This window comes from Cetorhinus maximus, chromosome 6 (genome assembly GCF_964194155.1).
Source record: "Cetorhinus maximus chromosome 6, sCetMax3.hap1.1, whole genome shotgun sequence".
Classification (NCBI taxonomy): domain Eukaryota; kingdom Metazoa; phylum Chordata; class Chondrichthyes; order Lamniformes; family Cetorhinidae; genus Cetorhinus; species Cetorhinus maximus.
The window spans coordinates 22997870-23286227 of record NC_135884.1 but is presented as its reverse complement, the minus strand read 5'-3'; the positions used below and the strand labels follow the sequence as shown (position 1 = coordinate 23286227).

At 43.8% G+C, this 288358-nt stretch overlaps 1 protein-coding gene across 1 annotated transcript; it reads right to left on the bottom strand.

Moving 5' to 3' along the window:
* Positions 1-81659: 81659 nt before the first annotated feature.
* On the bottom strand, positions 81660-258817 carry slc6a11b (solute carrier family 6 member 11b). Its single transcript, XM_078543413.1, has 15 exons — positions 258391-258817; positions 257906-258141; positions 257446-257580; positions 257207-257347; positions 256969-257059; positions 242918-243050; positions 198819-198953; positions 124752-124855; positions 115418-115542; positions 108057-108169; positions 100872-101009; positions 94650-94752; positions 90475-90575; positions 87976-88146; positions 81660-82810 (listed from the first exon to the last, which is right to left on the bottom strand). The coding sequence occupies exons 2-15, from the start codon at positions 258123-258125 to the stop codon at positions 82652-82654; spliced, it is 1869 nt and encodes a 622-aa protein (XP_078399539.1). The 5' UTR covers positions 258126-258141; positions 258391-258817; the 3' UTR covers positions 81660-82651.
* Between the last annotated feature and the right edge of the window lie 29541 nt (positions 258818-288358).

Genomic DNA, 288358 nt, shown 5'->3' with positions numbered 1-288358 from the left:
AGCCTTGGTGCTTCCTGGCCATCCACAGCGGAAGTGGAGGCAGCCTGCTGACTGCGATGCCCTGTCTGTGATGACCTTGGCAGACGTCCTCTGGAGGGTCAAGACCTGCTTTCGGGGCCCTGCTGTTTGATAATGGCATCCTCCTCGGCCTATGGAGCTGGAGCTGCTGGGGTCACAGGAAGAGGGGATTCGGATGGGGTGGACATTCCCGGAGACACCTGGGTGGAAGGCCCTGGGGCGTGCACCTGCTGATCCTCCTCATTATAGGTGCCCAACAGCCCCTGGCTGATTCCTGAGCTGCCCTGCACCCCTCTCACATACACTGTTGGAGGCCGGCTGTGGCATCAGTGATGGAGTTGAGTCCACGCAGCAGTGCAGGAGCGATGTCCTGGGCCAAGGTCTCCATGGCAGCCGCTACCCTATCAATGTTGACCTTGGTGCGTTGGCATGCCGGCACTATCACTTCAGCCTGGGGGTGGATGGACTCCTTCATCGTGCCTTGCAATCTGGGGACAGCAGCGGACATCCCTCCCTGATGTTCCCGAGTTTGCCTTTGAAGCTCCATCAACTGTGACATGACCGAGTTCCGAGACTCGTCACCTGACTCGGCCTCAGCAAATTTCTGGCCTCCAGCAGTCCTCTGAGCGCCAGAAACTTGGGAAGTTCTTGCTGCCTGTTGTGGATCAGAAAGTGTGATATGCTCACCAGACTGTGACCCTGATGCTACTCTAAAGCTAGGTTCCACCAAGGTCTCTGCGCTGGTGGAGGGTGTGGGTGAGCGCTGTGATGGGGCTTCAGGGAGGGTGCATTCAGATCCCTCTTCAGAGGCTTCCTTGGGTCTTGATTGGGGGCCCTGGGTCATGACTGGTTTGGCAGATGTGCCTGCGATAGCAAGGAGAGATAATTAGTGCATGGCAATGGCCTGTGAAACAGATCACATCACTCACAACATGGATGTCTGATGGATGTTGCACTGTTGGACCCTTACTTGGTAGAGCACCGTCGACCTCACCATCAGCACAGGACCAGTCGAGATCCTTGTCAGCCAACTGGATAGCTCTGTTTTCAAAGTCAGTGAGGACCTTGATATCAGGCATTCCTCCACCAGTCTGTGACCTCTCCCTCTTGTTGTGTGCCAGCTTGTCCTGCATGAATAGAGATGGAGAGTGTAAGCAGGATGCCTGCCAGGCCAGATGATAAGTATGCCTGGCATGTGTGGGTGGTGAGTGGTCCCATGGATGGGATGAAGACAATGATGGTGTGTGTGAGAGAGTGAATGGTGATGTCCCTTGAACCAGCATTGAGTGAGGGCCCTGTGGATGTGTGATGGGTTTGTGAGTGTGTGAGTTGAGAGTGATGAGAAGAGTGACTTACCCTGAACGAACAGAGGAGATCATTCATCCCCTTGCAGCACTGGGTGACTGACCTCTTTTGCAGGGCGTTGGCACTGACCACCACTGCCGCCACTTCCAAGCTGGATTAGTTAGGTTGCTGCCCATCCTGCGGCCAGACCGGGGGTAGAGGACATCATGGCGCCTCTACTGCGTCCAAAAGGTGCTCGAGGGACCTGTCATTGACCCTGGGGACTGCAGTCTTTTTGCCTTTCGGGGCCATGTCTTCTTTGCAGCAGTCGTGGGCTGGAAGCACTGAGAGGTGTACACGCGGCTGCACTTTAAATGTGGCGCATGGCATGATGAAGCGGCATGGTGATGGCGCAATGGGCTATTGAGAGCCCGCCCACCATGGAAATGGCGTGTTTCCCGGGAATGCATAATTAATTCAGCGGGTTTGGGACGATATGGCGTGAGAAGCCACCATTGCAGCCAGCGGGTAAAGCAATGTTTCACCCGCCCGCTACCACACTTAGTGCAAATCTGGGACGATTCCGCCCAGGGAAAATCAGCCTGGGTTCCTATTCCTGACTGGCATCCAACAACCCCTACTGGAAGAGAACATGTGTGGATAATGAGTGAGGGCAGGATCGCATGTGGCTGAGAGGTCATCAGCAGTGGAACAGCTTACTGGTGACCATTGTCAAGACTCATGTGTGAATAATTGTTGTTTGGACAAGGTGGCTGCAGCTTTTTGAACTGTAACCCAGGAAAGAAGTGGAGGGGAGGGGAGAAAATCAGAAACCCAAAAACGAAATAGGGGAGGATTTTCCCCTCGTCGGGCAGGAGCGGCGGGCGGGCCTGGGAGTGGCCGCACAATGGCGATCGGGCCCAACCGCAATTTCACTCTGGCTGGCCATTAACAACTGAACTGCCCAGTGCTGCCTGAGTGGGGGGTGGGGGGAGGGGGAGGAGGAGGGCGAGGGTGGAGGTCAGTGCATGTGCACGGATGCGCTCAGTGAAAGCTCCCCGAAAACACAGAGCTGCCTCAGGGAGCTGAAGATTTTTAACTTTACAAATAAAGATTTTAAAATTAAGGAAAACATATCCCCTCATGTGACTCTGTCACGTGAGCAGGGACATGTTAAAAACAAGTTTTAAAAGTTATCTTTTTATTTTAATCACTCTTCAAAACCTCGGCCCGCCCGTGGATGAGCCTTCGCGAGAAATGCAAAGGCCGCTTGGCCTGTTCGCCCGCCCGCCAACCGTAAGGCTGGACAAGCGGGGAAAGATTCAATTTAATTAATTTATTAATGGGCTTAACAACCCTCTTAATTGTCGGCGGGCGTGCTGCCGACTTCTGCGACCGCCCACTGACCGAAATATCGCACGCTATTTCACGCACGTATGTGTCGGGCGCGCGCCTGCGCATCGAGGTGAAAATTCAGCCAATAGTCTCAGGGAGGTAAAAATAAAAGAAAAAACACTAACTAGATTGACATGGATTTTATATCAGTTCAAGATAGCTCATGTTGAATATAATTACACTACTCAATGATTGTACTAAATACAAATTGTAGGGAAAAAAATAGTCCCAATTTGCCACGAATGACAGCTCAACGGTATGTGATTGCAGCTTTCATTTTGTACCAAACAGGAACATTTAATATATTTCAGGTAAGTATTATTTAAAAATTGACTTCTGTTGATTGCAGCTAAAATATATGACCTGTGTCGAGGGAGTGACCGGTGCATAGAACTGTACAGGTGTACCCAAGGAAACAGAGAGAGGTGACTAGTCTTAGTTGATGTTGCTACTGCCTGTCTTCAGAAACCGATCTGATATTGCAGGAGCATCTTCACCACGCGAACTACAATGATTTAAGAGGAAAGCCCACCACCAGCTGCTGTGAGGCTACGAATGATGGGCCATGCCAGTGATGCTCACATCCCAAGAATATTATTTAAAGTTTTCTTGGTGGCCAAGCAACCTTCTTTTTAAAGATAATGAAAGGAGGCCACAGGCTGAGGAAAAGAGTCAGCCAAGGGTCACCACACCTCAGGCAAGGGGCAAGATTGAGAAGGCAGGGTTGACCTCAGCTGTTATGGGAACTGAACCCATGCTGTTGGTATCACTCACTAGCCATCCAGCTGACTGCACTAATCAACTCCCAACACATTAAGGGAAGTTAACCTGACTACCAAACATCCATTTTCTGTGTGTTGTCTGGGCCATTTTATGAATATCAGAACAAGATGAGCACTGCCTCTCATGGATTTCCTTACACACCCAGTTATGAAACTGTCATGTAACCAATTCTGAACTTTCCTGTTCTCGCAAGTCCATCTTTTCCCCTTATAAAACAAGCCGCTATCCCTCTTGTGTTTGCCCAGTGGTCTGTAGCATGCCTTTAGAGTTAAAGTAGGTTTTTTCACTTTAAGGTTTGCATAATGAAAATCCTGCACAGGCTGCCGGTGATTGGGGCATTGGTTGATAACATTTCCATCCAAAAGCACTGAGAAACCACAAGCATTCCCCTCCAGATTGTCAAGACATATTAAGATCATCCACATGTTCCCACAGCAAGGAATCTGATTTGTACCTTTCCCCTTTATACGCCTGGAAAGTAGGATATGAATCGCTTTCAACCAACAAATATCTTTAGAACGCAGACACCAAGTCATAGACTCCTGCTATTTTTGACTGGGAATTTGGGTGTGTTCCAGTTTATAGTGGACAGACCTCTGAGGTTTGTAATTTAATCTCGTGCATCTGCATATCGGTCCCATCAAATGACAAGAAGGACTGTGTAGAGTTGGAGAGAGGGTAGTGAAGAGCCAGCAGTAGAGTAACGCCACACAGAAGGAGAGGATCCCGACCCCAGACAAATTCTGTATTGAGTATTGAGCAGGGCCAAACCGGAATCATTGGGCCCAATGCCTGAACTGATTTCTGAACATAATCAATAAGGAGCTCGAAAAATACCAGAGTCAGGCAGACTGAAGTCAAGGCAGCAGGAGTCCACTCATCAGTGTCTGATAGCAGGAGCTTGATCTAGGCATTCATATGCGCTCAGATTAGGATGAGCCTGTGTGCTGATTAGGTGGCCCTTGGTCTAACAAGGAATAGCTGTAGCCATGGCCTGGTGTATAGTCATATTTATCTATACATACATGCAGATTTTTCTTTTAAAATGGCAGTTCATTCAAATGTGTCTAATTTTGAAATAACTAAAAATAGGATAAATCTGAAACAAAAACAGAAAATGCTGGAAAAACTCAGCAGGTCTAACAGCATCTGTGGAGAGAAAAACAGAGTTAACATTTTGAGTATGACTCTTCTTCAGAGCTAAAGAGAAGTAAGAATGTGATGAAATTTATACCGTTTAAGAGGGGTGGCGCAGGTGAAGCTGGATAGAAGGCCAATGATAGGTGGGGACAAAGGAGAGATTGACAAAGACGTCATGAACAAAAGGACAAAGGGGTGTTAATGGTAGTGGTACTGGCTAAAGGAGGTGCTGATGGTGGCATTAAGGGAAGAAAGCAGAATGTGGTAATAGCAGGACAAGGGTAAGCACTCTGGGAAGAACAACATGAACAAGTGACAGATAGCCCTTGTGGGGCTGGGGTGGGGGGAGGGGACGGTGGTGGAAAAAAGATTGAAAATAGGATAAAAGGAGGGATAAAACAGTGAATAAAAATGAAAATAGATAATAAAAGTGGATAAAAAATAAAAATAAAAAAATAAAAATGAATATTGAAAAAAAGGGATAAAAAGGGGTGGGGATGGAAGAGCGAGTCCATGATCTGAAGTTGTTGAACTCAATGTCAAGTCCGGAAGGCTGTAAAATGCCTAATTGTAAGATGAGGTGCTGCTCCTCCAGTTTGTCTTGGGTTTCACTGGAACAATGCAGCAGGCCAAGGATGGATATGTGGGCATGAGAGCAGGATGGCGGGTTGAAATGGCAAGCGACAGGGAGGTCTGGGTAATGCTTGCGGACAGACCGAAGGTGTTCCGCAAAGTGGTCACCCAGTCTGCGTTTGGTCTCTCCAATGCAGAGGAGACCATATTGGGAGCAGAAAATGCAGTAGACCAAACTGAAGGAGGTGCAAGTGAAATGCTGCTTCACCTGAAAGGAGTGTTTGGGCCCTTGGATGGGGAGGAGGGCGGAGGTAAAGGGGTAGGTGTTGCACCTTCTGCGATTGCACGGGAAGGTGCTGTGGGAGGGGGATGAGGTGTTGGGGGTGATGGAGGAGTGGATCAGGGTGTACCGGAGGGAACGCCCTGGTCCATTCTTCCATCAATAAATAAATTTGACTAATCTTATGATACACTGCAGGTCCAAAAGACATAATCAATAACTAAGTACGAGTCACAAGGGAAGATTGCACATCCAACATTTTCAAGTTCTCAAGACCTGTCTTGTTATTGAGATTTTCTAAGTACAGGACTGCCTCGTAGGTTTAATATAGATTTTAAAAGTTAAAGCACCCTCATCTAACCCACGGGGTGAAACCTTAAAGAATAGTTCAATCTCAGCTGAGTCTTGCTCTCAGCTATCAGCTTAGCTAAACACATTTACAGCTGAAATCAAAACAGAAAATGCTGGAAATTCTCAGCAGGTCAGGCAGTGTCTGTGGCAAGAAACAGAGTTAACATTTCAGGTCGATGACTTGATGAAAGCTCAGTGACCTAAAATGTTCCTTCTGTTTCTCTCTCCGCAGATGCTGCCTCGCCTACTGAGCATTTCCAGAATTTTCTGTTTTTATTTCAAATTTCCAGCATCCACAGTGTTTTGCTTTTATATTAGCAGCTGATGTGTTCTCGACATTAGACATCTGTTAAAAGGACTGTGGTCCTGCATCAAAAACAAAAATACCTGGAAAAACTCAGCAGGTCTGACAGCATCTGCGGAGAGGGATACAGTTAACGTTTCGAATCCATATGACCCTTCATCAGAACTAAGACATATAGAAATGAAATGAAATATATGCTGGTAGAAGGGGGTGGGACAGGAGAGCTCGATAGAGGGCCAGTGATAGGTGGAGGCCAAGAAGAGACTGCCAAAGATGTCATAGACAAAAAGACAAAGGGGTGTTGATGGTGTTGATGGTGTTGATATTATCTAAAAGATGTGCTAATGGGGACATTAAGGGAAGCAAACTAGTGGCAGATGGCCCTAGTGCGGGTGGGGTGGGGTGGGGGGAAGGGATCTAAATGGGCTAAAAGGTGGAGATGAAACAATAGATCGAAATAAATTTAAAAATAGGAGGGAAAAGAAAAAAATATAGTGTAAAAAAAATGATAAATTATTGGAAAAGGGGGGATCGGAAAGGGGGTGGGGATGGAGGAGGGAGTTCATGATCTGAAATTGTTGAACTCAATATTGTCTTGCATCCTTTGCCAGGGTTTTTTTTTAACATTGCACCGTTGACCATACTCGCCTACTGTCTACATGCTGAAGCACGCTTGAAAAGAAAGTTTCATATCTTAACTGCCATCAGAGCAGCTCCATGTTCCATCTCCTGGGCTTACAGGTGCTGCGGGTTGTTGTTTCTGCTTCTCAAGGATGTTAAAGAGGAGCGATACGTTTCCAAAGGAGAAGTTTCTCACAGCTTCTTTCCCTGTATTCCTGTGGTAGATACATCTGAGAAGAAATGATTCCAAATTAGATTAACGATTTACTTAAGCAAGGCACAGCAGCATCTGTAGCATTGCCCAGCAGGGCACCCGATGAAACAGCTGTTGGGCTATTGTGCAGTGTCGGCTGTGGCTCAGGTTGTTGTATTATTGCCTCCAAGTCGGAACATTATAGGTTCAAGCCCCTCACCTGAGACTTGAGCACAAAAATCTAGGCTCACACTCCAGTGCAGTACAGAGAATGGGTGGTGTTGCCAGAAGTGCCATCTTTTGGATGAGGCGTAGGCATGGAGAGGTAACGATGGTGAAACTGTTAGTGTTCACCGTTATCACTCCTCTGAAGCTGGAAGCAACTTTGGGAGTCCACACATGCACAGTCTAAGCATGGAAATCCAGAGGTTACTGTCTAGTAATTCTACACTTCTCCAGAGGGTGCACTGTTGAAGTCCCTGCAAATTGGCAATCAATTGGAAAACACTGAGCTAACAAGAACTTCCCCTTTTAAGATGTAAGCCTGGATTTTCATCCTCAAGGCAGGTAGTGGGAGTAGGGAAAATTCCCGGCTCGGCCAACCCGCTCGGGAGAAAGTGCCCGCAAAGGTGGGACCTTAGTTGCCGGGGAGACGGGTCAGAATCAGGCAAGGTGACCTGGGAAAGTGGTCGGAGGCAGCCACAGAGGTTGCCAGATGCAGAGGCGGCTGTTTAAAAGGCTCACCTTGGTGCTGTGAGACTTCATCCCAGTTAAAATAAAAACAGAAAAGCCCCACAGCGCTCACCCCTCACACCGCCTCACCCCTCACACCCCATCACCCACCCCCCCAACTCTCCTCATGTCCCATCCATGCCATATCATGCCCCCCATCCACTCCAATGGACCCTCATGTCCTCTATGCCTAGCTATGGCACTTCCATGCTCATTGACCCACTATATACTGTATAGAACCAATGAACCCTATAGTGACAGTAGGATATGTAAAAAAAATCTTTAAAAAGTCATTCATTCATTACTTTGCACTATGTTAAAAAAAAGTCATTTCACTACAGGACAGGAAAAAGTGCCAATCATTCAGACCCTTTAAAGTATCAGTAACAGCAACTGCAAGACCTTGAAACCACTTAACTTTGTTTGAATAAACACTGTGAAGTTGACAGCAGAGATCAGAGAGCCAATGCTGTCAATCAATCAATGTTTTCTGTGGGGCTCAGGTGTTTCAACAAAAGTAAGGGATTTCTGGGCTCTCAGCCAAACGTAATTATGCAACTTCACAGCCATGGATGAGATAGTGCCCTTGGTAGAAGGAGGATGCTTGTTAGGTTCCAACCATGTCTGTCTAATGATGTCAAGGAAAAATACAGCCTTCTCAGCAACTATCCAAAAATCCAAATAGTTTCTCAGTGATCTGTAGGCCATGTGGCACTGAGAACCTGTGGGCCATTGCTTGCTTGCATCTGGCCACATTGTCATGGCTTCCATCTTTCCCTCCTCCATGTCCCTCATCACCCTGTTCATCAAAGAATGGGAATAATAGTATTCCTGGACAGAAGTCCATTATTTTACTATGCTGACAATTCTTTATATTCTCATGCAGTGTTCACACAATATGTTTAATTATTCAGAAACTGCAGCTCCTAAGTAGTGAAATGACTTGATCCCAGCCAAAATCAGGTTGCCACATTGCACTCCTGTGTGACCTTTCATTGCCCTGATCTGTTGCCTCCTGTGGGGCATGAAACAGGTTCAGGACCATTACCTTTACAGTGACAGTGATTTGGGCCGGGGGGGTGGGTTGGGTGGGCGAGTGGGTGGAACACAAAGAAATCTCAGGGCACACTTAGCTATGCACACCCGCATCCTTTGAATGTGTTTGTAGTACACTCACAATGGATAGATCAGGGTCGGAGTGAAGTTGTAGTAGCAATTTTCTGAGGATAGAGATTTGGCAGAGAGCTTCGCTGCCTTATTTTACTTCCCTATTACCTTCATACTTTCCAAATAGTTGCAGATTTTTAAGAAAAATCCAGGCTTAAATCTGTTAAGCAAGAAAATTCATCAGCTCAGTGTTAAGAATCCCACTCAGGTAATTGTTCTGTTGATCATAATAATGAGCAATGAAATCCCATCAAAAACCAATTCAGTTAGCTGGGCAGGCAATACAGAGCTGTAGCTGACAAAGGTTCACAGAACTCGTGCATGTACCTATCGTCACACACCTCTCATCAGAGGTCAATAATTTTATTTTCCATGTTACATTGCTGCTAATGTTACAAAAAAACACTTCAGATTTTAAAAACTGAGGCTGAATCATGGGTTGTATTTCCCTCTATTTGTTAATGTTGGAGGAGAAAACGTGGATGGTGGTTAAAAATTTTTGTTTGCCAACATTAGCCAATGATGGAGGATATATCTGTTTTTTCAATATTCCATTGGCTGTAAAGTGCTTTGAGATATCCAGTGGTTGTGAAGGGTGCTATATAAATGCAAGTCCTTTTTTGAATTGTTTCTCAGAAAAGCACATCCATTTTTATATTTTACAAAGCCATTGCACATTTAGATGTACATTCGGACCGTTTATGAAAATGCACATTTTACACATACATTTTGAGGTATTACAGGAGTGAATTTTTATTAGCTCGAACACTGGAAATGTGAAGTGTACCTGAAATGTGAGTCACCTGTCCAGATCCAGAGTATCTGAATTTAGTGGGCTAGGTCATGAACATGACTTGGATGCACATTTCCTACAGACCTAGCCCCAAGCACTTGGAAACAGAAGTGCTGTTGTAGTGCTGACTAGCAGCCATACGGCTTCTGCTCCTGGTTAGGCAGCAGCAGTAAAAAACCTCCTGACCTGAAGATCCAAAAGAAGGCCACCTACCATTTCGGGCCTTTTTCATCTTGCTGTAGGGTCGCCAACCCTCCCAGAATTAAGGTCCGCTCTCCCCAGCACTGTTGCCAGCAACCTGGGGAAATGTATTTTATGCCTGTGCACCTCAGTTGGCTGTTATCTATCACAAGCCTTACTGATGCTATTAAAAGTTTTTCATTCCAGTTCAATCCTTTAAGAGTATGATGAGAGGTTCTCCAATCTGTGCACATAGTCAATAAGTCCTGGGTATGAATTAGCCTATCAAAGCAACCACATTAGAACATGGAAACGGAAGCAGAGGTCATCATTGGCACTTCATAAATGCAAGTTATTTTTTTCTTCTTTCTTTGTAGATCTTTCATGCACTTAGATTTAATTCATGGCATAAACTTGTATTCATCTCAACCTGATAAGGCCTCAACCTTATAATGTGCACTGTCATTTTACCTAGATAATCACTGAGTAAGCAATGTTGCAAGCATCAAGATGTAATGTCAGTCAATGCACCACTGTGTTCATGGTTATATTTATAATTGCTCAGTGCAACTGTGCTCATCACATTGTCATCATCCTGCTGGAACTGACAGGTCTTTAGACTCCAACTGGAATTCTAACCGCACTGTCTTTCACTAATCTTCAGTGGCACACATTTGGTGCAGGCTTGATATGGCCATTCACCCCGTAATAAATTCCAGGCAAACTGCACAAAAATAACATCTTTTGTAAGATTTCCTTATATTAGTATCAATACTTTGAACATTCTGGATCATGCATAACATTCATTGATTATTTGCTAATGTATTACAAATAGCAGTAATCTAATCATTAAGGAGCAAGTTCCACCAATAATATTAATTTTGTTCACTACCGCTCAGATATCCTTCAAATGAAAGGTATGCACAAAATGCTGCCAAGAATGGTGTCATGAGCTAAATGTGAGTTGAGCAGCAATTTATTCACACTTCAGTTTAGAGTTGTTAACTTTTGAAAAACTGGCACTTAGCACAGTGAATAGTGACTGATGATTGATCAGAAGCATTCAAAATGACATCTTGGCTCTACAGGGAATATGGCCTTGATGCTAGAGGAACAGAAAGGAAAGGATTTTTTTGCAGATCATGAAAAAAAGAATTTAAATGAAATGACAGAGTAAGCTCGATAAGATAATTTGCCTTTTTGTATTCCAGATTACTCAACTATTTCTTCCAGCTTGACATTGATCAACACTTGCTTTCATTTGCTCGCATCCCTCTCCAATTCAAAATTGAAGGTATTAACCCAAACTCAAAAATACTCATGATCTAGTTGTCTTCTCTAATAATTGCTGCCATTTTAACCTCACCTTCCTCTGTGAGACTGTTCACCATGCCCTTGCCTCTTAGCTCTATGTGCCTATCTTTCCTACCCCTCCATGTTCAATTTCCTCCAGTTTAATTTCTGCCTAGTTCTTAGCACCAAAATTGCTCTAGCAAAAGCCACAAATGCAACATTTGATATGGTCAACCTGCTGCATCTTTTCTCCTCCATTGCCCAGCTGTATAGGACTGCCTAGAGTAATGCTTAAAATATCTTCTGCTAAATCTTTGTTAACTGCTAAAAAAAATGATAACACTAGCCAGGTACAATACTTTACAACAAATAACCTAAATTCAATAATCAGAAATGTGTGTACTGGTAAACCAGTATGTATTTGTGATTTCTTGCATCAATCATCCATGTTAGCTCTTTGATTGAGACTAATGATCTCTGTTATAATCAATGGGTTGAAAAAGAACTTGTCAAATTTATGGCTGTTAAATGCCTCGGCTTATTTGCTTATGTTACATAGTTACATAGTATTTGTAGCACAGAAACTGGCCATTTGGTCCAACAGGCCTATGCCAGTGTTTACACAAGCCTCCTCCCACCATTCTTTATCCAGTTCCATCAACATATCCTTCCATTCCTTTCTCCCTCAAGAGTTTACCTAGCTTCCCCTTAAATGCATCTCTGCTAGTCGCCTCAACTACTCACAGTGGTAGCAAATTCCACATTCTAACCACTCCCTGGGCAAAGACTTTTCTTCTGAATTTCCCATTGGATGTATTGGTGACCATCTTATATTTATGACCCCTGGTTTTAGTCTTCCTCACAAGTGGAAACATCTTCACCACTTCTACCCTATCAAGCCCTGTCATAGCCTTAAGGACCTGTAAGGGTGAAACGTAATGCAAGTCATAATTGAGGCTGCGAAACCAGGTTTCATATAAGACCTTTATAACTGTCGGAGAGAAGTTTTCGTCCTATTGTCTGAGGTGAAATCAAAAATCCCAGAGGTGAATAGAAAGTGTTATAACCTGTTGTTACCTGATCCTCCCCTCTCACATTCTAACTTTATTTGCGTAACCATAGCAAAAATACATACTAAAAAAATGACTTCAAAATTAACCTTCCTACTCCAACATCATCTAGTTTGATGTATTTGGTAAAATATGTTGCCAAACAATGAGAACTCACACGGTCCAATTAAAAAAAACTTTGGCTTCAGTCAGTAAAACAGCTTACACAGCTTGTCCTCAAGTAATGGTATTGTGTTTTCAACATGTAGTTTTCAACATGTAGTAACCTGTCAACATTTAATCCTCAAGCATTAGCATTATATTCCTCCATTTGATATGAAGTGAGTTGAATTGAGTATATCTTTGTCGTGCAACCAACGCTGCTGCTGTTGACTTTATTTGTAATAAGTTAGCTCCCACCAAGGTAACACAAAGACACATTTCATTATTCTTTGCATCCATTTTTATTAAATAAGAGGATGCTGCCAAAGTCATAGTAAAGGAGGAAATAGTAGAGAAATTGGAAAAGAAAAAAAGATGGTGGAGAATTCTAGAACCAGGGGACATAGATTCAAGATAAGTGGCAGAGGTGTAGGGGGGAAGTGAGGAAGAACTTTTTTACACAGAGGGTAATGGGTGTCTGGAATTCGCTGCCCAAGTTGGTGGTAGAGGCAGAAACTCTAAACTCTTTTAAAAAGTACCTGGATCTGCACCTTAAGTGCTGTAAGCTGCAGGGCTATGGGCCGGGTGCAAGAAGGTGGGATTAGAAACCTGGGCGTCCTCAGGCTGGCATGGACAAGATGGGCCAAATGGCCTCCTTCTGTGCTGTAACTTTGCTATGGTTCTATCGTTCTATAAAGAGGAATGTTTTAAGGTTGGCAGTGCTCAAAGTAAGAAAGTCACCCAGTCTGGATGAGGTGTATCCTAGATTGCTGGGGGAAAAAGGTTTTGAAACCGGAAGCTTGGAAGCTTTTGCTAGAATCTCACAATCAATACTTTGATATGAGAGTGGTGCCAGAGCACTGGAGGATTACAAATGTTACACCCCTGTTCAAAAAGGGGTGAGGGATAAACCTGGCAACTACAGACCAGTCAGTCAAACATCATAGTGGTAAGGAATCTTTTGAAGTCAATAATGCAAGACAAAATTAATTGTCACTTTGAAAAACATAATTTAATAAACAATGGCCAGCATGGATTTATTATAGGCAAACTACAGTTTGCTTGCACACGAACAGGAGAGAGAACACATCTTGAGTGGGGCACAGCCAGAGTGGGTATTCGGAATTTGGTGCAAAGCGGGAATTCGGTGCATAGGGTACAAGGTGCTCTTTGCATTTTTTCCTTGCTATCCAACTTCTTAAATCTTCACAGCGTGCTGCCGCAGAAGAGGCTACAAGGGAAAGGAATCACTGGTAAGTACTGAGTAAGGTATTTACTACTTTAATTGCTTATAGTTTAAGGTCTTTTTGTGGTTTACAGTTTGTATACTCTGCAGTAACGAGGGTCAGGAAAGAAGGGCCCTAGAGTAATTGATTTAAAAGGTTTAATTTAAAGGGATAAGTCATGGCAGGAGCGCTCAAAGCCGTGGTGTGCTCCTCGTGCTCCACGTGGGAAGCCGGGGACATTTCCAGTGCCCGGGACCAGCATGTGTGCAGGAAGTGTGTCCAGCTGCAGATCCTGGAAGCTCGGGTTTCAGAGCTGGAATGGCGGCTGGGGACACTGTGGAGCATCCGCGAGTCTGAGAGCATCATGGATAGCACGTTTAGAGAGGCGGTCACACCGCAGATGAAGGGACTTAAGGAAGGAAGGGAATGGGTGACCATCAGGCAGTCCAAGAGAAACAGGCAGGTAGTTCAGGAGTCCCCTGGGGTCCCGCTTGCAAATTGGCATTCCGTTTTGGAGGCTGATGAGGGCGCTGGTTCCTCCAGGGAGTGTGGACAGAGCCAAGCTTCTGGCACCACAAGCACCCTGTCTGTACAGGAGGGGAGGAAGGGAGGAAGAGCAATAGTAATAGGGGAACAGATAGGTGCTACTGTGGCCGTCAACGTGACTCCCGAATGGTATGTTGCCTCCCTGGTGCCAGGGTCTGGGATGTCGCTGAACGGCTGCAGGGCATCCTGAAGGGGGAGGGTGATAAGGCAGAGGTCATGGTACATGTTGGTACCAATGACATAGGTAGAAAGAGGGATGAAGTCTTGCATCAAGAATTCAGGGAATTAGGCAGTAGACTAAAAAGCAAGACCTCTCGGGCTGTAATCTCTGGATTACTCCCAGTGCCACGTGCTAGCGAACTCAGAAATAGGAGAATAGCACAGATGAATACGTGGCTTAAGAGTTGGTGCAGGAGGGAGGGTTTTAGATTCCTGGATCACTGGGACCGTTTCTGGGGAAGGTGGGGCCTGTACAAGCGGGACGGTCTACACCTGAACCAGAGTGGGACTAACATCCTTGCAGGTGGGTTTGCTAGTGCTGTTGGGAGGAGTTTAAACTAATTCGGCAGGGGGAGGGGACACAGAATGTTAGCAGAATAGGGACACATCATAATACAGTATAACAATCAAGTCAGAGGGAGTACAGCTGCAATAAGCTTCAAGGGAGTAAGGCAAGGCTGGATGGCCTCTACTTTAATGCCAGGAGTATTACAGGTCAAACGGATGAGTTAAGGGTGAGGATTGACATGTGGAATTGTGATATAGAAGCCATCACTGAGACGTGGTTGAGGGAAAGGCAGGATTGGCAGCTCAACATTCCGGGATATAGAATCTTCAGGCGAGACAGGGGAGGGGGTAAAAGAGGAGGAGGTGTTGCATTATTAGTTAAGGAGTCAGTTACTGCACTAAGGAGAGATAATATCTTGGAGGGGGCATCGAATGAAGCTTTGTGGGTAGAGTTTAGGAATAAAAAAGAGGCAACCACATTATTAGGTGTTTATTATAGACCCCCAGATAGTCAGAAGGAAATTGAGGAGCAAATATGTGCACAATTTGTGGAGGTGTGTAAAAACAATAACAATTGGGTAATTATATTAGACGATTTCAACTTTCCCAACATTAATTGGGATAGACATAGTGTTAAGGGCTTGGATGGAGTGGATTTCTTGAAATGTGTACAGGGGAACTTTTTAGGTCAATATGTAGAGGGTCCAACAAGGGACGGTGCATTGCTGGACCTAATTCTGGGGAATGAAGCCGGACAGGTGGCTGAGGCAGTGGTGGGCGAGCATTTTAGTGATAGCAACCACAGCATGGTACAATTTAAGTTTGTTATGGACAAAGAAATTGACAAGTTGCAAAAAAATATTTTGGATTGGGGAGAGTGGATTTTAGTATAATAAGGCAGTATCTGGCCAAGGTAGACTGGGAACAGTTACTTGTGGGGAAATCTACAGAGGAACAGTGTTGGGTGTTCAGAAAGGAAATGGGTAGGGTACAGGCTCAACATGTTCCCTCTAGGGTGATAGGAAGGAATAACAAGCTCAGAGAACCATGGATGACCAGAGATATTCAGGTTACAATGAGAAGGAAAATAGAGGCTTTTAGCAGGTACAAGGGAAGCAAATCAGCAGAGGCATTAGTGGAGTACAGGCAGTGCAGGGTGGAGCTTAAGAAAGCAATTAGGAGAGCAAAGAGGGGATATGAGAAAGCTCTGGCTGGTAAAAGTAGGGAAAATCCCAAGATATTCTATAAGTATATCAATGTGAAGAGGATAACCAGGGAAAGAGTAGGGCCCATAAGGAACCAAGGGGGAAATCTATGGGTGGAGCCAGAGGACATCACTAGAGTGTTGAATGAATACTTCACATCCGTCTTCACCCAAGAGAATGAGGATGAAGGTACCGAACTCAGGGAGAGAGACTGCGAGGTTCTTACCCAAGTTGATATAGGGAGTGACAAGGTATTGGAGGTGTTGGCAGGCTTAAAAGTGGACAAATCTCCAGGTCCGGATGATTTGTATCCCAGACTGCTGAGGGAGGCAAGGGAGGAGATCGCAGGGGCTCTGACCCAAATTTTTAATTCCTCTTTAGCCATGGGGGAGGTGCCAGAGGACTGGAGAACAGCTAATGTGGTTCCGCTATTTAAGAAAGGTTGTAGAGATAAGCCAGGGAACTACAGGCCAGTGAGTCTCACGTCAGTGGTAGGGAAACTATTGGAGAAAATTCTGAAGGAGAGTATCTATCTCCACTTGGAGAGGCAAGGTTTGATCAGGGATAGTCAGCATGGCTTTGTCAGAGGGAGGTCATGCCTAACAAATTTGGTTGAATTTTTTGAGGAGGTGACCAGCTGTGTAGATGAGGGTAGTGCAGCTGATGTAGTTTATATGGATTTCAGCAAAGCCTTTGACAAGGTCCCACATGGGAGACTTATAAAGTAGACAAATGCACATGGGATACAGGGTAATTTGATAAGGTGGATTCAAAATTAGCTTATTTGTAGGAGACAGAGGGTGATGACAGAAGGATGCTTTAGTGACTGGAAGCCCGTGTCCAGTGGCGTACCACAGGGATCTGTGCTCGGTCCCCTATTATTTGTAATTTATATAAATGACATAGATGACTATGTGGGGGGTAGGATTAGTAAGTTTGCGGATGACACAAAGATTGGCTGGGTGGTTAACAGTGAGGTTGAGTGTCTTGGGCTACAGGAAGATATAAACGGGATGGTCAAATAGGCAGATAAGTGGCAGATGGAATTTAACCCTGAAAAGTGTGAGGTGATACACTTTGGAAGGAGTAATTTGACAAGGAAGTATTCAATGAACGGCATGGCACTAGGAAGTCCTGAGGAACAAAGGGACCTTGGCGTGTGTGTCCATTGATCTCTGAAGGCAGAGGCGCACGTTAGTGGGTTGGTGAAAAAGGCATATGGGACACTTGCCTTTATCAATCGATGCATAGATTACAACAGTAGGGAGGTCATGTTGGAGTTGTATAGAACCTTGGCGAGGCCACAGCTGGAGGACTGTTTACAGTTCTGGTTGCCACATTATAGGAAGGATGTGATTGCACTGGAGGGGGTGCAGAGGTGACCTGATCGAGGTGTTCAAGATTGTGAAGTGCATAGACAGGGTGGATAGCGAGCAGCTGTTCCCCTTAGTTGAAGGGTCAGTCACGAGGGGACATAAGTTCAAGGTGAGGGGCAGGAGGTTTAGGGGGGTGTGAGGAAAAACCTTTTTACCCAGAGGGTGGTGACGGTCTGGAATGCACTGCTTGGGAGGGTGGTGGAGGCGGGTTGCCTCACATCCTTTAAAAAGTACCTGGATGAGCACTTGGCATGTCATAACATTCAAGGCTATGGGCCAAGTGCTGGTAAATGGGATTAGGTAGGTAGGTCAGGTGTTTCTCACGTGTCGGAGCAGACTCGATGGGCCGAAGGGCCTCTTCTGCATTGTGTGATTCTGTGATTCTGAAGTTGTGTTTGTTTAACCTGATTGAGTTCTTTGCTGAAGTAATGGAGTGTTGATGAGCATAATAAGGTTGTTATTGTGTACGTGGACTTTCAAAAGACATTTTATAAAGTAACACATAATAGACTTGTGTAAAGTTGAAGGACATGGGATTAAATGGGCAGTGGCGCCATAGACATGTAATTGTCTAAGTGATAGAAAGCAAAAGCGAGCAGTAAAAGGCTGTTTTCAGACTGGAGAGAAGGATATTGTGTCCTTCTTTGGTCAGTGCAGGCAACACTGTTCTTTTGATATATATTAATGACCGGGTCTTGGGCATATAGGGCATAATTTCAAAGTTTGTATACAGTGATGAGGGTAGTAGCAGACTTTAGGATCGCTCTTTCAAAGAGCTGGCATAGGCATGTTGGATCAAATAACCTCCATCTTTGGTGCATCATTTTCTGTGTCTATACTGAATTGATATTCACTATCATTTAAATTCCTGAGAAAATAATTGTCCCTTCGATTGGTCTCAGATATACCAAAATTACATAGAGTTGAGTATATAGATTTTTTTTAATCTTTGATGCGATAATGTAAACTTTAAGCCCTTGTTCAGCCTAATTACATGTGCATAGAAGCATCCAAACTAGGTAAATTAATTACGAATAATGTCAAATAATTCCTCTCTGGAGCAGAGCTGTTATAAAGAATATCAAATTTCTAACTGCTGTTAGAGAGCAATACCCAACTGGAGAGGCTGAATTGTCACCATTGATGTGCAGTGTCAGCAAAGCATTTTCTTATTAAAGAACAAGGATAATTTGGAATAGATTTTTTAAAACTGAGATTTAATTATGGAGCTGGCACATTTATTGGTACCTTTGGAGTCTTTCAGTTTTCAAAGGACCACCTAAGTGTTCTTCTGAAAGCATTATTATGTTACACCATGTAACAGGTATTACACATTTTCCAGTATGCCTACAACAAAAATGTTCCTGTACTATTGATTCTTCCTGACCTGTTATGGTTTACTTGTGGAATTGATCAAATATAACAATATATGGCAGGAAGAGTCAATGGTACAGTAATATTTTTTGTGGACATACTGGAAAATGTCATGACTTATACATTATATTGTAGTTTACATTTATACTAAATATTATTAAAATACTTCTGTTACATTTAGAATATATTTCATATAAATATCTACAGTGAGCTGACATGATTGAACTGAAATGATGAAGAACTCACTTTGATTTAGTAGTAGAAATAGTCTAATCATTTTGTATTGTAACTAATGGAGATAAAGTGGCTAGTGCCATAAGCGAAATATAACCTTCAGGATTTTGTGCACAGGACTGTTTATTTTACTTTGGATCTTCACAGCTGTCCTATTAAATTTACCATTCACAAGGTTATTTATTTCTCCTACATTCTTAATTAAAATGATAATATTATAGGAACACTAGGATTGAAAGTGATAACAGACTATTCATATATTTTCAATACAGCTTTTAGCCTTGCTTCCAAAATAATTGGAGCATAGGAATAGGGGTAGGCCATTTAGTCCCTCAAGCTTGTTCCACCATTCCATTAGATTATGTGCACTTCATTGATTCCAAATCCCTTAACACCCTAATAAAAATCTATCAACACCATTTTTGAAATTTCCAATTGACCTAGATTCACCAGCTGAGAGTTCCAGATTTCCCCTACCCTTTGTGTGAAGAAGTACTTCCTGACATCACCCTTGCATTGTTTAGATCTAATTTTAAGGATTATGTCCCCTTGTCCTGGACTACCCCAGCAAAGGCAATAGTTTCTCTCTATCTACCCAACCAAATCCTTTAATCATCTTAAACATCTAAATTAGATCACCCTTTAATCTTCTGCACTTCAGGGACAAGCCTATAAGACCATAAGACATAGGAGCAGAAATTAGGCCATTCAGCCCATCGAGTCTGCTCCGCCATTCAATGATAAGTTTCTCAACCCCATTCTCCCGCCTTCGCCCCGTAACCTTTGATCCCCTTACCAATCAAGAACCAATCTATCTCGGTCTTAAACACACTAAATGACCTGGCCTCCACAGCCTTCTGTGGCAATGAATTCCGCAGATTCACCACTCTCTGGCTAAAGAAGTTTCTCCTCATCTCTGTTCTAAAAGGTCTTCCCTTTACTCTGAGGCTGTGCCCTCGGGTCCTAGTCTCTCCTACTAATGGAAACATCTTCCCCATGTCCACTCTATCCAGGCCTTTCCGTATTATGTAAGTTTCAATCAAATCCCTCCTATCCATATACTTCTCAGATCAAAGGGATTTTTGGGAATTGAAGTTACTTGGTTTAAATCTCTATCTCAGACATCCCAAATGTGCCATGTTTCTGTGGGGTTAGATTGCAGATGGGAACAGATTGTTTAGGGTTTATTGGTATATTTTCTCCCAGAAATTGTTAGTCAGCTTGGAAGGCTGCGAGAAGGCAGTCGGGTCTGCCGGCAGCCAGAACAAGGAGCACAGAAGCCATTAGGAGCCAGGGATGTTCCTAAGGTGCAGTCATTAAGCTGAAATTGCAAACAAGGCCCATGCTCAGAATAAGAAGTACATTAAATTCATGTTGAATTAAAATTGTCAGATCTGCCTAATAAAGCTCGTGGAAGAGATCAGCAGTGGAATCCTTGCACAGAGAGAGGGAGAGAGAGAGAGCTTTGCGGACTAAGTGGCAGACTGAGAAATTGAGGACAGTCCAAGTGAATTATTGAGAGCTGTAGAACACTTTGGTTTGGTTCCATGAGAAGTGTAAGAACCCTCGAGATCCTGGAAAGTAATGGGGAGCTCTTGGGTGGAATTAAAAGCAGAATGGGAAGTAGTCTAAGATTTTCAGGTTTAAACAATAAGGGTTTATGAAATAGTGCTCTGTTAGTAGTCCTGGCTTTGTTTAATTCTTGTACGGTAAAATTTTTTGTTTAAAATATTAAACTGCGCTGGTTTCAGTTAATAACTGGGAGTCAGAATTTCTTTTTACAAGTTAATGATTTAATCATCTCCCTCAAGATCATAACAGCATACAGTCCTTAGGATAGCTTCCCCCACCAATATATAGAGTCATCACTAAATTAAAACAGTACAAAGCAATTGCAAACGCAACCATAAACAAAATCAAGAGTTGGTGTGCAGCAAGTGAAATCCATTCCAAGAAAGATTCTATCAAACGATAAGCAACTGACATTCTTGTTCATTTGTACAACATCCGCTGGCAAATGAATTATGACAAAATAGTATATGAAAACAAAAAAGAGATTATTTCCAACTTAACATTTTCAAACGAATGCACAGGATAGCAGAGAAGTGCCAAAGCTTACTTTGAGCTGTCAAATCATAAGAGTGATATTTTGTGAAAATAGACAACTTATTCAACAGAATTTTAAAAAAAACACAAGAAATGTACTGGGTCAAAAAATCTGAAATTTGAAAGGAAAAGATAGACTGACAGCCTGGGTTTGAAGGGTCATTTTAATCCTTTCTCCATGTTGCCCAAGGACCAAACATGCATTTTCCTCTTTTTTTAAAGCCTTGTTCCATACAACTCTTGCAAGAGAAACTCACTGTGTATTAGCCCACATAGTAGATCCAGAATATTCAAAACAAAAACAAAATGCTGCAGAATATTTAACTTTTCTTTGCAACTCCTGAATAATTGAGCAGTATTTTACACAGTTGACCACATTATCCTCATCCAACCCCTCTCCTGTCATCCAGTTGCATGGCACTGCTCTCACGTGGTTGCATTCTTATCTATCGAATTATAGCCACAGAATGAGCTGCAATGGCTTCTCTTCCTGTTCCCACAGTTATCTCTGGTGTCCCCAAGGAGCTACCCTCAACCCCATCCTATTTTGGATTTACATGCTGCCCTCAGCTTCTTCATCCACAAGTACAGCATCAGTTTTCACAGGTATGTTCACAACACCCAGCTCTACCTCACCACCACCCCTCTCATTGCCCCCACTACTTCTAAATTATCAGACTGTTTTTCAGCATACAGTAATGGATGATCAGAAATTTTCCCCAATTAAATACTGGTAAAACCAAAGCCACCCTCTTCAGGCCCCACAACAAGCATGTTCCCTAGCCACAGATTCCATCTTGCCACTTGTTTGACATTGAACTAGGCTGTTCACAACCTTGAAATCATATGAGATTCCAAGATAAGTTTCTGATGACAGCTCCACGACACCACGAGCACCATCTAGTTCAACCTCTGTACCATGACCCAACTCAGTCCCCCCTCAACTCATGTGCTACTGAAACCTTCACTTGTATTTGTTATGCACAGTAGCACCACGAGTAGCATTCTCCACTAACAGGATGCTGCCATCAAGCCAGAAAGACGTTCTACCTATCGCACAAATGAGTAATGCTGTATATGAATTTCAGTGCCAGTGTGTAGGTTGTATGTCCCAACGACAGGTGGAACGTATCAAACAGCACATCCATTTGGCTGGTCACAACAAGCAAAGCACTGACCATGCATAAGCAGCCCATGCTTGCAAAACTTAGAACAAGTCTCCAACATTAGATGTGATTCCGTGATTGGACAATACTTGCTAAACAATCCTGATTGTACTAAGAATTACACTGGTAACCAATTTCAGTTGGGCTCGTAGTGTGGCTCACTTACTCGAGCTAGAAGCAACATACACACACACAAGGCCCCGAGCTTTGCAAACAAAAAGAATCTGTCCACACTGCATAATTTTCAACTAAACAAAACCTTGGGAGACAGTCATTCACTATGGCAATGCCTCGACCAGAGCCGACCTGCCTGCTTTAAACTTAAACAAAAGCTTGGCAGTTCATTTTTCCTGGTGCATTCTCCATGGCAACACCTCTACCAGAATCCACTTGGCAACCAATCAGCGCTCTCTTCTCATGCAGTATAAATTATTGTTCCCTTTAGAAATGTATTCTTGTGAATCTGTCCTGATGAGTGCAAGATGAAAAGCTCTGATAGCCTCTCTCTTTTTTTAAACATTGTATTGTGTTCATCATGAAACTAACATGCTTCCATTATACTATTGTGGTTTTTGTAAAGTAGGTTTATGGGGGTAAGTATAGTTAGGTCTGTGGGTACATTTACAAATTACATTTGGAGTCAAGTAGGCTGCAAGATTAAATCATCAAAAGAAGCTAGGTGCTTGACATGCTAATGAGTAAACATGGTGATGGCTTAGCATGTAAGATGTGAAGGGTTTTTGCATTTTTTGATAAATGAAAGGATATTGGATTTCAAAGGGATCTTAGTCTGTTTACAACTAGCCAGATAAACAAGACTAAGGAATGTGTTTATTTTTCCCAAAGACTACTGGCAATATTGGCACCATGAAAGTTTTTGTTATGAGGAAGATGCAGTTTCAAAGATATATGGAACAATAGAATTTATGTATGAAAAAGAGAGAAACATATATAAAGGAGAATGAAAAGTTGTGTGTCAGAAGGCCATGTAAGATCTAACAGGAGTGTGTGAGATAGCCTTAATGAAGCCTCCAAGGAAGCTGGAGAAAAGCCATTTTGGAATTCCACTGTCCAGCGTATTGTGTTAACTTGCTGAGTTTGTTTCAAATCTAAAATCTATTTCTGGACCATTGCCTTAAAGGGAGTGTAACTGGGAGTCAGGTTAATTAAGAATTTTAGGAGTTATTATAGCAGTAAGCGTAATCTTATGTATGTGCTTGAAATCTTTTATTTTGTTAATAAATATTTTAATTTAATTTTTAAAAATCTCTAAAGGTCTTTGTGGACTTATTACTTCTGAATTCCATGCACGCATCTCATAATAAATACAAATTGCAAAACTGTTGTGATAGCATGACCCAAGTTTCTCTTGTGGATTTGGTCTGCCTGGCACACATCATCTGCCACATTATAAGTGTTAAAGACACTACATAAATGCAAATTGTTGCTGTCAAATCACATAATGAGATACATTCTGCATTCCATTTAGCGAGACACCATTTTGTTGTGGGTTTACCTAAAATTGTTACCAAAGCAGACAATACCCTGGATTGACAGATGTACTCTGTTCTGTTGACCTGGTGAATGTCAGAACTAAACTCCCTTTCAAGGGAAAGCTGTTGAGTCAGACAAAATTGCCACATCTAACATAGAAATGCATTTTAGCAATGGATGTTAGACAAGATCTGATGATCACACGGCAAACTAAATAAAATGGTTTTACCACAACAGCATTAAACACATTACTTTTTGTGCCAAAACAAACGCAAGCGTATTAAGTCTTAAAAGTTAAAATCAGAAGAAACCACTGATTCAAACATAAATCTGTGCAAAACAATGTTAAATCCCATGCTGATGTGGTCTGCCCATTCGAAGGATTTATTTTCCATGGGCTCAAAATAAACCTAAATACAATTAAGTGTTGGACTCCCCACCAATAGAGAAATAGGGTGCAATAGTTATTTCATGAAATCTCAATAAAATAACAAAGGTCTTCATTAAATAAATATTCTTGTAAGTACAAACTCCCCACAAAAATAACAAACACTGGTCAGCTCTCATGACTTGAGCTGAATGAAACTACTTTAACTATAGTATTTATTTAATGAAGGCCTTTTTGTTGGCTTATTGAGATATATTGGTATAACTGATGAAAAAGGGTGGGACATAAATACCAGCATGAACCTATTGGGCCACTTCTGCTACTGGTCAAAATAACCCTTCAACTTTGATGTCCAAACTAAACGGAAGCACCCCTGGCACTGCAGCTACAAAGCTGCTGGCAAAACTTCTCTTGTATATGCTAGGCAATGCATGTTAATAAGTAAGCTGCACCATGATTTCAAAAATCCACATTCTGAATTGCTTATCTGAAGGTTGTGAAATAAACGCTTCTGTCAAATATAGTTGTTAATGGAGAGGGAATAGGTCCAGGGGTGAGGAATTTTGGCTACAAAGTTAGGTTGAAGCTGGGGTTGCTCTCGTGATGGGAGATTTGTTAGAGGTGGACAAGATTATGACAGATTTAAACAAGGTAGACAAGGAAAAGCTGTTCCCATTAATTGATCACACAAGGACTAAGGTCACAGATTTAAAGTTTTAGGCAAGAGTAGCAGAGCGAAATGTGAAAGAACTTATTTTATGCACCAAGTGGTAATGACCTAGAGTTCGCTGCCTACAAGGGTGGTGGAAGCAAAGACCAATGATTTCGAAAAGGAAACTGGATGGGCAGTTGAGGGAAATAAACTTGCAAATGCACCCTATCATCAGAATTTAACCCTTTTAGCACTGGTATCATTCTGCTGAATCTACTCTGGACCCACTCAAAAACTAACATATCCTTCCTGAGGCGTGGTAAACAGAAATGAATGCATCATCTTAAAATATGTTCATGGAAAGTAGGAGGTGGGCAAATTGCTTGTTAAGAACTTGCAGAATTGATGTGGTTGTAAATAAGTAGTGAGACTGAATTCACATTATGTGCAGGCATTACTTCTAAACAAAAGAGAAAAATATTGAAATATTATTGTACATATCATAGAAATGAAATTATAGAGTCATTTTCAACCTTGCAACAAATATAAACTGGCCACTGTTGAGTATCTCTTAATGCAGGAAGAAAGTGGAGAAGGTGGCTGTCCAGCAGCACAAAGTACCTAAGAGAACATACGTACGTATGAACATATGAATTAGGAGCAGGAGTAGGCCACTTGGCCCCTCGAACCTGCTCTGCCATTCAATAAGATCATAGCTGATCTGACTGTAACCTCAACTCCACATTCCTGCCTACCCCTGATAACCTTTCGTCCCCTTGCTCATCGAGAATCTATCTAACTCTGCCTTAAAAATATTCAAACACTGTTCTTCCACTGCCTTTTGAGGAAGAGAGTTCCAAAGACTCGCTACTCTCTGAGAGAAAAAATTTCTCGTCACATCTGTCTAAAATGAGCGACCCCTTATTTTAAACAATGACCCTAGGTTCTAGGTTCTTCCACAAAAGGAAACATCCTCTCCATATCCAACCTGCCAAGGCCCCTCAGGGTCTTATATGCTTTAATCGGTTGCCTCTTACGCTTCTAAACCCTCGTGGATACAAGCCTAGCCTGTCCAACTTTTCCACATAAGACAGTCCGCCCATTCCAGGTAATGGTCCAGTAAACCTTCTCTGAACTTCTTCCAAAGCATTTGTATTCTTCCTTAAATAAGGAGACCAATATTATATACAGAGCTCCAGATGTGGTCTCACCAATGCCCTGTATAACTGAAGCATAACCTCTCTACTCTTGTATTCAATTCCACTCACAATAAACGATAACATTCTATTAGCTTTCCTAATTCTTGCTGTACCTGCATGCAAATCTTTTGTGATTCATGGACTGGGACACCCAGATCCCCCTGCACCTCAGAGCTCTGCAATCTCTCACCATTTAGATAATATGCTTCTTTTTTATTCTTCTTGCCAAAATGGACAATTTCACATTTCCCACATTGTGCTCCATTTGCTAGGTCTTTTCCCATTCAGTTAACCTATCTCTTTGTAGCGTCCTTATGTCCTCTTCACAACTTACTTTCCTACCTATCTATGTATCATCAGAAAATTTAGCAATCAAAACTTCAGTCCCTTCATCCAAGTCTTTTATATAAATTGCAAAAAGTTGAGGCCCCAGCACTGATCCCTGTGGCACACCACTTGTTACATTGCCGATCAGAAAATGATCCATTTATGCCTCCTCTCTGTTAACTGTTAACCAACCAATCTTCTATCCATGCCAATATGTCACCCCCTGCACCATGAACCTTTATTTTCCACAATAACCTTTGATTTGGCACCTTATCAAATGCCTTCTGGAAATCTAAGTACAATTTATCCACCGGTTCCCCTTTATCCACAGTGCCTGTTACTTCTTCAAAGAACTCCAATAAATTAGTTAAACATGGTTTCCCTCTCCCATGTTGACTCTGCCTGATTACCTTGTATTTATCTAAGTGCCCTGCTATAACTTCTATAACAATAGCTTCTAACATTTTCCTCCAGTTAAGAGAAGCACCAGAGCAACCTGAAAAGAATTTGTAGAAAGCATGATTGGTGATTCACATGTCCCCTGATCGTTAGAGTATGTGACTAAGCTATTTTCTGCTCCCAGTTGCTGTACACATTATACAGTGTTATTGCAGAAGTATGTCAATAACACTTAGCTGTAAGCCTGGTGCAGAATTATAGATGAATCATACACAACACTCTGACAGCTGTTCACCTATTGTCTCAATATGTAGGCTTCCCTATGTTCTGTTACCTTACAAAATGACTTGCCCATTAGATGTTGCAAGCCATGAACACCAAGCATGCTGTTAATACAGGGTATGCTTCTTGGCACCTGTTCATGACCTCCCATCAAGTTACTTATGGGCTGGTGATATAGGTGACACAACTTATCCTAATTTCTTCATTCAAACATATATACCCTTCCACCTTTTTCCATCTTTCTTGGCATCAGTCAGCCTCTACCAAATGTGTTGTGCCTTACTTGAGTGGAGCAGCCCTTTAACAGTTGCTCCACAATTTCACACTCTCCTCCATTTGTGAAAAACATGCAGGCAGCGTCTTTGTGTTATTCAAATCTCCCAATCGCACAGTGTGTGGTGAGGTGGGGAGGCCTCCTAAAGAGCACCACAGAAGTCGTAGTTGCTTTTACCCTGGGAATTGTGCCTTTAATGTCAGCATTAGATTTCATAGGAACATAGGAGCAGGAGTAGGCCATTCAGCCCCTTGAGCTTGCTCTGCCATTTAACTAGATCCTCCTCTATGGCCATTATATCCTTGCTTAGGTAAGGAGACCAAAACTGCACACAATACTCCAGATGTGGTCTCACCAAGGTTCTATACAACTGCAGCAAGACTTCCTTATTCCTGTACTGAAAGCCCCCTTGCAATAAAGACTAGCATGCCATTTACCTTCTTAAGTGCTTGCGGCACCTGCATGTTAGCTCTCAGTGATTTATGAACAAGAACACCCAGGTCTCTTTGGACATCAACATTTCCCAATCTGCCCCCATTCATGACATTCTCTGCATTTCTGTTTTTCCTACCAAAGTGGGTAACTTCATATTTTTCCACATTATATTCCATCTGCCATGTTCTTGCCTAATCTGTCTAAACTCCTTGAAACCTCTTTACATACTCCTCATAACTCACATTCCCACCAAATTTTGTGTCGTCAGCAAGCTTAGAAACATTACATTTGGTCCCAACATCCAAACCATTCATATAGGGCGTAATTTTCCAGTCCCGCCAAAAGCAGGCGTCGTCACGCGCGGGGAGGGTAAATCCCAGCCATAGATTGTAAATAGCTGGGGCCCAGGCACTGATTCTTGCGCTACCCCACGAGCCTCAGTCTGCCAACCTGAGAATGATTCATTTATCCCTACGCTATGTTTTTCTGTCCATTAACCAATCCTCAACTGGGGCGATGGTGGCATAGGGGTAATCTTACTGGACTAGTAATTGAATCTAATGCCCAAGCTATGCTCTGGGGCAAGGATTCAAATCCCACCACAGCAGCTGGTGGAATTTGAATTCAATTAATAGAATCTGGAATATAAAGCTAGTCTCAGTAATGGTGACCTTGAAACTATCATCGATTGTTGTTAAAACCCATCTGGTTCACTAATGTCCTGTAGGGGAGGAAATCTACCATCTTTACCTGGCCTGGCCTACATGTGACTCCCGACCCACAGCAATGTGGTTGACTGGCCTCTGAAATGGCCTAGCAAGCCACTCAGTTCAAGGGTAATTAGGGATGAGCAACAAATGCTGGCCTTGCCAGTGATGCCCACATCCTAAGAACAAATAAAGAAAAAAAGTCCAGTATATTCCCCCTAATTTTGCTTACTAACCTCCTGTGCGGGACCTTATCAAACGCCATCTGAAAATCCAAATACACCATTGTTACACCTTATCTTTTCTGCTAATTTCATCCTCAAAAAACTCCAACAGGTTTGTCAAACACGATTTCCCTTTCATAAATCCATGTGCCCAATCTCACCATTATTTTCTAAATGCTCACTTATTACATCCTTTAGAATAGATTCTAGCATTTTCCCTACTACCGATGTCAGGTTAACAGGTCTAGAGTTTCCTGTTTTCTCTCCCCCTCCTTTCTTAAATAGTGGAGTCACATTTGCTACCTTCCAATCTGCAGGCACTGTTCTAGAATCTATATTCACATCCGTTATCTAGACAGCCACCTCTTTCAACACTCTGGGATGTAGATCAAGTCCAGGGGGTTTATCAACTTTCAGCCCCTTTAATTTCCCCAGCACTACTTTTTTACTGATACTAATTTCTTCCAGTTTCTCATTCTCACTAGTTCCTTGGCTCCCTAATATTTCAGGGCGGTTTCTTGTATCTTCCTCCGTGAAGACAGGTACAAATTATTTGTTTAGTTTCTCTTTTTACCAGTTATAAGTTCTCCATTCTCTGCCCGTAATGGGTCCACATTTGTCTTTACCGGCCTTTTCCTTTTTACACACCCATAGGAGCTTTTACAATCTGTTTTTATATCCTTGCTAGTTTAATTTCATGTTCTATTTTCTCTTTCTTTATCAATTTCTTGGTTCTCTTTTGTTGAATTTTAAAATATTCCCAATCCTCAGGCTTGCTACTTTTTTTGGGCAACTTTATATGCCTGTTCCTTTGATCTGATAGAATCCTTAACTCCTTTTGTTAGCCAAGGTTGGATCACTTTTCCTCCTGGCTTTTTGTACCTTAAAGGAATGTAAATTTGTTGCAAATCATGGGCGTGATTTTTTTTACCTCACCAGAGGCGGGCATTGTTACCGGTGGGATGGGAAAATTTAGAGACTGGCCAAAAGTCAAACTTTTGGCTGCTCTCCAAATTTTTCCGTCAGCCCCCGACAATGCTGGTGGGACTGGAAAATCCTGGCCCATGTATTAATTCTTTAAATGCTAGCCATTGCTGTCTACCATCGTACCTTTTAATGTAGTTCCCCAATCTACCACAGCCAACTCGCCCCTCATGCCTTTGTAGTCTCACTTGTTTCAATTAAAGACCCTAGTTTTAGATTGAACTACATCACTTGCAAACTTCATGTAAAATTCTATCATATTATGGTCACTTTTCCCTAAAGGCTCCTTTACAATGAGATGATTAATTAGCCCTTTCTCATTGCATAATACTAGATCCAAGGGAGCCCGCTCTCTAGTTGGTTCCTCAACATACTGGAAAATCATTGCATATACATTCCAGGAATTTGTCCTCTTCAGCGTTAGTGCTGAGCTATATGTAGATTGAAATCCCCCATGATTAGTGTATTATCCTTGTTACATGCACCTCTAATTTCCTAATTTATACCATGCCCTACTTTACCAATATTATTTGGTGGCTTATAAACAGCCCCTTCCAAAGTTTACTGCCCTTTGCTGTTTCTTAGCTCCAGGCAATCTGATTCTACATCTTGATCTTTTGATCTAAGAGCCTCTCTCACTAATGTACTGATCCCATCCTTCATTACCAGTGCAACCCCACTTCCTTTTCCTTTATGCCTATCCTTCCTAAATGCCAAATACCCTTAAACTTTCAGATCCCAGCCTTGGTCATCCTGCAGCCACATCTCCGTATTGGCAATTAGATCATATCTATTTACTTCTATTTGTGACATCAATTCATCTACTTTGTTGTGAATGCTGTGTGCATTCAGGTAGAGTGCCTTTAATTAAGACTTATTATTTTCATAATCACTAATCTTAACTGCTGACACACTCTTATGTTTGAATGCTCTGTCCCTTCCTGACACACTTTGATAACCATTTCCCTATTGCTATCCTGCTCTTTTACCTTCTCCTCTCTTGTTAGTTTATCACATCTTCCCTTACCCCCATTATTTAGTTTAAAGTCTCTACTGCCCTGGTTGTACATCTCACCAGAACACAAGTCTCAGCATGGTTGAGGTGAAGATTGTCCCACTGGTACAACTCCAATACTGATGCCAGTGCCTCAGGAATCAAAACTCATTTCTCCCACACCAATCTTTAAATATTTAACTCTCTAATCTTATTTACCCTACACCAATTTGCTCATGGCTCAGATAATAATCCAGAGATGATTATCTTTGAGATTCTGCTTTTTAATTTACACCCTAGCTGCTCAGACTCTCTAAGCAGAACTTGCTTCTTAGACCTTTCTTTGTCGTTGGTACCAACATGGACTACGGCCACTGGATCCTCCCCCTCTCATTTCAAACCCCTCTCCAGCCCAAAGCAGATGTCCTTAACCCTGGTATCGGGCAGGCAACACAGCCACCTGGACTCAAGCTCTTGACTGCAGAGAACAGTATCTATTCCCCTGATCATAGTGTCTCCTATCACTACCACATTCCTCTACCACATTCCTCTTCGCTCCCTTCTATTTCAGGTTATGCTTCTGGCTATACGGTAACTTTATCTGGGACAGAAATATTTAACTGATGTGCAGAGTTTTTTTGAGGTGGTTGGATAGATTTGATGGAGCAGGTGTGCTATTGGATTAATACCAGCCAGCACTGAACAGACATTGGGGAATCCTGCAGTCCATAAAAGTTATCTACCAACTGCAAATATTTCATGCAGAAAGTCATGGAGGGTTCACCCTGAGGGGCCAAAGTACAGTGATGTGCTTCGTGCATCTGTGCACTGTAGATCATTGCTGCCACTCCAAAAAAGACTTGGAATGAATTTGTGCAATAAAAGTTCAGGGATGTGATGATCTTGCCTGCAACGGCATTGCAGTTCCCGTGGTGAAGGTTATCTGTAGGTCAGATTGCAAGGAAGACGGCACAACTCTGTCACTGATTCCCAGAAATGTACAGATAAAAGCCTGCAATTGTAAATGCAGCTTTCAAAAAATCAAATGTTTAATTCCACAATCAAAAATACGTCTGTAAAACGTCCAATGACTCATCTTTTACAAAGTTACCTTTTACAAAGGCTACAATCCTATTTGTGCAAAGCTGAGTACATAGTACATTCTTTGACAGAAAATCTTACCAGCGCTCCCCATCATAATGTTAAGATGCATTTCTGTGGTTAAAGTAAGCTTTTGCATATCTCCTGCAAGAACACCCTAAGATGACAGCTGACAGATCACACACTGCTGGGATCCGGGGAAAGGAATTTGTACATCCGGAGAAAAGAATCAGTACATTTTCCTTGCTGGCTGAACAGTTCCTTGCAGCAGGAAAATATATTCTCAATAACTTTGAGCGACATGCAGGTCATTTGGAATTCTTATTGTTATAGAGTAAAATTGCCAAGAGAAGTTTGAAAATTGGCATTATTCTCTTTTTAAAAATAATGCATTACTTTGGGAGTGTTGCTGTGTTTCTTGAAGGCTATGAATGGCTTTCAATTTCTGATTGCTATTTCTTAATCCATTTAAACTCTGCACATGACGGGACAAGCCAAAGTATAGAAAACATCCATAAAGATATCTACTGCATCCTAACTCTAAATAATTATTGCAAGTGAAATTAGTTTACTAATTAGATCTCCCATGTTCACTGAGGCACAACAAAAGTAATGAACCAGTGAAGTTTGAAAATTGAACAACTTCTCTTTTAACTCATCTCAGATCCTCCAAATAAAAGGTGTTGCTATGGGCACCCACATTGGTTGTATAGCTATGTCTGTCTTTTTGTGGAATATGTGGAATGTTCCTTGTTCAGAATCCTACTCGGCATCGCCTTCCTCAATTCTTTTTCCAGTACATTGGACTGTATTGCTGCTGTTTCCAGCTCTCGGCTTGAATTGGAAACTTCAACAACTTTTCCTCCAAATCCCACCCTTCTCTCACCTTCATGTGGTCCATACATATGAACATACGTATTAGGAGCAGGAGTAGGCCACTTGACCCCTTGAGCCTGCTCCGCCATTCAATAAAATCATGCTGATCTGATTGAAACCTCCACTCCACATTCCCACCTGCCCCCAATAACCTTTCACCACCCCCCCCACCCATGTTTATCAAGAATCTACCTACCTCCTGTCTTAAAGATATTTAAAGACTCTGCTCCCGCTGTCTTTTCAGGAAGAGTTCCAAAGACTCTGCCCTTTGAAAGAAAAAAATTCTCCTCATCTCTGTCTTAAATGTTCGACCCTTTATTTTTAAACTGTGACCCCTTGTTCTACATTCTTCCACAAGAGGAAACATCCTCTCGACGTCCACTCTGCTAAGACCCCTCAGGATCTTAAAGGTGTCAATCAAGTCACCTCTTACTCTTCTAAACTCCAGTGGATACAAGCCTAACCTGTCCATCCTTTCCTCATTAGGCAACCCGCCCATTCCAGGTATTAACCTAGTAAACCTTCTTTGAACTGCTTCTAACTCATTTACATCCTTCCTTTAATAAGGAGACCAAGACTGTACACGGTACTCCAGGTGTGGTCGCATCAGTGCCCTGTATAACTGAAGCATAACCTCCCTCCTCCTGTATTCAATTTGTCTTGCAATAAATGAGAACATTCCATTAGTTTTCCTAATTACTTGCTGTGCCTGCATACTAACCTTTTGTGATTCATGCACTAGGTCACCCAGATCCTTCTGAATTTCAAGGCTGAATTTTTAGCTCGTTGGGCGGGCACGCACCCGAACCAACCAAGTATAAAATGATGTGCAATGACGTCGGGTGAGCGTCCTGACATCATCGTGCACTTGCGTGATATTTCGGTTGGCGGGCACATGCCAGAGTTGGCAGCGCGCCCGCCAACACTTAAAAGGCCTTTAAATGCCATTAAAAAAGTAATAAAAAGAAATTTTCCACTGCCCATCCAACCCTACGGTTAGCGGGCAGGCGAAAAGGCCAAGCGGCCTTTGCATTTTTTGGAAACCTCATCCACGGACAGAATGAGGTTTCCAACAGCAAATAAAAATAAAATAAAAATTTGAAAATTTAATAAATAACATTTTAGAAATCTTTATTTTTTTATTTTGAAAAATGTTCATCTCCCTGAGGCAACTCTGTGCCTCAGGGACATTTTCAAGCTCGCACCCACATGCATGCGTGAGCGTTGCCACTCGCATTTCACGCTGGATGGGCCTTAATTGGCCCACCAGCACGAAATCACGGTATGGCCCCGATCACTGGTGGTGGTCGGCTTCCCGACTGCCCCTGCCCGCCCCCGCTGAGCCCGCCTGATGAGGGGAAAATCCTTCCCTCAGTGCTCTGCAATCTCTCACTATTTAAATAATATGCTTCTTTTTTATTCTTCTTGCCAAAATGGACAAGTTCACATTGCCCTCATTATACTCCATTTGCCCACTTACTTAACCTATTTATGTCACTTAGTAGCTTCCTTTAAGTCCTCTTCGCAACTTACTTTCCGGCCTATTTTTGTGTCATCAGCAAATTTAGCAGCCATACCTTTGACCCCTTCATCCAAGTCATTGATATAAATTGCAAAATGTTTAGGCCCCAGCACTGATCCCTGTGGCACACCACTCGTTAAAAATCCTGCCAACCAGAAGAACACCCATTTATACCTACCCTCTGCTTCCTGTTAGCTAGCCAATCTTCTATCCATGCCAACATGTAACTCCCAACACCATGAGCTATTATTTTCCACAATAACCATTGATGTGGCAGCTTATAAGCTGCCTTCTGGAAATCTAAGTGCAATAATCCATCCCTTTATCCACAGCACATGTGACTCCTTCAAAGGACTCCGGCAAATTGTTAAACATGGGGCAGGATTTTTACCACATCGGGTGGGCGCAGCGGGCAGGCCCGGGAGTGGCCGCAAAACTGACCACCACCCGCGATCGGGCCTCGACTGCGATTTCACGCTGGCTGGCCAGTTAATGGCCCAGCCAGTGTGAAAGCCTCAGCTGCCAGGGTGGGGGCGGGAGGAAGGTGAGTGCAGAAGCGTGCGCATCCACGGGTGTGCGCTCAGCGAAAGCCCCCTGGAGGCATAGAGCTGTCTCAGGGAGCAGAAGATTTTTAACATTACAAATAAAGAATTGAAAAATAAGGAAAACGTGCCCCCTCAAGTGACTCTGACATGTCAAAAATGAGTTTTAAAAGCCTTTATTTTTTTTAATCATTGGTCGAAATCTCAGCCCGTCCGTGGATAAGGTTTCGCAAAAATGCCGCTTGGTTTATTTGCCCGCCCGCCAACCGAACAGTTGGACAGGCAGCAAAAAATTCGATTTAATTAATTGATTAAGGGCCTTAATAGGCCAATTGTCGATGGGCGCACTGCAAACTCTCGTGTGTGCCCGTTGAGTGAAATATCGCGAAAGTGCGCGATGACGTTGGGACACTCGTCTGACATCATCGCGCACTATTTTACTCCCGTTCGGGTCGGGAACGTGCCTGCCCGATGAGGGAAAAATTCTGCCAATGATTTACCTGTCGCAAAACCATGTTCACTCTGCCTGATTACCTTGAATTTTTCTAAGTGCCCTTCTATAACATTTTTAATAGCTTCTAACATTTCCCCTATGACAGATGTTAAGCTAACTCTCCTGTAGTTTCTTGCTTTCTGTCTCCCTGCCCTCCACCCCACACCGGGCCACTTTTTGAATAAAGGAGTTGCATTTGCTATTTTCCAATCTAATGGACCATTTCCCGAATTCAGGGAGTTTTGGAAAATTAAAACCAACATATCAACTATCTCACTAGCCACTTCTTTCAAGACCCTAGGATGAAGTCCATCAGGACCTGTGGATTAGTCAGCCCGCAGCTCCAACAATTTGCGCAGTACAATTTCACTGGTGGTTGTTATTTTCCTGAGTTCCTCCTTCCCTTCCATTTCCTGATTTACAGCTTTTTCTGGGATGCTACTTGTATCCTCTGGTGAAGATCGATGCAAAATATTGGTTCAATTCATCTGCCATCTCCTTATTTTCCATTATTAATTCACCAGACTCACTTTCTATGGGACCAACGTTCACTTTTTAAAAACTCTTTTCTTATTTTAAAAATTATAGTGCCTCTTGCTGTCTGTCTTTATATTTCTAGCTGGCTTCCTCTCGTACTCTAATTTTTCCCTCCTTAATTAATCTTTTTGTTATTCTTTGCTGTTCTTTATATTCTGTCCAATCTTCTGACCTGCCACCCATCCTTGCTCAATTATATGTTTTTTCTTTAAGTTTGATACTGTCTTTAACTTTTTTAGTTAACCACAGATGGCGAGACCTCCTCTTGGAAGTTTTCTCATTGGAATGTATCTGTTCTGTGTATTCTGAAGTATCCCTTTAAAAGTCTGCTACTGCACCTCTATTGACCTATCCCTTAACCTCATTTGCCAGTTCACTTCAGCTAGCTCTGCTTTCATTCCCACATGTTTGCCCTTCTTTAAGTTTAAAACACAAGTCTCAGACCCACACTTCTTTTCCTCAAATTGAATGTAAAATTCAATCATTTTATGATCACTGCTACCCAGTGGTGCCTTCGCTATGAGGGTATCAATTAATCCTATCTTCTTGCGCAAAACCAGGTCTTGTATAGCCTGCTCTCTGGTTGGCTCCGGAAGATGCTGTTCTAAGAAACTATCCCGAAAGCATTCTATAAATTCCTCGTCTACCCAGCTTTGCTCATCTGATTTTTCCAGTCTATATGCAGATTAAAATCCTCCATGACTATCGCTGTACTTTTCTGACAAGTTCCCATTATCTCTCCTTTTATACTCTGTCCTAATGTGTAATTGCTGTTAGGGGCCCTGAGCACCACTCCCACAAGTGACTGCTTGCTTTTATCATTTCTCCAAATGCAAAATGCTTCTACATCCTGGTTTCCTGAAATTAGGTCATCCCTCTCTAATGTGCTAATACAGTCATTAATTAATAGAGCCAGCCCTCCACCTTTTCTTAGCTTCCTGTCCTTCCTAAATGTCACATATCCTTCAATATTCAGGTTCCAATCTATGTCATCCTGTAGCCATGTCTCTGTAATAGCTATCAGATTGTATTTATTTATTTCTATTTGTGGTATCAGTTCATCGGTTTTGTTTTGAATGCTAGTGCATTTAGATACAGAGCCTTTAGCTTTGACCTGTTATTATTTTTATCGCATCCAGCCTTATCTGATGATTTACTCTTAGATTTGTGCTCTCTGTCCCTTTGTGTCACGTTCTGTTTATCATTTCCCATGATAGTACCTTTCTCTCTTGCCTTGTTTCTACTCTTTGGTTTACCACATGTTCCTAAATTTGATCCCTTGCCGCCATTATTTAGTTTAAATCTAAATTTAAATTTAGCCCATCTCTGACTCTTCCCTCCCCTTCATTTCTTGACTTCCCTGTCTTCATTTCTGGGGATAGGCTATCAACAAATATTCATTATGAGCCCACGGACTCCTGCAGTTACCTCAGTCACACTTCCTCACACCTTGCTTCCTGTAAGGTCACCATTTCGCTCTCCCAGATTTTCCATCTCCGTCGCATTGGTTATGATGATGCCATCTTCCACATTGGGGTTTCTGATATGTCTTCTTTTACATCAACCGATGATTCTCCACCACACTGGTTGACAGAACCTTTGACTGTGTTTGACCCATTTCCCACACTTCTACTCTCATACCTTCTCCTGCCTTCCAGAGCCATGGTAGGGTTCTCCTTGTCCTCCCCTTCCATGCCACCAGCCTCCATTTTCAATGGGCCATCTGTTGCCTTTGCAGTATCTTCAGCATGATACCACCACTAAACACATTCCCCTATTCCCTTTCAGCATTCCAAAGGGATTGTTTCCTCTGTAACACCCTGGTCTACCCCTTAATCACCCCTTATTCCCCATCGCCTTCACAAGGCACCTTACCCTGCAAGCTGAGGGGATATAACACCTGGCCTTTTACCTCCTCCCCCTTCAACATCCAAGGAACAGACACTCCTTCCACATGGAATTGAGACTTATGTAACTTTTTTCAACCTAATATACTGAATTTTCTGCTCATACTGTGGTCTGCTCTCTATTGGAGAGACCAAATGCAGATTTGGAGACCGCTTTGTGGAACATCTGCATTCAGTCCACAGGCATGACCCTGAGCTTCTGGTGGCTTGCCATTTTAATTCTCCACCTTGCCATCATGCTGACCTCTCTGTCCTTGGCCTGCTCCACTGTTCCAATGATGCTCAACATGATGAGAAGAGCACATCATCTTTCAAATAGTCACTTACAGCCTTCTGGTTTCAACATGGAGTTCAAAAATTTCAGGTTGTAACCTCTATCTCCATTTTGTTTTTTCTCATGTTTCTGATTCAATCTTGTTTTCTTCTCGTTTTACTTTCAGATGGCAGCTCTTTACTATTCTTTCATTCACACTTCCCCTAAGTAGGTTTGTTTCTTGGCATGCCCTTTATCACCATTCCCTTTTTGTCAATTAATATCTCCTCTTTTCTGTCTTAATTCAGGGCTTATCTTTTGTTCTTTATCACCCAACCCCTCCTCCACCTGCCCCCTCTGCCATTTCATCTTCTGAAACCTATTACATTTCTAGGGTCGAATTTTCATCTGGTTGGTGAGGTGCATTTCAGTGTGTGAATGGCCACACTTATTGGAGGATATCCGATTTTCCTCTGCATTCTTGACCCTATGCCATTTTCTTCTGGCCTTTTTGTGGATTGGGAATGCCTATGGTGAGCCCTGCTGAGGCCGGGTTCCCCATTTTAAAGGGGGTGGGGGGTGCAAACCGGATTTTCTCCTGCACATCCTTTTTTGTCTGGCGGTGCAAGGTTTTGGAAGCCCATTAAAAAGTGTGTCAGGTTTGAGGGTTTGTGAAGGGAATAGAAAGCCTCCTAAGGAATCTGAAAGGTTAAGTGTAAAGTCTTTTCACACCTTTAAATATTACTATTATGCAATGTGGTTTTGTTTTTAATGCAATGGTTTATCATAGGGATCTGTCCTTTAAAGGTAAGTTGACCCTTGTGTATTTGTTCACATGCATTATAGTGCTTTTCCAACAGAGAGAGCACCATAACGCATTGAATAATGTTACAAAATGTCCTGTCTGCCTGTGGTGTCATCTTTTCTACTGTGATTTAAAGGGGTTCTTAGCTGGTTTAAGAAAAAACTGCTTTGGACACTTGGGAAGAATAAAACACCAGCTCCCTTTCATTGATTGGCTGCTTTGAAATTGAACCGAGCACCTTCAGTTCTTTCTTTCCCAGGGAGTAATCTATTGTTCAGACAATTGTGGCCATTATCAATGCTTGACTGAATTTCAAGTGTTTGGGTTTCAGCACAGTAGGTATTCCATTTATCTGACAATAAATAACAGTTTCAAGAAGTTGTAATAACAGATTGCCCTATGATGTGGTTTATGGTTTGTTGACACAGGCTAATAGGATTACAAGTATTACAAAGCTTTTTTCACATGTCAGATTGCATGTTTTTATCAGTATTATAGAGTCATAGAGTTCTATGGGTTCAGCAGGCACTGTGCATCTGTTAGTAAACCAGGAGCAGAAGGGTAGCTAGTTATAGAGTCATAGAGTCATAGAGGTCTAAAGCACAGAAAAAGGCCCTTCAGCCCATCGAGTCTGCGCCAGTCAAACAAGTACCTAACTATTCTAATCCCATTTTCCAGCACTAGGCCCATGGCCTTGTGTGCCATGGCATCACAAGTGCGCATCCAAATACTTCTTAAATGTTATGAGGGTTTCTGCCCCAACCACCCTTTCAGGCAGTGAGTTCCAGATTCCCACCACCCTCAGGGTGAAAACATTCTTCCTCACATCCCCTCTAAACCTCCTGCCCCTTACCTTAAATCTATGCCCCCCAGATTATTGATCCCTCCAACAAGGGGAAAAGTTCCTTCCTGTCTACCCTATCTATGCCCCTCATAATTTTATACACATTAATCATGTCCCCCTTCAATCTCCTCTGCTCTAGGGAAAATAACCCCAGTCTATCCAATCTCTCCTCATAACTAAAACTCTCCAGCCCAGGCAGCATCCTGGTAAATCTCCTCTGCACTCTCTCTAGTGCAATCACATCCTTCCTATAATGCGGACTCCAGAACTGCATGCAATACTCTAGCTGTGGCCTAACCAGCGTTTTATACAGTTCCAACATAACTCCCCTGCTCTTATATTCTATGCCTCGGCTAATAAAGGCAAGTATCCCATATGCCTTCTTAACCACCTTATCTACCTGTCCCGCTACTTTAAGGGACCAGTGGACATGCACACCAAGGTCCCTCTGATCCTTGGTGCTTCCCAGGGTCCTACTATTCATCGTGTATTCCCGTACCTTGTTTGCCCTGCCCCAGTGCATCACCTCACACTTATCCGGATTAAATTCCATTTGCCACTGATCAGCCCATCTGACCAGCCTATCTATATCCTCCTGTAATCTAAGGCTCTCTTCCTCACTATTTACCACCCCACCAATTTCCGTGTCATCCACGAACTTACTGATCAACCCTCCACATTCAAGTCTAAATCGTTTATATATACCACAAACAGCAAGGGACCCAAAACCGATCCCTGTGGAACCCCACTGGACACAGGCATGCAGTCACAAAAACACCCCTTGACCATCACCCTCTGCTTCATGCCACTCAGCCAATTCTGGATCCAATTTGCCAAATTGCCTTGCATCCCATGGCCTCTTACCTTCGTTATCGGTCTCCCATGTGGGACCTTATTAAAAGCCTTGCTGAAGTCCAAGTAGACTACATCAAATGCATTGCCCTCATCTACACACCTGGTCACCTCTTTGAAAAATTCAGTCAAATTGGTCAGACATAACCTCCCCTTAACAAAACCATGCTGACTGTCCTTGATTAATCCCTGCCTCTCCAAGTGTAGATTAATTCTGTCCCTCAGAATTCCTTCCAATAGTTTCCCCACCATTGAGGTTAGACTGACTGACCTGTAGTTCCCTGGTTTATCCTTTCCTCCCTTCTTGAATAATGGTACCATATTGGCTGTCCTCCAGTCCTCTGCCACGTCTCCTGTGTACAGAGAAGTATTGAAAATTATTGCCAGTGCCCCTGCTATCTCCCCCCTTGCCTCCCTCAACAGCCTGGGATACATTTCATCCGGGCCTGGAGGTTTATCTACTTTTAAGCCTGCCAGACCACTTAGAACCTCCTCCCTTTCTATGCTAATTTTAAAAATTGTATCACAGTCCTTCTGCCTGATTTCCAAACCCACATCATCCCTCTCACTTGTGAACACCAATACAAAGTATTCATTTAGAACCCTACGTCTTCCGGCTCCACACACAAATTACCACTATGGTCCTTAATGGGCCCTACTCTTTCCCTAGTTATCCTCTTAATCTTAATGCACTTGTAAAATAACTTTGGATTTTCCTTTATTTTACCTGCCAATGTTTTTTCATGCCCCCTTTTTACTCTCCTAATTTCCTTTTTAAGTTCCCCCCTGCACATTCTATACTCCTCTAGAGCCCTCGGTATCTGCCATAAGCCTCCCTTTTTCTCTTTATCCAATCAATGATGTGAAGTCTTTTATTGGATGGTGAGAGGGTTATTTTACCACCAATATGTAAAATATTTCCTATTAATATTGCATGGAATCTGACGATTGTACATCGTGCATACTGGGTAAGTAGCTATGGAGGATACATGGGGGAGGGGGCATAGAGGTAGCATGTGTGATCTGAGGGGGAATGGAGGATAAATGGGAGCATAGAGATGGCACGGGGTGGCATGGGCTATCTGAGGGGCCATGGGGTGGCATGTGGGGTGCGTGGGGAGAGCAAGGGGTGAGGGGGCCTTTAAAAACTGTTGGGAGCTGGGATACTGCGCTGCAGAACCGAGGTGGGCTTTCTAACCAGCCCACCCCAGCACCCACACTCCTCATGCACTTCATCCTGGCTCGCAAACTGCACACCTGACCCCGGAGTGAAAAGACAAAAGCGGCGCGTGAAATCACACATGGGCCAGATGTGCAGTTTGCAAGTCGCGAATGTGTGCAAGTCAGGTATTCCTGAGCTCAGAGGAAGATAAAGCTCCTACCTTTTCCCAGTTCTGCTGAAAGATCACGGGCCTGACACCTTGAACGGGATCCTCCTGGGCCCACCAGCAGCGGGAAGCCCAGCAGGTGAGGGGACTTAATTTGGTGTGAGGCCAAAAATCAGTTCCCCAACAGCTGGGTGAACTTTAGTAATTCTAATCTCGGGACTTTAAAGGTAAGTTAAAGGTGGGTCGAGCTTCCTGATGACCAGTGTCGGGAAGCTCTTTTGCATGTATTAGCATGTCATGCATGCTCATTAAAAAGCCAAATGGCTGAAAGTAAATCCCCCGCCAGCGACAAATTGGAACGTTCACATTCATGACTGCACATTAGTGGCGAGATTGACTTCTTCAATCATTAACAATGAATTGCCGCTGCATTGTCCTCTTTGGGGAACCTCTGTAAATGCCAGTCAATGCTTGAGACTGGGTGGTGGCAATGCAAGTTGCGTGGAGGATGGCCAAGGGAGGGAGGAAGGGTTAGTGGGGAAGGGTGGAGCAGTGGTAGGCAAATGCGGAAGGGATAGTGCAGGTTGTCCGGGTGACTTTTAAATATGGCGCCTGGACCTTTGACCCCCCCATGAGGTAACGGCGGGTTTGGTGACTTTCTGCCTGCCCCCACTGCGAGAGTCGGCGAGCTCCTCGCGGATGCACATGAGCTGAACAGCGCAAGATCGCACATGGCCAACCATCCCAGCCCTCAACCAAAATCACTCCCACTTCTGCACCTATTTCCAAACTTAGGCCGGAGTTTTCCAGCCCCTGATGCCGGCGGGATCTTCTGGTCCTGCCGACGCGAATGGAGATTTCCATGGCTCGCTGACCCCGCCACAGGGGAGCCCGCCGTGTGGGTGCTGGAAAATTCCGGCCTTAGACTCCAGAATAGAAAATCCTGGCTGTTAACTCCGTTTCTCTCTCTACAGGTGCTGCCTGACCTGCTGAGTATTTCCAGCGTTTTCTGTTTTTATTCCACATTTCCAGCATCCGCAGTACTTTGCTTCTGTATTAAGTTTAAAAGTATATTCATTTGAACTGTGAAATCACATTTTAAAAGAAACTTTGATGTGCATTATAGGATTTAACCTTCCATGCTGCTCTGGCGACTAATACAGATTACATATGGTAGCAGCTGACACTGCAATGAGTTCTTACTTTGACAAATAGTGTACCGAATTAATCACGTTAAGACATGCTCCTTGATGTGAAAATGAAGTCAGTTAAGCTTAAAGAGGTGGGCATGAGATTACAGAGCACTACATAAAACGAAACTGAAAATTTAAGGAGTATTTGGCACAGATTTCAAAAGGGACATTCATGCTTCACTAACCTTATTGAATTATTTGAAGTAACAGAAAATGTACACAAGGTTAATGTGGTTAATGTGATATATTGGTATTTCCAAAAGGCCTTTGACATGGTACACATTGTAGACTCATGACTAAGGTCAGAGCATGTCGAACAAATGGCCAAGTAGCAAAAGGGATAGGAGGAATCTAAATGGGATAGCAGAGCAATAGGATCTAGAAGTGTAGATACAAAAATCACTAAAACTGGCAATACGGAGTCAAAAGGCAATAAAAAGCAAACAAAATACCAGGGTTAATTCCTAGATGGATGGAACTGAAAAACAGCAAAGTTATGTTAAGTATATTTCAAACATTAGACCACTTTTAGCCGAAATTTAAAGCCCTCCAGGGGTGGGATGACAGTCAGGAGGCCGTAAAATCCAGCGCCATGGCAGTGAGGTCGTGCCTGCTGCCTACCCACCTCCTCTCACCGCCACAGCAATTTTACCAATGGCGAAGGAGGCATCGGGTGGCCTGCTTTCCCTTGGGCCAATTGAGGCCCTTAAATGGCCGCTGAAGAGCCTCCTCCCATTGCTGGTGTTACCCACGGTGAGGGAGGCTGGTGCCAAGTGACTGGTTTCCCAGGTGAAACCTGGTGGACCAGTGCCTGGGCATGGGGGAATGCTTCTTTTTGAGCATCCTGTGCCCATTGGGTATATAAAAGTAATTTTCCTCCCTCAGGTTTCCCCTACCCACACCCTGATGATCCAGGCACCCCCACCCTCCACATGCCAGGACCTCCCAGTCTGACCTCGCCAAGACCCGAGACTTACCTTTAAGTCTGGCTCCATCACTGCATATCCCCTCCTGCAGTCCCAGCAATGTCCATCACTGTGGGTGCCACTGCTGGGCCTAAACAGCTGCTGGCCATTTGTTTGACTGGCAGCTCTCAGTTGCAGGAATGCCTCCCCGATGGGGGTGGGAGGCCCGCATGGCCACAAAATGGTTGCAGGCAAACAGCTAAGTGGAAGCTAGCTCACCCCTAATTTTTATGCTTTCATTTGTGAGGGAGGCCAAAAATAGGGTCATAAATACAAGATAGTGACTAATAAATCCAATAGCAAATTCCTTACCCAAAAACCCTAAGTATGCAGAACCTGCCACCACAAGGAGTAATTTTGGTGAATAACATAGGTGCATTAAGGGGAATTTAGATGAGCATATGAAGGAGAAAGGCAGAAGGCTATGCTAATGAGCTTAAATGAAGAGAATAGGAAGATGCTTGTGTGGAACATAGATGAGTTGGGCCATGTGGCCATAGTTCCATGGGATATCTTGTAATTTGCATTAAAAGAGTTGGAAGTCTCCTATGACTTAAATGTACAGAATACCAACTAGATTGGTTTGCATAGGATTACAGAGGGTATGTGGCACAGAAACAGCCAACCAGTCCATGCCAGTGTCTTTGCACCACTTGAGCCTCCTTTCATTTTTCCTCATCTAAGTCTGCCGTCGTAACTGTCTATTCCCTTCTCCCTCATTTGCTTGTATAGCTTCCCCTCAAATGCAACCATACTATTTTCTTCAGCCACTCCTCGTGAAGTTTTATACTTTGATTGTGACAAGTTTAGTATGCTATTTGTTTGAACACCCTACATTTATTTTTAGGTGGATTTGCATCTCCTACACTTATTTTTAGGTGAATTAATCTTTATCTCTTGCGTTCACTTCTAGGTGGTTTAGTTTATTTTGCATTTGTATTTTAGTTGGGTTAGTTTATTTTACTTTACATGAGGGAGAATTTTCTCCCCGTCGGGAGAGTTGGGCGGGAGTGAGTGTGGGTGGGCCCGTGATCAGCTGGGCGCCGCCATTTTACGTAGGCGGGCCAATTAAGGCCCGCCCAGCGTAACGCGCAGCCGGAAGTGCTGAGTGCTCCCTGCGTGGGCGGGGGAGCAGGGTGTAGGCTGAGTCAGGGCCTGCGGTAGAGCGCAAAAATCTCCCTGAGGCCCAGGGCTGCCTCAGAGAGATTACTTTGATTTTTAAAAATTTTAATAAAGGAAAAAAAAATTAGAGACATGTCCTTTCATGTGACAGTGTCACATGAGCTGGGACAAGTCTATGAATTTTATTAAAAATTTTTATTAGTGTTTTAAAACCTTCATGAAACCTCATGCCGCCTGTGGATGAGGTTTCATGATAAATGTGAAGGCCGCCTGGGCTCCTCTCCTGCCCGACAACCTTAAGGTTGGATGGGCAGCTCAGTTAATTATTTCAATTGGAATTTAAATGGCCTTAATAGGCCTTTGACAGTTCGGCGGGTGCGCAGCCAAACTGAAGATCTGAATGATGCGTGATGACATCAGGACGCACGCCCGACCTCAATGTGCGTCATTTTACGCATCGAAAAGCGGGCCCCGCCCGACCCGAAGATTCTGGCCACTATTATAAGCTTAACTCTTGGATTACAGGATAGTAATGGTTACATTATTACAAAGATTTAAGCTTATAATAAAATATTATTAAATAACCATGATAAAAAATTGTCGACTCACTCTATACCTCAGGACCCTAACTTCTTTAGAATTCTCCAGTGGGGAATTCACTGTACTGAGAGATGTTAACTCAGAAGAGTTATTTCTACTATAATATACCTATTAAGTATATTTTATTCTGAAATACCATTGTTTAGTCTAAATACTCCTGGGAATGAGGACATTTTATTTCAAGGCCAAATCTATAGCGAATCTAGCTGACTAAACTATTATAATGATCGAAAATCTCTCCTAGTTCAGGATTAAGACTAACAATAAGTTCGACTGAATAAATTTACCTTTCTGGGATGATTAAGGATAATAGAACCCTAACAAATAAAAGTTATTGTTGATTTATTGAGAAGTGTATATCCTGCCCCTGAAGTTGATCCATTGGCTGTCAAATGCTGAAAGGAGAGTTTGGGGGTTAACTGTAGGGAGAGGAAGAAGAGTTAAAGAATGGGAAGTAGCATGTCATGGAAGAAAAGTCTTGTGATCCTTCTTGCTTTACCTCAAACAGCTGCATATATAAGAACTAAGTCCTTCTCAAAAATGGCCCTGTCATTGTAAGTTATAAAGAATGGCTACACAACATCATTTAAAACACATTTGGGCAAATTCTTGGCACTTACAATCTTTGTTTTCTAAGGTGAAGCTGTAAAACGTTCACCGTGCACTTAGCAGCAGATTCCTGCTCCAAAAAAAACAGAAATCACAGAGCAAAAAGATGCTAATTGAATGGCATAGAACATAAACAGCTGGGGAATTTTCTACCATTTCTGATATGTGCCACAATCATAGCTGTGAGGCGTTAGTGTTGTTGTGAGCTACAGAGGAGATCCCAGTATTATAGGATCTTGGACCATCAGTTTTGATGAAAGAATGTTTAACATTATCATTGTTTGTTATTTCCTAATTTCAATGTAGGTTTTTAAAAGCAAAAGGATGTGCGCACTCCTGCTCTTCTGGCTGCACAAGAGAGAAAGAAAAAAAACTTGCCTATCTGGAAGCAGCCACTTGTTGGCCCTTTTAAGGACCTTTGGTTTGATTGCCAAGTACCTGAATCCATAGCCAATTTTGCAAAAGGTTTGAAGCCCCCACCTTCCCCCCTACTCTTCTCTACTTTAGATTCAAATACCCTATCACTGGTTTCAGACACAGGCCCTGGACATCTAACAAGGAGCTGCCACCAATGGGGCAGACAGTGCTCGCACATCACCTGCCATTTTGGATGCTTAGGCACCCATTTTACACTAATAAAGTGGGTGCAGCGCCAACAAATTTCTAGGCCCTCATGTTTGACTATTATGCATGTCTTTTCAGACATTGTGCAAAGTTAATTTCACCAGCCCCATCCCCCAACATCCAGGAGAATTTGATGGTGATTTATAATGACTCAGGGTGAATCGGTATGACCTAGGATATGCTAGACCATGTGCAGCAGAGAATAAAGATGCTGGTTTTCATTATGAGAGAGTTTGTCAGCTCAGGAAACTTGTGTCCGACTGCTTGCATGAGTAAAGACTATGGGAGAAAGCCCGAAATGCAAAGGTACCATGCTACCCATGTGCAAAAGTCTCAAAAAAGTCCAGACAGGCTCAGAAGGAGGGGTTCCCCTACCCACCCAGGATTCCTGGGGCTCCCTCTAAGAGGTGGAGGAGGATCTTCACCTGCTACCTGTGCAGATCCAGTATTCCAATGCTAACAAAGCGGGAGGGGACATTTCAAGTCTCTTAGTTCAATTTCCTGCGATTATGGTCCAGGGACAACCAGGAAGCTGGCAGTCGGCTTTGTGTCAGGATCCCCCAGACAGGAATCTCAAAAGTGGCTTGGCAGAAAGGCAAGAAGATTGGTCAGACCTGTTTCTTCAGTGACCCACCAAATCTAGGGGCTTTCTGCTCTCCTACAACCGACTAAAGACCCAGAAACCCAGCGGCTCTTTGTTGCAGACCTCTATACCCTCAGACAAGCTTTTCTTTCTGCCCCTATTTCTTGGTGCAAGCTCCTACCAGGAGATGGGGTTGTGCCAGGGCTGCAAGCAGGCCATGTTAATGATCTGACTCAGCAAATTTATATGGAGCTTAACCTACTCAAGTACCAAATACTTTGGGCACACTCTACCTATCAAACGTTGAGAGAGAATGGCTCCCAGACTATTACAGTGCTAAAAATGTTCTTCATGGACACTTAAATTGTTTAATTTAAAACTATAACTGTGAGGGAAAAAAGTATAAATATTTTAAGTTTAACAAGAAATTTCATGGCCCTATCTCCTCGTTGCATAAACCCAGATAGACCTTTACCATTAGATTGTATGAAACCCAATGAACACAGTCATTCTTCCACATGCTGAAACTGCTGGGATTTTCCATGACCGGGTTTGGTTGCACAATCCTTGCTGAAGTACTGGAAACAAGTTTTTGTCCTTGTCTGTCTGCTGCAGGTCCTTGAGAAAATGGAACACTGAGGTGAGAATTGAATTTGGTTGTATACCTGGGCAATCTTCCAAGTGCTGGATGACTGCTCTGGTTAGAGTTGCACTGGAACAGTGGACAGTTTTCCCACAGATCTTCAGCACGACAGCTGGGATCTTGTCAGGTCCATAGCCTTCAATGAGTCCAGTGGGCTCCGCAGCTGCTTAACGTCACATGAATTGAAACAAATTAGCTGGACGGCGACGTTTATAATGGTGAAGACAGGATCGTCCATTGGCACTTTTGGCTGAAAAACATTTTGGGGAGAATTTTTCCAGCCCACATGAGGCAGGAGCACAGCAGAGGGGCGGTAAAATCAGAGGGAGCCGAGCTTGATTTACTCGGGGAATTTTACTGACGTCGTGGAATTTTACCGGCAGAAGAGGAGAGGATGGCGTAGTGTTAATGCCACTGGGCTAGTAATCCAGCGGCCCCGACTAATGCTCATGGGCATGAGTTCAAATCCCATCATGAGCAGCTGGTGAAATGTGAATTTAATTAATAAAATCTGGAATTAAAAGCTAGTCTCAGTATGAAACTGTTGTTGATTGTCGTAAAAATCAATCTGCTTCACTAATGTCCTTCAGGGAAGGAAATTTGCTGTCCTTACCTGGTCTGGCCTACATGTGACTCCAAACCCACTTAACTGCTCTCAGAAATGGCCTAGCAAGCAGCTAGGGCAATAAGGGATGGGCAACAAAAGCTGGCCTTGCCCATATCCATGAAAATAAATTTTTAAAAATAACTGGCTTTGGACAAGCTTCCTGCCACAAGGAGGCAGGATACAATTTTAACAAGTGAGGACACTCACTGGAGCACATACCTCTGCCATGCTCGTAACTCAAAGTTATTACAAAATGCAGCTCTTCCTTGAGGCTTTTCCCTGCCTGGTTGATGCTCAGTAACCACAAAGCTGAAAAAATGAAATCTTTTTATCAAGATCTTCTATCTCACTGAGATGCTTCAGCCAATTCACATCCAACAATCTGCACTGAAAACTCTGCTCAAAGTTTGAAAGCTGTGGCAAATTGCACAACAACAGCTGGAACAATCCATAACATTCTAAAGCAATCAACAACATTCTAAATAAAACAACCCACACTATTCTTTAAAAAAAAGTCAATTTGCCCTATTTCTCAATGTTAATGGATCCTTCAAAAAATTTCAGGATCCACATACCAACCCATATCTTGGCCAAAAACTAATCAGTTCTTCCTTGAGCCGTACCCTATCGGTGTATCAAGTTTTGTTGAAATCCGTCCTTTAGTTTTTGAGATGTATTGTTTACAAACAGACTACCAAACAGGGGCAAAATATTACCTCCACCAAACTTCCGTGGCAGCGGTAAATATTCAAATACCCTATTGAGACACTTTTACCAGGTTGTCAGCATTTTGCAGACAGCAGATTAACACCCCACCCCATCTAGCCTGGGGGCAGTGGGGGTGGGGTGGGGGGAGCGGGTCAGGAGGAGATGGGTGATGGGGAAGATTTTTTATTAAAAGAGGGGGCCCTGGATAGGGAAGGTATCCCTGTGGCTCCAGTGATTATCTCAGTGGAGCTCCCCCTCCATCAATATCATTTTTATTTCTTTTAAAGTTTCCTTTGACCTACCAGGAGGAGGCTGCAGGGCCCCTGCCTTCTTCTGCAGTGGTCACCGCTCCTGGTGGCTCTACAGAGGCTTGTGGACTACTAGCCCCTGATTGGGCTGGCAGCTCTCGGGTACTGAGTGTCTATTCAGCCCAGGGCAGCAACACCGGTGACATCTTACTCGTGAGCTGCTGCCCTTAAAATCTCGGGAGAAGTCAAATTGGCTGGCGGTGCACGTTATCGACATGCATTCCTGGCCACTGTAAGGACTCTGACATTTTGAGAAATGTTTGTCCTTTGTCTCTTGAACTCAAGGTTTAGGATACAACCTCAAACTATCTGAGACACAATGTTAGTTGTGAACAACATGGCAGAGAAAAATTGAATCAACATCATAAATTTGGCCATCAAAATAACAGCAGGATTCAAGAGCCTCATGGCAATGCCACAGAAAGTGTATGACAGAAATAAGGACAGCTAATTAAAGGAAAACTATCCATTGAGGCAGTCTAAAAAGCAATTAATACGATTTCCTTTGTAGCCACAGTGGGTATCCACATCAGCAGTACATAAATTCCCTGGGTTGCTAGGGCAACCAGCAAAGCCAACCAGAACTGATTTTAAATTGTCTGAAATACAGTGTTCTGGGAAATTTACTTCTGCAGTCTAGAAAATTAGAGACCAATTGACACTGGATTCAATGACAGAAGAATTTCAGCAATAGAGTATAGAGAATGTGAGAGCACTATTTACATTATTGGTTTTCTGTTTAGCATGCTGAACTTGGAAACATTCCAGACAATGGCTCAGATTTTCGTGTGAGTGTGGGAATACCAAACCTGTGGCATTTTTGCTCCTTCTGAAATGCACATCATGACTTTGCCCAATATTTCTATCTTTTACATAGGTCGAGTTCGCAGTGCGGTTTGCAAGCCACGACGGAGTGCGTGAGGTGTGTGGGCGTGGAGTTGGGCCAGTTAGAAGGCCCACCTTGGTTTTCCCACAAAGCAGCCCAGCTTCCATCACCATTTAAAGGCCCTCTAAACCTCGCCACCATCCTCATCCACCCCAATGCTACCCACATCCCCTCAGAACACCCATGCCATCCCCTGCCCCCTCAACCCTACCCACTCTCCATGCTAGCTCATGCCCCCTTAGTTCCTCCATGCTCCCTAGGTGCCCTTCATAGTGCATTCTGTGTGAGTGGATATCTACAGTCCTTAGCAACCATGCAATAGTAAAGAGAATTATTTTGAAATTATTGGGAAAAAATAAAAACTCTAATAATCTAATAAAACCCTGAATTCAAACATTCATTGAAATTGGAAAGAAAAAAATGACTCCAGTATAAAAAATGTAACCATTTAATTGCCTATTAGGTTTGTAAACAAACAAGAAACCCAATCAAAGGCGTATACTGCTATTGTATCCTCTTAAAAGTTTCATTCGTTCTTAGGTCAATAGGCCACCTGCTGAGCTGAAGCCATTGTTAGCATTTGAAGCCCAGCCAAGACTTCATAATGGCTAGAGCTGTCATAACAAATGCTTCTTTCCACATTGTCTGAAAGTGACAGGACAGAATGGTGTCCCATTTACATTTCAAACCAGAGCGCCCATCAATCAATGGAGGGGAGCGAATGCAAAGAATTTTTTCAACTTACAGAAATTGTTTTTTTTTTAACAATCAGTGATGTCAGTCAATTTAACTCACAGCATAAAACATGACAGCAGAAGCTAAGGGGACTTTTTTGTACATTGTTAATGCAATGCGGCACTTTTTCCAAATGGATAAAGTGCTGCAATGCGTGACAACACTTTACACAATAGCGGTCAATGTAAGGGCCAACATATCTTTGCAGGACAGATCCTTATGATGAACTATTGCATTAAAAATACATCTACATTACAATACAGCATCTAATAGTGATATTTGAAGGCATCAAAACATTTTACACTTACCTTTCAGAATGTTCCTGCCCCCTCAGGAGGCTCCCTTCAGTGGTCATGAAATCCCTAAGGAGGTGCATTTATTTTAGGGTTTCCAAAACCCACAACAGCATGTGAAAATAGTGTGTGGGAGGAAATACATAACTTGGGACTCCAATATCAGAAGAGGGACATGTGTATTTTGCCCCCAAGGCTTCCTGTTCTGCCAAAAGCCACACAAAAATGGGGTGGGATCAGAAAGGCAGAGGAAAATTGTTTTTCCAGAGCAAAAAATAAGTTCAGCGTTTCATGACCTTTGCACTTCCAATGGGAGACTAAAATCTGGCCACATTTTTTCAGTTTTTATTGATAATGAAAGCAACTCTACCATTAGACTAAAGCCTTGGGGCTTCCACTAAACCAGATTATGCAAGTTCCTGGTCAATTGTCACCCTCAAATGATTGATGTAGGGGTATTGGACATGGTCATGATTTTGAATGTCAGGGGAGATGGCTACCGCCTGACATTTATGATGTATGAATGTATCTTTGTCAGCGGAAGGTGGCTGTTACCCAGGTCCTACTGTAGACTGGCATGAGCTGCTTCCTTGTCAATAAGGCTGTGAATAGCTTTGAATACTGGAATCTTCAGAATACAAACCTTCTACACTGTTATTACTATGCATGGATCGCTTGGTCAGAATCCTGGAACTCCCTTCCTAACAGCACTGTGGGTATACCTACACCACATGGATTGCAGGGGTTCAAGAAGGCAGCTCACCACCAGTGAGACCAACTAGGGATGGGCAATAAATGCTGGCCCTGCCAGCGAAGCTCATATTCCCTGAATGAATAAAAAAAATGGAAATTTAACCTGACAACCTTACAGTCCTAAAAGCCAGTTCCCCATAATCAGTAAAGTGACAGAGGGAATCATCACTACTGTCATCAACCAATGGAATCACCAATAGCCTGCTTACCGGTATCCAGTTTGTGTTCTATCAGAACCACTTAGCTCCAATTCTCATCACAGCCTTGATCCAGACTTAAGCATAAGAGCTAAATGTCAGAGGAGAGGCATGATTAACTGCTCTCGACATTGAAGCAGTATTCTAACATGCTTGGCACCAAGGAGACCTGACAAGATTGAGATCAGTGGGAATTGAAGGGAAAACCATCCAATGGCTTGAGTCATACCTGGCACACAGGATGGTGGTTGTAGTTCTTGGAGGTCGATCATCACAAATCCAGGACATCAGTATAAGCATTTCTCATGGAAGTACCCTCAGCACAGCCATCTTAAGTCAACCTTTCAATTATCTTTTTTCTGTCATAGCATCAAAAGTGGGGTGTAATCATCTCAGTATATTTTGGCAGTTTTTTTTTAGTTTTGCTTTCATTTCAGACCTATTGCATTTGCAGATTTTGCTCAATTTAGTTTCAAAATCCCCCATTTTCTTACATTTTTGTGTGTGTAGGTGTCACCCTGTCTTTGACATCTAGGAACAGGAGTAGATCATTCGGCCCCTTGAGTCTGCTATGCCATTTAATTAGACAGTAGCTGACCTATGCTTCAATTCCCTTACTCCATATTTTTTCATACTCTTATCTAGCAAAAAATGATCTCCCTCAGTTTTGAAAGCTCCAGTTGTCCTAGCACCAGTAGCCTTTTTGCGGAGAGAGTTTCAGATCTCTACTATCCATTCATGAAAAAGTCCTTCCTCATTTTGCATTTTTAAAAATTCATTCATGGGATGTGGGCTTCACTGGCTGGGCTAGCATTTATTGCCCGTCCCTAGCTGCCCTTGAGAAGGTGGTGGTGAGCTGCCTTCTTGAACCGCTGCAGTCATTGTGGTGTAGATACACCCACAGTGCTGTTAGGGAGGGAGTTCCTGGATTTTGACCCAGTGACAGTGAAGGAATAGCGATATATTTCCAAGTCAGGATGGTGAGTGACTTGGAAGGGAACTTCCAGGTGGTGGTGTTCCCATCTATCTGCTGCCCTTGTCCTTCTAGATAGTAGTGGTCATGGATTTGGAAGGTGCTGTCTAAGGAGCCTTGGTGAATTCCTGCAGTGCATCCTGTAGATGGTATACACTGCTGCTACTGTGCATCTAATCTGAATGCTCTAATTTTAATTTTGTATTCCCTTGTTCATGACTTCTCCAGCAAATAAGTTCTCCATATTTATCCTATCAATATTCTTCCTATATTTTAAGCACCCTGGTCAGTTCACCCCTCAGTCTTCTACACTCAAGGGATTAGAAGTCAGGTTTAAGGAATCTGTCCTCATAATTTTTCCCTCTAAGCCATGGGTGGGGAACCTTTTTCTTATCATGGGCTATTTATAGACAACATCAGTGATGGGCCATACACACCTAGAAATCAACTTAATTTAGTTTTAGAGAGAATACAAAGTTCAACTCACCCGCTGTTAATGCGATGGCTGAATTTGAATATTATATTGTTAAATATTATTATATTGCTTTTATCCAAAGCAAATTCATGATGTTGATGATAAATGCTATTTTGAAGGTGCTACCTGATTTAGAAACCTTGTTGCGGGCTGGATGAAATTGAGCAACGGGCTGGATCCGGTCCACGGGCCATAAGTTCCCCACCCCTGTTCTAAGCCCCTGTTCTTTCTGGTAAGTCTACGTTTTACCCCTCAACAGACAATATATTCTACCTGAGATGCAGGGTGGAATTTAATACCCTCCCCCATAGCAGGTTTTGTGGTAGTTTGGCATTTAATCAGCTGGGAGGGTAGACCATCTCTAACTGGTGGGTGAGATCCCCGTCGCCTCCATTAAATACTACCTGCAATGTCCAAAGCTGAACACAGTACACTAAATGGGGTCTGACCCCATCACTATCTCTCTATATGACTGAAGCAATATTTGCTTTCTTTTGCATTCCAGCCCCCTTGGGGAAAATAGGCCAGCATTCCATTAGCTCTTTTGACTGTTTTTCATATCCATCTATTAGCTTTTAATGATGGTACACGGACTCCCAAATCTCTTTACTCCTCCAATAGCTCCTAGTTTCTCACAACTTAGGAAATATTTCAATTTATCTTCCTTGCATCTAAAGTGGATCATCTCACACTTGTCCCCATTGAACTTCATTTGCCACAGTTTCCTCCACTTAATCTATTTCCTTTTGCACGTTTCTGCTTTTGTCTGTACTACTTATTGTGACCCTGCCAACTGGATATAATCCAAAATCTTGGACATTTAGTATTCTATTCCTTCATCTAAGTCATTAATAAATATAGTGAAAAGTTGAGGACCCAGGACAGATCCCTGGGGAGCACCACTTGTCACATCAGCTCCCAACTGAAAGTACTAATTCAGTCTACACTAGATCACTAATCGGTTATTAGGTCTCCTCATTTTTGCTTACCATTTTGCCTGATTTAATATCAGCCATCCATATGATTTACAATGAACATAAAAGGAATGATTGAATTAGTCAAGTACTGAGGTCTCTTAGCAACATTGCAGAACATAAAGGGGCTGGAAAATACAAAAGAAAGCCGCAAGAGATATTCTGCAAAAGATGATTCGTTTTACGATATCTGTTATTGTAATGCACAACAGCATATATACAGAGAGGTTAAATTAAATACTAAAGTAACTTGACTCTTCATTCACCTGCTAAATTGAAAAGCAAAAGTTGATGCAGTAGAAATTGAAATCTTGTATCAAGTGTGCAGCAGGGAGGAATTCATGCTGGTTTGATTACATCAATATTCATACCCCATTGCGCCAACACAATAGGAACGATGCTTTCACTTTCATTTAAAAGCTTTAGACAGTGATTAACAGTAACTAGTAACTTGTCATTTGCATATAAATTGCAGATGCATGCGCAGGGCTGCACATGAACAATGCTCGCTGCATTAAAGTGAACAAAGAAAAATCAGTTTACAAAAAAACAGGCAAGTTCTATATCCAATTTGCATTTTATGTCTCTCCCTGGATATGCTTATGAACCAAAACAGATGAGATGTTCTGTTCAAGACATTTTTGAGCCAGCAAATGAGGAATAGCACTGGTGAAGTTCTTGGAAACAGATCACCAATAGTTACAGACAATACAAGTGGAGATGAAGATAAAAGAAGCCAAGGGAGTACCAGGGAATGTGTATGCACAGGGGGATAGAAGCCAAGTTTATGGATCTGTGCTCAGGCGATGAGCCACCAAAAGATCTCACCAATATGCCCCTGCTACTTTTCAATCAAAAACACTATAAAGCCGCTGGGGGTGCATTACTGTAATTTTCTCAGTTGCCCACCAAAACTGTGGGGCAGAGCTGCACAAGCCCAGAAACATGACATGAACTATATTTGCCCACTTTTTGTGGTTTTCGGAACTCTCCTGTTGAAGCTATAACAGATGATGAAGGTAAGTCCCACTTGAGTTTCAACCTCTGAAGTTTTTGTAAACAAAACATTCCCAACAGTTGCCATCACTTCAAAAAAAAAAGAGAAATTTGATTTTAATGTGCATCACCACCAAAGACCGTGCACAAGGAGATCAAAGCACAAATTTCCTGAATTGGAAGAGGGCAGAAACAGGGACAGGAGTTTAGGTCAGGACTTAGCGCTCCCACTGCATTCCATGTTCCGCTGCTTTTGGGGCTGTTGGGAGGAGGCTACTCCAGAAGTGACATCTCAAATTGCACATTTGCGTCTGAATTTAATAGCTGTGGCAGTGGCCAAGTCCACCAGCTGGAAAGCTGACTGAAACACTGTCATGGCCATATTTGTAAGCTCCAGTGGAATTAAATGTCAGGTAGTTTACTCCCTACCATCAGTGCTTCCATGCCTTTAAAGAGCTGGCCAATCAGAGGGCCAGCAGTTTTTCAGCCCCCTGGTGGCCACTACTGGGATGGTTGTGACCATAGAGGAGGATCTGGAACACAAGTGGGTTGAGCTCGCTGGGCCCAGTAGGGCTGACCCTGACTGGGGGGCAGGGGTGGTGAGGGGGTGGTGGGAGTTGTTGTGGAGGGCAGGGATGGCTCTTCTAGAAGGGGTGGCACTTGCCTCTGTTGGGGGGGGAGTGGGGGACTTGGGGGGGGGGGGCTGGTTCTCCGTGGGCCACAGGATGTCAAATCAGGGGGGCCCTCTCCCAGCCCGGAGGTAGCAGCCTCCCCACATGGTGTGTGTCACGCCCGCCCCCACCCCCACCCCACCCCACTCCAATACCAGCAGCGGTGAGATGAGGTTCTTAAGCAGCCATTAATTGGCCATTTAAGGACCTCAATTGGCCTCCAGGGAGAAGGATGTCCTCGAGCTTCCCCACCCCTGATTTAACCGGGAGGAGTGGGGAAGGTAAGGGGATCTCTGTCTGCTGCCTTCCCCCTCGATTCTACAGTCCCAGCAGTCTTCCCAGCCTGCTCCCAAGGAGGGGAGTTAAACACTGCCATAAAGCAAGGCCTTCCAGGATGTGACCTGGATATCTTCCAAAATAATTCTGTGCTCCAACATGTGTCAAGGTCTGTTCTGACTTTTTGTATATACAGAAAGGAAAAGAAAAAGAAAAGAAATTCCATCATTGGCCTTGGGAGAGGGGCGTAAGGTAAGGGAGGATTATTCCTGTCTAAAGCAGCCTTTTACCATTTCCATTTCATGTATGTTCTTAAATTGCTTCTTGTGTTTGCTGCTCAGTTTGTTTCATTTACTCCAGTGCATCCTTCTATTGGATTGCTGCCAAGTTGTAGCGTGGCAACCAAGTAAAGAGTTCAGCAATGAGGAGAATCAACCACAGCTGGCAAACAATAACCATCTTAAGAGGGCACTTGGCAGTAGGCTGCTCAATGGCATAAGGACTTATCACTGGACCTTCCATAGAGGTTGAGGCAAGAGGGATGCATCACTGTGTTTTCTACAGCAGTGGATGAGAGATGTATTAGCTTAATGAAGCCGGTCTTGGCCTTTAAGCTGCTCTCTCCATACCATCCATGAGCCTTGTGGTATTCATCTTCTGAACAAGTCATTATGCATGCCAGAGTGCAATCGGGAGCACACTGGTATAGTCAGATTACATTATATGGTGTGACTGAGCTGAGCACAGCTGGCTGAGCAGATTTCTTAGAGAGATCTAAACTACTCAAGGATGCATGTGGAGAAACCAGCAGCCTTCAATTCCCCGGGGTGTTGTAATTCCCTTAAGAGAATATCCTTGAAAGGAAATGTGCTCCAAAAGTTCCAGGGCCAGATACTGTAAATACAAATACACACAGATTTTCAGAATGTTAGTACTGACATTGTGCAACATTATGATTGACATGGTCATGACAACATCACTGTGTGCCATCTTTTGCAAATGTTGCTGCTGCACTGCTCAGCACTCCTGTTTACATTTCATACGGATATTTTAGGTTCTTTTTCTTTGTATTTATCATCAACTTATCTTTCATACTATAATAGAATTAACTACTGTGATGACCACATGAGGAGGGGTGAAATGACTTCTCTGTTCTCCCGCTCCAGGTTTGCCCAGAACAGGGTTTTTTATTTTGAATTTAGAGAGGATGTGCTTTGCCAATTCTGTGACAGTCTCATTATTTACACTTTTAGGTTGTAAAGAATTAGTCAGACAGGTTTTCTTAGGTTAAACAAAGAACAAGATAAGTTTATGGAAACTATCTCCTGAACTAAAAAAATAGAGGCAAATCGCATCCACCATTCATACAGCACAAGTGTTCGTTTGGGCCCACACACACACATCAGTACAGATGGCAGAGTAAAAGAATAGGCTTACAGGATTTCTATAGTTCATGAAAACTAAACAGAGTATAGGGTTGCTGTACCTTGGCTGGTCTTGATGCAGAGATTCCACGTTGCAGTTGGTTTGTTGACTTGTCTTCCTGGGTATGGTTGTGTGGTGCAGATTTCTACGTTTTTTTTCCCAAATGGTCTCGGTTCACAGTAGATTTCTCTTCTCGGGATGGTTGCTTTGCAAACCGGGCAGCACTCCCAAGAGAGAGACAGAGGGGGCACAGCACAGCATTGTCTTTTGTTCTCACTCTCCTGCTTGGTAAAGAGTCCTTAAAGTACCTTGATGACTGTTTATTGCAGCTAATTCCTGTTAAGTCATGTCTGCTGCAGTTATCGTTTTAGAACAGGTAATTTCATTTTGATGTCTCAACTCAGAAACATTTGAAAAGTCTCAGGGTAGTGTGAATCAACAGGGGTTGGGGTCTTTCATACTCCCCAGAGGGTTGAGTATCTGTTTTTTTCATCCCACTTGGTGGACTGGAAAATTGTATGTATTTTGCAACCTGAACAGTTTTCCATTGCCTTTAGAGGGTCCAAGTTTTTTTTAAATCCAGCCAAAAAAAGAAAAATTAGAAATTGTACCTTTAAAAAGTACATCCTGGTAACACTACAACTAATTGTACATTTAATTCTAAGATCCAACTTGATAGTTAACCTTATTGAGAATGTTTCTGGATTGTCATTCTCTCTTACGCTTTGAGTATTGTCTTTAATCTCTGACCCCATTTCATGTGTGGAGTGGGAGCCTGGCAGTAGCTGACAAGCTCTGGTCTGTTCAGTATTATGTCGTCACTTTTTTAAAATTATCCAGTAGCTGTCCAGTGCTGTCTCTAATATATTGACATTGAATGTGCTGCTTCTAACAAAATACTTCTCTTCCCAAAATATCAACATCCAGCGACAGTCTGTGTATTCAGATAAAAATGCTGCTGTAACAAAATATACATAAATAGTGCACCAAAATGAAAGAAACTCATCAGCTTTAATCTGCGGATAGCAATGTCATGAGTATTCTTTGACTAACATGTTGGAATTACTTGAAAAATAATGTCCATTTTACTGCTTTACCCCATTGGCATAGTTTAAGGTCTGGTATGAATATGATTTAAAGAATCAGTTTTTGCCCTTATTGATCCATTTTCCAAAGTGAATTGATTGTGAGATGAAAATTATGAGGAAAGAAAAAGCTTGTCAATTTATGCTGGAGGCCTCTCCATTGCTGTTTAAAGGTGGGTATCGATTTAGATAACCCACATCCTGCCCATGATTGGTGAACATATGAACATATGAATTAGGAGCAGGAGTAGGCCACTCGGCCCTTCAAGCCTGCTCCTCCATTCAGTAAGATCATGGCTGATCTGATTGTAACCTCAGCTCCACATTCCCACCTACTCCCAGTAGCCTTTCGCCCCCTTGTTAATCAAGAATCTATCTACCTCTAGCTTAAAAATATTCAAAGGCTCTGCTTCCACCACCTTTTGAGGAAGAGAGTTCCAAAGACTCAAAACCCTCTGTGAGAAAAAAATTCTCTTAATCTCTATCCTAAATAGGTGATCCCTTATTTTTAAACAGTGGCCCCTAGTGCTAGATTCCCCCACAAGAGGAAACATCCTCTCTAAACCGGCCCTATCAAGACCCCTCAGGATCCTATATGTTTCAATCAAGTCACCTCTCACTCTCTAAACTCCAGCAGATACAAGCCCAGCCTGTCCAACCTTTCCTCATAAGACAACCCGCTCAATCCAGGTATTAGTTTAGTAAACATTCTCTGAACTGTTTCCAATGCATTTCAATCCTTCCTTAAATAAGGTGACCAATACTGTTCACGGTACTCCAGATGTGGCCTCACCAATGCCCTTCATAACTGAAGTATAAACTCCCTACTTTGGTATTAAATTCCCCTCACAATAAACAATAACATTCTATTAGCTTTCCTAATTACTTGCTGTACCTATATACTAACCTTTTGCGATTCATGCACTGGGACACCTAGATCCCTCTGCATCTCAGAGCTCTGCAATCTCTCACCATTTAGATAATATGCTTCTTTTTTATTTTTCTTGCCAAAATGGACAATTTCACACTTTCCCACATTATACTCCATTTCCCAGGCCTTTGCCCACTCACTTAACCTATCTACATCCCTCTGTAACCCCCTTGTGTCCTCTTCACATCTTACTATCCTACCTTTCTTTGTGTTATCAGCACAGTTAGCAACCATATCTTCGGCCCCTTCATCCAAATCATTTACATAAATTGTAAAAAGTTGAGGCCCCAGCACTGATCCCTGTGGCACACTACTCATTACATCCTGCCAACCAGAAAAAGACCCATTTTTACCTACCCTCTGTTTCCTGTTATCTAGCCAATCTTCTATCCATGAAGGCCTAATTAATGTTGTAAAATTAGGTTTTTATAACATTGTTAGGATGCAAATGCCAGGATCAGAATCTGTAGCCAGAGTGTCAGTGCAGTTTCAGATAAGGTCAAGGAGCCACTGATTTTGATGGTTGCAGTTAGACAGCTCCAGGAGAAATGCCAAGAACAGAACATGGACCTCTACAGCATGTTTGTTGGCCTGATCAAGGCTTTCAAAGAAGTCAGCCATGAGGGCCTCTGACATCAAAATCAGGTATCACATGGATGAGAAGCTGCTCAATCTGAGACAACTCTGGGCAAAGACCAAGGTCTCCGACGACACACTTTGCGATTTCTTTTTTGCCAGTGATAGTGCACCAGCTGCCAAATCAGAGCTGGACTTGTAACATAGCATGGACCTCTTCTCCAATGCGTGTGACAACTTTAGCATTATCATCAACCTGAAGTAAACTGAAGTAATGTACCAGTCTGCTCCAGGAAAGACCTATATCGAGCCCAAAGTTTCAGTCCATGTCCAGGCCCTGTCAATAGTGGATAAGTTCACTTATGTTAGCAGCACATTCTCTCATGCTGTCTATATTGATGACAGGACCCAAAAATTGTTGAAGCATGTGTAGCCTTCGGTGGACTTTGAACAGGAGTAGGTCTGGGGTGAAGAGCAGTAGATCTGCCTACTAAAGAGCAATTGACCTGCCTGGCTTGTGGTTTGGTTTCCACTTTGAATACTATTTGGATCTCTCTCCGGGTAACTCGTGGCCTGTTCTGGATTAGGAATATTTCCAACTACTTATGAGTGACTTGGGTCTAACTCCAGTATGTTTCATCAAAAACTCCTTTATTTATACCATTGTACACACTAAGCTTCTAAGTATATACATTTCTGTCAATTCATTTTTACCTTCTCAGTCTCTTGCACATGACTGCTGATGTCACAGTTACATCATGATACACATCATTGTCTCATTACCATGGCTTTTAACCCTTTATTCTACACTGCCCATTCTGCCCTTCGCATGTGACACTTGGGACTGTGTACCAGCATCATGCCAAGAAGCTCAACCACTTTCACTTGAGCTGCATTTGGAAGCATCTGAAGATCAGATGAGAAGGCAAAATACAAGACCACTGCCCCAACTTCTTGTGTTCTTGTGTTCAGGCACTGAGATGCTCACCCAAGCTGGCATGCCAAGCATGCACGGCATATTCAGACAGTCACAACTGAGTTCAGCTGGTCATGTAGCCGGAGGGCCTGACACCTGTTTACCATGGCAAATCTTCCATGGAGAGCTTGAATCTGGGCTGCGCTCTCATGGCAGTCAGAGGAAGCACTACAAGGAAGACCTTGAAGACTCTGGGAGCTTTGATAATGACCCCCAAGGGTCATTAGGAGAAGCTCGCCCAGGATCACTGCACCTGGTGCAACCAAAATAAAAAGTGCGTAGCCTCCTTTTAAAGCAAGCAAAGCGCATATTAGAGGCAGAGAGGAAACACAAAGAGATGAAATTCCGAGCCTGCGGTTCATCCAAAAGTCAATTGTGTGTGGTATCCTCTCCAATTTGCAACAGAACTTTCTGGGTGCAGGTCGGTCTTAGCAGTCACCTATGTACCCACCGGAACCCTACCAACCATCACAGATAATGGGCATGGTCATCTTCCCCTCAAAGGACAAACAAACAAGGGCTCAAATGCCATTTCTGTGTCAACTGTTACCTCTACTTCGGCAACTTGTCCACAAACCATAGGATGGTGGAGGTGGAGTGATCATAAGCTGCAGTCAGACAAAGCTGAAAGTAGGTCACACAATTACTTTTTCTTCCTTATTTTTGGCACTTTTAAATCTTGAAGTATGCTGTTGACATTTCACTTCCACTTTCATCTGCTGCTCCACTGACCCACACCCTTGATCCTTTTAGCCTCCGCTTTAAGGTATTGCTGCAGGCTCATTTCATTCTCTATCCTACCATATTTTGCACTTCCCAATCAGCGAGTTGCCGATGTGATTAGCGCTAGCAGCAGACACCTTGTATTTGAATGAGGCTCATCCGACAGGTAGGATGATGGCTCACTTGTGATCCAGGCCGGAAACCGAAATCAACCCCAAAGTTCTATTAGCTTATGCCATAAAACTTCTCAGGATTTTCGATTTGCATACATAATTGAATCAAATGATAATTTTACCTTAATGGCATTATATATTTAATGCCATGTAGAAGGAGTAAACATTTGTGAATACCAGTCAAATGCAAGTTAATGCCTCAACTTTCATTTTTTTTTGGAAAAATATACTTTATTCATAAAATACCTGAAAGAACATTACAAAACATTTCAAAATGGCCACCACAAAAAGTGCAATCAGATTCCACTTTTCCACATAGATCATGAGGTGCATCAATACAATCAATGAACATTACAGACATCTCAACATGGTCATTACAGTCAGACAGTGCAATGGTATTCAACTTATCGACATAGATATGTTGCACTCTGAGGTGCTTCAATACAATTATGATACATTTAGTATTTACTGCATACATTCAATGTGAGTCATACAGCCCGAGGGGTCTATACAGTTCCCAGCCCCACAGTGCACTATGGCTGAAAGCCCTTAGACAGTGACCTTTCTCCATGGCACCTTTGCGGCGGCTGCCCCAAGCTTTATTGCATCCCTCAGCACGTAGTCCTGGGCTTTGGAATGTGCCAGTTTGCAACATTTGGCAGGGGACAATTCTTTGCACTGAAATACCAACAAGTTTCGAGCAGACCAAAGAGCATCTTTCACTGAGTTGATGATCCTCCAGCTGCAGTTGATGTTTGGTGTCGGTGTGTGTCCCTGGGAACAGCCCGTAGAGCACAGAGCCCTGTGTCACAGCACTGCTTGAGATGAACCTCGATAAAAACCACTGCATCTCTCTTCAGACCTTTTTTGCAAAGGCACATTCCACAAGGAGGTGAACAACAGTCTCACAGCCACCTCGAGGGCAACGTGCCGAGGGGGTGAGACTCCTAGCGTGTTGGAAGGATATGACGGGGAGGGCCTTTCTCACCACCAGCTAAGCTACGTCTTGGTGCTTGTTGGAAAGTTCTGGCGATGAGGCATTCTGCCAAATGACTTTGACAGTCAGCTCCGGGAATCATCCCACAGGATCCACCACCCCCTTTTCCCTTAGGGCCTCTAGGACGTTACATGCCGACCACTGCCTGATGGACTTGTGATCAAAGGTGTTTCTCTGCATAAATTTTTCCACGAGGGACAGGTGGTACTACTTGGAGCGTTCCGTGGCAGCGTGGCCAGACCCATCCTTCGCAACACCGAGGACAGGTCGAACCTCAGCACAAGGTGACACTTGGTGTTTGCGTACCAAGGGTCTACACACAGCTTGAGGCAGCCACACACAAAGGTGGCCTTCAGGATAAGGGCGATGTTGGGCACGTTTTTCCCCCTTAATCTAGAGGCTTGTACACCGCGTCCCTGCAAACACGATCCATTTTCAACCTCCAGATAAAGCGAAAGATGACTCGAATGATCGCCATTGCGCAGGAGTGAGGAATGGGCAAGATCTGCACCACGTACAGCAACACCGAGAGTGCTTCACACTTGATGACCAGGTTCTTACCTGCAATGGAGAGGGAGTGTCACTTCTACATCCGCAGTTTTCTTTCCACAATAGCCACTCGCTTCTTCCAGTTTCTAACATATGCCCCGGTCCCTCCGAACCATATCCCCAGCACCTTCAGGCCATCTGACCTGATGGTGAAGGGGGACAAAGGATTGGTCAGCTCAGTTCCCAAAGAACATGACCTCGCCCTTGCCACAATTTACCTTGGCTCCCGAGGCCAGTTCGAACTGGCCGCAGATGTTTATCAGTCTGCGCACCGACAGCGGATCCGAGTAGAAGATGGTGACATCGTCCATGTACAGGGAGGCTTTGACCTGCCTGGGATCGTCACTCCTCTTATGCCCGGATCCTTCCTGATGGACTCAGCAAAAGGTTCTATGTAACACACAAACAGGACAGGGGAGAGAGGGCAGCCCTGCCTGACTCCAGATTTAATTGGAAAGCTTGGATTCCCACCCATTGATTGAAACTGCGCTACTGATGTTTGTTTAGAGCAGTTGGGTCCAGTTGCGGATTCCCTCCCCAAACCCCATTTTGGAGAGCACATCTACCATATAGGTGTGCAATATTCTGTCAAAGGCCTTCTCCTGATCCAGGCCGATGAGGCAGTTGTCCACACCCCTGTCATGTACATAGGCAATCGTATCCCTGAGTAGCGCGAGGCTGTCAGAGATCTTCCAGCTGGGTACAGCACAGGTCTGGTCAGGGTGGATCACCAACTCCAGAGCAGATTGACCCAATTGGCGATGACCTTGGATGGAATTTTATAGTCCACATTCAACAGTGAAATGAGTTGCCAATTTCTAATTTCCTCCCTTTCGCCTTTCTGCTTGTAGATGAAAGTGATGATGTCTTTCCTCATGGATTCTGACATGCTGCCAGCCAGAAGCATACTCTTGTACACTTCCAGCAGTTCTGGGCCAATCCAGTCACACAGAGCCGAATACAACTCAGCCGGCAAGCCGTCGCTTCTGGGAGTTTTACTCTTCTCGAAGGACTCAAGAGCCTTCATCAGGAGTTAGCGGTTTGTCCAGATTCTCCCGTGTACTGTCGTCTAAGACCTCTGTGATAGAGGACAGGAAGGACTGGGAGGCCACGCTGTCTGTGAACTTCACGTCATATAATCCGGCATAAAAAGATTTGTTGATCCTCAAAATGTCGGACTGCGGTTACTTTACTGAGCCATCTTCTTCCTTCAGGCTGCTGATCACAGTTTTCTGTGTGCACCTTTTGGAAGAAGAAACATGAGCACATCTCATCCTGCTCCACGCAGTGGACTCTGGACTGGAAGATGATCTTGGAGGCTTCCGAGGCAAAGACCGAGGCTTGCTCGCTCTTCACCTCTTGGAGTTCCTCCTTGACATCGACCCCTATCGACTGCAGCCGGAGCAGATTCTGCTTGTTTTTCTGGAGTTGGGACATTTCCCTCTTATCCTTTCTAGCTTTCTGGATGCCTTTGAGGATGAAAAACCTCTTGATGTTTTCCTTGATCGCTTCCCACCAGTGTGTCAGGGACTTAGAGGGGTTTCCAGGCTCTCCAACCTTTGTAATCCCTCTTGAGTTTCTCAATGCTCTCTAGGGTCAGCAGTTGCACGTTCAGCTCCCATGTCTCCTTGCCAACCCTCTGGTCTTCCTGTAAATGACAGTCAGCCAGCAGGAGGCAGTGGTCAGAGAAGAACACCGGCTTGCTGTCAGTGGATCTGACTGTGAACGCAAGGGACACAAACAGGAAGTCTATCCTGGAACGGATGGACCCATCTGGCCGTGACCAGGTGTATCTACGCTGCGCTCCATCTGCAGGGTTGCTGAAGACGTCGTGCAGCTTGGCATCCTTAACTGTTTCCATCAGGGATCTGGACGTAGCGTCCAATATGCTGTCAGCCCTGCCAGATCGTCCAGCTGAAGTCACTGCCCAGAATGACCGGCCTGGAGGTCGCCAGCAGCAGTGGGAGCTGCTGAAAGATCGCCAGTTGCTCCCCCTGTTTAGCCGGGGCGAACACACTAATTAACCAGAGTGGAGCATTCTTGCACATTATGACTGCTACGAGGAGGCGCCCGCTCACCAGCTCCTTAACCTCAGAGTTGGTGAAGTTGCCTCCCCGCAGCAGAATACCCAGGCCGGTGGAACGTGAGCCATTTCCCCTTGACTAGGTTGATGGCCCATGGGACCACCATCGTGACCATTGCCTGTAGGAGCTGAGGTGCGGTATTGCACACTCCTGCCGAAACAGCAGGTCAGCTTTGACCTTGGCAAGGTAATCCAAGGTCACAACACATCGTGTAATAGATTTAATGCTACACACATTTACGGATACAATCTTTATCCCCATTTTTAAAGCATTTAGTCTCTTACCAAACCTGTTGTCTTTGAGAGTCCCAGACCTTTGGTCTGTTCCTGCACACCCATAGTGTTCACAAATTGCCTCACTTTGGATGGGCTGAGGAAACCGTCCTGAACCACTCCATTGGAGATGTTCCACTCAGGTGGCATGGGGGTGTTTGTGCAAGGAGCGAGGTTTGAATTTTTCTCTGCTGGAGAAGTCTCTCCGATCCACTCCCCCTCTGGGGCGTTGCTGCTTCTGGCTTCCCGGAGCTGGGGTGTGCTGAGCGCTTCACTGCTCCCAGCTTCCTGGGGTTGGGGTGCTCTGGCCTCTTCAAGTTGAGGGCGAAGTTGGGGTTCGCTAGTGTCTTCATTTTCTCCAATGTTCTGGAGCTCGGGTGTCTCCTCCTCCAACTCCTTAGAGCTTTGCCGCTTCTTCTGTAGGTGCCGCCTTTGCCCTTCTTCATCCGAAGAGCAGCTGCCCTTGTCATCCGTGTCGGATGGGAGACGCCTCTTGCCACTCGCCTGGGAAGTGACTTGGTCCCTTCTTAGCCCCTTCTTATTTTTGGCCCTCTTCACCAGCTGCCACTCACCCTGCTGATTTTCTGCTGGTTCCTCCTCCATTGATTCGCTCTGCTGAGGAGGTTCAGGGGGCAGTTGTTTGGCTTCTGCTGCCTCAATCTTTTCCTTCCTCTTGTCTCTCTCTGTCTCCTCCTTTGTCCCATTGTGCTCGCTGGAGGCCTTCGTGGATGGAGGGTTGCATGTGGTCCTTGGTAGTAGTGACACTAACCATTTCATCAGCTTTCCCCTCGTTGGTTTTGGATGCCTGTGCATAAGTGGGGCAGTGTTTGGGGCAGGCCTTGTAGAGGTGGCCTGCCTCGCCACACAGGTTGCAGCACTTAGTCTGTTTGTAGTCCTTTGTCTGGTGCCCTTCCTGTTTGCAATTCTTGCAGGGGATAGCGCTGCAGTTGGCCACAACATGACCAGACTTGCCGCATGAGCGACAAAGTTTGGGCTGCCCAGCGTAGACAAGGTAGCCATGGCTTCCCCCGATAGCAAAACTGGAGGGAGGATGGAGGATTGCCCCCTTACCATCTGACTTGAGCGTGATTTTGGCCTGGCGTTTGCTGGTCCAAATCCTGAAGGCGTCATTAACCTCGGTGCAGCTCTCAACCTTGTCGACTAACCTGGTGAGAAAGATGAGCGCATCGGCGACAGGTACGTGGGGGTTGTACAGTTGCACAGTCACCACACGGTCCCGTTGCAACAGCAGAGCAAAGAGTGGCTCCACCGTCAGGATTCTCATCTGCGGCTGGTCTCTCTTCTCCTTGAACACCTTCAGGAACTTGGCGCAGGCGGCAACATCCTTGAAGATCACATCGAAATACCCAGTGCTGGGGAAGTCCTGCAGGCAGTAGATCTCCACGGCTTCAAATCCTCACAACTCCAAAAGGATTCGCTTAATGAAGAAGACAGTCCATGGATGTACCTCATTCACTGCCACCCTAACGGTGTTACCTACCCCTGGTTTGGGGTTCAACTGCCTCAACTTTCATTTCCTGCACAAGGCTAATCAGTGCTAAGTTCAACTTCAACTACAGCACTGGCTCCATTACCTTGAGAAGGAAGTGTTATATCACAGTGCAGCTGGAGAATTTTCACTGCTTCATAAGTTCCCTTTAGCTCCTATTTCAAAATGTACAGGAGTGGATTTCTTCAGTTTTCTGCAAAAAAAAGTGGTGCATAAATGGCAAAAAAAAAATTGTGGCAGAAAAATTGGGCAAAAGCTGCTTCCACCCTCTCTCTGCCTTTTTAGTTACTCCGCCCTAGCACCCTCATGCTTTTTAGATGTTCCTGCAATCTGCAGGGGCCCCAGATCCCTCATTTCAATATATGCTAATGAGGGACAATGTTTCTGGACCTGCCAGCTTCCTACTTATACATTTGCAATGCAAATAAGGGAACTTTGGACTGAGATTTATAAAGTGCAGATGTTGCCAACATCAACTAGTGCAGGCAGAAGTAAGGATTGCCTGAGCCTGAGGAGTACAGAATTAGACTAACAATTTCTGTCACTGAAAAACGCTTCCAGTGATTTTTTTTTTAGGTACTATTTTGCCTATAGAACTTACGAATTTAATTGTGCTGTGTCCATTTGTCAGTTGTGGGCCTAAAGAACCAACACAGCAGGCAATGCATATGCCGCCATCCGATGCCCGAGTGCAGCACCTGCCATATTGGATCAGGTTCCCCCATAGGCATCAGGGCATTGGAACAATTCAGAAACTCTCATAATAACTAAGTAAAGGTCCTACACTTCTCAGGAGCCTTCTATGGCATTGGTTTGCCTTGATGTCTGAAGACCAGGGTATCAATGGATTCAAGCAGCATGGAGCAGTGGCAGAAGAATGGGGTTGAGGTACAAATCAACCATGTTCTACATGAATAACACAACAGGCTCAAGGAGCTGGCTGACCATGCTCCTTTCCTATGTTCCTCTTATCTTCTCCAAAGCCTAGGGTGCATTCTGTGTCATCAGGCTGATTTGTGTGGAATCACAGAATATTCCAACAACCACCTCTTTAGGAAGGACTCCCGCTCCCTCATTTTACAGAATTTTGGGCCAAATGCTCCTTATACTTGAGCTTGTCAATCGTCTTTTGAAATGTGGTCCTTCTGGACCCCTTCAGGGGAGAAAATCAGGTCAGCCAATGGCTTTTGAATAAGAATTCTTGCACCCCTGTCCCATGGATGATGATGCCAGTCAAAATGGCCCAAACAATAGCGAAAGCGTTACGATAAGGCCTCTACAAGGTAGGTCAATAAAAGGACCACTGGGGTCTTAAGGATGTGCCTCTGCTGCCCAGCAAAATAATGAAGGTTCTGCCATAGGCTGAAGATTATGTGTCACCAATAATTATAGCTTATCGTGCTCTTCACAACATCATCATTCAAAAATGGTTGGACATTGACATTGTTCATGAGGAAATTCTGGTTCTGTTGAAACCAGAACTACGTGGAAGAGAGAGCATCATGATAACCAACACTCAGATGATTCCTCAGCTAATGCAGCAAGGGGCATCAGAGTATATCTCATCACTCAAGTCTTCACGGAACACAGTTCACCTTACCTCCTTCTCTCCTACTTTCCAGTAAATGGAAATTCCTTTAATCCTCACCAGCACAACGTCAGTTGCATTCTGTTTTAATACATTGAAACATTCATACAGGTATAGAGAAGTGGAGGCACTAACTGGTCCCTGACTGCTTCTTAGGTGGGAATCTATAAACACCTTCAACCTCTTCCCTATGGTTCACACTAATTTGTTTTAAATAAGCAGGAAGGCACATCATGCAGCGTATCACAGAATTGTTACGGTGCAGAAGAAGGCCATTCGACCCATCATGTCTGTACTGGCTCTCCGAATGAGCATTATGACTTTGTGCCATACTTATACTTTTTCTCTGTACCCTGGTGCATTGTTTCTATTCAAATGATCATCTAATGACCTCATGAATGCTTTGATTGAACCTGCTTCCACCACACTTCCAGGCAGTGTATTCCAGACTTGAACTACTCACTGTGTGAAAAAGTTTTTTCTCACATCACATTTACTTCTTCTGCAAATCACTTTAAATCTGTGCCCTCTTGTTCTCGATCTTTTTACGAGCGGGAATAGTTTCTCCTTATCTACTCTATCCAGCCCCCTTAAGGTTTTGAACATCTTTATCAAATCTCCTCTTAGCCTTCTCCTCTCCGAGGGAACAGTCCCAACCTCTCCAATATGGAACAGACTTTATTTATATACACCACAGTGATCACCCTAACTATATACAGACAGAGCAGTTTTTCATTATCTGCATCTTTTAAGCTCACTGAAAACTGTTGAAAACTCTGTTCTTTCATACATCATGTTCTGTCTATTGTAAGGAACATACATATCTTTTTATTTCTGTTGGACTGTTGTAAAGAGTATATCTTTTTATTTTCTGTTGGACTGTGGTAAAATTACAATGGCTACAGTTTGAAAGACATGTCCACTGGAACAGGATGAGAGATATATACATTGTTGCAGTCCTGGAACAGAGTGTGCCATGAAAGACAGGATGGTGCCAGAAAGGAGTCCTGGACCAAGGGAGCTGCCTGGCAATGTTTTAATTGGCTCCTGACCAGGTGACCAGGTTTTGTGTGAGGGCAGTGCAGCTGAATATCTCCTAGCCTGAAAGAGAAAAGAACTAAATCCTCTTCCTCCTGTGTGTGTAAGATTCCAGTAATCCAACAATAATAGCTAGCTGGCTTTTTCTCCTCATACCTCTATAACCTGCTCTCTCTGAAAACCCCTGTCAAAAGGCAAAAGGGAAAAACACTGTTAGACACATTGAAGTTCTCAACCAGTAAACTAAATACTGAAAGTGCTGGAAGACCACCTCATGTCATCAACAAGAACTGAAAGGAATTTGGATCAAAATCAACCCATCGAATCCTGTTCCCCGGATTGGTGCTATTAAATTGTTTTATCCCACCCTTAAAAGCCATGTTTTGTGTGTCTTATTTGTCATGTATGTGTGTGTGTGTGTGTGTGTGTATGTGTGTGTGTGTGTTTAGGGATTTAAGAAGTGGGTAGAGTTTAAGTTATAGTTTTAAAATCTAGCAGTTCATATTTCTTTCTTTTGCCACTGGTTAAAGACAATTTGTTCAATAAATAGTTATTTACTTATTAAATTTACAAACCTGGTGCTCGTATTCTGTTAACCTAAATTAAACAGTTTGGTAGAATTGGGGCAATCTGGTGGTTTGGTCAAACTTTTCACATTTGTCGCGGCTCAGGGAACAGTGGGGCTTGATCTTACAGTGCACTATCCCCAGTGAGTCGTGAGACTACATCAAAGGTACATGTCACAGAAAAGACTTCAGGATATATTAAGCTCCAAGTCCCTTAAAGATAGTCTATTCATGTAAACAGTTGTAGTTGCTTACACCAAAACTACTTTTCTCAAACCAGGCTTCCTGATGTAACTGTTCTTAACCTCTTTGAAGAACAGGCTGTATTAACCATTCTTTTTCCAACCATTTCCATATCAGAAGAAATGACATCAGCCATGAGTGATTAAGGTATAACTTTCAAAACCATCTGTCATGATGATAGCTGATTGTGTGTGGACTTGATTATTATTTACTATACGGTACTCGGATAAGATACCATAAGGGACATTCTGTACTACATATGGCATCACCTGATCTTGGGGTTAAAGGTCAGATAGCACATGTTAGTGAGTTAGCCAGCAACGCAGATTAAATGATGTTGTTCTTGCAGTTAAATCTGTTGGCTTCAAACGTTGTCCTTTCAGCCTGAGTTGTGACATTGGTGATGAGGATAAATATGGTGATATTTAGGGTTATGTCATGGTATTTGCTGGAGATGATATGTCTGCAGTCCAGGGAATTGAGCAGTTTGATCTGACATGTGATGCCAGTACCATCAGCGTGAAATGGGAAGCGTAGATGGAGGGTTTCGAAGTGTATACTGATAGTCGAGGTCTGTTTATGGATGGGACGATGGTGGTGCAGAAAGCCCAGCAATGGACCTTATTGTTGTTCAATGCAGTCACTTCAATGAGGGAGACTTCCAAGATGTTGCCTGACATGGGAGAAAAGGCAGATTATGAACATGCAATGTCATGACAGTGGATCACAACCCAAATTATTTAGGGGCATATTGAACTTTTTGAGGAAGACATGAGTTTTTTTTATAAAAAGGACATACAAGCACAAGCTGGCTGAGACTGTAAAATAAGCACTTTCTAGGAAATTCCTATGTGGGTTATACTTGACCGACTCGTCCAGAGAGACCCTGGAATGTCACACCTAAACAGGTGTCGAGGCCCACTTCAGGCAGAAACACTTGATAGGAAGAGATGAAATGCAAAAAACTGAACTTTAATCTTCTGTGGTTGCAGAGACAATGGAGGCTGACTATCATCTCAGCAGAAAACATCTCCAATTGAGTTATATCTCAGGATGTGGAAATGGTCTGAGTTGAAGGAATGCAGATTCTGGGCGAAAGACATGTTTGTCTTTCCCTTACAGGAATACACAAGAAAAGGGGTGTTCTAATGTTCGGATGTTCTAGTTCTGGTGCGCTAGTGTGTGTTGTGAAGGTCACAGCAGAGTAGCAGCTAGGCACCCCTGCAGCTTGCAGGTAAAAATCTCTCTCTCTCTCTCTGCTGGAGGCAAGTCACAGTTAGCAAAGCCATAGTTTTTTTAAATTCATTCACAGGATGTGGGCTTCGCTGGCTAGGCCAGCATTTATTGCCCATCCTTAACTGCCCTTGAGAAGGTGGTGATGAGCTGCCTCCTTGAACTGCTGCAGTTTCTGTGGTGTAGGTACACCCAGAGTGCTGTTAGGAAGGGAGTTCCAGGATTTTGACCCAGTTCAGTGAAGGAACGGCAATATATTTCCAAATCAGGATGGTGAGTGATTTGGAGGGGAACTTCCAGGTGGTGGTGTTCCCATCTATCTGCTGCCCTTGTCCTTCTAGATGGTAGTGTTTGTGGGCTTGGAAGGTGCTGTCGAAGAAGCCTTGGTGAATTCCTGCAGTGCATCTTGCAGATGGTACACGCTGCTGCTACTGTGCGTCGGTGGTGGAGGGAGTGAATGTTTGTGGATTGGGTGCCAATCAAGCAGGTAGCTTTGTCCTGGATAGTGTCAAACTTCTTGAGTGTTGTGGAAGCTGCACTCATCCAGGCAAGTGGGGAATATTCCATCACATTCCTGACTTGTGCCTTGTAGATGGTGGACAGGCTTTGGGGGAGTCAGGAGGTGAGTTACTTGTCACAGGATTCCTAGCCTCTGACCTGCTCAAAAAGGAAACAGGACAACTCCTTCACCTAACCTGCAGAACCAAGCATCTCCAAACCAACTGCTCAGCTGCCAAAGTCAGCTCTACCGGAATCACCCAATTTAACGGCTGCAACATTTAGTTATCTATTCCTCACAGACAAGCTAATGACTGATTTGTATATCTTTTTAACTTTATATTTTGGATTCAATTTCTCATTTCTGATCTGCGTGTATGTGCTTTGCATTTTTATTATTTTTTCTCATGTTTTTAGCAACTAATAAAATTACTTTTTCTTTGACTCAAGAAAACCTGATTAAATTGGCTCCTTCTAAAACATAAATACATTTGGACTGGGAAAAATCTATCCATGAGGAAAGGGATACTTCTTAAATTAACCTTGTTGCGGCCAACCGAGGGTGTTGAATAAAGAAGAGGCACCAGGTCATTCCTCGTCACCCGGGAGCATAGCAAGATTGGGGTCCCATTTGGGAAGTTAACAATTTGGGGTATCTCGTCTGGGATCATAACAAATTGGGGGACCTCGCCTCGGGACTGGTCGTAACAGTAGTGAAAGCTTTGAAGGACCATTATGTGGTGATGCTAAAGGTATATTTTCCGTCAGGTGAGACAGAAGGAGGGAGGAACAGTAACCCAATTTGCGACCTGTTTGAGGCAGGTTTGGGATGGATTCGCTTATGTTGCGATGGATCTGAATAACCAGATAATGGATCAGGTGGCCCAACATTGCAATTGGAGAAGTTAAGGTGCTGCTGGAAAGAAGAGGTGACTTAACATTGGATGTCACTTTGAAAAAAGCCGCGGCATTGGAAGCAGTGGGTGGACAATATCCCAGCATGAAACTTGGTCCCATCTCTGCCATTGGCATGACAAAATTTGAGGTTAATCATGTGGCACAACGGAATCCAGGAACGGCAAAGGTCTGAGAGAGTCTTTCAGATATGACAACTTGGGACACCATGGAAGGGACACCTGCTGCCCTTTCCAAGGGAAAGGTATATGGAAAATGTGGGGGCAAAGACGATTTTGCCAAGAAATGCAGTAGCAAAGCTAATGGAGAGGGAAGCCTGCAAACCATGTAAAAGAAAGAGGGATGAAAGTAGCAAAGCCATAAGATCAGTTGAAGAAGCTGGACAGAGTGAGGACATGAATAGCATTCATGGATACATGTTTTCTATCAACAGGAGCAACCATGAGAAAGTTCCAGTGATTCTGGGTGGTTTTGAAGTAAGCATTATTGTAGAGTCAGGCAGTGACAGTAATGCCATCGACAGAGCACTGTGGGAGTGAAGACAACTGAAGACAAAGAAAATCAAGTGCCCATCTCGAAAATGTGTCAAAAAGCTCTACACTTGCACATCTAAAACCCCGCTTCAAACTGTTGGATGATTCATTGTGGGTGTGAGAGCTGGCGGATCGGAATGTCGAAGCAGAATTTGTAATGATTGAGGAGGATGGTAAGCCTCTTCTACTGCCAAACTGCCAAGCCTTGGGGGTGCTACACATGGGATTGAAAGTGAATCCTGTGAAATCCTATGCAAAGCTTAGAGAGGAGTTTGCAGCAATGTTTCAAGGAATTGGGAAGTTACGCAACTGCCAAGTGAGATTAACCATTGACGATAAGGTGAAGCCTGTAGCTCAGCCTGTACACAGAACACCTTTTTGGTCTGAGAGGAAAAGCTGAGGCAAAGATCAAGCAACTGATCGACCAAATCATCATCGAGCCAGTTGAAGGAACAACGCCGTAGATGAGCCCTGTTGTGGTTGTGCCTAAACATAACAGTGACATCAGACTCTGTGTTGATATGCGACAGGTAAATGAAGTGGTTGAACGTCACCCAATTTCCCCTGTGGACAAAGTGTTTTAAGAGTAATCAACAAGCAAGGTATCTTAAATATTCGTCTTAAAGTGGGGATGGCAGCAGCTGGAGCTTCATCCAAATTCAGGGAAGGTGACAACATTTGTCAGTCATTGTGGACTTCACCGTTACCAAAGATTGCTATTTGGCATCAATCTGGCAAGGCCAGGGAAAGAAATCATGGGCCCTGGTGCTTCTCCTGTTTCAGGGCTTCTTATCCCCCCATTCCATTAAACCCTCCCCCTCACATCCTGCAGGTGTCCAGAATTGGGAGTTATAGTCACTGTGCAGTAGAACTATCTTATATAGGTTTAGCAAAACTTCTTGGCTTTTGAAATCTATGCCTCAATTTATAAAGACCATGAAAAGCTCAGGTTTCAGTATGATATACTTTGCAACCATGACTTTTTCAGACAATTGCACGCAACTTGGTCATTCACATTTTTCAATGAACTCCACTTCTTTGAATCTGGCCCTATGCAATATCCGGACAGCAACACCAAAAGGCTTAAACCTCAAGCACCACAAGCAACAACTCTATAGACAAATGAGAATAGCTTGAATTAACAGTGACATATTCTATTGGCACATGACTCCTGGTTTCACTTCCAAGTTTAAAAACGGCAAAACCTTCCAGTACATTAGCACCAACCAATTCACCTTCAATAAAGTGAAATTTCTATCCACTCAAGTGAGCTTTGTTAACAGGAAAATTACACATTGCATTAAATGATAATATTATCTCACTTTAAATTAAAATGCACCACACTTACAAATGGAGCATACAATAGGAGAGCAAAGTACTACAGATGCCGGGAATCTGAAATATAAACAGAAAATGCTGGAAATACTCAGCAGGCCAGGCAGCATCTGAAGAGAGAAACAGAGGTAACGCTTCAGGTCCACGATCTGCACTGGTTCTGACAGAGGGTCACTGACCTCTGCTTCTCTCTGCACAGATGCTGCCAGACATGCTGAGCATCTCCAACACTTTCTATTGCCAGCTCTCCAAAAAGCACTCAGACACTCAGAGCCTCTCATTTCCCTTCAGCAAGAAACCCAGCAGCAACTAAGATCTGATTTACCACATCATCAAACATGAAGTTCAAAAAAAAAAGTTAAAGTATGAAGAAAACATAAACAACAATGTCAAAACAATAAATTTATAATTTAAAAATGAGTAATTATTAAAAATGACTATTAAAAGGTGCCAAGTAGCAGGGCTAATTCATAAAACCTTCTTTGCCTTTTCACTTAAGAAGCAGAGCCCAAGAGACACAGACTAAGCCCCAAGTCCTGGTCACCAGGAAAGAGGGAGGGTGCCGGGGCCTAGCTAAGGGCCGGAATTTTACAGCCCCATCGGGCCATAAAACGTGGCGAGCCATTCTAAACTCCAGTAACTACGGCTGGACTGTAAAATCCCACTGGTATAATATCAGCCCAAGGAGTTGGGTTTAACTAACACAGGCCTTGTGTTCGCCACTGGTGGTGCACACTCTGAGTTGGCCTTGGCAGAATTCATATGAATGTGAGGGTCAGAAGCAGGTTGCCTTTCAGCCTGGAGTTTTCCGCCTCACCCACCCAGGTGTGTGTGTTTGTGTATCAGGTTTTCTCCCAGTCTCAGGGTTCTCGCTCTCTCTCACAAACACACACAATTATTCACTCTCTCACACACTCACTCACTCTCTCACACACTCACTCTCACACACTCACTCACTCTTTCACACACACGCTCTCACATACTCACTCACACTCACTCTCTCACACACACTCTCACACAGACTCACTCACTCTCTCACACACACGCTCTCAGACACACTCACTCTCTCATAAACTCACTCACTTTCATACACACTCGCACACTCAAGTCACTCTTTGCAGCTTTAGTGAAAAAGCCCAAACTTTCTCTTCCTAACCCTGCCTCCTTGTCCTTCAAAATATCCTGGTGAACCTACAATGTCCCTTTTCTATTATTTTGATCTATTTTCTATTTGAGGGTGTTCCAAAAGGCATAGCCTATGTCCTGCTATGCTATTCACAATTGACAATTACTCACTCATCCCCAAGCCCGGGAGGTTTGGAGATTTTCTTGCTCAGGAGGAGTTTTGGACGACTGTGAAGGCGGCAAGTCGCGTTTCCTCTTAGCCCAGCTAACACTTCAGCTGCCCCAGGACTCTCTGTTGCTCCAGAAGCAGCTCCTCCTGGCCTTCCAGACCCACTCCGCCACCTTGTCTCCTGTAGCCCATTAGTGCCTGGTGCCTGTGCGAGAGGGTGAAGCGCAGCCCAGGGCGCACCACATCACTCAGAATGCACCCTGGCTGTTGAAACAAATGGCTGCATGGACTTGGGTTCTTGCCCCTGTAACCTCTTATAGTGCAGAACTTTGTCCCGGAGTGGAGCGGTCACCGCACCCTTTGTTGTGCTCACAATGTGTTCAAGCACATTGCCTTCAAAGCTTTGAAAGACAGCATGACAAGTGCTCAAACCCTGGCATACAATGATCCAAATACACCTAAGGAAGTCATCGCAGATGCTAGTCCAATAGGATTAGAAGCAGCTCTGGTGCAAATGCATGCTGAAGGCCTGAGAATCATTTCCTATGTGAGCAGATCTCTGACAGTTGTGGAGGGGAGATATTCTCAGACAGAGGACCTAGGATTGTTGTGGGCATGCGTAAGATTCCATGTATACTTGTTTGGCATTGAATTTGAATTAGTGACAGATCACAAACCATTAGAGATGATTTATTCTTTCCGATCAAAACCATGCGCCAGAATTGAAAGATTGGTTTGAAATTTCAACAGTACAAGGTGTTTCACATTGCTGGAAAGATGAACATGCTGACCACGACTACTGAGGGAGGATCAAAAACACAGATCTTCACTAGAGAAGGGAGCTGAATCGTTTGTGCGGGTTTTGGCAGTTCGTGTTACATCCAGAGCAGTGACAATTAGAGAGATTGAAAGAGAGTCAGACAAAGATCCAGAGCTGGATGACATTAGACAGAGAATCCAAGCTGGAAACTGGGAGAGTTTCCCAGTCAAGGTGTCCATCGTTGTACATCACAATTGTGCACAATTGGGAAGTGTGTTCTCAGAGGCAGCAGACTTGCAGTGCTACAAAAGATTAGGCCCAGGCTGGTGACCCTACCTCATGAGGGTCATTTGGGTTTGGTTGGTACTAAGCAAAACTTACAAACCAAATTATTGTGGCCAGAGGTGGAGAAAGATGTGGAGCAGTTTGTCAAAACATGTCATGGATGTCAACTTGTCAGCAGTCCCAATCCACCAGAACCAGTACGCAGCACACTGTTACCAGCAGACCATGGGAGGATGTAGAAGTTGAGATTTTTAGGCCCACTTACATCAGGAGAGACCATATGAGTGGTGATTGACCACTACAGCCATTGCTATGAGTATGTTGTGATGAAATGTCCAACAGCAGAGAAAACGGTGTCTGTAATGACTGAAATATTTGCAAGGCACGGTCCATCAGTCACTCTGTATTCAGACAATGGGGCACAATTCATTTCACAGAGCTTTGCAGATTAGATGCAAGTCACAAGTATTCACCATCACAGAGTCATCATCATAAATGGCCACAGGCAAATGGGGAAGTGGAACGACAAAACCAATCCTTAGGAAAATGGATGAGGATTGCTCAAGCTGATGGCAATGATTGGAAGGAGGCATTGCTGTCATATGTGTATAGAGCAACTGCACACACTACGATGGGAAAGAGCCTGGCTGAGCTGCTATTTGGACACAAAATGCGCACAAAGGTGCCAGAGCTGAGGAACAGCAGTGTTGATCGGAAGGTTTGAGATCACGGTGCAGGGAAGTTTTATGCAGATCACAGAAGGGGAGTTGGTGGAGGGAATTTGTGACAGTAGAATAAGGGGCAGGAGGTCTTTGCAGGGATCCTTGGGACAATTTCAATCTACTATCATCCACCATCTTATTAAACCAGGAGGTAAAATCTCCATTTACAGAGGTACCAGTGATGATGTGGGTATTAACTCACTATCCTGGAACAGACAATGTGCCATCAATATCACCATCTTACATGGCAAGAACAAAGTAGCTCCAGATGTGATCCATCGTCTTCTCATGGTAGGACATGAGGGGTTTAAAGTTGGGTAACTGGCTAATCATGCAAAATGCTGAGTACAGGGTGGTGCCCACCCTGACAACCCACCCTCCCCGCATTACTTAATCAGAGTACATTGTAAAGATTCAGGGCTGAATTTTGCCATCGGCGGGCAGGGGGCGGGGCCCACTCGCCGACGCATAAAATGACGCGGGATAACGTCTGGCGGAATCCCCAATATCATCCCACCCCACTTAAATTTTCAGGAAGGCGGGAGCACAGCAAAATCAGCTGCGGGCCCGCTGACCTATCAATAGCCACTTGAGGCCATTGACAGGATCATTGAAACAATTAAAGGACCTGCTCGTCCAACCTTAAGGTTGGCAGGCAGGCCAGGAGCCCCGGCGGGCAATAGAAAAAGCATGAGGCAGAATTTTCTGCCTGCCGGGTGGGCGGGTCCAACCCAATCACCGGTGGGCGGGGAGCCGATCCCCACTGGAGAAGTGGACCCTGCCGCCATTTTATGTGGGCGGGCCAATTAAGGCCCGCCCGGCGTGACGCCCGTCGGGAAGCGCTATCCGCTTCCTGTGCGAGCGGGGGAGAGGGAATTCCCCAAAATCGAGAGTGTGCTCTTTCACGCATGTGCACAAAAGAGTGCACATCTCCCTGAGGCTAGGTGCTGCCTCAGGGAGATTGCTGACAGTTTTAAAAATGTTAAAAATAGAAAATAAAATTCCCTAACATGTCCCCCTCATGTGACAATGTCACATGAGATGGGACATGTTCATAAATTACACTAAAATTTTATTAAACTTTTTAAATCCCTGCATGAAACCTCATCCCGCTGGTGGACGAGGCTTCATGTTTTATCTATTTGCCGCCAGGGCTCCTGGCTGACCCGCCAACCTTAAGGTTGGACGGGCAGGTCCTTTAATTGTATAATTGATCCTGTCAATGGCCTCAATTGGCCATTGACAGGTCAGCAGGCCCGCAGCTGATTTTGCTGCGCTCCTGCCTTACTGAAAATTTAAATGGGGCGGGATAACGTCGGGGGTTCTGCCTGAAATTGTCCCGCGTCATTTTACATGTCGGCGAGCGGGCCCCGCCCCCTGCTCGCCGACGGGAAAATTCAGCCCATGAAACCTCATCCACCGACGGGATGAGGTTTCATGTAGGGATTTAAAAAGTTTAATAAAGTTTTAGTGTAATTTATGAACATGTCCCATCTCATGTGACATTGTCACATGAGGGGGACATGTTAAGGATTTTTTTTTTCTATTTTTAACGTTTTTAAAACTGTCAGCGATCTCCCTGAGGCAGCACTTAGCCTCAGGGAGATGTGCGCTCTTTCATGCGCATGTGTGAAAGGGCACAATCTTGCTTTTGGGGAATCCCCCCCGCCCGCACAGGAAGCGGATAGCACTTCCTGCCGGACGTCTTGCTGGGTGGGCCTTAATTGGCCCGCCCACGTAAAATGGCGGCGGGGCCCGCTTGTCCGGCGGTGATCGGCTCCCCGCCCGCCGGAGATTGGGTTGGGCCCTCCCGGCAGGCAGAAAATTCTGCCCTCTGTTGTAGACGTATTGCTTTAAAAGTTGCTCAGGGTGGACAAAGAAGAGGGTTGACACTCAGAATAACCACCTTCAACACCTCTTTGTCCTTTTGTCTATGACATCTTTTGGTTATCTCCACCTATCACTGGCCCTCTATCCAGCTCTACCTGTCCCACCCCCACCCCCGCTTAAACCATCTTATATTTCACCTCTCTTCTATTTTTCCTTAGTTCTGTTGAAGAGTCATACGGACTCGAAACGTTAACTATGTTCCTCCCTGCAGATGCTGTCAGACCTGCTGAGTTTTTCCAGGTATTTTTATTTTTGTTCAGAATAAGTGCCACCTCCCTCACAGGTGTGATGAGCAGCATTTCTGGGCTACTTGCTGCTATGGATACCAAGGAACCGTGTCTCCTTAATTCAATTACCTCAAGGAGGGCTTGGAGGTTTGGTCAGGAAAATCTATATTGTCCTTCTCTGTTTGGCTGCTCTGTTTGGGTACTTTCTTCATATAGTCCGACTTTAGACAGCTTTAAAATGTAACAGAAAAAAACTGACAAGAGATGTAGTGAAATTATCTGAGGAAGCAAATGAGTGAGCCAGGCTCTGGAGCTTCCTCAGCCAATTGGTTTCCAGTCAGCTGCTACTGAAATAGGTAGGCTGAACTGTCTAGATAAAGGTTGCACTCTCGAGTTCTGTGCCCTCAAGTAGTTTACACCCACTTACACACAAGTGACGGCGATCTCTAGTTTTGTATCTTTTGATTTACTCTGAAACATTAATTGCAGCAAAACATACAGCGATACATTTCTGTTCCATCACTCCAGACTATACATCAGTTCCACAACAAAGTGAGCAGCAGTGAGGTAAACTGATAACTTTATTTATCTTTAAAAATGATGAGTAAGCAGACAATAAAATTTTGTGCCACAAAACTCTCCAGTGTGTGAAACGGCTTGGCACCACACCTAATACTGCAAATTCTTTTAAAAAGGGAAGATTACTTAGTCTTACTACGTACCAAAAATCTTTACAGAAACGAAAAAGGACCAAAGAACCAATTCTGCCCTCCCCCCCACCCCCCCCACAATTTCTTGAATATTTGTCTGAGAAAATAACAAATACCAGTAGGAAAGTTGAAAAATTGTAAAAAATATCAGTAGTGGGTTATTCGGTAACAATAGCAGACATTTACAAGCAGAGCACTTTAGTAATATAATATTTTGGACCACGTCAATGAAATATGTATGCTTATGCTTATGGGACTTTGTTTAGGGAAAATATACAAGTGATGAAAGTCATATCTATAGAAATATTGTAAATTTAAAAGCTTTTTAAATAACAAATTCCATCAAAAATGATTCAGAAGTGACAACTGAAGTATCGTATTTAATTTGCCTCCTTAACATCGGAGACCTTTGTTGTACCTACCTACACGAATATAGGCAGGAGGCTCAAAAATAATGACTTCACAAACATGCAGTATGACTTGGAATTGCCTTTTTCAAACTTACAGATGAGCAAATATGTCCATTAAACACTGTGCCTTCCATAATGAAAAAGAGTTCCAAGCAGAAAAGTTTTACAACACATTATACATCGATTCCATACTAGAATTTCTATAAAACATTTACCAGTGTCACATTATTACATAAGTTCACTAATATCAAATACTATATATAATCAGTTACTTATACAATCATTAAAAAGTCACTTTTTTTTTAAACAAGTATATAATGCTTAATTTTGAATTAACATGTTAATAAAGTTTGTGCAAAACAAGCAGGCCTCTATAATTAAGTGATGTCATTTTGCTTTCCTGTTTTTTTTTTAAAAAGAGACCAGGGGATTTGCTCAGAAGTGCGTCTCCTTTTCTGTGATGGTAGGAATGCGTCCATCGCCTTTAAGTTTACCATCACAGTCATTAACTGTGCTGCAGCATGTGTCCGCATTGGGTGATCCTATTCCTCTTCGTCGCAAGTCCGGACTAGGTGTTGTAAGCTTCTTAAATCTCTGAAATTGTAACAAGAAAAAGGATTTTAAAGAAAGCAAGTCAGTATTGGGCTATTTATCTGATTATTTTCTCTCCTTTTTTGAAGGCGAGGATAGATGTTTGTGTATGATTCCACCTAGCTCATATGAAATGACCAGTTTTAATGTGTGAGAGTGGACAGCGATGATTAGTAGACTTTATAAGCATAAGTCCTAGTGAGTGAAGGGGAGAATTCTGGGTTGACATCCTACAGATTTGCATGTTCGTTGGGGGCAGTTGGCACCATCACCTCTCCACCGTGCCTAGCTGGTTTTCCTGGTTGGGGTTGTGAATCAGGCTAATGACCAATCCATGTTAAGGGACTTAGACGTAGGAACAATCCAGAGCTTATCTGCTGGCTGTAAATCAGTAGAAGGTGATGGATTACTTCTTGTGCCACTAAGCATGGGAACGAGTAAGAGAGAAAACTGAGATTTGACTAAAGAATGTATTGGAACCAAGACGGATTTTATACTCATTTAATGTCTGCACACATGAGAATGCTAACTGCATTTTCTCATTCTCTAGTCTGGCGGTAACAAGGTCATTTCTAACGCCCATGCATGGTGTCACATAGCTAACTTGAACATAGCACTTACTCATTTTACAAGGTGGAACAATTACACCATTAGTAAAAGTTGTACTGATTTTTTAAGAGATAAATGGCACAATATTACTACTTTAGAACAGTCATTGCAAATGGTTTTGGAGCAAGCAGGATATCAGGTTTAAGTCGCTTTTATGTTTGGCAACTAGGGATGGGCAATAAGTGCTGACCCAGCCAGCAAAGCCCAACATCCCTTGAATGAATAAAGACATTAAAAACATGGAATCATCCCAGATTTGCACAAAGTGCTATAGCGGGCGGGAAAAAGGACGTTTTATCCGCCGTCCGCAATGGAGGCTTTTTGCGCTGTCTTGTTCCATTCCTGGCGGGTCCTGCCTCATTAATTATGCATTCACGGGGAACATGCCGGATCACTGGCCAGCGAGCTCAGATTTGCCCACCATGCTGTGACCTCAGTGCTTCTGCGCTCCGGGCGCCATATTTAAAGCACACCAGAGCGCATGCCTATTTCATTTCTTTAGACCAGGACTGTACCAGGCGACAGGCGGCCTCGAAAGCAAAGAAGACGGCAGCCCCCAAGTTTAGTGGTGCCTCTCTGGGGGTGCCTGCTGGGTGCGCTGTGGTGTCCTCTACCCTGGCTTTGGCCACAGGAGGTCCACCAGAGTCACCAATCCGGCCTGGGAGGCGTTGGCAGCGGCAGTCGGCACCACCAGAGCACAGAGGAGGTCATTCATACATTGCAGGAAGAGGATAAATGATCTCCTCCGCTTCGCCAGGGTAAGTCAACCACCTCATCACTCTCCACTCACACACTCACAAACCCATCACACGTCCACAGGGATCTCACACCTCAAGAGACAACCAGTGATCCAGCATGTTCCCTGTGAATACGTAATTAATGAGGCGGGATCTGCCAGGAATGGGACAATATGGCACAAAAAGCCTCCATTGCAGACGGCGGGTAAAACATTCTTTTTCCCGCCTGCTATAGCACTTTGTGCAAATCTGGGATGATTCCGCCTTATATTTTTTTATTCGTTTAAGGGGTGTGGGCTTCGCTGGCTGCACCAGCATTTATTGCCCATCCCTAGTTGCCAACTCTCACACAAACCTTCACATCTCTATCAGGCTCCATTCCTCTGGAGCTCGTGTCCGTATCCCGTCCATAGCTCCGCTCACCACACAAGCATTCCACGCAGCGCCATGTGTCCTGCTCACACTCTCTCCATCTGTTTCCATGTAGGAGAAGCTGGCTCACAACAGCAAGGAGAGGTCCCAGACTGGGGTGGGGGGGGGGGGGGGGGGGTGGTGGGGGGGGGGGGGGGGGGGTTGGTGGTGTGGCCCACATTAGGACCCTCACTCACTTTGAGCAGTGTGCCATTGCGCTGACTGGTGAGGACATGGGCCATACCTGTGTTGGCGGTGAGGTCGGTGGCAAACACCCAGGTGTCGATCCTACACCACATCATCCCTCTCTCAAGACTACTATGAGTGCTCTCTCTCCTGCTTGTGACTCTGCTGCTAGGCACTAATTATCTCTACTTTGGTTCACAGGGAGCTCTGCCAAGCAACCGACACCCTCAGCCAGCCAGTCCCTCAGCTCCATCCAGGTTCTCACCTCCAGCCAAGAGGACACCTCCTCCGTTGAAGAGCTGGAAATAAGCAGCCTGGAAGACCCATCGCAGCGCTTACCCACACCCTGCACCAGCGCAGAGACACACACCTCAGTGGGACCTAAATCTAGAGCAGCCTCGGGTTCACAATCTGGTGGTCACCGCATGGACACATGTCTGCAGCGGGAGGAGGCAGGTTCAGCTGAGCTCCCTGGCACTCGGAGGACTGCTGGGGAAGAGGCATCTGTGAGGTCTAGGTCAGATGACGAGCCTCTGGATTCGGCCTTCCAACTCATCGTGGAGAGTGATCAGAAGGCAGGGTAACATCATGCAGAGCTGGTGGAAGCCCTCAACAGAGTGACACACAAGTCAGAGGAGTGCATTCACCTGCTCTCTGATGACATGCTGCCCACATGTGCGTGCATGGAGGTCTCCATGGGAAAGATGGCGGACGCCATGAGACCCTGGTCCAGCAGAATGTGGTGATGCGTGTAGAGCTGCACTCCAACACGGTAGTCAGGTGTGAGTTCCTGCAGTGGCAATGCAAGAGGGAAACAGGGCACCTCATCATCCCACCAGGTGCTCCTTCCTCTCAAGAAGTCAGGGCAGGGCCCTTGGGCACCCGAAGGCAGGAGGAGCGGCAGCTGGACACCCCTGGGTCGTCCACTCAGGAATCTCTCCCTCTGAGTCCCTTTTGTCTGTAACCCCCTCAACCTCATCCTCTGTCACCGCAGAGGGAGCAGCTGGCCCACAGGAGGACAGGCAAAGCAAGCAGGGGCCCCCAAGGCCTAAGGTCTGCAAAGGACATATGGCAAAGTCATCAGGGGCAACAGGGCCAACCATTGCACAGGCTGTCTCCACCCCTCCTGCGGATGTCAGGGCAGCACCTAGAAGAATTGGTAGGACTAGAAAATTCTGATCACAAGTGGTTGCACGGGTGAACACATTTCTATGCTTCATAAGCTGAAATTCACTTTCACTGAATAATGTGCAATGGTGCCCTTCAGCTTCATTTACAGGCTTCACGAGTCCTCCCCCTGCACCTGCAATCTGCTACTAGCCGTTCAGCTGCACGCAGCTGGACCACGAGTGATTCTGGAGGGAGAAGTGTGTGTGTGGCAGGGCCTTTCGGGACCTCGTGTAAGCACTCTCCCATGGACGTGGATCCTTCACGTATCACACTCACCTCAATGTCCTGAGCATTTTCAATGCTGCCCGCTGGAGTTCTCTTTCAGTTTTCCATCTGAGCTGACCTGCATCTCCGCCCACCCACTGATCGCATACAGCCCCTGTGCCCGTCCAACACTATGCTCCGCTCACTTTCAATTTGAGAAAAATGGTAGCCATCAAGTTTTTTGCTCAGCTCCCCATCCTTTCCTCCCCTCCAGTCACCCATGTCCTTTTTCCCCATCACTGCTGACCCCCTTGGCATCACCTTCCACCTCCTCATCTTCACTACCAACCAAAACCCTTTTCTTTCCAGGTTGTCCAGGTGAACGTACACGTTCCCTACCTTCCTGAGAATCCCACCCCCATCCACATTGGCCTCCCTGACCTCCTCCTTCCCACCTCCCAGGGCCTGTGTCTGCCTCTGATTCCCCCCCAACCACCATCACTGACCCTTCTACCACTATCATTGCATCCACACCCTCCTACCCTTTCGGGTCTCTCTGCCCCCTCTCATACTCATCATTCCCTCCTACCATGCTCACCCTCAGTTCATTCCCGAGGAGGCAATCATTGACTCCGCAGAACCCTCCCTTGCACTTTCATCTGGACATCTTCTTACTCCCTCCTCCACCCTTACTCCTACACCCCTTAATCCTTTCTCCACCAGACTCCTTACCCACGCCAAACTCCTTCCTCATCCCAGTATCCTTCCTCCCACTGGACTTCTTCCCCCCTCCAAACTCCTTTCTTCCCCAAAAGTCCTTCCTCGCATCGAAGTCTTTCCCCCTCAGAACTCCTTCTCCCCTCCGAACTTTTTCCCTTACACCTATCTCCCCACTTGCTGCATTCTCCCGCATTATATCCTCCTCCTCCCATACTCCTTCCTGCTCCCTCCCAACCTCACTCCCCGACACCTTCATCCCTCCCCTCCCAACCTCACCCCCCACCCCCCCCCCCCCCACCCCCACACCAATACGCCTTCCTCTCCCTCTTCTCACTGATCAGTCTTGGCAGCTCATGGCCAAGACCACGATGTACCGAAGAAGACCTGAGACATCGATGGAGATCTCCCACCTTCCTTAAGCTGCTTTGCAGCGGAGCTATGTCCATGAGAATTCACCCAGCTGGTGATGCACGTGTACCACCAGGGTCCCGAAGCTGTGGGGCTCCAGCATCTTCTGCTCCTCGGATGCCTGCGATCTGAGCACGGCCCTAACGGTAAGTCCCAACTTCTATACGTCACAGTTGTTCAGGTGTGCTCCGGGCCAGTGGGTTTTCCCACTGGTATAACAGTAAATCTGGCATGTGGGGACAATTCCGGTCGGGTCTTACTTTGCATCCCATTAGCGGGATGCAAATCGGGTTCACACCGGCCGCCAGCGGGATTGGTGCGCCGCCATGGCGGACACCAATGGATGATCCTGTTGTGTTTCCGTGCCAGCGTGAAACTGATTTTTGGCCTCCTCGCCACATTGTACACCATCCCCACGCTTGTCCTGACGCCCGACGCCAACAGGGCCGGAAAATTCCGGCCATAATCTTTTACAGCCCACAAACTAGATTTTCAATACCCACACTAGGTTTTTTTGAATGTAAATGTGAAAGTGTTTTTCTTACCATAATTTAAGTATAACATTCTCAGCTTTTAACATAAAATGAAATTCATAAAGGTGATAACTAAATACCAAACCAAATGGTTGACTACTTGGTGAGAAGACGCAGGCAGTTCATAACGAACAGCACTTACTGGATTGAGAACAGTAATGATAACGTTGACATATCTGATTGGAATTACCTCTAGAAGGGTCCCTTCAGTGTTCCATATTTTGAAGATAAATCCCAGAGGTATGCAAATCATGGAAGAAAGAGCCAGGGCCCACCCTAGTGCATAACCCCAGTCTGGATAGGTGTATGTGTTGTTATACTTAAGTGGTTTATATCTCACAATGAAGAAAATGAAAATTGCCTGAAAGAAAAAAGATTAAGTAACATTTAAGATAAATATTTTCTTCAGATATTCTAATGTACTCATGTAAAACATTAAATTTCCTTCCCAAATATTTTACTTAGGGTACATTTATCCTGCACCACTACAAAACAGTTTTGCAAAAGTAGCAGTATAACTTTGGTTAATGCTTCAGGTTAGTGATCCTAGACACCCACTCTAAATTTTAACTTTGTTTCACTCTTCTGCTTGAATTACCTGCTTTTTTTGGGTTGTTTTTTTCAGAATTCGGCAGTACTTTAGTCTAGCGTAGCTCAAGTAACTCTGGTGTCAGGTGCTGATCTGACTCCATATTGCAACAATGTCGGACAACCTTGGGAAGGCTATTGCCCAAAGCATAGGCATGTCACCACGTCCACAGTGTCATGCCAGATTTGTGAAGCCAGTATTTCTTACAATAATTTGAGAAAGTGGACGTTCAAAGTGTACTCTTCAGGAGTGGGATCACGGCACATGCATTCTGTTACCCAGATCTGCAGCTTTCATTTGGCTGTTGCTGGTCAAGAGCTGCATTTTGCACTTCCTGGTCTCATATCCCAACAACCTGAAAGACTGGCCGGAATTCTCCAGCCCCTCACGCCGGTGGGATCTTCCAGTCTGGCCGATATGAATGGAGATTTTAATGGCTCGCTGGCCTCACAGCATGGCGAAAATTCCGGCCATTGGACAGGCTTTCCCAGGTGGGTCGTGATCCCTACATCGAGATGAATTCTGAGTTGGGAAATTAAGTACTTACCTCTCAGCAGCATAAGTGTGATTAGGTTACTTTTTTTAATGCTAAAACATACGTCCACCAAGTTCGTTTTTTTCTTTAGAAAGGTAAGAAAACAGGGAAGGCTGTGAAAACTGGTGCAAAGGCAAAATACTGTGGATGTTGGAAATTTGTAATTAAAAAGCAGAAAATACTCAGCAGATCAGGTAGCATGTGGAGAGAGGAACAGAGTTAATGGGCTGAAATTTCCCAGGCCCATGGAGGCGGCTTTGGAGGTTAGGGGGGAGTGAGCGAGGAAATTTGGAAAGATGTGCGTTGGGCCCGCTTCCCACCGCACTCCGGCCATCGAGTGCTTTTCTGGAGGCCAAATAATGGGTCCAACAGCAAACCTTCCAACAGCAGCAAGAACCTAATTCAGGATTAATAGCAGGATGATGGATGTAATGTTCCCTGAGGGGCTAATTACGAAGCTATCTCTGAGAGCCCTGTCCATTTAGAGATAGTGGCCGGGTTCCAGTGTTGGGAGGTCCAATCAGTGCGGCCCACGGATAGAGTCGCCAGCCGCCCTTGCGTTGTGGGTGATGCCATCAACGGGAGCAGCAGTGGTGCCGTGGAGGGAGGGAAGTGGCTGACCCTGCAGCAGGGCAAGCATCAGCGGAGACATTGTTCTTCACAAAGTAGCTGCACGGGTATGCCTGCTGCCTGGAAATAGATCCCATTTGTGAATTACTGCCAGTAAATGATTTTAAACCCTTAAGAGAATTCCAGCTCAGACCACCAGCTGTGAGATCTATTTTCAGGCTCCTGACACAATGGTGGGGTGTTTGTGGAGTGTGGTGGGGAGGGCCGGTGGGGAGGTCTGTGCGGCGTCGGGAAAATCTCTTGCGGCCTGGAAAATTGAAGACAAGCGGCTCATCAACATCCTTAATCGGATTCTTGCTGCCGCTGGAGGGTTTGCTGTCGGACCCATTATTTGGCCTCCAGAAAAGCACTCGATGGCTTTTCCAAAGCCGCCTCTGTGGGCCTTGGAAAATTCAGCCCGTTAACTCTGTTCCTCTCGCCACATGCTGCCTGGTCTGCTGAGTGCTTTTGAGTAATTTCTGCTGGTTATTACAAATTCCCAACATCCACAGGATTTTGCCTTTGCACCAGTTTTCACAGCTTGCCTCATTCTCTTCCCTTTTTACAAAAAGAAATTTAGTGGACGTATGTTTTAGTAATACAAAAGTAACATAATCCCATTTATGCTTTTCAGAGATAAGTCCTCGATTTTAAACATACAGACATGCATATGTGAATGCATTTATGAACGTAAAAGGATTACAAAAGAAACATAATTGCATTGGGTGCAGAAGTAAACTGCAGATTGCAAACAACATATTAGAGAAGAAATGAAAAACAAAATATGTAAATGCTTACAAATAATTAGGGGATATAAAGTACAACGATATCTTAAAACATTATTTAATATTGAAGATATTATTTAACATTGAGAACAACTTGTATGATTAATTTTTTTTTTCCGAATGTAAAATGACAAAATTGACAAAAGGTGCAGTAACAGCTTAAGAACTTACTGAACATATACCAGGTGTGATGAAATTCCAGCACCATTTAATTAGAACGAATGGCCTGTACCCAATCATGTCTTCAATATTGTCATAGAATCGATTACTTCCTGTGAACATGAGAGAGATTAGGAGACTATCAAGTATAAGACAGGGCTGTGTCCTTATCTGCATGATTTAATATTATTGCAGTATTTTACAGTCATTATTATCTGACCTGATAGGGTAACATACTTGGTTTACAAGTTTTCTTGCGCATGTTATGGGTTGCCGTACTGTGGAAATATTTCATTTCACAGAAATTAAGATAAGTTATTACACCAGTCTGTTGCATGGAGCTCAAGAGACATTTGCACAAAGGCAACTGCAGATATTTCCACAGTTGTTAAATTACAATGGATTAATGATGCTGTCTGATTTTTCTCTTTTCTAATTTAGATTCACAGATATGTAGAAACCTTATAGAGATATATGTCTGAAACCCAAAGGACAGAGCAAGTCAGAGGTATAAAATATTCAATATGTTCCCCTTGAAATGCTTTTAAAAAAATCTTATTTCCACTGTTTTGCTGGCCAGCTGTAATTTATTTGTGAATTGATCCCTCATGGGCTATCCAGAGAGGCTCACTAAAGAAAATAACAATAGCGTCTTACAGTGAGGCTGTGAATAGGCTTTATGACTAAAATGGTTTTGCGGGAAATGTTGATTTTCTTAGAGCAGGAAGATCTGCCATTTAACAAAACAATTGTGAAATCTAGGATTTGCACGCTAGGGAGACTTCAGTTCTGTCCATATTCTAGACATAATGGGCTAGATTTTGTAGTCAGCAGCAGCACTAGCTGCTGACTTCAAAGAAAGTGGCCCACAAAAATCTAGCGATCTCTGTGGTATGGATTTTATTTTGGTGCCAGCGACAGAGGATCTCTGGCAGTTAGCAACAGTGCTATCATCAAGCAGGCTAAGCAATTACATTGAAGAATTCCCACAGACAGCAAATCAGGAAGTAAAAGCAGGTATTATCATTTGCTTTTTTAAAATGATTTTACAGAAAGCAAAATAAAGATTGGTACATACACATTTGATTAAGGCAGAAACTGAAATGTCAAAAATAAACTTTACAGTTTTTATTATTTTAAAAATCTATGGATTTTTAAAATGAAATGGAGAAATTTGTGGTGGGCGGGAGCGGGCAGGGTTGAGCGCGGAGCCTATTGTCGCTTGCGATTGGCTGCATGCTGCCATTTTACCCGGGCGGCCCAATTATGGCCCGCCCAGCATAATGCGCAGCCAGTAGCGCTCAACGCTACCTGTGCGGGCGGGTGGGGGGGGGCGGGGGAGAGTCGGGGCTAGTGCTCTTTCGTGCATGCGTGCAAAAGAACACAGCGATCTCCCTGAGGCACGGAGCTGCCTCAGGGAGATTGAATGGTTATGAAAATTAACAAAGAATAGATTTAAAAGTTTATTCAAACATGTCCCCTCACGTGACTGTGTCACATGAGTTGGTACATGTTTGTAAAGGTGGGAAAATTTATGTATTTATTTTATAAAAGCTTCAGTAAACCTTACCCCGCCTGCACAGGTAGCGCTGTGAAGGCTGCTTGGGCTTTTCGCCTGCCCACCAACCTTAAGGTTGGACGGGCAGCATTTTTAATGACTTTAATTACACCCTTAATGGGCTCAATAGGCCGTTGACATTTTGGCGGGTGCGTAGCCGACTCCGGCGCGTGCCCGCCAAACGAAGTATCGAGATGACGTGCAATGAGGTCAGGACGCATGCCCGACGCCATCGCCTGTCATTTAACACACACCAACCGGAAGATTCTGCCCATAAAATTAGTTTTTCAGGGTCAGGATGCTATTGAGCAATAATTATTGGCATGTTATTAAAAACCTAGTTGCACCTTATTCAAGGGTTTTTACAGTGAGGATAATAGTGAAAATATGGAAGTTCATGTCAATTCACTGGTTTCTAATTGATTTCCATCTGCGAGCACTGTGAAGGAGCAGAGAATCACTGAAAGCAACATTTGGATTTTTGCGTTTAACTGCACATGTGCAGATGCCAGAGGTTGCATTCAGTTTCACAGAGTAATGATGGCAAACACTGACATTTTCCTCATCATTACACCTGCAAATTCCAGGCCTTTATTATAAAAAAACATGTCCTTCTTTTCTCCGATGTACACTAAAAGGGCTAGAAACGTGCAGGTTGTTTTACAACAGCACCATCTACTGTTTCATTAGTATGGCAGTCTCCTTCGCTCATTTGTAAACATCTTCAGGTAAAGTTTTAATCTTTCTTTCTAAGAAAATATACCATTATGCCAGAAGTAGAGGGATGATTGTATAATAATAGACTCTATATATAAGTTAACAAATGTGGCATAGTAAATTAGCATTCAATACTAATTATTGATGTCATAAATTTTGGACAGAGTTTTACAATCCCACCAGCGGGTTTGCAGGTGGCGTTCCATGAAATTACCCAGATAGCCTTACCGCTCCACCCCTGACCTGTTGTAATCAGATTGGCTGGCAGCTCTGTAATCCCAGAGGAGCGCTAGCCATTGCTGGGACTACAACCAGTCTCCAGATTCTAAATGCCAGAGCCCACAAGACCAGGTAGGTGCAGGATCTCATGGTGGGGACAGGTAGTGGTGATAGGCAGAGGAGGGTGCGAGGCCATGATGGAGAGGCAGGGAGCAAGGGAACACCTGCAGGGAGGGTGTGGGGGGGATGGATGGGGGGGAGATGTTGGCCCCTGACCTGTGGTAATTTTGCAGGGGGCGGGTGAGGCTGAGGGTGGCCAGCCCATCCTTGCCTCAATTGAAGCCCTTAAATGGCCATTTATCACCTTGCTCAGGCCTCAGGCCCCCTTTCCAGGTCGGGGCACTGCTCCCACCCTCCCCGGAACCTGCCCCCCGTCCTCCAACACCCTCCATGCAGGTGTTCCCTTGCTCCCTGCCTCTCCAGCAAGGCCCCGCACCCTACTCTGCCTATCACCCCTTCCTGTCCTCACCATGAGACCCTGCACCTACCTGGTCTTGTGGGCTCTGGGATTTAGAATCTGGAGACTGGTTGTAGTCCCAGCAATGGCTAACGCTCTCGGTGGCACCTCTGGGATTACAGAGCTTCCAGCCAATCTGATTAGCTGGCCGCTCTCTGAGGTGGGACCTCCTCCCTATTGAGGGACAGAAATCTCACCTTCAGCTAATTAATGTTCTTCATTGTGTTAAATGGCTACGGGGCAGCCGGCATCGTCAAGTTCCGCGTTGACTCTTTGGGTGGCCGGGCGAGAAACGCTGCCCTTTGGGTGGCTGGGTGAGAAACGCTGCCCTTTGGGTGGCTGGGTGAGAAACGCTGCCCTTTGGGTGGCTGGGTGAAAAACCCTGCCCTTTGGGTGGCTGGGTGAGAAACCCTGCCCTTTGGGTGGCTGGGTGAGAAACCCTGCCCTTTGGGTGGCCGGGCGAGAAACGCTGCCCTTTGGGTGGCTGGGTGAGAAACCCTGCTCTTTGGGTGGCTGGGTGAGAAACCCTGCCCTTTGGGTGGCTGGGTGAGAAACCCTGCCCTTTGGGTGGCTGGGTGAGGAACACTGCCCTTTGGGTGGCTGGGTGAGAAACCCTGCCACCCATAAAATTCTGCCCTTTGTTTTTACACAAGCTTTGCTGGTACCAATCCTCTCCATCTTCCCACCTACAAATTAAACATTCTATATGTACTTTTGCCCTATAATATGAATGACATATTATCCTATATGTTACAAGGAACTTAACACAAACTAATTTCTAACAAGTCTTTGATGAAGCTAAGAGAACTAATCTTTCCAGTAGAACTTTGTTGTTTCATAATATATTTAGTACGCAACTACACTATCATTTTCAAAACAATCTGCTAAGCTTTGGAAAGGAGTATATATAGATGAAATATTTATCTTATTCAATGCTGACTCCTCCAACCCCATTTATGGGATCTCCTACTTTTCCATTCATGTACATCAGACATGGATACCAAATATTGTTATTCTTTCTCATTACCAGAAGTGTTTAATCCAATGAATGATATGCATCCATCCTCTAGTAGCTGATCAGTTTTATGTTAATTTGGCTCAGCTATCAATAATTCGTAGATTAATCACTAGCTCATTGGCAAAGAACAAATATAAAAGGTATTGTGAATGACTTACCATAGGCCCAGCCTATACAAATACACTCGAAAATGGCCACAAAGAGGAGGCACATGCCACTCGAAGCATATGCATCAAAGAGCTGGAAAACATACATTCCTCCCTTTCAACACAAAGAAAACAGTTCATTATTTCATTTCCTCGGAAAACGTTTACTTAGTTTTGCTACTGTACATTTGTAATTGCTCTACTACACATAACTGTCTCACTGAAAATATTTTAAGTCGATTGTTAACTAAACAAACATCATTTTTAAAAATGGCAATCCGCTGTAAACCAATAAATGCAAATCAATACAATAAACTTCAGTTCAAAAGACTGATCTTAAGTAGAACAGAAAAATTAACCAGCATCTGAGGAAAACGTATTCTCACTTACAACCCCCATCATTACGTAATATCCGAGTTATTTTAGTTGGACGGGCAGAAGGGTCAGGTCGATTTTTATTTCGGGTGCAGATTGGGCAGGCGGTCGGTGGGTCCATGTTCGCGGGAGTCCCGATCGATTTTTGTGCTCAGGCTTCATTTAAATAAGAAAGCTGAGCTGCCAGCGCACAAGTGCTCCTTCTGCTTCCGTAAGAAAATTATTAAAAGAACTTACCTGGAGTATCTTGGGTGCAGCTTCCAGCAGTCCCTTTAAGGACCAATGGTTAGACCACTCTATGCTGTGTTCCACTTCGCAGAGGCTTGGGCAGCCCACCCACAGCCTATTGGGAGAGTAAATTGAATTGAGGTCCTATGTGTGACATAGGATCCTGAGGTGCATAAATTCACGAGGTTCCCACCTATCCTGGGTGGGAAGTGCTGGACACCTATTAACTGGCCAGCTCCAAAATTGTGAGGGGCAGGGTGTTAGCTGCAGCTGGGCAGTAAGTGCAGCACAGAGACTGTCATCTCACTACTGCTGCAGTCCCATCAACAAAGAGGCAATAATTAGACCAAAATTGGCCCCTCTGTTTTCCTCTCAGCACCTTGCTGTTCACAATGAAAAATGGAACAATAGTGAGATGTGTATGGCCCTCAGTAATTCAATACATTTATTTTTAAGGCTATTAACTGGCCAGCTCCAAAATTGTGAGGGGCTGTGAACAGCAAGGTGCTGAGAGGAAAACAGAGGGGCCAATTTTGGTCTAATTATTGCCCCTTTGTTGATGGGACCGCAGCAGTAGTGAGATGACAGTCTCTGTGCTGTACTTACTGCCCAGCTGCAGCTAACACCCTGCCCCTCACGGTTTATCTGGTTAGCTTACTTTTTAAATTTCTCCTGTCCCGTGCCATATCCACTTAGTCACTCATGGAGGAAACAGACACTTCTGTAGTTTCCAAATCTTATAGTGACCGCTGGGATAAGATGCAGCCCAAGAGACGAGCATCCAGTGTCATTGACAAAGTATTACCTTTTTTTCCTGTGGTAGCCCTTCCAGGCAGAATCTATTTAAGAGGAGTAGAGTATAATGCATTCTGCAGTAGAAAAAGTAATTTCTTTAAGAATAAGTGAATATTTTTGGATTCCTTAAAGAATAACTTAGAATATGATTAATGTAATTATCGCTTGCTCATGCAGCTTACTCTTAATTTTGAATTAATTAATCAAGTATTTTAACTGTGAACTATCAGGAATAGACTGTTTAAAACATTTTCTTTTGAACAGTTCAATAGGATTTCGGTCAGCAGCAAAATTATTTCCAGTATTATAAACCTAGAAGAGCAGAATGTAACAGAAATAAATTTTGGATTCGAGAATGTTATCTCCACAGTATCCACTAGTGAGCATGAAAGGTTAAGTGGAATAGGCTACATTGGCAAGCAGGATAGACTTATCTCCACTGGGACTTTACACAGGATAGAGGCAAGTACTTCTACATGACAAGGTCACTCTGTAAACATATAGGCCTCACAGTGACTGTTTTTCTGGCACCAAACGGCTTCCTAAGTCTCCAACATGGCAGGCAGGAGGTGCACGCTCATTATGAGCCAGATGTGTACCATCCTCCAAGCTGGTGTGCAGGCAAAATATTTGGTGTCCATGGACATGCCTGAAACAGGTGCTAAGCCCATTGTCTATTCCTAACACCACAGCCTCCTCAGAAATACTGGGTTGCCCTGAATGCAGTTGATGTCATACTGGCTGCTTTCAAGAAAATCTGTTCTACCTGTGGTCTAACACACGGTCCTTAAAAGAACTGCTGCAGGCCAGAAATAACAAGGTAAGTCTTTAAAATATACTTACCTGAATATGGAGGAGCAGTAGTAGTCTACCCAGCTCCATATTCAAACCACACAGTCTGCTGCCAGCCACTACTCCACCATGTCCCACTCCCCACAATCATAACCTTTGCTGATCCTAATCTCTACTCTCTCAGACCCTGGTCTCCGCCACTACCCACTCTTCCTGATCACGGCTATCCATTTCTCTCCCCACTGGAATTCCCACCTTCCCAACCTGATCCATTCCCCCAGCAGCCCCTCATCCCCTTCCCCACTACTTCCCAGTCCCCTTTAAGGACTCACCTGAAGGCCACTTCTGGCTTTGCAGCAGCCCGGTCGTTGGTTCTTCTTTGCCGGAAAGCTGCTTGGGGACACCTATTTGGTGTCCAGAGCTCAACAGCTCAATGAAAAGCAGGCACTGGGCCCAAGATCACATGTGCCTTAAGGCCTATCCATTCTGGTGTATGTATTACTTCCTGCATCCACCAGATTTGATTTCTAAGCTAAACTGTGATTTTTTAAAAACATCTATTATCAGTTTTTTAATTTAGTGGCACTTATTCATTGTTTCTATTTGCCTAAAATATATGTTTTAAAATAGCTCATGGCCATTTTGTGAAATAAAATAGTTACTACTCTATTAGCCAAAGAAATTGTCTTGAGGACACCAATTTTGAAGTAGCCCATACTCAGATGGCAGCGAAATTATTATTTTATTGCCATAAATAACATTTTATAGGACACATGCAATAAAAATGTTAGTTAAATCACTCCATTTATGCAGATTTGAACTTATAAACTGATTTTTAGGTGCCCAATAAGATTTACCCATCCTATTTAGGAATGTAATTAACTTCATTGGTTTTCAAATTTGATTAGTTGAAATTGTTCCCATTCAACTTGTGTCATGTCAACGGTGGGTATCTTTGAAAAGAAAGCACAACTTGCTTCTTGCTTTCATACGTCAAATCCAAAAAGCTCCTGTATGTTTGTTATATTACCTAGGATTCCAGCCTAGGATTCCATTGCATTCTAAATCGTTTGTCCCCCTCATCTTCCTTGGACCAGCTCCTTATCTGAACGAATCCAATGGGCTCTTCTAACATTTTCCTCAAGATCCCTGATCTTGGTTCTGATGCTCCACTGCCACTGTTCCTCACTGCTTTGGTGGTCTACCTGTTCTGCTGGTATGCTCTGCTAATAAATGAGGACACCTCTGTTTGTCCCAGGATCAATCCCTGGACGCTCTTGGCCAACTCTCCACTCCATCTTGGCTAACTTTGGATTGTCACTTCCCTGTTCTCCGTTTATGGCAAAGCCATCTCTCTCTTAATCTTTGCCATGACTATGTAATCTGAAATCCCTTTCTGCCCATTTGCTGGTGTGTTGGATATAAGCCCATTACTTTTCTATCTTCCTTTATCTTTCCTTTTTCTTGGGCCCATCTTTCTTCCTTATCCTTTCTTCCACCCAGTCATTTCGCCTTCATTTCTCCCCTCTCAGGAACTTTGTTCCCTCAAATCCATACCCCAAGCCATTGTTGCTTCTCTGCCTTCTCGCTTGCCTGCCCATCCCTTCGATAAACTCATAACCACCCTCTGTGCTTTTCTTGGCATTCTCCACAGGACCCATTGAGATACCCATCGTTGCTTCCTGATTAGTAACAATGCCATCCACCCAAGCCCTATCTCTTACTGGCTTTCAAGCCTAGAAACATACCTGCTGGGTGTTAAATCTCATGAGCTCAGGGCCCTTGTCATTCATGACCTTTACATGGATGAATGCATTGACATTCTGGCTTTGACTAAAAATTAATTCATAGGTGGTGACATTTTGTCCCAGACGGACACGTCTTCATCCGGCGATACTTTCCACCACCTGCCCTGTCAAAAGTACTGTTGTGGCACTATGGCCCCATTCACTAAATCATAACTGTGGCCAGAATTTTCCAGCCCCTTTGGCGCCAGGCATCATAGCGGGCAGGGGGAAATATGGCAAGAAGGCCAGAAATTGGTCTCACGCCAGCATGAGAGCATAGCGGGTTGATCTGATGGTGTCCGCCGTGGCGGAATGTGAATCCCGCTGGAGGGCAGCGTGAACCCACTTTGCAGATGGCGGACCTGCCAAGAAGCAGAGGATGCTGGATCCCTGGAGGAACATGTGCATTGCATGCTGGGTGGATTCTCATGGATCAAGGCTCCGTCGCAAAGCAGCTCTCGGAAGCTGGGAGGTCTCCGCTGATGTCTCGGGTCTGCCTCGAAGCATCACAATCTTGGCCATGGTGTACAATGGATGTTTAACGAGGTGGGAGAGGGGAAGGTCCAGCTGTGAGTGGGAGAGGAAAGTGTACTGGAGGTGTGGAGGGGGTGGGGGGTGGGGGAGGTGAAAGATGAAGGTGTCAGGGGTGGGGGGATTGAGGTTGGGAGGGGGGGAACGAAGGTGTTGGGAAGGGGGACAAAGATGTTGGGGGGTTCTGGTTGGGAGGGGGAGGAGGGAGTATGGGAGAGGAGGGTGTAACGGAGGAAGCTGAAACAAGTGGGGAGGTAGGCGTAAGGGGGAGGAAGACATAAGGGAAGGGGATGGGAGGGGGGAAGTAATTTGGAGGGGGAAGAAGTTCAGGGGGAGGGAGTTCGGAAGGCAGGAAGGAGTTCGGAGGGGAGGAAGGGGTTCGGAGGTGGGGGGGGAGGTATCCAGGGTGGAGGAGGGAGTACGGGGGGGATGCCCTGTGGATGTGTGATGGGTTTGAGAGTGTGTGAGTTGAGAGTGATGAGGTGGTTGACTTACCCTAGTGGAAAGGAGGAGAGCATTCATTCTCTTCCTGCACTGGATTGCTGACTTCCTCTGCATTCCAGTGGTGCTGACCATCGCTGCCACCACATCCCAGGCTGGATTGGTGACTCTAGTGGACCTCCTGCAGCCAGAGCAGGCGTACAGGACATCACAGGGGTTTTCCACTGCATCCTGCAGGCACCCCCAGAGAGGTGTCACTAAATTTGGGGGCTGCCGTCTTCTTTGCTTTCGGGGCCTTCTATCACCTGGAGCAGTCCTGATCTGTAGACATGAAGTAGGCTGCACTCTGGTGCACTTTAAATATGGCGCCCGAAACGAGGAAGTCACAGGTCACAGCATGGCGGGCAAATCTGAGCCCACCTGCCAGCGATCCAGAGTGTTTCCCATGAATGTATTATTAATGAAGCAGGACACATTAGGAATGGAACGATACAGTGCGAAAAACCGCCATTGCAGTCGGAGGGTAAAAAGACATTTTTCCTGCCCGCTACCACACTTTGTGCAGATCTGGGACGATTCTGCCCAGAGCCCCTTGCTCTACTCCCCTGGTACCTTCACCTTCTTTAAGCACTCCACCTTGTTCATCCTTCTTGCCCCTCTTTAACAATATTTATCCTCTACCTCCATACTGCTGTCCCATGCCCTACCCTGGGGTTCTTACTAAGCTTTCCTACCAGCTTTCAACCTTGCAGCCTCAGCACTGTTTTATTTCTCATCCTCTGTGATTTCAATCTCCATCTCAGATCCCCATCTGACCCTCTCCTCTGAATTCATTGTCTTCCAGTCTCCCCTAAACTTTGTCCATTATATACACTCTCTTACGCATGGACACCTCCTAGACTTATTGAGTTCTCATCATTGGCAGCTGTGTCTTCAGCTCTAGACCCCATGCTTTGATTTCTCTACCTAAGCCCCTCAACCTCTCCACCTTCATATTCTCTTTTGAGACTCTTCTTAAAACCTATCTCTCTTACCAAGCTGCTGATCACCCCTGCTTTCTTTAGCTCAATGTCTATTTATTTCTGATTTATGCTTTTGTGAAGCATTTCTCTACAGTATAAATGTGAATTGCTGCTGTGTTGTTTTTATCCAATTTAAAATGAAAATTGTTACTTTAATTGATATGACCTGTAAATAATTTGAAGGTCATTCTCCTTAACATATTCATTCAGTTTTATATAAATCCAAAAAAATGAACAAAAAGCTTCAGGTTAAATTAGCTTACCTCTGTTACCATTATTAATCCAATCAAGTAAGATGCGATTGCAATTATGCAAATTAACTGTTCTCTTCTGTATCCTCTACGGAATATCTTAGGATACATGTCCATTATAGCTGTCACCAGACTTTCCATACAGACAAACTGCAAGGACAAGAGAAACTATGTTGAAATACATGGTCATATTTTGAATGTAAATTTATCTAAAGAGAAAATCAAGAGCAGTGAAAGTCCTAACAAACTTAATTGTATCACAACTCTGAGTCATCCTTTCTTGATTTTAGAAAGTTGAGTGATGATATGATCACCCTGCTATGTAAAGCGATGAAGTGATTCAATAGGGTAGATGCAGAGAAATTACTTTCCCTGGTGGGGGAAATCCAAAACAAGGAGGTAAATCTTCAAGGTAGAACTAGGGTAATCAGATGGAAAGCAATAGAAAAAAAATGCACTAAGGGTAATGGAATTCTGAAACTCATTGTCTTAAAAGTTTAAGGATGCTGTATCAATTGACATTTTTAAGATTGAGATTCATAGCTTTTTATTAGGCAAGGGTACCAAGGGGAATGGAAATAGTGCCCGTAAATGGAGTTGAGGTAGAGATCAGCCAGGATCTAATAGAATGGCAAAGCGGGTTTAAAGTGTCATTAGGCCAACTTTCTGTTCCTATGTTCCATTCTCAAATGGAGTCACAGAAATTAAACTTTTTGATAGCTAAGTCCTTGAGTCCAAGATTGTTCAATCTTGAGAACAGAAGATAAACTTGACATTACCCAGCTGAAAATTTTCTGGCTTTTAACATGGGTTCAGCAGGCACTGTGCATCTATTAGTGAGCCAGGAGCAGGAGCGTAGATAGTTACAGAGTCATACGGCAGGATTTTACATTCCCGCTAAAGTCAATGGGGTTTATAATGGCTCGCCGCACTTTATGGCCCTGTCCCCGCCGAAATGGCGCCGTAAAATTCTGCCCATAGAGTCATAGAGGTCTACAGCACAGAAAAAGGCCCTTCGGCCCATCGAGTCTGCATCGGCCAAACAAGCACCTAACTATTCTAATCCCATTTTCCAGCACTAGGCCCATAGCCTTGTATGCCATGGCATCGCAAGTGCACATCCAAATACTTCTTAAATGTTATGAGGGTTTCTGCCCCAACCACCCTTTCAGGCAGTGAGTTCCAGATTCCCACCACCCTCTGGGTGAAAAAATTCTTCCTCACATCCCCTCTAAACCTCCTGCCCCTTACCTTAAATCTATGCCCCCTGGTTACTGACCCCTCCACCAAGGGGAAAAGTTCCTTCCTATCGATGCCCCTCATAATTTTATACACATCAATCATGTCCCCCCTCAATCTCCTCTGCTCCAGAGAAAATAACCCCAGTCTATCCAATCTCTCCTCATAACTAAAACTCTCCAGCCCAGGCAACATCCTGGTAAATCTCATCTGCACTCTCTCTAGTGCAATCACATCCTTCCTATAATGCGGATTACAGAACTGCACACAATATTCCAGCTGTGGCCTAACCAGCATTTTATACAGTTTCGGCATAACCTCCCTGCTCTTATATTCTATGCCTCAGCTAATAAAGGCAAGTATCCCATGTGCCTTCTTAACCACCTTATCTACCTGTCCCGCTACCTTAAGGGACCAGTGGACATGCATACCAAGGTCCCTCTGATCCTCGGTACTTCCCAGGACCCTACCATTCATTGTGTATTCCCATGCCTTGTTGCCCTGCCCAAGTACATCACCTCACACTTCTCCAGATTAAATTCCATTTGCCACTGATCAGCCCATCTGACCAGCCCGTCTATATCCTCCTGTAATCTAAGGCTCTCCTCCTCACTATTTACCACTCCACCAATTTTCGTGTCATCCGCGAACTTACTGATCAACCCTCCTACATTCAAGTCTAAACCATTTATATATACCACAAACAGCAAGGGACCCAACACCGATCCCTGTGGAACCCCACTGGACACAGGCAGCCAGTCACAAAAACACCCCTCGATCATCACCCTCTGCTTCCTGCCACTCAGCCAATTCTGGATCCAATTTGCCAAATTGTCTTGGATCCCATGGGCTCTTATCTTTGTTATCAGTCTCCCATGTGGGACCTCATCAAAAGCCTTGCTGAAGTCCAAGTACACTACGTCAAATGCATTGCCCTCATCTACACACCTGGTCACCTCTTCAAAAATTCAATCAAATTGGTCAGACATGACCTCCCCTTAACGAAACCATGCTGGCTGTACTTGATTAATCCCTGCCTCTCCAAGTGTAGATTAATTAATTAGGTTAGTTAGGGTCTCCTGGCTGTGCTTGGCGGAACATGAGGCAATCCGGATTTCCCACCGAAGTCTGTCCAGAGCAATATATTTGACTCAATCAGAGTGTCATCTTGCCTTACATCCAGTAGATATCGTGGTTGATGTTTATGTTTGCAAGTCTGTTACTGGTTTGTCTTGTCTCTGGGTCATTTCCATACAGAAGATATTTTTAATGTGGATAGGCCCATGGAACAGCTTCACCCACAGACCACAATTATTCGAATTAGAAGTGTGCAGGGAAAATCTTCTGGAAATTCGAGGACAATCTTTGAGTGGGCGCACTAAATTGGGGGAAAGATTTGGAAATGATACAAGAATCAAAGAGATGAGCAGATGCAAGAAGCAGAAAAAGCATTCAGAGATGCCAGAGCAAAACCAGCAGTTGTTGGTCCAGGAATAGCTGCAACAGATTGCCTCAATAGATGGGGAATCAGCAGAGTGAGAAGTCATAGGCAACTTTGCACGGGTTGGTATAAACACAGCAAACTAATAAAACTGACCAACTATTATATTACTAATTAATTTTTGTGAACAGCTCATTATGTACTTTCAAAAAGGCATTCTTCAAATTCATACAGTCACCTCAGCAATTTTAAAACAAAGCTGTCAGTGTGGTACACAGCTACCAACGTAACATCAGCATATTAATCACTCAATAAACTCAGTCAGCAATTCATTAACTTAGTTCTTAAGTTCAACCAGCAGCTTATTGTTTAAATAGTTGGCTAATTTAATAGGAAATAGGAAAAAACTGTGTACCAAAGTAATAAATGTGAGGGACCAAAATCTCTAAAATGGAAGAACAAAGATGTTGAAATGAAGTTAAGAAAGAAAACAGACTGTACAAACCCAACCGGGAAAGGAAGGGCAAATACTTAGAATAAATAATTATTCCAAAAATGTTCAAGTTGGTTACATCTATAAAATATGAAAAGAATAGAATCATTGAAGATGAGTGAAAAATATAAACTAATGAAGGATCATTTTGGAGAACCTAATATCTTTATCTTTTGATGAATAAGGCTCCTGCCAAGTGCCAGAATACTGGATCACACCCATCATATAAAATAGTGGATCACACCCATCATATAAAATACTGGATCACACCCATCATATAAAATACTGAATCACACCCATCATATAAAATACTGGATCACACCCATCATATAAAATACTGGATCACACCCATCATATAAAATACTGGATCACACCCATCATATAAAATACTGGATCACACCCACCATATAAAATACTGGATCACACCCATCATATAAAATACTGGATCACACCCATCATATAAAATACTGGATCAGGCCCACCATATAAAATACTGGATCAGGCCCACCATATAAAATACTGGATCACACCCATCATATAAAATACTGGATCACACCCACCATATAAAATACTGGATCACACCCATCATATAAAATAGTGGATCACACCCATCATATAAAATACTGGATCACACCCACCATATAAAATACTGAATCACACCCATCATATAAAATACTGGATCACACCCATCATATAAAATACTGGATCACACCCATCATATAAAATATTGGATCACACCCATCATATAAAATACTGGATCACACCCACCATATAAAATACTGGATCAGGCCCACCATATAAAATACTGGATCACACCCACCATATAAAATACTGGATCAGGCCCACCATATAAAATACTGGATCACACCCACCATATAAAATACTGGATCACACCCATCATATAAAATACTGGATCACACCCATCATATAAAATACTGGATCACACCTACCATATAAAATACTGGATCACACCCATCATATAAAATACTGGATCACGCCCACCATATAAAATACTGGATCACGCCCACCATATAAAATACTGGATCACACCCACCATATAAAATACTGGATCACGCCCATCATATAAAATACTGGATCACGCCCACCATATAAAATACTGGATCACACCCACCATATAAAATACTGGATCAGGCCCACCATATAAAATACTGGATCAGGCCCACCATATAAAATACTGGATCACACCCATCATACAAAATACTGGATCACACCCACCATATAAAATACTGGATCAAACCCATCATATAAAATACTGGATCACACCCACCATATAAAATACTGGATCAGGCCCACCATATAAAATACTGGATCACACCCATCATATAAAATACTGGATCACACCCACCATATAAAATACTGGATCACACCCATCATATAAAATACCGGATCACGCCCACCATATAAAATACTGGATTACGCCCACCATATAAAATACTGGATCACACCCACCATATAAAATACTGGATCACACCCACCATATAAAATACTGGATCACACCCACCATATAAAATACTGGATCACACCCACCATATAAAATACTGGATCACGCCCATCATATAAAATACTGGATCACGCCCACCATATAAAATACTGGATCACACCCACCATATAAAATACTGGATCACACCCACCATATAAAATACTGGATCACACCCACCATGTAAAATACTGGATCACACCCACCATATAAAATACCGGATCACACCCACCATATAAAATACTGGATTACGCCCACCATATAAAATACTGGATCACACCCACCATATAAAATACTGGATCACACCCACCATATAAAATACTGGATCACACCCACCATATAAAATACTGGATCACACCCACCATATAAAATACTGGATCACGCCCATCATATAAAATACTGGATCACGCCCACCATATAAAATACTGGATCACACCCACCATATAAAATACTGGATCACACCCACCATGTAAAATACTGGATCACACCCACCATATAAAATAAGCATGACACCCCTGAATTGGCTCCTGCCTTCTGACATGTCTGGCTTACATTGTTCTACCAGGAGTTATACCCTTGACAGCATAAGATCTCTTGGGATCACAGGTATATACAGACTATTCCACTACATCAGGTGCAATCCCTAGTGAAGGCAGAAGGAAAGGATAACATGGGAACACGGAAGGTACGGGAACTGCATCACTTGCAGGATAAACTATCTCGGGCAGTGGATCTAACAGGGAACAGTGGTATATGAGAAAGCTTAGACTCCACATGGTGTTGATATACACAATCCTCCAGCGCTGTCAGTGATCTGCACCACATTGCCAGTGACAATGAAAGCCACCATAGACCCAGGCTTTAATGTCACAAAGCTTCTCCCAGACGCACACACAGGGAGCATCACAGATCTCAGCCATTTCTCAGTGCACAAAGGAGCTAAGTGAAGCTGTGTAATGCTACAATTCCTTCTGCATTAAGTTCAGCAGCAAGCTGAAAAGGAAATTGCTATATAAAGCACCAAATTACTGGCTCCATCATAATAAAAAAAAAATCATTGGCTACACTCACAGCTATTTGTGCATCTACCCTGTGCATATTAAAGAGGGAAAAGGTCTCTACCCCACAACATCCTGCCTAATTCCAGTGTAAGCATCATGCTTTCTTTCTAAGGCAATCAAATGCAACGAGAGAGTGCAGGTTGCTGTCACTGCTGAGATAACTTGTAAGGCCTCAGCAGAGGGGGCTGTAAGTGTATATCTGCAATGAACCATGATGTATGTCGGGGGATGGCGGTCATTGCTTTTGGAAGTTGCACCTTCAGTTACCTGTGTGCAAGAATAGTAACTGACTGCTCCTGTCTTCTCCACTCATGTCACTGATGGGGACCAATAATTTGTCTGAGTGTAAAACACAGGGTGTATGTGAGTTTCCTGGACCCTTCACTCAGGATTGGCTATTTCCAAGCAACATGAAGTAAACCCATGACTGCTTCTCGCAGTTTCGAGCGAGGGTCATCCAGAACAGCTTCTTACTCCAAGTATCATCAGTGTTGATCTCTGCTTAATGACTAATTCTAGTTCAGACAATTGTTTGTCCAACCTAAAATTACCATCTTGCTTAACTGTTTTTTATGGAGGTGAATGATTCTTCAACATGAGCCACGGCGATAAGTTAGGATTCCGAAGGGAAGTTGTGAGTGGAGGTTGTGCCCATCCCAAACACGGTACTAAGCTATGAAGAGACATGGTCAGGAACCCAAAACAAACTGATTCTGGCCCCATTATGCAACCCCTTCACCAACATTGCTTAACCGCTATCCCAAGTGGGAACAGAAATTCTAAGCTTGTTTTGTAACCAATCTACTTGCGTGGTCACTTTCTTCTGCCTTCTTTCTCTGAGTCTGAACCATATCAGATCGCTTCAGTTACAAGAAAGGCCCTTTAGTTCATTAAGATTCTGGTCAACAATAGAAATGGCCAAATTTTCAATTCCGGAATAATCATTACTGCTTTGAATGACAAATTGTATCGAGATCGATGCATTGCAGAAAATAAGCACAAGGCCATCAACTTAGTTTGAGTCTATGGCCGTATTGATACATAAGCTAATTTTGTAATCATCAGTCAAAATTACAAACACTCAAGAGGCGAACCTTCTACAAGCGAACCTTATTAGGTTTTGATAAAAAATGAAGCGTCTGAACAGTCATGGTAATACATTATTATTAAAATATATTCTGCAGACATGGTTGGAACTTTCCATTTTAATGATATGGTAATTTCCAAGTTAAAAATAGATTTTTATTTTAAAGTTGTCTTGCCACAAAAAGTTCAGTCAGAAATTACATCTAAAAATTCATGGAGCCACAAGGAAGATATGCTGCCAATGTAGTTCACTGTCAAATAGTGTGACTGATGACTAATTGTAAAGTTTGACAGTACCACAGCACTTATTCTAGTTACACTGGCTTGTGAAAACACATGTACATTCCTTTATGAGAAATTGTTTTCATGTTTATTTTACCTGACTGTCCAGTCCAAGAAAAATGAGCATCAAGAAGAATAGAACAGCCCATAATGGTGCAAGAGGCATCATAGTGACAGCCTTCGGATAAGCAATGAACGTCAGCCCAGGACCTAAATGTAAACATGAAGATGTTATTAATGATCTCAGATATTCCCTGGATTAAGGCAAATTTTGAGGCAGCCACCCATCTTTCCAGTCTCTCTAGCTCTATTATGCTGCTAAGTTAAGACCACACGGTATAAATTTAAACAGGGAATCAAAAGATGAGCATAGTGTGTTTGCCCTAATTGCTTTCTGTTTCAGTTGTCTTATGAGGAAAGGTTGAGCAGGTTCGGCCTATACTCATTGGAGTTTAGAAGAATGGGAGGCGATTTTATTGAAACATATAAAATTCTGAGGGGGTTGGACAAGATGAAAGGATATTTCCCCTCATGAGGGAATTTAAAACTAGGAGGCGCAGTTTAAAAATGAGGGGTCTCTCATTTAGGACGGAGGTGAGGAATTGCTTGTCCCAAAGTGTCATTAATCTTTGGAATTCTCTACCCTAGAGAGCAGTGGAGGCTGGGTCATTAAATATATTCAAGGCTGAGTTAGACGGATTCTTGATTTACAAGAGAGTCAAAGGTTACATGGAGCAGGCAGGAGAGTGGAGTTAAGGTCAGTGCAACCATGATATCTTATTGAATGGAGCAGCAGGCTCAAAGGGCCAAATGGTCTACTCCTGCTTCTAATTCTAATTTTTATGTTGTTTCCCTTCTCATTTCTGATCCTTCCTTTTTGTTCTTTCTTCCCCAAACCCCTTCCTTTCCTTATCTCTGGACCTGCTTAAAACTTGTTAAATCTCATAACTTTTTACAGTTCTGATGAAAGGTCATTTATCTAACTCTGTGCAAGTGAATGGGTCTTGAGTAAATTAAAATCTCACTCATTAACTGTTTCTCTCCCTATATATGTTGCTTAACCAGCTGAATACTTTATGTTTTTAATTTGGATTTCCAGCATCCTTAAGATTTTGCCTTTGAGATATGGCTATTGGACTCTGCTACTTAATTTCACTTAATGCATATAAACATACGAAATACAGATTTCTTTCCACTTTGTACCTAGAACTGAATATTTTTGTGAAAGTGAATTTTGGAGTAGAGTTTTATCTTTACCACCTGAGGTGTGCACAGGAAGGGACTGAATGGAACGTGTTTGGGGTGTGTCAAACTGACTGCCAGATTTTTCTTCTATATTCCATAGTTTCCTCATTTTCAACAAGAGGGTGAAACATTTTTTTCCAATAGATATTAGAGATTGCAACAAATTGATGGGTGCATGCAGTTCTGTGGAATACAATTTTGTTGGAGGAGACGTCAGAAAACTGACTAACCGTGAGGTATTAATGTGATCATGAACCCTAAACACAGCTAACCGACTACTTAATTAGTATAAATGATGAAAAGTTTGTGAATCAAGTTCTAGAGTGCACAAAACTTTGTAAAAATGGCTCAGCTGTGAATTTATAAAAGCCCTTTCACTGGAGACATGAGGAAACAGAAGGACCTTTTCTTGGCCCTGCAAGGTGACCCACAAGCAACTCTACATAGCAATACATCATAGGTCATTTGAACTGGTGCCAACTGTTCTGAGGAGCTTGAGGGTAGTACAGAAAAAGTCTCATGGCTTGAAAAAAAGCATCAAGCAAGAACATTACTGTAAAGCAGGAGCACAGGGCAAGAAGTCAGGTTGATGGTAATTATAGGTGTTGCAAAAAAAAAGATGCACTCACAAAGACAAATGTTAATAAGGGAGTAGCGAGGAATAAACATAATTACTTAATGCAAATTACATTACACATGTCATAATAGCAAATTCAATGTAGTGCAAGAAGAAGCTCTATTGACCAAATCACCAGTTAAACTCTTGCATAATAGTAGATCGTCACACAACAAATCATTTACCAAATGGCAATTGTGTTAATAGGGAAGAGGTGCACAGAATGACTGGTATGTAACATATTAACTTCACACTCTGTAAATTGTACCATGTGCTGCATCAACAAGTCTGTCCATAGTGAGCACAAATATCTATCATATCATGATGATTCAATAACTGAAAGAATGTATGCATCTGAAATCATATGTCCAGCAGAGCAAGGACGGCACAGAATTCTTCAGCCCTCGGCCACAGAGACAGACTCTGAAGCACTGCCTTAGCACCTCAAATGTTTTAATGTAGATGCTCTTTGCTGCAATAGAAAGGTCTAGAATTTCCTCAAAATGAGACAGATCAGTGCTGCCAATTTTTAAAAATGAGCTTGCTAGTGATTTCAAAAAGGGAGCCAGGGTCTGTTCATTTGCATTGCCATTGATCCAGGCATTGGTGTAAAATGTGTAAAATGGGTGTAAGCAACTGAAATACCTGAAAGTTTTGGGCGCAGCCTTTCAGACAGTTCTGCTGGCATTCTGCCAGTAGCAGACTGGGGAGCAAACAGGTAAGAGAGTCTATGTGTCTTTTCACCTCACTCTCTATATCTTCTCTGCCTATTTTAACAATGTTTTTATTATCCACATGTAGATTTATTACTTTGCAGAGCCCAGCAGGTCATTGCACCAAGTCAGAAAGAAAGGACACATAGACCGCTGAATCAGAGCTCCAAATTCTCCTCAGTGAAATCAAAATCAGGAGGTGCGGACTGCGAGGGATAGATGCCTCGGGCTATTTAAAATATAACTCAGACCTGAGGTGGTACTGACACTGAGCCGAAACAAGTTCAGTGACCTCACCAGGGCTGGCAAAGTAACAGACTGGGCACTCTCTCCTGTTCTTCCTTGCACACTCTGGGTGGCAGCATACCCTTCACCCTCTTAAAACAGCACTTCTACAATTAACTCTTCACACGGCACTCTGGCTAATGACAACTAATTTCATATCCCATACTTTAAAAAAGAAAGGCTTGCATTTACATCTTTTCACAACCATCCAATGTCTCAAGTCACTTTACAGCCAATTAAATACTTTTGAATGTAGTGATTGTTGTAATGTATGAAACGTGGCAGCCAATTTGCACACAGCAAACTCCCACCAACAGCAACGTGATAATGGCCAGATAAGCTATTCTCTGATGTTGATTGAGAGATAAATATTGGCTAGGACACCAGGATAGCTCCCCTGCCCTTCTTCCAAATATTGTCACGGAATCTTTTACATCCACCCAAGCAGGCAGATGGGGACTCGGTTTAACATCTCATCCAAAAGACGGCACTTCTGACAGTGCAGCCCTCTCTCAGTACTGCACTGGATTTTTGTGCTCAAGCCCTGCAGTGGGACTAGAACTTTGTGATTCAGAGGCAAGAGATTCCCACTGAACCACAGCTGAAGCCAACCCTCCTCATCTTTCTTGATCTGTCTGCAGCCTTTGACCTGGTGGCCATACCATCCTGTTCCAATGCCTCTTCTCCACTGCCCAGCTAAGTGGGATGACACTTGTTTGGATCCTTTCTTATCTATCTAATTGTAGCCAGAGAATCACCTATAAAGACACCACATAACTGCACCATCACTCAGACCACATTACCCGACTCTACCCTGTTTTCAGCTCATGTACTGCTGAAACTCTCTTCCATGCTTTTGTTACCCCTACACTTCATTACTCCAATGCATTCCTGGCCAGCCTTCCATATACTACTCCCCATAAACTTGAAGTCACCCGCTCTGCTGTCTGCATCCTTACTGGGACCAAGTCTATTCACCTATCATCCTGATCTACACTGGTTCCCAGTCAAGCAACACAGTGATTTAAACATTCTCATCCTTGTTTTTAACTCCCTCCATAGTCTTGCCCCCTCCCTGTCTCTGTAATCTCCTCCAGCCCCCACAACCCTCTGAGATATCTGCACTCCTCTAATTCTGGAGCATTCCCGATTTTAATCCCACCACCATTGATGCCCATGCCTTCAATTGCCTATAACCTAAGCTCGGAATTCCCTCCCTAAACCTCTCTGCCTCTCTATCTTCCTTTAAGATGTTCTTTGAACCTACCTCTTTCACCAAGTTTTTGGTCATCTGCCCTAATATCTTCTTATGTAGGTCGCTGTCAAATTTTGCTTCATAGCGGTCCTGTTTTGCACCTTGGGACATTTTATTACATTAAATGCGCTACAGAAATACCACTTGTTGTAGTTGCTATTCTATTGAAACCTCCCTATTTAATCTGAGCTACGTCCTTCATCAAAATTTACATGCAGAGGAAAATATGGATCCTTATTACATCAATGTTGGAATGCTCAGTTATATCTAAATTCATCTACCTCAAATATGTATTTTGGCAGCATTGGGGGCAGCACACTTCCTTTTCAATAATAAATAACAATGAAAACTCATTGATTTGGTATTCCCAAATAAAGCAAGGAGAATTGAGCTATTTCATTCTTTTCTTTCTAGTCCTGATTCATCTATAATAGGCAAGCTGTAAAATCTTATTTGCGGCTGCCATGGAAACCTGATTTTTTTTATGAGTTTGCATCCTCATTGTGAGCACAAGGCAATTCCTTGGTAATGCCACTTAGTGGCGCAATGTTTTGCTGGTAAAGATGTATAAATATGAAGCTAACAAAAAGCTTTAACCGTTTAGCAGAACATCTATTCTCCAGCTGCACGGGGCTGTGTTATTTTCTAGATTATGTTACGGACAGGAAAGGGGTTAATTTAAACACCACTGATTTCTCCTCTCACCACTCATCTGTAGACAGAAAGGTGTTTTGATTTGCTTCCCCCTTTATAAGCGATAGCGTATTTCCCAACTCCTCTGTTTTGGTGTGATCCAATTTTCTATTAATAACCCCACAGCAAACCTGAGATAGGAGAAACTCAGAGGGTAGAAATGTGATGGGCAGGGCACAGAGCTGGGGGGCAGTCTCTACGCACCCTGTGCACTCATACAATAAAAGAGGGGTAGAGAAAGAAAGATTTACAGGGCAAAGGCCACAAAGAAATGCATTATTGTTTCACGTGATCCCAGAGTCCAGAATCAAAGTCCAATGGTGTATTCCTGCACAGAAGTTGGCAGGTTGAAAACTGATGCCGGATAATTCACTTTTCCCGTAGAGTTGACTTCAATGAAGATAGGCACGCAGAGATGAATCAGTCTTGTAGGCGATGGTACAGGAGTTACAGTATAAACAGTGTCATTGGGGCCAGGCATTATAACCTGGACAGAGCCCCTTTTCTCTGCTGCTACTTGTAAATGGTAAAATGGCAGACTGAGCTTTGCAGCTCTACACGGCAATATTACTGGTTCCCCTGGCTAGGGGTTCATGTCACATGGCTCCCACCTCTCCACTCTGGCTTTGACAAAGTGTGTGTACTCCTTTGTCCAGGTCCTTGGGTTGTTAATGTTCCAACTATTAAGTCTAAAAGGGAGGTTGTGGGGTCCTTTGTCCTAGCAGATGAATTGGCTCCGGTTGGTCAGGCCTGGCTTATGAAATGAAGGTGGCCTTTGTGTAGTTCCCTTTGAATTTGGTCTCTGCAGCCCATGGGGGAGCAGGGGCTGGGGGTGTGGTCATTAGGGTCTCTTCAGAGAAAATGAGGTACAAAATTCTTCAATACAGCTAAATAACCCTTTTTGTTCAGGTCACAGACAGACATAGCTTCAGCCATTTTAAAAAGGTCATTGTCCAGTTTTAAAATGTTAGAAATTAGCCATGAGGATATATAGAAACATTGTTATGGACAGGAGGGGGTTTAATTTAAACAGCCTGATTTCTCCTCCCACCACCCATCCATAAGCAGAAAGGTGTTTTAATTTTGATTTCCCCCTTTATAAGCGTTGGCATATTTCCCAACCCTTCAGTTTTTCAATGATCTAATTTCTATTAATAACTCCACAGCAAACTTGAGATAAGGTGAATTAAGAGGGCTAGTTTCTTTGCACAGACTCAAAATGATACGTAGTCTCCAGTGAATTCATACAATCAACAAGGGATAGAGAAAGAAAGATTTATGGGACAAAGGCCACAGGGCAAAGAGTTATTGTTTCATGTGAGTCCAGAGTCCAGGGTCAAAGCCCAAAGGTGTATTCCTTCACAGAGGTCATCAGGTTGAAGACTGATGCTGGATAATTCACCTTTCCAGTAGAGATGACTTCCTCAATGAGATTGGCACATAGAGATGAATTAGTTGTGTAGGTGATGGTATAGAAGTTCAGAAGTTTCAGTAGAGACAGTGTACATGGGGTGGGGAGAAGTGGGGGGGGCGGTGGGGAAGGATCCCAACCTTGAACAGAACTCCTTTTCTGAGCAGCTGTTTGATAGATGGAAGATGGAGGAATGTTTTGCAGTACAGCAAGACAATATAACTTGTTCTCCCAGCTAAGAGGGTCATGTCACATGACACCAATCTCTCTACTTTGGCTTTTACAAAGGTTGTATATTCCTTTGTCTGGGGTTCCTGAGATTGTTAATACTTCAACCACTGAGAATTTGAAAGGAAGGTTGCAGGGCTCCTTGTCCTAGCAGACTGATAGACGCCAGTGGCCAAGCCTGGCTTATGAAATGCAGATGACATTTGTATAATTCACTTATAATTTTGTCTCTGCAGTCCACAGGGGTCATTAGCATCTCTTCAGAGATAACAAGGCACAAGGTGTTGCGATACTGCCAAATAGCTCTTGTTCGAGGGTCACAGTCAGATATAGCTTCAGTCATTTTAAATGGTCATTGTCCAGACTTACAATTTTAGAAAGCAGCTATGAGGATATAAATATATATATAATATATATATTATAAAAATAGGTCTTAGTCCCATTACACCAGCAAAGCAACTGCCCAGGTTTATCATCTTACTCATCTCCCAGCTTCTTTCTGTTGTTTTCCCATTGCCTTATAGAGTACTGGCCCCTTCCTGTTTTATTCCCTCTATACTCAATCATTCCAGTCTCTCAGTAGCTTCTCGTTACCTTGCAGAATGAATGACCAAAAGAGAAAAATGGGAATAGAAAACATATATTTAAGAAAACAAAAGGGAAAAAAGGATTTTATTTAACAAGTAAATACACTTGGAACAGTTTTTTTTTAAAGAAAAGCAGGAAATAATAGAAAACTTAAAAAGGTAAGATAGGCAAACAAAAATATGAGGGAAAACAATAATTGGAAGGGAAAGGGAGGCCGTTTTTAAATTAGAAAAAAGTAAACCTTCCTCAGAGAGTCCAAGATAATAGTCTGTGTGTGAAATGGAATGGTGCACTAATGTGTGTTTGAAGTTAGGATACATTGTTGGGATAATGCCCAAATTTGCCTATAACATTATCTGGTTTGTCAAGCTTGGATCAGTTCACTTGGATCTATTCATAATTTACTTGATTGATTGCAACCCACCTGATTCAGCTACTTCTGCTATCGGCACTCCTTGTTCGAAAGCCATGAATCCTAACACAGAGAAAATAGCAAAACCAGCAACAAAGCTGGTGCCACTGTTGAGGCAGCATAGCATTATGCAGTCCCTGCAAAACAGCAACAACATTTACTTAATGCGCAAAACACCGGCTTTTGTGTTCAATAAACACTTGTCTATCAACAAGAGAACAGTTCAGTTAATATTCAGTGATTACCATATTGGATGCACCTTTAAAAAGACGGATATCAGCTCTAACTTCAAAGTAACTTCAAAGTAATTCTTTGGTAAGAATAGAAGTATTGCTTCTGTCACATCAAAATCAGGAAAACTTTATTCTAATCATTTCTACTCTGATAAGTTCCCAAAACATTTCATACAAATAATCTGAAATGTTAGCCAAACACTAATGCAGCCTGATTGCACAATTGACCTTACCTCACTTGATAATGCGAGGTAAGATCATTTTCAAAATTTTCCAGTTCCCTGGGTATGTCAACAATGTCAAGCGTCAACAGGTTTTAAAGAACTGATGGCTGTCTGTTATGCACCAGCTGAATTTCTAGCACAGGGGAGAAATACCAGGTACGAGGTGGGGGCAGTTGCACTAAGCAAGGGTAGACAGTGGTCTGCCATTCAGCAGCCTTTCCCAGAGGTACAATGTAGTTGGAGAGCTGCTCAGGCACTCCAGCTGCATTATGGGTAAGATACCTAATTTAATTATGACTTGGGAACCTAAAAAGCCTCAAGTCTTGCTTGGTTGTGGGCTCCCACTGGGCTTTGCACTTACTATCCACATTGGGATACGTTGGAAATTTGGCTTGAGCACCTGTCCTCTCGAGTGCTACGAGTGCCCTCAGGGTCCCAAAATGGCATCCGAGTGTGCATGCACACTCCTGGCATGAAGTTCATCAGACACCATCTTGGTCAAAGGTCAAAGGGTTAGTGCACAAAGACTTAGCATCTACGTGAAGTATAGAGAGCAGGCAAATCATGTATTCAATCAGTTGCAATGGTTTGATATCAGTGCTCCCATTTTGGAGCCCCACACCCCAGCTGCTTCCCTTTCTTAACCTCGCAGAGCTAAACATAAGGTATGCATCATGTGGGTCTCCTCCCTGCCCCACCACCAGCACCATTTAAAGGAATCACCAACTACTTACGGAGTAGCTGATAGTCGATTTCTCTTGGCTGTTGCTACAATTCAACATGTTTTTTTATTACTTTTCATCACTGTTTAAGTTTCAGAAGCATACAGGGAGTGGTGTCGCAGCTGCTCCTGATAAACCCACTCTAACTTAAAATCATGGAACGCAGCAGCACAGAAGAAGATTATTTGGCCCACCTTGGTAGAGGTGTTGAAAGACTTTATCTTGACTTCAAGGGTACTGCACAAAATAGCTGCTCCCAGTCATGAGTGCACGAGTAGGTCTTCCTCTTGGAATCAAGCATGACTTGGAGAATGAGCAGATGCCACAGAGAGCAGGACAAGCTGCTAGAAGATGGAAGAGGAGGAGGAGGGTGAAGGGCTCGGAGAACAATTCTCCTACCCTGATCTCAGTGACAGCAGGGCAAGGACAATTTTTATTCTTTCATGGGATGTGGGTGTTGCTTGCAAGGCCAGCATTTGTTGCCCATCCCTAATTACCCTTGAGAAGGTAATGCTGAGCTGCTTTCTTGAACCACTGAGTCCATCTAGTGCAGGTACACCCACAGTGCTGTTCGGAAGGGGGTTCTAGGATTCTGACCCAGCGATAGTGAAGGAACTGTGATATAGTTCCAAGTCAGGATGGCGTGTGGCTTGGAGGGAGACCTGCAGATGGTGGTGTTCCCATGTATCTGCTGCCCTTGTCCTTCTAGGTGGTAGAGGTCACGGGTTTGGAAGGTGCTGTCAAAGGAATTGCTGCAGTGCATCTTGTATGTAGCACACACTGCTGCCACTGTGCATCAGTGGTGGAGGGAGTGGATGTTTAAGGCGGTAGATGGGTGCCAATCAAGTTGGGTGCTTTGTCCTGGATAGTGCCGAGTTTGTCGAGCTACACTAACAATGAAAACAACAACTTATATTTATATAGCACCTTTAGCATAGTGAAACATCCCAAGGTGCTTCACAGTGGCATTAAAAAACAAAATATGACACCCAGCCATATATTAGGTCCGATGACCAAAACTTTGGACAAAGAGGTAGCTTTTAAGGTGTGTCTTAAAAGAAGGAAGCGAGTTGGAGAGGTGTAGGAAGTGCTTTCCAGAGCTTGGTGCCTGGGCAGCTGAAGTATGGCCACCAGTGGTGTAGCAATTAAAAATGGAGATGCAGATGAATTAGAGGAGGGCAGGTATTTCATAGAGTTGTACAGCTGGGTGAGATTACAGTGCTACACGCCTTATCTATGCTCTGCCACTGAGTATATTGCAATGTTCTATAATTCCACAATTTTTAACCATGTGCTATGTTGGACAAACCCCAGGAAATTGTGTGGATATCCAAATGGATACCTGAGAACCACATTTAAATTCAAAACTGGCCAAACTGGTGGGTGCTGCTTCTGCCGTTTGAAAACCCTAACTGAAAAACAAAGGGCCAGATAGACAGAGGTCGAGTATAACCAATTTTCCCCCCTGTTTCTGCTCGGCTACACATTCACTTACACCCGTTTATTGGGCACAACCAATCAGCAAATCTACCCGATTGAACCCAAAGACAAATATATTCATTTTCTACTTTCTCAGTTATACAAAATCATCTAATTTCAAAGGGACCCACAAACAGATTACACTTTTTCTGGTAAGCGTGTCACAACATGTTGTCATTTAATAAACAACATCAATGACATTCATAAGAAAAAGGTACAAAATGATAAAAGCAGCTGAGAGTCTTATTTCTGATCAACGTTGTTATCTTCTGTTATGTGTTTTAGGTATTTACATGAGGTATGTTGCATCAATTCAGCACCACAACTGGGAAGTGCATGTTACATCTCCCATGAACCAAATGACCCTTTACCTCCTCAATGCCTAGGGCAATGTAGCAAGATCCAGAATCAAACAAAAAAACACTTGTTACTGTTTTCTGTTTTACTGGAATATGTCACATGGACCACAGAATCTCCTGGACTTAGGTAAATGCAGGAATTAATAATTACTCTCACAAAGCATGGTTTAGACTGGAAACTACAAGGCTGCTTTATTTAAATTGAACGTGTTACAATTGCAAACAGTAATTACAAGCCTAAATGATCTCCTGAAATGTCAAACACAATGAAAATGCCTCTGTTATGCCTGCCCTCAATACAAGCTAATTGTTAAAACACCATGGAGCTCCTGATTAACCTTTGATACTTGACAGCTTCAGACTTACATTGACTTTGAAATGCTTTTGGATTCCTTAAGGTCATAAAAGGAACTACGTAAATGAAAGTTCTATCTTTCATTTTACTCCTAGCTTGGTGTAAAACCTCCAAATATCCATCTCCAAATTCTTTTGAAGATAGGTTAGAACAGAGTGACAATATTAGAAATGAAGGTCCCTTTAAGAGTAAACTAGAACAAGCTTCAGAGTGAACTGAGAGCAGGTGATGCTCATCAAGAGCTGGGTTATTCCCCAATAAGAGGGGGGTTGCTTCTGGACAGGGAAAGGATCCAAAAAGGGAAGAGTGGAAACTGGTATTTGTACTGAACTATAGTTTAACAATAAAACAGTTGTGATTTACAGAATGTTTTCTGCTGCCTGATTCTGTAAATGGATATCCACCTATTAGACACAAAGAACATTAAGAACTGCAATTCTCATAACAATCCATTTGGTGGGCAGTCATTCACAATCTTCCAAACGTCTGGGATATTTGCTGGGCAAGATTATCTCATACTCTCTTTGAAGTTCACGGCTTATAATTGCAGAGCATCCACACATACACACGGACACAGACACAGATACACACATTCAGACACACACACACACACACACACAGACATACATACACACAGACACACACAGACACACACATCTGAGATGTTGCTGGACAGAATTTACACTAATGGCACTCAACAGATAGTAGGATCTCAAACCTTTCGTTCTACTGGCACAGGTGAGTGCTTATGGCATACAGAACATGTATACTCTGCAACCTGATAGTCAATTAACAGTGTTTGATGTTAATCACATTTGTACAGTCGCCAGCAAGAAGAATTCAATGAATAGTCCATCACACCTCTTATGAATTGTATATTTGTTGCGACTAATCAAACAATGGGAATCTGGGTTTGTGTTTCATGTTGAGCATAGTTTGGTATTTCAGAGATGAACCACTCGTACCAGACTGGGTAAAGTACAAGTTGCAGAATCAGATGTGGGGTATGGACCTGCCTCACTTTAGACGTCAGCATTGCTGAACTGACTGGCACTCACTCAGAAGCCTGGGTTTGAGGCCAGGTGTGCATTTTGTTCAGGTGTGTTGAAGTCAAGAAATATAGAAGAATGTGTTTCTCAGAAGCAGGATATTATTTCTACATGGTCAGCATAAAATTCCAGAGTGTAGGAAGGGAAGAAAAGGTCTGCCTTCCCACCAGACACCTTCAGTTTGGGACAATAACAACAACTCATACTTCTATGGCACCTTTAACATCATGAAACATCCCAAGGCACTTCACAGAAGCATTCTAAGACAAAGTGCCAAGCCACTTAAGGAGATATTAGGTCAGATGACCAAAAGCTTGGGCAAAGAGGTAGGTTTTAAGGAGTGTCTTCAAGGGTGAAAGTGAGGTAGAGGCATGGAGAGGTGTAGTGAGGGAATTCTATGCCAGAACCTACATTTGCTGGGTTTTTACCCTGCACAAATTTATCTGGGAAATTCAATCAGTGGATTCAAAGATGTCTTCTATTTGCTCCTACTGCCCACACATCAATAGAAAGCAGAGGGGTATACCTGGAGGTGTTCCTGGGAGCTCTGTCATTACATTGCCTTTAGCTCCAGTGAGAGCTGTGAACTGAGATGTTCTCTGTACTGGGTCAACTAAAGCCTTCGAATATGCTTTCCAACAAAAGGTGAAGAATTCCAGAATAGAATCAATGGCTTTCAGAAGACAGGCCCTGCCTTCCTCTGGGGGCAAAGAAAGAAAACGTTTGCCAGAGAGAGCTTCCTGCTGCTCTGCTTCACTTCCAGTAGCAAAGCAAGCTCCTCGGAATCTTGGGCCTTCTTTAAAACCGTTTTAGGGTTGTTAGAAGTTTTGGGTCTGCAGCAGACGTTCCTTTTAAACACCTTTTGCTAATCCAACAGACTGGATTTATGCTGAGGGCAGGTTCCCCTGCCCCCGCAGTGGACTTGTCAGCGGCTAAGTATCGACAATCCCCAATCCCCAGTCATCCTATTCTTATGTAGATGAATTGCACAGAATACCATTTGTAAAGTGAGATTTACCTATCTCTATCACTGCTCATAATGTCAAAAACAATAAATTATACAAATTAGTCCCTACATATGGACCTGCCCTACTTTAGAAGTCAGCATTGCTGAACTGACTGGCACTCACTCAGAAGCCTGGGTTTGAGGCCGGGTGTGCATTTTGTTCAGGTGTGTTGAAGTCAGGAAATATAGAAGAATGTGTTTCTCAGAAGCAGGGTTTATTGGGCAGCTCGTTGTGTCTAGGGGGAACGCTCCTGCTCCTCCTGACCCACAAGCAGCGCAAAAAAAGCTTTTTTTAATCCTTTCATGGGATGTAAGGCCAGCATTTATTGTGAATCCCTAATTGCCCTTGAGAAGGTGGTGATGAGCTGCCTTCTTGAACTGCTGCAGTCCATGTGGTGTAGGTACACCCACAGTGCTATGAGGGAGGAAGTTTCAAGATTTTGATCCAGCGACAGTGAAGGAATGGTGATATATTTCCAAATCAGGATGGTGTGTGGCTTGGAGGAGAACTTGCAAGTAATGGTGCTCCCATGCATCTGCTCTCCTTGTCCTTCTAGGTGGTAGAGGTCGTTGGTTTGGAAGGTGCTGTTTATCTTGTATATGGTACACAATGCTACCACTGTGCATCAGTGGTGGAGCGAGTGAATATTTAGGTTAGTGGATGGGGTGTCAATCAACTGAGCTGCTTTGTCCTGGATGGTGTTGAGTGTTGTTGGAACTGCACTCATCCAGGCAAGTTGAGAGTATTCCAACACGTACTTGTGACTTGAAGATGGTGGACAGGCTTTGGGGAGTCAGGAGGTAAGTTACTCAACTCAGAACCTGCTCTTATATCCACATTATTTGTATGGCTGGCCAAGTTCAGTTTTTAGTTAAAGGTAACCCCCAGGGTGTTGATAGTGGGGGATTCAGCAATGGTAATGCCATTGAATGTCAGTGGGAGATTCTCTCTTGTTGGAGATGGTAATTGCCTGGCACTTGTGTGATACGACTGTCACTTGCCAGTTATCAGCCCAAGCTTGAATGTTGTCCAGGTTTTGCTGTACATTGGCATGGACTGCTTCAGCTTCTGAGGAATTGCGAACATTGTGCAAACATTAACAAACATCCCTGCATTTGACCTTATGTTGGAAGGTAGGATTGGTGAAACAGATGAAGATGTTGTGCCTATAGGACACTACCCTGAGGGACTCCTGCACTGATGTCCTAGGACTGAGATGATTAGACTCCAACAACCAACATATTCGTGCTAGGTATGACTCCAACCAGTGGGGAATTCTCCCCCATTGACTTCAATTTTGCCAGGGCTCCTTGATGCCACACTTGGTCAAATGCTGCCTTAATGACAAGGGCAGTCACTCTCACCTCATCTCTGGAACCCAGCTCTTTTGTCCATGTTTGAACCAAAACTGTAAAGGGGTTAGGAGACAAGTGGCTCTGGCGGAACCCAAACTCAGCGTCAGCGAGCAGGTTATTGCTGTGTCGATGACCCCTTCCATCACTTTGCTGATGATTGAGCTGCGGCTGATGGGGCGGTAATTGGCTGGGTTGGATTTGTCCTGCTTTTTGTCTACAGGACATACCTGGGAAATTTTCCACATTGTTGGTTGGATACCAGTGTTGTAGTTGTACTGGAATAGCTTGGCTAGGGGCGCAGCAAGTTCTGGAGCAAAGTCTTCAGTTCTATTGCGAGATGTTTTCAGTGTCCATAGCCTTTGCCTTCAACCATTTCTTGATATCATGTGGAGTGAATCATGGCTGAAGACTGGCATCTATGATGCTGGAGACCTCAGGAGGAGGTCGAGATGGATCATCTAATGCATTTCTGGCTGAAGATGTTTGCAAAGGCTTCAGCTTTGTCTTTTGCACTGATGTGCTTGGCTCCCACATCATTGAGGATGGGGATACAGGTATTTTGGCACCTTCCCCCACTGTTAGCTGTTTACTTGTCCACCACCATTCATGACTGCAAGTGGCAGCACTGCAGAGCTTTGAGCTGATTGGTTAGTTGTGGGATCGCTTACCTCTGTCTATCACATGCTGCTTCCATTGTTTGGCATGCAAGTAGTCCTGTGTTGTAGCTTCACCAGGTCAACACCTCATTTTTAGGTATGCCTGGTGCTGCTCCCGACATGCCCTCCTGCACTCTTCTGTGAACTGGGTTGATCCCTTGGCTTGGTGGTAATGGTAGAGTGAAGGATATCCTGGACCATGAGGTTATAGATTGTGGATGAATTAAATTCTGCGGCTGCTGCTGACTCACAACCCCTAATGGATGCCCAGTTTTCGGCTGTTCTGAATCTATCCCATTTTTACCTCATGGTTTCAGCATTTCTCGTTTCCTTGTACCTGCCCGATTTACCAAGGCCTTGGAAACCTGGTCAATATGAATCTCAAAAAGAAAGACTGCTTAAACAAAGGTACGCAGCCTCATTATAACTTTTACATGGCCAATCCGACTCCCACTAGTGGATTGGTTGTCTGCATTCCTGCCTCTATTAAAGCCGGAAGTGGGTGGTTTGAGGTGGGTAGAGTTCCTGTAGGAAATTATTTAATTTTAACCTGTTTTTGGAGATAAAATTCAGGTCAGAAAGTCAGAGACCTCCATGTCTCTGGTTTACTTTTCCACACACAAAATCTCCTGCAGCTTTGCTTTTTCACTCAAAATAAAAGCCAAAAAGGTTAAACTCTGCCTCGTCAGCTATGAGGATTGTCTCACTGAACTGTTGATCAAAACCATCACCTTAATTGAGGGTACCCTCCTCCATGAATGCATGAGCCATAGCTACTACATTGCCATTTTCAATCCCTTATTGTCTTAAACTGCTCAGGTAATACTAGCACTGTACATAATTCAATTCACTACTTTGCCTGGTACCTCAGCTAATTGATCTCAGGGACTGAACTTAACTTTGGAGCAACATCATAATATAAATTAACCTTAAAATTATTTTCAGACCAGACAGGCAAAAGCTATCAAAAAAATTGACAAGGACCTTGTTTGCAATTAAAAACGTGCCAAGTGCCTGCTGAACTTTCAGCAACATTTTTCCTGTTGCACTGCTATCATCAAGTGTATGCCTACTGCTTGAGTATACAGATAGAACTCTTTGTAGGTGGCAGTAAACAGTAATAACATCCTAACAGATATGTTGCCAGTGTTCTTTCCCATGTTCTTCTCACACCTCATCACCTGGGGTATGGGTCATGAGCACAACACTTCCATGCTTCACTAAGGCCCCCGTTCCTCTTCTGCTGGTCTAAATGGTGAGTATCAGTGAAGACCAACCATGGGGAGCATCTTCACTCAAGTTGGTTCTTATCTCATCTGACATCCACATATACAATTTCTAACTGGGAACACTTTATAGTAATCAAGAGCTTAGACCCTGGCTGCTTATTTCTCTTCAGGGATATTGAGGCCTCCATACTGCCATAGACTAGGAATCAAACATAGAAATGTCTTTGTCAGGGTGTCTCAAAGGCTGCAGACTTACTCATTTAGCCATCAGGAACACCATTCAGAAGTACAGTAGCATGAATTATTATTCTCTTCATGTTAGAATGGTAAAAACAGCTAAAGGTTCTATAAAGTAGCCATGTAAAGAATATGTAATTGAAGAAACAACTGGATAATTTATGAAATGGTATTTAAAACATAACATATCAGCCCAGTGTCATTCACAATGAAGATGATAAAGGATGGAGGAATGAGGCTATTTAAATCAGCCATTCTATTGTTGAGGAGAACAATTCAATGGAATTTTAATGTCTCCAGCTGATAAAAGAATGCTGATTTGTGGGAGTGAGTACTTTCTAAACTACCTGACTTTATATAGAACATGGAGAATAACAATTGTTGAAATCTACCCTGTACCTTGAAAGTTCAAAAAACCACTTTAACAAATTACCCTTTTACCTGTAGCAGTTGTTATGATAGGGATTATAGCTTCCTAACGCAGTCAAGCATCCAAGGCAAATTGCATATGAGAAGAAAATCTGGGTACCAGCATCCAGCCAGACCTGCAAATAAATAAAATCACTTGTCAATATTTCTCAAAAACAGAAGAATTTTAGTAGCCAAATTTAAAAAAAAAAAATAGAATCAAATAACACCACCATCTGCGATATTAAGATTATCAAAGTGTTAATGCTGCAGGGGACACTAGCTTTCAGCTGTTCTGGACCCCACAAAGAAAGCTTAGGTCCCCTCTGTTCTGGACTGATTCCCCACCTCCTGTCTTGAGTAAAATGCCCCCATGAGATAGTGCAGGAATTCAATCCTACCACCAACCTGAGTTTGGGGTAGCGCGGATGCTGACTCCAGGTCATGTGACCTGCTGCTTCCCACCTATTTCAGGCATTCATTTGGGAACACAGCTGATAATATGTGAATGAAGCCTCAGAGTTAAAATAGCCTAGGCCTCATTTTTGAGCAGCACAGTTTCCAACACACCTCATTACCCATCAGAGTTGAAATCAAGGCCAACATTTCCACATGATTTGCTAGATAATAATAAAGCCATTGGATGTAAAGTAACAAGCTGAAGAAGTCATGACTGCCAGTTCATGAGCACATAAAATATGCGTGGTTTATTTGATTTCTTTTCAGGCATTAGATCCAAATATATGTTTTCATAATATTTTATGCTATAGTATTGGCATTGCTTCTGATTTTCAAGGTATTGATTGTAATGACTGCAAAATTAGGAGGAACACTGCTCTGTGATACCTGATTCTTAAGTATTACGTTAAATATTGAGTTCAATATTGGGAAGACTGAAGCCATTGTTTTCAGTTCCCCACTCCAAACTTCATTCCTCAGCTACCAACTCCATCCCTCTCCCCGGCAACAGTCTGAGATTAAGACAGTCTGTTCATAACCTTGGTGTCACATTTGATTGTGAGTTGAGCTTCTGACCTCATATTCATGGCATCACTGCTTATTTCCACCTCCATAAGATTGCTCAACTTCACCCCTGTCTAAGCTTGCTACTGAAACCCTCATCCATGCTTTCCATGCCTCAAGATTCAACTATTCCAAAGCACTCCTGGCTGGTCTCCCACCTTCCACACTCTGTAGATTTGAGGGCATCCAAAATTCTATTGCCAAGTTTTAACTCACAGCAAGCCCTGTTCCCTTATCACCCCTGTGTTCGCTGGCCTACATTGTCGCCCAAGAAAGCAATATCTTGACTTTAAAATTCTTATCCTTGCTTTCAAATTCTTCCATGACCTTGCTGCTCTGTATCTCTGTAATCTCGCCCAGTCCTATAACCCTCAAAGGTATCTGCGCTCTTCTAATTCTGGCCTTTTGTGCATTCCCAATTATAATTGCTCCACCACTAATAGCCTTGTCTTCAGTTGCCTAGGCCCCAAACTCTGCAATACCCTCCCAACATCTCTCTACCTCACGTTCCTCCTATAAGACACCCCTTACAATCTATCTCTTTGACCAAGCTTTAGGCCACCTGCCCTGACATCTCCTTATGTGGCAGTATCATAGTTTGTTTTATAACGCTCCTGTGAAGCGCCTTGGGACATTTCAATACATTAAAGATACTATATAATTATAAGTTGTTGTTGATTCTATGAGCTGCGCTCTTGTGAAGCAAGATACTGTGCCAAGAAAAGAGTCCCGTGAATTTGGAGCTACAGCTTCATGCAGTGTAACTTAAAAAAACCACATTGTATAAAACTGAAAGAATGTTCTCAACCATAATGAATTTAATGCACGGATCGATAAAAGACAATTCATCCCGTTGATTTGCTTTATTGTGAATACTTAGATTATGTAAAGTTTCTAAGGGAAAACTGAATTTTCTCCATGACTCTGAAGTAAGTATAATTTTACAACATTATAATCAATCAGAACCCATTGCATTCAAATATGATACTCGCACGGCCTTCATAGAACTGGAACCAATTCTGCTCCAAATAATCTGATCTTTTATGTCTTTACTTACTCTTGTAATCTTACATTTTCCACTTTCTTTAAATGATCATCTTAACAACAACAGCTAGTATTTATATAGCATCTTTAACATTGTAAAATGTCTCAAGATGCTTCAACGGAGCATTGTCAAACAAAATTTGATGCCAAGCCATATAAGGATACATTAAGGCAGATGGCAATTTGGAAGCAAGGCAGAGAGGTTTAGGGGGAAGAATTACAGAGCTTGGCTTAAGGCACCTCCATCAGTGTGGGAATGATTAAAATCGGGTTGCTCAATAAGCTAGAATTGGAGGATATCTTTGAGAGCTACAGGGCTGGCGGCGATTATAAGGATAGGGAGGGCCAGATGACATCACCGATGGATTGGAAAACAAGGATGAAAAATTTAAAATTGATGTTTTTCTTAACTGGAAGCTCATGTTGTTCTTATTTACAAGTTATTGGGATCCCTAAGCTTGTACATAATCAGTATGTTACTCAGTGTTGAGCTAACTTATTTAAAATAAATAATCTTGAGAACAATTTTTATTATTTCCTCTCGAGCATCTGCCAATAGCTCAATATTGATTGGGTCCTTGGCTAAATGCTTGAGGCTCACACCTGAATCTTTTCCCTTTGTTATCTTTGCCCACAATCATTGTGTACACGTCTTTCATGTAACAATATGAATTCATTTACACTTTCCCACATTTGATCTTGTACACCTTGCTCTATCCACATATTTGTCCAGATCTCCATGAGTCATATGACCAAATAATTTCATATTATCAGCAAACTTAAACATTATTATTACCTTTCCTGTCCCCCTGCTCTTTGCCTTGCCTTACAGAGTAGAAAGGTTACGCTTAAATATCTGATCTCAGGCAGAAAGGCAGTAACAGGTGCTACAACTGGCCTTTGCATTGTTAGTTTGGAGGAGAAAAATCAGTCCTGGTCCATGCTTCTGACTGTTATCCAAGAACCCCTGCTGGAAGAGTGCGTATGTAGACTTCAGGTGAGGACAGATTTAGTGATAGCTGTGTGAATACCATTGTCAAATAGTTCCCTGACAGGCACTGTCAAGGCTAACACATGAAGTTAATCATGGGTAAGGCACTGGAGGGTACAATGGAACTGTTCTTTAGTATTAAGTCAACTGCCTTCAGGAGGGGGATGCAGATGAGAAAACTGGTGAGAAAAAGGATCCTGTTCCTTGTGAATAGTTTAAAGAGCAAAGAGGCAGAAAATATTCTGACACAATTCCATTAGTCACGGTGCCTGGGCAGAGTTGGACACATTTACTAGCCCTATTTTGCAATCAATTGCAAAGTGACAGCTTACCTCAAAGAAAGCTGCCCATGAATATCTAGTGATCTCTGTGGGGTAGAATTTACCTTTCCCATCAGTAATTATCTCAGTCCCAGGATGTCACTGCAGGAGTTCCTCAGGGTAGTGTTATAGGCCCAACCATCTTCAGCTGCTTCATCAATGACCTTCCTTCCATCATAAGGTCAGAAGTGGGGATGTTCACTGATGATTACACAATGTTCAACACCCTTTGTGACTCCTCAGATACTGGAGCAATCCATGTCCAAATGCAGCAAGATCTGGACAATATCCAGGTTTGAACTGATAAGTGGCAAGTAACATCTGTGCCACACAAGTGTCAGGCATCTCCAACAAGACAGAATCTAACCATCTCCCCATGAACTTCAATTGCATTACCATACTGAATCCCCCACTATCAACATCCTGGGGATTACCATTGACCAGAAACGGAACTGGACCAGTCATATAAATACTGTGGCTATAAGAGCAAATTAGAGGCTGAGACTTCTTCAGCGCGAAACCCACCTCCTGACTCCCCAAAACTTGTCCATAATCTACAAGGCATAATGCACTGAATGGCCTCCTTCTGTACTGTAACAATTTTGTGCTTCTGTGATGGAATACTTTCCACTTGCCTGGATGAGTACAGCTCCAACAACACCCAAGAAGTTCAACACTGTGGCACCCCATCTACCACCTTAAACATTTACTTCCTCCATCACCAACGCCACCTGAGCCAGGCAGTCAGCAGTGCCTAGCGGAGAGTGCAAGAGGAGGACCCCAAGCTAGGCAGTCAGCAGCACCTAGAGGAGAGTACAAGAGGAGGACCCCAAGCCAGGCAGTCAGCAGTAACTAGCACCTAACATCACAGGTGAAACAGATTTATTGGCTGGGGTGAAACTGCTGTTAGGGAGTGTCATCAAGTTGCTGAGAATTAGAAAAGCACTTTTTCTTTTAAAAGAAGGGGCCACTTACATTTAAGTAAGAAACACATGCAATAGGGAAATAAAGTTAAGCAAGGCCTGGTAAAATAAAGTTGCATAACTAAACCAAAGCAAAATAATGTTAATGCGAGGGAAGTAAATTGAAGCCATGGTAGGACAACTCGGTCGTGTAGAATGCGTATCTTGTAATATGTGGGAAGTTGGTGGATGCTACCAGTGTCCTAGGTGACCACATGTGCAGGAAGTGTCACCAACTGCAGAAGCTCCAGGTCTCAGAGCTCGAGCAGGGGCTGGAGACGCTGTGGTGCATCGCGTGGCTGAGAGCTACATGTATAGCACGTTCAGAGAGGTGGTCACACTGCAGCTTAGGAGCCTGGAGGCAGAAAGGGAACAGGTGACCACCAGGCAGTCCAAGGAAATTAGACAGGTAGTGTAGGTGTCCCCTGGGCCCCCGCTCACCAATCGGTTTTCTGTTTTGGGCACCGGTGAGGACGTTGGTTACTTGGAGGACTACAGTCAGAGCCAAGTTTGTGGCACCACAGGTAGCTCTGATGTACAGGAGGGGAGAAAGAAGAGGGGAAGAGCAGTAGTAATAGGGGGTTCATTAATTAGGGGAACAGACAGGCATTTCTGTGGTTGTAGACGTGACTCCAGGATGGTGTGTTACCTCCCTGATGCCAGGGTCAAGGATGTCACAGAACGGCTGCGGGACATTCTTCTGGGGGAGGGTGATCAGCCAGAGGTTGTGGTCCGTGTTGGTACCAATGACTTATGTAGGAAAGGGGACTTTAGGGAGCTAGGAAGGAGATTGAAAAACAGGACCTCTAAAGCAGTAATCTCAGGATTACTCCCAGTCCCACGTCCAAGCGAATATAGAAATAATGGAATTCATTGAAGAAACATGTGGCTGGAAAGCTGATGTAGGAGGGAGGGCTGATTTCTGAGGCACTGGGACCGGTTCTGGGGAAGGTAGGACCTGTACAAGCTGGATGGTCTACACCTGAACAGGACTGAACAGAGTGCTGACCTGAAGGTTAAGAGTCCACACAAAGCAGTTGGTATGCGTTTTGCAGTACTGCAGATCACACAGGCAAGTTTCAATAACTTTGAAAATAAATACTTGACAGCGTACACTCGTGACCCCAGTTAGCTCTCTTATCCCGCCTCTGGATGAGGTTTATATAAATCTCTCCTACCCGCCTGCCCGTTGCGCCCATGCGCCGACCTGAAGATTGCACGGGCACCGAAAAATCGGCATCGATTGGTGAGTCAAGGGCCTTAAGCGGCCCGGTAATTAATGGCAGGCGTGCATCAGACATCATTGTGCGCCCACCTAACGAAATATCACGATGGCACGCAGTGACGTCTGGACGCTCACCTGACGTCACCGCGCATCATTTTACGCATGGACGTGCGGGGCCCGCCCCCACACTCCAAAAGAAAAATTCTGCCCTCTGGTTCTATGGACACACAGTGGCAGCAGTGTGCACCATATATAAGATGCACTGCAGCAACTCACCATGGTTCCTTTGATAACAACTTCCAAACACACTATTTCAACCACCTAGAAGGACAAGGGCAGCAGACGCATGGGAGTGCTACCACTTGCAAGTTCCCTTCTAAAGGACACGCCATCCTGGCTTGGAACTACATCGCCATTCCTTCACTGCAGCTAGGTCAAAATCCTGGAACCCTGCTCAGGCGTCGGGTGGGAGAGGTGAGGTTGTGCCTCCATCACAGGCTCATTTTCCAGATTGAGCGCCCCCCTGCAAAGTCTGCCCTCCCCTGTGGTGCTCCCTGCTGGATAATAATCATCCGCTCCCTACATGGCCTTGCCACCAGTACCCCACCCCTTCCCCCCACCCCTCGCCACTCCCCCACCGTGCCTACTCTCCCCCCACCACTGTACCTACCCTCGCTCCTCCCTGGATTTACCCAGTCCTGTGGACTCCAGCACCTTTACCTACGGGAGTGCTTGTCTCCCTGAGGCGAAACTTCCCCCTGAATGAGGGGCAGAAGTTCCACCTCTAGCCAATTCATGCTCCATGGAATGTTGAATGACTGTGGGGCAGCCGTGATCAGCAGGGATGTATTTCCCACTGACTCTTCAGATGGTGGGGCGGGAAACCCCACAACACATTCGATTATAGAATATTTGGGACAGAATTTAAGTCTTCATAATCCCAGCATATTATAATTACGCATACTACCCACTAAATATACAAGTTCAAAAATTCTATAACGCAAGTTTACAAATCCAAGAATTTTATGAACCATGCACATGAATTCAGATATACTGTAATCTGGATATATCATAACCCATTACATGACAAATATACAATAATCCAGGTATACTTTAATCTACGTATGCTACATTCCAGATATACTAAATCCAGGTATACAAATCTAAGTGTACCATACTCCAAGTATACCAGTTGAAATATGCTATAATCTAGATACCGTAGTCCAAATATACTCTGGATACTATGATATTCTAAATCTGCTGGGTAATAATCATCCACTAAATTAGTCTCCTGACAAGCTTCCAATAGATTAATGGTGCATGATCTGTTGCCTCCAATACTAAATGTTATCCAGTAATTAACATATTCTGCATTTTGATTATTGTTGACTGAACATGGCCTATCAATCTGTATTTATACAATATACATTGACTATGTCTAGAATTTGTTCAGCCTTTATTTATAAAGACTCATGTAAGAATGACTAATGCCTCACATCAGTGCACTTTCAACCCTTCTTAACTCTGAGATGACTGCAGTACACAGCACACGACCAACTGAGCAACTTGGGAGCCCCAGGAACTCCACACTTTACCCAAAGGGTACAGGCGACTAACTCCTTCAAACAGTTAGAATATTTTTCCCCTAATAGCCTGTGAAGCAAACTGTCCATCGCTTATATAATGTACTGTTAGAAAATTGATGTAGTGTGGGAGCATTTGCATCATATCTTTACCTTGAGCCCTCACAAGAGCACTGGTTGGTTGATTACGCTTTTTCTGAAAATAAGCAACAGGCCACAAAGATCGTACTGAGCAGGTGGATTATAGGAGTTCTAGGCTTAGACACAATTTGAGGATAGCGTCCCATGGGAGGTGATGGCAGCTTGGTAATTGTCAAGAAAGCCAAAGACCAGGCACAAGCTTTGGCGTTATGTAATATGGGTTATATTCCTTAGCAGTTCAGTTGTCAAATTATTAATATGTGTGCTGTGCAAGAAGAAGAGGCAGCTGCTACTACAGATGTTGAAATCTCAGAATGCGGCAAAGGACAAGAATTAATTACAAATCACAGTCACATTATCACCTTTGTTATGATTGCACCAGCTGACTATATTATGTGTGATATTTCAGACATCAGATTCACACTTAGCTCTGCATGTTTCCTATATTATAATTAAATAGCTGCAAGAAAAAACTTTTATTTGTTTGAATCACAATGTGATAGGTGCAGTGATGAGTCAAGTCTTAAGGATTGAAATGCATTCCGGTCTATTTTTCTTTTGCAGAGAACAGTGTTCTAAGGCTAATTCCTACTTTGCCTCTTCTACACTAAAGAGTTTGTGGAAACATTAACATCCTAATTATCAAAGACCTCTATAAGATAAGGATATATTCTTCTCCCTTTGTTAACGATAGCAAAATGGATGTGGGTATTGCAACATGGGGAAACGTGATTGATCCTTAAGCCAGCTCTTTTATGAATATGAATAAACAGAGGAAATGAATAGAAATGAAGACAAATGTCTGTTGCATTTACCTGTATGTTGGCCGTAGCCCACTTATACTGCCAGGCTGAGACATCAATTGCCCTGACCATGGCACAACTCTGATGTCTAAGGATGGCTTCTGTGAAATGCCTTGAGGCATTTTCCTACGTTGAAGGTACTATATAAATGCAAGTTTTTGTTGTTGCATGTATTGCATCATAACTTTTAATAAAGGTATATATTTAATTTATTTTCAATAAAAAATTTATCCATCTGAGTTATCTTAGAAATCCTAGCCTTTCTGCAAAACAAACTAGTTGGGTTCAAAATGTTTCTCCTTGGGCTTTCCCTCCAGGGTGACAGTTTTAACAGGATCTTTGGACTTAGAGGAAAAGCTGGCTGAAAGAGTTGAATAACTTTCCGTTCTACAGTTCACGTGCTTATGTAGACATGTAAACACATAAAGCAATTAAACACAAACAAAGCACTGCTTGTTTAAAATATACTCTAAATATTGAACATCAACATTTTGCATTTCTCAGTTTTGGAAAATGATATGAGATTTTTCACTAAGCTTCATATTTATTATATTTTGACACTAGCTTTTTAAAAGGAGCGTGTGCTAAATCTCTCTAAGATATACAGGTTTCCAGGACAAAAGTAGGTATAAAATTCCGGTGCTATTTGCATTAGTAATTTAGCTTGATTTGATGTTGTCAGCTCAGATAAAACACACTCTCAGTTTATTCACTGCAGTACCATAGATGGGTGAACAGCACTGTTGTCTGCAGGGAGGCTTTGAGTGACACACTTATTCAAGCATGTGTCTAACTCGCCGGCAAACAGTACACACCATAGGCCATGAGAAAAGAAAAGGGTTTGTTTTGACAAAGAACAGGAAGTGGCACTGTCATTCAGAGAAACAAACAACGCTCATTACCATAATTCCCAAAATTCCCAATGTTGCGTAATTTTTCGGTGTGAGTCGATTTTAGCACCGTTGAAGCTTCTTAATGGGAGCATTCTGATGATGAGCGCATATTTCCATTCGCCAGTCATGTCAATTTAATAAACGCCACAGATATATGAAAATGGATAGAAGCCTGGCCAACTATACAAGGAATCCTCTCATTAGTGAAATGTCCCTTAACTATGTCATGCTGCATTATGCTGTTATGCTAATTGTCATGTTTTTAAGCAGCTAATGTTAACCGGTTCTGTTATTTGCAATAAATTAAAACATGCATTGATAAAATTTTGCCCAGCTAAAACATGTTTGAAAATAAATGCCCCCAATTTACAAGTCTCTGTCACAATGATATTTAACCCTTTCAGTGGCTAGCACATATAATGCAGATAATCAAAGAATGAGATTGGGGGCAACTTATACAATTAGTGCTATAGATAGTGTTGTGTTATCACTGCACTTTTGAGTTGTTTATGTTAATTAAGTTATTGTGTGTGTGGGATGCACATTTTGTTGATAATGAAAAGTTCAATATCAAACCATGTAATGGCAGCTCACATTATAAACATGTTTGCATTTTCCTGAAGTCTTCTTGCAGAGGTTGTTTAGATTAACTTTCCAATGCGACAGTTGCCACATCTTCTGTCACGTACCTGTCTGTCACACTACAATATTCCTCACAAATCATTGAAGTTAACTTCTGGAAACATGTACATCATTGCTTTTTTCAGAGAAATTAAAGTGTGTAAAGTTCAAATTAAGTTTAAATAAAATTTTAAAATACATACTTCATGAAAACACATATACACTTACCTACTGAATTGTCTTTTATGCCTCTTAATATCCTAATTATCTGAACATTTTCAACCTCGCTCTAATGCCTGGGGTTTAGACTTGACATTGTTGCTCAGATCTACAATGATGTGAGTTGAATTCAGATTGAGTGGGCAGAGCATGTGCAGTGCACCTATTTTCCCAGAATTTTTTATATTTGTTCATGGGATGTGAGCGTCGCTGGCAAGGCCAGCATTTATTGCCCATCTTGAATTGCCCTTGAGAAGGTGGTGGTGAGCTGCCGTCTTGAACTGCTGCAGTCCACGTGGTGTAGGTACACCCACAGTGCTGTCAGGAAGGGAGTTCCAGGATTTTGACCCAGTGACAGGGAAGGAACAGCGATATATTTCCAAGTCAGGATGGTGAGTGGCTTGGAGGAGAACTTGCAGGAGATGCTGTTCACATATGTCTGCTGCCCTTTTCTTTCTAGATGGTAGTGGGTTTGGAAGGTACTGCTAAGTGCATCTTGTAGATGGTACACATTGCTGCCACTGTGCAACGGTGGTGGAGGGAGTGAATGTTTGTGGATGGGCTGCTTTGTCTTGGATGGTGTCAAGCTTCCTGAGTTGGAACTTTACTCATCCAGGCAAGTGGGCAGTATTCCATCACATTCCTGAATTGTGACTTGTAGATGGTGGACAGGCTTTGGGGAGTCAGGGGGTGAGTTACTTGCTGCAGGATACCTGGCCTCTGACCTACTCTTGTAGCCACAGTATTTATATGGCTAGTCCAGTTCAGTTTCTGGGCAATGGTAACCCCCAGGACGTTGATTGTGGGAGATTCAGCAATGGTAATGCCATTGAATGTCAAGGGGCGATGGTTAGATTCTTTCTTGTTGGAGATGGTCATTGCCTGGGACTTGTGTGGCACGAATGTGACTTGTCACTTGTTAGCCCAAGCCTGGATATTGTCCAGGTCTTGCTGCATTTGGACATGGACTGCTTCAGTATCTGAGGAGTTGCGAATGGTGCTGAACATTGTGCAATCATTAGCGATCATCTCCACTTTTTACCTTATGATGGAAGGAAAGTCATTGATGAAGCAGCTGAAGGTCTTCGGGCCTAGGACACTACCTTGAGGAACTCCTGCAGTGATGTCCTGGAGCTGAGATGACTGACCTCCAACAACCACAGCCATCTTCCTTTATGCTAGGTATGACTCCAACCAGCAGAGAGTTTACCCCCTGATTCCCATTGACCCCAGTTTTGCTAAGGCTCCTTGAAGCCACACTCAGCCAAATGCTGCCTTGATGTCAAGGGCAGTCACTCTCACCTCACCTCTGGAGTTCAGCTCTTTTGTCCATGTCCAGGAGCTGAGTGGCCCTGGCAGAATCCAAACTGAGCGTCAGTGAGCAGGTTATTGCTAAACAAGTGTCACTTGATAGCATTGTTGATGACCCCTTCCATCACTTTACTGATGATCGAGAGTAGACTGATGGGTCATTAATTGGCTGGGTTGGATTTGTCTGCTTTTGTGTACAGGACATACCTGGCCAATTTCCTACATTGCTGGGTAGGTGCCAGTGTTGTCGCTGTACTGGAACAGCTTGGCTAGGGGCGCGGCAAGTTCTGGAGCACAAGTCTTCAGTACTATTGCCAGAATACTGTCAGCGCCCCTAGCCTTTGCAGTATCCAGTGCCTTCAGCTGTTTCTAGACATCACGCGGAGTGAGTTGAATTGGCTGAGGATTGGTATCTATGATGCTGGGGACCTCTGGAGGAGGCCGAGATGGATCATCCACTTGGCACTTCTGGCTGAAGATTGTTGCATATGCTTCAGTCTTATCTTTTGCACTGATGTGCTGGGCTCCTCCATCATTGAGGATGGGGATATTTGTGGAGCTTCCTCCTCCAGTGAGTTGTTTAATTGTCCACCGCCATTCACGACTGGATGTGCCAGAACTGCAGAGCTTAGATCTGATCCGTTGGTTGTGGAATCGCTTAGTTCTGTCTATCTTGTTGCTTATGCTGTTTGGCACGCTGTGCTGTAGCTTCACCAGGTTGACACCTAATTTTTAGGTATGCCTGGTGCTGCTCCTGGCATGCCCTCCTGCACTCTTCATTGAAGCAGAGTTGAGTCTTTGGTTTGATGGTAATGGTAGAGTAGGGGATATGCTGGGCCATGAAGCTACAGATTGTGTTCGAGTACAATTCTGTTGCTACTGATGGCCCACAGTGCCTCATTGTTGCCCAGTCTTGAGTTGCTAGATCTGTTCAAATTCTATCCCATTTAGCATGGTGGTAGTGCCACACAACACGATGGAGGGTATCCTCATTGTGAAGACGGGACTTTGTCTCCACAAGGACTGTGTGGTGGTCACTCCTACCGATACTGTCATGGACAGATGCATCTGCAACAGGCAGGTTGGTGAGGATCAGGTCAAGTATGTTTCTCCCTCTCATTGGCTCCCTCACCACCTGCCGCAGACCCAGTCTAGCAGCTGTGTCCTTTAGGACTTGGCCAGCTCGGTGTGTGGTGGTGCTACTGAGCTACTCTTGGTGATAGACATTGAAGGCCCCCACCCAGAGTGCATTCTGCGCCCTTGCCGCCCTCAGTGCTTCCCCCAACATAGAGGGTACTGATTCATCAACTGGCGTGGGGTGGGGGAATGTGGTGCGGTATGTGGTAATCAGCAGGAAGTTTCCTTACCCATGCTTGACCTGATGCCATGAGATTTCATGGGGTCCAGAGTCGATATTGAGGACTCACAGGGCAACTCCTCCCCCCAAACTGTATACCACTGTGGTGCCACCTCTCTGGGTCTGTTGTCCTGCTGGTGGGACAGGGCATACCCAGGGATGGTGATGTCTGGGACATGATCTGTAAGGTATGATTCTGTCAGTATGACTATGTCAGGCTCTTGCTTGACTAGTCTGTCGGACAGCTCTCCCAATTTTGGCACTAGCAAGGAGGACTGTGCGGGGTCAACAGGGTTAAGTTTGCAGTTGGCGTTTCAGTGCATCGGTACTTTTGAGGCTGTTTTGATTGAATATTTTTCCCTGAGTTTCCAGCAGTTTTTGTCCAGCAGCTTTCCTTTAAATTGTTTTGAAGGTAAGTAAGTAGACACATTTCAAAGGATATCTTGAGTTAATATTTACATTGACTGTTTTTAAAATACCGAAGGTGTGGTGTTGGGTTTATGTCTCTCTGTGTGAAAGACACATTGAGGAAAAATTGACGCAGTAATTGCACACCTGGTGCAGCTTTCATTTTGTGTTCTCGAAACTTTGGAAAATGAATGGTGTTTGGGGGAGTGAAACGGGGAGGTTCGGATGTGAGGGATAAAAAGAAACAGGATGAAACATTGGATTAATCAGCATGGAAAAGGACAGTGAGAGAGCAAAAGAGTATGGGATATGAAGGGCTGGACTTTCCCAGTTACACTGCAATCCCAATGTCGGCCTCAATTCTGGGTCAGGAGCCCAGAAGTGGCCATGGTGGGACTGTGGTCATGGTCTTCCCAGGAGCAGCCAATTAAAAAACCGTCTCCGGGAGCCCCATCCAATTAATGATTGCGCGTGGACCAGCGAAGCGGCAAGTGCAGAGGGCCCACAACGACATCAGCCTCTTCAGGAGAAGAAGGGCACTGCTGAGGCAGGAAAGTGCATCAACATGGAAGCGCACTATCTCACACCTTCTCCAGATGTTAGACTGAAAAGGCCCACAGCTGGTTGGGCCATCGGTATGGAGGGGGCACCCCCCTCACAGGATCAGTTCTGGCTGCAGTGGCAATCTTTTGGCTTGGTGGTGACTTTATCGGGTATGGAGCTTCTGGCTCCAATATCCTCCTGTCCTGCTGTCAGGATGCTCCCTCTAGAGAGCTGGCAGGCTCCGCACAAAGCATGTGCCACTCTGGCAGCCGGAAGATCCCATCACCATTGGAAAACAGCCCCTAACTGGACCATTGGCCGGTGTAATTGGCTGCTCACCTTGTTGGAGCAGGCTGCTGACTTTCTTCCCCGCTGGCAGGAACGTGTCAGGGAGCTGTCCCGGTGCGACTCCCCTTTAGTTTCCTGGTTGTTTCTGCCTCCAACTCCATCTCCATGGGGTTAGGAAAATTTAACCAGGGATTTGAGAGAAGCATGATTGCTTCGGGAAGTGGATGAGGGAATGCTGAGAGTCACGTTTATCACACAACTTCCACTCCAAGTGCAACCTGGTAGTGCTTTTCCTTTCCACATTATGCCACGTCACCCACTGCCCCCATCATGAAACAAAGACAGCAAGCTCAGGATATGGATCACTTTGAAAGTAACGGCTCTTGTCCAAAGTCTAAGAATTTTTTTATCAATGCACATCTGCCTTTAACATGACTGAAAGATCTGAACAGGGCTACTTGCCAAGAACCAGTCACTTTAATGTTCTGAATGTCCAGTCTAGTGCCCCATAGCAGACTTGCACACCGCTAGCTGCTTAGACTATAAGACCATAAAATGTAGGAGCAGAAATAGGCCGCTCAGCCCATTTAGTCTGCTCCGCCATTCAATGAGATCATGGCTGATCTGCTAATCCTCAACTCCACTTTCCTGCCTTTTCCCATAACCCTTGATTCCCTTACAGATTAAAAATCTGTCTATCTCAGCCTTTAATATACTTAATAACCCAGCCTCTACAGCTCTCTGCGGTAAAGAATTCCACAGATTGGCTACCCTCTGAGAGAAGAAATTCCTCCTCATCTCTGCCTTAAATGGGCAACCCCTTACTCTAAGATTATGCCCTCTTGTCCTAGACTCTCCTACAAGGAGAAACAACCTCTTAGTATCTACCCTGTCAAGCCCCCTAAGAATCTTATATGTTTCAATAAGGTCGCCTCTCATTCTTCTAAACTCCAATGAATACAGGCCCAACCTACTCAACCTCTCCTCATAAGAAAATCCCTCAATACCCGGGATTGACCTAGTGAGCCTTCTCTGGACTGCCTCCAATGCCAGTACATTTTTTCTTAGATAAGGGAGCCAAAATTAATCTTAATCTTAATCCAGATGTTTATGTTTAAGGTTTTAGTAAACAGATGTGCCCACCAAAAGGCTGCCTTTGGGTCCAGTGAACTCAGTGACAGGTGAAAGAAGGTCATAGTGTTCCTCCATGCAATCCTTCCATCACAGTTTGTCCGAGATCTTGCACTTAAGGTTGACTTGTGACACAATACCCAGGGGTTCTGTGGGAAAACTATAGTGAAAGCTGGCTTCTTTGTCACAAATCAAATCTGAAGTGGGCCTCTCCTATCATTGAAGAAAGATGAAAGAGACTAAAGTGCCTTCACCCCTTCTTCCCAGATGAACTTGTCAACAGTCCAATACCATCTGTGAAGAAATATTTCTGTGCCTGGTTAATGCCAAAAAAGTCATTGTTGCTATTAGCAACCACCTTACTTCTTCCAATCTGTGTTTATTTAGCTCTTAGTTTTTTTAAAAAAAAGCTTTTCAGGAACCAAAAACAAATAAACTGTAAGGCTAAATTGAGCAATCTAATGCAGAATGTCTACTCACAGTAAGAGTGGTTGATCCCTTGGCCCCCATTAGGAACACAGGATCACTGAATAAACACTATTATTTTAATGTATCACAAAATTATACAAATTGCAAAATTAAAAAATACATAAGATATACAGCACAGAAACAAGCCATTTGTCCCAACCTATCCATAATAACACTCTAGGCTAAAAATAATTTATCACTATAAACAAAAATGTTCTATGTAGCTGCACACTTGGACCTTTGACCTCTCACAGCATATTAGCCAAATAAAAATTGTTACTTGAAACTCAATTAAAACACACAACATAACTTCTTTACACTGTGTACTATTATAACAATGGGCAGAATTTTCCCGCTGGCGTGCAGGGGCGGGCCCCCGCACACCGATGCGGAAAATGACGCGCGGTGACGTTGGGCGTGCATCCCGACATCACCGTGTGTCATTCCTCTTCCGTTCGGCGGGTACGCGCCGGAGGTGGCTGCATGCCTGCCGAACTGTCAAAGGCCTGTTAAGGCCATTAATAAACTAATTAAACTAATTCTGAAAGCTGCCCGTCCAACCTTAAGGTTCTAATGGGCAGGCGAAGAGCCCAAGCGGCCTTCACATTTATCATGAAACCTCATCCGCGGGCGGGATGAGGTTTCATGAAAGTTTTATTAAATGAATAAATAAATTGTGCTCACTTCATAAACATGCCCCAGCTCATGTGACACTGGCACATGAGGGGACATGTCTGAATAATTTTTTTATCTCTTTATTTCGTGCCTCAGGGAGATTTCTGCGCTCTTTCGCGCGGACATGTTTGAAAGAGCACAGGCCCCAGCTCTCCCTCCTCCCCACCACCCGCACAGGTAGTGTGGGCGTTACCGGGCGTGCATCATGCTGGGTGGGTCCTAATTGGCCTGCCCACGTAAAATGGCGGCGCGCAGCCAATTGCGGGTGGCGATCGGCCCCGTGCCTGACCACGCCCACTCCCAACCAGCCCGCCCGACAGGGAGAGAATTCTCCCCTATGATTATCATAATATAAAATGTTCTACTGAAATCACACAATAGATACTCTAAGATGTACATATGCTTCAACGCTCTCATTGAAACCACAGGTCTAGGGAGCTACTGCATCATACAGATAAATTTATTCATACAGATGAATAGTGCTGTGATGACCATCAATGATTACCCCAACCACTAACTATCACAACTTTGTGAACTGTCTTCCCTAGCCACTTCCTCCAGGTACCATGCCCTAAGAGGGCATTGGTAACCATGGACTTACATTGAATTGGTCCATGATTATGCTTGGCAAAGTACTGCAGTGGTTTGCCATTGCCTTCTGCAGTATGGCTGACCAGGAAACTCTCCTCCTCTTACTCAGAAGGATTTATAGGCTGATAATCAACCTGCCTGGCAACATTATATGAGCACACCTACTGTGGCCATTAGGTCCTAAAGTGGGACTAGAACCTGGAGTTTCTCAGCCAGAGGTTGTGATGCTACCAATGCACCACAAGACTCCCTGGCCACCAGTAATGTTAAATCCCTGGGGTGGCAAAAAAGTGACAAATTTTAAGAAAAGTAGTAGAGATTCCTTTCCAACTTCAAAAGATAATTTTGAGCAAGCTGAGGGAGGCAATGGTAAACAATGGTGTATTTAATTAACTAATTTTTTTCCAAAAATATGCTTTATTCATAAAATATATAAAAGTGCACTACATGACCATTGAAAGTTGACATTTCATAAAGTGTAAAACAAATCAGTTTCTTCCAATACTATATGTTACTCCTCTCATTCACAATTACAGACAATATTTATTATGTTCACCACATGTCGAACGTATAGCCTGAGTGGTTTTCACAGTTTCCAGCCTCCTCGATGTATTTTTGGCTGAAGGGCTGCCATTCTTCCCTGAGTTACAATAGGCTGCATTGTGCTTTTCACTCTTGAACATGCTAAGTACCTTCCTAAAGATCCAAACTATACTCAGACTGCCAACATTCACCAGTTCCATTCAGTGTCAGTCCTCCGAGAGAAGAAATATTTATTGGCATCTTGACCTATTATTTATATTTCTATTGGCATGTCCAACTTTCCTAATATTGCGTTCCATATCAAATATCTTATTTATTGAGACAGTCCTTTAGAATTTAAAAAGATCTAATTATAACTACTTGATTCTTCTTCAATCAGGAACTTACTCTCTAATTCTACTCTTGTAACTGGGTGTCATCCTCTGCATCCTCTCCAGTGCCTCAATATCTATTACCAGTTGCAGGGGCAAAAAACTGGACACCATACTCCAAGTGCAGACCTGCCAAAGCTTTGTAAAACTGAAATATAAGGGCTGGTTTTATGAAAATATGCTACAGGGGATTACGTACCCTTTTGGATGTACAATCAGAAAATTGTGGGTGTAGTGCAATAATTCTTTGGGTGGTAATATTCCATTGTGTCTTGACATTCAGATGGATTTTACATTCCCCTGTCAGTGAAGGCAGGAGGAATGTTAAATCCAGTGTGCCCACTTCCTACCCACCTGCTCCCGCCTCCTGCACAATTATGCTTGAGGCAGGGGAGCTCCTGGGTGGCCCAGCCACCCTTGGGTCAGTTGAGGCCCTTAAGTGGCCAATTAATGGTCATTAAGGGCCTCATCCCACAGCCGCAATTATTTTACCCTCCACGGCGGGAGGCCCAAGCCAAGTGTGAAGCTCAACAGCTTTAACGATGTTGGCTGATAGCCGGCAAGAAAGGTTACCTTCAACACCTCTTTGTCCTTTTCTCTATGACATCTTTTGGTTATCTCCACCTATCATTGGCCCTCTATCCAGCTCTACCCTCCCCTCCTTAAACCAGCTTATATTTCATCTCTTTTCTATTTTTACTTAGTTCTGTTGAAGAGTCATACGGACTCAAAACGTTAACTGTGTTCCTCTCCGCAGATGCTGCCAGACCTGCTGAGTTTTTCCAGGTACTTTTATTTTTGTTTTGGATTTCCAGCATCCGCAGTTTTTTTGCTTTTATATAAGAGAGGTTACCTTCTTGGACCCATCGGAGGCACCCACTCCTAGGTCATCTACACTGGCTTTACCCTCCCCCTGTCAATCCCAGGCCCCTTGCCCCCTCACCCTCCTCACTGGGCCCTACCAGTCTGGCCCTAACAATACCCCTGCCCCCACCCCCATGCCCACCTTAGGCCAAATAGCACTTTCACAGCATTGACTGGCTGTGGGGCAGATATGAAGAGTGGAGTGGGGGGGCTCCTCTCCAACATTTTAGCTGGAGGCAGGGAGGCAAGCACCACAGCACCCTGTAAACCTGATCCTTAAATCTCTTTGCTGATATTTTCAAAGTTTAGCTTAATGGCAGTCCAGTTAGCTTAACAGCTGTCATAGGGAAAATATTAGGAACTATTTTTAAAGATATTATAATAGGGCACTTAGATAAATTCAAGGTAATCAGGCAGAGTCAACATGGTCCTTTGAAAGGAAGATTATGTTAAACTAATTTATTGGAGTTCTTTGAAGAAGTAACAGGTGTTGTAGATAAAGGGGATCTGGTGGATGTACTGTACTTAGATTTTCAGAAGTCATTTGATAAGGTGCCTCATCAGAGGTTATTGCAGAAAATAAAAGCTCATGGTCTGAGGGCTAACTTATTGGCCTGGATAGAAGATTGGCTAGCTAACAGGAAACGGAGAGTAGGCATAAATGGCTCATTTTCTGGTTGGCAGGATGTGATGAGGGGTGTGCCACAGGGATCAATGCTGGGGCCTCAACCTTTCCAATTTATATAAATGACTTGGATGAAGGGACCGATGGAATGGTTGTTAAATTTGCTGATGACACAAAGATAGGTAGGAAAGCATGTTGTGAAGAGGACATAAGGAGCCTTCACATGGATACAAATAGGTTAGGTGAATGGGCAAAGATCTGGCAAATGAACCATAATGTGGGAATATGTGAGGTTGTCAATTTTGGCAGGATGAATATAAATGAAGTATATTATTCAAATGGTAAGAGATTGCAGAGCTCTGAGATACAGAAGGATCTGGGTGTCCTAGCGCATGAATTGCAAAAGGTTAGTATGCAGGTACAGCAAGTAATTAGCAGAGCAAATAGAATGTTATAATTTATGACAAGGGGAATTGAATACAAGAGTAAGAAGGTTATGCTTCAGTTATACAGAACATTGGTGAGACCATGGGCAGAATTTTGCCCTTGGTGGGTGTGCGGGCCCTACCGGCTTGGCGGTGGGCGGACAGCCGACCCCAGCCACCGAAACGGGGCCCGCCGCCATTTTGAGTGGGCAGGCCTTAATTGGCCCGCCCAGCGACCTGCCCGACGGGAAGTGCTATGAAATTCCTGTGCGGGGGGGAGGAGGGATTCCCCATCTGTCAAAGTGCGCTCTTTCCCGCATGCGTGCGAAAGAGCGCACTGCCCCCTGAGACCAAATTACTGACAGGTAAAAAAACTCCAAAAATAGAAAAATATTAAAATTATTAACATGTCCCCCTCATCTGACAATGTCACACGAGATGGGACATGTTAATAAGAAAACACATTAACTTTATGAAACTTTTTAAAGATGGACATGAAACCTCATCCCGCCAGTGGATGAGGTTTGATGTATTATCAGGAGCCCGCTGGGGCTCCTGGCCTGCCTGCCAGCCTTAAGGTTCGACAGGCAGGGTCTTTAATAATCTTAATTAGCTTGTCAATGGCCTTAATTGGCCATTGACAGGTCGGTGGGTGGACAGCTGATTTCGCTGTCCGCCCTCCTTCCTGAAAATTTAAAGGGACCGGGATGACATTGGGGGTTTCTCCCGACGTCATCCCGTGTCATTTTCCCCTCGGCGAGCAGGCCCCGCCCCCAAATCGCCAACGGGAAAATCCTGGCCCATGTCTGAAGTACTGTGTGCAGCATTGGTCTCCTTATTTAAGGAAAGATGTAAATACATTAGAAGCAGTTCAGAGAAAGTTTACTAGATTAATACCAGGAATGGTTGGGTTGTCTTTTGAGGAAGGGCTGGACAAGCTAGGCTTGTATCCACTGGAATTTAGAAGAGTAAGAGGTGACTTGATTGAAACATATAAGATCCCAAGAGGTCTTAACAGGGTGGAGTGGAAAGTATGTTTCCTCATGTGAGAGAATATAGAACTAGGTGCCACAGTTTAAAAATAAGGGGTTTCCCATTTTTTAATTCATTTATGGGATGTGGGTGTCACTGGCTAGGCCAACATTTATTGCCCATCCCTAATGGACCTTGAGCTGCCTTCTTGAACCGCTGCAGTACATGTGGTATAGTAACACTCACAGTGCTGTTAGGGAGGGAGTCCCAGAGATAAGGATTTCTTTTTTACTCAGAGCGTTGTGAGACTTTGGAATTCTCTTCCTCAAAAGGTGGTTGAGGCAGAGTCTTTGAATACTTTTAAGGCAGAAGTAGATAGATTCTTGATAGGCAAGGAGATGAAAGGTTATCGGGGGTAGGCTGGAATGTGAATTTGAAGTTAAAATTAGATCAGCCCAGATCTTATTGAATGGCAGAGCAGGTTCGAGGGGCCGAGTGGCCTACTCTTGATCCTAATTCGTTTGTTTGTATGTAACATAAGGGTAGGTATTTGTCTTTAGCATGCCCTGCGCAGAACTGCTTGCAACAAGAGCTTATATGTGGAATTCAACTTGAGGTCCCCAAGATTTTCTGCTCACCAGAGTATTAGAAAGAGGATTGTGAGGGTAATGAGTCGGAGAGAGGCCAAAATTTCAAGATGTTCTCGAGTCACAAGCAGCACTGCTTCAGGAATACTAAAGTATTATACTTCATGTCTGGTGTTTTTAACAAGCTCTGTCAAAATTATCCTTTAGTTTACACAAGATATAACACAAGTATTGCCCTGTTGCAAAATTTAAAATAGGTGATTATTCCCCATTATTCTTTCAAGTAAGCTGACCCTCTTAACCTTGAGTAATTATGCAACAGGAGCTTGATAATTATTTCAGTTGACACCATTCTCAGACTGTAATTGGCATGCTGGCAATAATTCCAGAAATTTGGTATGGATTCCATAGCTTGCCTCTTGTCCTTATAAATATGGGGAAGAATTTTGCCCTCGTCTGGCAGGCTCGGCAGGGGGAGCGGAAACGGTCGGGAAGCCGACCGCCACCCATGGTCAGGCTGTGGCCGCGGTTTCACACCAGCGGGCCAACTAAGGCCCAGCCAGCCTGAAACGCATGTTGCGATGCTGCCTGTGTTAGGAGGATGGGGGGACGAGGGCGAGCATGGAAGTTTGCGCATGCGCAGGGGTGCGTGCAGGAAAAGCTCCCTGAGGCACAGAGCTGCCTCAGGGAGATGAAGATTTTTGAAAAAAAAATGAAGAGGTTTTGAAAATGTTAAAAACATGTCCCCACATGTGACTCTGTCACATGAGCAGAGTCACATTATGAATGAAATTTAAACATTTTATTTACGTTTTATTTGCTGTTGGAAACCTCACCCCGCCCATGGATGAGGTTTCTTAAAAAATCCAAAGGCCACTTGGCCTTTTCGCCTGCCCGCCAACCATAAGGTTGGATGGGCAGTGAAAAATTTAATTTAATCATCACTTTAATGGCCTTAATGGGCCGCTTGATTGTTGGCGGGTGCGCTGCTGATTCCCACGCGGGTCCGCCGACTGGAATATGGCGCGAGTGCGTGATGACATCGGGACGCTCACCCGACATCATCGCGCGTCATTTTACACTCATTCAGGTCAGGCGCACACCCTCCCCCCCAACCGATGAAAATTCTGCCATGGTGTATCCTATACATTTCTGCGCATTGGCTATGAACAGATGATGATCTAGCCGTCTCGATCCTACACTCTTTCAGGAATTTTCGATGATCCATACAAAGTAGTGAATATGTGTGTTCCCTTCAAGCTGTTGCTCAGCTAATTTTATATGCTTGAATTCCTGACTTACTTACTCAATTCCCACTTTTTCAAATAGAGTTCATGGGTCAAATACAGCCTTTTGCATCAGAGCTGAGTAAAGGTTGTGTAGATCCTGAGACAGCGCAGTAACAGGAAAGACTAAAAAGTGATTTAACTTATCATGTTCTTAGCATGCCACAAAGTACTTCACAGCCAATCAATTACTTTTGAGGAGCACTGAATGCTGTTATGTAAGGAACTGCCAATTTGTCCACACCAAAGTACCATTAGTGATAGATGAACGTGTAGAGTGTATTTGGGAATTAGTTGATCGATAAATCTGATGCCAGAACAACATTCCTGCTCTTCTCTGAATAGTAGCATGGGATCTTTCAATTCCATCTGTGTGGGCAGACAGAACTGTGGCAAAAGATGGTACCTCCAACCAGACAGCACTCCCTCAAACAGTGGAGCAAGTGCAGTTGGGCACATAAGCACAAACTCATAGGTGCAAGTGCTCCACTGAGCAAGGCTAACGCTAAAGTAGGTCCCCTTGAAACCAAAGGTAATTTGCAAAAATTATGGGGGATATCTTTCACTTCAGTGTTTGAGTGTAAAACATCATCCGCATAAAACACATCAAGGGCAACTGGGAAGGAAGGATCGCACGCTTATGACAGATGTTACTGATTTTCCATTATTGCTGTGATTTCTTCCCTGCCCTATCTTCCCCTATGTTCTCCGTTCAGGTGATGTTATATGCCAAAGCACCAATGAGGAAAATCTACCCCACGGTATATGCAAAACACGACAGTTTGGGAAATGCATTTGAGAGTAAGCTTTCATTTTACCCTTCAGTTCTCCTCTTGCAGGGCTTCATGTAACAGCAGAGCCTATCAGGAGGTCAGAACCCCCATTTTGTCGACCACATGGTTAAGTTGAATGGTTAAAATGAATCATGTGGTGTGAGGATCAGGCAGACTGAATTCCCAACATCCATTTCCATCAGACAAAGCTCTGTGCTGGGAGCAATGAAGCATAAAATTCTCCCCTACATTTTCTTAGGATTGACCGGTGGGTGGGCAGCTTAGTGCTTATAACAGAAAACACTCCTCACAGTCTTCTCTTCTTCCCTTAACAACCTTCAACATGTTAATTTATGTACTTTTTTCAGAAATACACAGCGGTCTTGAATGTCAAATCTAATTTGAAGAAAATGGTTGAATACAACTCTTTTTGTTCTGTTAAAATAGGAAATATATCAGGGAAAATAAAGGAACAGCTGCTTTTGTACTGTACACTTGACAACATTTTTCGAAAGAAACTAATTACATGAAAATGACTTTTTCACTCCATTTTCAGATTTATTTCGGTTGCTAGGCAGTTGGTTTTCTATGTCGCTACTTTTACTGCGTATCAACCCTAATGAATAAATTCATTACTACGAGAAGGGAGAGTACAGTTGCTCCTTGTTCATCCTTTGGCATGCTTAGTGTCTTCACTTTAAACGTATAATTCATTCAATTTATGAACATACATATATTTGTAACATGGGGCGGAATCCTGTGCTCTTGCTAGTGGTGAGCTTGGAGGCGGGAGGGGAACTTTTTTGGCGGGATGATGGTGTACCGGAACTCTGCTGCCTTCCCACCGCCAACAGAATTAAGTTCTGGACAGAGAGGCCCATGGACGACCTCCCCACCCCACTAGTAATGGAGGCCCTTAAGTGGCTAATTAATGACCACTTAAGGGCCTCATCACAACACCGCTGGTATTAGCCGAGTTGCAGGCGGACTTGCTGCATGTGACATGCATGACAAATAAAACTGTGTGGCTAGCTTATGACCTACTTGGGGTGGGGGAGGTGCGGTATGGGGGCCCTTGATAAAAATCACTCAGTGCCTGACATCGGGAAGAGGGGACGCAGAGAGTCAGCCCCTGCCCTTGCTGCCGACTCCCCTGCACTCCTCTCCTCACAACCCCCATCCCGCAAACCACCCCCCCTCCCCCCACCCCCACCCCTCACCCCCACATTACTTACCTGTAGCCTGAGTCGCTCCATGATCCTGGGACACTGGTGCCTGTCCTTCCGGCAGCAGCCACTGCTTCCCCAGTGGCGCTACTGAGCACAAGCGCTGGCAGTCTCTGATTGGCTGGCAGCTCTCGGTAGGCGAGATTTCTGCACCCAGGGCCTTGATTCCAGGGGAAGGCCTGCCGCTGGCCTCACCACTACCTGATTGGCTTGTAGTTGGGCGAACCTTCCCGAAAAAAGGCAGCAGCGTGTTCCTTGCTGGCTCTCCAACCAGCAGGCGACACCTCAACAAGATTCCGCCCATAGTTGCACAAACCCATCACTACCATCACAGAGCGCATAAAGGCCCTGCGATTCTAGGAATTCTTCTATAAAATGTTGCAGGGAGTGCAGCAGGCTCTCAAAGGCTTACTGGAAATAGATGGGGGTAGAGAAGCTGAACGTACAATTGTACAGGCCAGATTTCTCAAATGGTGAGGTCCCTCTGCAGGCGTGTATGGCCCTCATTACCAGTGATAATAATTTAACCTTGGCACTTCATTTAAAAGTAATTAATAAACAATATTTCTGTCTGCTATGAGGTTGTGGCTCCACTTCTGAGCAGCTCAAGTGATGTAAATTATGAGATACCTTTGTGTGACCTGAATATCATGTCAGGAAATCCTAGCTGTGAATGTGGAATGCTACTTTCCCACTTAAAATGGGTGCTTTGGAGATCCTGAGGTTTGGCCTCCTCAAGCAGGCTTCTTAAAGGCAGGTATATGCCCTGTAAGCTTGGGTTAGGGGGAAAATTGTGGAAGGGGTTTGCATTTTCAGTAGTTTTCACTGTGGCAAGTTTGGCGGTGGGGGCATTTAATTGGGCAGGAGGATGGCAGGTGGGGACCCTGGCACCTTCTTGCCACTTCCACGATTAAGTTTGTGGCGGGAAAGCTTATGGACGTCCTTCCTGCCCCACTGCCAATTGAAGACTTTAAGCGAGCAATTAATGCCCATTTAAGTGCCTCATCTCCCGGACGCTGGTATTCACCCAACAGTGGGCAGGAGACTCATCATGCGGAGGCACAAAACATAAACCCTATTGGGATTGCTTGCAGGCTCCCAGAAGGGATTCCTCTTTCAAAGGTATTCAGTACCTGTTTGAGGGCCTGAGTAGTGGGAAGCTGGGGATGAGGGGTATGGGCGCCGAGAGCAATAACAGTTATGTAGGAGGCAGCTGTGATGCCAACAGTCTAAAGTGCCTGTACATTTGGAAGGAGGAAAATCATTAAGGAGGGCAATAAAGACTAACTTCTGTATCCATATCTGCTGCTTCCATTCAGAAATGCCCTAGCAGCACAGAAATATTTGGTCTGGTGTGACCTGCACTCCATGACCCCCTCCTGCCATCATTCACTTGTGCCTGGGACAATAGGTAATCCTGTGTCTCAGGTGGGTGTAGTACCAGCAGCAGCAACTGCCTCCCCAGTGGCATTACTGTTGCAGTATGCCTTTACGCGATAGCAGCATGCCATCACTCTATGGGAAGTGTGTCATGTGATCCAGTCTCAGTTTCACTTTGGCCTGTGGGCAGAAAGCAGCAGCTCTGCTGCTGATGTCTTCAAGCTTTATACCTTTGTATAAATGTTCTTATGTGCCTAATCTCAATAATTTAACCCACAACATGTTTACCCAATACCTAATGAGTGATTAATGTCCTTAAAACATGATAAAAACACAACAGTCAGCAATGAAGAGCTGTTGGCCTCTGATTGGCTGGCAGCTCTTGGCAGGCGGGATTTCCGCCCAGCGGTCCTTGATCCCGTGGAAGGCCCATCACTGCCCAGTTAAGTGCCTGATTAGCACTTAGTTCAATGGGCCTTCCTGAAAAGTAGGGAGATGGGGCTCTGGTTGGCTCTTTAGCTAGTGGGCAAGACCCCTGTCACCTCCATTAAATCCTCTGTGCATTTGTTTCTTTTGCTGGGAACTTCGCTTTTTTTTCAGTTTTGGGTTTTAATCTTGTGTCTTCTTGTTTCCTGCTGGAATTTAAGTTAAACGATGTGGTAGATGTAATTTATCTGGATTTCCATATGGCCTTCAATAAGGTGCACCTGAATAAATTAATGAATAAAGTCAGCTGGTGCAAAGTCAGGGCACAAGTGGCAAATGGATTGCTAACTGGCGTTGGGTCAGAAAGCAGAAAATAGGAATAAAGGGTAGTTATTCAGATGTAAAAGGTAGGAAATGGTATTCCACAAGGATCAGTGCTCGGACCACTGCTGTCCACAACTTACATTAACGATTTGGACTTTGAAACCAAAAACCACAACTTCTAAATTTGTGGTTAACACCACACTGGGGCTGGGGGTGTGTGATGGGGATAGTTATTACTGAGGGGGACTGCAAAAACTTACAGGAAGACATTAATTGATTTGCAGAATGGGCAATCAATTGGCAAGCAAAGTTCAACACAGATAAATGCCAGGTACTATATTTTGCTGGGATGAATAGGAAGATCACTTATTACTTGGAAGGTGCAAGTCTAGGTGGGTAGAGAAACAGAGGGGCGGAATTTTACGGCAGCGGGATTTTATGTTCCCGCCGAGGTCAATGGAGGTTAGATCGCCACATTTTACGGTCCCATCCCTGCCACAACAGGGCTGTAAAATTCCAGCCAAAGGGATCTTGAAGTACAAATACATAAATCACTAAATATTGTGTCACAGGTTATCTAGGCCATTAAAAAAAGCAAACCAAGCATTAGGCTTTATTTCTAGAGGGACAGATTGAAGAGTAGGGAAGCATCAAGCCTGTATCAAACTTTGTCTAGAGCACAATTAGAATACTGTGTGCAGTTCTGGTTGCCATATTCTCACATGGATATAGAGCTGCTGGAGAGGATGCAGAGAAAGTTTACAAGGATGATACCAGAAATGCATGGGCATTTGTATCAGGAAATGATTGACAGGTCTGAGTCTCCTCTCTCTTGAAAAAAGTCTGAGGGGTTCCTAATAGAGGTATTTAAAACTATGAAAGGCTTTGCTAGAGTGGACACAGAGAGAAATCTTTCCTCTTGAGGGGAAGAGCATAACCAGAGGCCATCAATATAAGGTAGTCACCAAGAAATCCTACAGGGAATTCAGAAGAAACTTCATTAGTCAAAGACTGCTGATAATGTGGAACTCGCTACCATGGGAAGTGGTTGAAGAGAATAATATTTAAGGGGAAGTTAGACATGCATATGAGGTAGAAGGGAATAAATGGTTACAATGGTAGATTTAGCTGAGAAGAGATGGGAGAAAGCTCAAATGGAGTATAAACACCAGTTTGGACTTGTTGGACCAAAAGGCCTGTTGCTGTGTAGTATATCCTATGTAATCCTGTGTAAACCTATGGTGTAAAGTGTTACACGTGGGAATTTCTTGCTGGATACTAGACATGTCCGCTATTTCAGATAAGAAAGAAGAGTTAATGTGGAGCTATTACATATAGGTACTATAACACATCAGGCTTTTAGTCCTTATCTGTCACTACCTCAGAATATGCATTCATAGATTCCCTCAACATGTCAGAGGTGGCTTCACAAGATGGGCTGTCACACAGCTGTACCATCTACTACAGGGTGACCTATGGATATCTCAAAAAGGGATGCTCTTCCCAAAGTAGTAACTGTTAACATAGCATGAAGCTTTCATGCTACCAATCCTTCCAAGCCACTTCAAGAACAAATGTCACATCAGGAAATCTGCAGTGCCCACCTTTATCAAGCAAGTCACAAATACTGCAGGAATACGAAAGGTTAAAGAAAAAAAATCTTTGCATCTGGATCTAGGAATAAAGAAGCAATAAAGAAGATTGACTCAGGAAATTTGAGTGCAGTTCCTCAGCACCTTTCCTGTAGAAAGGAGACATCAGCTGGATGGGACAGATAACCATGTGGTCGGCTTTCCTCAGTGCAGGGTGATGCAGGTGGCACTTTTGGGCAGCAGGGTTCTTTACATCAACCCTTTGGCTTGCATGCAAAGAAAGGGTTAATGTTCCGGTAATAACTGGTTCCAGGAGTATCATTATGCATTGCAAAAGCAGTTATGCAGGAGGCAGCTGTGATGACAACAGTCTAACATGACTGTACATTTGGAAGAGGAAAATCATTGGGAGGGAGATATAGACTAACTTCTGGATCCATGTCTGTAGAGCCCATTGAGTAACTGCCCTAACAACACAGGAAGGCTTGGTCTGGTAGCTTGAGCATCTATTTGCTGCTACATATCCTTCCTCTGAATCTGCAAGAGCAGAATGCCTTCCAGGTTTGGTACAATGGAAGAATGCATACAAACATGTAAATGTTATGCGTTATGCTTGAAATGGTACTGTCCAGAAGGTGCAGGAATTCTCAACTTAGGTTTGCTCCATGTTTGAATGATCTCACAAGAAATGTACTCTAAAGTGACATGCACATCTATTTTCACCTTCTTTCTGATACCAGCAAATATCCTCCTCATTTGTAGACAGGTGCAAGAGGCCAGAGTAGCTACCTTGACTGGGTCAGTAGCTCTTATATAGTTTGTACCTAAACTTTTATGGAAACCTCATATAGGACCAGACTCCCCCACCATCAAAGACAGCACTGTTGCTGAAGTTACGATAAGAGAACTTCCACAGAAACCATATTGTGGAATGCTTTAGCACAAATGACCGAGATAGATTATATAATTAAAATAGAACCAATTGAGTATTTGTAAAGATGTGTCATTGTGATCAATGTCTCTGCTTTTGCCCCTTCTCTAACGTCCCTTTGAATGGCTAGCTGCAGCCCTTTAAGAGTTGCTCCCTCACCAGATTGTTTGATTCCCAGCCAAGTGTATTACAGAACAATCTCTCTGGGATTTTCCAGGGCCTGTTGTTTCTTCAAATTTGGCACAGTGCTGCCCTCTCACCTGCAGTCACAGAAGAGCCTTTACAATAGGTCAGCTGATCTCATTTTCCTGTCGTTGAATTTTCCTTGACCCCTGGTTGGATAATTGCAAGGGCAACATTTTCCAAGGTTTGTTTTCTAAGACCCTGGTCTGAGGTCACAGATAGGCCTGAATGTAAATAAGGGAACAATGTGTGGAATTCCCTCTTGAGTCGGAAAGTCCTTCCTTATTTTAGTATATGAATGCCTGTTAAAGTGCAGTCCTTTGGTGAGGTTAGAACCAATTAAATTACAGTGGTCATGGTGGCAATTTGGTTTATCGAGCTGATGTAAATGCTAGGTCTTTAATTGGAACTGCTTTAATCAATTCTACTACATTCCCTTGTATCCTTTTATATTTTTCCTTTACGAATATTTAATGAATTCTATTTTAAGTTATATGGTCTCTTTCTCATGTGTCATTTCTACTATGTCATTCCAGGCATGATTTCCAAGGATGTTTTCTTACTGTAACTTTGGCAGAAACCCTGGAACAACAATATAATGGGTGATTAAGAGAACTAATCCAAAAATCCTACCACTCCATGATCTAATAACTCTTGTGTGAAAACAATTTTTTCAAACAGTCCTCCTTTGTAGTACCAGTGAGGCTATACTCCTCGCTACCACATTGCCAAATAGTAGATACACTGGTTGGATCTCACTGAGATCTTCAGAATCCCGATGTCGGGCCGGCAGCCAGTTAAGAAGCTGCCTGCGGGGGCCCCATCCAATTAAGGACAGCGAGCAGACCAGGAAATTGTGCCAATGTCAATTTCTCTAATTTTGCTCTCAGCTCCATCCACAAACCTGTCTCTGGGGGTCTGAGAAAATTCAACCCAACCTTTCACCTTTTACCTTCTCAAAACCTCTCATAGTTTTGGGAGATCGTTATTAGATCCTTACGTATTCATCTCCATTCCAGTTTAAAAAGCACTGCCTTTTTTTAAGGCTCTGTCTCTGTATCCATAGCTTCTCATTTCATGTAACATTCCAGTAAATATTCACTGTACCCTTTTCCATCATTGTGATATCTGAACTGCAATGGGGCACCCAGAAACACACAAAGATTTCAACTGTAACTTAACCAATGTCCTGTACAGAGTTAATATCACTTCCTTTCTTCCCACAAAACTAAAAATAAAACATTTGACATGTTAATGTTTTTTTTTAACTCTGTGTGCTCTCCTGCTTTTTGAAGGTAAATGTATTTGCATCCCTAGATCCCTCTGCTCCTCCAATGGCAAAATATGTGTTAAGTGGCTTCTCAAAGATACACACTGTAAATTTTCTGCTGACGGTATAATAAGTTAGAACAGAATAACGTAACAACAAGCATTTCCTTAATTAATTGTTCATCGCTGATCCACTTTTATGACACGACAGAGCCTGTTCCCTGTGGTTTTGGTTAAAGCTGGCCAAAGCCAACTTACAACAAAATACGCAGATTCACCTTAAAACTGCATTCTTGTCTGGATAGTTAATTTGCCTTTAGGCATTTCTCCACTGTTTAATAAGGCAGTAGACAATTGTCCTGATATTTACACTGGGCCATAGGGAGAGCAGTGGTGGCTGGGGGATCGAAGGGTTTCCGGGTGGGAAACCCAGGAGTAAGGGTTCGCAGGTGTTCTGCTGAAGTGTTTTCTCCAGGTTTGCCATTCAACAACCAGTCTAAGTGTAAGGCTGGTTGCCTGTCAGGCAGGGACACCTAAAACACAAGGCCACAACAGGGGATCAGGGAGGAGGGTGGGAGGGAGGAAGAGATTAGGTTGAGGGAAAATTACACCCGGGGGTTGGGGAGATCACAGAGGTGGGGAGGAGATTGTCCAGCGCTGTAGATTGTGGAGGTGAAGTGGGAGATACCGGTGTGGGAACAGTGATCGGTGGGTTATATCTGAAGGTCAGTGGAAGATCGTGGAGGTTGAGGCAAGGTGGTAGGTGTGGTGGAGGTTGAGCTTAGATTGCAGAGGTTGGAGGAGGGGAGATTGTGGCGGACGAGCGTGGGTGGGAATCATGGCTCAGTGGTAGCATCTTCAATGCTGAGTCCGAAAATTGAAAATGCACATCGCAGCCCAGGACTTGAGAACATAATCTAGTCTGAAGCTTCACATTCAATTCACTGCTGTGTCTATCTCGGTCCACCCTCTCTCTAATGGAGTTTAATGTCAATTGAATATCCAAAGCCTATTTCAAAATATAAAATTTTACCTTACGATATTCACTGGCTTTTCTTGGCTTGCCATGCAAGTGTTAACCTTCACAGAATCAGGTACAGTAGGTAAACAAGAACTATTCACAAGTACATGATAAAGCACAAGTAGTTGGTGTACCAGTGTCAATTTTGTATGCACAGTTGTATGTATGCTGTAAACTGGGTAACTTCAATGTCCAGAACAGCAGGCTGAGCACAAGTTGAGCTAATGGTAGAGGAGCCAGTGTCTCTTTGGGCGCAATTGTCCACTCCTGTTGGCAAAGGGCATGCTTGGCGGCGTGTGCATACAATATAGCAGGAAGGCCAAATCTTGGTTCCATGCCATCGTGAAACAAGTTTGTGATTGTCCACTGCGCCCGTCAATGGTGGGCCGCATTTCCCGCCGTCCAATATCAGGAATGTAATTTTAATGCATTTGCATCTCATCATCGTGCCTGCCTGCTGGAATCAATCCCCCACACTGAACCACCCCGGCACGTGGGCGTGCAATCACACCGACATATTTCACAACTGAACATAAGCTGCGCTTTGCTTGGGACTTTGAGGTTCGTTTGCCCACCTTGCTTCGGGCAGCACTCGCAGTCATCAGCGCCAGGCTTCGCAGGCAGCACTACATCACTTTAAGGGGGGTTCACAGGCAGGTCTCTACCTACCAGACCAGCTGTTAGGGGTAGTTGGCTTTTTAATGGCTGCAAGGCTAGGGCTTGCCTGGGGAAGGGGGAGAAGTGGCCTCAGGCAAGGGAAGAGGCTGCAGGGCGAGGGCTGTACTGGGGAAGGAAGGTATCCCAGGGTGTGTGGGGGCACATGCTGATCTGTGTAAGTGGCCTCAAGAGGGTGAGGGCTGAGGAGGCAGTCTCTGGAGGAGATGAGGCCAGATGGAGATGTGAGGGTGTGTGTGTGAGAGTGAGTGATGATGTCTCTTGAGCTGGCAGTGAGTGAGATGCCAATGAATGTGTGATGGGCTTGTGAGTGTGTGAGTTTAGGGTGTTGAGATGGTTTCCTTACCCTGGCAGCATGGATTAGATCATTCATCCTCTTTCTGCACTGGATGGTGAACCTCTTCTGTGCAGCGCTGGCACTAACCATCACTGCCACCGCCTCCCAAGCCGGACTGGTGACATTGATGGTCCTCCTGCGGCCAGAGCTGGGGGTAGCGGACATCACGGAAGCCGTCCACGGTGTCCAAAAGGCGCTCCAGGAACACATCAGAAAAACAGTGGGCTGTAGTATTCTTGCCTTTTGGGGCCATGCCTTCTGTGCAGCAGTCCTGAACCGGAAGCACTGAGGGCTGTGCGTGCACTGCAGTTCAAATATAGTGTCCAGCGTGAGGAAGCGGCTAGGTGACGCTGTTGCGGGTGAACCGGAGGAGGCCCACGAGCAAAATGGTGTGTTTCCCGTGATTGCATAAATAATGAGGCGGGAAGGGGATGATATGGTGCGAAAACCCACTCTTGTTTTACAAGCCCCAGTCCAGGACTTAACGGCTAAGGAAGGTGTTTTCTTAACATGGCCAAACACATTGATAATCAACCTGTAAATGCTTTCAATGTGCGTACGGCAGATGGAAATCACCTCTGGTGACAGACTGGCAACCTGCCCCAGGAAAATCTAGTTATAGAAACAGAGGTAAGCACGTGCTTTGTCTGCCTCACACACCAGGAAGAAGAAGAAATCTCCAAGGTACACAAAGTTCAAAGTGGACAAACCAGGAAAAGGTAATGCCAGTACAAAAACAACAGGGCTGTCTAGGTTTCAATATTAGGAGAGGCCTCAGAACCAGTTGTCTGATAGCTAAAACGGAAAGGTGGGTTGTGTACAGAATAAGGATGAAATAAACTTAATAAGGAGGCAGTAATATATTTTTCTTCAACTGAAAATTGTGTGATTCTGCTTTTTTTAAGCTGAGATCTATAGCACATTGTTCCTCAAATCAGCCCTGCAACTTTTCTATACTGTCTGCTGTGTAACGATTACTCTAAAATTCCTGAACAGTGTAGTTTGAACAAAAACGGCCAATGCGATTAATCTCTCATGTTTCCATAATATAAGAATTTTATACCTGTATGTGTCTAGCACTAATGATAACCAAATAACCAACAAATGGATTCAGAGCACAACAACTAGAAATTTTGGCAACTGTATTTCCTATAGTCACTTCAACATTTGCACATGAGTTGAGTTAAACATTAGGGGCCCAAAATTCTGGGTTCCTACTCCATTACCAGAACTGCAGCAAAGTGGAATGACTGATTGCATAGTGGGAGCAATGTTCACCACATCCAAAATCCAAAGCATAGAGTGACTTTAATAATTGAGTCTGAAGTTGGTGCCTATAAAGGTGCAACAGAGGCGTCTACCCTGAAGAAATGTGAGACTATCACAGCTTCTTCTTGGGATCAATTACTTTTGCTCCCTGGAGTGTTTGGAGCCTTGAGAAAGTATAGTATTGAATGTTCCCAGTAGAATGAATTGCGCCGAACCTTAGGAGGGCACATCAGGCAGAGTTCCCAGGATTGAATGGCAATGCCCTAAGCCAAACCCCAAATTCTCTGCTAAACATAAGGGGTGATGGCAGAAAATTCACCTGCTAACCTGCCCTCTACCGCCATATCCTGACTGGCTGCAGCGTATCAAGGGATTTTCTTTGGATGGAAAGGAGATCTAGTTCCATTAGGAATCCTTGCTTCCTTCAAGGAATTTTGGTCTTTGCGTATTTACATAAACTTCACTTGTTCTAGATACCATCAATTTGAAATCCAGTTTATGTATTTAGCTTGAAAACCCTAGTGCTAATGCAATTAACAACTGTGGTCTTATGATTACAGTCTTATTAGTTGCGTTTCATTTCTTAACAGATTCTGATTGTGTTTATTCAAATCACTATACAAAAGGATGCTGTTAAGGAAAGGTCAAATCCTGAAAGCATGATTCAGATAAAGAGCTCAAATGATTTCTGTAGCCACATTCAACTGAAAATGGAAAATATAATCAACGTGATAATAAGCCACTTTAGTCGGATACAATGCCATTTCCAGGAAACTTTATGTTTGCAGTAGAACTTTTGTATTGTTATTAACAACTATAAAGCAAATGGCCAACCTCAATGATTGTAACAAATGAGGAGCTTCTTCTACTGATTCTAAGAGGGTCTTTGACTGCACAGAGTGAAATTTCTCTGTGAATGCAAGGTTGACAAATGTCTAATGCATTCCATAATTTCAAACTAATTAACAAAATTGCATGCTTAAAATCACACATTTCAGAGCCAACCATTCAAATAGTTACAGAAAAATAGGCATTCTCCAACCTTTCAATCAAAGCAAAATTTCACCTAAACATCACAGGCCAAATGGTGTGCTGGGAAAGTGTGGGACCATTACTGTGAATCCAAAGGAATGTCTATAGACCATCCTATGCTATTCCATCCTATCCATGCTATATTATAGAAGAGGGTAGATTTGTAAAATACCTTTTGGCGAGCAGTATGCGATAGAGTATTGTAATTCCCATGGTTGTTGCTGTAACATTCAAACATATGGTTTGTGACGGGCCCCAAATTCTCCTGGACTAAACATTGCCAGGATTTTCCTGGCTCCGGATGGGGGAGCAGCGATGGGGGTTTGAAAAATAGAAGAAGCTATGTTGGGTTAGCTCCTCAATGCAGTCCCGCTGCTAAGGAATTTTCCAGTGTCAGGATCAGATGCGGAGGCTCTGCCTTGCAATCAGGAGCAGGCAACCAATTTAAATATTTAATAAAACTTTTAGATTCGAATCTTCAGGCATTTTGCCAGCAGTGGAGTGGGGACGCCGCCAACTTTATGGAGGAGGCCTCTATGGGCAGGGGGAGGGGGTGGTTGACTCCACTGCAGCTGGAGGCTCCATTCCCAAGGTAGGGAACATGGGCAGACCCACCCTCTCTGAGGGCGCTCCATGTTGAGGTGATTCCCAGCCTGCCTCAGCAGTGCCCCCTGTCCCAATGGGACTGCCAAGGGTCCAGAGTTGCTAGCCCTCTGATTGGGCTGTCGTTAATTAGACAGCAAGCCCAGAGGCAGCCATTTAGGAGACCACCTCCGGTAAAATAGCTGAGCTGGTTCTGCCGTTAGCAAATGTCATTTCTACTCAACATCGGAGTGCCGAAACCCACAGTAAAACTTGCCCTTAGGCTCAACCCAGGCACAGAGTACAACACAATCCTGTCCTAAATAGACTGCGACATCTTTGCTGGACAGAAAACAGACTACCTGCCACATGTAAAGTCAACTGCCCAACAACTAAAGCTGGTTTATTCCAGTTTGACATATATACAGATATATATACAAATGGCCACAAGAGGGTGCTATTACACTCCTCCCACCTTAATGAAAAAGTTACCCAAAGTTCAAATTCCATACAACTTATATACGTATATTGTTTTTCATTTATTTGCAAATCCAACTGAACCACTGGTGTCCTATTCCTAAGAGGACACCTCCTTTCTTGACCCAAACTTTCAGAACTTGGGAAAGGACATTGACCCATCTTGGCCTGAGTTTGAGAAGGAGTTTTCTCCAACAATGACAGATTTTGACATTGATCTTCAATTGAATTTTCATCTTCATCATACATGTCTGTCTGACTCTAATTCGGATCTGAACTGGTTTCAGGTACAACTTGTATTGAAGTAACTACTGGTACTCTACTTGTATCCCAATCATCCAGTTCATCAGGCTCATTGATTTGTCACAACTCCCTTCTTCTTCATGAACCTCTGAAGGTAAAATATGATCTATATGTGAAAACCTAACCTTTCCATTACCAAATACATTGACCAAATATGTGCGAGGAACATATATTTTCACAACTCTTCCTGATAACCACTTTGACCATTTATAATGATGCTCTTTCACCCTAACTTTCTGGTTCAACTTAAGACTTCTGTCTCTCACTCTAGCCCTATCTTTATTCTGTTTCTGCCTGGTTTATTTCTCTTCTACCGACTGTGCTACATGTGGCTTCAGCAATGAAAACCTCGCCCTGGGCTGTCTTCTAAGAACCAATTCCGCTGGCGTCTGCCAGTAGTGGTATGAGGTGTGTTATGGTAAATAAACAAAGAATTCACCAGCTTGTGATTCAATGGAACATTTCGTCCAATTTGTATCCAGCATTTGTTTAACAAGAGCACGTCTGATAATTTGCACTCTGCACTCTGCTGCTCCATCTGAAGCAGGATGATATGGTGGAACTCTAGTGTTTTACCCCTGTTCATTCTCATGAAATTTGAAAACTCTTCTGAATAAAATTGAGGTCGCTTGTCGGACACACTTCCCTCCAGGAACCCCTAAGCAGCAAACAAACTATGCAAAATATCTAGAGTTTCTCTCATTGTTTTTTGCTTCATTGGAAACCTCTCAACTAATTCGAATGGTTTCCATCACAATGAATAGCTGTAAAATGACAATGGTGGCTTCTTTGCTACAGTTTGACAAGCTCTACACTGTTTCACTGGCCGGGACTTTCTGGCCCCATCGCGGGCAAGGCGGTGCCCCAGCCAGAAGTCCATTGACCTGCGGTGGGACCGGACAATCCCTGTGGCGGGCGGGTGCGGAAAATCCCACCCCTTGTGTCTTCTATGTCCTTATCTAACCCTGGCTACCAAAATAGCTTCACGCTAGACTCTAAGCTCATCCCTAAGTATTGATCGTGTAAATCGCATAGCAACTGCGATCTGTACTTTTCAGGAATTACAACTCTGCCTCCCCACATGACACAACTTTTATCAATGGACAAACTCATTCTTAGGTATTAAATTGCCTGATTCCAAATCCAGTACCTGTGTTGGCCACCTATTTGTGAAAAAGTCTCTTACCCTTTCCAATAACGGGTCTCTACGGGTTATTCTACCAATGTCATCTGCTGTGATGAATAACTCATTGGCATGTGAAAAGAAAAATATATCTTCTCTGTTGGGCTGTACCTCTGAGTTAGATGGTAATGTATACATCGCATTGGAATTACACTGATCTTCCGATCATCTATATTTAATGTTGTACTGTTAAGCAGACAAAATCAAAGCCCACCCTTGCATTTGGGCTGCAGCTAAAGTGGGTGCTGAAGTCTTTGGATTCAAAATAGCCATCAGTGGCTTATGACCAGTTTTGTTTGTGAAACTATGACTGTATTTATGAGTATTTATGAACTATTTATACTCCAAAAATCAAAGACAGTGCTTCACGCTCCATCATGTTCACTGGCACAAAGGGTGGGTCAAAATCCTGGAACTCCCTCCCTAACAGCACTGTGTGTGTACCTACACCACATGGATTGCAGCGGTTCAAGAAGGTGGCTCACCACAACCTTCGCAAGGGCAATTAGGGGTGGGCAATAGATGCTGGCCTAACCATTGATGCCCGCGTCCCATGAAGGAGTTTTTTAAAAACTCTCAGCTTCTCTACTGCTTTGCTGGAAGCTTCCCCAACCACATTTATTCAGCTAGAGAATCCAAAACCCCACTTCTTTGCCAGACTGTAGTATCGTTGCAGAACAGAAAAGAAACTGTGTGCCACATGTAAAGTCAAGTACCCAACATCTAAAATTGGTTTATTCTGGTTTGACATATATACATATATATGCAAATGGCCGCAAGGGGACAGAAAAAGGTGCAATGGTTAACTTAAATGTATTTCAATATTTCATTGAAGCTATCAGTTGTTTCAAGAACTTTGGCCTGGTCTTAAAGGTTTAGTAGAAACTCGTACTTTGTGCAAAGGTGACACAGATCGGCAATAGTGGGTTTCCAGCTCCTGACCGCTTGTTCCACTCTGAACCACTAGCTACGACAGCCAGAAAACATGCATATTTTAAGCTTTCATCCTCACAGTTTTCATAGGGCTGAATTCTCTGGTTGGCAAGCGGGGGTGGGGCCCGCTCGCTGGCGCATAAAATGACGTGCGGTGACATCGGGCACGCAGCCGAGTTGGCTGTGTGCAGCGCTGACCTGTCAAAGGCCTATTAAGGCCACTTAAAACCTAATTAACTCAATCAAATGAGCAGCCCGTCCAATCTTAAGGCTGCCGGGCAGGCGAAGAGCCCAGGCGGCCTTTGCATTTTTCACGCAACCTCATCCGCGGGCGGGATGAGGTTCCATGAAATGTTTTAAAGTCTCATAAAAATATTTACATTAATTCTTTGACATATCCCAGCTCATGTGACAGTGTCACATGAAGGGACATGCTTTAAAAGTTTTTTTCCTCCTTTATTTGAAATTTACACATCAAACTTTCGCATGCACGAAAGAGCGCAGGAAATGGCTCAGGGATTTCATCCCCACCCCCCCCACACCTCCCCCGGCCGCACAGGGAGCGCACAGCGCTTCCGGGCGAGCATCACGCTGGCCGGGCCTTAATTGGCCCACCCGCATAAAATGGCGGCGCGAGCCCCGATCTGGGGCACCGATCGGGTTCGCGCCCACCCCCACCCGCACAACCCCCATAAATGACTGACCTGGCCCAGGAGTCGGCAACTATGTACTTTGCAGCTGGTCAAAAGCCATGTGAAAAAAGGAGAGCACAGGTCAGCCACAAATAGACACAGACATCTGCCAGTGTAAACACAAGCTAACACATGGTCTACTTGGCTTACTACACTTATTTAATCAGATCAAAAAGCACTATAGGCATGCAGACAACAGTGAAGAATTACTCAGGCTCGGCAGGTTTTGAGTTCATTAAATTCATGGCTTGCATGTGGCTCAGCAATATTACTAGCTGCATTAGTTCTAGAAATAACAATCCAAGAGTGTTATTAAAAAATGTAAGTTAGGTGTGAGAGATCCATCTAATATCACAAAAGCTGCCCTGAGGAACATGCAGCTCTGCCAGTGTGATTTTTTTTTAAAGGAGTGAAATCAGCTCTCGTTAATTTTCTGCACTTGAAGCTTGCTAAAAGGAAATTAAAATGTAATCAGTTGAATTTGGAACAGGCTATTGTTTTGTATTTTGTACTCGTTTAGGGAATGTAACAGTATGTCTAGTGGAAAAGTAGCTCCAAGAATTGTTGGAGTCGGAATTGGCCAAGGGGTCTAATCGTTCTTTTGCCAGAATTCAGTGTGTCATAAATATTTGTTGCAAACATGTAATGTTTGATTATTTATTGAGTCTTTCTCTATGTCACCAGTATGGCAAGAACACAAAAAAATGACTAACATCAAGATTAGCCAAGATAGTAAAATGTTAATGATCTTTTACTGGGCACTTATTTTAGAAGTGACAAATATTTGCTTAAAGAAATCAATAGTAAACTTGATTACTGTGTATTTTGGCATTCACTTGCACTGCAGCTGTAGTGTCCATGTGAAGCAATTTCACTTTATACTGATACTGAAGTCATATTGTAACTGCAGGCTGACTCTGGAGTTATGGCCCAAGCTGGTTTAGGTAAAGCTTTTTCAAACCTGTAAGTGAGAATGCACCACTGGAGTAAGATTACTCACCCCGGTATTTAATTAAAAATTGATACATCACTAAATAATTAATGTACAGATTCCCTGTTTAACTCATTTTGACTGACACTCATGAAATAGACAACTAATTATATTTGTGATTAAAAAAGGGCTCAAATAAAGAGGGAGGTGGAATGGCAATTCACAGCATATCCCACTCTTGAAGAATCTGAAGCAGGAATCTAGTGGATGAACCGGACACTATTACCTTACCCCCCTGCAAAATAAGCAAAACTCTTGGTCAGTAAGGCTGGCTTCTTTTAGTGTGAAGTAGATAGATTCACCAATGGACATTAATTTTTGCCACTGTAAGTGGCCTTCAAATATGAATATCCACATGAGCAGTGCAGGCATGAAGGAGAGAGCAGGGAGTTCATATGAGCAACTACCTAGAGAGTTAAATTATAGCAAGCAAATGTGACCTCTCCCCTTTACCCCTGCACACATGGCTGGAGCCCAGCGCTATTGGAAACCTGATTCCAGCTGTTCTGAATGGAGAGGGTCTACTTTTAAAATTCAGTCTATAGAAATAAAGCCAACCTTTGATTGGTTTTGTAGGCTGGATCATGCATTGCTGATCACTGGGAGAGCAGGAAAACAAATTTCTGCTTTTTTCTGCTTCGGTGTGGGCCAGGGGGAACAGGAAAACCCCACCCCCCTCACTAGTCATCGATTGCCTCCCATTGAGTTTGGGCAGGAGATAGCTGTTCATGCCAGTGAGACCAGTGAGTTAAAACCTCCCTGTCTACCTCTGTCCCTGGCTGCATGATTCCTGTTGGAAGTTAGAATCAACTTGACTGGCGCATTTTAAATTTAAATATAGAGGGGGGAAACTATAAATTAACCAGAATTTTAAAAAAGGACATTTAAAATAGAACATTTCATCAAATACAGAAACAATCAGATCGCTGGAATGCTAAAGCTCTACAGGGTCTTAACCTGAGTATTGCTGAAAAAAAGAGATTTTTTTCTTGTTGAAGATTTTCGTTTTGCACTCATCAGAACAGTTTGCAAGAAAATACCAATGTCAGGGGAAACAGCGTATTTATACTGTATGAGAAGATAGTGCTGATTGGTTGGCAAGTGGACTCTGATTGATAGAGGCATTGCCATGGAGCATGCTCCAGTAGAAGGTGACTGACGGTTCACTAGCAAACATTGTTTTAAATTCAAACCAAGCAGCTTGACTCTAATTGGTCAAGACTTTGCCCTGGGGAATGAATCAGCAAATGGCTGTCACTTATTTTGTTTAGCTGAAACAGGCACAATGTGTGTACCTGTTCTTTCTGTCTGCAAAGAACAGGGCCCTGTGTATTAATATATGTAGCTTCCAATATTGTTGCACAGTTTTGCAATTATAACTCAGTTCACCTTTAATGTCAGAGGGACTGATTACCTTTAGCTCCTTTCTTCTGGACAGTGAAGGTGCATGAACAATCAAGGAGCTGAGGTTGTGTAAGAGAGTGTCCTAAACTGTAAGAATGAAACGTGCAGTTTATAGATATCATGGGGGAGGGGAAGTTTTTGATGGTCTAATGGCCGAAGAATACATAAAACTCTTCAAATCCATTTAGTGTGTATCTGAGAGAAAACTTAGGGAGCAGGGAGAGCTTAGTGGTGTGACCTCTCTCCACATCGGTCTAAATCATGGGTAGTGAACCCAACCTCTGCATTCATCCAACCATCAGGAAAACCAATAGATCCTGTCAAAATTTCCTCCTCCCAAAAGGTTTGCCAGTTATTTGCTTGTGTGTGGTTAAATAGGTTATTGGTTCACATATTAGATTTTGTCACTGAAGGCTGCACCTCAACACTGAGCCCTGAAGGTGGACCACGACAGAACAAAAACTGACAAGAAACAAGAACGTCATTTGAGAACAAATGACAAACATTTTGTGTGAGTAGATGAAAGTCTGGAAAGGTATAAGTGGAAACCTGCACTGTTTCTGACCCCAAAAGCAGAAAAACAATTCCAGATATTGGGCCAGATGTTCCAAGGATTAATGAGCCAGAACTTCACAGTCAGATTGCCACTCCACTCCTTTTTACTTACCCAGGTCGGTAACGCTGCACATTTCTCACTCGTTCTTCTGGCCCAGGCCTGCTGAAAGATGGCAGCGCAGCAGCTCCTGGAGTCCTATCAATGCAGGACGGTAGTGTTGGGGCAAGTGAAGCCACGCCCCCTTTTTACAGCACCAGCTGCTGTAAACCAGCTAAATTCAAAGGTCCAGCCACTTTGAGAAGCCACAAGGTGAGGTAAATGGGTAGGATTGGCGGGGGGGGGGTTGGTGGTAGGCTGGGCTGCACAGGGTGGTGGTAGGATGGGTCCAGGGGGTGATCAGTCAGGGGTTGTGGGGGGTAAGGAGGGGCAGTGGGGGGTTGGGGGCTAGTCAGGGCTTGGGAGGCTAGCCAGGAGGGCGGGGGTTAGTCGGGGGGGTGGGAGGGTGGTCGGGAGGGTAGTTGAGGGGATGGGGGTGAGTCGGGGGGGTGGGGTGGGGGGGGGTGGTAGGGAGTAGTTGGGATGGATGGATGGAAGGCTAGTCAGGAGGTCCAGCTGATGGTGGTGGTGGGCAGGGGGGAGGTGATGTCAGTAGCATAGTTACCAGGAGTTAGAAGTGGTTTTAATTCTTCTAACCTTTCCTTGGCAACCATTCTACTAAGAGAGTCGGAATCATCTGAAGTCTTTGATTTAAATCGGAGTATCGGATGGTTCCTGGTGCAGGGCAATTGCCTATTGGAAGTTTAAACTTCCTGGGCAATTCCCGTGCAGTCCTTGCGTGGTAACCTCCCTCTCTCTTGCAGCATAAGGTGGTGCATATTACCAGAGGTAGCAGAATTTAATCAGCGGGTGGCAGTTATGGCTGCATGTCCTCACATCCCCCCCCATGTAAGAGACTATCGCTGGAACGGCCATGGATGAGGTCGCAGCCAGTGGCAGGACTGAAATTCTCGAAGATGATGATATTCTCATATATATATCTATTCCTCCCCTATTTAATTTCCCTTCTATCTATCTAATTCCCTCATGTCCCACAATCTCTTTTGCACTATGAGCTGCAGGTGGTATAAGCACGCAGCTCTTGCATTCCTCCCTATCCCTTATCACAGACCTTTCCTAGTGCCTCTTTCCTTTCAGATACCCAAGAACTGCAACCTGGCCAAGAGGTGATGGAAGAGCAAAAAGACAGTGATGAAGCAGAAACATCATTACTCACACTCAAATTCACAATCATCATCCTAGGCCCTGACGCTGCACGTACTCCAGAGGATAGCTTACAGGCAAAATATGCATTTGGTCAGACACCGGGCATGAGTGTCCTGCAACCGGCTAGGGAACAAGGGCAGAATAGGTGCCAGCTTGCTGAAGAGGGAGGTTGCACATCAGTTCTGCTGCAGAGGACTCAGATGAGAACTTCGATGTGGCTTCTTAAAATTCATTCATGGGATGTGGGCGTCGCTGGCTAAACCAGCATTTATTGCCCATCCCTAATTGCCCTTGAGAAGGTGGTGGTGAGCTGCCTTCTTGAACCGCTGCAGTACATGGGGCATGAGGAGGAAGGCTGAAGTGTTTGTTCAATGAAATGATTGATATATTCGTGAGCTTGCCACAAAGCTGACGATCAATGTCAAGGAGCATAGACCAACTTGGCACCAACTTGGCACAGGATTTTGTGCAGAGTTGCAGCCATATTTTCCAGTGTGGAAGTGGTGGCCAAGTTCATCAGCACATTTTCAGACCCAACCTTGATGCAGCATCTGGTGGCTTCCATTGCAGTATAAGCAGAAACCACTGGATACTGCATTGGAAGTCATTCTGAAGTCATTCAAGTTCAGCTTGTTGTTGCACAAGCTCAGACTGCACTGGTGAAAACTCAGCTTGCTGTCCTGAGACTAGAGACTGTTGCCATCATAGTTGCAGAAGGCACTGTTCAAAGTGGTTTGCAGGGTGTCGTGACAGTCCAGCAATCTGTCCTCCATCATAGTACGAGCATTGCTGAGGCTTGCCCCAGATGAGTGGCAGTAGCTTTGTAGAGCTCAAACATGCTGTTCTCTCTCAGAATAACAGCATTCATCTTCCCAGCCCTGTCATCCTACCAATGCCCCCACTGTTGTAAGTCAGCCAGACAGGCCAGACTACTGCCACCGATGCCAAAGTGATACAGTCTGGAGCTGGACCACCAAGGTCCAGAGCTACTCCGCGGCATCCTGCAAGTCCAGCTGTGGACTCCTCCACCGAAAGTCAGCAGCTTTCCACCAACCACACTGAAGCCAGTGGGGTAACACTGTGTAGGAGCGTTAGGACAGGCAAAGGCACATGTAAGACAGGAACAATGCACAGGGTGAAATTTGATGTCTGTATGCCAAATGGCATGGTTTGATTTATAAATTTTGGTTTGGAATATTTATTTTGTCCATAGTACTACATCCATGACTGGAAGCAAGGACAGAGGCCTTGATAAAAGTCAAACGTACAGGTACCACACCACTCCCTGTAGACTTCAGCAACTTTAAATAATCCTGGACACCACTTAACAGTCCTACAATCACAGCAAAAGCCAACAGAAATCATTCAGAAGCTAATCTGTAAGTAGGTCACTTTAAATAGAGCTGGGGGGGTTGGGGGTGGGGGTGGGGGAGGGGTGGGGTTCACATTGATTAATGTGTTCACACTAATTAATCACACGATCTGCCAACTCTCCCTGCTTCTGGCATATGCTTCCTGTGCACATGCTAACACCTTCACCAGAAAGGCACCGACATGTTTAGTCCCTAAAGGGTATGTGCATGGCACAGATGCATTTTTCAGGGAAAATGACACTCATAGCACCAAAAATCTGGCACAAAGCTTCCAAATTTTGCAGCCACAAATCTTTACGTTGAAAACTTGGAGAAACCTTCACATTAATTATAGCTCTGGCAGCATAATCTTAATTTGTAATTGGTTATATTCATCACTTGTACTACATTGCACCACTCTTTTTTTCTCCTTTATGCTTGGTAACAACCTTACTATAGGCTATTTTTAATGCTTGGCCAATAGTTTTAAAAGTCATAATATTGTATTTTCCAGCATCTAGCAAAATCACAATATCAACCGCATCTTTATATGGTCAATGAGAAATGGAAATTTTCCTCCTTCCGTCATGAACTGAATGCCAAGGTTCAAAGTCAAATAATTCATTGGGAATGTATTTAATCATAACAAGCTGAGTCAAGTTCTGATGAATATGATTGTATGATAATTTAAGTGGACAACTAGGTTAAGGAGAAATAACCTAGTTATTTTGCATAACTCTACATTGCACCTGTCAGCACTTATTAAAAACTGAGTACATGATAGTGTCTAATACTGACTTTCCTCAACACTTCTGCTTCAGTGTAAATACCATATTTACTCCAGTAATAGTCGATCTCATGTACAGGTCGACTCCTGACTTTTTGGCCAAAAAAAACCAAACTCCTCCTATTTATCGCCCGTTCACTGCTGCAGTTAAACTCGCCCTGGTCCAAACCGATTTGTTTGACGGTGGCTGTTCAGCTCCTTGTATCTGCGCTGAATAATAAAAATACTTTTTGGCTGCTTTTGCGCTAGCTTTGGGGGTGGGTTTGGCGGGTAAAGTCTCCGACCTGGCAACTTTGCGATCAACTGACATACCACTGTGAACAGTTAGGTAGTGTAACGATGAGCAAGGGTGGATTTCAACCCCTCAAAAATATTACTCACATATAAGTCGATCCCTTGGTTTTTGGCCAAAACTCAGAAACTCAATTTTTACACAAGTATATACAATAACTGCACTGCACTCGAAAGGGGCATAGCTGAATCCTCCTGAGGAGTTTCTCAATTTAACTCATTTGAATGTCTGACCTTCACTTGATGATGGAAATGACCCAGGAAGTCAGCAGATCAAAGGAGAAAACTTGGGATTGCTATAATATCTTTTGGGACCTTCTGGCTACTATAAAACCACAGCCAGCTGGTCTGCAGCCTCCAACTTGTTGGGCTGGAGAATGGAAAATTCAATAACCTGGAGGTCTAAGCAGGCTCTGATAGCTTTTCTCAGCTTTTCAGTCTCCAAAGGGCTGCCCCCAACCTCTACGGCCTGCATTCAATAGATGATCTTTTCCACCATCTGTTAGACAAGGAAACCAGGAAAGTATTTTGATATCACTTCATTAGCACTCGCTTTAAATCATGCTCATATCTGGTAATGCCCTTGATTATGCATATCAAGCACAAAGGAAGTAGACAGTCAATTTAACTGGTCCATGTCCCCTAATATTCTGCATTATATCCCTGAAATAAGTGCTCACGGATGCAAAGTAATGAGGTTATTCTCCTTAACCTTGTTGTCCGCTTAAATTATCATGCAATCAAATTCATCAGAAGTTGACTTTCTGATAAATGGGAAACTAGGTTAAGGGGAATGACAGCAAAAATGTTTACTTCTGATTGTCTCTGACCTAAATCAATGGCTGCAGCAATTTAGTTCTGAAGAAACTCATTCACCTACATAGCCACAGATTGCATTTCAAAGTCAATACATTTGAATTACATTGAGGTTTTAGAGATAAAATACCATAAGGCACTGTACAAATACAAATTTTAGGAATAAGCAATTGTAAAGCAAACAGACAAACTTACTCAGGAAATCATTTGATGTTTGGTTCATAATCTTTTTGAAAAGAGAATACACAGTCGGTCTTGGCAGATACAATGTCCCATTTCCAAAATATCACTGAACTTAACTGTAATTGACTTGCCACAGCACTCACAGCACATTCACAAACCCAGGGTGGTGCTTCTTAACTACCTGGAGCTAGGTGCTGTTCTCTTCATTTCTTTCTATATGCATTTCCATTCCAGTAGAATACATGAATGTTAATTACTTCAAAATTCAGACAGTCATTTATCTAAATGGAAAATCATACTGTACATTGGGCATAATTCACTGTAATGGCGTCTGCCATTAGCTAGGCTTACTTACCCTTGCCTGTCTAATCAAGCTGATCTATTGCACTTACAGTGAGTGAGAAAGCAGGCATCTGGGCCCTAAGTAAATAGGACAAGCAGCTGTGTATCTCCTTAACCGATCAGACTGAAGGAGAGTGAAACAAGCAAAGATTGTGAAGAAAGTGCGAATTAGAGTGGGTGAATTGAATGCCAAATATGGTACAAAAATAAAATAAAGAGAGTGAAAGAAACATTAGATTAAGCAAGAAAGAATTTGGACAGAAAAGAAAGGTTTTAAAAGATTATTTTAAATTTTATATTTTTAACATCTTCGACAACAATTAAAACTAAAGGAATGTGATTCCACATTTGTAATTGTAAATGGGTGTCCTTTGTCGGTAATTAACATGTCACTTAGAGAATAGATTGGAAAGTGCAAGACTTAACTTTCTGTGACAAGTTTAGCTCATAACCACCACACAAATCCATCAACTTCACGCCATTCAATACTGTTCAATAGTGAGCCAATCAGTGGGACGTCGTTTTTGTGGACCTACCAGTGGAGGCTCCGCACCTCAGACACCAACTTCTGGATTGCTTTATTTAACCACACATCTGTCCTTGCCTGAGTTGCTGTAGCATTTGCGCATTATTAACAATGAAAGCTGTTATTTTGACAGCAAATTATCGCTCACTATCTTGAGGTTTTTTTTTGTTTTCACACTTCAGTATGCAAAATATTTTGATCAATTATCTTTCTTTCTTTTAGCATTCACCACACCCCTTACAATACCTGTAACAAATTTCCTCCCATTTTATTTTTCAATGCACTCTTTTTCTCTGTTTGCCATCTGTCTGAACATTGGTAGAACAAATGGTAATTTCTCCATTGATATTCTATCGCACATTAGGTAGGCTAAATAATCCAGCATAGTGTGGTATTATATTATTCCATAGTAAGTGACAAGATCATTATGATACTTTTGAAAGTAGTCTTTTTAGGGAGAATGTTACATTTAGCAATCAAGTGCACTTTTAAGACACTTCCAAATAACTATAGGGAAGAAATTCCATTGACTTCAATTGAATTGAATATGGTGTGGGGAGATTAATCAGAAGCTCATGAGATATCACCCAAAACAAATTTCTATATTTAGTTCTGAAAATTGTGGCAGGTTCATATTTCTTTCATCACACTTTAACATCTAAGTTTGTTACTTCGTCAAATTTTCACACAGGAATTTCTCATTTGTAAGCTATAAATCCTTGCAGCCAGGTCAAATTTTTGGTAACCAGTTCATGGGGATTTGGTCTTTTCCTTATTTTGACATGTTATATTACAGAATTAAACAATTATTCACAGCATTAATTCTGAATCCCCACACTGGCTGGCTGCTGCACAGGTAGCCAGGTAGCACAAAGTTAACAAAAAACACTTCTCAACTCTGGGTCAAAACTGGGGCTGCCAACTCTCTGCCAATATTTCGGGAGATGTCTTCGGAAATGACATCATGGCAAGCCAGTAGTGTGGCACGAGTGGGTTCTAAGGGAGCGTGAGTGAGCAAAACAAATCCCTGGAGAGAGATTCCTATTGTGAACATCCCTGTTTGTACAGAGTGGGAAATATATCCCTTTTATACAGAGCACACTTGAGAATTCAACACCGTCCAATCACTGCAGCTTTGTGTAAACTAGCAATAATGCAGCATTTCAATGAATTGCCCTGAAGTTCATCTTGTCCTAAAGTGGGAACTTAAAAAACAAGTAAATGTTTCCAATTCCTGCCCGGATTAAAATCCCATGAAGGTTGATACTTTCCTCCCCCAAAAATAAAATCCCATTAGGATCACTTTCCACCCAAAGGGTAAAGAGGGAGAGCCTCATTTTACCGGCTCTGCAGATCTCCATCAATTCCCCAGGGACAGAAACTCATCGAAACCATTGAAGAGGCCTCACAGCGCTGTCTGTCCCTGGGGAATCATTGTAAATCTGCAGCACCTGTACGAAGAGTTTCTCCCCCAAAATCCCATTAAAACCAGACTCCCTTTCCCCTAACCCCAAAATAAAAGCCCACTAGGATCAACTTCTGCCCCATCTCCATCCTAGGATCACCTCAGAGCCCCAGCCCCAAAAGGATAATTTGCTGTGAGCTGTGGGCAGTGAGTAGGAGCAGGGGGAAATGTCCACAATCATCACTGATTCTCCAGCACTGTCTGTGGCTCAGCACCCAGCCCTGTTCTATGGAAATGCAAGGGTCAGAGGCTGAGCAGCCCCACCTCCCACACACATAGTTTCAAAAAAACAGAAACTAGTGACAAATGCTGTAAACTTTTCCTCATTGGTGAATCTGTTTAAATTTTTTGGCTTATTTCTCTCACCGATAAAATCAAGACACCCAACAGAAAAATCGGTCAGATACTTTACCAATGTGACAGGCTAGCTTTCTTCGAGTTATAAAGTAAGCAACAGCACTCCCTTTATCAAATGACCTTGGCTCAAAAAAAGCTTTCTAAGTTTCAAGACTTGGAAGCTTTAATGCAAATTTTCTTGCCCAAGCAGCAGACAGCAATGGGGTCCCTTACCTCAAGTCTTAGAACCATAGAAAAGTTACAGTGCAGAAAGAGGCCATTCAGCCCATCGTGTCTGCACCAGCCAAAAAGAGAAAAAAGAAACTAGCTGCTCATTTTAATCCCACTTTCCAACACCTGGTCTGTAGCCTTGCAGGTTACAGCACTTCAGGTGCAGATCCAGGTACCTTTTAAATGATTTGAGCGTTTCAGCCTCAACCACCAAATTAGGCAGTGAATCCCAGACACCCACCACCCCCTGGGTGAAAAAATTTTCCTCATATCCCCTCTATTCCTTCTCCCAATCCCCTTAAGTCTATGGCCCCTGGTAATTAACCTCTCTGCTAGGGGAAACAAGTCTTTTCTGTCTACCCTATTTAGGCCTCGCATAATTTTGTACGCCTCAATTAGGTCACATCTTAGCCTCCTCTGTTCTAAGGAAAACATCCCCAGCCTATCCAATCTCCCCTCATAGCTGCAATTTCAAGCCTTGGCAATATTCTTGTAAATTTCCTCTATACTCTCTCCACAGCAATTATGTAATGTGGTGACCAGAACTGTACATAAAATTCCAGCTATGGCCTAACCAGCATTTTATACAGTTCCATCATTACATCCCTGCTTTTGTATTCAGTACCCCATCCAATAAAGGAAAACATTCCATATGTTTTCTTGACCACCTTGTCCACCTGTTCTGCCCCACCTTCAAGGATCTATGGACATGCACTCCAAGGTCTCTCACTTTCTCAACCCCTCTCAATAACTTCCTGTTTATTGAGTATTCCCCTACTTTGTTTGCCCTCCCCGAATGCATTACCTCACACTTTTCCGGATTGACTTCCATCTGCCACTTCTCCGCCCACTCAACCAAACCAATGATATAATTCTGGTGTCGACAGCTATCCTCCTCATTATCAATCACACAGCCAATTTTTGTGTCATCTGCAAGTTTCCCAATCATGCCTCCCACATTTAAGTCTAAAATCATTAATATATACAACAAACTGCAAGGGCCCCAACACTGAGTCCTGTGGAACACCACTGGAAACCGTTTTCATTTGCAAAAACATTCATTGACCATTACCCTTTGTTTCCTGTCACTGAGCCAATTTTGGATCAAACCTGCCATCTTCCCCTGTATCCCATGGGATCTCACTTTTCTGACCAGTGTGCCATGTGGGACCTTGTCAAATGCCTTACTGAAATACGTGTAGACAACATCCACTGCACTACCCTCATCGATCCTCCTTGTTACTCCCTCAAGAAATTCTATTAAGTTAGTAAGACACAATCTTCCCCTAACAAAACCCTGCTGACTATCCCTGACAAATCCGTGCCTTTCTAAGTGACAGTTTATCCAGTCTCTCAGAATTGTTTCCAATAATTTGCCCACCACTGAAGTCAGACTGACCATTTATAATTTTCTGGCCCATCCCTTGCACCCTTATTAAACAATGGTACAATGTTTGCAGACCTCCAATCCTCTGGGACTCCGCCTCTATCTAGTGAGGATTGAAAAATGATCCTCGGAGCATCCGCTATTTCTTCCCTGGCTTTTTACATGCTGAGAGTCCCAAGCATGTAACAAGCCCAGTGAGACGGGATGCAATTCTAGGTTTAGCCGTGGAAATGAAGTTGTTCAAGTGGATGAAGTAGCAGTGCGGGACCATTTTGGAGATAGTGACCATAATATAGTTAGTGTAGTAGGGGATAAAGAAGGGGGGAGGAGAGTGAGGGTTGGGGGGGGGTGGTGGGGGAGGAGGGGTGTGGTGGGGGAGGGGGGGGGCGAGGGTGGTGGGGTGTGAGGTTGTCGAGCCAACTGTCTTGGAAACAGTGGAGGCTGTGGGCAATGTGGCATTGAGATGGATTTTGATGGTGGAGACTTGTAAAATTTGGGGAGGGCGGTCTGTCTGAATGTCGAAGGTTAAAGAGTTCAAACAGTCCCTACTATCTCCTAATGGTGCCAGTATGTGTTGAGGAAGTGGGTCTCTCTGAACTCAGCTGAAATTATGATGATGCCTCGCATTCTCCTCGTTTATGTTTCCGGCACAGGGCAAAGATCAGCAGCAGCATCCAATTGCTCCAAGGGATCCTTGCTAACCTCTGGGAAGTAGCAGGAAACCTCAGAGGGTGCAGCACCCGGCACCAGCGCAGATACACAGACCTCAGCAGGTATGTGTGGCTCAGCTGTAAGGGATCCACACAATGGTGAGAACACATCACCGTTCGCAACAGTAGCTGTTGGAGACTGAGATAGAGGAGCCCTCTGGCATTCCGAGGAGTGTTGGAGGCCACCTAGATGCTGAACCCCAGGCCGATGATGAGTCTCCGGAATCGTCCGTCAGGCAGCAGATGCTGGGCATGCAGCGCGAGCTATGTGGAGATGTGGGTGTGCATTCTGACCTTCACTCCATTGCCCTGTCTCTGAGCTCCAGTGTCCAGAGCCAGGGCGAGAGGGGAACCCAGAGCCAATGCGAGAGGGGAACCCAGAGCCTGGAGTCACATCCGGAGCCAGGAGTCACACCCAGGTCCTGGTCCTCCTCAGGAAAGCAGGGAGTGTTGAATGGGCCTCTTGGCAGCGGATGAGTAGCTGCTGCCTTCTTTTGGGGCACCTCTCAGGGCGCTTCTGATGGGGACAGCCTCTCTTCCATCCTTCTGCCACTGATACAGATGTCCCCAAGTGCCGCAGCAACTGTTGAGATGGTTTTGAATTAGATGGACTAGATGGTGGGAGGGGAGTTTGTGTTCATGTGGTTCCCTTACGCAGCCCTCATGTTCATAAGAGGGACATAAGGCAAGTAACTGGCGAGGGCTAAGAATGTATTGTTTGTGTTGCAGACATCTCATTAACAGAATCTTCCCATGACCAGTGCACCTCTTGTCTCCCTGGCATCCAGACCATCCTGCAGACTGGAATGCACATCTGCTCACCCTCCTTTTCGTCAATGTTGTCATCAGAGGACAGGCCTGCCTCCAGGAGTTTGTCCTCTGCCAGGGCTTCCCCTCATTGCTGGGTCAGGTTGTCAACATGCAGCATACCACGACCAAAGTGACAGTCTCACAATTGTGTGCAGCTTGCCACCTGATTGGTCCAGACAATGGAACCGCATTTTGAGCAGACCAATGGTCTGCTCTATGACAGCCCTGGTGGCTGAGTGGCTCTCATTGTCTCTCCTCTTAGTCTCCATCCATGGGTTTTGTATCGGTGTCATCAGCCATCTCCTAAGAGGGTACCCTGTATTTACCAGAAACCAGCCATCCCAAGCTGGTTAAACATTCCTGGCACCTGGGGATGCATCAGCATGTAGGCATCGTGGCTGCTCCCGGGATAACGTGCGCAGACCTGCATGATGCATTGCCTGTGGTCACATACCAGCTTCACGCTAAGGGAATGATAGATCTTCCTGTTTATGAAAGCCCCTGGCTGTCCAAAAGGTGCTTTAATGGCCACATATGTGCAGCCTATTATATCCTGCACCTTCGGAAATAATAGCAAAGCCTCTGGCTTTTTCAGCCTGACTGGCGTTATTGTCAGTAAATTAAATAAATTCAGGCGCATTCCTGAACAAGGCATCAGTCATTCCCTTGATATCATGATGTCTAGGGGACTGCGATCTAACAAAGGTCTCCAGCTGAGGCCTATAAGGAGCCTGTGATGAAAAAAATTAGAACCACTGTTACCTTCAAGGCCACAGGCATCGGGTGCCCACCTACAAAATTGGATGCAATGTCAGCAGACAACGTGTCAGAATGTTGTGACTATCTCCCTGGACAACTGGAGTCTTCGGAGGTACTGTCATTCCGACATCTGCAGGTAAGACACCCTGACCCTGTAGACACGGTTGGAAGCTTGTGCCTTCTTCTCCGTCTACCTGGCAGCTGCTGTTGCCTCCCCTCCGCAAGACCTTGCCCAACATCAGATAAGCCAGCTTGCTGGACCAGAGGATGCATCTCTCCTTGACCAGCTGCCTTCCTCCTTCTGCTCCTAACTGGAGGAGGAGCCTCCCACAGAATGGACCATTCCCATTAGGTACAGCAATGTTCACCACGTATGCTGCAGTGCACAATTTTGTCAGCAACACTTCCTGGTTGTTTCCTTCCCTCAGGAAGGAAATTCAAAGAAAAATAAATGTAAACGCTATATGAATGTTTCTGAGGCCTGTTTTGGTTAACTCAACCTTGACCCCACTTGCAGCTTTACACCCGCCTTGGCAGCACTTCCCACTGAAAAACGTAACTCCCACTGACCATGTTTCCCATGCACCCACTGCATTACGGCATGGACAATGTATTATTCAGATCAATTTCCTTGTTAACGGGGTCCATTGCTCTTTAATTATTTTTTAAAATGGCGGGCAGGCTGCCGACGTCCGTATTATGGGAAACCGGTGTGTTGACATTGGATTCGCAACCTGATAACACCATGCTGGATTTCACGCCGGCAGGGGACAGTAGCAATCCAAATTTCCAAACATAAAATTCAGCCCCATGTAATGACCCTTGATCCAGGGTAATTGCTGAGATGAAATCAGGAAGATCTACCCCTTCGTGTCAGTGAATCTGAGCCATGATCATCTATGTTCAAAGACTCCCACTACACAAACACTAGATGGTAGCAATCACAAGCTGGTTCATTTCGTCCTCCTGTACCCATAGAGCCATAGGGGTCTACAGCACAGAAAAAGGCCCTTCGGCCCATCGAGTCTGCGCCGGTCAAAGAAGTGCCTAACTATTCTAATCCAATGGGGAGGCAATGGCGTGGTGGTATTGTCGCTGGACCAGTAATCCAGAGACCCAGGGTAATGCTTTGGGGACCCAGGTTTGATTCCTGCAATGGCCGATGGTGGAATTTAAATGCAATGAAAATCTGGAAGTGAAAGTCTAATGATGACCATGACTCCAGGGCCTGAATTTTCAGCATGGTGGGCGGGTGCGATCAGCGGGCCCAAGAGCAGTTGGGAAACGGGTTGCCGACTGCGATCAGCCCCCAACTGCCAGTTAACGGCCAGCCAGCATGAAGCATGAGCTGATATGATCAGCACTGCCTGGGTTGGGGGTGGGAGGAGAGTGAGCGCTGAAGTCAGCGTGGGCGAGGGGGAGCGCTCACAGAAACCTCCCTGAAGGTGGAGAGCTGCCTCAGGGAGCTGAACACTGCAAAAGTACCAAGTAAAGATTTTTAAATCCAGTAAAAAATGTCCATGCAACACAAGCAGTCGCACAGGTATTATAAAAATTCTGTGCATAGAATTTTATTTTGTTGTTTATTTAATGATGAAAACCTCATCTCGCCCTTGGACGAGGGTTTCTGAGAAATGCAAAGGTCGCCTGGCCTATTCGCCTACCCGCCAACCATAACGTTGGACAGGGCAGCAAAAAATCCCAGTTAATTGTACCGTTAAACGGCTTAATATCCCTCTTAATTGTCGGCAAGCGCCAACCGAAATATCGCGAGAGTGCACGATGGTGGTGGGCGCTCACCCGATGTCAGCACACACTATTTTACGCTCGAGCATGTCGGGCGTGTGCCCGCACGCCAAGCAAAAAATTCTGCCCCAGGAAACTAGCTTGGGCAAGCAGCAGCATCTCCATCTGTGCCAGCTAAAGACAACTAAATGAATACAAATTTGAATTGAACCTCAAACCAACTACATCTGTTGTCTAGGATGCAGCCAATAACACATAGAAAAGAAAATTGGCCAGATACAAACAATTCTATTAGTGAAAATGTAATTAAACTGTCTGAATTCATCCAAAACAAGTATTAACAATATTATATTCCACCTGCATCTAATCCCTGACACTTTAATTATGACAAAATGATTAATCTCTTTATTGTGATGCAGCCAAGCAATGTCAATGATGTATTACTAAATGCTGTTATTATTTTCAAAGCTTAAATATTAATAAGCTTCCTGCAACTGAAATTTTAGGAAAATAATAATTTGGAGAAACGCATGTTGATTATCAAAACTCTGAATTTTGTGTCTTTCTTTAGGAGACTTTACTAAGTCAAAAGCAGTGAGTTCACTACATGCAATTACTGTTATCTGGGTATTTCGTATTGCACCGTATCATGTAAGCGTCAGACAATCAGAATTGATGCATGGAGTCATGTAACTATGATAACCCATTCTACTATTCTTTTGGGTAGTATATACAACATTAGCAATTAGTCCAGTGTTCAGCTTTTCTGACCAGGCCTGTTATCCAAGCTGTCCAGGACAGTTAAAATGACTGCCATGAATGAAAGTGTTTCACCTACACTAAGCAGGACATGGGGGATAATATATGCATAGCCTGTGATTTTCATTCATTCAAGCTAATGGATGGAATATCACAGCCCCAGACCCATTATCCCTCAAGATAAGCTACCTGCAAGTGCTACTCACCTCCCAACACACATGCCCCTCCATGCCCCCCTCCCCACCTCCCCCCACCCCCCCCACCCCCCAGACACCCCCATGAGGACCACTGGAGTGTAACATCATGCTGTAAATCTCTAACCTTTTATGAATGCCTCTCGCCTTCCTTTCCCATTATAAATTTATACTTGCACATATATTATGGCTTAACACGTCAAAACACTTCAAGCACTTCATATAACAAATTGCTTTGAAATGCAGTGATCGAGGTCATATTATGGAATCATGCAGCACAGGAGATCGTTAGGCCAGCTAAGCCTGCCCTGGCTCTTTCTGCTGCTCTTTCACTAAGGCCCCGCAAATGTTTTCCTTTTCAAGCATATATCTAATTCCCTAAATAAATACAAATATCTCAGATTTCGATTTGAACCCCGTTTTCTCAATTTTCCATTTTAGCTCCAGCATTAAAGCCTGTAACCTTTCGCGAGCAACTGCTTCTTCTCCAATATCTGCTGACACAGTCAGCTCCATAAACGCACCCATTTACGCCTATTGGACAAAAAATTTCTTCACAGAGAACATGTTCTTACAAACAAACCGGTTTTCTTCTTTTTGCTAAGTCACGACATAGTGCAGAGATTCTCCAGCTCTGCGTAGATCTGTCCTGGCTACTGGTTGACTATGCACACACAATACTTTGATCTCTGCTTTTTTCACCTGATTAATTTTTACAGAAGTGCCTGGTCAATCACATGTTTAAATACATGCAAGAAACCTCTAAATGGTTGCACAATTGTTATGCAATATTGCTTCTTAACAGGACAAATAGTTCTTTCATTCCCTGCAGTATTACACCACATTTCATCCACAGTAATGAAGAAAAGCTCTTTTAACTAATGCGACAACTATTTAAACAAGATCACAAATCTACTCTCCCGTAGGTTCTCTTGATTTTTGGTGCCAACCCCCTCCCCCAGAAACGTCGTGCTGTCCAATTTCTCATCCATACAAGCACTTTTGTGCAATGCTGTGGAACAATCCACTTTTAAAAAAAATTATTTCACAGGATGTGGGGGCCGCTGGCTAGGCCAGCATTTACTGCCCACCTCTCATTGCCCTTGAGAAGGTGGTGGTGAGCCACTTTCTTGATACACCTCAGTCCATGGCCAGGATTTTACAGCCCCACCTCGGCGTGTCTCGCCCCCCCCAGCGGATGTGGCGAGCCATCTGAATCTCCATTCAGTTCGGTGGGACTGTAATATCCAGCCAGGCAGGAGGGTCCATAAAATCCTGACAGGTGTGGGGTAGGTGCACCCACAGTGCTGTTGGGGGGCGGGGTGAGGGTGGGGAGGGAGTTCTAGGATTTTGACGCAGAGACAGTGAAGGAACGGCAATATAGTTCCAAGTCAGGATGTTGAGTGGCTTGGAGGGGAGTTTGCAGGTGGGGGTGTTTCCATGCATCTACTGCCATTGTCCTTCTAGATTGTAGAGGACACGGGTTTGGAAGATGCTGTTGAAGGAGCATTGGTGAGTTGCTGCAGTGCATCTTGTAGATGGTACACACTGCTGCCACTGTGCATTTGTGGTGGAGGGAGTGAATGTTGACTGTGGATGTGGTGCCAATCAAGCAGGCTGCTTTGACCTGGATGAGGTTGAGCTTCTTGAGTGTTGTTGCACTCATCCAGGCAAGTGGGGAGTATTCCATCAAACTCCTGACTTATGCCTTGTAGATGATGGAGAGGCTTTGGGGAGTCAGGAAGGGGAGTTTGGATTCTCTCTTGTTGGAGATGGTCATCGCCTGACGCTTGTGTATTGCAAATGTTACTTGCCACTTGTCAGCCCAATCCTGAATGTTGTCCAGGTCTTTCTGCATATGGGCACAGACTGCTTCAGTATCTGAGGAGACGCGAATGGTGCTGAACATTGTGCAATCGTCAGCAAAAATCCCTACTTCTGACCTTATGATGGAGGGAAAGTCATTGATGAAGCAGCTGAAGATGGTTAGACCTAGGAAACTACCCTGAGGAACTCCTGCAGTGATGTCCTGAAACTGAGATGATTGACCTCCAACAACCACAACCATCTTATTTTGTGCTAGGTATGACTCCAACCAACGGAGAGTTTTCCCCTGATTCCCAATGACCCAAGTTTTGCTAGGGCTTCTTGAACCACACTCAGTCAAATGCTGCCTTGATGTCAAGGGCAGTCGCTCCTACCTCACCTCTTGATTTCAGCTTTTATCCTAAGGCTGTAATGGGGTCAGAAGTTGAGTGGCCCATGGGGTACCCAAACTGAACGTCAGTGAGCAGGTTATTACTGAGTAAGTGCTGCTTGATAGCACTGTCGACAACACCTTTAATCACTTTAGCAATGATCGAAAGTAGACTGTTGCGGCAGTAATTGGACAGGTTGGATTTGTCCTGCTTTTTGTGTATAGGATATACTGGGCAATTTTTCACATTGCCGGGTAGATGCCAGTGTTGTAGCTGTACTGGAACAGCTTGGTCAGGGGCGCAGCTAGTTCTGGGGCATAAGTGTCCAGTACTATTGCTGGAATATTGTCAGAGCTCATAGTCTTTACAGTATCCAATGCCTTCAGTCATTTCTTGATATCACATGGAGTGAATCAAATTGACTGAAGATTGGCATCTGTGATGCTGCAGACCTCAGGAGGAGGCTGAGATGGATCATCCACTTGGCACTTCTGGCTGAAGATTGTTGCAAAAGCTTTGCGCACATTGATCTGGATTCTGGCTAGTTCATTCAAACATCACTCCAAACATTCATAGCTGTGTGTTTCAATAAAGAAAGGAAGTTTGATTTGCCACCACTGGGAGACAAATGTCTCCAACAATTTAACACCTGAACAAATTGTTCAACCAATGCAGGATGATATGAAACAACATTAAATTGCTTCATACCGCTCAGTGTAAGCAATGTTGTAAAATTCCTTAGAAATTAATTAAAGCTGAGATAACTTATGTAATTAAGCAAGCAACCGACTTAATGGTTAAAACTGTCCTGCTGGCAATTTTTGCTAAAAGAATTGGGAAATCCCATTGTAACCACGACAACAGTTTTGTAAAAATGAACAGCAGGAAAAATCCTGATGCCTATCGGTTTTGTGAAAGTTGAGAACATGGCGAGCACATCTGGTCACGTCGAATAAGCATCAAAAACAGTGAGGAACATCTTTAAACCAATTTGAACTTTGCCACAGTTCACTTGTCCAGTTCCAAGTATAGAGCTGAGCAACAGGAGGGATATTTCTGTGTGATTGATATATTTTGCAGCTGTGTACTTGAGGTCCCATATCATCCAGTTGAGGCCTTCAATAGTAGCTTGCAGCTAATATTACCATTTTAGCCATGCCAGAAATGTGGCTCATGTAACTCCGATAACAACCCTGGTTGTAGTCCCAAAGGAATTTTCACAGATTATCGTCATAGCACCCAATTCATAAGGACATGACAGTTATTGCAATCAGTGCTAAGTGTGAGGCCAGATAATCGTTATAGATATAGCTTTAGGTCCAACAGTCATGATAGGGGTAGCTTTACAAATTTGCACTAATTGGCAGAGAATCCTGTGGCTTACTGGCCTCAGTGCCTAATTTCCTGATTGCACTCTTGAAGGATGAAACTCTGTGCTCAGAGTCAGAATTTGTTCAATCGGTCCTTACATGTTTCAGCATTTTTAGCAGTTTGGGGATATTTCAGTTGCAGCAGCAGCAAATTGTATACCACTACCAGATTACCTAAAAAAGACATCTTTTACAACTTGATTGGGCCTTGAAATCTGTACAGATAAAAATAACAAATTAAACACACATTGGACCGCCAGCCTTTGCTGTTGCTTTATACATTCATACTGGTATAAAAACCACAGCATTGACCACCTCACCTTCCTGGTTGCTGCCAAAATCCTAGACCAGGACCTGAATTTTACCTTTGGTGGGCGCGCCTGATTGGTAGGCCTGGGAGCGGTCAAGAAACAGACCGCCGACTGCGATCGGCCCCCAACCGCGATTTCAGGCTGGCTGGCCAATTAACGGCTGGCCAGCGTGAAACGTGCGCTGAAATGCTCAGCACTGCCAGGGTGGGGGCAGGAAGCGGGCGGGCGATGACATCACCACGGGCATGGGTGAGCGCTGCGAGAAAGCTCCCTGACGGTAGGCAGCTGCCTCAGGGAGCTGCAGACCTGAAAATCATCAAATAAAGGTTTCAAAAGCTAAAAAAAAAGATGCCCATGCATCACAATCAATCACCTGAAAATATAACTGATAAAAATGCTGCCCACAGATATTTATTTTATTTCATCACGGAAATTTCTTCCCACCCTTGGGTGAGGTTTGATGAAAAATGCAAAGTCTGTCTGGCCGATTCGCCCGTCCGCCAAACGTAAGGTTGGACGGGCCACGAGAAATCGGAGACAATTGCGTCGTTAATGGGCTTAATTGCCCTCTTCATTGTCGGCAGGTGCGCTTCCGACCTTTGCCCGCGCCCCCGCCGAGCGAAATATCGCGTGAGTGCGCAATGACATAGGGATGCTTGCCCAACGTCATCCCACCTGATATTATGCCCGATCAGGTCGGGCGTGCACCCACCCGCGGGACGTAAAATTCAGCCCCAGGTTTCCGGGGCTATCTCACTGCCCTGATTTTAACCTAAGCTGTCTGGCAAGAACTGGGTGGGTTCGCTGTCGGAGGCTTGATTTATATCCCGTCAAAGTACGTTCCACTGACCTCAATGCAGCACAAAACCAAATGAGGTGTAATTCAAGTGTCTGACTCGACGCTGTTCAGACTGGGCAAGTTAGGTTAAAATTGAAACTAACTGCAAAGCTTTCCCAACCAGAGAAAAAATTAAATGCAGTGATAGATAGGCAGTGTCATAATCTGCATTGTCTCTTCAGACTCCAGGGGGTGAAGTTGGCCTATGCTCCTAGTGAAATGCAGCTGATTCTTTTTTATCAGGCCAGTTTTCATCTTCTATTGGCGTGGAAAATACAGCCAAGATTTCTCATTTTAAATCAGTACAAGCGGCAGTGGGTCTAGGAAATGAATCTCCAAAGGGAGTTTGAACTGTCAATCTGTGCGCGGAAGGAAGATTGGGCGCAATGAAAAATTGACTGCCAATTCGCTATGAGCCCATTTGTGCTGCTGTTGTCATTCAATTTCCCCAACTAGGTTATCACAGAATCACAGAATTGTTACAGCACAGGAGGAGGCCATTCGGCCCATCTTACCTGCACCAGCTCACTGAATGAGAAATTCATCTAGTGCCATTCCCCCGCCTTCAGCCCATAACGTTGCACATTCTTCCTTTTTAGGTAACAGTCTAATTCCCTTTTGAATGCTTATATTGAAACTGCCTTCACCACCCTCTCAGGCAGCGCATTCCAGACTCCAACTACTCGCTTTGTGAAAATATTTTTCCTCTTGTCATTTTCGCTTCTTTTGTCAATCGCTTTAAATCTGTGCCCTCTCATTCTCGATCCTTTCATGATTTGGAACAGTTTCTCCCTATCCACTCTGTCCAGACCCTTCATGATTTGGAATACCTCTATCAAATCTCCTTTCAGCCTTTTCTTCAAGGAAAATAGTCCCAAATTCTCCAATCTATCTTCATAACTGAAGTTCCTCATCCCTGGAACCATTATCATGAATCTTCTCTGCACTCTCTCCAATGCCTTAATAACTTTCTTAAAGTGTGGCACTGTTATGATCCTTGGCCAGTCAGGGGTTGTTGGAGGAGATCGGTTAGGGGCCGATAATGTTTTGTTTAAAGTAGATAAAGGTTGAGATTCAATACACTTACTAAGTGAATAAAACCACAAGATTCCACGGGGTTTGAACAAACAAAAATAAACTTTACTATACAAGTTCAGAAAATTAAAACAATTTACAAGATCTATCTTATACTTGAACATTCAGAGTAAGTATGAGGTATATGTGAATTAACTGGTGAACTGTGGTCAGACACACCACGCTACACAATAGATGGCAGATGCGACCAAAACAGATTCCATGGATTTCTCAACAACCCATCCATATGTTTGTCACATTGTGAGCCAACCAATCTCGCTGAAACTTCACCTTCTCACGAGGGTTTCCAATTCCCACATCTGAAGATCTCACCTCGGAATTCTCTTCAAAAGTCATTCCCAGTCAGATGTCTTCAACAATGGCCCACCTCGTAGGGTTTCAATGTCGCCTTCCGAGATTCTTTTCCCCTGGGTCTCCAAGTACATTCAAGCTTCACCTTCCAAGCAAATTCTCAGGTCTTTGGCTGTGCCAAGCAGAACACCTCTGCTCCAGCGGGGTACCTTTGCCCCAAAAACCCGAAGCACAGAGTCACCAACCTTCAGCTGCCTTCTCTGATCTTCAGAGCTTCTCTCGTGCCCACTTCACTTAAAGTCTACTCCCTGCAGCTCTTTCTTTACTTCGGAGCCTATTTCTCTGCTCCGTTATCTTAATGTAAAAGGACCTATTTCTGTCCCCTGCCTTTATCCCTTTTGGAATTGTTCCATCTCCCCCTCCTTGGTTTGGGACCTTCTCCTTGTCCCCCTCCTGTGTCCTGCTCCCTAGGACATACTCACTACAATAGCGCTCCGTATCAGGTCATATGACCTGCCTCTTTGTGCCGTTTTCTCTTTTCCCTTCTGTGCAGGTGCGCAGAGCTAGTCCCCAGCCTGAGGAACGTAAAAACCCTGAACTGTGCATGTGCAGCCATTTCCCAGCCAGCGCATGCACAGGAAGCCCGAGGTTCATCAGAAACTGGAGTTCCCGACCTCCAAACTTCAAACTAAGGTAAGTATAGGTTCCTTAACAGGTACCCAGAACTGTACACAATACTCCAGCTGAGGCTGAACTCGTGTCTTATACAAGATCAACATAATCTCCTTGCTATTGTACTCCAAGTCCCTATTGATAAAGCCTAGGATACTTTAATCTTATTAAGTGTGCTCTCAAACTGCCCTTCTGCCTTCAGTATGCACATGTACACCCAGGTACTTCTGCTACTGCACCCACCTCAGAGCTGTATCCTTTATTTTATACTGTCCCTCCATGTTCTTCCTACCAAAAAGAATCACTTCACATTTCTCCTCATTGATCTTCTTATGCCACCTGTCCTCCCATTCCACCAACTTGTCTATGCCCTTTTGAAGTTTTACACTATGCCTCTCACGGTTCATAATGATTCCAAGTTTTGTATTATCCACAAATTTTGAAATTGTGCCCCTTCAGCTAATTTTGTATCCGTGTTGCTACTTTCCCTTTTATTCCATGAACTGTAACTTTGCTCACAAGTCCGTTGTGCGGCGCTGTATTAAATGCCTTTTGGAAGTCCGTGTACGCCACATCAATAGCATTACGCTCATCAACCCTCTCAGTAACTCCTTCAAAAAAATTCCAGCAAGTTAGTTAAGCAAAATTTTCCCTTAAGAAATCCATGTTCGCTTTCCTTAATCAACCCACATTTGTCTACGTGACTATTAATTTTGTCCTGGATTATTGTTTCTAGAAATTTCCCCACCACCGAGGTTTAACTGACTGGTCTGTAGTTGCTGGGCTTATCTTTACGCCTTTTTTTGAACAAGGATTTAACGATTGCAATTCTCCAGTCTTCTGGAAGAACCCCGAGTCTAAGGAAAATTGGATGGCCAGTTTCCATTCTCACTTCCCTCAGTATCCTTGGATGCATCTCATTCAGTCCTGTTTATAGACAGTATAAACAGCCTATCTAGTAGCTCCTCTTTATCAATTTTAAATTCTTCCAGTGTACCAATGACCTCCTCTTTCACTGTGGCCAGGATAGCATCTCCTTCCTTGCTAAGGACAGATGCAAAGTGTTCATTTTATACCTCAGCTATGCCCTCTGCTTCCATGCGTAAATCCCCTTTTAGGTCTCTAATTGGTCCTGCTCCTCCTGTTACCACCCTTTCACTATTTATATGCCTATAGAAGACTTAAGGGTTCCTTTTTATGTGAGCTACCAGTCCCTTTTCATACTCCATCTTTGCTTCTCTTACCTGCTTTTTCACTTCCCCCCTGAACTTTCAATATTCAGCTTGGTTCTCCATTGTGTTATCCACTTGACATCTGTCATAAGTTTTTATGAAGATATAATGCTTCCTCCTGGCATATCACTAGGCAAACATAACTTTTCCCTCATGCGTAGATAGCTCCACAGAGCAGTTCCATTTCCCTGCTCTTTCCTGTACTCACAATATTATTTCTCCAGTATTTTCTGATTGTCTTTGAAATGCTATGATTTACTCAGCTTGAGTGGCCAGTTGCAGTAATATTTTCCATATTCTAATGACATGTTACATGGAAAAAACACTTTTTCTAAATTTTGCCTAGTACCAATCCTAAATGTTATGCCTCTTTGTATGGATTCGCCCTTCTTCAGTTGTCTGCTTGAAGACAAGTCCTTGGCAATTATTTGCAGAACCATGGCAAAATGTCATGATTTTTACAACAGGTAGGGCGAGGGTGCAGGCCCTAAGTCTATATCAGCTGCAACGTGGATTGAACCCTTTGCTGTGATGTTAATCCGATCTGGCTGTCTAACCTCTCCCACCCACTCCACCCCCACAACTGATTTACTACTCGTTGGAAATAATCTTGCACTATTTATCCTGTCAAACCTTTTCAAAATTTTTAACACTTCTATAAGATACCCCTTCAACGTTCTCTATTCATGTGAACACAGTCCCAGTGTGTCATCACAATCCTCTTACCTTGTGGTCTTACTAAACTGACTGCAACTTTTCTGTTGCTCCAATACCATCTCTATAAAGGAGAGCGCAAAACTATAGGAAGTTCTCTAGCATGGTCTGACTAATGTTTTGTAAAAATTTCTTCAACCATATTTGGTTTATTGTTATGGCGACTTTGGTTGAATTCAGTGACATCGTAAACAATGGCTGAAGCTTTCTCTGCGTTGCCATTGTTAAAATTTCCCATCCAACAGCAGTTGTTTTCTTTAATCACTTTTACGGTGTAAGAAGTTACAGCATCCCGATCATGTACTAGGAAATTTGGTAGGTTAGAAACATTGTCCATGAAAATCTCACTTGTTCTTTAGGCTTTCCATTTATCACATAACAGCTCCTGTTTGGGTTTATGTTTTGTAACAGGTCTACTGAAGGACTGGTTGTGGTAGACCAATTCTATATCAATTTCCTGCAAGAATTCAGTAATAACAGAAATGATTTTACCCCATTTTAGGCGTGGGAGCTCGTATCATCATATTCAGCTTCTCAGAAATGAATGAGTACTTTCAGGCTCTGAAACTCCTGGGGACGTAGGCCAGAATATGGGCCGGATCCTGACTCTGCCTGGATGCTGCATCGTTTGGGCCTATAGGCCGAGATTTTCCGGCCCCATCACAGGCGGGACCCACCGCGGGCGAGGCGGTGTCCCAGCCAGAAGTCCGTTGACTGGCGGCGGGACCGGACAATCCCGGCGGTGTGCGGGTGCAGAGAATCCCGCCTATAGATTCCGGTTGTGGCGGGGTGGTAAGGGCAGTGAGCAAGGGGATCTTCCACTGATGCTGTCATATCAAGGGGGCTTGTTGAGACCAGTTCCTAGCCTTCCAAGGCTAAGTCCCCCTTTTACACCCTTGGATGGATTCAGTGGAACTCATACCAGTTGAGACCTGGTGTGAGGCCCTTTGAGGCCTTCTGAAGGTCGAAAACCATTTCTAGAGTAAGGTGATCGATTTCAAAGGGAATAAATTTTCCTTTTCTAGTCGTAATGGCTCCAGAGGGGGCTGAAAAGTTTTATTTTTAAATCCTTCACCTTACTTGGGTCTCTAGTGAATTCCTAAGGTTGATTAGCTTAGGGAAGCTGCTATTGATCTGCCTTGCAGATGCTGGCTCAATGCTTCTCCAACTGTGCTCCCACCTGAGACAGAGTGGAATCAGTACAATCAGATGACCCATCGGCATCATCAAGGATAAGGAAATCCATGTTTTCCCACATAGTCATGATATTATTTCTGCACCCACTTTAAGTTTCAGAAATACATCTAAATGCTTAAAAAGTAAAAAGTGTTCAGAAATTTTAGTCTCTTCACAGGCTCTGAATGACTTGCAGATAAGAAAATATTCCAGAGATATGGCCTCGTGTATAGACTCCCACACTGTATGTTACAAGGTTCATTAAACCAAGCTCACCCACCACTGTTTATATGCAGTGCAAGCTCTGGGCAGATGGCTTAAGTTACTGGTTTCGACTGGCTAGTTGTGAAGTGCGGTTGTGTTGAACTGCCCCAATACACTTCATTTACAGCCTCCAAACCACCTAAACACTGATGATTTGCAAGGAAAGCCCAGACCATATGCAAAGATCAGAGGTTGCAATGAGTTAAAGCTGCCTATGCAACGTAACAAAACTACTGAAATAATCTCCCCTCACTTCTTTCTCAGTTAAATTGATTAAGCATTAATTGTTAATGAAAAGTGAAACCATTCCTGAACTCAATTTATCAATGCCTTAAACATGCTTTATACTTTCTTGAAAATATAGATAAAGCAATAAATTTGCTTATGCTTTTCCCAAAATCAAAGAAAATATTAGATAGGAATATTGGAAACTTTTAAATCCTCACACCTCATGCCTCTCCAGTTTCAAATTTAGTGCAAGTTTATTCCTGCCATGGTCTAATGCTCTTCACAGTTTGTTTGAATCTCAGTTACTGATTTGAGGCTATAAAAACATTGAGAAAACTTAATTAAAGTTTGGAACAAAACCAGATGATTAATCTTATGCTGAAAAGTAAAATAAATGTATTTTGTGTATTGGATAATAAAATCATAGAATTATAGAAAGTTTACGGCACAAAAGGAGTCCATTATCCAGGCCCTTCACAATTTTGCACATCTCAAAATCTCCCCTCAGCCTCCTCTGTTCCAAGGAGAACAACCTCAGCCTATCCAATCTTTCCTCATAGCTGCAATTTTTCAGTCCTGGCAACGTCCTCATATATCTCCTTTGTACCCTCTCCAATGAATGAATTAAATATGATCTGGCACCAAAGGAACTCTACTTTTATACTGTATTATTGCTTTAAGAGGAGAGTTGTATCCACATTTTGAGGAGACAACTAAAATTTGGCATTATAGACGTAAATCTTCCCAGACTTTAACATAGAATGTCTGCATCAAATCAACATTGTTCATGATATATTCATATGGATGGAATACAGCTGAGACAAGCTAAATAAGTAAATCTGTATCCTGATCAAATAGTTTCATCCAGAGTTGTGTAAATGTGCTGGAAATGATTGTACATACTGAAGTTCGTACAAAAGATTTATCTATAGTGCTAGTCTAGCTTTGGAAAACTCTCATACAGGCAGTAGTAAATGCTTGTGAGCTATATACATGAACCACGGAGCATATTTCAAAATGTGCGCTTTTGTGAAACATAACATCCTAACAAATAGATTAATCAGTTTACATTGAGAAACAAACCAGTGATTCAATGGTCTGATTAGGAGGAGGCCGAGGAATTGGATGGTGTATTTAGCTAGCACATTATACTCTAGTATAAAGGACCATAGGGACTGGAGTACGGCCATTCAACCCCTCAAACTTGTTCTGCATTTTAATTAGAATGGCTTATATATATCTTAAATCAATTTACACAACTTGGTTCTATCTCCCTTAAGTCACTTAACACTAATCTTAATTTTGAAATTTTCATTAGACCCAACTTCAACAGCTTTTTTGGGAGAGAGTTCCAGATTCCCACTACCTTTTGTGTGAAGCACCTGCGTCTCAATTCAACTTAGAAAAAAAACCTCGTTAATTCTGTCTAAGGATGAGTTTGAGTGGCCATGATTTCTTCCTAACCTCTATCTGCAAACTGGAATATCTATTGCCGTTCATATCTCTGATGGTTGCTAATCTTCTAAAGACAGCCCAGCAGTGTTGTACTCTAAAGAATATGTGACCGACGGTAACTACATTTACTCTCTGGCTTTCAACACATTTAGGATCAAGAGCCATTTTACCAACTGGACATAGAAATGATGAGATGTACAACTAAAATGGTGAATTGTTAGTCTCTGAAATAATGAGAAAGTTTGCAAATAATTATTCTGGGCACAAGCTTTGGGCTTGGGTTCTCTTCTGGTTGCTCTGTGCTGGGGCTGTTTTACCATCTCCCAATGTGAAACCAGTGTTATCTCACCAGAGTTTCCTCCCAGAACCCCTCATTATCCATGCAGGAGAGTTTGTGGGCCAAAAGAAATATCCTTCATTGTCTCACCACCACTGGGAGGAAGAGAAATACAGTTAAAGGGCAATGTTACTTCTCAGTAAGGTGGCAGAAGACTAGGAAGTTCCGGTCTTTCATCAGTTTCGTCAATGCTCCCAGGTTTTCTATTGAGTCAGTGAAGGTGTTGCTGGTAGAACTGAGGGCCAGGAGGGACTGTCAATTGTATACTGAGGGCAGGGGGCCCAATAGGACAGTCATGCAAACAGCCTGGACGGAGGTTGCGGAGGCAGTCTGGAAAATTTCCACCACATCAAAAACCTCCACCCAAAACAGAAAGCGGATCAATGACGTCACAAGGTTGACAGAACTTAGTAAATACTCTGGCGCCAACAGACATTGGCCAGAATTTTACGTCTCATGGGCGGGCTCGCGCCAGACCCGAACAGATGGGGAATAGCGCAAGATGACGTTGCGCGAGGGTCCCAATGTCATCCCGCACGCGAGCAATCTTCAGGTCGGCAGCCGCATGCGGGTGTTGCAGCCATGCCCGCCAACAATTAAAGGGCCACTTAAGGCCATTAAAAAGGCAACTGATCCTGGTTTTACATTGCCCGTGTGATTTCGTGCTTGTCAGACAGGCAAAACGTGGTTTAAGTTAAGCCCACTTAAACAAAACTTCATCCAAGGGCAGGGTAAAATGGGTCAGCAGCATTGCCATTGTGAGTAGTAGAGAGTTTAGGAGATAGTTTGCTGCTGGTTGCTTAGTTGAACTTGACAGCTTCATTTCTGTTCTCAGCTTCAGTCTTAGCATTTCTAGGTTTCATTTCTGGACTCATCTAAGGCCCCTGGAGGATTTTGATTGTGTGGATCCTTCCAGGTGCCAGACAGCCTTGTGTAACCCTGGTAATAGGGATTGTGGTCTTCGCTGGTGGAACCTCCTCTGAGGAGAAAGAGAGGGGCAGAAGGGAGAAGAGGCTAGGTGTCTCTATGCAGCTTCCAGGGGAGCGAACTGTGGGAGGAGAGGCGCAGGCACAAAGGGCGCAGAGACAGGAGGGAGTCCAAGGTGGAAGGGGCTGCAGAAGACATCACTATCCTGCTGCCAGGGTTTACAGATTCTGCAAGTCTGTGCAAAATACCCTGGCAGCTTCCATGACGCTTACATCCTGAGACACTCACAGGTGCCAAGGCTGTTCACTGCTCCAGCCCAACTGGATGGATGGCTGCTGGGTGACAAGGGCTATCCATTGAAAAGGTGGCTTATGACGCCTCTCCGCCACCCAAGAACAGAGGCAAAGCAGCGTTATAATAGGAGTCATGCCTCCACAAAGGCGGTGGTAGAGAGAACCATAGGTCTTCTGAAGATGTGCTTCCCATGTCTGGACCATTCAGGGGGACATCCTCCAGAGCAAGTGTCACTGATAGCGGTTACATGCTGCACTCTCCACAATCTGGCACTGGCAAGGGAGGACCCACTGGAGGAATAGGATCTTGAGGTAGCTCCACAGGCCAAAGATCATGAATCCAGTAAGAGGAGCACGGTGTGGAGCCCGGTGAGGAACATGGTGAGGAACCCGGTGAGGAGCACAGTGAGGAGCACGGTGAGGAGCACAGTTAGGAGCCCGGTGAGGAGCACGGTGAGGAGCCCGGTGAGGAGCACGGTGAGGAGCCCGGTGAGGAGCCTGGTGAGAAGCACGGTGAGGAACATGGTGAGGAACCCGGTGAGGAGCATGGTGAGGAACCCAGTGAGGAGCACGGTGAGTAGCACGGTGAGAAGCATGGTGAGGAGCCCGGTGAGAAGCACGGTGAGGAACCCGGTGAGAAGCACGGTGAGGAGCACGGTGAGGAACCCGGTGAGGAGCACGGTGAGGAACCCAGTGAGGAGCACGGTGAGGAGAACAGTGAGTAGCACGGTGAGGAGCCCGGTGAGAAGCACGGTGAGGAGCACGGTGAGGAACCCAGTGAGGAGCATGGTGAGGAGCCCGGTGAGAAGCACGGTGAGAAGCACGGTGAGGAGCCAGTGAGGAGCACGGTGAGGAGCACGGTGAGGAGCCCGGTGAGAAGCACGGTGAGGAGCCCAGTGAGAAGCTCAGTGAGGAGCACGGTGAGGAGCACAGTGAGGAGCCCGGTGAGAAGCATGGTGAGGAGCCAGTGAGGAGCACGGTGAGGAGCACAGTGAGGAGCCCGGTGAGGAGCCCGGTGAGGAGCCAGTGAGGAGCACGGTGAGGAGCACAGTGAGGAGCCCGGTGAGGAGCCCGGTGAGAAGCATGGTGAGGAGCCCGGTGAGAAGCACGGTGAGGAGCCAGTGAGGAGCACGGTGAGGAGCACAGTGAGGAGCCCGGTGAGGAGCCCGGTGAGGAGCCAGTGAGGAGCACGGTGAGGAGCCCGGTGAGAAGCACGGTGAGGAGCCCGGTGAGGAGCTCAGTGAGGAGCATGCTGAGGATGTGGATACAGATCTCTGAATCCCACAGTGAGCAGGGACACCAGTGAGGCCTTGATCCATCGCTCCTTCAGCTAGGCTGCCAAAGATCTGCTCCCATCTCATGCCAGGGTTGCCGCCTCCATCCCGGATGTTTGAAATGACCCTTTCATTTGAATCCTAAGTCCATTCAGTACCTGTGCAATAAAGTTTAGAGCCACTCACATCCAGCATGAGAAACTAGTGAGTCCTGCACCTACAAAACAAGTGAAGCATAATCAGGCCATTAACACAAAAGCAAAATATATATAATGTTGGCACTCACATCAGATGAACATAACAATATTTGGTGTTAATGGTCAAGCCAGTAAACATATTAACAAAACATGGCAGAACAGAAGATCACCTGTGAATAGTCCCTCTTGTGCTCATGGTTCCTGAAACTTATATTTGTGAGTGTTGCATCATGTTGCCACCGCACCCCCCCACCCCCACCCCACCCACCCTCGCTGGCACCGGCATTGGAGGCAGCCTGCTGCCTCTGCTGTCTTGTTGACCTTGATGACTTTGGTGGTCGTCCTCTGGCCAGTGGGGCCTCTGCTGGCCAAGCCTGGGAGGGAGCGGCCACGGCTGGTATCTCCCCAGTCATCACAGTCGCATCAGATGCCTTACATGGTCATCCAGGGTGAAATCGCGTTTGCAACGTGAACACGGCCGGAAGCGGATTCCACACCCGCTTCCGCTCCCTCTGACTCGATGCACACGCAGGCCATGAGCTTCCAGTTGATGAGCTTCACTTGTCTCTTCAATGTACTTTTTGTCAGCTTGTTGTCAGGGAAACTCACTTCAGCTAAGGGCACGCTCTCCAAACAGTCAACACTTTTTTAAAACTCAAGCATATAATAACTACCTCATTAGGACCCCAGGATTCATGGGAAAGAGGCCTACTGTTTGTTTTAGAAAGGTGCTTCAGACAACAAGTGATGGGTACCTGTACACGTTGTAGTGGATCAATTATTGGAGTTAATGGAGCAGTAAGGCTACCAATCCCAATTTCAAGTCCTTACTGCCCCATTAATACTGATTATCCCACAGTGTAAAACGGCCCCACAACTAAGGCTAAAACTCCATTGAGAGAGTGTTCCAGGGACTGTAGCATTGTTGGAGATGACATCTTTCAGGTGAGATGTTAAACCAAGACTTTGACCGGGATTTTCTGGTCCCGCCCGTGGCGGGAATCATGCGGGTGGGATGCAAAATTTGATGGAGCAGCCAAAGGTCCGTTGACTTAAATCACGGCCTTTGTTTGCTCTGTCTAGATCAATGTCGAAAATCCATATCACAAATTTGGAAAAGAGCAGTGAGCTCTCTGGTGCATTGGACAAAAAATTTCCCTCAGATCGCATCAAAAAGAAATTAACTGGTCATTCATCTCAGTGTCATCATTTTGTGAGAAAACTGGCTTTCATATTTGTCTAAATAGTGATAGTGAACATACTCCTTTTTTCCCATTCACAATCAATACTTTAAGCCATTTTTACCAAACAAATGCATCCAAAGTTGCAGCTTCCTCTCAGTTGTAGCTTTTCTTTTGGTTTGTGGAGATCATTTTCTCTGCATTCTTATTCCCTTTCTGTCTGCCTGGCCTATTGTGTCTGACATGTGCTGGATCTCATTTTAATTGGACAATAGCATACAGTATTTGCAAATACATTTTGGATGATCTTTCATTAGCTGCTTCTGCACTTGATTTTGTGAAGGAGATAGCTTGTTAACCTAGTGATGTTAAATTGAATCTAATACTGAATGTCTGTACACTCATTTTCCTTGCTTTTTTTATGTTCAGCCATAAAGCTACTGAAAGCTCATCAGTGAGCGCTTCCATTTACCACAATGCACTCGAGTTGTCACAAGTTCCTTCTCAGAACTCCTTTTAGAGCTGACGGTTGTGATGAAGTAAGAGATGGTTGAACTTTTGCCTTTTCCTCTTTAAAATGGTTTTGTTTTTCTGCATCTACAGCAATGATATCAGATTTGCCTATGGGAGCCCCCCAAGAGCTGTTTTGAACATCTGAAAACTCCCCTTATTTATTTTGACTTCTCTCCCATCTGGATTCTGTTTAATCAACAGCCTGCATGAAGAATTAATGAAGAATTAATAAAACTCAAGTGCGTATAGTTGCAACTTGTAAATCAATAGCAGACAGAATAATCTCTTGGTTTGTAAGAGAAGTGATGCGTTGCTCAGGGTAAGAGACACTGGGCCGAATCTTCTGCTCTTGCTGGTGGGGGGGTTTGGAGGTGGGAAGGGCATTTACTTGGATGGGATGGTAACGTACTGAAACCCCACTGCCATTCTGCCTCCAAGCTGTCAAGGGATGGCACTGAAGAGAGGCTGGAAATTGCAGCAAAGATCAAAGGGTATGTCAGCCAAGCTTTTTCAGCACAGGAGCTAATATTCAAAAGAAGACTGGCACTGACAGAGGGAAACAGGCTGCCTGTCCAACCTTAATATGGATAGTAGTGTTTGGTAAGAGACACCTAAGTACCAAGGTTTTATTTTTAATTAAAAGAAAGTTGCGATAAGGCTTTATTCTCTACAAAAGTTGTCTCTGAACTTAGAGCTGCTGTATAAGTGTTTTGCAAACTGGCAGCAAATTCATTTCATATAAACACAAATCCAGAAACAGCATTCACAGGAAACCCCATCCCAAAGTCCCCCTCAGCATCTATTTAAACACAATTCCAAATTAGGCCCATTAGTTCAACTATGTTCACTGGATTTTACTTTGTCTTTGTCCGGGCTATACCTTATACTATGCTAACACACACTATTCTGCTGTCAATGTCTCATTGATTCTTTTATTTAATTAATCTACCAGATTTGACTCAATTAAAACTATTGACAGCACAAAATGTTTACACTTAAAAACACCATAAAAATATTTTTATCACTGTCAAAAATACAGAAGAAATCCTATGACAGAAAATTCTTCATTTCTAATATGACGGCAAACATGATAAACAATGTATCCATCGCAAGTATCTGATTATGAAAATAGTCTTTTGGGATTGGAAACAGTGGTATTGGTGTGTTGCAGAACACTCAGGGAGTTCCCAGTGGCTGTGGCAAGCTGCACTTTCCATGCGTGTTGTAGTCTGGAGCTATGGATAGTGATGGTCGAGGCTCCAACTTTCTTTCCATCACCTGGCTGACCAGGAATCTCTCCCACTCTTGCTGCCTGCAGTTGGTGTGTGTTGGAAGGATTTGCAGGTCAACCTGTTTGACCATGCTATGATCGCAACTTCCTTGGCCATCATGGCCTGGGGTGGGACTCAAACCTGGAGCTTCTGCACCAGAGGCAGAGCCACTACCCACTGCACCATGAGACCACCTATTAGAAACAGTAATCTACTTCAAATTATAGAAATTAGTTTGAATTGTCTAAATGCCTCTTCTATATTTTGGCTATCGGCTCTAACTCTTAATCCAATATATTTACCATGACAAATCAGTGATCATTTTCATAATGGTTTGTTTTCATTATGCATTCTGTGAACTTTATTTATAACAGCTGTGTCCCTGAACTTTAATAATATGGGGTCTGCTTATCACTACATTCATGCGTTGACTGAAGATGAGCATTGAGATACAATGTTTGTACTTAGCGTTCCTACCTGAGGATCTGACAAACGTGAGATGTCCGGGTAAAGGTAAAACCTTATTCCCTCTCCAGCTCCGGGAAGTGTCACTCCTCGAATCAATAAAACCAGCAACATCAGATAGGGAAACGTTGCTGTTACATACACCACCTGAGAACAAAGGATGCAAGCCATCAGCTCTGCCTGTGTACTATTCTCCAACAAAAGGATAATAATTCGTATTGCCTGGTGACTGGTATACACTTTCATTATCTGCAGTTAATATGGAAATACATTTTTATTATAATGTTCAGAATTTCATTTTCCACAATTCATGCATGAACAATTAGGGTAACAAAATGCATGATTTATAATTTGCCCAATGCAATTCCATTACCTTTCAGAAATGAACAGAAATAAAGAGTCAAATAACAATTATAAAGTGAATGTGCACATTTTTTCAAAGTGGGATTCCTCTTTCAGCTGAAAATTAGAGTCCTACATTGTCCATGCTTAAGGAGCTACTTATATAATCATACTGAGAGAAACAGCATCTTCAAAGCCTTTCCCATAATTGGAGCAACAGGTTAATAAAGGATAATCATTTCTTGTTTATCAATTTTGCATGAAAAGAGGATTTTTAACTCCTAAAGACTGAATTGGGAGAATTTTCCTTCCACAGACAGTTGTTAGAGTCACAGGAAGTAGTTGAGGCAGAAGCCACTGCATTCTTTTTTAAGGGCAAGTAACTGTGCTAAACTTAAATAAGGGTAATTACAAAAAATGAGGGCAGAGTTGGCTGGAGTGAACTGGGACAGGATTTTAGAAGAAAAACATGCTTGATGGATAATGGCAGATGTTTAAGAAAATAGTTCACGACTCACAACAAAGATATATCCCAGTGAGGAAGAAGGATTCAAGGAAGGGGATAAACCAACCATGGTTAACCAGGGAAGTTAAGGATAGCATTAAATTTTTTAAAAAGACATACAATGTGGCAAAAATTAGTGGTAAGCCAGAGGATTGGGAAAGTTTTACAAACCAACAAAAGATGACCAAAAAAATAATGAGGGAAAAAATAAACTTTGAGAGTAAACCAGCAAGTAATATAAAAACAGACAGTAAGAGATTCTTTAAATATATAAAAAGGAAGAGAGAGACCAAAGTGAACATAGGCCTCTTAAAGAATGAGGCTGGGGGAATAATAATGGGGAACCAGGAAATGGCAGAGGAGTTGAATAAATTCTTTGCTTCAGTCTTCACGGTAGAAGACACTAATAGCATTCCAAAAATACTAAATAATCAAGGGGCAAAGGAGGGGGAGGAAATAAATACAATAACTATCAGTAGAGAAAAAGTACTAGAGAAACTAATGGGGCTAAAGGCCAATAAGTCCCCTGGACCTGATGGGCTGCATCCTAAGATATTAAAGGAAATAGCTACAGAGATAGTGGATGCACTGGTAGTAATCTTCCAAGAATCCTTAGATTCTGGAAAAGTCCCAGAGGATTGGAAAACTGCCAATGTAACACCCTTATTCAAAAAGGGAGACAAAAAGCAGGTAACTATAGGCCAGTTAGCTTAACATCTGTCATTAGGAAAATGTCAGAGTCTATTATAAAGGATGCAATAGCAGAGCATTTAGAATTACATAATCTAACCAAGCAGAGTCAGCATGGTTTCATGAAGGGGAAATCATGCCTGACAAATTTATTAGAATTCTTTGAGGAGGTAACCAGCATGATAGGTAAAGGGGAACCAATAGATGTAATATATTTGGATTTCCAAAAAGCGTTCGATAAGGTACCGCACATAAGGCTACTTAATAAGATAAGAGCCCATGGTGTTGCGAGTAGCATATTAGCATGGATAGAGGATTGGCTAACTAATAGAAGGCAGAGAGTTGGGATAAGGGGGGCTTTTCAGGATGGCAAACCTGTGACTAGTGGAGTGCCACAGGGGTCAGTGCTGGGGCCTCAATTATTTACAATATATATTAATGACTTAGATGAGGGAAGTGAATGTACTATCGCCAAGTTTGCAGATGATAGAAAAATAGGTGGGAAGGAAAGTGGTGAGGATGACACAAGGAGTCTACAGAGGGATAAAGACAGGTTAAGTGAGTGGGCAAAAAATTGGCAAAGGAATATAGGCCTGAATTTTTCCCACATCGGTAGCTGCCTCTGAACTCTTTCCTGGGTTGGTTGGCCTGAATGCAGCCCACACCTGCCACCCCCATTCCCCCACAATAAAAATCCTGTCTTTTCCGGCACTTTCTCCTGAGGTGGGCAGGCTGAAGAGGGAATTTTCTTGACGCCCTCTACCCACCTCAAGGATGAAAATCCAACCCTGTGTATGCAAGGTGTGTGTAGAGACAGACTAGAATGAACAGTTTTCTGTTCACGCACGATGGCCTTCTTTATCGACTGTGTATGTGGGTAACTTGGAACTGCTAATGATAGTGCAATGTGTTGTTCCTTTTTTATGAAAAGGGGGATGGTTGGGGAAATGCCTTTGTGCACTACTGCCTCTTGTGTACTGTTGCTTGCTTAGTCATGTGATCTCTCAAGATCACTTAGGGCTTTGGACAGAAGCCACTTTACACACTGAGGCTGTGGGAGAGAGAAGGGTAAGAGGATTAGTTTTGGACTAAAAGAAGAAGGAAAAAGACTAGGAAAAGCTGACACAGATGTGATGAGGCAAATGGCTGTGCAATAATAATCTCTGGTTCCATGAATAGGAAATAACTTAAAATACAAATTGGATGAGAGCACACTATCTGCTAGGAATTTGTTAAGGTCACCTACATGCAATTCCCGTGGCCACTTTTTAACAATGGCGCTAATTTTTGTCAAAGCTGTTGGGCTGATGCAGAAAGGAATTTCTTACAACTACTTTACCACATTGGTATGCTAATATCGCATAGTGTGACTTCACCCAGAAGATAGCAATAGTGCAAAAGTTGTTATATTATTCAAAAGACTGTGCACTACAGGGTTGATTGTCACTGCCTTCACCTGGCATTAATGGCGCGGCAATGGCTTCAAAATAGCGTTGGGAGCCTTATTGTCCTGTTAACACCAATAATTCGTCCGACTTCAAATTGAAAGGAGCCTCTGCTTGGTGTTTAGGGCATCCACCTGTTTCACACAATGTGGAAATCCAACCCCTTTTACTTAAATCGAGACCAGATCGCCATTTTCGGTCAGAACTGGTGACCAATTTTACAGGCAATAGAACTGAAGAAGCCTATAACAAGTAAATACTGAACTGCTGTCTGGAGCCTAAAAATATTCCAGGTCACTGCCATCCTAAGATCGCCATCCTTCATAGTCACACCCGCCTCCCACCGCCCTCCCCCATCAACTTGTCTTGCTGGCGGCTGCCAAATTTAAATGAGGGAGACAGCTGACACCTATCACCTGTGAATCGCTGCCGATCGATTGTCTATAAGTTAAATTCAGCCCCAGTAATGTTTGGATTTTACAGGAGTGTGGGGAGATCACTGTGGGGAGCATCACTGAGGACTGCGTTTATCAAAAATATTACAAGCACACATTGTCAACAATTTCCAACCATTATAAATAGGACTTTGTGGACAGCACATTACCGGTGTCGCAGTATACATAGCTCGCAGGCAAAGCTCCCACTTCAGAACACATTCATAAAAATGCCGCTGGAAGCTAAACATTGTGAAAACACTACATAGAAGCAAACTTGCAAGCAATGGCAATGGGTAAACCAGTATTGAACAAGAGGAGTAGTTTTTGTTGGGTTTTCTTTTCTATTCAGCAAAGTGAAAGAAGTCAGCGTTAAAGGAGGGAACTCCTCAGGCACCCAGTATCAGCATAAGACAATTCCAGGTTATGTGTCGCAAAGATCAGCTGCGCAGCAAAGCTCTCCGTGATATGAATTTTCCTGGGTGGGTCACGATCCCGATGTTGGGATGAATCCTGGGTTGGGACCTTGGAAATGCCATGATGGGACTACAGATGCAATCTTCGCAAAGGTGGCCAATCAAGAAGCTACCTCCAGGAGCCCCGTCCAATTAGGGACTGCGGCTGGGGTCCAGCGATTGGCAGTCCAATCAGTGCGTCTGCAGCACAGAACGGCTGGCAGCCCTCCAGGAAAAGTGGACGTTGTGAGGCAGAAAAGCCATGATGGTTCAATTCCTCAACAGGGAGGCGCTCTTGGATGCCTTCTGCAAATTTGAGAATGAAGAGGCGCAAAGCCAGTAGACATGAGCTATGGAGGAGAAACCACTCCAGCGGAGTAGTTTTTGACCACGGCTGTGAAATTTCATTCTCACGGTTCCTTCATTGGGGTATGGAGCCTCTGGCTCTGATGGCCACCTGGTCTGTTGCTGGGAGGCCGCCTCAAAGGAGCTGCTGGGCTCAGCACTCAGGAAGATCCCGACGCAATCATCAGCTTGACCTCAAACGGGCCTTTACTGAGCCATTTGGTTACCCACTGCTGCCATGTTAACCCCCACCTCCAAAAAGATTGCTCAGAGGTGGGTGTGCTTCAGGAAACACACCTGGACCAGTAGTTTCTAATTTTGCTCCCTGTCCCACCTCTTAAATTACCTCTGCGTGGCCAGGAAAGTTTAACCCAGCGTGTCCAATGGTGCTTCAACATGCCTGCCGCACCACCAGCATATTGTGCTGACAAAGTAACATCATCTGAGTAACACGCACTGTTTTGGATGTTCAAATCAGCCAGCAACCCATAGCAAGGAAAGATACCCCATCAATTACAAATTGCCAAATTTCTTGTCAATTCGAATCACTGCTCTGTTAGATTTGCAAAAACAGCATTTCACCCTCAACCTTTCTGGGGCCCAGCAGGGGATGAAACTTTTCTGAAGCCCTGGGGGACGAATTTGGTGATTGCCGGTTTGAGAAGTTGTGTAAAGAAGTTGTAGTTTTCAGGGTGAAGTGAGATCTGGTTAATGGTGGTTTCTAAGTGTCTGCTGTGGGCATCCCAATTGCTGATTCCAGTGTAATTTTGGCATTGAGTTTATGGATGGTAGTTTGAAGCCAATGCAGCTGAGGATTGGGTGATGTTGTGAGTGGGGGAAGATGGGCAGCGCTTTTTGGAAGCTCAGCAGCGGTAGGTGGTTGCTGTCATGGGTCATGGAGCAAAGATCAGATGAGTAGTCCTTCTTCCATCTGGCAGAATGGAATGTGCCAGGCTGCTCTGCATAGTGCACAAGTTTTAGATCATGCACAGAGGTCCAGTCTGATAGTTGTTCTCCCCTGATGTTGCTGTTGAGTTGCCCCTGATATGATGTTGCCTATTGAAGTCGCCAATGTAGATGGTTGAATGTGCTGTAGCCTGTACAACAATGTTGATCCACTGGTCATTTGGTGGCTTGTAGACATTTCTGATGGTCAGCTGACCTACTTTTATGGGATTGGTGTAGGGGTTTTCTGATTTTTAGGTCTTCTGCATCTTTGGTGAGGCTATTCTTGATTTAGACAGCTAGGCCGTATGTCTTATTATCCCTGCTGTGATGAGTTGATCCCAGAAATGTGGGTTCGACTGCTGGAGTGGTCTGTGAGGCAGGTTTCCTGTAGGGTGACTTCCTGGCAGAGAGTTCTTTCGCGAATATCTCATGGGCAGAATTTTACGCCGGCAGGATTTTATGGTCCTACCGAAGTCAATGGGCTTTTGAATGGCTCGCTGCATTTTACAGCCCTGCAAACCCCATCAGCGGGGCCATAAAATTCCACCTCATGTTTTGCTCAGGATAGACCTTCAACTTTGGGCTGGTGTATTCTTGTTGCTGGCTCAATTTCTTGGTTTTGCTGTTCCTGGTAGAACCCATTTTCCAGAGGGGTTCTACTGCTTGAACTGGGAGCCGGGGGCTGCCATTCTATCACCTTTTTTGACAGCATTAGTTTGCAGGTTTTCAGGTTGGAAAACTTACTTTAATAGAAGGATCACGTCAAGTTTGTTCTTTCCCTCCTGAAGAAAATCGGAGCAGAGGGAGGGAGGAGGCTAGCAAAACTGCTTACCAATATCCCCCCCTCAGGCACCATTCCAAACATTTGGTGCCAATCCAAGATAGTGGCCATTGCCAAGCCACAACGACCCACACAGCTACCACCCCATTGCCCTGCTCTCAATAACATATAAGGTCCTGAATGCCTGCCTCTAAACAGACTGAGTCCCAACCTGGAAGCAGCAATGCTCCTCCAAACAAGCAGATTTTTGCATAGGTCACAACTGCTCCGAACAGGTCCTGACACTGACCTCACGTGTTCACACCGATTTCCAGAAAGGCCTGAAGACAGAAGCTGCCTTTGTTAACTTATCCTGTGCCTGTGGCACAGTGTGGTGAACGGGCATGCTGCTGAAACTCTCCATTGTCATCTGCTGTGTGAAAACTCTACAACTATTTAACTCCATGATCAGCAACCATCAGTTCTGTGTACACCTCAGAGATCAAATCAGCTGCCCACTCATAATCAATAATATGCTCCCATAGGGATCAGTCCTCACACTGGCTCTCTACAAAATATATACCAGTGAACTCCCTCCCACAAAGTCTCAATCTTCACATATGCTGATGACCAGGCCCTGGCTTTCCAGGCTAAAGAAACTCAGGACATTGAGAAAACACTCAGTGAAGGTCCATGTTCTCTGGAAGCCTACTTTAAAAAATGGGGACTTTGACCAAATACTGCTAAGACTGTTGCTTCAGCCTTTCATCTGAACAACTCAAAGGCCAGGTAAGAACTTTGTGTCTAGTTCTGTGGCCAATCACTCACTCACGACCCAATGCCAAAATATCTTGGCGTCATCTTGACCATACATTGGCCAACCGGCAACACCTGCAGAACACCAGAGCCAAGGTCAAGATGAAAGTGAGTCTCTTACAGAAACTGGAGGATACCACCAGGGGCAGCAAAGCCAATAAACTGCGCACTGCTTCACTCACCCTGGTCTACCTGACAGCAGAGTACTGCTGCTCAACCTGGCTTGGGAGCCACCACACAAACATGGTAGATGTCCTTCTGGAAACCACGAGGATTATTTCTGGGATGCTGAGACTAACACAGCTTAAGTGACTTCCTTTGCTAGCACATTGTGAACCTCCCGATATTCACAGAGAAGACATCCTCCTCAAAGAACACCACCGGCTGACAGCTAACAAAACATTCCCATTGACACAGAACCTCAAAAATAAACCCCACACACTGGACTGAAATCCCGTAGTCCTTACTGGAACGCATTCCAAACCCTACAAACTGGTGACAGCCCCACCTCTTGATGGTACACCACCGGATTAACTGCAAACATCACCAACTGCAAACTGCCAAGTGACCCGGTTGGTGAAGTCCCAGTTTCAACCTTCCACAGAAAATCTGGACAATCCTCAACTGCCTCAGGACAGACCAGGGAAGATGTGACCACTTGCTGTACAAGTGGAACATGGGGACTCAAATTGTGACTGTGACCATCTAAGACAAACCATTGCCTACATACTGAACTTCTGCCCTAAAAGATCCATTCTTGGTGGCATCACAACCATTCACACTGTGTCAGTTGAAGCCAATGAATGTATTGTTAACCTTGACATCAAACTATAACTGCTTCCCTAGCCATATGGATAAAAAAAACTCTCAACCTCCCTGTTTCTTTTCAGGAGGTTGTGCAGTTATACATTAAGTGCCCATTAAACTCATCCTAAAAAGTCAAATCTAGTAATTAACAGCATAAGCATCCTTTTAACAATATGGTAAGTGCTAATAATGACCAATCAACCTCTCTTGACCAAAAAGAAAACAATTATAATTGCGAAGCTTCATTCTTTTAGGTTGTGAATGATTTAGATGACTTGAAAAATGTCAAATGTTAAGTTTGGTGTTTTTTTCTCTAGCTTCTCCTTTCTCTCTCCATTTCACAGAAATGTACAATCATAGCAACCATTTGGCTCATCATGTCCGTGCCATTTCTCTGTCACTTAATCCAATCTTTCTTTCTCTCTTTCTGTCTCTTTCTGGGCCTAGTTTGACACTGAATTCACCTACTTTAATTTTCCCTCCTTCTCAGTTCTTCCTCTGTTTATTTCTCAATTTTTACATCTCATGGGCTAAGGAGACACACTGTTTGTTCCACTGTTTACCAAGGTTCCAGATGCCCTTTTGCCCTCACTGCACTGATAAAAGGTTGCAATTCCAGCAATTTTGCGGTCACAGAATATTTTCAAGCCTAAATGTGTAAGAACAGGTCTAATGGGACAATGCTGCAGCAAAATCTGGCCCGTTTTGAGTTTTCACACGATCCATGTTTAGAACTCCTATGTGGGAGACTGATGATTTAAGTGTGAATTAGTGCAGAAGTACGGACAGTTTGACTCGCTGCTTGGGGTTTCTTGGAATTCACTTGTGACTCATGTCACTGGGCAAAACCGAGCAAGGTTCAAAGACAATTTTTCACCCCTTACGTTCTAGCCTCCACTTGCCAGGGCTGTCTGGAGTGGCAAGACAGTCCACTGAGAGGAGCCTTCTGGACTCCTCTGGGCAAGAATGTTAACACTTTGTCTAGACACACTGCTTATAAAGGAAAAAAATTGTAAACATAATAAATGAAAAGAAGTTGAATAACAACAAATTATATTTACGAAGAGAAACTGTATTTCTCTAATTCACATCAAAGTTGACTGTATAAGGCATCTGTGATAAATATTATTTAAACATTTGTTCCTTTTAAGACTTTAAAGATGCATCTGCATTTAAAGCCTAAATCCACATTTTTTATTAATTATCATCAATTATAGAATTATCCTACGGCTCGCTAAGTTCTACTAATTATACTTCATAACTTTCATGTTTTAAAATTTATTAATTATCTTTATAGGCATTATTCAAAATAAAACATATCCCAGTAATTAGGTCAGTCAGGATCTTCACAAGTATTTCAGTATTTCAGTATTTAGATACTGCATCTTCCGTTTTGACTTAACAATGCCTTTCTATAAGGTGGTGGCATAGTGGTATTAGCACTGGATTAATACTCCAGAGATCCAGGGTAATGCTGTAGGGACCCTGGTTTGAATCCCACCAAGGCAGATGGTGGAATTGAATTCAATAAAAATCTGGAATTAAGAGACTGATGATGACCATGGAACCATTGCTGAATGTGTTAAAAACCCATCTGGTTCACTAATGTCCTTTAGGGAAGGAAATCTGCCTTCCTTACCTGGTCTGGCCTACATGTGACTCCAGACCCACAGCAGTTTGATTGACTCTTAATTGCTGCATGACCAAGAGCATTTAGGGATCGGCAATAAATGCTGGCCTAACCAGTAATGCCCACATCCCATGAACAAATAAAAAAAACATGGAGTTCATCATGGTCTCTGCCTTTTCCTTCTTGTGCAAAATGCATTACCTTGTCTCCAAATTTGGAAAATGTATTATATCATTGTCAAGCGCCCTTGTAAATATTTCAAATGTTGAAACGTTTGCAAGGCTGGAAGTAATCTGGGCGATATTTTCACATTAATACAGGCAGTCCTATACAAGTATAAATAGTTTACTTCACACAGGCTAAATAGTTGACATGAATCTGGACGACTATTTCCTGCTGCTCTTAACCTCTTAAATTCTGAATCTGAAGTGCAGCTTGAAAATTACACACGACTCCTGACACACAGCATATTACAGTTACCCGATCCAGATTGTATGCATGCCAGCGTACTGAAGAGAGACCTGGAATGTATCTACACAAATCCATAAATCTGACAGAGCAATTTGAGAAGGCTGTCAAACAAGCAAATAGAATTGGTGGCTTAATCAAAAGAGGAATAGAGTAGAAAAGCAAGGGGGTTATGTTGAACCTTTAAACACTGGTTGAGCCTCAGCTAGAGCACTGGGCAGAATTTTGCCCTTGGCGTGCAGGATCGGGAGGGGCAGGCAGGGGCGGTCGGGAAGCCCATCGCCACCCGCGATCAGCAGTGCCCTGCGATTTTACACCGGCGGGCCAATTAAGGCCCGCCCAGCGTGATAAGCGAGCGGCAGTGCTGAGCACTGCCTGTGCAGGTGGGGGGGGAGTGCGTTCAGGCCTAGCATGAATTTTGCGCATGCATGCGAGAGAGTGCAGAATAGTCTCCCTGAGGCACGGAGCTGCCTCACGGAGATGAAGAATATATTGAACAAATTATTGAACATCAGAAAAATTTAATAAAACATGTCGCCTCATGTGACAGGGACATTGGTTTTTGGAAACCTCATCCCGCCCGTGGATGAGGTTTCCAAAAAAATGCAAAGGCCGCCTGGTCTTTTCGCCTGCCCGCCAACTGTAAGGTTGAACGGGCAGTGAAAAATTAAACTCAATTGATAACTTAATGGTCTTGATAGGCCTTGTAATTGTCGGCAAGCGCGCTCCCGGCTCTGGCACACCTCCGCCAACCAAACTATCGCGCGACTGCACATTGATGTCGGCACACTCGGCCGACATCATCGCGTGTCATTTCACGCTCAGTCAGGTCAGGCACACGTCCACCGCTGAGCTAAAGATTCTGGCCACTGTGTTCAATTCTGGGCACCACGCTTTAAAAAGCATATCAAGGCCTTGGAGAGGGTGCAGAAGAAATTTATTAGGATGCTGCCAGGGTTGAGGGTCTTAAGTTACATGAATAGATTGGAGAAGCTGAGGCTGTTCTCCGTAAAGTAGAGGAAGTAAAGAGGAAATTTGTTGGACGTTCATAATCATGTAAGGTTTTGATACAGTAAGCAAGGAGATATTGATTCCTTGGTAGAGGAGTTGGTAGCGGAAGATTTAAAGTAAATTTAAAGCAATTGGCAAAAGAACCAGAGGCAACATGGGGAGACATTTGTTTTACACAGCAAATTGTTGGAATTTACTGACTGGAAGGATGGTGAAAGCAGATTCGATAGTAACATTCAAATAAGAATTGGAAAAATGCTGGAAGGGAAAAAAATTACAGGGCTGTGGGGCAACAGCAGAGAGTGGGATTAATTGGATAGCTCTACCAAAGGCATAATGGGTCGAATGGCCTCCTTCTATGCTGTATCATTCTATGATTCTAGGGTGGACAGGAAGGCAGTAGAGGCGTTGACCATAACTTTCCTGAAGTACTTGGAAAGGAAAATTTACTAAAGGAGCACAGGCTGACAAATGTTCAAGATAGGGGTAAACCTGGCAATTGTAGACAAGCAAATCTTACCTCCTTTATGAGGAAATATCTAGAGACCATAATGCAGATTGAAATTTGGGAACATTTAAAAAATCATGAGTAAGAATACTGTACCACATCTGACTATTGGGCTATGGAGATTATAACTTCCTTTAAAAGGGAATTATTTTTTGCATTTTAAAAGGAGTAATATAAAAGGTTATAGAGGAATGTGACTACAGCAGATAGGTTCAGTTGAACTGGTAGAATTTGCTTAAAGGCACAGATGTGCCAAGCACCATCCTTTTCTACTACAGGTTTGATTACTTTGAACCATATTATTTTCATTTCTATAACTAACTAATCTACCACAGAATTTGAGAAATATAAGCATGATTGAGCAGGGAGATTTTTGGGGGGAATACACACATGTATCTATTAAGTCCTGCTCCAGAGTTCTTGAAGTTCTGGCATTTTCATTGAGGAGAGCAGGGCACACCTTGTGCAGTGAAATTGCAGAAACATAGAAACATTTTACCTGTGAATTGCTTGCTTAGAGCCATGGTTGATGAAGCAAAAGATCCTGCAGATCACCTACCCATCCCACCCCATCTGCTTTCACTTGCCACTGGAAATAAACTCATCAGGATGAATGGGAAGAATGGTGCTACTTTTGGTGAGAGGCCAGTGAGGTGATGTCTGGTCCCAAGCTGGAGAGCTTCAGTCCAATGTCAGGCCCCATGTTCAGCTGGTTCCGCTTCTTTGTTTTCAGCCTCACAAGTGCTGAAAATCCAATCTTGTAACATTAACATAAAACTATATTGTTGCTGCTCATGTTCATGACAACATGTGCCACTTACGTGGGAGCCAGTCTGTTTGTGCAATGTCACGCAAGCAGTGAGGGTGAGGGTTCTAGCCTGTCCTCCCATATTGCCTTGGCTGTGGCATTATGCATCAATGACTTGAATTTTAGACCACCCTATGCACCACTTGGAGAACCCAGTGGTCTGTGGACTATACTTTAAGAGCCATTGCCTTAAACAATGCAAGCATTTGGAGCTACTGATACAGGAGATAAAACCGTAAGACCATAAGATGTAGGATCAGAAGTAGGCCATTCGGCCCAGCGAGTCCGCTCTACCATTCAATGAGATCATGGCTGATCTGATAATTCTCAACTCCATTTTCCTGCCTTTTCCCCATAACCCTTTGATTCCCTTACTGATTAAAAATCTGTCTATCTCAGCCTTGAATATATTTAATGACCCAGCCTATACAGCCCTCTGTGGTAAAGAATTCCACAGATTGGCTACCCTCTGAGAGAAGAAATTCCTCCTCACCTCTGTTTTAAATGGGCACCCCCTTACTCTGAGATTATGTCCTCTGATTCTAGACTCTCCCACAAGGGGAAACAACCTCTCAGCATCTACCCTGTCAAGCCCCCTAAGAATCTTATATGTTTCAATAAGGTCGCCTCTCATTCTTCTAAACTTCAATGAGTACAGGCCCAACCTACTCAACCTCTTCTCATAAGAAAATCCCTCCTTACCCGAGATCAACCTAGTGAACTTTCTCTGGGCTGCTTCCAATACCAGTATAGATTTTCTTAGATAAGGGGACGAAAATTGTTCACAGTATTCTAGGTGTGGTCTAATTAGTGCCTTGTATAGTTTTTGCAAGACTTCCCTATTTTTACACTCCATTCCCTTTGAAATAAAGTCCAACATTCCATTTGCATTCCCTATTACCCATTGAACTTGTATGTTAGCTTTTTGGGATTCATGCACAAGGACTCCCAAATCCCTCTGTGCTGCAGCTTTCTGCAGTCTTTCTCCATTTTAATAATATTCAGTCTGCTATACTTCCTGCCAAAGTGCATAACCTCACATTTTCCCACATTATATTCCATCTCTCAAGTTTTTGCCCACTCACTTAACCTGTCTATATTCCTCTGTACATTCCTTGTGTCATCCTCACCACTTGCCTTCCCACCCATCCTTGTGTCATCCACAAGCTTGGCAATAGTACATTCATTTCCCTCATCTAAGTCATTGATATATATTGTAAGTAATTGAGGACTCAGCACTGACCTGTGTGGCACTCCACTAGTTACAGGTTGCCATCCTGAAAATGCCCCCCTTATCCCAATTCTCTGTCTTCTATTAGATAGCCAATCCTCTATCCATGCTAATATACTACCCCCAACACCATGGGCTCTTGTCTTGTTAAGTAGCCTTATTTGTGGTACCTTATTGAACGCCTTTTGGAAATCAAAATATATTACATCTACTGGTTCCCCTTTATCTATCCTGCTTGTTAGCTCCTCAAAGAATGCTAATAAATTTGTCAGGCATGATTTCCCCTTCATGAAGCCAAGCTGACTGCTTGATTAGGTTATGTATTTTTAAATGCCCTGTTATTACATCCTTTATAATAGACCCCAACATTTTCCCAATGACAGATGTTAAGCTAACTGGCCTATAGTTACCTGTTTTACTCCCTCCCTTTTTGAATAAGGGCGTTACATTGGCCGTTCTCCAATCCTCTGGGACTTTTCCAAAATCTAAAGATTCTTGGAAGATTACTACCGGTGCATCCACTATCTCTGTAGCTACTTCCTTTAATATCCTAGGATGCAACCCATCAGGTCTAGGGGACTTATCAGCCTTTAGTCCCATTAGTTTCCCTAGTACTTTTTCTCTAGTGATAGTTATTGTATTTATTTCCTCCCCACCACGCCCCCCCTCCCTTTGCCCCTTGGTTATTTACTATTTTTGGTATGCTATTAGTATCTTCCATCACTTTGGCCTCTCTCTTCCTTTTTATATACTTAAAGAAGCCCTTACTGTCTGTTTTTATAATACTTGCTAGTTTACCCTCAAAGTTTATTTTCTCCCTCTTTATTATTTTTTAGGTCATCTTTTGCTGGTTTTAAAAATTTCCCAACCTCTGGCTTACCACTAATCTTTGCCACATTGTATGTTTTTTCTTTCAATTTGATACTGTCCTTAACTTCTTTGGTTAACCATGGTTGGTTTATCCCCTTCCTTGATTCCTTCTTCCTCACTGGGATATATCTTTGTTGAGAGTCATAAACTATTTTCGTAAACGTCAGCCATTATTCACCAGCCATCTTTTCTGCTAAACTGCTTTCCCAGTCCACTCCAGCCAGCTTTGCCCTCATTCCTTTGTAATTACCCTCATTTAAGTTTTGCACAGTTGTTTCTGACCCCAGTTTCTCACTCTCAAACTGAATGCTAAATTCTACCATATTATGGCCACTGTTTCCTCGGGCATCCTTTACTCTGAGATCGTTTATTAAACCTGCCTCATTACACCCATTACCAGATCCAAAATAACTTGATCCCTGTTAGACCTGCTGAGTTTTTCCAGCATTTTCTGTTTTTGTTTCAGATTTCCAGCATCCGCAGTATTTTGCTTTTAGCCTGATCCCTGGGCGGATTCACAACATATTATTCTAAGAAACTGTCCCGAATACATTCTATGAATTCTTGCTCATGTCTACCTCTGCCAATTTGATTTTCCCAATCTACATGAAGATTAGTCACCCATGATTAATGTACTGCCTTTTTTTCATGCCCTCATTATCTCCTGATTTATTCTCTGTCCTACAGTATAGCTACTGTCAGGGGGCCTACAGACTACTCCCACCAGAGTCTTCTTCCCCTTCTTCTTACCTCCCCCCATATGGTTCTACGTCTTCTGATCCAAGATACTTTCTTGCTATCGTACTTATTCCGTCTCGTACTAACAAAGCTACCCCACCAACTTTTCCTTCCTGCTTGTCCTTTCGAAAAGTCACATACCCCTGAATATTTAGTTCCCAGCTTTGATCTCCTTGTAACCACATCTCCGTAATGGCTATAAGATCATACCCATTAACCTCCATTTGTGCCATTAATTCATTTATTTTGTTCCGAATACTATGTGCATTTAAGTAAAGGGCCTTTATTTTTGCCTTTTTACCATTTTTTCCCCCTTTGACCCTATTTGCTGCTGTTACAAGAAGGAAAATCTGTCATTAATGTTATAGGACAGCACATTCCTCAGGAGCATACAGGAAGCCTGGTCAAAGGTAGCAGAAGGGGTCAATGCTCTTGGTGTGATTCAGAGGAACTGCATTCAGGTCAGAAAGGACATAGTTGAAGAAACTGCCCAACTTTCACTGCCCAGAAACAGCCTCAAGCCTGCATGTCATAAAGTGTTCCCTAATGTATTGTCACCGGCGTCCCTCCATCTACAAAAGATGATGGACATGCAGCAAATAATCCATTTCGGATGGGGTGTCTTCATATGGCACGCCTTTGCTGATGGCTGAAGAAGCCAATCCTTGAGAGACAGGTTCTGCCACAAGTGCCGCACATGAGGCTTCTAAGTGTCATTGTGGATTGTCATTTTCAGCATTGGCACCTCCTTCCAAGCCACTATCCTCACTGGTCATCATGGTGGTTCATGCCAGTCTGTAGGAAGTGTCATCATTTTCCTCTGTCATCAGCTAGTGACTTTCAACTTGCGATAATCAATGCTTAGGGCCTCATGTCGCACTTGCAAACACTCTTGAAGTGGAACTTTGAGCATCCCACTGGTCGTCTGGCTCCAGCTACATCACCACATCGAAAGTCCTTGGGTATGCGACCATCTTCCGACCTGTGGACTTTCTGCCTCTGTTTGATCAAAGCTAACAAATGTAGGAGCTCTGCCTTTGTGAGTGATTTTATACTGCCAGGATATACCCATAATGTGCCGCAGACAGCGCAGATGGAAAGTGTTGAGATTCGTTTCTTGGTAGCTGTAAGTCGTCCATGTTTCACAGCCATACAGCAAGGGGCTGAGAACATAGGCCTTATAAACCATCAGCTGGGTCCTAAGGGCAACTTGATGTTATTCCATTGCACAATTTGTGTGTCAGCCAAAGGTGGGAGCTGCTTCTCCTATGTGTGTATCAAATTATGCATCAAGGGATAGATTGTCTGTCACTACTGACACCAGAGGTGTTATTTAGTGTGATCAGGGATGGAGAAGCAACACCTTGTCCTATGAACATGGTTTTCTTGACCCTTATACTCAGGGAGAACAAGTTATAGGCATGGGAGAGCCAGTCCATGAGTCTTTGTAGCTGAGCCCTTAATGTACCTCATGACCTGTAACTTATTTACTGTTGCCACATCCCAAGTGTTGATACAAGGTTAGTTACTCCCAACAGTTGTGAGGAAAATAAACAACATAGGTTAATCAATAGGCTAATCAAACATGGCCAAGCTGCAGCTTGATAATATTACAAGGAGTGACTTAAACTTTGCCATGCTAAAATGTTGAATGAGTTTAATGGAAGAAATTTTAGTAAAACAACATAACTGCATGGTACATGATTATATCCTGTCAGACAAGGTGAGCTGCAATCTGGGTAGCCTAATCTGAGGATTAATTCTCCATTTTACGTATTAGGAGGGATCTGAACTGAGTTGAAGAAGGGCAGAGACTACACAGCCTGAAATCTATCAAAAGAGTTCATCCTGGACCTAGTTTGGCATGACAGAATCAAGGGAAAGAGGGATGATGCGGATCGAGCACTTTCTCACTCAGGGCTACTACTTCCTGCGTTTGCCTCTACTAAATGTGCTGACAAATACAGCCACAAAAAAATTCAAACATTGCAAGGGCTGTTTGAGGTATTTCTTGGAGACAGCATTTTGACATATAGCCCTTCAATGCTATTGTAGGTCTGAAACAACAGTGTCAGCACCACCAATGACCTCAAGAAAGCCAGCACTCCAGTACAAGCCAAGGTGCCCTCACTAATTTTATCAATCAGCAGTGCTACAAGCACCTGCTGCCTGCAAAGCCAGCTCAGCTTCTTCCTTGACTGCAATGCCTGTGGAGTTTGACCTTATCCACCCTGCTTATAAAAGAATATAAGAAATAGGAGCAGGAGCAGGCCATAAACCCCCCCCCCCCCCCCCCCCGAGCCTGGAAGAAGATTGCTTCCTGAGCAGGATTGTCCGCAGAATTCAATTAAGCCTGTCTAAAATAACCGACAAGGTATAGCTAAGAGAAGGTCAGCTGTGACAGGGCAAAATCAGAACACTTAGATCTATAGTGGGGGTCAAACAGAGTTGCATTCTAACATCAACACTCTTTTGGCATTTTCTCTCTCCTGCTGTCATATGTCACCAGGTCATCTACAGAGGGTATCTACTTACATACCAGAACTAACAGAAACCTGTTCAGCCTTGCCCCCTGAGGTCCAAGACAAAGTGTGCCAAGTTCTCATCAGAGAGTTGCTCTACGCTGAGGATGCTGCATGAACAATCTATACCGAGGGACACCTTCAGCGGTAAATGGAAAGTCTTTCACACCTGTAATGAGCTTGGTTTGACCATCAGCATCTGGAAGACAAATGTCTTCCAGGATGTTGCCATACCTCCATCTATCAGCACTGACAATGTGACACTGGGGATTGTTGAAAGTTTCACATATCTAGGCTCTAAAAGCACCAGCTTGATGCTGAAATCAACAAATGCATCACAAAAGCTGCAGCTGTTATGTCCAAGCTGAGTAAGAAAGTGCAGAACAACAGCAACCTGACTGAGAATACCTAACTGTGAGTCTACCAGCCTGAATCCTCTATGCACTCCACCACAGTGGTGAGGCCTGGGCAACATGTGCTAGGCAGGCGAGAAGGCTGAACAGTTTCCGGTTTCACTGTCTCAGACATATCCTCAGCATCTTTTGGCAGGACAATGTCGCCAACTCAGAAATCCTGGAGCATGCTAATTCCATCAGCATACACTCATTGCTAAACTGGATGATGGCCATATACCCAAAGACCTTCTGACCGGTGAACTGGCCACTGGGTCACACCCTGTTGATATCCATACAAGGACGCATGCAAGTGAGAAATGAAGGTGACTGATGTTGACACTGACAACTGAGAGACAGTCGCTGATGGCCGTGACCTCTGAAGGCTAACTGTTTGGAAGGTCATTGGAAGAGATGAACAGAAATGGAAAGCTCAGCCGGGCACAAAGAGGGCCCAGAGGAAACAGAGGTCAGCAAATCATCCACCATTTTTCCCACTTCTTCCTTTGCAGCAATTGTGCCAGAGATTGCCATGCCAGCGTGGGGCTCCTGTGCCACACCAAGCGATGTTTAACAACGAGTTGACCACCATGTCGCAAACCATCATCTCACGATATAGAAGGCTGTCATCAAGACTGCATAGTCTGTGAACTTAGCATACAGCACTGGGAAAGACATGGTGCTCAACAAACGGGTGAAGCATGAGACTCACAATCCTGCGAGTTGCTGCTCTCCAGTAACTCCATTGTTTTGTATCCATTCTTGGGATATGGGCATTGCTAACAAATGCCAGCATTTATGAAAATGGAGTGCAGCTGAAAAACTGAGTTGGAGAATTTTCCTCTTAAAACCTAATCTAGTTGGTAATTAGCTGTAACTGGAAAGTGTAAGCAGGCAAAGTTGTTTCTTTCTTGCAGTTTAGGCCAGGTAAACTCACTCTCAGCTGCAGGAGCTGAGTAGTTAGGTAGCTTACTGGTTAAATATGGTTACTGTAGCCCCAGATCAGTTTACTATAAATTCAGGGCTCTTTAGTGCAGCCTTGGCAAACAGAGTGCAGCTGACTAACTGAGTAGAGACTTGGAAATTAGTGAGAGGGGAGTTGTTCGTTTCCTCTTTCTATCTTTCTCACCCCATAGAAATTGGTTTTTACTCTATTACAGGGGAAGGTGCTAGATGTTTGGTGAGTATCTGGTAAGTGGGTAAGTTCTATTCCATCCCTAAGCTTTAAAATCGTACACAATCTGCTGGTGAAGTTAATCAAATATATAAGAAAGCAGCATTAAATATGTGATTAATATAATTAAGTAATTATTTAAAACACATTAAGGATGGCAGGACAGGTGATGTGTCGAGGCTGCAGCATATGTCAGTTCCTGGATAACATTGTGATCCAGGGCAAACACGTCTGCAGTAAGTGTTTGCGGCTTGAGGAACTTCAGTTCAGAGTCATTGAGCTGGAGGCTGAGCTGCAGACTCTGCAACACATCAGGGAGGGGGAAAGTTACCTGGATACTTTATGTCAGGAGGCAGTCACACCACTTAGGATAGGAGCTTATGATTTGGTCAGGGGCCAGGGACAGGAGGCAGGTAAGGGGACCCAGAGGGATGGAGTGCAGGAGTGTGAGCCTCTGCAATTGCCCAACAGGTTTGAGGTTCTCTCAGCTTGTTTGGATGAGAGTGGGGGCTGCAGGGTGGAGGAGCAAGCTGACCATGGCACCATGGTAAAGGAAGCCATTCAAGGGGGGGGAGCAAAAAGGAATGTAGTGGTAGTAGGGAACAGTATAGAAAGGGGGATCGACAATGTTCTCTGTAGCAAACAGCGAGAGTCCAGGCGGCTTTGTTGCCTGCCTGGTGCCAGGGTTTAGGACACCTGCTCAGGGCTGGAGAGGAACTTGCTGTGGGAGGAAGAGGGGGAGAGGGAAGATCCATTGGGCGTGATTCATGTAGGTACCAATGACATAGGCAGAATGAAGAAGAAGGGTCTACATAGTCAGTGTGTTGAGCTAGGCACCGAATTAAGAAGCACAACCTAAAGGTAATAATTTCTGGATTATTACCTGAGCCACGTGCAAATTGGTGCAGGACAAATAAGATTAGAGAAATTAATGTGTGGCTCAAAGACTGGTGTGGGAGAAGTGGGTTTCGGTTTGTGGGGCACTGCCAACAGTATTGGAGAAAGTGGGATCTGTACCGTTGAGATGTTCTACACCTGAACCGTGCTGGGGTTGGTGTCCTCGTGAGCTGCCTAACTAGGGAAGTAGAGAGGGTTTTAAACTGAATAGTGGGGGCAAGGGATCAAATTTGAGAAGATGTGGTGAAGCAAAGAGTAGAGACAAGGCTAGAGAGACAGGTATTAATATGGGTAATGATAAACAAACTGTGACAGGGAGGGACAGAGAGTACAAATCTAAGGTGAGAATTTTACATCTCGCAGGCGGGTGCTCACCAGACCTGAACGGATGGGAAATAGCACACGATGACATTGGGCCAGCGTCCCAATGTCATCCCGCACGCGAGCAATCTTCAGGTTGGTGGGCACGCGTGCAGGTGTTGGAACTGCACCCGCCAACAATTATAGGGCCACTTAAGGCCATTAAAAGGCAACTGATCCCGATTTTATGTTACCCAGGTGGGCTGCCCACTTTTAACGAAATCTCATCCAAGGTCGGGTTAAAAAGGGTCTGCAGCATTGCCATTGTGAGTAGTGAGGGAATTTAGGAGATGGTTTGCTGCCGGTTGCTTATTTGAACTTGACAGCTTCATATGAACATACAAAAAAGGAGCAGGAGTAGGCCATTCAGCCCCTCAAGCCTGCTCCGCCATTTAATAAGATCATGGCTGATCTGCTAGTAACCTGAAATCTGCATCCCACTGATAACCTATCACCCCCTTACTTACCATGAATCTATCCACCTCTGCCTTAAAAATATTCAAAGACTGCTTCCACCACCTTTTCAGGAAGAGAGTTCCAAAGACTCTTGAACCTCTGAGTAAAAAGGTTCACCTAATCTCTGTTTTAAATGGGCGACCCCTTATTTTTAAACAGTGACTGTCTGTTCATGTTTGTTCTGGGCTTTAGCCTTAGCATTTCTAGGCTTCATTTCAAGACTCATGGGATCTCCAAGGCCCCCAGAGGATTTTGACTATGTGGACTCTTCTAGGCATCAGACAGCCTTCTGTTACCCTTTTAATGGGGATTGTGCTCTCCACTGGTGGCACCTCCTTTGAGGAGGAAGAGAGAGGCAGAGGGGAGAGGAGGCCAGGTGTCCCACTGCAACTTCCAGGGGAGAGACCTGTGTAAGGAGGTGCAGGTACGAGAAGTGCAGGTTCAGCAGGTAGTCCAAGGTGGAAGGGGCCGCATAAGACGCCACTATCCTGCTGCCAGGGTTTACAGGCGGTGATGCAGTTGCCTCAACATGTCCCAGGTGCAATGCCGAATGAGGCTCGGCCTCTCCAGGGAGGCTGTGACCCCATCTGTCAGATAATTGGGCCTGAGATCACCTCCAACTGTATGGGTGGACACCCCATGCCAGTAGCTGTGAAGGTCACAGTGGCCCTCAACTTCTATGCTTCTGGCTCTTTCCAGAGTTCACTGGGGGACCTTTGTGGAGTGTTCCATTCAGCTGTCTATAGTTGCGTTAAGCTGGTGACAGAAGCTCTGTTCAGGCGGTTAATGACAATTATTCATTTCCGTATAGACAAAGCCAGCCAGGCTGAGCGTGCCAGAGGCTTTGCAGTGATTGTTGTGTACTCCCACATCCAGGGTGCAATCAACTGCACACATGTGGCCATCAAGGTGCCAGCGGGTCAGCCGGGTGCCTTTGTCCACAGGGAGGCATTTTACTCCATGAACGCCCAGAAGTTTGTGGCCACAAGATGCAGATTCTGCAAGTCTGTGTAAGGTACCCAGGCAGCCCCCATGATGCTTATATCCTCTGACACTCACAGGTGCCAAGGCTGTTCACTGCTCCAGCTCAACTGGATGGATGGCTGCTGGGTGACAAGGGCTATCCATTGAAAAGGTGGCTCATGACACCTCTCTGCCACCCAAGAACAGAGGCAGATCAGCATTATAATAGGAGTCATGCCTCCACAAGGGTGGTGGTAGAGAGGACCATAAGTCCTTTGAAGATGTGCTTCCGATGCCTGGACCATTCATGGGGAGAACTACAATACCCTCTAGGGCGGGTGTCACTGATGGCGGTTACATGTTGTGCTCTCCACATCTGGTTCTGGCAAGGGGGGACCAAATGGAGGAAGAGGATCTTGAGGCAGCTCCACGGGCCAAAGATCATGAATCCAGTGTGAATCTACAGTGAGGAGCACAGTGAGGAGCATGGTGAGGAGCACAGTGAGGAGCCCAGTGAGGAGCCCGGTGAGGAGCACAGTGAGGAGCCCAGTGAGGAGCCCAGTGAGGAGCACGGTGAGGAGCCCGGTGAGGAGCCCAGTGAGGAGCCCAGTGAGGAGCCCGGTGAGGATCACAGTGAGGAACCCGGTGAGAAGCACGGTGAGGAGCCCGGTGAGGAGCCAGTGAGGAGCTTGGTGAGGAGCACAGTGAGGAGCCCGGTGAGGAGCATGGTGAGGAGCCCGGTGAGGAGACCGGTGAGGAGCCCGGTGAGGAGCCCAGTGAGGAGCACAGTGAGGAGCACAGTGAGGAGCCCGGTGAGGAGCCCGGTGAGGAGCATGGTGAGGAGCCCCGTGAGGAGCACAGTGAGGAGCCCAGTGAGGAGCACGGTGAGGAGCCCGGTGAGGAGCACGGTGAGGAGCCCGGTGAGGAGCCCAGTGAGGAGCACAGTGAAGAGCCCCGTGAGGAGCACAGTGAGGAGCCCCGTGAGGAGCCCAGTGAGGAGCCCAGTGAGGAGCCCAGTGAGGAGCCCAGTGAGGAGCATGGTGAGGAGCCCAGTGAGGAGCCCGGTGAGGAGCCCAGTGAGGAGCACGGTGAGGAGCCCGGTGAGGAGCATGGTGAGGAGCCCGGTGAGGAGCCCAGTGAGGAGCCCGGTGAGGAGCACGGTGAGGAGCATGGTGAGGAGCACAGTGAGGAGCCCAGTGAGGAGCACAGTGAGGAGCCCAGTGAGGAGCACGGTGAGGAGCCCAGTGAGGAGCACAGTGAGGAGCCCGGTGAGGAGCAGGGCGAGGAGCATGGTGAGGAGCACAGTGAGGAGCCCGGTGAGGAGCACGGTGAGGAGCCCGGTGAGGAGCATGGTGAGGAGCACAGTGAGGAGCATGGTGAGGATGTGGAGACAGTTCTCTGGATCCTTCAGGGAGACAGGGACACCAGTGATGCCTTGATCCATCGCTCCTTCAGCTAGGCTGCCAAAGATCTGCTCCCATCTCATGCCAGGGTTGCCGCCTCCATCCCGAATGTTTGAAATTACCCTTTCATTTGAACCCTAAGTCCATTCAGTACATGTACAATAAAGTTTAGAGCCACTCACATCCAGCATGAGAAACTGGTGAGTCCTGCACCTACAAAACAAGTGAAGCATAATCAGGCCATTAACACAAAAGCAAAATTTATATCATTTTGACACTCACAGAAAATGAACGTAACAATATATGGTGTTAATGATTACACCAGTAAACATATTGACAAAACATGGTAGAACAGAAGATCACCCATGAACAGTCCCTCTTGTGCTCACAGTGCCTTAAACTTACATTTGCGAGCGCTGTGTCTTGTTGCCCCCCCCCCAACTTGTTGGCAGCAGCATTGGTGACAGCTGCTGTCTGAACCGCCCTGTTGGCCTTGATGTCCTTGGCAATCGTCCTCTGGCGCATGTGCTGGCCCCGCCTGGTGGGGAGCGGCCAGTGCCACAGCTGGCGTCTCCCCAGTCATCGCAGTCTTGTCAGATGCCACAGTCACTGGCAGAGGGGCGGAGGAGCTGCAGCCATCATCCAGAGCACCCTGAGAGGAGCCCGCAGAGACGCCAAACAGCTTGTGCACCAAGAGGTCACGTTGGACCCCTTTGCTCACCATTGATGGACGGGCACCTAGCTGGGGCACCGAGTGCCTCATCCATCTCCCACACTGGCACTGACTTCCTGAGGTTAATACCTGTGTGAGGGGCTTGCAGGTCCAAGTGCAACCCCAGGAACCCCGGATTCTGTTCCTGGAGCTATCTCTCCATGAGAGTCGCCACTCTCTCAATGGAGGAGTCATCGCGCTCGGCCATGAGGGTCAATGCAGTGCTCATGCTCCGCATAGACTCTTCCACCACAGTGGCTATGGCACGCATACCCTCATGGATCTCCACCAGATCCTCTCACACATCCTGCTGGACATCCAGCGTCTCCCGCCTAATGGACGACTCCAGTGGCTCATCATCTGCCTTTGAATCAGCATCGTCCTGGTCTCCAGCAGTTGTACGACTGCTGGCATCCTGGGCAATCTCTGCCTCCGCCTGCTCCTTATGCGAATGCCCTCACATAACGCATGACATTCTAGCCGACGATCTAATGCCCACTGAGGTGCTGGCATCTGCGCTAATGCTTGGGGCAGAGAGGGGGTGTGACGCAGGTTCATCTAAAGCCCAGTGGTCCTCTGGTGTCAGGGGTGGCTCTTCAGTTTATGGGCGAGCTGGCGATTCTAGAGGAGGACAACAACACGTCATTAGTTTAAGTTATCACACTGTCACTGTGCATGCCAGGCACCCTGGTGAGACAGTGGAGATCTGCATCACGGTGTCATCATCTTTCAATGATCAATGGGGAATCCAGGTTTGAGGCTCAAATTAATGATGAGATTACACAAGAGTATTGCAGAGTCTGACACTCTCACCTCTGTGCACTGCACTCTTACCTTTGTCAGAGACGCCTGCCTCTCCATGATTGGCTGACCCAGGTGGGTGGCGGCTCTCCAGCTCCAAGACGTCCATCTCATACCTGGTCAGAATGAGCAGGTTTGGGGGGCCTCCACCCGTCTTAATTCTTTCGTTGGTGTTATGGCTTCTCTTCTCCAGAAATGACAGAGGAACATTGATTTGTCCACTCCCTACCTGCAGCGCCATTGCAGCCTGGCAAACCGCCCCCCCTGGGACAACTTGCAGGGCACATCCGAGTCATGGCCCTCGACCCATAAGACGCTCAGGCAAAGCAGCCAGGGCTCACCCCCTTGGCCAGCGCCGGTGTTAGTGACAGTTGGCACTAAGACCCTAATGCACTGAGCTCCACAGGGAATGGCCAGCCCTCAACACTTCTTCACACTGATCCATGCCAACTCTGTACTCACCCTTGCCAAGTGCAGCAAATCGTTGAACCTTTTCCTGCACCCATGTGAGCCACACAACGTCGTGGTCGCTGAGCTTGGCTGCCACCTGTTCCCATGCTTTATTGGTCAGGTGCGGTGGCCTCCTCCCTGGGTACTAGAGTGTCCCACCTTGACACCGAACCGCTCCACAAGGACCGCGAGGCACTCGTCCGAGAAAGTGGGGGGCAGTGCCGAGTTCCCACCCAACTTGCCCTCCTGCCTGACGTCTCCAGCCACTGGTGAGGCCATTGTTCAAATTAAATGGTTTTCTGGCCAAATTCCAAAGATTTTCTCTTGGCAGCCTTCAGGGAGCTGCTTCTGCCAGTTTTAAAGTGCCCACCAGGTCGCCATTGGACACAGCGCCTGACAGGCTCCTGCACCCGCCTGGCCCTTCCTGACCATTGAGAAGACACGTTTCATGTTGGGCGGACCTTAATTGACCACCCAGCATGAAACCACGTTTGCAACACGACCGCAGCTAGGAGCGGATTCCACATCCTCTTCTGCTCCCGGCGACTTGGCACACGCGCCAAGCATGAAATTCAGAGCTAAGAGTAATTCAGCAGATAAGCCTAGGCGCTACAAAAATAATTAAAGGACAAAGCTAAAGGCTCTGTATCTGAATGCACGTAGCATTTCAAACAATACAGATGAACTGATAGCGTCAATAGAAATAAATAAGTACGATCTGATAGCCATTACAGAGACATGGCTACAGGATGAAGTGGATTGGGACCTGAATATTGAAGGGTACATGACATTTAGGAAGGACAGGAAGTTAGGAAAAGCTGGAAGAGTGGCTCTGTTATTTAATGATGGTATTAGCACATGAGAGAGGGATGGCCTAAGCTCATGAAATCAGGATGTAGAAGCAGTTCGGGTTGATATAAGGAATGATAAAGGCAAGAAGTCATTTGCAGGAGTGGTGTACAGGCCTCTTAATTGTAACTACACAGTGGGACAGAGTATAAAAGAAGAATGGGAATTTGCTAGCAAGATACAGCAATAATCATGGGGGATTTTAATCTACATATAGACTGGAAAAATGAGATGGGCAAAGATAGTGTAGATAAGCAGTTCCTAGAATGTTTTGGGATAGTTTCTTAGAACCGCACAGTCTGGAGTCAACCAAAGGGCAGGATATGCTAAACCTGGTATTGAGCAACGAGGTAGGATTAATTGATAACCTCCTAGTGAAGGCATCCCTCGGTTGTAGCAATCATAATATGATTGAATTTTACGTTCAATTTGAGGGAGAAACGAGTGCGTCCAAGACTAGTATTTTAAACTTAAATAAGGGCAATTATGAGGGCATAAAAGCAGAGCTGGCTAAAGTGAACTGGCAAATGAGGTTAAGACATGTGTCAATAGAGATTCAGTGGCAGATATTTAAATGGTATTTCAGAATACACAGAATATATACTCTCCAATGAGAAAGAAAAATTCCAAGGGGAGGGCCCACCATCCATGGTTAACTAAAAAAGTTAAAGACAGAATCAAACTTAAACTTAAACTTAAACATATAATTACGCAAGGACTGGTCAGAAGATTGGAAAGAATATAAAGAATAGCAAATAATGACAAAAGGATTAATAAGGGGGAGAAATTAGAGTTTGAGAGAAAGCTAGCTAGTAATATAAAAACGGATAGTAAGAGTTTCTATAGATATTTAAATTAGAAAAGAGTTAACAGAGTGAGCGTTGGTCCTATAGAGAGTGCGTCTGGGGAATTGATAATGGGAAGTAGGGAGATGGCGGATGAATTAAACAGATATTTTACTTCAGTCTTCACTACAGAGGACACAAGTAACATCCCGGAAATAGCTGCAAATCAAGAAATAGAAGGGAGGGAGGAACTCTGGAAAATTACAATCACCAGGGAAATGGTATTGAGCAAATTGTTGGGGCTGCAGGCTGACACATCCCCAGGTCCAGGTGGACTTCAGCTTGAAAGAAGTGGCTAGTGAGATAGTTGATGCACTGGTTTTAATTTTCCAAAGTTCCCAAGATTTGGGGAAGGTTCCATTAGATTGGAATTTCTTTTCCCTCTATTCATTCACGGGGAACCAGTGGATGTACTGTGCTTAGATTTCCAGAAGGCTTTTGATAAGGTGCCACATCAAAAGTTATTGCAGAAAATAAAAGCTTATGATGTAGGGGGTAACATGTTGGCATGAATAGAAGATTGGTTAGCTAACAGGAAGCAGGGAGTTGGCATAAATGGATCTTTTTCTGGTCGGCAGGGTGTGATGAGTGGTGAGCCTCAGGGATCAGTGCTGGGGCCTCAACTTTTTACAATTTATATAAGAGACTTGGATGAAGCGACCGAAGGAATGGTGGTTAAATTTGCTGACAACACAAAGATAAGTAGGAAAGTGAATTGTGAAGAGGATGTAAGGAGGCTACACATGGATATCAATAGGTTAAGTGCGTGGGCAAAGGTCTGGCAAATGGAGTATAATGTGGGCAAATGTGAAATCATTCATTTTCGCTGGATGAATAAAAAAGAAGCTCATTATCTAAATGGTGAGAGATTGCAGAACTCTGAGATTCAGAGGGATCTGGGTGTCTTAGTGCATGAATCACAAAAGGTTAGTATGCAGGTACAGCAGGTAATTAGGAAAGCCAATAGAATATTTATTATGAGGGGAATTGATTACAAAAGTAGGGAGGTTATGCTTCAGTTGCACAGAGCATTGGTGAGGCCACATCTGGAGTATTGTGTACAGTACTGGTCTCCTTATTTAAAGAAAGATGTAATGCATTAGATGCTATTCAGAGAAGGTTTAATAGACTAATACCTGGAATGGGTGGGTTGTCTTATGAAGAAAGGCTGGACAGGTTAGGCTTGCATCCACTGGAATTTAGAAGTGTAAGAGGCGACTTAATTGAAACCTTTAAGATCCTGTGTGCTCTTGACAGGGTGGATGTGGAGAGGAGGTTTCCTCTTGTGGGAGAATCTAGAACTAGGGGTCACTGTTTAAAAATAAGGGGTCGCTCATTTAAGACAGAGATGAGGAGAACTTTTTTCTCTCAGAGTTGTGAGTCTTTCGAACTCTCTTCCTCAAAAGGCAGTGTAAGCAGAGTCTTTGAATATTTTTAAGTCAGAGCTAGATAGATTCCTGATTAATAAAGAGATGAAAGGTTATCGGGGGTAGGCAGAATATGGGGTTGAGGTTATGTTCAGATCAGCCATGATCTTAATGAATAGCGGAGCAGGCTCGAGTGGGCTGAGTGGTCTCTTCCTCCTCCTAATTTGTATGTTTGTATGTACATATCTCCAATTGCTCTTGTGAAGGTAGTAGTGAGCCTTCTTGAACCGTAGACTGCATTGTCCTGGATGGAGTCAAACTTCTTGGATGTTGTTGTAGCCTCAGCCATCCAGACACCTGGACAATATTCCATTACAGGTCCTGACTTGTGCCTTGTTGCTGATGCAGAGGCTTTGGGGAGTTAATTGCAACAGGATACCCAGCATCTGGCCTGCTCTAGTAGCCACAACATTTATATTGCTGGCCCAGTTGAATATGTCTCCCAGATTGTTGATGGCATTGATGCATTATGCGAGCAACAAAGTCCAGCCAATGCAAGACTATGTAACAAGTTTTTAAACAATGCTGTTATATCTACTTCTTTAAAAAACATTAATAAATATTACTATACTCTTCAAATATAAGTATTTTTTCTTATTTTAGTTTGTCTCCAATACTTTGCTCCTCCTCCTTTAATACTGAAGGTATAACACTGCACACATATCACCATGCTATATTTATGAATAGATATATCTAGCTAGAACAATAAGTCCGTCTCTATTTAAAGAGAAGAGCAAATGAACTATTCAAAGCTAAGTGTGCTCATGAAGGTTGTCTGCACTGTGACCCCCAGCCTTAATTGTTTTTAGTGATTCCATTGTTTTATAGTCGATTGCGCTATTTCAAGGAATCTATATAAAATCTACAAACGATGCTTCCGTGATTTAATGAATCCCACATTCCATCACACTGACCCTGTTCCAGCTGTTTGCTAGCATTACACATTAATTGTTAGTACTGTACCACAGTGGCATAAAAAACCCCCCACAAATCACTCCATAACACCAGTCGAGCGGCAGTCAGGAGATTTAAGGCCGACGTAGATAGTTTCCTCCTACTCAAAGAGATGAAAGGTTGTTGGGGGTAGGCAGGAATGTGAGGTTAAAATCAGATCAGCCATGATCTTATCGAATGGCAGAGCAGGCTCGAGGGGCTGCGTGGTCTCCTCCTGCTCCTAATTCATATGTTCATATGTATGCTCGTAAAATATATAAAGGGCAACATGTTCCCCCACCTTTAGGGGGAATGTGCGGGAGCAGGCGCAGGCGGGCGGGTTCCCGATCGGCGCCCTCCTCAGGGGCGCGCTGCCATTTTACCTGGGCAGGCCTTCCAGATCTCCCTGAGACAAAGCGCTGCGTCAGGGAAATCGGCTCAGGTTTGAAACATTAAATAAAGATGAGAAAAAAATTTTGCTGCTATGTCCCCTCATGTGACACTGTCAGATGAGTTGGGACATGTCCATAGCTTTTATTTTAAAATATTCTAAAATTTTTAAATCCCTCATGAAACCTCATCCCGCCCGTGGATGGGGTTTCATGCTTTTTCAGAAGCCCGCCTGGGCTCCCGGCCTGTCCGCCAACCTTAAGGTTGGACGGGCAGGTCCATTAATGATTTTAATTACTTTTTTAATGGCCTTAATAGGCCGTTGACAGGTCGGCTGTGCTCCTGCCAACCTGAGAATGTAAATGATGCGGGGTGACATCGGGACGCATAACCGGCATCACCCCGTGTCATTTTACGCATTGGCGAGTGGGCCCCACCCCCCTGCTTGCTGACCGGAAGATGCAGCCCAAAGAGTATTTTTCAGTCTCTGTGGGACGAATTTTCTCCTTGATGGTCAGGTCCCACCACCAAGCCCGAAAATTAACCCTCCTTCGGCAGGCAGTGGAGCCCTGGGGCGACATATTGCTGGCAGTGGTCAATTAACAGGCTGCCTTTGGGACATCGTCCAACTGAGGAGGGCTGCCCACCCCCAAGAGAGGCCATACCAGTCAGAAATAAAAGCAAAATACTGCAGATGCTGGCAATCTGAGAGAAAAATAGAAAATGCTGGAAAAACTCAGCATGTCCAGCAGCATCTGTGGAGAGAGAAACAGAGTTAACATTTCGAGTCCGCAAGAAGGGTAATACGGAGTCGAAATGTTAACCCTGTTTCTCTCTCCACAGATACTGCTAGGCCTGCTGAGTTTTTCCAGCAATTTCTGTTTTCATCCCAGTCATAGAACTGGCAGCTCAGCAGTGGCAGCACTACCGGTGGATAGAGCTGAGGCTGTAGCTTCAAGATCAGGGCACCTCAATGGCCTTCTGCCCTCAAACGTGGTGAGTTTGGGGGAAGCAGGGGTCAGGCAGACTCTGGCAATCATGGTTGAGGGAGCGGGGATCGTGTTATGTCTGTAATGCTGTCACTGTGAAGCCTCTGAGGCCCCCTCTGTGGGCCATGGAGTATCAAAATGAGGGGCCCACCCATTCTGAACCACCTGCGAGGCCATCAGAGTTTACCTGGTGATCTCCCCATGCAGTGGCAGGCCCCCCCCAATGTGGGAAAAGTGGCGGTGGTGGGAGTGGCCCTTAAGCACCTCAGTTTCATCTAGTGGGCGGCCGCTTAGAGGCGCCCACTACTGGCAATATGCCATGGCAGCATGATTATCTGTCAATACCAAAAGAGTTATCTTCATTGTTTATAAAAGGAAATTCTAAAAGACCCATGTTCCACCAAACGGATCCTGTCCCAATTTTTTTTTCTAGTGTTGCGTGTTAATTTGTGGATCAGTGGAATTACTATCTATTCCTGAATTTTCCTATTGAAATCATGGTGAGAATAATGAGTTTTTAAAAATGGCAGCCGTGATCATGTGTTACATAAGATAGGACAGCAGATGTGAGTCTTCGTTTCTCTTCACTGCTGAACCCTTTTAAGAAAACAGAGCTTATCATTTCTAAGATGGCCGAATATTGCTGGCAAAATACTCAAAATAATTGGGTCAAGACAGGAAGGCCAAAATAGCCGCAGCAAATGTCTTCTATTGACTATCAGTCCACATCAACCACATATAATATGTCTGACGGACTGTGCAAATTTGTGTCTAGTGACTTCACACTGTTTATGACCATACAACACCAATGGGAATGTGATAGGAAATCACTTTTGGCAGATGTTCAGAGGTAATTTTTGAAACTGATATCACATTTGTCTTGCTCTGGCCCAGTAATTATTCAATACCACTTACAAATTGATATAAAGGGGCAAGTAAAATGAGATAATCCAATTCCTAGATAGCCACAATAATAGTTGTCTGAACTGGTTACTGTAAAACAAAATGTACAACATTTTCACCTTGATGTACTTAGATCATGAAAAACATGTAACATGGTCAACTACTACCCATTCCACACCCCTGCCAATGTTGAATTTCACCCTTATTAAATCTTAAGGAAAGGGGGCCATTCAGCCCACTGCTCCCCCCCACGCTAGCCCTCTAAAAGATCAAGCCACATGGGTCCATTTTCCTCCTCTTTCTCCAAACTCATTTAATTTCATTTTCAAATATTGAATCATTTCCTTTTAATATGCTGTGATGGATTCTGCTGAACGCGAGGCTATTTTGAAAAGTAAATGCCCTAATTGGGCAGGAGGTGAGCTCGTAGACAATTACTGGAGCTGAGCATTTCCAGGAAGCAGGAACTTCCTGCAGAACGTGAGCAGCAAAGCCAGGCGGCGGCCATGATTGGGCCTGTTGTTGCCTTGCCAACAAGAGCAGACAGCACCTCGGAGAGCCAGGGGCATAAAAGCTTAAAAAAACTGCAAGACCCCCCCCGCCCCCACCCCAAGGTACCAACACCTCTCACTACATAAAAAAACCACTTTCTTTTGGCCTGCTTTGAACCTGACAATTGTGCACCAACATGCAGCAGACCGTTCAGGTTCATGGAATCACCTTTGAAAATTGCACCCTCACTCTGCCCAGTCCATGAACAATCTCCTCAAGGAGCTTAATGGGTCCTTAATTAGAGAGAAGCAGATTCCCTGTTCCTCCCTTTGGAAATTGAAGTGCATTCCGGAAGAGGCGGAGCGCGATTTTTAAATCATGCCTGCACCCGATCCTGACCCCTCCAACAGCTGAAAATCCAGCTTCCAGTTTCTCTATTCCTTCCTCACAACTAAAGTCCCCCATCCCCATTGTCATTTTGGCCAATCTCTTCTGCTCTCCAACCTCTGACACCCTTCCTAAAGTAGAGTGCCCAAAACTGGACATGACTGATGCTTAACAAAAGATTTCCTCCCTGCTGATTTTGCCTGTTTTTTTGACTGAATTCAGGAGAAAATAAAACAAAAATCAGTAAGCATAATCATAAGGAAGTCAAAACAATGGAAACATTCTTCAATACACAAATCAGAAGCTGGGGCCTTGCCAGATAAACAATTAAGTGATGAAAAACAGTCTGATAGTTAAATGATTGTTCATTTTCTCATGCAACAGTTTTATTTTAGCTTCAGGCAAGTTAAACTCTCCATAATTCTGACTTCATCCTACTTAATTATGTATTAGCACTGAATGTTCTGTTCAAAGCTTGCCTGTTATGATCAATTATATATCAACAAAACACTGCAAATGATTTGACTTCTTTAGTCCTACTGGACTAAACAATTAAATCTCATATTTGCATGCAATTAATTAGCGAAACTTTAATTAAGAACAGAAATCATATACTGCAGGACTAAACCAGGGAGCACTTAAAGCAATAAACATTTGTGTACAAAGTGAGTTTTTTTTGCAAAATAAAAAGGTGATAATTATTTCTAAAGACTGTAAAACTATTAATTATCAGTTAAGCACTTAAATGTGCTGATACATGATTTATTTTAGATTAAAATAAACAAATCCCCACTCGCACATTGATGCTGTCTTGCACATTCTTTTCTCATACTTCTATTTTCTTCTCCAGTTAGGGTACTGAAACACTGAAAAATCCTCAGTGCCTGGATAGGGAGCACTGTCAAGGCTATTTCATTGCCTGGGATGGTGAACTAAGGTCACAACAAAGCCCAGTCCTGACTTCATCTGAAATCACACATGTATAGTTTCCTGCAGGATTGCAAATTGGTGCAGAAATCCTAGCCAAACCAACTTGCCCCCTACACCCCAGCCCCTCGGCCCTCACCCACCCACCCCACCGCAGCCCCTCACCACCAACTTAGCAGACATCTGCTACCTCAGCACAGACCAGCAATAAACCCATGCACTTCTTGTTCTGTGTGTTTCACTTAAATGTTGACTTGACCTATGAAGCCACTGAAGGTATTGTGATTCTGCTTTCATTCTGTCATCTACATGGCCTCATGAGTAATAAACCTCCACAGTTAGATTTTCACACTCAATAAAGAAATCCTATACTACCAACACTAGTGCAATATTGTCTGTATTTGGTTTGTATTTCCTTGAGTCTAGACAGTTGAGGTGTGATCAAGTCAAGGTCTTTGGAATGATGAAGGGATTTTATAAGGTGGATACAGAAAAACTCTTTCCACTGCTGGGAGGATCTATAATTAGGGGGCGCTATCTTAAAATTAGAAGCAGGTGCTTTAGGAGTGAAATTAGAATGCATATTTTTACACAAGAAGTTAATGGAAATCTAGAACCCACTTCCATGGAAAACCTATGTCACTATTTCAAAGAAGAGCAGGTGATTTATCCCCGGTGTCCTGGCCAATATTTATCCCTCAATCTACATCACAAAAATTGATTAGCTGATCATTATCACATTACTGTTTGTGGGAGTTTGCTGTGTGCAAATTGCTGCTGTGTTTCCTACAACAGTAAATACACTTCAAAAGGACTTCATCAGTTGTAAAGTGCTTTGGGATGTCCAGTGGTCGTGAGAAGCACTATATAAATGCAAGGCTTTCATTTCTCACCCTAGCCCCCGCCCACCCACACCACCCCCACCCCCCGCACCCACACCACCCCCATCCCCCCCCCCCCACCCACACCACTTCCCCCATCCACTGACCCTGAGGCCTTGAATGCTACAATTAAAATTTTCACGACTGAGATGAATAGATTTTTAATAGGTAACGCTATCAAGGGTACCAAGAGGTAAAAAACAAGGGCAGGGAAATGGAGTTGAGGTACATGTCAGCCATGAGCTCACTGAATGGCAGAACAGGCCATGTTCCTTTGCATATAAATTCCCCCTGTAAGGCTGCATTTAATATTAGGACTGGAATGTCAGCGAATCTTCAGGCAGTCTAGTACATCTAGACTACCATTTTATACAGTGCTGAATTCTAAAAATATGCGTACTAAATCACTTACATTCTGTACGGTCTCTGCTATATTACACAGTTTGAATTTCATGCTGGTTAATTTACAAAATGCAATGATGGTCCACAGTTTCCTGTTCTGTTGGCATTATTTACAATAAATATTGGCAGCAGAGCCTCTGCATCAGTCTGACTACCACGGAAATGTTTGTTCTACAGGATACCCAACTAACCCTATATAAAGGCTTGACTGATGTAAAACTCAAACTTGTTACTTTGGTCCATTCAGTTAAAATTCTAACAGTTGTACTCTTTTCATATCACCCCCAAATGTGTAGCACATAAAACCCTGGGCCTTCTAGTGTGCATCATATGATTACTGACAGTAATTCTACGCTGCCTCAATAGTGAAACAACCTGATTTACATGCAGCAAATTGTAGCGATTGCAACAAGCAAAATCATGACAGCTGAATTATCGGTACATTCTGATGCTGGCTGGACAAGATTAACTTCAAAAAATATCATTACCACAATTTCCAAAATGCAGCAGAGAACTGATTTCTATAACTGAAGGCAGCAGGCAAGTCTGATGATCTTTCATGCTCAGGGAATCAGGCATGTCAACTGTCTCATTTCTCATTTTATAAATATCCCCTATTTTACAAGGATCTGCGGGCTGCCAGAATGATGCTAATGGTTAGAGCAAAAGCAAAATTGAGTGGTCACGCACACATGCACCGAACGCATTGGGCCAGCTTCTGGTCAAACCACAAAAATTCCTCAATATAATGATGGTCTATATGCAATTCATGTTATTTGCTCCCATACAGAATTGATATTGCTAGTCCTCTCCCCATTGCACAGCTTATCCATATAAAATATGTGCATGAGTGTTTTTTTACATTAATTCCAGTCCCTGCACATGGCACAAATGTTTGCTGTGTTGCATGACTTTAATTGGAACACCTTTTCCTGGAAATGTTTTGCTTACAGCCGCAAATTCACTTGCAGCCGCAAATTCACTTGCAGCATACAAGGTTTTCAGAGTGGCTCCCTCATTGTAATTATGTTGTGACTTTGTGAAAACCAATCCCATTTAATTTAAATGGATGGTGGAGCTTGAAGAAGATCGTAGAAAGTGCAGCAAATAATAATGAACAATGACGCATCTGAGTGTTCATGCTAGGGATATATAAATGTTACAGTGATGGCATGAGACAGTAAAAATTCAAGTGCCATGTGACTATTGCTGAAAAAAGAGACATTTTTTGTCAAAGCTTTTCATCTTGCACTCACCAGGAAATTCCTTGATGTACTAGTTATGAAATCTGCCAGGGGTTCTCCACCACAGTCTACCGCAAGTCCACCTTCACTGGCCAATACCTGCGTTGGGACTCTTACAGTACCACACGCTATAAGATTGGCTTTTTTGGCAACCTCATAAATAGGGCCTGAGCTATTTGGTCACCATGCAAGCTTGATGCTGAAATAGGGCGCATCAAAGACATCCTGCGGGATATTGGCTGCCCTGATCAGATTATTTCATGCTGTATATTGCACAAACTCATGAACGGGCCCAAGGTTTTGGCCCTTGAAAAATGCCCAATCTACCTCAGATTACCCTGGAAAAGCAAGGTATCTCAAAAATTTTAGCAACAGATAAAGTTAGCTTTTTCACGCTAATGCTATGCAGTAACAACATGAGTGATATTTGCCACTAACAGGATGCTGCTGTCAAGCTAAAAAGACATTCTGCCTATCACACAAATGAGTAATGTGGTATATGAATTTCAGTGCCAGTGTGGTGCTAAGTATGTAGGCCGTACATTCTAAAGACTAGTGGATCATATCAAACAGCATGTCCTTTCCACTGTTTGCAACGGGAAGGGTACAGATCGTTCTCAACCAGCCTGTGCTTGCAAAACTCAAAACACAGTGTCCAACATTAGATGTGATTCCGCGATTGGACAACATTTGCTAAATAACCATCAGTATGCTAAGAATTACGCCAACAACCAATTTAAGATTGTCAGTTGGGCTGGCTGTGTGGTGCATTTGCATGTACTGGGAGCTGCATATTATTAATTCAGGGCCCTGTTCTTTGCAGGAAGATAGAACATGTACATACACTCCACCTGTTTCAGCTAAACAAAATAAGTGACAGCCGTTCACTGGTTCATTCCCCAGGGCAATGTTTTGAGCAATCAGAGGCAAGCTGCCTGGTTTAAATTTTAAACAATGCTTGGCAGTTAGCTTACAGTTACCATCCACTGATGCATTCTCCATGGCAATATCTCTACCAATCAGAGTCCACTTGCCAACCAATCGGCACTCTCTTCTCATACAGTATAAATATGTTGTTTCCCCTGACATTGGTATTTTCTTGTGAATTGCCCTTATGAGTGCATGATGAAAAGCTTTGACAAAAATGTCTCTTTTATCAGCAATACTCAAGTTATGTCCTACCAAATGACTATTTACCATGTGATTCTTTTTGTGGTTGCTAGGCAGCAAGTATTCGTTTTTCAAAATAATGTTTGAAACTGCTTTGAAATGAGCTGTTATAAAAATGATTTTTTTTAATCATTGCAAAAAACTGTTAGTAAAATTAGCAAAGCCTTCACATGCATCAACTTTGAGTGAGGTAAAAGTGACAGCTGCCATTGCTGGGACCAACGCCCAGTATAAAATCAGCACTCTCAGAAAGATTGAAAGAAGGAAGAAACTTTCAAGTAATGAAAAGAAAATCTGCTATTGTCTTCAATCTGAAAGTACCATTTAAGAGGCTTTAAAAAGTGGCCAAGATCTTGTTAGGCCCAGTGCAGTTCCTCTGGCTGGTGGAAACCATGTTTTTCTGACTGAATGAATCAGGTTCGTCCACCTGCACTATCCTGAAGAGAAAAACCTTCTCCTTTCCTCTTATTTCAAAGAAATCAGAGCTATAAAACAAGCACCTAAAGAGAATAACAGGAGGCATTTAAGTTTTGTTTTAGCTGTAATGATCCAATATTTTAATGAAATGATACAGCTATCACTTTAACTGACCACACTGGTCTAGATGTTTCATAAGAAATAGGAGCACAAGTAGACCATTCAGACCCTGGCACCTGTTCCTTACAATGTTTAAGTACATTAGGTACATAATGATTTATGGTTTACTTTTACCTGATGCTCATATAATTAGCTAAAAATCGATTTGCTGCCAGGGTTAACACTGGTGGCAATTGCTTACTGGTAATGCTGTGAAGTACACTAACTAAACTGATCAGGAAAAAAAAAAATCTATGTCCTGACCTTGCACTCTACAAACTGGAGATCAACTTCATTTTGGCACTAGTCAGCTTTTTTTGAATGGCCTGTCAAGTCTGTGGCAGAGCTGGGCCCTGTCTTTATTGGCAGGACTCAAGTATTCAAAAGCATTTCAGAGAAGGTTTCCAACACGAAAAAAATATTCAATTGATGTAACTCAATCCCTACTCGCCTGCTTGAACAGGGATTTTCAGCCTATTTTTATCATTGGTTGTGGTTCCATTTCTGGCTCAAATTACATATCCATGTGGTCAGTTGAATGGTTTATTCTGAGAGGTTGCTGTGAATAGTGAAAGATACACAAAATGCCAGGTAGGTGGCAGTGCCACTGAAACTGCCTGCTAGAGTCCACCATGAGAAAAGTCTAAGGCACTTGCTATCAAGGGAAAACTCTCCTGATTGATTATATGGATCCGTGTTCAACTGAATACACTGTCAAAAAAAAGAGGTTGAAGAGAACAGAATGGAGTCCCCGTCTACGCTGTCATGATGAGAAATGGCGCCATTCTGAAGGAATAAGTCTACGCTTCTGATTCAGCTAACATATGAGAGGAAACCTTTCCTTCCGAGCCTCACCTCAGTGAGCTATGCTAATCTGAAGGTAAATCCCAAGCAGAAAAAAAATAGACACCCCATAAAAAGAAGTAATGCTCTCCCATTGATGAAGCAATGAAGGGAGGATGAAAGCTCTGCTCTAAGGGCTAGCTATGGCCACTGTCCAAACTTGTGACTAAAGAGCTTAACCAAAGAAAACAGGAAAACAAATCATAAACTATTCAATTAGAGAAACACATTGCTTAAGAACACCCACTAAGCAGGCTGGGGAAATGGTTTTCTTGTATTAATCTCTGCCTGCACCAACAAAAGCTGGGAAGAAATTCAAATTCCATCAAACTGCTCCATGGAGGTAAACATTTAGTGAAAGATCAACAAATATTTTATGAGCACATGTTTTTTTAAATATAAAATGAGTAAATACTTTGAATAAAAATCACTCCGCCTTGACTCTCCTTTGCCTTTAACCACTTGACTGCTGGTATTTTCTGAATACATTCCCTTTTTAACATTTCAAGATTTAGAAAATTATTATAAAGTGCAGCTAAGATGAAGTCATGCAATACAAGTCCTACTTGCGACTATTCTGTGCAGATACTCGTTATAATAACAACTTGTATTTAGATAGCACCTTTAACATAATAAAGCATCCTAAGGCACATCAGAGGAAAGTTATAAACCAAAATTTGACACTGAGCCAGATAAGGAGACATTAAGTCAGGTGACTAAATGTTTGATCAAAGAGGAAGATTTTAAGGAGGATTTTAAAGGAGGAATAACAAATGAGAGGCAGGTATGTTTAGGGAGGAAATGCCAAAGCTTAGAGACTTGGCAGCTGAAGACAAGGCTGCCAATGGTTGAGCAAATAAAATTGGAGATGCTCAAGAGACCCAAATTAGAGGGTTGCAGATATCTTGGAGAGTTGTGGGGCTGCAGAATATTACAGGGGTAGGGAGCGGTGAGACCATGTGGGTGAGAATTTTAAATTTGAGGCATTGCTTAACTAGAAGCCAATGTTCATCAGCGGGCACAGCGGTGATGGGTGAACAGGACTTGGTGCAAGTTAGGACACAGGCAGCTGAATGTTGGATGACCTCAAGTTTATGGGGGCTAGAATATAGGATGCCAGCCAGGTGTGTGTAAGAAAAGAAAGGGATAACAAGTCATTTGCATCGTCAATTAAGATACAAATTGCTGTACGACACTTAAGACAATTCGTCTCTGGGACATCTCCTAATATTCCATGACCTTAGGCATCCACCATTTCTAGCTGTCTTACCAATTTTGCCTTTTGTCTAGCGGCGACCACTCTTTTGTCATTTCACCTCTTCTGCTTTACATTCTATCACAGACCTTCCCTTATGTTCTTTCCTCCGCTCCACACCCACCCACCCCCGCACCCCCTCCCCACTTTTCCTGCAACTGCACTTGCTTAAAACAGGCTACACCTCTAAATTCTTCCAGTTCTGATGAATGGTCATCGATCCGAAATATTGTTAACTTTGTTTCTTTCTCCACAAGTGGTGTCAGGCCTACTGACTATTTCCAACTTCCTTGCTTTTATTTCAGATTTCCGGCTTTTACAGGGTTTTGGGTGATTTCCTAACATTTTAATATTGATTGTAATGGACAATACATTTGCTGAGCTGTCTCATGGCAGTGTAATTCTAACCATGCTATTGAGTGCTATATAAGAGTGCACCTCTTGTTTAAATGCCGAACAAATGTTGGACTCTTGATTAGCCTATCTCAATAACACATTGTGGCATTAGTCCAAGGGCAGATTCAGGAAATCGAAACTGTTTCTGTAAATAGCAACAAGTCCATCTTGCTGCTTATATAGTGAGGCTAATGCTTCAACTCGCAGGCAACAATTAATAAGAATGATTACTAGCTCTACACGGGAGGAACCACTGCAACATCTAATGATTGTGATTCGGAATTTGGATTTCACTACTTCTGGCAATCGTGTAGAAAAAAATTAACGTTTATCAAATGCAAGATTCAGAATGTGATGACTTGTACTGTGCAATATTTGTATCCCAGGCATTTTTTGCAGCCTAGAAGTACAATAATGTAATCATAATAATATTTAATACTGCATAATTCTTCCTCATGTGTCCTCATTTTCTTCATTTATAGTCACATTTTGATATGCAACTATTCCAAACATTTAAAGTAATCCTAGCTTTAATATCAATAAAAAATGCTACCATTTAACTGTGGTTTATGTGTAATCTTTGGTTTAGAAAAAGGCACACTATCGACAAATCACAACTGTCCTTTAATTCAATGAGTGAACACTAGGTTCAGCAAAACCTTATTTACGGCGTGAGGCTGACGGCTACACCAAAGACTCAGAGGTAGGAAATGATGCATTAATCTCAAGCAAAGGCTCTCAATATAGCCTGTCCAACCTCACAGCCATCTAGTACAAATAGCTTTCAGTCCTAAAGAATGGAACTGCATATCACCTTTGTGTTCAGACAATGTATCAAAACATATATTAGCTGGTTAAATGGTGGTGGATAGTTTCCTGCAAAGTTTCACAGCTATGTACTTGCTGGGGTTTGCTGAATGCAGATTTTACTTTAAGTAATACATTCTCAGGTTAGAGTTCTGTAAACCACTAACAATATTTAATTTGTTCCCTCATTTGCCCTGTTGCCCTTTGTTATAAATTGACTCTTACAGCACTAAGATATTGCATAATTCTAGTCAATCACGACAATATATTTTCACAGGCAAAAAAAAAACCCTCTGACATTTTCAAAGATCAAGTAATTGATGGTTATTCACAAAGATTTGAAAATCACAGCTCCAATATCTTGGCATTACAAAACCTTTCCTGAATTTTCTTTTATTTGCATTGTCCTTAATTAATGTAAAAACCCATTGACACTTTCTTCAGAAAATGTTACTCCTTTAATTACTCCCTGTGCATGATGAGCACTCATGTACATTACAGGTAACTTTCTCATTTCTGTACGCATTTATTGGGTTTATAAAGAAATATGTTTTGATTCATTATTATACTGAATGGATTAGTTAGACAGCATAAGCCTCTTATTACAACGCCTCCCCTGATCTATGCTAAAATGTCAACATTCCATCAATTTGGATGCCGTGCAGTATATGTAGTTTGTTTCTGAGCATCCTATTGGGATGGATGTTTCCGTTAGTATAATGTCATTATCTAGTGTTTGGTGTAACATAAGCTGTGGTTTGATGCCTGACTTACTCCTTCTTTGCCGTCGTAGTTGCACAGCTCAATCCTCGTACAATGTAACCAAAAAGGAAAAAGTATGCCTCCATATTTCATAGAATCAACACAGAATTATACTGCCTAGAGGGAGGCCATTCGGCCATCCTACCTGTGCTGGCCATCTAATTAGTCCCACTCCTCTACACTTTCCCCATAGTGCTCCAGTTTTTTTCCAGGTATATATTTGCTTTACTTCCTACCAAGTTCTTTTCTGCAAGTTAGAACATAATTAGTTGTGGGACACTTTTTTGTAGGAGTCTGTATCTATATAATTGTTTTGCCAGATTATTCCATTTTAGATGAACCTGTGGAGTACAAGGTTATCAAGATGTTGTTGGCTGGCAGAGCCTTTTGATCCAGATTATCGGTTTACTGTTACTCCTGAGCTGAGATATATGTGAAAAACTTTCCAACCACAAATACAAAGACATGCAGCAAATAGCCTGGAGACCGACTTGAATGCTTAGATCGCAACAGAAAAAAAAAATCATTCACTAGCTGCTTTAATTCTTCACACAGGGAAGGTTGGAGAGCAGAAACTCTGCATGCATCTCATGAACATTCTTCTTCCCTCCTGTGAATACAGAGATCAATCTTTGCCCTATTATTAATGCCTCTCCGTGAAGGGCCATTCTTTGCTATTACTGCAGACTGAAACAAAAGACACTTCAGGAGATATAATCATTGCTGCCTAGCTCCTTTTCCTAGGTCATCACAATGTAGCTCATTCCTTTTTTTTCACACATCTCTTTTCCTTTCTTCAGTGTTCCTTTATGCCTCATTGAATGCATTAGGCTTGTTATAGTGTGCTTTTGAAAATCCTTCTGAGCCCAGCCAATGACAAAATCAAAGCTGTTGGCATCAGGGTAAGTAAGGCTTCTTCTAATGTGAAGGAAATTGGGCAAAATGCAAAGGTAAAAGGAGTCTGTGGCTTGAGTTTATTTTTCAATCTAGTTCACAATAGCTTATTTTTATTTTAAACAGTGGACCATTAAACATTTCAAAGTCACATTTCCACAATTATTGCCCAGTTGTATTTGGGGCAGTGATAGGTGTAATTAATATGTTTTTAATAATTTTGAATGTTCATTAAAACAGTGCTTTTCTCAGTAAATAGTGGACAATTTGCATCTACAGAAGAGGCACTTTTTTTTCTGAAACACAGATAAATTGATACTATAAATGAAAAGTCCAATCAATTTAAACATGGAGAACAAACCACAGCCAGGACCTTAGCTGGTGTAAGAAGGAAAGAGCCTACTGAAATATTTGTAAAATTGGTCATTTGTAATTTCTTGAATTGCAAGTAACACAACAAATGATCACAGACACTGTGCTGTGTCAGGTTCTGATCACTGATATGGCGGCTAAGTGTTAATGTTAGTAAAGGCAATGCCAGCCCTCAAATCAACTTCGCCATGATTTTACTACAAATATCAGTTTGATGTTAATCCTGCTACAGCATTCATTCAAACTGGTTTTTTTTTATTGTGAAGCCTCAAAGAATTAAATCTGCTTTCTTTACTGGAACTAAACAAGCTGCTGTGGCACACACATGTACCATGTATGAGACTGTGCTTGTAAACACACAAGAGGGCTGGGGATAAATCAGGGCTCCTACACTCTTCCATATAGGTACAACTAGTTGCATTTGTATTGCTGTCAAGTTAAGTTGTTTTGACTAAATGAGAATAGTTACAAAGCTTTATTCTTATAAATTGCATCATTATAGTCCACTGTTTAATTCATTGTTAGTATTGCAAAAGATATTTATCACAACACTGTTCCATCTTTCTGCATCAGGTGAATTATGGGCTGCAAATTCATATTAAATGTCACTGTCATTTGACATTTGATTTATAACTTCTATTTTTATGATACATACATTGTAATGAGGTTTATAAACAAAATAACAATGTGCATGCATGGTTTTCAATTTAAGTTTGGGAGTTAATAGAGAAGCCAGAGATTGAGGAGATAACATTTCAACTTTGGCTTGTATTCTCACATGCCTGCTTTCAGTGAGCAAGGTTTGCCTGTGGTTAGCTGGGCCACGAGAGGAAACACCATGTGGCAATGGAATGCTCCTTTTTGGGGAAAGGGGAAAATCTGACATATTTTGTTGACCTTGTGATCACTGAAGAGTATTCTTCACAGCAGTGAATAAATGCATATCTTTGACAATTCTTCCCTTGCAGCTAAAGAGTGAGTGATTTATCAAATGCGGTGGCAGCATTAAGTATGGGAAAGAGGCTATCCATGAGAAACCTGTGCACAAATTCATTATACAGTACAGACTGGCTTCCTGCAGTCCTAAAAGTGACAGTAATGCAGGATGTAAATTATGAAAGAGTCCTAAACATAAAGTCAATGCTAATTTATTTCTATGTGTGTTAGAACTAATTTATAAGCAAAGACAAAAGCTGATCAGCACTTTTATAAAGCCATAGTATTTGCTGATATTGAGTTGATTGGCAACATGTCTCTTTTCTCTAATATTTGTGTTTTGTACTACAAAGTGACTGTTTAAGCTTAGAAGGTAGCCTATAAGGAAGAAACTGGATTTTTCCATTCAGAATATTAAAAAGTGCTCCAATGATGCCCATATTTCTATAGTTTCAAGTGTTAACTACAAAGTAATTATAAAGAAACTCACCTTTCCAGTGGACTTTGGGCCCTTCCAAATGCAGAAATAACAGATAATCCAAGCAGCAAGAAGACAAAGAGCCAGTTCCCATCGGACACTTCCAATATGGTCAATTCCACTTGATAATCCAAGCACTCTATGTCTGAGGATCATGAATAATGTCTCATTAAAAACCTTTCGAAACAAATTTTTTCCATTACACACAACAATCACACCAGATACGTTTTACCAGGTTTCCTATTTTGACAAGAAGTTTTAAGTAGTTGGAAATAAATGGGACCATCATGACCACCGTACATCTCAAAGTGCTCTACAGACAATGAAATACTTTTGAAGTATAGTTACAGTTGTAACATAGGAAACATTGGGTGGGATTTTCTGTCCCCGCCCGCTGCCGGGATCATCCGGTCCCACCGAAAGTCAATGGACCTTTGGCTGGGCTGCCAAATCTCCTGCGGCAGGTCCCACCATGACAGGGCTAGAAAATCCCAGCCATAGTGAGAAAAATGTACGAACATACATACCAAATGATTAACACTATAGAGATAATTATAAAATTGCATTTCATATTTTGATGAAGTTACCATAAGTTACAAACCTAGATACACTGTCTTTATGGGATTCTATTATATTAACATGTTGAATAGCTTGTTCCAAATCCAAAATCCTCACTATGTAATACATTGTTTGGAAGATAGACAGTTAGGATTTTAGCATGTTGCTGCAAAATTTACATTGGGGAGAATTTTCTCCCCGTCGGGTGGGCCAGTCGGGAGCAGGCGCGGGCGGGCGCAGAGCTGATCGCCGCCTGCGATCGGCTGCACAACGCCATTTTATGTGGGCAGGCCAATTAAGGCCCACCCAGCGTGACGCGTTCAGTGCTACCTGTGCAGGTGGGAGGAGGAGGGAGAGTTGGGGCCTGCGCTTTTTCGGGCATGTGCACGAAAGAGCGCAGAAATCTCCCCGAGGCATGGAGCTGCCTCAGGGAGATTAAGTTGAATTGGAAACTTCAAAATAAAAAAAGTTAAAAATCATTTGCACATGTCCCCTCATGTGACAGCATCACATGAGCTGGGTCATATTTATCAAATGTTTAATAAATATTTATTAATTTAATAAACCCTTCATGAAACCTCATCCCACCCGTGGATGAGGTTTCATGCAAAATGCGACGGTCACCTGGGCTCTTCACCTGCCCGCCAACGTTAAGGTTAGACGGGCAGCCCTGTCAATTAGTTCAATTGCTGTGTTAATGGCCTTAACAGGCCTTTGACAGTTCGGCAGGCGCGCAATCGATGCCGGTGTGCGCCCGCCGAGCGAAAGATTGGAATGACGCACAGTGACATCGGGATGCACGCCCGACGTCACCACGCATCATTTTACACGTCGGCATGTGGGGCCCACCCCCGCTCGCAACCAGAAAATGCTGACCATTGTATTGATGGATGGCCATTTCTTTACTCACTCCAATTCACTATATCCATCAGAATAAGTATAATGTGTACAGGCTAGGTGTTAGGGAAATTCTCAAGGTTAGGGATGAGAGGAATAACAGTTGATAGTGTAATGTCAAGAATTGAATGTTGGAGAGGTCATTTGATTGGATTATTAACTGTCAGTGATCAATGAGAATAAATGTGCAGAGACTGATAAGAATATCAGTGGCATCACCACTAACTGACACATAGCTCCAGCATTCATGGTCTAGGAGTTGCACTGGTGTTACGTGGGAAGATTGCCTTATTGGAGTGGAACAGTGTTTGTTCTTTGTAAAATGCAGTTCTAAGATAGCATACTATATAAAACTCTTATATTTTGGTACAAAAGAATTTTTCATAGGAAATATAGTTCATTATGTTATTCTTATTCTTCATTCATATACAATGTGGTTTAACATTCATGATCACCATTTGGTGGAATTAAAACTGCAGAAGGAATGAAAACTACCTTAAATGCTGCCCATGAATTAGATACTTGTCATGAAGCTATTAATGTATGTAGTATTTTGGAAAATATTTTTCTTTTAAAATACAGGTTAAGTCTACATGTGTGTCTTAATTAGATTAAAGTCAGCTAGTCTGGGTGCTTTGATAAGTACTAGTTTAAGATGTAAACAGAGAGGTAGAGTGTATTTGCATGTTTTGAATAAAGTATTCAAGAAGTGGGGTGAAAACTTGATGCCTTTCCAGCAGTTACCAAGCAATATGTTTATATTACTAGCGTTGCGGTAGGATAATCTGTTCACAGACAGCCAAGCCGAAAAGGGGCTAGGGTGCCTCCTCGCTTCCTCTTCCTCCTTCTGCTCCTCAGCTGCTCAACATAGATCTGGTGGAAAGGGCTATGCCATCATAATGGCGAGGCTATGCAGCATAGAGCAGACCACTACGAAGCTTGACACATGCTCTGTTGAGCACTGTAGGACTCCTCCAGAGTGGTTCATGCAGTGGAAGCATTGCTTCAGCACATCAATGATCTACTCTGTCACATTTTATGTGTGCATGGACCATAGTCATCAGCCATATGGTCAGCACTTATCATTCAATGGTCATCCTTTGGTTTGTTATGGTGACTGAAATGCAGATTGTGCAACAGACTGCCACAGTATAAACGCATCAAGACCGCTGCCAAGATATTGGACATTGGCCTGCATGGTTTGTTGCCTATGGTTGCAGACCAGCTGGGCATTGAGGCAGTGGAATCCCTTTCAGATGTGGTACACCTCAGTGTTGCCATCAGATGCCTGCAAAGTGACTTGTGTGCAGTCAATGGTACCCTGCTCCACGGAGAGGCCTGCAATCCTTGTGAAGCCTACTCGATGTGCCTGCTGCTGTCTGGCAAGAAAGAATGAAAGGTCATCAACTCTCTTTGAATAGAGAACGACAGTGACCTCCCTCATGCAACAGTGGATGGCAGACTGCAAGATGTTGCAATTCTTCCCGGCTCCAACATGGATGGAGTCAAAAGCAGAAAGGTTCATGTCCACGGTCACTTTCACAGCCACTGGCGATCTTGTCCTCACCTTACTCTGAAGCTGCAGGTGGCTGCAGCAGGTGGCACATTAGAGTGAGGATAGACCTAGTGAAGCAGAGATGTCTCACACTTTATTCCTCATTGAGGTTCAGGTAGGAGAGTTGCTTCCTGATACCCCGAGAGGATGCGGACCCTTGCTGAAAACCCTCCTTATCCTCCTCCTCTCTTCCAGCAGCTTTCACACCTCTGCGTGACATGCCCCCTGTTCATCTTTCTAGAGATGCTGCATGTCATTAATAAAACACCACATCAGAGCAGCTTCAGATGCAGCTGACAAAAATATAGCCTAGTATTTCCAAGCTGATAAGATTGTCAGAGGTTTACACTGTTGAAGAATATGTGCTATAACCCTGAGCAAACCATAAATTGTACCTTATAACTGGACTGTGTGGTGATGCAGTACCCGACCCCCTCCCCCTCTGAAATTGGGGAAGCAAATTGTTCACTTGTGTCTCTGAATGGACTGCTCTTGGTCTCACACTCATTGATAGCTCTGCAAACAGTTTATGGGACAGACAAAACAATCAACCTCCTCCTAGCACCCGCTGGGCACAGCCCATCCTTGGAATTCTTAATGTACCACCCAGCTTTTCACATATGTACAAACACGCGCGTGAGCACACACACACATGTAACATGTTCATATACGGATACACACACAAACACAAACGTGCAGACACCTAAATAATGTAAGGCTATGTCACCAGGAGTAATGTTGGGCTCCTGTCACCTTCCCCACACACACAGAAATACGCATACACACAAACATACACACACATGCACAAGCATGTAACAAGCAGGATAAATAAAGGGAACTAGTAATATTTCTGGATTTCCAAAAGGTGTTCGATAAGGTACCGCACATAAGGCTACTTAATAAGATAAGAGCCCATGGTGTTGGGGGTAGTATATTAGCATGAATAGAAGAGTGGCTAACTAAATGAAGACAAAGAGTTGGGATAAGCGGGGCATTTTCAGGATGACAACCTGTAAATAGTGGAGTGTCACAGGGATCAGTGCTGGGGCCACAATTATTTACAATATATATTAATGACTTAGATGAGGGAAGTCAATGTACAAGTTTACAGATGACACAAAAATAGGTGGGACAGAAGTGGTGAGGATGACACAAAGGGTCTACAGAGGAATATAGACAGGTTAAGTGAGTGCGCAAAAACTTGGCAGATGGAATATAATGTGGGAAAATGTGAGGTTATGCACTTTGGCAGGAAGAATAGAGGAGCTGTATATTACTTAAATGGAGAAAGACTGCAGGAGGCTGCAGCACAGAGGGATTTGGGAGTCCTTGTGCGTGAATCCCAAAAAGCTAACAAACAAGTTCAACAGGTAATAGGGAATGCAAATGGAATGATAGCTTTTATTTCAAAGAGAATGGAGTATAAAAATAGAGAACTCTTTCTAAAACTATACAAGGCACTAGTTAGACCACACCTAGAATACTGTGGACAATTTTGGTCCCCTTATCTAAGGAGAGATATACTGGCATTGGAGGCAGTCCAGAGAAGGTTCACTAGGTCGATCCCGGGTCTGGAGGGATTTTCTTATGAGGAGAGGTTGAGTAGGTTGGGCCTGTACTCATTGGAGTTTAGAAGAATGAGAGGCGACCTTATTGAAACACATAAGATTCTTAGGGGGCTTGACAGGGTAGATACTGAGAGGTTGTTTCCCCTTGTGGGAGGGTTTGGGACCAGAGGGCATAATCTCAGAGTAAGGGGGTGCCCATTTAAAACAGAGGTGAGGAGGAATTTCTTCTCTCAGAGGGTAGTAAATCTGTGGAATTCATTACTGCAGAGGGCTGTAGAGGCTGGGTTTTTAAATATATGCAAGGCTAAGATAGACAGATTTTTAACCAGTAAGGGAATCAAGGGTTATGGGGAAAAGGCAGGAAAGTGGAGTTGTGGATTATCAGATCAGCCATGATTTCATTGAATGGCAGAGCAGAATCGATGGGCTGATTGGCCTGCTTCTGCTCCTACATCTTATGGTCATTTGGTATTTCCTTGAAATGAGTTAAGCAGCTGGTGTTCCATTCAAAATATTGCATCTGTTGGCGGCCCTTGTGGAGGTTATGCACAAGTTTCCTGGGCCTGCTCATTCCCATTGGATGCAAAACCTATGTAAAAAAGCTGAACCACTTGGAAACTCCTGTGTATTCTTTAAAATCCTTTAAGTTCAGCCTGCATTCTTCATCAGTGGACTTGGGGGAAAATAGATAAGAAAGAAGTGCCTGGATCTTTCACTTTACTCTCAAGTACCTTCACTGCATGTCTTTACAATATTCATGTTTCACTTACATTATATCTTGACAGGCCCCATCTGGACCCAGAGGGCATCAAGAGCATGGCACCAAGCCAATGAGAAAGAACCCAGAACTTCATTGATTCAAATCTCCAAACCCTCCTCAAGGAAATTGGAGGCAGGAAGCACAGAGTCCTTAGTTTAGGTGCAACCAAGCCAGCCAAAAATGTAACTTGTGTTGTCTGGAGGGACCAGCACTGGGTATTAATTCTCTCCCACCTGACACTGCAGATTAGTGCCACAAAAAGCTCAGCAACCTCACCAGGGCTGGCAAGATAACACACTTTCAGCTTCTTCCTTGCCCATCCTGAAAACCAACACTCTTCACACTTTGAAGCAGCATTTCCATAACTAATCCTTCACACTGCACTCTGTTGAAGAGTGGCTGTAAGCCGTAGGCTTGCACTATGGCTACCAGCAACCTTCAAAGCAATTTCTCACATGAACCACACTACACTTGCCGGCAAGACTAGAGCCCCAACAACACTCACGAAACTCAACACCATCCAGGACAAAGCAGCCCAGTTGACCGGCACCCCATTCACTAACTTAAACATTCACTCTCTCCAACACCAACCCACTGTGGCTGTGCTGTGTGCCATATACCAGATGCATAGCAGCAACTTATCAAGGCTCCTTCAATAGCATCTTCCAAACCCAATGCCCAAAAGAACAAGCAGTTTCATGGGAACACCATCACCTGTAAGTTCCCCTCCAAGCCACACACAATCCCAAATTGGAAATATACCACCATTCATTAATCGCTGCTGGGTCAAAGTACTGTAGGTGTTCTTACACCACATGGACCACAGCAGTTCAAGAAGGTGCCTCAGCACCACCTTCCCAAGGGAAATTAGAAATGGATAACAAATGCTGGCCTTGCCAGTGACACATTCCTCAACTTCTAGCCTTACCCTCATTTGCTCATGTTCTTGCAGGACATATTGGTGCATAATGCCCACCAAAGGCAAATGAAAAGAGGGGGCATTCCCCCTTTGAACTCCTCAAACTCTTCAAAGGACGAGCCCATGCAGCTTGTGGGTGATCACTTACCTACTGCAATGAGAGAGAGCAAGCTTGGCAGCATCTTGCTCATGCCAGATTAGTCACTGAGCTCCTATACTGTCACCCCATAATTCTTCAAAAGCACAGCCTCTTTTTCTGTTTCCTGAATGCTTTGGAGGTAATGCTCAACCATTCCTATCTTCCGCCAATGCTTCCCTGCAAATTCACTGTCATAATAGGAAAGCACAAGGGAAGGAAGATTTTTTTAAAAATTCATTCATGGGATGTGGGCTTTGCTGGCTGGGCCAGCATTTATTGCCCATCCCTAGTTCTCCTTGAGAAGGTGGTGGTGAGCGGCCTTCTTGAACCGCTGCAGTCCACGTGGTGTAGATACACTCACAGTGCTGTTAGGGAGGGAGTTCCAGTATTTTGACCCAGCGACAGTGAAACAACAGCGATAAATTTCCAAGTCAGGGTGGTTAGTGACTTGGAGGGGAACTTCCAGGTGGTGGTGTTCCCATCAATCTGCTGCCCTTGTCCTTCTAGATGGTAGTGGTCATAGGTTTGTAAAGTGCTGTCTAAGGAGTCTTGGTGAATTCCTGCAGTGCATCTTGTAGATGGTACACACTGCTGCCACTGTGCGTCGGTGGTGGAGGGAGTGAATGTTTGTGGATCAGGTGCCAATCAAGTGGACTGCTTTGTCCTGGATGGTGTCTAGCTTCTTCAGTGCTGTGGGAGCTGCACTCATCCAAGCAAGTGGGGAGTATTCCATCACACTCCTGACTTGTGCCTTGTAGATGGTGGAAAGGCTTTGGGGAGTCAGGAGGTGGGTTACTCATTGCACGATTACTAGCCTCTGACCTGCTCTTGTAGCTACTGTATTTATATGGCTAGTGCAGCTCAGTTTCTGGTCAATGGTAACTCCCAGGATGTAGATGTGGGGGATTCAGTGATGGTAATGCCATTGAACATCAAGGGGCAATGGTTAGATTCTTTCTTGCTGGAGATGGTCATTGCCTGACACTTGTGTGGAGCGAATGTTACTTGCCACTTGTCAGCCCAAGCCTGGATATTGTCCAGATTTTGCTGCATTTGGACATGGACTGCTTCAGTATCTGAGGAGTCACGGATGGTGCTGAACGTTGTGCAATCATCAGCGAACATCCCCACTTCTGACCTTATGATGGAAGGAAGGTCATTGATGAAGCAGCTGAAGATGGTTGGGCCGATGACACTACCCTGAGGAATGCCTGTGGTGATGTCCTGAAGCTGAGATCACTGACCTCAACTATCTTCCTTTGTGCGAGGTATGACTCCAACCAGCAGAGAGTTTTCTCCCTGATTCCCATTGACTCCAGTTTTGCTAGGGCTCCTTGATGCCACACTCGGTCAAATGCTGCCTTGATGTCAAGGGCAGTCACTCTCACCTCACCTCGGAAGTTCAGCTCTTTTGTCCATGTTTGAACAAAAATAAACTGATGGGTGTGACATCACAAGGCTACAGGCATCCTTTGCGCGAAAATCTTTTCCTTCCTTGTGGTCACCGCTGGAGCAGCTTCAGTTCGTCTGCAGCAAACGCCCACATAAGGAGCAACTAGCGACCAGTTAGTGCCTCCATCTCTACAGAAGCACAGACTGCAGCTCTGATGGTAATAAGAGATAGGTTGGAGCACAGGTTGCCTCATGACTTGTAGATCATAGTGATTGCCATGTCTCAGGACCTAGTGAAATGCTGATTGCTGCATTCCGCTACTTTGATATTACTGTCTCTGAGAATACGAGACATGCCTTGAATCTGCCATTGCCCTTCAGAACAATATGCCATTGGAACATGAGACTCAGTGACTGTATATTAGGAGCCTGCTGCCATGAGATGAGGGATACCTCTGTCCTATGCCCCTTCTCTACAGCATGATCAGCCAATCACTTCCTGTGATCTTGACCCTCAGACAGCACTTAGAAGGAGCTCCAGGATAGATGATAGCAAAGCACATATACATGCCTTAGAGAAACAGTTGGTAAGAATTGGGTGATTGTTTTGTCTGCACTTTTCAATTATTGTATTAAAATAGATGGTGCACCATAATGGTGCATTGTTATTCATCAAGGATACTGTCATTGAGGAATGGCTGCACTCATATGGTGAGGCTGACTCATTCAGGTGATGATTGCTGGCATAAACAAGAGTAGGGCAAAGATAACTGATGTATTATCATATGGTAGGATAGGTAGTGAATTGAGTGAATGTCCCTTTATTTGCAAGTGGAGAACAGGGAAGACCCAATTGCACAGAAGAAAAAACTGCTGCAAAGATTTGTCCTCTGGCGCCCCATGAAGCAGTCAGTGAGGACTCCTCTGAGTGCTCAACATTCTGATGTTTTGTTCCATGCAGCCTTAGATCAACCAGAGCCAGGACCTCCTCCTCGGCCATGTCACAAAGCAGCTTTTCCAGAATGACTTTGATGTGAAGAACACAGCAGGCTATCCCTATCCTGGACACCTGAACTGCAACAGTCTGCTCTTCCTATCTCTTGAACTACCCAGGCAGCTTTCATTACCCCAGTGGATTTCTCAACCATGTGCTGCATTGTGTATCACTGTAGTACTCTCTTTGGGATATTCTCATTATGGTCATCAGTTATGAGAACTGGAGGTCTGTTCTGTCACCCAGAAACTATTAATGGATCTGATTGAGTCAAAACCCTGGAACTCCCTCCCTAACAGCACTGTGGGTATACCTACACCACAGGGATTGCAGTGGTTCAAGAAGGCAGCTCACCACCACCTTCTCAAGGGCACACATCCTGTAAATGAATAATTAAAAAAAATTCCCTTCCTTGAAGAGGTCAGGGAGGCTCAAATGATGAAGGGTGAAGGCATAATTGGAAACGTCATACATGTGAGGCAATGACACTCTTCTTTGCAGGGTTCCTGAGAGAGGTCCTGAATATGAACTTTGCTGCCTGTATATTCTCTTTGGAGGAGGTTGAGGGGGCGGGGAGGGCATCTTCCTTAAATGGTGCCTGAGTCTCTTTCCCTTTACCCTGTATTGCTCCTTTGCCTGCACCATAATAGCCCCAAACACTCCTATGCCCATGGAAAAACCATATGGGAGGCGGTCTGCATCAAGCTCAGAGCTATGTAGAATTTTTCTTTTTAAACAGATTCAAAAAGCATTTCCATGTCACATAAATCCCTTTGAGAAGTCTCCGAGCTCTTCAGGTTCACAAACTCCACACTTCATCCTGATGCCACACTGTTATCCCTCATGTCCCCCAAGGATCTACCCTTGGACCCCTCCTATTTCTCAACTATATGCCGTCCCTCAGCAACATCAACCAAAAGCACAGCATTATTTTTTACATGTACATTGATTACGCTCAGTTCTACTTTACCCATTGTGGCTAAATTATCAGACTGCTTATTCGACATCCAATGATGGATGAACAGAAATTTCCTCCAATTAAATATTGTGAAGACTGAAGCCTTTGTTTTCAGTCTCTACTTCAAACGCCGTCCCTAGCTACTAATCTCATCTCTCTTCCAGGTAACAGTCTGAGATTAAAGCCAGTCTATTCGCAACTTTGGTGTCATATTTGACCACAAGACCCGTTCCCGACCGTATATTTACACCATCACTAAGACTGCCTATTTCCAGCTCCCTAACATTGCCCGATGTCACCCCGTCACAGTTCATCTGCTGCTGAAGCCTTCATTCATGTCTCTAGTACGCCTAGACTTGATTATTCCAAAGCATTCCTCCTGCATCCTACCCTCAGTAAAATTAAGGTCATCCAAAATTCTGCTTCCCTTGTCTTAACTCACACCATTTCCCATTTCCCTATCACCCCTGTGTTTGCTGGCCTACACTGGCTCCTGGTCTAGCAACATCTTGACTTTAAAATTCACATTCTTGTTTTCGAATCCCTCCATGGTCTCACCCCTCTCTATCTCCATGATCTCCTTCAGCATGACCATCCTCACCTAATTCTGACCTCTTCAGCACCCTCGATTTTAACTGCTCCAATATTGGTGGCTGCGTTTTCAGTTGCCTAGGCCCTAAGCTCTGGAGTTTCCTCAATTTACCTCTCCACCTCGCTTTCTTCCTTTAAGACACTCCTTAAAACAACCGCTTTGGTCAAGCTTTTGGTCATCCGGCCTAATGTCTTCTTATCTGGCTGGGTGCCATATTTTGTTTTATAATGCCCCTGTGAAGTGCCTTGGGACATTTTGTTGTGTTAAAAGGTGCTATACTAACAAATTATTACTCAGATCATGCTGCCACCTAGTGCACCTCATATACCTCAGTCTGAGCTGCCCAGCATGTAATAGCAATGTAAGTCAAGGGAACTGCCATACCGCTGACCCTCTGACATGTGCAAATCAGTCCATTGGCGAAGCTGTGGGTGGATCATGGGAAGACTCAAACAGTGCAGGTCAATTCAAGGGAGGTGGATTAAAAGTGCGCAAGTAGTGAGAACAGTTTTCACCCAAATTTCTTCACGAAAAGAAAATTCTGCACAATTCCTACATGTCAAAATTGACAAGAAAATTCACCCTTATGCCGTCATATAACTAAATAAAACTTTTGTTTCCCTAGCACCTTTCATGACCTCAGGACATCCCATAGAGCTATACAGCTAACCAAATACTTTTAAAGTTCAGTCATTGCTGTAATACAGGACAAAGAGCAGACTGTTTGGACACAGCATGCATCCACAAACAGTAATGATCATGTTATTTGTTTCAGGAATGTTGGTTGAGAGTTAAATATTGTCCATAACACCGGGGAGAAGTCCATTGCTCTTCTTTGAAATAATCCTGTGGGATTCTGGATGCCCACGTGAGAAGGCGGACAAGGCCACAGTTTACAGTTTCATCTGAAAGGCAGCATTTTTGACATTGCAGCAACCCCTTAACCGAATGTCATCCTATATTTTCTGCTCAAGTCACTGGAGTGGGATTTGAACACACCACCTCCTGACTCAAAAGAAGAGTGATATGATTGAACTACCACTGAGTAAGCCTACCTATGAAATATAATTCACAAACATAAATTGAATTTAAAAAGTTATGGTAAGGAGACCATCTCTATTGCTGTAGGTTACTGCATGTAATTGGCATCTGTTAACTTGTCACTAGGCCTATGTTCAATGTCAGTAATGAGTCAAGTGAAAAATTGTGCCAAATTTTCAATTTTCATTACATTTAGGTCTAGAAAGCGTAATGCATAACAAGTTGTGATCAAGTCACACTGTACATCACATCATGAACTTTGTACTGGTTAAAATGAAAAAAAAAATTGGCCTCTATCAAGAGCACATTAAGTACATGGAGTTAAGATTCTCTCTCATTCTGTTAATTTTATAATGAGGGTATATACTTTATAATACCAACCGCACCTCAATACATCCCTTACAAAATGATGCACATGAACATGAATGCTAACATCAGTACCTCAAATTATCGTCTAGGTGTTAGTGATAATTTCAGCAGCAACTTACGTGATAATTAATTGGATTGAAAAATATAAAGTAATAGCTAGTTTTATCTTCTGGGAAAATGGTGGTTAAATATAATCATAACAAGCTATGGTTAATTAATCATGCAAGGAGCTACACACCGCAACTTGTTCTGTAATAAAAACAAAATAATGCCGATGCTGGAAATCTGAAATAAAAACAGAAAATGATGGAAAATCTCAGCAGGCCTGGCAGCAACTGTGGAGAGAGAAACAGAGTCATTGTTTCAAGTCCATATGACTCTTCTTCAGAAGAGTCTGGAGAAGAGTCATACGACTCGACATGTTAACTCTGTTTCTCTCTCCACAAATGCTGCCAGACCTGCTGCGTTTTTCCAGCATTTTCTGTTTTTATTATAAGTTGTTTTGTAACCTTTTTTAACTCACAATAAATTAAATATTATACAATCAATTGTGGATTACACTGGCTCACTTGTGCAAAAGACTATAATAACTCACTTGCTCTTGTCCTATTCAGAACTTGATTTTTCATGCATGTTAAAGGTTTCTCATAATGCTTCAACAATTTTCCTTTTGCTTCCCTTCTCTAAGTTTCCCACCATTAGCATTCACATTTTCTTCACTAGATAGCTATTCTAGACCAATCACGTTGGTGTGGATGTTTTTAATGTTACTTTTTTGGTTAATAACCAAAGGATGGGCTTCAGCATTATGAGAAAGAATCTATTCTCACCAACTTTCTATTCCTCCCAAGAACTCAATCTTGCATACCCTAATGAACTGTCCCTGAGTGCAAATGTTAATCAAGACTGGATTTTAAAATTGATTCCCATAGTTCAAAGTCCAATGCTCCAGAATGGTAACTGTGAACAATTAATCACTTTTACATCCTCCATTGAAATCAACTTTTACTACCACATTGGCAGCTTCAAGTAACAAGACAACTTTCAATGTCTTTGGATAATACTTGTCCCAATTAACAAGATTAATATTCAGAAAACATTAAATTAAAACATATTAAATATAGCAGTACTGTCAGCATAACAAACAAAAGTACAGTACAATAGTTTTAGAACTTCATGTTACTGCTAGTCCCTGTGAATTTCTTTACAGACACATTCAATGGCATACTTTGATCCCTGTAAATTGCTGTAACTAAACTGGAAACCTGGTTGATGTATGTCCAGTAATAGCAAATTAATCACATGATATGTACAGTATCAAATGTTATGTTGCTTTCACTTATAATTATTTTGCAGATCAGAGGAACATATCATTTCTGAACTGATTAGGAAAGAGGCAGTGTGGCAAAATGCACTACCTCTGGAGTTACATTCTGAGACTGTTTCACAGATTCTTAAAAAAAAGGTGCAGACTTCTGTAAGCAAAATATGTCTATACCACCAGGACCTCCTTAACACCTCACTCAAGCGAGCATACTTCACCAGTAAGCTAAGAAAATGATAATTAACAGTTTATTCCAATGCCTAGGGACAGCAATTTGGCACAGATAAAAGTATCTTGTAAGTGATAAACTAGATAATAAACGGTCAAAGGATGAATTACACATGCAAGTAATGTTTCTTGTTGCCTTGGGGTTTCTATGATTAATTTCGCACATTTCTAATTCCTTCCCTGACTAAATTTTTAGCTAGTTATCGCGAGGACATGTTTTTTGCAGAAAAACATACAGAGCTCAGAAGCTATAAAAGGGCGGCATAAACATGGTTCTTCTAAAGATTAGCTAGATGATAAAAGATAATTGTGCACTAAATTCTCCTGATTGGGTATGAAATCTTCAGAAGGGCATTTAGAATGTCCACAATTAACTTTGCACCAAGTACTTTGTTCATGTGGCTATGTAAATACGTTGAAAAACTGTATTCATTTTAACTTGAAAACAGGGCTCTACAAAACACTGAAAAAACTTGAGTTTCAAAAATTCTTTGCACCTACATGAAAAGGCCATTAACAAATAGTAAGTACTCCCATCTAAGAACTGGCAAAGACTCAATGGGCATCCTTCAATGCTGAAACCCTCATGATTCTAAGAAGAACATGCACTCTAATTAAATAAATATATAAGGTAAATATGATTGATTGAAATGTTTAATACCTCCTTTCAATAAACATGCAAACGTTTTCTAAATGTTTAGTTCATATGAGACTATTTATTTTGTTATAAAATCATTTATTTTCTTTAATCAGATTATCCTATACTTACTCCCAGAACTCAATGACAGGCGAAGTTGCATTCGGTAGAGCTGTGTGGCTGCAATTGGTTGTATTCAGCTTCTGGAACTCTACACAGTTTTCTTCAAGAGAAATAAAGAAACAATCCATAACTAAACAGTGATTATTAATTAGTGAAGCTTAATGCTTGCATATTAACTTTGTGGCACTTTAAATGTTATTTATTGCAAGTGATATCAGGAAGGTACGGCAGTCTTCACACACCCTACCTGTGTTCCACTCATGTCCACAGGTAGCCCAGGGAAGTTCAGTTGTAAAGCAGTTGAATAGGTAGAATATGGCCCACGCCAAAACAATGATGTAAAACACGTTTAGATGTGCCTCAATCACCTGGGTAGCATATCCGATACCTGCAGATGAATATCAAGCTTATTGATTTCTATTCGCTGTGCATACATGCTTCATCCGCGCCAGCAATGCTCAGACAAAAGGCAGCACTAAAAGTTACCTTCAAAAAGCGGACAAACTTTCCTCCAACACGTAATCCCTCCCTCGCTGGTGTACTGGCCCAGTGCAGTCTCCAGGAAAAACACCGGTATACCACAGCCGATGAAAAAAATCACGTATGGGATAAGGAAGGCTCCTGGAAGGGAACGAGGGCAATAAGCTTAACTACGAGTTGAGTCAGACTCTGTCAGAATATGTCACTTCTTTATGTGACCATAGTTATTCTACCAGTTACCACTCAAGTACTCCTGGTTTAATTTACTTGCTGACAGTACAACTTATTTACATGTACACCACTTCAGTCACACTGCACATTACACATCTTATAGTGTATTTCCCCTGGATTCTGTGCAGTTTGTTCTTTAAGCAGAAATAATTCCCAACGAATGACTTTAGATGCTAATTAAAAATACTCATTTTAAGATTATTTAAAAAAGAAATGAAACTCCATGTAACTGTACCGCCTCCGTTCTTGTAACAGAGGTAAGGGAATCGCCACACGTTCCCTAATCCAATGATCTCCCCAGCCACAGACAAGACAAATTCGATTTTGTTATTCCATTGGCCTCTGTCTGACACTTTCTTGTCGTTGGTACGGACTAAATTGACATTCGAGGCTTCGATGTCCATCGTATCTTCTGGCTTCCCATTGATTAATGGAATAGCTTTCTCCGCTGTCATGACGCTTTAGAACGGCCTGAAAGCAGAACGAAAAGTTTAGGTGCCGATCACCGCATTGCTTCTCTTCCAATCACTTGCACATTTTGCCCCTGCAAACCAACGGGTGTCACAACTAATTTTTTGCGGTGGGCTGGAAAGTGCACAGGCAAAATAAAAATGAGGAATCCGTTATTGAGAGATACAGGTCTTCACTGATGAATTAATGACGATCTCCTCACAATGCAAATGAATGCTGAAACTGACATGATGATGATCAATTACTCACCCGGTAAGGGTTTTGCTGTAAACCCGCCTGTTTGGAACAATGCAGCTCTCTTTCTGTACTACCACTGAAATTGTAAATGTACTAAAGCCGGTCCGAGGAAATTCCGCAACGGCTTTGTGTGTGTGTGTGTGTGGGTGGATCAGTTCAGATGTACTTGGTACTCTCTGGTGATGCCCTTCTGCGAAACGACTGACTTGAGAAAACAAACGCACTCTTTTCTCAGATGCGGCTGCGGTTTACTGGATCCGGGCCATGTGCTAACTGAGCCCTCTGGCTTGCCGTACGGAAATGTATCAATTAATGGCGTAACACCGTGAGCTGGGTTACTGGAGAAAAGTCGAAAAGCGTTATTCGCATCTTTATAAGATGAACCGGCGACCGGTTTGGAGACTGGGTTTCCAGCCTGGGAAATTGAAAGAGGAAATGTAACTGTTAAAACAGTGGGACTGGAGATTATCACACGCACACATAGGAATCTAAGGACATGCGGGAGTCCCGTTAGAAGTGACCAGCCAGCCGCTTCGAGGTGATTCATGTCCACAGCCCTCACTGATAAGACGGGGGGTGGGTTGGTGTTTAGTAAGGGAGGGAGTGGGGGAAGATTCGATGTCCGATGACAGATAGGATGATTTATTTCACTTTCAAAGTTACAACGATTCTTTCCTTTGCGGATCCCTCCCGGCTTTCATGGTTGAACAGAACCCACAAATCTCAAAGCTTGGCTTAATTTGCGGCCAACATAATCAGGCAAATATGAAACAAGAACAGAAATACCTGGAAAAACTCAGCATCGGCGGAGAAGAGCACAGTTGACGTTTCGACTCCTCATGACCCTTCAACAGAACTCTTCTCTTCTTGTGCTCTTCTCCGCCGATGCTGCCAGACTTGCTGAGTTTTTCCAGGTATTTCTGTTTCTGTTTTGGATTTCCAGCATCCGCAGTTCTTTGCTTTAATCTCAGGCAAATATGAATATTTATATGGAAACAAATACTGAAACTGGTTGTGTTCAATGCCGGCAAGGCAATGCCTATACGGCCTGTAGAATGTGTCTCAATGTGATTTTAACCTTTTGCTTTTACCGCTTACGAACGGAAACGAAAATGTCATTTTCGTAACCTGTAAGAATCCTTTCTACGGAATCCATTGAACTTCATTGTAGGAGAGAGGCGCCCATTGCATTCGCGGGAAAATGACCTGGTATATATCTTCTCAAATGTTACATAGTCTATCTTTAGTTCAAGTTTCCAACTAAAGGGATTTCTGATTAATTTCTGAACAGGTAAATATGGAACAGGGAGTCTTCCTCTCTCAGAAAATATTTTTCAAATCTGAAGTAGAGGAATACACAGCATGACAACATGGAGAGCCTCTCCTCTCACCATCTACATCCCTCACTGCAATCCAGGGGGTCAGATACCAGGAGAAGGAGGAGTAGAGCCCGCTCCCCCATTCAATAAGATCATGGCTGATCCTCGACCTCAACTCCACTTTCCCGCTGGAGATAGACAATTCCAAAGATTCACAACCCTCTGAGTGAAGTGTGGCGCCCAGGATTGGACACAATGTGCCTGTCGAGGCCGAAGCAATGTTTTATAATGGCTCGCCATAACGTCTTGCTGTTGTACATTGTTCCCTTTGGCAGAATGGTTGAGAACCAATGGACACCGATTAAATGTGATTGACAAAAGAACCAAAGACCACATGAGGAAAATCTTTTTTTATGCAGTGAGTGGTTAGGTTCTGGAGTGTACTGCTCGAGAGGATGGTGAATGCAAATTCAATCATGGCTATCAAGAATGAATTGGATAAGTTCCAGAAGGAAACTAAACAGCGCTCCAAGTAAAAGGCAGGGAGTGGGACTAACTCAATTGCTCTTGCTAAGAGCCAGCACTGACATGACAGGCCGAATGAACTCCTTCTGTGCTGTTATTATTCTGTGATCCTATTCTGTTTTTCTATTCGTCCTACCTCATATTTACCCACATTATTATTACATCTGCTATCTTCTTGCTCACTCATTTATCTGTATCCCTTTGCAGATGCCTTGGGTCCTTATCACGGCTAACTTTTCCACCTAGCTTTGTATCATCAGCAAAATTGGATGAATTATACTTCATCCCTTCATCTAAGTCATTAATATAGATTGTAAATAGCTGAAGACCCAACTATTTACAGCTTGCTGACTTGAAAATTACCTATTTTTTCCAATTCGCTTCTGCCATGCCAATATATTACTCATCCAAGTATACTGCACCTACTGACTCCCCTTTATCTACCCTCCAGTTACACCCTCGGACAACTCAGCGATTCAGTGAACACAGATTCCCTTTCATAAAACCATATAGACTCTACTTAATCATATTGTGATTTTCTAATTGCCCTGTTACCACTGGCATAATAATGGATTCCAATATTTTCATGACAACTTATGCCAGGCCAACTGTTCTGTGGTTCCCAGTTTTTTTCCCTTCTCAAATAATGTTAGATTTGTGTAAGCATATTATAAATTGGCCTGTCTGCAGTTTGTTTCTTTTTAATGACTTTGATAAATGTTCTGTTTCGGGGAAATTCTGTTATTAGCAAAGCAGTGGCTTGAGTGATCTTAAAATGCAAATCGTATGTTTGAGTGGGCCTCTATTCAAACAGGTCAGTGCTTGAGATTAATAAGTATGCGAAATTTGTAAGGCACATTGATGATAACCATTACCTGTGAAGAATTGATATGATAAGCTAAAAAATATAAAGTAAGAGAATGTGCTTCATACTAAAGTGGGTAGAAAGAAGGGACCCCCCTACCAAACATGGACAATGGTGACTGGACATATGAAATCAGATAAGTTTAAGCTAATCACAACGAAGATGATTAGATGTCTGGAGTCAGATGGTTGGGGAAGACTGCCACTTCAGGGCTTAAAAGACCTTGAACAGCCTGTTGCAGAAGTAGAGAAGAAAACTCGGTCATCGGACTTGTACAGGTGAATGTAGATGCTGGCTGGAGCCTAACACATGACTAGCCAAAGTAACGGAGGCTATCAGGACATTGGCCGAGTGACCCAGTGGCCGAGCAGGTAATAATTAATTCGGAGCTGTAAACCACTGTCATGATACATTTAATTACTGCATTGTATTGATCTCTGCAGAGTTGCCAGTAAAGGCCTTCTGTCAGCATTTAGTATGAAGTTGAATCTTTAGTAGAAATCTTACATTTGCTACCTTCCAATCCATTGGGAGCATGAGTCCAGAGGATCATCAGGCTCCCGGCCTGCCCGCCAACCTTAAGGTTGGACGGGCAGGTCCACTTATTGGTATTGTCACTGGACCAGTAATCCAGAGACCCAGGGTAATGCTCTGGGGACCCAGGCAGCTGGTGACATTTGAATTCAATAAAAATCTGGAATCAAAAGTCTAATGATGACCATGAAACTATTGTTGATTGTTGTAAAAACCCATCTGTGTCCTTTAGGGAAGGAAATCTGCCCTCCTTGCCGGGTCTGGCCTACATGTGACTCCAGACCCACAGCAATGTGGTTGACTCTTAAATGCCTTCTGAAAAGGCCTAGCAAGCCACTCAGTTCTACCAATTCGCTAAAAAGAAGCCCAAAAGGAATGAAACCGGACAGACCACCCGGGATCGACCTCGGCACCAAAAACGACAATGGAAAACTCAGCCCTGTTGACCCTTCAAAGTCCTTCTTACGAACATCTGGGGGCGAGTGCAAAAATTGGGAGAGCTCTCTCACAAACTACTCAAACAACCGCTTGACCTGGTCATACTCATGGAAACGTACCGCAGAAGCAATGTCCCAGACAACACCATCACCATCCCTGCATATGTCCTGTTCCATTGACAGGATAAACACAGCTGAGGTGGCGGCACAGTGGTATACAGTCAGGAGGGAGCTGCCCTGCGATTTCTCAACATCGACTTCAGGACCTATGAAGTCTCATTGCATCACTTCAAATATGGGCAAGGAAACCTCCTGCTGATTACCATGATCTACCAATTCGCTAAAAAAAAGCCCAAAAGGAATGAAACCGGACAGACCACCCGGCATCGACCTCGGCACCAGGTCCTCCCTCAGCTGATGACCCATTTGAAGGAAGCACTGGAGCTGGCAAGGGTGCAGAATGTACTTTGGGTGATGGACTTCAATGTCCATCACCAAGGGTGACTTGGCAGCAACAGTACTGACCGAGTTGGCCAAGACCTAGAGGACATAACTGCTAGACTGGGTCTTCAGAAGGTGGTGAGGGAACCAATAAGAGTCAAAAACACACTTAAACTCATCCTCATCAACCTGCCTGCTGCAGATGCATCTGCCTATGAAAGTATCGGTAGGAGTCACCACCGCACAGTACTTATGGAGACGAAGTCCCATCTTCACATTGAGGATATCCTCTATCATGTGTGGCACTACCACCGTGCTAAATGGGATAGATTTCGAACAGATCTAGCAACTCAAGACTGGGCAACCATGAGGTGCTGTAGGCCGTCAGCAGCAGCAGAATTGTACTCGACAACAATCTGTAAACTCATAGCCCGGCATATCCCCCACTCTACCATTACCATTAAGCCAAGAAATCAATCCTGGTTCAATGAAGAGTGCAGGAGGGCATGCCAGGAGCAGCATCAGTCATACCTAAAAATGAGGTGTCAACCTGGTGAAGCCAAACAGCATAAGCAGCAAGTGATAGACAGAGCTAAGCAATTCCACAACCAGCGGATCAGATCTAAGCTCTGCAGTCCTGCCACATCCAGTTGTGAATGGTGGTGGACAATTAAACAACTCACTGGAAAAGGAGGCTCCACAAATATCCCTGTCCTCCATCATGGGGTAGCCCAGCACATCAGTGCAAAATATAAGGCTGAAGCATTTGCTACAATCTTCAGCCAGAAGTGCTGAGTGGATGATCCATCTCAGCCTCCTCCTGGGGTACCCAGCATCACAGATGCCAGCCTTCAACCAATTCAATTCACTCCACATGAAATGAAGAAATGGTTGAAGGCACTGGATACTGCAAAGGCTATGGGCCTTGACAACATTCCAGCAATAGTACTGAAGGCTTGTGCTCCAGAACTTGCCGCGCCCCTAGCCTAGCTGTTCCAGTATAGCTACAACACTGGCAACTACCCGGCTATGTGGAAAATTGCACAGGTATGTCCTGTACACAAAAAGCAGGAAAAATCCAACCCAGCCAATTACCGTCCCATCAGTCTACTCTCCATCATCAGAAAAGTGATGGAAGAGGTCATTAACAGTGCTATCAAGTGGCACTTGCTTAGCAATAACCTGCTCACTGATGCTGAGTTTGGGTTCTGGCAGGGCCACTCAGCTCTTGACCTCATTACAGCCTTGGTTCAAAAATGGACAGAAGAGCTGAACTCCCGAGGTGTGGTGAAAGTAACTGCCCTTGACATCAAGTCCACATTTAACCGAGTGTGGCATCAAGGAGCCCGAGCAAAACTGGAGTCAATGGGAATCAGGGGGAAAATTCTCCACTGGTTGGATCCATACCTAGCACAAAGGAAAATGGTTGTGGTTGTTGGAAGTCAGTCATCTCAGTTCCAAGATATCACTGCAGGACTTCCCCAGGATAATGTCCTAGGCCCAACCATGTTCAACTGTTTCATCAATGACCTTTCTTCCATTAAAAGGTCAGAGCGGGGACGTTCGCTGATGATTGCACAATGTTCAGTACTATTCACGCCTCCTCAGATACTAGGTAGTTGATATCTATACGCAGCAAGACCTGGACAATATCCCGGCTTGGGCTCCTGAGTGGCAAGTAACATTTGGGCCAGACAACTCCCAGCCAATGGCCATCTCCAATAAGAGTGAATCTAGCCATCGCCACTTGACATTCAATGGCATTACCATCGCTAATTCCCTTACCGTCAACATCCTGGGGATTACCATTGACCAGAAACTGAACTGGACTAGCCATACAAATACTGTGGCTACAAGGGCAGGTCAGAGGCTAGGAATGCTGCAGTGAGTGACTCACCTCCTTAGTCCCCAAATCCTGTCCACCATCCACAAGGCACAAGTCAGGTGTGTGATGGAATACTCTCCATTTGCCTGGATGAGTGCAGCTCCAATAAAACTGAAGAAGCTTGACACCATCCAGGACAAAGCAGCCCACTAGATTGGCACCCCATCCAAACCCTCCATCACAGACATACATTGACAGCAGTGTGTACCATCTGCAAGATACATTGCAGGAGCTCACCAACCCTCCTTGGATAGAACCATCCAAACCCACCACCACTGCCGTCTAGGACAAGGGCAGCAGATAGATGGGAACACCACCACCTGGAAGTTCCCCTCCAAGCCATTCACCATCCTCTCTTGGAAATATATCACCATTCTTTCATTGTTGCTGGGTCAAAATTCTGGAACTCCCTCCCTAACAGCACTGTGGGTGTACCTACACCACATGGACTGCAAAGGTTCAAGAAGGCAGCTCACCACCACTTTCTCAAGGGCAATTAGGGATGGGCAATAAATGTTGGCCTAGCCAGCGACCCCCACATCCCATGAATGAATAAAAAAAGCCCAGCAGATTCCTTGCCTCCAGCAGTCCTTCAAGGGCTGGCGACCAAGGATGTTCCTGCCTCCACCTGCTGTGGATCAGATTGTGTCCTCTGCTCGCCAGATTGTGATCCCGAGGCTACTCTACGTCTAGGTCCCACCAAGTGTGTGTTGCTGTGCTGGTGGAGTATGTTGGTGAGCGCCCTGACGGGCCTTCAATGGTGTTGCCTTCAGTGTCCTCATCTGAGGTGCTCTCAGTGCCGGGGTCAGGGTCATGGTTGCCTGAGGGTGACATGTCAGATGTGCTGAGGAGAGGAAGTGGAGATTATTAGTGTATGGCAGCCATGTTGAACATAGAACAGTGGACTCAGAGTAACTTTGCGAGAGGGATGATGTGGTGCAGGAACCTCATGCGGGTGTTTGCTGCTAACCACATCATCGCCGCAGGAACCGTCAACATCCTGTCCGACCAGCTCCAATGCTTGACTCTCGAGTTTTTTTCAATTCATTCATGGGATGTGGGCTTCGCTGGCTGGGCCAGCATTTATTGCCCATCCCTAATTGCCCTTGAGAAGGTGGCGGTGAGCTGCCTTCTTGAACCGCTGCAGCCCATGTGGTGTAGGTACATCCACAGTGCTGTTAGGAAGGGATTTCCAGTATTTTGACCCAGTGACAGTGAAGGAACGGCAATATATTCCCAAGTCAGGATGGTGAGTGACTTGGAGGGGAACTTCAAGGTGGTGGTGTTCCCACCTATCTGCTGCTCTTGTCCTTCTAGGTGGTAGTGGTCGTGGGTTTGGAAGGTGCTGTCTAAAGAGCATTGGTGAACTCCTGCAGTGTATCTTGTAGATGATACACACTGCTGCTACTGTGGGTCAGTGGTGGAGGGAGTGAATGTTTATGGATGTGGCACCAATGAAGCAGACTGCTTTGTCCTGGACGGTGTCCAGCTTCTTCACTGTTGTAGGAGCTGCACTCATCCAGGCAAGTGGGGAGTATTCCATCGCACTCCTGACTTGTGCCTTGTAGATGGTGGACAGGCTTGGCGGACTAAGGAGGTGAGTCACTCACTACAGGATTCTTAGCCTCTGACCTGCTCTTGTAGCCACAGTATTTATATGGCTAGTCCAGTTCAGTTTCTGGTCAATGGTAACCCCCCCAAAAATGTTGATGGTGGGGGAATTCAGTGATGGTAATGCCATTGAACATCAAGGGGCGATGGTTGGATTCTCTCTTGTTGGAGATGGTAATTGCCTGACACTTGTGTGGCACAAATGTTACTTGCCACTTGTCAGCCCAAGCCTGGATGTTGTCCAGGACTTGCTACATTCGGACATGGACTGCTTCAGTATCTGAGGAGTTGCAAATGTTGCTAAACATTGTGCAATCATTAGCGAACATCCCCACTTCTGACCTTATGATGGAAGGAAGATCATTGATCAAGCAGCTGATGATGGTTGGGCCTAGGACATTATCCTGAGGAACTCCTGCAGTGATGTCCTGGAGCTGAGATGACTGACCTCCAACAACCACAAACATCTTCCTTTGTGCTAGGTATGACTCCAACCAGCGAACGGTTTTCCCCCTGATTCCCTTTGACTCCGGTTTTGCTAGGGCTCCTTGATGCCACACTCAGTCAAATTCTGCATTGATATCAAAGGCAGTCACTCTCACCCCACTTTGAGAGCTCAGCTCTTTTGTCCGTGTTTGAACCAAGGCTGTAATGCGGTCAGGAGCTGAGTGGCCCCAGCAGAACCCAAACTGGGCATCAGTGAGCAAGTTATTGCTAAGCAAGTGCTGCTTGATAGCACTGTTGATGACCCCTTCCATTACTTTACTGATGATCGAGAGTAGACTGATGGTGCGGTAATTGGCCGGGTTGGATTTGTCCTTTTTTTTTTGTGTACAGGACATACCTGTCCAATTTTCCACATAGCCGGGTAGATGCCAGTGTTGTTGCTGTACTGGAACAGCTTGGCTAGAGGCGTGGCAAGTTCTGGAGCACAAGTCTTCAGTACTATTGCTGGAATGTTGTCAGGGCCCATAGCCTTTGCAGTATTCAGTGCCTTCAGCCATTTTTTGATATCATGTGGAGTGAATCGAATTGGTTGAAGACTGGCATCTGTGATGCTGGGGTCCTCCAGAGAAAGCTGAGATGGATCATCCACTCGGCACTTCTGGCTGAAGATTGTAGCAAATGCTTCAGCCTTATCTTTTGCACTGCTGTGCTGGGCTCCTCCATCATTGAGGATGGGGATATTTGTGGAGCCACCTCCTCCAGTGAGTTGTTTAATTGTCCACTACCATTCATGACTGGTTGTGGCAGGACTGCAGATCTTAGACCTGATCCGTTGGTTGTGGGATCGCTTAGCTCTGTCTATCACTTGATGCTTATGCTGTTTGGCATGCAGGTAGTCCTGATTTAAAGCTTCATCAGGTTGATACCTCATTCTTAGGTATGCCTGGTGTTACTCCTGGCATGCCCTCCTGCACTCTTCATTGAACCAGGGTTGATCCCCTGGCTTGATGATGGGGGACATGTTGGGCCATGAGGTTACAGATTGTGTTCGAGTACAATTCTGCTGCTGCTGACGGTCCACAGCATCCATCCTCATGGAGGCCCAGTCTTGAGTTGCTAGATCTGTTCGAAAACTATCCCATTTAGCACGGTTGTAGTGCCACACAAAACGATGAAGGGCATCCTCAATGTGAAGGCAGGACTTCGTCTCCACAATGACTGTGCGGTAGTCACTCCTACCGATACTGTCATGGAAAGATGCATCTGCAGCAGGCAGGTTGGTGAGGATGAGGTCAAGTATGTTTTTCTCTCTTGTTGGTTCCCTCAGCACCTGCCACAGACCCAGTCTAGCAGCTATGTCATTTAGGACTCGGCCAGCTGTGGTGCTACCGAGCCACTTTTGGTGATGGACATTGAAGTCCCCCAACCAAAGAACATTCTGCATCCTTATCACCCTCAGTGTTTCCTCTCAGTGGTGTTCAACACTGATTCATCAGCTGAGGGAGGGCAGTATCTGGTAATCAACAGGAGATTTCCTTGCCCATGTTTGACCTGATGCCATGAGACTTCATGGGGCCCGGAGTCAATGTTGAGGACTCCCAGGGTAACTCCCTCCCAACTGTATACCACTGTGCTGCCACCTCTGCTGGGTCTGCCCTGCCAGTGGGACAGGACATACCCAGGGATGGTGATGGTGGAGTCTGGGACATTATCTGTCAGGTATGATTATGTGAGGATGACTGTCAGGCTGTTGCTTGACTAGTCTGTGAGACAGCTTTCCCAATTTTGGCACTAGCCCCCATATGTTAGTTAGGAGGACTTTGCAGGGTTGACAGGGCTGTGAGCGTCATTGTCGGTGCCTAGGTTGATCTGTCCAGTCTCATTCTTTTTTTGTGTCTTTGTTACAGCTGAGTGGCTTGCTAGGCCACTTCAGAGGGCATTTAAGAATCAACCACATTGCTGTGGGTCTGGGATCATATGGAGGCCAGGCCAGACCAGGAAAGGATGACAGACTTCCTTCCCTACAGGACATTAGTGAACTAGATGGGTTTTTACAACAATCAGCAAAGGTTTCATAGTCCAGGTTTTTGTTGAATTCAAATTTCACCATCTGCCATAGCAGGATTTGAACCCATGTCCCCAGAGCATTACCCTGGGTCTCTGGATTACTAGTCCAGCGACAATACCACTACACCATCGCCTCCCTCAGGAGGCTCCATTCTGACACTCCACCCCGGGTCTGGGATATCTCCTGCTGATTGTGTGCGATCTTGTCCTGCATAAAGACAGATGGAGAGAGTGTGAGTGAGGCACATGCTAGGCTAAATGAGAAAGATGGCAGGTGTGTGTGTGTACCGAGTGGAGCCATGGACGGGATGAGGAGGCAGTCTCCAGAGGAGATGAGGCCAGATGGAGATGTGAGGGTGTGTGTGAGAGATTGAGTGATGATGTCTCTTGAGCTGACAGTAAGTCAAATGCCAGTAGATATGTGATGAGCTTGTGAATGGGTGAGTTGAGATTGATGAGATGGTTACCTTACCCTGGCGGCACAGATGAGATTATTCATCCATTTTCTGCACTGGATGGCCGACGTCTTGTGTGCAGCATTGGCACTGGCCATCTCTGCCACCGCCTCCCAAGTTGGAGTGGTGAGACTGATGGGCCTCCTGCGGCCGGAGTGGGCATCCAGAAGGTGTTCCAGGGATGTATCACTGAATCGGTGGGGGAGAGGCTCCAATCATCCTGGCTTTTGGGGTCATGTTTTCAGCAGAGGAGCCCTGGGCTGCCAGCATTGAGAAGTGTGCGTGCGGCTGCATTTGAAATATGGCACCTGGCATGAGGAGGCAGTGAGGTAACGGCGTGACGAGCCAATCGCAGGGCTGCCGCCAGCAATCTGGCATGTTTTCCGTGACTGCATAATTTACAAGGTGAGAAGAGGATGATACAGTGCGAAAACCTGTCATGGCAGCCAGTGGGTAAAATTACTTTTTTCACGCCCACTACTTCACTTAGTGCAAATCTGGGACGATTCCACCCATAGTATGGCAGAAATATGTGGTGGTGATCAGAATAATATGTAGGAATTCAATGCCATTTTCTATAAATAACGTCATAAAGCAACTGTTGTATGCACCACAGTCTGCCATAGAGTAAATTGGGACACCAATAGCATCTTCACTTGAGACATCAAGACACAGACACATTAGAACCGTTTCTCACATGTGCTCCTATTGCTAGTATTAAGATGTTGGTGTCAAAGTCATGACCAGCTGGCTTAGTGAACACAGAGACAACCATGATAGAGGGATTCCAACATTTCATAGATTTCCTCTTTGCTTTTGTAGATATCCTTTAGCTGTGGCTTGAAGTTTCACAGGAACAGCAGAGATCGAGGAACTTCTGCCAAAAGTAGTCTGTGACATGATATAGGCTGATAGTAGGTATCACCTGTGAAGATAGTAATGACAAACTGACTCCAGTAAAGGAGAACCTGGCAGCAATAGAGGTCCACCAGTACCACATATCTTGCATCTCTCCAGTTGGTTGTGCAGACAGCCACCATGCTCCTCCTTCAGTTAAGAGAGCAATAAGCTACATTCACAACCAAAATGCAGAGACATGAGATGTCCCTTATGGTTGTCAAAAAGATGCTGTGACATTAAAGTTGGAAGCATTCACTGTTACAGCTAGTGCATTGCAGATGGTTAACGGTACTTGCATATTTATTTGCTATGAAGTAGACCACCTTAGATACAGCCTCCCTGGTGAACTTAAGCCTTTTACATACTATTCCTTTCGCATGCACAGGTAGGTGATTGCATTTTAATTCACCTACTGCTCCTTTCCACCCTGTCCCTAAATAGCTCCCTACATCCTCATTTTTAAAAATTCTTTTATGGAATGTGAATGTCACTGGCAAGGCCAGTGTTTGTTGCCATCCCTAATTGCACTTGAGAAGGTGGTCTTCAACCACACTCTTGACCTGCAGTCCATCTCGTGCAGGTACACCCATAGGAAGGGAGCTCCAAGTTTTTTACTGAGTATTAGTGAAGGAACGACGATATATAGTGGTTCCAAGTCAAGATGGTGTGTGACTTGGAGGAGAACTTACAGATGGCGGTGTTCCCATGCATTTACTGTCCTTGTACTTCTAGGTGGTAGAGATCGTGGATTTGGGAGATGCTGTTGATGGAGGCCTGGTGAGTTGCTGCAGTGCATCTTGTGTATGGTACATACTACTGCCATGGTGCGCCATTGGGAGAGGGAGTGAATTTATCAGGTGGGTGCCAATCCAACAGGCTGCTTTGTTCTGGATGGTGTTAAGCTTCTGAGTGTTGTTGGAGCTGCACTCATCCAGACAAGTGGAGAGCATTCCATCACACTCCTGACATGTAGATGATGGACAGTCTTTGGGGAGCCAGGGGATGAGTTACTCACTGCAGAATTCCCAGTCTCTGCCCTATTATTGTACCCACAGCATTTGTGTGGCTGGCCCTGTTCAGTTTCTGGTCAATGGTAATCCCCAGAATGTTAATAGTTGGGGATTCAATGATGGTAATGCCATTGAATGTCAAGGAGATGGTTGGATTCTCTCTTGTTGGAGATGGTCATTGCCTGGCACTTAAGTCGCAACAATCATTTACACCACACATCAGTCCAAGCCTCTATTTTATTCAGATCTTGTTGCACATGGACACAGATTATTTCAGTATCTGAGGGGTTGCGAATGGTGCTCAATCATCAGCGAATATCCCCATTTCTAACCTTATGATAAAGAGAAGGCCAATTGATGAAACATCTGAAGATGCTTAGGCCTAGGACACTACCCTGAGGAACTCCTGCAGTGATGTCCTGGGACTGCGATGATTGACCTCCAACACCATAACCATAATTTCATGCTAAGTCTGACTCCAACCCATAGAGAGTATTACCCCTGGTCCCCATTGACTTCAGTTTTGCTACTGCTGCTTGACGCCACAGTCAGTCAAATGCTGCCCTGATGTTATGGGCAGTCACTCTCACTTCGCCTCTTGAATTCAGCTCTTTTGTCCATGTTTGGATCAAGTTTGTAATGAGGTCAGGAGCCAAGTGGCCCTTGCAGAACCCAAACTGAGCATCGCTGAGCAAGTTATTACTGTGTAAGTACCATTTGATAGCACTGTCAAGGATACCCTCCATCACTTTGCTGATGATCGAGAGTAGATTGATGGGGCAGTAATTGGCCGCATTGAAATTGCTTTTTTTTTTGTAATTTTCCACATTTCAAATTGTTGCCAATGCTGTAGCTGTACTGGAACTGCTGGTATGCATTAAATCTCTCCTTAACTGTACCAATGCTATCTATTTCAATCATTCCATATGACAGTGATGATGTAGAGAGGATGGGGGTTACAGGGGTAATGGCTATCACTGACTGAGCAACTGTGCCACCTCTCCGGCAGCTGTGAGTGCTAATTTCTCCAAGGGGCCACCTTCCCGGTCTTGGGACACACATAACTGGATCGTCCATGTGTATGAGCTTCTTGTCAACAAAGTCAAGGCGGAGCCCTTCCTGCAGTCTAACATTGTGCAGTCCACGGTACACCACTATAAACTTAGCCACTTTACTGGGGGTGTACTGGAACCTCCCTCCCCTCCCCCACCCCACCCAAACCCTCATCTGCTTAGCTGTCTGAAATGGGCTTTCAGAACCCTAATGTTCATTCTGCCACCTGTTGGGTCACTGTATCTGCACACTTCTTCTTTCCCTGTGCTACATTTTTTGGTGTCACCAGCCATGGCTGCAGGGCATAGGTATTATTCCCCAGGATCTAGCTGGCCTCATGGCCCTCCCTGCTAAATAAGTCACAGATGGCAAAGGACAAAGTGGAGTAACAGCTTCACCAATGCTCAGAGTTTATATACAGCATCCTTCATGGAGCATCAGAGACAATTTTCATAGGTAGCATTTAGCACCACTTGCTGTTGTTAAATGTGATTGGAACCTTGAGTGGAGACATCAGTGCCACATGGGGAGGGGAAGTAACCACCTGCATCCTCAGGAAGTCAACAAACTTGTGGAACTTGAAGGCCCTTACCTTACCACCCTATCCCCTTAACCACCCTACCTAATTACCCCCTTACCTCACCCACCCTACCCCCTGACTCACACATTATCAACCCTACCCCTTACCCACCTTACCTCCTTTACCTTACATACTCCAACCCTTAACTACTGACCTCACCCACCCTGTCCCCTTACATCCATACCTTTTCTCTGTAGCTTTTCAAAGTGGCTTTGGGACATTTAAACTCTTTACTTACCAGAATATGGCAGCTGGTGCTGCAAAAAGGGGGGCGTGGCTTGTCTTCCCCCAATGACCCAGCACTACGAAAAAGCTGTTCCGTTTCAGGTACGCTTCCTGGAGAAGTTGGGATTGCCCAGGCCAGAAAAGCGGAGCTCTGGGTGGTGCAGAAAAGTAGGAGCAGAGTGGCAGTCCGATGCGATTGCCACTCCTTGGAGTATTTGGGTCATTGTTTGTCCTCAGCTGGAGCATTGTGTCCAGTTCTGAGCACCACACTTTAAGAAAGATGTGAAGGCTTTAGAGAAGGTGCAGAAAAGAAAGGGGTGGGGGAGTGGGTCTGGCTACATTGTCCTTGCAGAGAGCTGGCACAGGCACAACAAGCCAAACAGTTCCCTTCTGTGCTGAAACTTTCTATTTTTCTGTAATTCTATTCCTACTCCAGAGTGTATACAAGGAATTACATGCCAGGAGCTGTCAGAAGAACTCTGTGTGTGGAGACTACACTTCACCAGAGAAGCATTTGGCCACCTCTGTGAAGTGCTGCAAAAATTCTTGAAGCCACAGTCCACTTCCTGCAGAGCCTAATGAGTTAAATGAAGATGACCATAGCCCTCAATTTCTGTGGCCCCTGTTCCTTCCAGTCATGCACTGGGAATTTTTGCAAAGTCGGCCACAGGGTTGCATTCGAGAAACATTCTCCTCCACAGGGCATCAGACTTCATTGAATATGTAATTTCCCTAGAGACAGGGCCATCAAGTTCCACATGCTTGTTGGCTTCCTGAGGATGCAGGTGGCTACTTCCCCTCCCCATGTGGCACTGATGTCTCCACACAAGGACCCAGCCACATTTAACAACAGCAAGTGGCGCTAATTGCTACATATGAAAATTGTCTCTGATGCCCCATGAAGGATGCTGTATATAAACTCTGAGCATTGGTGAAGATGTCACTCCACTTTGTCTTTGCCTCTGTGACTTATTCAGCAGGGAGGACCATGAGGCCAGCTGGGTAAGGTAATTGGTTAAATAGGTAGAGTGGGTGACGGCGTAGAGTAGGTAAGGTAAGGTGGTAAGAGGGTAGGGGGGTGAGGTAAGTGGGTAGGGTGGGTGACGGGGTGGGGTGGGTAGGGGATTAGGGTGGGTGAGGTAAGGGGATAAGGAGGTAGGGTGTTTAAGGCAACAGGGTGGGTAGCTGACTGGGTAAGTGGGTACAGTGGGTGAGGTAAGTGGGTAAAGGGGTAGGGTGGGTAAGGGGTAGGGTGGATATGGTAAGTGGGTAAAGGAACCCATAAGTGAGTAAGGGGGTAGGGTGGGGGAGGGAGTAGAGTGGGTGTGGTAAGGAGGTAAGGGAGTAGGATGGATACTGGTGAGGTCGGCTCAGGTCGGATTGGGGAGAAGTCAGTGGGTCGGGTGGTGTAAGGGTGTCAAGGGGAGGAGTTGGGGGCATCTAGTTGCATAGTTACCCAGGAGGAGACAAGGGTTTTTATGTCTAACATTTCCTGGGTGACTATCCAGGTAATTAAGTCAGAACTGTCTGAAGTATCTGACTCTAACTCAGATTTGGAGAATTTTTCGGTGGGTCCCAGAGAGCAGGGGAATTGCCCATCAGATGTTCAAACTTACCAGGCAATTCCCATAGAGTCATTGCATTGAGACTTCGAAGGGGCACTGTAGTGCATCTTGGAGGTTATATTTGCTCTCTGACTATCCAGAGGCCAGAAGGCCGGGTCCAACGTTTCACGAGGGTTCATCGTAGCTTCCTTGCTTTTGTACCCTAGGCCTATATTTCTAAAACAGGATTCTCATATGCCTTTTTAACCATTCTTTCAACCTGCCCTGCCAACTGCAACATTCTGTGCAGATATACTCTCAAGGTATCTCTGTTTCTGCATCCTCTTTAGAACTGTACTCCTTATTTTATATTGCCTCTCCTTGTTCTTACAACCAAAATGTATCACTTTACACTTCTCTGCATTAAATTGTATCCATCCATTCCATCTGTTTCTTTATGTCCTCTTGAAGTCCATCACTATCCCTCTCATAGTTCACAGCTGTGTATCTTCTGCAAATTTTGAAATTGTGCACTGTATACCCAAGTCTAAGTCATTAATATAGATCAATGAAGGTAGTAGTCCTAATACTGACCTCTTGGAAATCCCACTGTAAAACAACCATACTCTGTTTCCTGTCACTCAGCCAACTTCATATCCATGCTGCTACATTCCCATTTATTGTGTGGGCTTTAACTTTGCTGGCAAGCCTATTATGTGGCATTTTATCAAATACCTTTTGGAAGTCCATATATACTACATCAACAACATTATTCTCATCAATTTTCTTTGTTACCTCATCAAAAAACTAAATCAAGTTAGTTAAACATGATTTGCCTTTAAAAAAATCTGTGCTGCCTTTCCGTAACACATCTGCATTTGTCCAAATATTGGTTATGTCCAGATTATCATTTGTAAAATCTTTCCCATTGCTGAGGTTAAAATGATTGTAATTGCTGTACTTTTCCTTACACCCTTTTTTTTAAAGGGTGCAACATTTGTAACTCTCCAGCCCTCTGGAACTATCCCCGTATCTATGGAGGATTGGAAGATTATGGCCAGTACCTCTGCAATTTCCCTCAGCATCCCACAGTCCTAGTGACTTATTAACTTTAAGTACACTAGCCTTTCTAGTACTTCCTCTTCATAAATTTTTAGACCATCCAGTATCTCAACTACCTCCACTTTCTCAATGACTTTGGTAACTTCCTCTTCCTTGGTAAAGATAGGTGCAAAGTGCTCATTTAGTACCTCAGCCTGCCTTCAGCTTCTATGTGTAGTTCTCCTTTCTGCTCCCTAATCAACCCCATCCCTCCTCTTACCACCCATCTGCTATTTATATGCCTATGAAAGACCTTTGGATTCCCTACCAATCTCTTCTCATTCTCTCTATTTCCATCTCTTATTTTTTCTTCACTTGCCCTTTGAAATTGCTGTATTCAGCCTGGTTCTCACTTGTATTGACAGCCTGACATCTGCCAAATGCCTCCCTTTTCTGCTTCTCTTAGTCGATATCTCCTTCATCATAAATGGAGCAATTGCTTGCCCTACCTTACCCCCTCTTGGGAATGTACCTTGACTGTACCTGAACTATCTCGACTTTAAAGGTAGCCCAATGTTCAATTACAGTTGCTCCTAATTCGTAGGTTCTTATGTTGTCTGCCAATTACAGGTTAGTATGCAAGCACAGCAGGTTAGTAGGAAAGCTAATAGAATGTTATCATTTATCATGAGGAGGATTGATTACAAAAGTAGGGAGGTTATGCTTCAGTTGTACAGGGCATTGATGAGACCACATCTGGATATTGCGTACAGTATTGGTCTCCTTATTTAAAGAAAAATGTAAATGCATTAGAAGCAGTTCAGAGTAGGTTTACCAGACTAATACCAGGAATGGGCGGGTTGTCTTATGAGGAAAAGCTGAACAGGCTAGGCTTTTAGCCACTGGAATTTTGAAGAGTAAGAGGTGACTTGAACGAAACCTTTAAGATCCTGAGGGGTCTAGACAGGGTGGATGTGGAGAGGATGTTTCCTCTTGTGGGAGAATCTAGAACTAGGGGTCACTGTTTAAAAATAAGGGGTCACTCATTTAAGACAGAGATGAGGAGAACTTTTTTCTCTCAGAGGGTTGTGAGTCTTTGGAACTCTTTTCCTCAAAAGGTGGTGGAAGCAGAGGGCTGCATCTTCCGGTCGGCAAGCAGGGGTGGGGTCCGCTCGCCAAAGCGTAAAATGACACGGGGTAACATCGGGCGGGTGACCCGACATCACCCCGCGTCATTTACATTTTCAGGTTGGGGGGCGCAGAGCCAAGTTGGCTGCACACCCGCCGACCTGTCAACGGCCACTTAAGGCCATTGATAAAGTAATTGACGTAGTCAATGGACCTGCCCGTCCAACCTTAAGGTTGGCGGGCAGGCCAGGAGCCCAGGCGGACTTCTGAAAAAACATGAAACCTCATCCATGGGCGGGATGAGGATTAATGAGGGATTTTAAAATTTCAGAATATTTTAAAATAAAAGTTATGGACATGTCCCAACTCATGTGACAGTGTCACATGAGGGGACATGTCAGTAAAATTTTTTCTATTCTTTAAACTGGTTTGCGTATTTGAGCCGATCTCCCTGATGCAGCACTTAGCCTCAGGGAGATCTGTGTGCTCTTTCACGCGCATGTGCGAAAGAGCACACTCCTGGCTCAGGGAATTCCCCTCCCCCCAACCCACCCCCCCGCCCGCACAGCGCTTCCTGGGGCACATCACGCTGGGCGGTTCTTAATTGCCTGCCCACGTAAAATGGCGGCGCGTCCCTGACTGGGGGCGCCGATCAGGAACCCGCCCGCTCACGCCCACTCCCGCACAACCCCTCTGACGGGGGGAAGATCCTGCCCAGAGCCTTTGAATGTTTTTAAGGCAGAGCTAGATAGATTCTTGATTAGCAAGGGGGTGAACGGTTATCGGGGGTAGGCAGAAATGTGGGATTGAGGTTACATTCAGATCAGCCATGATCTTATTGAATGGCAGAGTAGGCTCGAGGGGCCAAGTGACCTACTCCTGCTCCTAATTCGCATGTTTGTCTGTTTGTATGCTGTCTGCCAATTTCTGATTCCAATTTACCCAGGACAGATCGATTCTCAAACCATTGAAATTGGACCTCTTCTATTAAGTAGTTTTTACTCTAGATTGCTCCTTGTCCTTTTCCATAGCTAATCTATATCTTATGATATAATGATCATTGTTCCTTAAATGCTTCTCTACTGATGCTTGGTCCACTCGATTCACCACGCTCCCCAGAACCAGATCCACCGGTGTCACCTTCCGTGTTGGGCCAGAAATGTACTGTTCAAGAAAATTCTCCCAAATATACTTCCAAAACTCTTACTCTCCCCCCACCAACCCACCACTGCCCTCTACATTATTACCACCCAAGCCGATATGAGGATAATTGAAGTTCCCCCGCTATCACTAATCTCTAGGTCTTGCACCTTTCTGTAACTTCCCTTCAAATTTGCTCCTCTACACCTTCCCGACTAGTTGTTAACTTATAGAATACATCCAGTATTGCAATGGTACTTTAACGGTTTCTTAACTCTAACCAAATAGATTCTGCCCTTGACCCCTCCAGGACATTCTCTCTTTCCAGCACTTTAGTGTTTTCCTCAATCTATACTGCCGCCACTCCTCCTTTCTGTCCTTCCCTATCTTTCCTGAACACTTGTATCCAGGAATATGTAGTACCCAGTTCTGCAGTTTTTGAGCCAGTTCCCACATTCACCACATCATATTCCAATGTGGCCACCTGTGCCTGCCACTCTCCAACTATTTACCATGCTTCGTGTGTTTGCATGCTTGCACTCTAAACCTGAGTTAGAGCCTATGGTATTTCCACTTAGTCTGGCTTCGTGTAATACCTGACTATTTCTTACTCCTGTGCTACCTATCCCTCTCAATCCTCTGTGCACCTTGTTTCTCCTTTCTAATGCACAAATTTGGTTCCCATCTCCTGACCAAATTGGTTTAAACTCTCTCCCACAGCACTAGCAAACCACCCCATTTGGACATTGATCCTGGCTCTGTTGAGGGCAACCCACCTGGTGTTTATGTGTCTCACCGCACCCCCCACCCCCCAACAACACTAAATAGCGGGGGAAAGGAATCAAATTTGGGAAGATGTGGTAAATCAAAGGGTAGAGATAAGGCAAGAGAGAAAGGTATTAATATGGGAAATGGTAAACAGAATGTGACATGAAGGGATAGAGAGTACAAATCTAAGAGTAAATCAACAGTTAAGGTTGGAGCTTACAAAAATAATAAAAGGACAAAACTATAAGTTCTGTAGCATTCCAAACAAAACAGATGAACTGATAGTGCAAATAGAAATAAATAATATGATCTGATAGCCATTACAGAGCCATGGCTGCAGAATGACATGGATTGGGACCTGAATATTAAAGACTACATGATATTCAGGAAGCACAAGAAGCTAGAGAAAGGTGGAGGGGTGGCTCTGTTAATTAATGATGGTATTAGCACAATAGAGAGGGATGACCTAAGTTCAGGAAACCAAGATGTGGAAGCGGTTTGCGTAAAGATGAGAAATGATGAAGGCAAGAAGTCACCTGTGGGAGTGATGTTTAGGCCCGCTAAAAGTAACTACATAGTAGGGCAGAGTATAAAGGAAGAGAACATGGAAGCTTGTCAGAAAGTTATGGTGATAATCATGGGGGTTTTAATCTACATATGGACTGGAAAAATCAGATGAGCAAAGGTAGCCTAGATGAGGAGTTCATAGAACCTTTTTGGGATAGTTTCTTAGAACAGCACATTCTGGAGCCAACCAGAGAGCAGGCTATACTAGACCTGGTATTGTGCAACAAGATAGGATTAATTAATGACTACATTGTGAAGGTGCCCCTAGGTAGCAACGATCAAGAACAGTGGTCCAAGACAAGTATTTTAAACTTAAATAAGAGCAAGTATGAGGGCATGAAAGCAGAGCTAGCTAAAGTGAACTGGCAAATAGGGATAGATCAATAGAGATTCAGTGGCAGATATTTGAGGGGTATTTCAGAATACAAAGAATAGATACATTCCAATCAGAAAGAAAAATTCCAAGGGGGAAGAACCACCATCAACAATTAACTAAAAAAGTTAAAGATAGTTATCAAACTTAAAAAAAAGCATATAATTGTGCAAAGATGAGTGGCAGGTCAGAAGATTGGGCGGAATATAAACAACAGCAAAGAATGACTAAAAGATTGATAATGAGGGAAAATTTAGAGTACGAGAGGAAGCTAGCTAGAAATATAAATACAGATAGTAAGAGTTTCTATAGATATTTTAAAAAGAAAAGTATGAACAAAGTGAGCGTTGGCCCTATATAAAGTGAGTCTGGCAATTAATAAGGGAAACTAAGGAGATGGCAGATGAATTGAACAGGCATTTTGCATCGGTCTTCACTATAGAGGATACAACTAATATCCCAGAAATGGCTGTAAATCGGGAGCTGGAGGGGAGGGAGGAACTCGGGAATATTGCAATCAGCAGGAAGTGATACTGAGCAAATTATTGGAGCTGCAAGCAGACAAGTCCCAGGATCCTGATGGATTTCAGCCTAGGGTTCTAAAAGAAATGGCTAGTGAGATAGTTGATGTGTTGGTTTTAATTCTCTAAAATTCCCTAGACTCAGGGAAGGTTCCATTAGATTGGAAAATAGTGAATGAAAACCCCTTATTCAAAAAGGGAAGGAGCCAGAAAACTGGAAACTGCAGGCCAGTTAGCCTAACATCTGTCATAGAGAAAATGATAGAAGCTATTATTAAAGACATTATAGCAGGGCACTTGGAAAAATTCAAGGTAATCAGGCAGAGTCAGCATGGCTTTGTGAAAGGAAAATCATGTTTAACCAATTTATTTGAGTTCTTTGAAGAAGTAACAGGTGCTGTGGATAAAGAGGAATAAGTGGATGTACTGTACTTATACTTCCAGAAGTCATTTGATAAGGTGCCACATCAAAGGTTATTGCAGAAAATAAAAGCTCATGGTGTAGGGGGTAACATATTGGCATGGATAGAAGATTGGCCAGCTAGCAAGAAATGGAGAGTAGGCATAAATGGGTCATTTTCAGGTTGGCAAGGTGTAACGAGTGGTGTGCCACAGGGATCAGTGCTGGGGCCTCAACTTCTTACAATTTATATGAACAACCTGGAGGAAGGGACTGAATGTATGGTTGCTAAATTTGCTGATAATACATTGATATGTAGGAAAGTAAGTTGTGAAGAGGACATTAGGAGGCTACAAAGGGATATAGATAGGTTAAGTGAGTGGGCAAAGATCTGGCAAATGGAGCATTTTGTGGGAAAATGTGAAGTTGTCTATTTTGACAGGAAGAATAAAAAGAGAAGCATATTATCTAAGTGGTGAGAGATTGCAGAGCTCTAAGATGCAGAGGGATCTGGGTGTCCAGGTGCATGAATCACAAAAGGTTAGTATGAAGGTACAGCAAGTAATTAGGAAAGCTAATAGAATGTTATTGTTTATTGTGAGGAGCATTGAATATATAAGTAGAGAGGTTATGCTTCAGTTATGCAGGGCATTGGTGAAACCGCATCTGGAGTACTGTGTACGGTATTGGTCTCCTTATTTCAGGGAGGATGTAAAAGCATTGGAAGCAGTTCAGAGAAGATTTACTAGACTGGAATGGGTGGGTTGTCTCACGAGGAAAGGTTGGACAGGCTAGGCTTGTATCCACTGGAGCTTAGAAGAGTAAGAGGCGACTTGATTGAAACGTAAGATCCTGAGTGGTCTTGACAGGGTGGATGTGGAAAGGTTGTTTCCCCTTATGGGAGAATCTAGGACTAGGAATCACTGTTTAAAAATAAGGGGTCGCCCATTTAAGACAGAGATGAGGAGAAATTTTTCTCTCAGAGGGTCATGAGTCTTTGAAGCGCTCTTCCTCAAAAGGCAGTGGAAACCAAGTCTTTCAATGTTTTTAAAGCAGAGGCAGATAGATTCTTGATAGGCAAGGGGGTGAAGGGTTATCAGGGGTAGGTGGAAATGTGGAGTTGAGGTTACAATCAGATCAGCCATGATCTTACTGAATGGCAGAGCAGGCTCGAGGGTATGAGTGGCCCACTCCTGCTCCTAGTTCATATGTTCATAACAGGTCCCAATATCCCAGGAATCCAAAGCCTGTACCATCTTCTGCACCATCTCTCCAGCTATGGATACATCTGCTTGACCCTATATACCATAGATTCTCCCATAAGGGGTAACAACCAATACCATACCAATATGTCTATACTCACTAGCATGTGATACAGTTAATAATCCAGAGATTACTACCTTTGAGGCCCTCCTTAGTAATCTCTTTTCTAGGTCTCTAACCTCTCTATTCAGGATCTCATTCCTCTTTCTACCTTTGGTTTTGGTATTGATATGGAGAGCACCATATCATTCTGGAATTATATCTGCAGTAGCAGAAACATGTGTTTGTTCCCCTAACTATATAACCCCCTATCACTATTGCTTTCCAAATCTTCCTCCTCCACATCCCTTGCAAGGCTGAGTTGGCCAAGCAGGCTTGGCCCAGGCTGCACTCTCCAGGGGAATAATAGTGAGTTTGGTGCACTCTCCAGCCATGGTAGCTCATGTACCATATTTCTTTACATAAAAACATATGAATTGGGAGCAGGAGTTGGTTATTTGCCACCTCGAGCCTGCTCCGCCATTCAGTAAGATCATGGATGATCTGATCATAGCCCCCAACTCCACATTCCTGCCTACCCCCGATAACCTTTGACTCCCTTGTTAGTCAATAATCTTTCTAACCCTGCCTTAAAAATATTCAATGACCCTGACTCCAACACTCTCTAGGGAAGAGAGTTCCAAAGACTCACGACCCTCTGAGAGAAAAAAAAGTCTCCTTATCTCAATCTTAAATGGGAGACACTTTCTTTTTAAACTGTGTTCCCTAGTTCAAGCCTCCCTCACAAGAGGAAACATCCTTTCAGCATCCAGTCTGTCAAATCCCCTCAGGATCTTTTATGTTTCAATAAGATCACCGCTCATTCTTCTAAACCCCAGTGGAAACAGTCCCAGACTGTCCAACCTTTCTTCATAAGATAACTCCCATCCTCCATCGCAGGCATCAGTTGAGTGAACCTTCTCTGAACTGTTTCTAACATCTGTATATCCTTTCTTAAATATGGAGAGCAAAACTGTACACAGTACTCCAGATGTGGCCTCACCAATGCCCTATACAACTGTAGCAAAGCATCCCTACTTTTATATTCATTCCCCTTGCAATAAATGATAACATTCCATTTGCCTTCCTAATCACTTGCTATACCTGCATACTAATCTTTTGCAATTCACGCACCAGGACACCTAAATCTCTCTGTACCTCAGAGTTCTGCAATCTCTCTCCATTTAAATAATATACTGCTTTTCTATTCTTCCAGCCAAAGTGGACAAGTTGACATTTTCCCACATTATATTCCATTTGCCAATTTTTTTCCCACTCATTTAACCCATCTATATCCCTTTGCAGACTCCATATGTCCTCTTCACAACTGTGAATTAATATATGTAAATAGTTGAGGCCGCAGCACTGATCCCTGTGGGACTCCACTTGTCACATCTTGCCAACCCAAAAATGATTTATTTATCACTACTCCTCCTTTTCATCCATAATATAACAATGCAGAATAAGGGACAGCCCAGTGGAGATGCCATCACAATCTTTTTCCTTTCTGAATGAATGGTTGGGGTCTTGAAAATATTGGCTTTAGACAACCACAGGACTCTGCCTTGGAAATCTGAAGATCTCAGTAGCAGAGAAGCAGAAATGAATCAATGTGCCTAATTCCAATTGTTAGAGATGAGGCTACAACCTTTTAACGTTCTTCCCAGGCTGAAAACAGTTTGAGAGCCGTAAACTACATCTCTATCAGTTGACCAAAAGCCCAACTGTGTCATAATTTCTCAGCATGACTTGATGTAGCAAGGAAACTAGCGCAAATGAGGAAAATCCACAATCACCATTATCTTGAATGTGATCATGAGCTTATCCCAGTTTAGATCAAGTTTTTGATGCAGCAGTGCAGAAGTCCAAGGAAATTATGGAGTAACATGAAAATTGGTCTAGGTCCAGCTCACTTATGGCATAATTTCCTCGGACGTTAGCACTGTTGCATAGGTATATCATTCCAATGGTGGGTTACCAGGAGTTGTTTATCAAGCCATTCTTGAAGAGGCAAAAATCCTCCCAGAGCAGTGCTAAACACAGGCAATTGTTTCATGAGCATTTTCTAACAACATCACACCACCCTTTACACATCCATTTTTCCCCACTGAAATTGATGAAGAGATCAATTTCTGTGGAATATGGACTGGGTACCAGAAGCCAAAGAAAATAAAATAAAATAAAAGTTAAGTGAGCTAGATAATTCTCATAAGCCATAATAATGAAAAACATTTAAAATGAAATGGTGTTTAATGGGTTAAAGAACAAAGTAGCCAAGTATTATACACAAGCACCATGAATTGATGGTTGTTGTAGATAAGAGTTTTGTTATTATCAGGTGAGAAGGGGTGAACTGTCTACCCTCTATTCAACCTCTTCGGTTGATCACAGCAAGATTTAAGTTTCTTTTTTATGAGGTTATGCCTTTTCCAAATCAGAATGTATTTAACTATTTAAGCTGTGGGCCATAAGGAGCCAATTAAGCAAGGTTTTCTTGAGTAAAAGAAAGAGAACATTTATTAACCACTAAACCTGAGAAGAAAAATAATAAAAATGCGATGTCAAGCATTTAGCCCACACACATACACACACACACAAATACACACACACGTATCAGAAATAAGGGGAGTTAGAGTCCAACAAAAAAAGGTTAAAAAAATACAGTTAAATGTCCTTTGATTGTCCTTGAAACATAGGGTTAGCTGGTTTCTCTGATGCGGTCAGATGTAGAAGATGTTGCAATTATTACAAGATCTCAGTTTGCTGGTAGCCTTCTGGTAGAGTTGGCTTCTTGAACCAGGTGATATGCTTATTCCAGAAAAGAGAGAGGGAGAAAGAGCAGCCCTTAGCTTGTTTCCTTTGCTAAAGACTTTCTTGACCCTGCCTGTGTCATTTGCAATCTCTCTCCAGTGGCTGGCAACCTTGCCTTGAAATATTTCACCTATTGTGTACTTCCAAGAGGTTTTGGGTGGGTCTGTCCACCCATTGTCACCCATTGCAGCCATTGTTTCACTATCCAGTACTTTACATTTTTACTGCCCCTTCCTTAGACAGTTACAAGTTTCGATGGGTTTCTGGAATGTCTCTCTCTTCACACTGCCCTGAGGGTGATTTGTTGGTTTCTCACCTTCACCTTGGGATGTGGCCTTGCATTTTTAAGCAGTTTGCTCTGTCTCAGTTCAAATTGCAAAATTTCTAGCCAATTGAAAGTTAAAAAAGAATATGTTGAAAAATATGTTGTGACAGTTATGCAAACAGGTTGGTGGATAGAAAAGGGATGGCACTACATCAACGGCCTGAGAGTGTACACATTTATCCGACTTTTGGGCTGAAGGGACTATTTGTGACCTATTAAGATTACAACAAGAGGGTAAAATAACCCGTTTTTTAAAATCAGAAACCTAATAAAATGTGTATTCATATACTGTATTCAAACTTTGATTATCTGAATGATTTTAAACTGCTACAATTTAGAAGAGAATAGATTCTGATTTCAGGCTAGCCACTCAGGGCCATGGATAAATTACATTCTCATTGCTCTAATGACAAATCATTGTGTGAGAAGCAGTTGAGGAGAGTTTTCTTCCTAAAATCATGATTTGTCAGCAGCAGAAGTCATTCCAATAATCATCAACTTAGTATTTACCATGTGAGAATACTGGTTAAATATATCCAGAAGTTAAATATTAAGGAGTTTTCTGCAATGCGGGCTATAACAAAGGACTTTGAATCAACAGTCATTCTCCTAGAAAGGGATGGAATTTCAGAAGGGAAGGATCTTTTATTCCCACAGAAGAATTTTTTAAACTTTCATCGGCACCCACAGTGGGTGGGTATAAAAGTACAATCCGAATTTCAAATTGTAAAATCTCCCTATATAATTCTTTAATATCATTCTTGTTAGGCATCTTCAAATCAATGGCTAGTTGAAACAAAAACAGAAAATGGTGGAAAAGAACTCAGCAAGTCTGACAGCATCTGTGGAGAGAGAAACGGAGTGAACGTTTTGAGTCCGTATGACTCTTCTTCAGAGCTATAGATAAGTAGAAATGTGATGAAATTTATACTGTCTAAGGGGGGAGGGGGAGCAGGTGAAGCTGGATAGAAGGCCAGCGATAGGTCGGGGCAAAGGAGAGGTTGACAAAGATGTCATGAGCAAAGGACAAAGGACGTGTTAATGGCAGTGGTAAGGGCTAAAAAAGGTGCTGATGGTGGCATAAAGGTAAGAAAGCAAAATGTGATAATGGCAGAACAAGGGTAAGCATTCTGTGAAAGAATAGCATAGAACAATTAACCGATGGCCATTGTGGGAGTGGGATAGGGGGGGAGGGGGCACTGGTGGGGATAAAAGGATAGAAAAGGGAATAAAAGGAGGGGTTAAAAAAGGCGATAAAACAATGAATAAATGAATAAAAATAAAAATAAATAAAAATGAGCGGATAAAAAATAAAAATTAATTTTGAAAAAAGGGATTTAAAAAAGGTGTAATTAGAGGAGGGAGTTCATAGTCTGAAGATGTTGAACTCAATGTTAAGTCCGGAAGGCTGTAAAATGCTTAATCGGAAGATGAGAGGTGCTGCTCCTCCAGCTTGCCTTGGGCAAATTCCCCTCTACACTGGGGAGACCAAACGCAGACTGGGTGACCGAATTGCGGAACACCTTCGCTCTGTCCGCAAGCATGACCCAGACCTCCCTGTCGCTTGCCATTTCAACACACCACCCTGCTCTCATGCCCACATGTTGGTCCTTGGTCTGCTACAATGTTCCAGTGAAGCCCAATACAAACCGGAGGAACAGCACCTCATCTTCCGATTAGGCATTTTACAGCCTTCCGGGCTTAACATTGAGTTCAACAACTTCAGACCATGAACACTCTCCTCTATCTTCACCCCTTTTTAAATCCCCTTTTAAAAAAATATTTTTATTTTCTATCCACTCATTTCTATTTTTATTTATTTTTATTTTTATTCATTTATTCATGTTTTATCCCTTTTTAACCCCCCTTTTAATCCCCTTCCCTATCCCCATTTCCCCACCACCGCCCCTCCCCCTACGGTACCCCCATAAGGGGCATCTGTTACTTGTTCCATGTTGTTCTTTCACAGAATGCTTACCCTTGTTCTGCCATTATCACATTCTGCTTTCTTACCTTTATGCCACTATCAGCACCTTTTTTAGTCCTTACCACTACCATGAACACTCCCTTTGTCCTTTTGTTCGTTACATCTTTGTCAATCTCTCATTTGCTCCCACCTATCGCTGGCCTTCTATCCAGCTTCACCTGCTCCACCCCCACCCCCCACGCCCCCTTTAAACAGTATAAATTTCATCACATTTCTACTTCTCTTTAGCTCTGAAGAAGGGTCATACGGACTCGAAACATTAATTCTGCTTCTCTCTCCATGGATGCTGTCAGACCTGCTGAGTTTTTTCCAGCATTTTCTGTTTTTGTTTCGGATTTCCAGCATCTGCAGTATTTTGCTTTTACCAATAGCTAGTTGAGTTAGCTCTTGTAAGTCACAGAAAAAACATTTGTATCAAGCTGTGACTTTGTATGAATCTAATTTCTTTGAAGAAGTTTTTCCCTCCATTATTGTCTCCAGTGAGCTGGAGATTACATTTTGGAATGAACTTTTAGTTGCCGCATTCTTCATGATAAGGTAACTGTTGTTACATTGTTTTCTCAGAATAGATCCCCTTTATCTGATTCCACGTAATTCTCCCTTGTTCCTAATAGAAATTTTTATAGCCCTTTCCTTGAGTTTAAAGATGTTCACTAACTCAATGTGCAGTGACATTGTAAATGTTTGGGTGAAGGTCTCTTTCGTTTGATATTTTGAGTGAAATTGTAAATCTCTCAAATCTCAGAACATGTTTACTATTTTACTATAATGTGAATCAAAGGAAGTCTTGACAACCATATCATGTATCTTAACAAACCAATGAAATGCTGGAACCGCCTCCTTTCACTCTCAAACTGTTAATACTTAAACACCTTCAAAGCACAAAGAGGATATTCTTTTCTTTTACATACAAACAAGGAACTGGAGTAGGCCATTCAGCTCCTCCAACCTGCTCTGCCATTTAATAAGATCATGGCTGATCTGATAGTAACCTGAAATCTGCATCCCACCTACTACCGATAACCTATCACCCCCGTGCATACCAAGAATCTATCCACCTCTGCCTTAAAACTATTCAAAGACTCTGTTTCCATCACCTTCTCAGGAAGAGAGTTCTAAAGATTCACGACCCTCTGAGTGAAAAAATGTTCCCTTATCTCTGTTTTAAGTTTAAATTTTGTCTGATGCATTAAACCTGAGGCCCTGTTTGCTCTCTTGAGTCGATGTAAAATAACCTATGGTACTATTCCAAAGAAGAGCATGGGAGGTCTCCATGGTATAATGGCCAATATGTATACCTCAACCAATATCACTAAAAAAAAAACTCATCTGATCATTATCACTTCACTGTTTGTAGGAGCTTGGAATGCACAAATTGACTTCCATGTTTCTTACAAGTGACTGAACTTAAAAGATGCATTTAATTGGTTGTAGAATGGGACAGCCTAAGATTCAGAAATAATATCAAGTTCTTTCCTTCTAGTAGAAATTTATTTAAAGTGGCACCCTTCATGCCTAGGTATAAAAAACATCTTCTTAATGGGGACTAAGCATCAAGGCATATTTGCCCTATTGGATTGTAAGAATATAGAAAAAGGACTGTCCAGGATGCTATTCTTGCAAATGTATTTCAGTACCCAATCTGCTCATTTAAATAAAATTGCTGTTTAAAATGTTACAAATATTGAGAAAGTTTCACTGCGTTTTGCATGGAACAAA

Excerpts from the sequence above, each read along its gene's own strand:
- slc6a11b (XM_078543413.1), bottom strand. The coding sequence starts at position 258,125 with ATGACAGCGGAGAAAGCTATTCCATTAATCAATGGGAAGCCAGAAGAT. Across the intron at positions 115,543-124,751 it reads TATCATAACAACTGCTACAG|GGACTGCATAATGCTATGCT; the intron begins GTAAAAGGGTAA and ends GCTGTTTTGCAG. Across the intron at positions 101,010-108,056 it reads TTCTTGGACTGGACAGTCAG|TTTGTCTGTATGGAAAGTCT; the intron begins GTAAAATAAACA and ends TTGTCCTTGCAG.